Below are 277,359 nucleotides of genomic sequence, written 5' to 3'. Positions count from 1 at the left end.
GATCACAAATAGAAATGTAAGAGTCCTAGTCCCACAAGGTGTGAAGTACAGTGAATTTGTATTAAATCAATGCTTTATATTGTTTACCACACATGATATTGTTTTTAGATCTATCTTTAAGATCATGGTCTTTGCCTCCAGTTTTTCTTTCCTCTATCCTTCACACAATGTTTTTCCCATTTTAATTTATGTAGGTATCAACTGGCAGAAATCATCTTTAAGTCAGCTGAATCCCCTCAGTTGTTTCTTTCTTGCACTGTTCTTATATGTTCTTTTTTTCTGAGGACCTGCATAATAGTGAAAGAAATCCATTTCACAATGATATATTAAGTGTATCATAAATTAATTTATACATATTTTATGATCTCACTTCTGCTCAAATGTATTATGCTCTTGAAGCAATTTAAAAGAAAAGTGGTTAAAAGTCAACTAAGTTTAATGTACTGTTATTTAATATCAGTGATTCCATTACACATTAGATATAGTTTTCTCTGTTGGGAGACAGCGACGAGACTATACCAACTGCATGCTATTTAACTGGTGCCTTTCCACATAAAGCATCAGCAGTATAATTTACCTGAGTCTGATGGATAAGTGGTAAAGCTGACATTACAGTGTTGTAGTTCATGGTTTATATGGAACTGTCTGGATAAGAGACAAATACATCTTGTCAGGTTAATCTATCTGGTGATGGCACCACATAAGTTTCAGCAATCACATATTTGAACTCACAAGTTCCTAGAATGAACTTATTTTCAAGCTTAACTTCATTTTCAAACTGAACAGTCTGTCTTATGGGTTGAAGTGTGACAAATCTCACTCTGTGGAAAAAGAGGTAGTTCAAGTTCTGAGCAAATAACTACAATCCCAGGATACAGTACATTAAATTTAACTAATTTGGGCAATGACATGAACATGGGTAAAAATGCTTACACCATGCAAATAATCCACATTTTACATAAATACAGTGTTACAAAAACACTATAAAACCAGATTAAGAATTTTAAATAGTCACTTGAGCATAAAGGCAGATTGATTGGGCAATTATTGGCTATTCCATCATAGTCTGAAGGGGAGTTCCCTGTTTTTTCTCTTAAACCATCCCAAATGAGATGTCAATCTTACTCTAAACAGCAGACCCTCAGTGAGCTGATTCCTTCTCGTGGTGAATGATAATGACTTTAGTGGCAATGGTGTGGTTAAGACCTCTAACAGGCTCTATCCATCTGGATAAAGAGCCATCAGACAGTGGGAGGAGAGCTGAACTAATCCTGTAGTGAGTGGATGGGCCTCACGGTTATGCTAATGTAAACTGGCGCTTGAAGGTTCCAGGGAGAACACTGGAGACTATGAGGAACAAGTGTCACGCCACAGTCTCTGCTTCCCAAACAGACTGGATCAGGGGCTGGAACAGACAGATCCTTTTCTTGGCTATGTGGGATTGGCAGTGTTGACGTGCCAGTTCATTATTCCAAGGATCATGTAACACAATCTGCCATAACTAAGGCCAGACGGAGCGATTGTTTGAGGTGAATTAGGACTGAATGGCCCACTTGAGAATGTAACTCCACACTTCTACCGGCCATACTCCTTGCATGTTGATCGTTGTGTTTTCATGCATTTGATGTTCAAGTGTTAAGTGGATAACTGCAACTATAGCTTATTTTACAATATTTCACATCAATATTGCCATCTATGCCCTTAGTTGAGATACTGTCACTTTTGATTCAGTTTGATTCTTATCTAAAATACATTATGCAGACTTTAAAATTGGCAGTTAAATCCTTCTGGCCCCTCTTCAAAGAGAAAAAAAGACAGTGGTGAGAATGTCCCAGTTCCTGACATAAGGGAGGTATTCAGAGCCACCAACTCAAGAGTTCTCCACTTTTCCTCTGAACCCTCTCAATTCCGAGGGCATTCTAACTCATCCATTTTGTATTCTCTCTGTAAAATTTTCTCTTGATCTTTTTTAATTTCTTGACTTTGACCTTGATTAAAAAAACACTCAAAATTAATGTTATCTCTGAATGGCCTGGAAACAAGGTGTGTATTACCCTGCAGATTCCAAATGTTCTTCAGCTTTGAAGTCTTTGGTTGTATAGCATCTTCCTTTGCTTCTCACCCCTCAGCCTAGCTCTGGTTCACAAATAAACTGAATAACATTGGTTCAACATAGTCCTTGACTATGTGTGGGTTTTTACAGAAAGCCTAACGGTAGTTGTTTGTTTCAAGGAGAATGCCCCCTTCTGAAGTACCAATTGAGCCTCATGGTCTAAACTCTTCTATTCACTTCCATTCAGAAAGAGGGCCCAGATGACTCTGGCCATCTCAGTACTCATCAACTCGTATGTGCAAGTGCAATAGGGGAGGGGGGACTTCTTTAATTTGTGGAGAGGTATGGTATGTTTGGAAGTAGGGCTGTTGAGAGCTGTAGAATAAGAACAGCAGCGGAGGAGATCTGTCAATACCCATTGAAAGCTAGAGCCCCCCATCATAGTTCACTCAGCCCTCCTTAAACAATACTCTCCACATCTTACCACACCTCCTGCCTACAAAAGTATACCCCCAACCCTCAGATCTCTCCACACACAAGCTGCTTTCCTCTTCTGCCTCTCTCTGAGCATCACCTCCCCCCACTCCACACCAGAACATACATTGACCCCCATCTGCTGCCATGTCTCTCCATCCCTCTGCACCTATACCCCACACCAAAAACTCCTTCCATCACTTTCTCCGTTCCTCTGTCCATTCCTCCTTTTCTCTGTTTCATCCTCTCTGACCCCCACCTACACTCTGCAAGCCTGGGAACATAATCCTCTAAATGAGAGGATTTGGCTCAGCAAAATGAACCACAAGCCCAAAACAAGCAAATTAACCACATTTGCCGCCCACCTACCCTTTACAATACCAGCCTACATAGTTCACCCCTGCATCCACCCACCCAGCTGAAGTTAAGATTAGCTTCATGGAGGGCAGCACAGAGTGACTGGAACAGGCAGCATGCGACAAAAAACAAAAACTAAATCAAAACAATAAAGAAGGGTTTTAGAAAATGATTTGTCAAGGCATTCATGTTCCATCTGCCTTCAGTTCCTCTGAGTGGAATAAATTACCATACGATAATTTAAATACCATTGTATGACATTTTATTCCCATTCCCCAGATGAGATGAGATATATGATGCAGTGATGCAGTTTGCTCCACTGCCATGGATATTGGGTTGCTGCCTATGACAGGACTGATGTATTGGCATTGTGGTTATTATGGGCATAAAACACACATGCACACACACAAACACGCGGTGATGGAAGCCAGCTGTGTATCCGGCAGGTCTGGGTATGAAGGAAAACGTGATGGCCTTTCTTCACCTTGGGAGCATCTGGGATCAGCTCAAGTCCTTACCAACTTACCCCAGGGCCATCTGTACAAGAAAAACATATCAAGTCTTCCCACTGCTGAACACTAGTAGCACTATTTAGAACACTAGTTAGGACAGAGTAAAATCGGACTTGAGCGCATCTGTCATCGCTGTCATCAAACAAAGTGTGCAAAAACTATTTTCCACTCCAACTCTTCTATGTAAGCAGACTCATGAGAGTATGGCATAAATAGACAGAGGATGCCGTGCACTATTCATGACTGAATAAACCGCATGCTGTTGGTGATTTACTCTTTCTTAATAAAAAATGGATGAAAAAAACAGCAAAAACCTCAGAGCTATGAATAAATTACCAGGAACAGTGCATGGTCTTCAACACCAAAGCAACCACACCCTTATCGTGGTAGAGGATCCGCTATGGAAAAACAGAGAGTGTGCATTTTGCCAGTTCATATGATGATGCTGGGAAAACATACATTCTGTAAGCACATCAAAAGTTGAAGCGGACTCTAATTTCACGAAATATTGACGACAATGCAAACTCAGGTTAATTAACATTGCTTCTCTAGAGAACAATACCAGTTTGCCACAGGGCATTAACACTGAGATCAGAAGACACCCGCCCGTTTGGATGTGCTTCACTCTTTCACCAGTCACATAAATTTATCATTATCTATCAATATTTCAGCCTACAGGCTACCTGCTTTCTCCACAGGGAACAATAAAAACACACAGCCTCTGTCTGACTCACATGTAGCCACCCAGTGATCACACAGACCAGGACAGGGCCTGTGGTAGAATCTTTCTAGGTCATGTACTCCTTGAAATAATGCCACATACTATGGACCAGGCATTCGAAACATATTGGTGTATAATATACACTGTGTGTTTGTGTTAGAGAAGACACCGTGTGGAAAATGTCAGAAGATTGTTTGATATTTGTGAACTTTTGATGACTTTATAAAAAGCCTAAAAGCCACACAGTGTTAATGTAATGTGAGACATTTTGTTTGTGTTCCTTCTTGGAGGTTAGAGTGCAGGGTCAGCTGCAGTACACTGCCCCAGGAGCTGGTAGCGTTTCAGGGTTTTGCTCAATATTTCAGCAGCATGGACTCATTGCAGGATATCCTCTCCAAGCACTTAAAGCACTAAAGTTCCAACTTTTCTCAGATATAGTAATGGTATCTAGAGATAGGCAGAAACGCCTTTCCACTTGTGGTTCCAAATCACTTGGTGATGTTGTACAGGACCACTTGGCAGACTCATTTAAGTTCCCTGACAGTCTTTTCCATGCTTGGGCTTCTGGGGTTGTTCCCTTTACAGTGATCTGCTATCATGGTGAATCAGCTTCTGTTCTAAACTGTATTTGTCCCAACTTAGCTTTTATGGTTGGTAGATACAAACCAGACATGCATTGCCGCTTAAGTCATCCACCATTTTTGTCTTACCTATCTGTTAATGCATTAACTGGAGAAGACTATTAGTGCTATTGCTTCTTTAGACAGAAACCATCACACTTGTATTATCCTCTAGACTTTTCCAAATATCCTGTCATAAACTGAGTTTGGCAACTGTAAACTATTCCTCTTACAGAATGGCTTGCTGATGATTATCTATGCTGAACCTGACGGCACACAAAATACTTTTCTTTAAATGAAACATTTTACACGTGTGACTTTGTGGCTCTGGCTCAGAATATTCAGAAATTCAATGTTATCAAACCAAAGCAAGCCCTGTTTTATACTACAAATAGAAAGTCTACAACAAACATACACTGTGGCCAAGAAGCAATGCAACAACAGTGAGACTCACACAACTAAACCTGAAATACAGCCTGCTCTTTCTGGATACTCTATTTTCATAACTTATGTTGTTTAGGCTGTTTTACTCAATCATTAAATCCAACATCTGTCACATAAATTGAATGTTTTACAAGGTTTGAAAAACTGCAGCCGTTTTACAGATTTACTGTACAAAAGTAATAAATCTCTTGAGAATGAAACACCTAGGTTTGCAAAGTTTATATGTCAGAGCAGAATCTCACTGTCTCGGGAATGGGAAGATGGTATAATGATAGAAAGATCAGGAGAATGAGTTACAAAGTGTTGGTAGTTTCTGTTAACATTGTGTGTGTGTGTGTGTGTGTGTGTGTGTGTGTGTGTGGTGGAGACAGACAAGCTGAAACTCATCATCGCTGATGCTGTTTATTGACTCAGCTCAGAGTGACAGCAGTCCAGACATCACACAGCTCACTTCCTTCTCGCTATAACAAACTGAACTGACATGACCATACACTTCACTTTCTGTCTCACTGTCACACCCCTGGTGGTTAACACAGCAAGCCCTATGTAGCTCAAGGTGTGAAGAAGAAAAGGTTGGGAAAGAGAGAGAGAAAGAACCATAAAGCACAAAACCACAGCCCAACATGTAATGGTATACTTTGTGGAATTAGACATAACAATAACTTCTTCTAGGCAAACGTGTGACTGATTCAAAGCTCTTCCCTCCTCCCCTCATTGTGGGCAGTGCCAATGGCAAAGTAGTTAGCAAGACACACAGGAGCTACTGTTTCTCCAGTTTCAAGAAGTCCTAACCTGCTGATGCACTATTCTTAAGGCAGGGGCATTTTCCTCTGTTTATAGGGGTGGTGATGGCGCGTAGATAACATGCTTGTCAATGATGTGGGAGACCAGGGTTCAATTCCCACTGTAAGCCATCCACCAATGTGTCCCTGAGCAAGACCCTTAACCCCTAGTTGCTCCAGAGGCGTGCGACCTCTGACGTAAATAGCAATTGTAAGTCGCTTTAGATAAAAGTGTCAGCTAAATGAATAAATAAATGTAAATCCATCTCTGCCAACCTATACAGAGCCTAAAAATAATAATCAATACTGTTTAATGGTTTTGCTCCATGAGGAACAAAAATGTGACTGTCTGACTGTAATTTTAAACAACAGCCAACATGACAGCCAAACTCAGTTGCCACTCAGTGGCTATTGTCATGGTATGCTGGGGCTTATTGGGGGTTAAAGGTTAGACTTCATTAAAAACCAATACTGAAGACTTGGGATTATACCCCTGCTGAGTCTTTGATCAGAAAAGAAGGGGGTCAGTGAAGAGACTGTGTCACTCTGGGTTAAGCCTAACCTCTAAGCCTCTAACTCCGTTTGAAAACAATATCCCTCATCGGTTAAGTCAAAAAATGAACAAAACTCTTCTACTCCACATAGTTTGTCTCTTCCTTTCAAAATGATCCGTATGACCATTACAAATATGATTCATATAACCATTTCTGACTCCTCCATGGTTAAAGTGTGGTTACGTTTAGGAAACCTTAAACTGCTTGGTCATGGTAAACCAAATCATTTAACATTTACTGTTAATAGGAGACTGTGAACTATGGTCAAAGTGGGAGACTTAAACTTTGACATACATTTTTCTAAATGAATACCAGCTAGGCTTTGGCGAAGAGAACGTTGGTGGAAACTAAATCATTTTGTAAGCAAGCATTTATGCTTTAATGTTTACCTTGCTCACTGCTTCCCAAAGATTATACACATTGAATGTCCTTGTAATAGTCCTTTGTGCATTTTAATCAAATCACTTTGCTTGCCACAGCTGACCCCTGAATGTGCACATCAGCAGTGTCAGTTGAGCCCATAAACATTGTGTGTTCTGACATTTAGTGTTGGATTAACTGACCTTGTCAATAGCAGGGGAGTCTGGTTGAAAGAGGGGCTTGATTGATCGATCTGGGGCACCTCTTTTAATGGGGCTACTGGTGTTAAGCTGAGGTCAAACAAAAGGGATCTGTGAGCCTCTATCCGTCCACCCAGATTTATACCTTCAATCAGAACCTTGACTCTGACATAAACCCAATATTCCCTATTCAGCCTTGGACTGTTCTGTCCTAACTGAATACAGTCTACCTACTCTAAATCACTTAGGGCCACAAAAGAAGTAAGGGAGGGGCGTAAAGGTAAAAAACATGGATAGCAACAAAAAAGAAGAAGCAAAAGTGTGATATTTCATTGACAAGAAAGAACCATAGGACACAATCATTCATTCCTTGATGCTTTTTAAGAAAGAGAATACTCTGTGTCTACAACTGAACACCAAACAATGCTAATTCACTTTGTCACTGTGCAGAAGCATCTTAGAGAGGGGTCATTATTGGCGTGCTGCGTGGCTCAAAGGCTCCATCAGCGCTCTTAACATTACCTGAAGTGACAGGCATCTTTCTCAGGTCATTATGAGCTGCTGCTTTGACATGAAGGAGATCAGAGAAAGGGCTTGTGTTTCAGCCCACATTGCCCCATATACAACCAACAGACAACAACAACCTCCAGCTGATGTCTTCTGTTGCTCCTCTCTTTCTTCTTCACACGTCTCTGCCCCTGTCTGTTCTGTGTCTGTTTAAACTCATTCAGACCCTTTCCAGTGTTCTATAGCTTCTGCTAGAAGCTCACGTAGCTGAGGCCCCAGGGAGGTTGCTAAAACAGCACCAATTCTACGCTAATTAGTCAAGAGGAAATTGCACCTCATTGCTCACGGAGAAGAAATGTGACACAACCTGCCCAATCACCCCAGGTGTTGACCAAGCTGTAACCTCTGGGTCTGAAAAGTGAAGCCAATCCAGAAGTGCCTTAAATCATCATTCTTTCTAATGGCCAACAGGGGGCAGCTCCACTGGTTGAAAAAAAAGCCTGATTGCATTGGAGTCTATGACAAAATGACCCTACTTTTAACTTAATATATTACCATAGTAAACACTTTTCTTATGAGTTTGTGGTCTCTATATCTAGTTTCAAATATTCTTCAATGCAGCATGTATGTTCATTTTGTAAATATTGGTCCTATTTAGAGTGAAATAGATGATAATGAATGGTATGATTTAATGTGTGGCTACCTTGTGATTGTCGAGCCTCTTCCACGGAGGCCTGTCAATCAGGATAGAGGTGAATTGTATGCGCTGCACTGTGTACATTTATCTAGAAGTGAATTTGCTTTTCGGTGCTGTCTGTGTTTTCATCTAAGAACTTTGATGCTTTTTCAGATGTTTTCAGATCATTAAAGTTAATTGTAACATTTCAATTATAAAAATGTCTTGTTGTAGTAAAAGTAGTCGGCTGTAAGTTTTTTCTGGTAAGTACATTTTGTTTTAAGCCTGTTTTTTGCTAGCCAAAATTAGCATTCCGATTAATATCACAGTTAACGTGAATTACAGATGCGCCGTAGGATGCACTTTGCTAACCAAGCTAGCTAGCTCCACTCTCCCGTCCAAATATGGTCACTTCTGGTTCCAAAAAACAATATGGCAACAGCCAATATGCCAAACTCTAAGTTTCAAAACGGTAGTCAACCAAGTGATGATGTCAGGGAAGCTACATCGACTTAATTTATACAGTCTATGGTGTTGAACCTTAATTTGCTATATTACATTCAAATGTATTTTTTTAAAGAATAAAAAAAGTATATATAGTATAGTACATAGTATATACCTTTTAACTAGAATTATTCTTTTGCATTTTTTTCACATAAGAATAACAACTCCACCCTTCATTCCCATCCTCCTATATTTTCCCTCATCCGTGATTGTCTTTAAACACACCTAAAGACATTTTTTACTTCTGCTGCAGTCTGCCAGGTGCAGCTATATAATTTTAACAAGAATTTTAACATCCGGCTCATAAATAAACCTTTGTGCAAGTAGCATTTAAGATTAATGTTCTATTTGTAATATCCCTCACCACAATCACAGCTTTGCTAAAACCCTAAGATTTCATTGATGTAAACACTTAACATACAAAAATATATAACAGATCAAATTTCATATCACATAAAGCATTTATCAAAATGAGTGCCCTGCAGACAAAAACAAGTCATTATGAAAGGGTGGTGTGTTTAGTTTCGCTCATAAGTAGAAAACCTGCATTCCTGTAAGTTAATATAGGGCAGTCACTGTCTACAAAGAGTTTCTGCTCCAAATTAGGTAGGGAGAACTCCTACAAGCTGCAGAAAGAGAAGAGGGTATTATTGTATGACCCTCTTAGCTAAAGTATCAATAACTGCTGGGCTTGTCATGGTCTAGTGAGTAAGGCTGTTACCTGGAGAGAAGAGAGAAACTACACATATCCATCTATCAATCTCTGATTACAGCACTGATAGCAAGCACTCCATGCTAAAGTAATGTCAATATTGGGCAAGCAAACCTGGAGAAGAGCAAAGAGGGATGCAGAAATCATTAGAGAGAGAAGAAAGGAAGCTCACAGCTTCCTCTTTTGTGAAAATATGTGGGGAAAATGGTCCAGCTGTCCAATTAAGCAGAAGCTCCAACCCAGAAACTCATGCCCAGGAAGGAACCCTTGGCCATGCTTTCAGTACCCAGTGTATCACGCCACATTAGTCAAGCACCAGTCTTTGCCAAGGCATCAAACACAACTCAGCCACTGCTCTCCAAGTTTAAGTTTTATCCAGCCTTCCTTTCCGTAACCCCTTTATCTCATCCTCAATCAAGCCTCATGTTCTTCTGCTTGGGTGCCTCGTCATGGCGCTGATAGATATATAGTCTTAAGTGACTCATGGCTGAACAAAGATGAAGGCAACCACTGTTACAGTGAGCGGACACATTCTGGTAATGCTGTTGACTGAATGCAAACACAAACAAAGGGACTCATCAAACCGTCCCAACAGGCATAGTCATTTTTTATTTCTGTCTGTGTCCCCATGGCTTCTGTGTTCAGTGGCTCTACCCCGCTTCCCGGGATCACACAGGGTATGAGTGCCCAACCTGCCATCTCCAATCACACCACAGTGTTCTGCATCTTTCATGTGCCTGTCCAATTGGGAAACATCGTATAAATGCATCATTTTGTTTCATCATCATTATGGTGGAGCCATTGAATATGACCACTCTGAGTGTTGTAAACATGGGTTTAAATGATTGTTAATGAGGGCATGGGTTTCTAATCTAGTTCTACACAGCCTTCACTGTTTCAAGTTTCCACTACATAACGTAGCTATAAAGCCATCTGTAAGTGAACAATCACTCTGTTTAAAACATGGCAGACTCTCCAGTGTTAATGATATGCTTTCTTTTGTAGATACATTGCAAACTCGCCCAGTGCCAAACCTTGCACCGCTACTGAATATTTTTGCCTTGTTTGTTTAAAACAATCAAATTGAGTGGAAAAAGAACACAATGAACTTCACCACTCTGAATATGTAGCAACGCATAATTGAAAACACAATGTTAGCTACATTGTTAAATTGAGTAATTAACCAAACCCGCAGCAGTGTATTATCATGCTTGGCTCCCTTCCTCTCTGATATGTGGTCTGCCATGCTGCTGCATTATATATTGTGTTGCGTTGGAGTTAGCAGTAAATGAGAAGAAGCCGCTCAACTCCAACTCAATATTATGTTGAAAGCACAGCTCATGGGATACATAAGACCATATTAAACCACAGAACAATATTAATGTTATGAGCAAACGCAAACACTCAATTACATTTATGATTTGTAATATCTCTTCATGCCACAGCATTCACACGAGATTTCTATTCTTGCTCCTTTCGTCTTTGCTAACACTGACTTTTGTTTGCCTGGAAGCTGAGGTATGATGGAGCTTTGGAGACATAAATGACCTTTTGACTGCTGTCACTCACACCTGGAAAGACAAGCTTATCATAACTGCCCCACCCCTTCACCCGGCACTCCATTGGGAGGAAGGTCAGCAATATAAGGGGGAGGAGCAGGGATTAATGGCACACTTAGAAAAGCTTCTCAAAACAAAGTGAAACTTACCTCAGGGCATCAGGGTGATAACACTCTAAAACAGAGGGAAAAGAAATACCCCTCAGGCTCTGTTGTCTGCAATGTTTACTTTAGGCATCCCTACACTGTCACAGAGGTCAATAAATATTATCATTTGACCGTGTCATATTTACCAGGTATTTGCACTTAATTTGTGTTTAAGGTGCTGCTGAAAAAGATAAAACACAAGAATGTACACTTTTCATTGGCCAACACAGCGCATTACCAAATTACATTGTGTTGGGAGAAAAGTTGAGCCAGGTTTTTTTGCTGAACTGCAAAACTGTACCATGTGCATAGGACTCCAACATTTGCAAATGCAGTAATCTCAATGAAATGAATATGAAGGCTGTGTTTTTTCACACAGTGCTGTGTGGTCTGAACAGGGCTTATTAATTGTTGCAACCATTACCGCTGCTTGCAAGTTGTAGAAGTGTGACTGACACAGCAGTGCAGTTTACTAGATCATTCAGATACAGCTAACAAAAGGAATAATAATGGGATAATGCACCAAAGACAAGTACAGCAAGGAAGAATGAGTAAGAACATGCTCGTCAGCCTAGCTAGCTAATACTACAGTGCATTAGTGAATATAGCAGCTCAGGTTTAATCCCACCCAATAGTAGTAATTTTCAGTTATCAATACACACAGAGGAATGTTTATTAATAACTGTAATCTTTTTGGTGGTAGCGGTAATGGTACGTGTAATAAGTGTAGTTTATTTTTAGACATGGAGGCGAGGCTCAGTGATTTAGAAGCCCGGCTCCGCACCTTGGTAGATCAGTCCTGAGCTACTGTAGCTAGCCAGTCCCCGGTAGTCAGTGCAGAATGGCCTGAGTTAGCCTGTGGTAGCCGTCACCTGAGCAGCCAGGAAGGGGTGGCTGGGTGACTGAGGAATAGTCGTAAGCATTCAAAGCCCACGGGGTGACCATCAACATGTTCACCTTTCTAACAGATTTTCCCCACTCAGCGACACACCAACTCTGATCATTGGCAGCTCCATTTTGAGAAACGTGAAGTTAGTGAAGCCAGCGGCCATAGTTAAGTGCATCCCTGGGGCCAGAGCGGGTGACACTGAGTCTTATTTGAAACTGCTGGCTAAGGATAAACTTAAATACAGTAAGATTGTTATTCATGTCGGCAGTAATGACTCCCAGTTACGCCATTCGGAGGTCACTAAGATTAATGTTGAGTCGGTGTGTACATATGCAAAAACAATGTCGGACACCGTAGTTTTCTCTGGACCCCTACCAAATCTGACCAATGATGACATGTATAGCCGCATGTCGTCATTCCGCCGCTGGTTGTCAAGGTGGTGTCCAGCAAACAATGTGGGCTTTGTAGATCATTGGCAGACTTTCTGGCGAAGACCTGGTCTGATTCGGAGCGACTGCATCCATCCCACTTGGGAAGGAGCAGCTCTCATTTCTAGAAATCTGGCCAAGCTTATTAGTGGACCAAATCCATGACAACCCAGAGTTGAGACCAGGAGGCAGAGTCGCAGTCTAACACACTTCTCTGCCCTTCTATTTCAGCAGTTACCCACCCAAAACCCTACGCAGAGTCGCAGTCTAACACACTTCTCTGCTCCTCCATTTCAGGAGTTACTTAGTGAAAACCCTATACTGACAGTGACTGTCCCCAGACCATTGAAATGATTTAAGTCAAAGGTAAACAGAAGAGGAGCTGTGCATAAAAACCTCATAAAAATTAAAACCACAAGTGCAATAGTGCAAACTAATAGGAAAATTAAATGTGGACTCTTAAACATCAGATCTCTCTCATCTAAAGGTGTACTAGTAAATTAACTAATATCAGATTATGATATTGATTTATTTTGTCTTACTGAAACCTGGCTGGGTGATGGAGAATATGTTATGCCTAAATGAATCCACCCCTCCCAGTCATATTAATACTCACATTCCTAAAGGCACAGGCCGAGGAGGTGGAGTTGCAGCTATCTTCGACTCTAGCCTACTAATCAGCTCTAAACCTAAACTAAATTATAACTCATTTGAAAGCCTTGTTCTCAGTCATACACACCAAAGTTGGAAATCACTGCAACCAATTCTTTTTGTTATAGTGTACCGAGCACCTGGTCCGTACTCTGAATTCTTATCTGAATTTGCAGAGTTTTTGTCAACTTTAGTCCTTAAAACGGACAAAGTTATTATTGTTGGGGATTTTAATATTCATGTGGACGTTGAGAATGACAGCTTCAGTACTGCGTTTATCTCTCTTTTAGATTCCATTGGCTTCTCTCAGAGTGTTCATGAACCGACTCACTGTTTTAACCACACCCTCGGCCTTGTTTTGGTATACGGTATCGAAATTGAACACTTAATAGTGTTCCCACAGAATCCCTCTTTATCTGACCACTGTTTGATAACTTTTGACTTTGTATTGCTGAATTACACATCATTGGGCAAAAATTTCTATACAAGATGTCTGTCTGATAGTGCTGTAGCTAAATTTAAGGATGCGATTCCATCAGCTCTAACTCATTATCAGATCACAAAGTAATGGAGAACTCCTATGCTAATTTCAGTCCCTCCCAAATCGATCATCTTGTTGAGAGTGCTGCAGGCTCGCTGCGAATTTGGCAAGATAGTCATAAAACTTATAGGAAGGCCGTCCGTAATGCCAGAGCAGTGTACTACTCATCATTTATAGAGGAAAATAGGAACAACCCCAGGTTTCTTTTCAGCACTATAGCCAGGCTGACAGAGTCACAGCTCTATTGAGCCAAGTATTCCCATAGCTCTCAGTAGTTACGACTTCATGAGCTTGTTTAATGATAAAATTCTAACTGTTAGAAACAAAATTCACTATGACCTGCCCTCAACTGGCACCAACTTATCTCCAAACTCAGGAACCTTAGAAACAGCTGTAAAACCAGATATATGTTTAGACTGCTTTGCTTCCCTCAATCTTTACCAACTAACTTCAATAATTTCTTCATCTAAACCATCAACCGGCCCCATCCCGACTAGTCTGCTTAAAGAAGTTTTACCCTTAGTCAGCACTTCTATACTAGATATGATCAATCTATCTTTATCAACAAGCTATGTACCACAGTACTTTAAAGTAGCTGTAATTAAACCTCTTCTGAAAAAGCCCAAACTTGATCCAGATGTTTTAGCCAACTATAGACCTATATCTAACCTTCCATTTCTCTCTAAGGTCCTTGAGAAAGCAGTTGCTAAACAGCTGTGTGACTTTCTACAGAGCAATAGTTTATTTGAGGATTTTCAGTCAGGATTTAGAGCTCATCATAGCACAGAGACAGCACTGGTGAAAATTACGACAATAACGACCTCCTTATTGCATCAGACAAAGGACTTGTCTCTGTACTGGTTTTACAAGATCTTAGTGCTGCATTCAATACCATTGACCACCAGATCCTATTGCAGAGACTGGAACACTTCATTGGCATTAAAGGAACCACTCTAAGCTGGTTTAAGTCTTAATTATCAGACCGATTTCAGTTTGTGCATGGTAATGATGAGTCCTCCATGCACACCAAAGTTTGTCATGGAGTTCCACAAGGGTCTGTCCTCGGACCAATCCTGTTCACTTTATATATGCTTCCTTTAGGCAATATTATCAGGAAATATTCCATAAACTTTCATTGTTATGCAGATGATACTGAGTTATATCTATCGATCAAGCCAGATGAAACTAATCAGTTAGCTAAACTTCAAATGTGCCTTCAGGATGTTAAAACCTGGATGACCTGTAATTTTCTAATGTTAAACTCAGATAAAACTGAAGTTATTGTTCTGGAGCCCAAGCACCTCCTATCTAAAGATATAGTTTCCCTTGATGGCATCGCCCTGGCCTCCAGCACCAACGTGAGGAATCTTGGAGTTATCTTTGATCAGGACATGTTGTTTAAGTCTCACATTGAGCAATTTCAAGGGCCGCCTTTTTTCACCTACATAATATTGCGAAAATCAGGAACATCCTGTCTAAAAATGATGCAGAAAAACTAGTCCATGCATTTGTTACTTCTAGACTGGATTACTGCAATTCCCTATTATCAGGCTGCTCGAAAAAGTCCATTAAGACTCTTCAGCTGATCCAGAATGCTGCAGCACGTGTTCTGACAGGAACCAGGAAAAGAGATCACATTTCTCCTGTCTTAGCTTCTCTGCATTGGCTTCCTGTAAAATCCAGAATATAATTTAAAATCATTCTTCTTACCTACAAAGCTCTTAATGGTCAGGCACCATCCTATCTTGAAGAGCTCACAGTACCTTACTATCCCACTAGAGCACTGCGCTCCCAGAATGCAGGGTTACTTGTGGTTCCTAGAGTCTCCAAAAGTAGAATGGGAGCCAGAGCGTTCAGCTATCAAGCTCCTCTCCTGTGGAACCAGGTTCCAGTTTGGGTTCAGGAGGCAGACACCATCTCCCATTTAAGAGTAGGCTTAAGACTTTCCTCTTTGATAAAGCTTATAGTTAGGGCTGGCTCAGGTGAGTCCTGAACCATCCCTTAGTTATGCTTCTATAGGCCTAGACTGCCGGAGGATTTCCCATGATGCACTGAGCTCCTCTCTCCTCTACTTTCTCTCCCTCTGTATGCAACCTCATCCCATTATTGCATGTTACTAAATGGACTTCTCCCCTTTCCGGTAGTCTTGTGCTTTCTCGTCTCTCTCCTCTCTCCTCCTATCACTTCCTGCAGGTGTTTCTGGCTCTGGAGCTGTGGAGTCTGGATCTGTGGTTGCAAGTCACCTACTGCCCCCGTGTTCCTGCTCGACACCCTCTGCTACAACTATTGTTACTAGTCCTATTGTTATTATTGTTATTATAATGATTGACATTACGATTATTATCATTAACACTACTATAAATATCTGTACCATTTTTCATTTAGTCTAAAGCAACATCACCTTTACTGTCTGTACCTCTGTGTGTATACTGTGTACTTTTTTTCTGCAGGCCTGTAAGACACTGTTACAGAATAAAAGTAATGAGTACTGCGTTAAGCTAAAGAAGACTAACTTCTCTCACACTTCCTGCTAATGTCAAACTCCAGTTGGATGACACTTTAATGTTTAATTTCCAGGCGGCATTCTGCAGTAAAAGCAGATAAATGTGATAACAGAGAAGCAGTAGATAATGTGTTAATCTGTGTAACAGGCATGTCAATTCATCATGTCTTAATTAGTCTTACCTTCATTAGCTTTATCTTAATAACATTCCGCTAAAATTAATGACTCATTTAGCTAATTAGGATGTCTGTGTGTGTGTGTGTAATTCTGTGCCTTGGAGCAACTTCAGCAAATAATCACTTAAGTTAATTTAAAAAGGCTATGTCCTTCAATGACATATACTTTTAAACAGAACAGGAGTCTAACCACAGAGGGTTTCACTGACTCTGTTTTCCTGGAATTTATGTTGGGTGTGTGTGTGTATGTGATAGAGAGAGCTCGTGCAGGCATGTCTATGTATCAGTGAATGTGGGCACCATGGGATGCAATGGGGGTGTGATAGGAAAAATGGAGGAACTTGCCCAGATCCCCTGTTCCTCCACGCTGCCTGCACCTAGAGAAAAGGGTAAACCTGATACTTTGTCACAGTTTGCAAACAGATGCATCCAGTGGCGCAGATCACCTTACGGGTCAGTCAGTGTGAACTAGCAAAGCACCCATCTGCAACAAGAGGGCTTTGGGTAGGGAGAAAGGTGTGGCTGAGAAGAAAAGATGTGAGCACTGAAACAAGACATAGAGAGAGGATGAGGGAATTTTAAAGAGCATCCAGATTGAAACGGTGAACAAATAATCCTAAAATGAAGGAATTCGGTGAATAGATGGGGTAAGCGAAAGAGTAGCTCCGTGAACAGTAGCTCTGAGCAAACTCCAGTTTAGCAAATACAGTAAACAAATACCTTACTGCAAATTGCAAAAGTACATATTTGCACTTAATCAGACTTTTATTGTCAAGATGAAAGGCTGCTGTAAAAGAGAAGTATTATGTTGCTCACAATTTGAGCCAGATCCATTAGTTGGGGAGTGACTTTAAGGAAATCTGAGCCAGTGTGAAGGGGGGTCGTTTTTCCAAGATAACCTTGGAGACAGCAACTGGCAGCAGAGATTTAAACACAGTAAAGATACATTATCACACTGATGTGAGCTACAAGGAGGACTGTGTTTCAACAATAACAAATTACATATCTAAATATATACATGACAAATCTATCAAATCAGTTACAATATCTCACCTGTGTTGTATTACAACTGCAATACAACACAGGACAATTATGTATGATATCTGCACTTCCTGTCGAGCAGATTGACACCAACCAAATAAATCAATACTAACACTGTGTTGTTTTGCAAAGAATCCATGACCAAATAATAGAATCCATATGACTTTTTAAATATAAACATTGCTTACTCCCACCTATGTGTTAAAACAGACTTTTGTTTGATTTTCTTTTTATTCTCTACCATACTACAGTATCATCTTCACCTACTGTCAGGAATTTCACCACTTTCCTTATCACCGAATCCCCCAGCCAATGTCTCAGCTCTGAATAAGTCCCCACAATGGCACAGCAAAAGCATAATGTTATTGTTTTTCTAATTTTGTAATATAAAATATTGCCAACTGTGATATTTTCGGGAAGACATGTCTGCAATGGCAGTAATTTGTTTATATATAATAGCCCACTGTATTCGTGTTAATGCCCCATTTAAATTCCTGTTATCACATATTTATTTAGGGGGCATCTCTGTTAAAAATGAGCTGTTTGTAGGTTATAGCCTCATGCCACAAACCACAGTAATCAAATGCAGAAATAACTGCATTGCCCAATCATAATTTAAATACATTTGGGTAATTTTCCAATCTCTGGAAATTATTATTTTTTAAATACTGCTATGCCAAAGAAAACCTTCATATATTTGGAGTTTAAGATACAGTTTAGCATAATATAAGAAAACCCTAAAGCTTTATTTGGGAATTCCTCTGTCTACCTCTTTTAGAAACTAACCAGCAGACTGCTGACACAGGACTGATTCTGTCTGGATCCTTAACAAAGAGTCTCTGGTGAGAGAAATATTTAACTGCCAGCAAACATTCAAAAGGAATGCCTGTTTCATAATGAAACCATAACAACCACTCAGGATTTGCTCTTCATGCCAGTGACAGAGTGCGGTGGGAGCAAACTAGTAGCACATTTTGTTTGAGCTATCCTAAGGCTCAATTAGTCCTGCACACTGACCCTAATGCTGTGTGTGAAGAGGGTGTAATGACAGGAAATTGCATAAGTGACTCCATGCTTTCTGCCACCCTACGTGCTACATTTGCATTTGTTTTCAACAGAGGTTTTTCTGCGGTTTCACTTTAAGGTGCAGCACCAGTATACTGATGTTATTCTAAAAATGGAGTCGTTGAAAGTGTGCTCTTTATACATCTTACAGCCATTTGACAGTGTAATAAGAGGATTTCAAAGCACAACAGAACTTTCCTGACTGAACTAATTTCTCTCAGTTCCTTCCAAGCTTGCAAAAGCAAAAGCTGTTTTGTCTTGCCACAGTTGTGTTTTTGTACACTTCATATTCAAACATTCAGCTCCTTTCTCTTAGAAACCATTTTTACGGGATCTGGTTGAGCAGTAGCAGAAGAGTTATGCTAACCCCTCTTAACCTCACCTCCATGTGGTAACAGTCAGCTACACTTAGTAACAGGTATTCCATTGCATTGTGCCCTGAGAAACCAAAAACCATGTGCATGGTTCTGGCTTTGCAACAGCTGACCATGTGATGGCAAAAAGCTAGACTAAAGTCTGGAGACGATGCTTTTTCAGTTCAAGCTGGCCCAAATATAATGCCTCGACAGAGATTCATCACTTTGTGTATCCCAAAAAGCATGCTGCAACTTTGCAGGAGTCTGACATGTCAGGAGTCTGACATGTCCTGTTTTTGTTTAGTTTTTTTCTTTCATTATTACTAATAGTAATGTTGTTGTAATTATGTTAAGGCAGGGAGTGGTCTTGTTGAGTTGTCTGTTCTCCCTCTCTCTCTCCTGAGACAGGGCAGCTGTATACTATCTATCTCTCCCTAATGGTGTGTGCATCTGTGTATGTGAGTGTGTGTGTGTGTGTCTGTTTGTGTGTTACAGTATTTGGACCAGCATGAGCCACTGTCAGCACCTTTAACTAGTCCCCACAGTGCAGCATGGCAGTAAATAAACTTTCACGCCTTTCAGCCTCTCACTTAAGAGAACATATCCCTGCACATGGCATTTAATTAGACGTAAAAGATCAACAGAAACACACAAAGAGGTGAGGAATAACATCCCGTAGAGGACCGCACAATTTGATACATCATCACAATGAGCCGCAACGGCTGATTTTAATCATTTTTTGTCAAAACAATTGTGTCTCACTGATGCAGATATTTAGGAGTTTGGGTAACCTATCTCCTGGGGGCTGATGGTTAAGTAAAGATAAACAAGTCATGTTTTTCTTTTTTTTTTATGAATCATCAGGTTACAAAAGCAGGATATCTGATCAAAGATCCTCACTCACTAAAGGTAGGCAAAGTAGGTGGGGCGTGCACTTGCAAGTTTGTGTAAATGTGTGTGAAAGTGTGTGTGTGTGTGTGTGTGTGTGTGTGTGGTCTACATGCTTACCAATTTGCAGTAAGTATGCAGTAATTTGATCATCAGTCATTGCCTGTACCCTCTGCAGTTAATCATGTAATATCTGTTGAAATTTGTTCTAAAAGTTATACTACAAAATTGAAATATGGCTCCCCAGAAACCAGCCAAAACAAATGGTGAAATGCAAAACAAGTGTCACATGGAAGAGATTTCCTCGAGCTTCCCACCTAAATGAAACACAAGAGCTGCAAGTGTTTTCCTCTTCTGAAAATCCTCATCTAACTCCACACCAATATGCTAATCATGAAACTCTACAGACTCCATAAAAGCCTTGAGTTTATTACTGAACATTGAACATTTCATAATTCCACCATCTGGGCTATCATCATAAATCACACAAGTACACACACAGTGTTGCTCTCATGGTTACAAAACTGATGTGATGTACACACGCAGGTTGTGTTATGAGATCACATGGCATTACAACCCCTCCAGGTTCAGGTTCGGTCTCCATATCTGTTACTCAGCCCAACAACACCAACAAACTGTAAATGATACTCATTTTATTGCCATGACAAAAGATGCGATCACTGAACTCCTTACCGTGACAGCATGATATCAGCAATGAAGACAATAGACCTCTCCATGGATAACTAACAACAACTGTCCTCTGTCAAACCCATGATAGACATATCAAATCTCCTGTAATAACACTGGAAGAATGCTGCTGAAACAAACAAAAGGGTGTACACTTACAATTATTAATCCAGAGCGATGTTTGTATGGAGTGTGTGTGAGAGTGAGCGCCTTTGGGTGCGTGAGAGAGAGAGAGAGAGAGAGAGAGAGAGAGAGAGAGAGAGAGAGAGAGAGATTGTGGATGAGTGTGCATTGAGTCTAGCCTTGTAGTAGTGTTGGGCTTTGGAGTAACAGCAGTTGATTTTAAGTGGGCAATAATATCAGTCCTTGCTACATCACTCTACCATCTGCCAACTACTGATCATTAGCATATTTATTTCTCTCTCCCTCTCCCTCTGTCGTTCAAACATAAACACAGTTGTGCTTATGTGTGTGTGTATGTACACACACAGTTCCTTCCTTAGTTACGGGTCTGATGTAAAAAAAAACATGCGTGTGAAACTGTTGATGCGTCTCACGGAATCACCTGGGAGAAGAGCGGTGATGTCAGTCACTCTCAGAGGAGGGCAGGGGCTGGCAATGGGCATGCCCGCCTGCTGCCAGCCTCTGTGGGGAACCTGGGAGTGTAGCACATTTGACAAAGAGTGAGAGCGAGATAGCGGACAGACAGGTAGGCAGGTATACAGAGTGAATGAAGCATGTAAGTGGTGAATCACAGATGCAAATGTTTCCCAATGGAGAAAAGATGTGCCAGGGATGCAAACATCGTACCACAGAGATCCGGCCAACGAAGCAAGACTCATGTGTGACTCATTCACCGACTGAGTGTGTTTATGTGTGTGTGTTCCAGATGCCACAGACGCATAAAAAGGCTACAGTATGTACTGCCTATGCTTCCCAAATGACAAAGATTTACAACTCTCCAAAGTGCTATACACAGTAGAACAGCCTGCCTGGTAACCATTCAGTAGTCCAGCAGAGCAGCAAATCTTTCCTTTAGAGCAGTCCAACATATGACTTCATATGACCCGTTTTCTGGATGTCCTCATTCAGAAAACACACATACAAACATATCAATTAATATTAATTTGACACATGTCATCACGTTGAATTAATGCAGTTCATTGTCATGGCCATTCATAATCTATTACTGTAAAAAGATGTCCACTGAGCCTAGACCACAATCCACTTAGCTTGAGCTTCCTTAAAATCACACACACAAATGGAACCACATACAGTCTTGGCATTGCATGTGGTTTTCATCAACACACACTGTCACCACCATGCGGCAATGGAACAGCCACATAGACCTAGCCACAGCACCTAGACCAAGGCCACCTCTGAAGCAATATTTCCCTCCATGCTTTTGTAGATGGGCATGCATCTATATTCAGAATCATAAAAGCAAAACTCGTGGACCACACCATGAGCTGTGCTTTCTTCCCTCACGCATTCCTTTATCCATGCTTGTGTTTGATCTCATATAATCAAGAGGCTCCCTGTCCAGATTCCAGTAAATGCATAAAGCAAATTTGTAAATCTCACTGAAGATGTTCCTGCTGGATTTGATAACATTTAGGGCCCCAAACAGCAGTATACTAAAGCAAACAAAAGGTTCAGGTGTTTTGCTACAGGTAAAAAGCTCAGTTTAATACATCCATTCAAGGCTTATCAGATGCCAAATAACGCAGAGTGGTTTATAAGACAGGATTTTAGAGCTATGGAGAGCAGTTATTTTCTTGTTTGTCTCTACAGTTATGTGCTATGTAAATAGAATTGCTCTGGCCATGTTATAAAATACTGTATATCGTACTTGTGCGTATTTGATGACACTGAGTCAACTTTTTTGGCAGACGACCCTACTTTTTTGAAATGGCCCTCCGTGTCGAACCCCTGGTGTGCCAACAGGGTGGGCTCATTGAAATTAATGAGCAAGCCAGGTTTTTTGATGCCTTGCTAATGTTTTTCCAAACACAGTTTTACTCCTCACAGTACAGTGATGTTCAGCTCACACTACCAAGGTCATACTGAGCGCAGCCAAATGGCAGTGAGACACTTGACAGCATGTCAATATTGTCAACTCAGGACAGGGTTTAGCCAATCAATAGTAAAGACACAAGCTTTCACTGAGCAAAGACACAGAGTCAGATCTGTTTTCATCACTCAACAGCTCGTAATGGAACTGTGGTAATCTGATACAAGAGATGCTTTCTTAACCATAAATTCTTAACATGCATGTCAGCCTTTCACTTAGAAGATTTGAAGTTGAGAGTTCCCATTTCAAATATTGTGCAGTCAGCACTACTTAACTGGCAGCCAGCACAGTGGTTTAAGTCCCAAAAAATACATACAACCACATACACACACAATGCACATGTGTGTGGCTGCTGCTGATACTGTCCAGGAAACTGGGTATTAGGTCTAAATTAGGCAATTGCAGAGACCACAACAACTAATCCAGACTTGGCATACTGTTCTTGAGTAACATATAAAACAGTAAAAACTTTATTTTTGACAATATTATTTCACCACAGAAATGTTTTCACGGCATGATCAATAGCTCCATTATGTCCCCACAATAAGTGTTTGAAATGACTGATCAAATGGTGACCATTTGCAGAAGTTATTAATTTATTTCAGATTGAATAATGCTACATTTTAATTAAGTGTGTGTATGTGTGTAGAGGGGTTTAAAGCTGAATTGGGTGTCTGTCCTGGTCCCTGTCCCAGGCTGTTACTACTCACCAGGGTCGTAAAGTTATCCAGTGTCACCACAGGACTATTGGATGGCTGTCAGCACGCTAAATTAAAAACCACAAGCACGCAGCGTTTAATTTCTGTGTTTTTACCCCTAACAGAGTGGGGCTGCCTGCCGCCATAATGCTGGAAAGTGTGTCTGTATGCGCATGGATGCATGCATGTGCGTGTGAGTTCCTGGTTACCTTTACAAAGCCCATCTGTGGTGAGCGTTCTACTGTCTCTTCTGCCTGTCTGCCTGTCATCCTATGGGGAGAGAGACAGACAGACCGGCCTGATCTACTTTAGCATTATATAAAAACAACATGGATAAATAATTTGTCTGTTCTGAAAGTGCTTTTCTTTTTATTATAACAGAATACAGTACCTGATGAATAGTTGAACTGAGGCATGACCTGTTCCATCAGCAAAATCTCATTTAAATCAAATTAGTCCAAATGACGAGACAATTTAGCCTGACCAAAAAGTTGCGTGCCTAGTGAAATAAAAGGAACACAAGAACCAGCAAGAAGACTTAAGAGATAATTATGTGTCTATATAGATTAGCATACTGTTGGTGAACTTGATAAACAACAGTTATTCAAGGCTCCACTGTGATTAGTGGCTTAACAACAGAAGAGCAGTAGACCAAGTCATACTGTTTACAAGCTTGAAATTAAACTTAACAGCCTAAATTGGACACTGTTGAGCAATCAAAGTTATAAGTACAGTTTTTCATTATAAGCCAGTAAAGCCCAACTGAAGAACTCAAATGTTTGGATATTCAGCAGATATGACTGAATGATTGGAGAGTTCTCTTTAATGAAAGAAGTGATGATGTACTGCAGATGGGAACTTTTATGTACTCTGTGGTATCCACATTCATGGACCATAACAAACCTTTCACCAGTAATCAAGCATATTAGCGTTGAGCCATTTCAAATATGTGACATTTCTTTGACCTCCATTTTAAAGAGCACTGCACAATGGAGATGCCGCAGATGCCCTTTAACAACCTGCACCATGGTAATGCATACGTGTAGGGAAAAGCGGATGTGACCAGATAGCTATTAAAAAAGAGAGGGGAAAATTCTGATGACAACACTGCTAACCTTGTCCCAGATTTATACAGAGTGGAAGGGTGTGTATAATCTAAGGTCAACTTCCTTCAACAAAAGGAACCCAGCTCCAAAAGGCTTCCAACAGTTTGTCGTACAATCTGAAATCTTAAGTGTAAAAAGTAATATAAAGGACAATACCACTATTGTATGTATTTACATTATTATGAGTCCATGCTGTGCAGTGCATTAGTTTTAAAATATCCACAAAGTATGGTTTGAGGGATGGTTTGATATTTATTTTATGTCTGTCTAAAAACAGTAGTCAGCTGTTTGGCAGAATTACTCACAATTCATGAAAAAATGCAACCTCTGACGAGCAGCTGGAAGTTTGAACTGCTTCCTTTTTTTGTGGGTGGGGGGTGTCACAAATTAAATAGGTTTGGAACTTCTACCATACATCATCACAAATAACATCTGTGAAAGCATGTTGTTATTTCTGTTGAGCAGCTCACATTTGTGCCTTTCTTTCTTTTTTGCCGATGAGATAGTGAATTCATTATAACCCACATCATGTGACTTTCTCTCTAAAGCCAAATAAAATTTTATTCCAAGTGACATTATCGCAAAGGTTGTAATTACGGTCTTGTACAGATTTTTTATAGTAGCTTGTCTTTTGAATGGTAAAGGTAGGTATTTGATATTTAACAGAAAACGCAGAGTAAGGAGGTGGTTGGGGTAGATGGAGGGCCAAAAACCAGACTTTCAATCAGGAGACTGGGGTTCCTTTGCAGTGTGAAACAAAAAGTCAAAATTATATGTTTTTATGTTTTTTTGGGGGTTTTTTTTTAAGTATTTTTTTTAAATTAACTGACGCAGGTTATGTAAATTGTAATATTACTGTGTTACGTTAAAATAACTTAGTTAGTTTAACCCAAACTATGATCTTTTCTTTACCCTAACCAAGTTATTTTGTTGCCTAAACCTAACCAAGTACTTCTGGTGCTTAAACCTGACCAAATTAAAACGTTTCACAGCGTTAACAATGTGCCGTTTCAAAATGGCGATGTTTCGCAATGTTGACGTTTTACTTTGGAGGTCTAACTGGACGTTGCATATTTATTGTTACTAGCTTGACCACAGAGCCCTAAACGTTGAAAAACCATGCTTAAGGGGTACCCAGGCCGTTCAACAGCCAAGTGTTCATATGTGATGAGTCGGGGTGAAAAGTGAGAATGTGTTGGCTTACACATTCTCACTTCGTGTGGATATCGTCATTGAAACTTCAACGGCTATTTATCTTTTCATGGCATATCATTCGGTCTCTCACATGGCTGTATTTTGGGTATCGGTGTTAGATATACAGTTTACACCACTATATACTAAAATATATATTGAAATGTTTTGGGGTGGATTTATCCTTTAAGTTGACCTACAGTAGCAAGCTGGATGGGAATTCAATCAAACCTGATAAGGATTTCAGCTTTTTTTCCCAACAGCTTGAGCCAGTGAGACCTCTTGTGTGCAAAATGTAGACAATGACAGGCAGATCATTATCTGACACAGTAAATCCCTGACGAATTTTTGTATAAAGTATTTCCTCGAAGAATGTCTACACAGACATCAGTGCATATCAGATGGTCAACATGCTGACAGAAAGGCGAATGGGGTATGTAAACCCAGGTCATCCTGTTTAAATGGAAACCAGTTCCAAAAAGGCTGGCTTCAAACAATACTCCACTGCAGTCTGAGATCAGTCTGTATATAATAATTTTAATTTTTTTTCTGTATTTCTAACAGTATTTCTCAGCCATCTTCATCTACTTATAATGTATTTCACCTAATGATAAAAGTTTCAAAAATGTTCCCAGACATACTACAAAAAGATAACCTGCCTGGGCTTGTTGCAGCTGTTTGGTTTAAAGCATGTTTATTCTGGTGGATTTCCGACTCTGTGATTGTCAAATGTCAACAGTCAGTCTGTCACAAGAAAAATTAATTAAAAGGATTAATTTTCTTGTGACATTCACTTGTAATAACAATTGTTTTCTCCTTGAGACTTTTGTTGACTAGAAATATCTTAAGACCATTTAAGACCATTAAGATGTTTTTGCTTTACTCTGAACCTTTCCTTGAATGTGACCCAGCAAGGGTGAGGTTAGTAATTTTTGCATTTTTCTCAACAGCCTGAATCAGTGAGAAATTCAATTCAATTCAATTCAAATTAGCTTTAATGGCATGAATGTGTAACAACAACATTGCCAAAGCATCAGAAATGCTGATTGCACACTGTAGACTATGACATCTAGATTGTTATCTAACATGGTAAATCCCAGACAAATTCCTGTATAGATTCTATCCTCCCACAAAGTCTGCACAGGCATATCAAAGGTCTGGTCAAGCTTCAATATATCAAATAGCCAGCATGGAGAGAAGGTACGTCCTGTAGTTGACTAAAATGAGTGGAACCATCTGTAGGGCATTAGAGCTTTAGCATGCAGGGCTTGTCTTCGGCTGCATGAAAATACACACTGGTCTCTCTAATCTGACCTGCCCAGTCTTACTATTTATTATTTCTACTTTGTGACGGAAATGTTTGGTAACTGGACCTGCACTGGATTGACGACTGCATGGACTGTAGGTGACTGTGAAGATGAGGAGCTTTAGATGGGTGTGTCCAGGAGCACTGCTAGCAATTATGGACCCCTTGAAAACACACATTCAGACCGTAAACAGTGTTGCTTCAGGTACCGGTGACCGGTGAGACATGAAATATGATCCGGGAAATCCAGTTTGAGAGACTGATCCATGGGTTTGAAGGCGTATTGGCAAAATACTTCACAGCAATTTACAGTACAAGCCTAGAAAGATTGGTAGAGATTGGTACCAAGGAAATCACGTCGTACTGCATTTTTCAAATAGCAGGAAGTGTAATATTTAGTTAAGGTGATATGGGTGTCAATATACCATTTTAAATTAAATATTGTCCTGCTGCAGAGATGTCCTGGCCAACACATCATATACAGAGAAAACATTATTATTTGGTACAGATCCCTGCAAAAATCACACCAATTAATTGTTGCTAAATGTTTTTAAATAAAAATTAGAATAATGATGTAAAAATTATCATTCCCCCTAGTATCGCAAATCATATGGCAACTGTGATATCAGTCAAATAAATGCAATAAGGAGAGGAGAGGAGATCACATGAGAAGCAGAGAAGAGTAGGAAAACATTTTTGAAAGCTGAATAAGCAACATCATCAAGTTTGTCATCAAGAAAATAATCAGTAGATCTCCTCAATCTTTGTGATTTTAAGTAACTTTAGTGAAAGACTGTTTATTAGCTCTCATGGTGAATAAAATAAATAAGAATTATTTTATTAAATGATTTGTGTATGTAATTTTGTGTGATGATAGGTGATGTGTGACATATGTGATCCGAATGAGTAAATGTGATTGATTAGGTGAATGTCTGTGACACATAATGCGCAAAGCAGCTGGACCACAAAGTGTGAGAGAGAGTCTTTGATTTGTCACAGTGCTACTGAGGCCATATCCACACTACACCGATCAAATTTGACAGAACTTTTTTTTTAATTCCCTCCGTATTACCCTTCCATCAACATCCACATAAGCTGGCAATTTAACTGTAACGCTTTTCAGAAACACTCTCAAAAACAGTGGTATCTCACCATTCCCACCCTAGAGTTTTTCTCAACCTTCATCACAAGGGTTGTTGGGGTAGCAGCTGTTAGTGACACTGCAGACTGGTGTCTGCATGTGTGTGTTTGTCAGTTTCTACATCTCAGGGATATGGAAAGTGTGTGAGTGGAAAGTGGAAAGTATTCAGTCACTGATGAGTCATGTGATGAGTGACCAGCATAAAAAAGGAAGAACAGGAGAAGAACATCTCTCTCTCTCTCTCTCTCTCTCTCTCTCTCTCTCTCTCTCTCTCTCTCTCTCTCTCTCTCTCTCTCTCTCTCTCTCTCTCCATTTTTTAATATTACACCACCAGTCTCTTTTCTCTGCATTTTGTCACAGGTGGCTATAAGTTGGTTTGTGCGACAAAGTGTTGATTTACAAACACAGCATGAGCTCCACATGGTGACCAGGACCAACCAACAAAGAGCAATAAAAACAACACATTGTGAGTTAACTACGTAGAGAAAGCGAGAGGAAGAGAAGGGCAGGGGCATGAATTCAATAAAGACAAAAGTTAAATAGCTTTAATATTTTCATAGGACTTGGAGGGTGACTGGCACACATGCTCACCCATATTGCCTGTTCATACATGTAATGTGTAATAGTAATGACATTGGCCAAACTGTTGCAGTAAAGGTGTTGTATTGCAGTATGGGCATTTACCATCATTATGAATAAAGTACTGAAAGCGCAAGCACTGAAACTGGAGAATCCTGGCGTCACCTCTTCCTTCATTTTTCTTGACACAAAAAGCAAGTAGGGAGCTTTAGCAGTATTACTATCATGGCTGTATATCATTATTGCTGTTATTTACACCTGACCCTGTTAAATGTTTATTAATGGTAAAAGCAGTATGCACTTGCATAAAACAAACATACACACAAACACACACACACACACACACACACACACACACACACACACACACACACACACACACTCACAGACTCCTTGCAGGTCATCTGTCTGGCCTCAGCACCTGGTCAGTGAGAGGAAATGAGTAGTCAGACTTCTCAGGACAATGGCCACAGTGTCCATCCAGCTCTGACCTCTCACACACTCACAGCTGTTATGCAGAAAACACTCAGAGCCATGGGAGGCCTCAACCAACTGCACACTGCACTGGCCTCTGTGACACGGTCCATGCATCCTGTTGCTGTCAGCGTCCTCTTCCTCTCTCTCTCTCTCTCTTACAAGTTAGCACAATGAAAGACCTAGGAAAAACTAATCCCAAGGATCCATCTTTGTCTACTACAGCAGATTTTGCTTCATGAAAATAGAGAAATAGCCTGAAACCTGGTGCCACGATCTCCGCATGTCATAACAAGCGAGTGATTGCACACAGGTACGCATCCACAGAACCTTTAGTATGTGCGTGGAGTCCGCCTATAGCCCAGCAATGAGAATCAAAAATGGACTGTACAGGTGAAAGAACAAGAGAAGGAGAAAAAGTTAAGCTGAGACGGAGCTCTTTAAAAAGAAATAATCCCTGTATGAAAGTGCCGCTAAATGCAAGCAAGGGACATGGTCAAGCACCAATGATGAATTGGAAATGGATATTTCTTCTACCTGAAGTTGTTCGTTATTATTCCAGAAAAAAAGCTCAGGAACATGATAAACAGTGTGAGAATGGTGTTAAATCAGCAGAGAAGAAGATGATGGGGTATCTATTCACCTGTCTGTCTGTCTGTCTGTCAGTCTGTCTGTTCACCTGTCTGTCTGTAGCTGCTGGTATCTCCAAGTACTCCAGAGAGCTTCACTGGCAGAGTGTCAGGGGTATGCATACAGTCTCACCCAGGCATGGCCTAGCGGATTGTGAACAGCAGCTATGATAATGTGTAACGGTTCTCCGGAGGTTGTACTACCGCACGGTCCTGACTCGAAACAGCAACCTTAGGTACGGGAGGAGGACGCGCTATCGACGAGGCTAAAAGCCAAGGGCCCTAGCATTGGTCAACAGTGCATCTCTTAAGGTGTTGTAGAGTGAGGTTTATTCACTGCACAGCCATCTGGCTTCCGTTACAAATGCACAACACTACACTTAAATTAAGGATGGCATAATTATGGGTATTTTTTAGTTAACCCATTGACGCTTGAATTTTTTTACAATAAAAGTTTTTTTTAAATTATTTGTGTTTTAAGTGAAGATTGTTAATTTCAATTCAGGTATGATGCAAATTAGCGACAACAGGCATAAACGAGAAACCAGGGCTTGCAAAAGGTGGTGGAATTCATGTGCATTCTTGGCTTGCCGTCTGAAAGGAAGAGGTGTGATGCGAATTTGAGACAATCGGCGTCAAGTGGTTAAAAAAGTTTATACATTAATTAAATCACAGATTAAATGCAACACCCACTGAGCACATAATGGTACTCAAATCAAATGCACCCATGTTGTTGCATGGCAAACTGGTACATGCTGGGTTTGGCTAAATGCTAAGGGTGGATCTTCTAGCACGGATTTCAACATTGCTGAGGAACTTCAGTGAGGCCTTTCTGCTGTTTCTGACCATTTCTGTCACTGTGTGTGGATCCTCTTTCAGCGCAAAATGTTTAAAAAGTTGAACCAAGACCAGTTGGGGACTTCATAGTGCACAAGACTCAGAATGACATTCAGACAGGTAAGTACAACCACTGTGTTGCTAAGCAACATAGCAGTGTGTGCACCGCTTCGTGTTGTGTAAAAAACTGTGCAACTGTCTTTGCTTTAATGTGTGTCTTTGTGGCCACAGTTGCTTTGGAGTTTATATTGGTCATGCAGCTCTGTGTTTAATTCTGCTGTTAAAGTATTTCATCTCTTTTCTGTTTTTTTTCAGTGATGCAATAAATATGAAGGATGTATAATTATAATTTCAAGCTTTGACAACAAATCAATTGCACTTCCATTGAATATTTGGTTAGAAAAGACAATATTTTCCCAATTTAACGTGACTTCCTGTATAAAACATGTCTATGTCCGCTCTTCTATCCGAATACAGATAGACAGATAATTTTGCTGGTTGAACGGATACAGACAATGGTGTCTTTTTACAACTCTAATGGTTGGTTTGAAAAAATATAATAAAAAAAATAATAATAAATCCTAGTATGACTGCCCTCAGCAGGTCGTAATATCAAAACAACCCTTCCCAAGTTGATTCAGCATTTTAAAACCCTAATAAATGGCATCAGCACTTAATCATGCTATGCAGAAAAGCAAAAGACATGTGTGTGGAAATAATGTTGAAAATAAAGACCTGCACACTCTTTTCAACAGACGTTCACTCAGAGCTCTGTGGAATTGTATGAAAATGTATACTTGTAGCCTTGATTATGTTAGTGCACTTGACCAGCTGTTGAACCTGACATTTGAATTTTTGAACAAGACATTTGACAGAAGCAATTTTTGTGTGTAGTAATAAAACCAAATTATATGTTACTGGCATAAACAGTAAATAGATTCCCAGCCTGAATTATCATCCCAATCCTGTCCTGCATACAAGAGAAGCAAATTTTTAGCAAAAAAATTGTTTTTTGTTGTTGTTTTTTTACATTTGGAGTCAGTGTAGAGGAAATGTTATATGTGTGCATATATAAATACGCATTGAGGCAACAATTATGGCAGAGAGTGAACTTATATGTTACGCTAATAGCTATCACACTAGACTGCTTTGTGCTTTTTATTTTCTCTTAAACCGCAAACTGTACTGCTCCGCCAAACCACTAACTAAAAACAAGGGGTGTAAGAAATGTGAAAATGTAAAAAGGAAAGAAAAGCATAACCAAGGGGGTGGGTGTGAAAACAGGTCATGAAAGCTGTAGAATGTGTTTGCGTACAGCCCATTCACCTCCAGAGCAGGGCGGGGGTGAACAGGCTCTATATATAACTGCAGCAAGGCTTTGGTGTGGCTGCTCATCTCCCTGCCCTATAACTGACTCCAACTCTATTGAATACAGAGGTACTAAAGTATAACCACAGCTTCCTGTAAGCCTTCATTAAAGCTTTGCTCTCTTTTTAGACTCATTCAAAAATCATTTCATCCCTGTAATATCCTTTTTTGCCCCCATCAGAAAGTATGTTTGTATAAAACAATTGTAAAGATATTACATTGCCTATATGTTCTGCTCTGCTTGTTCCAGTACTTCATTAAATGTCCATCATATTAAGTGAAATATTAGTCCAGACACTATATTTTATAGTTGCACAAGTATGTGAAATGGAAAATTCTTGTCCTTTGTGTCATTTCACACATTTAGCAAAATCTTTGAAACATTACAGTTGTAATGTACAGTTCATCTTCATGCAACAAGTTTATCATGATGGACCAATGTAAAAATAGAAAAAAATAGATAGGGTTCTCTTCTGGCATGGCTGATTAGCATTCATAGTGGGCAGGTAGAAGCAGATTTTGAACCTTGTAGGGCGAACCACAAGCTCAGCTTGCCTGACTGGCAGCGAAGCTGAGACCCTTCTTCAATCTGCTGCCTAGTCTGTGATTAATGGGAGTAAATATGACCCTGAACTTGATGGTGGACCTTTGGACACTGGAGGCTACATACAGAAACCAGTAAAAACACACACAGACACACACTCACACAGAAATAAATAGCTCATGTGTGAGTTATGTTTCTGTGTTTGCGCTTGTTTAAATTACTTTAGACTATATTGTTGTGAAATTACTAGTCACATATTCAGTTTAGTTATAATAAACTGAATATGTATAGTCTGCTTATCATAAATGCACATTACTATATAGGGATGTTGTGTGGATAAATGTCAGGTTTTTAGCTCCAGTAGTCAGACATATCCTGTTGAACAGCACATTCATCAACAGGAGTCAGACTGGCTGCACAGCTCTGGGTCACCTTACACCATGTCTCACACCCCAATCCCTGTCCTTCTCTGCCTTTTTACCCTTGTCAACTTCTTTATTCCCCATCTTGTATCAATGCATCATCCCTCCCTCCTTTCACCCTGCTAACTCTCTCCCTATCCTTCTGTTTTTTCTCTCTCTCTGTACTCCTTCCCCCAGGCGCCATCACTCTTTCCCTTCCTCCCTCCCACAGGCTGGGCAGTAAAACAGGAGCGGGCTCATGGGAAGCCATTAACCACCAGGAAGGCGGCATTAGAGCTCTGCTGCAGAGCAAACGACTGCAGACTCTTTTATACAACCACTGAACCAAGTATGGTAGACCAGCATTGTGCAACAAATGAGACTTCTGGCCCTGCAGCAATAAGCTGTGAACAGTGATCAGCAATGTGTCAAGTACATTTTTATGTGTCTAACATACGGATGACAGTAGAGACTTATACCATTATGAATTTATTTGATGTGTCTCAGTTTTGGCTACCTTGTTGAACTAGAATACACACAATACAGAACACTATTTGGTTTATATTGTTGTTAATATTTTGTACTATAGTAGACAAATTAACTTTTAACTAATGCACTTGAATTTTCTTTTTTATAGAACGAGTAGCCTATGTCTTGTGATCTTAAGATCACTCAGACAAAAAAATATAAACATCATCATCACATGAAGTAAATCTGCAGTTGGTGGGGTAACTTCTTTTCCTGCGGGTTGGTGTTTGATAAAGGATCTGATCACTGGCAGACATACAAACACAGACCGTGATGTTATGTTACAGTTCATCCTACATTACTCAACAACACCCAGAGAACTGACTAAGCATGGCTTTTTTTGGTGCAGAAACTTACTATTAAGGGTTTTGAAGAATACCTTTGGATTACTGCATATTTGAGTCTGTTGCACAATTTTTACAACAATGGCCATAGCAGGTCATCAGATTTATTACTAGGCATTTTAAAAGGCAAAATCATCAGTGAAAGTTCAATTTCCTTCGGCAAATCAAATTTGGCAATTAAGCAAATAAGGTCCATCTGCGATTCTGTTGATGGCATACACATACATTACAGGATAATATAACTTTAAACGTGAGATGTTTTTGGAGAAAACTAACTTTTGCTTTGTTTTCACAACCCTAATGTTAATTTCAAAATTGAGTTAAAAATGTTCCAACGTCCTCAGGCAAGACACATAACATAGGTTCCACCCATTACTTTAGTGTGATTTAATTATCCAACTGAAATGATTTTAAACATTTTATTAGGACCTGTTGCACAGAGAGTGCAGTATTGGTTGTAGTTTGTGTGAAGTTGACTGGATGAGTGCAAAATAGCTCAGCCCTCGGTTAGGACAGCTGCAATGAGGACTAAACCAGACCTTCCTCTTCATGTCCCTTCTACTCCTACACACAGAGACACATTGACAGATTTTCAACCCTCTGCACGGCTTTAGCTGGGTGCCAATCTTGCGTGTGGTCTGTAAGGCAATGCCCTTGTTATGAAGTGCTATGTGCTCGAGACGCTTACCTCAGGATTTACATGAGAGGGAAGTCTCAACTGTACTCCTGATGCAGAGATGTAATGTTTGGTGATCCCACAGAAGCCCCCCCCGTCCCGGAGTCCAGCACGTACAAATGCACCAGTGTATAGAACTCTCTCTCCCACCGCTCAAAAAGTGTACTGGATTGCAATGACTTACTATCCATTTAAACATTAGATATAACAGATCTTTTGCTTTACACTTCTAGAAATAAATAATAAAATCAAATCACGCTCTGCATCATATTTACTACTTTTACTAATTTATACAAGTGCCACTGATAATAATAATAAAATATGCCTGTAGGCAAACATGAGTGTCAGCTTTCTGCATGAAAAATCAGATCATACTTGCAAGACTTTAAATAAATACATACATACATACATACATACAAACTGGTCTTTGGATTGAATCAAGGATGAGGCCATCAGCAGTAACATGTCAACTGTTGAAATGGCCCGGTCTGCATATCACTTAATTAATTTAGTTTTCAGTTGTGGTGAAACATGATCTTTAACTTAGAAGGCTGTTCTTCAGGTTGGTTTCAGAGTTTCAGTGCTTATTAAAGATCAAATAGAGATGTCTCAAGACACCTGTGTGTATGTGTGTGTGCGTAATGTAACAGAGACCCCTCGACTGCTCCCCAGAGACAGGGCTTGACACAGAAGCTAAGAATAGCCATGGCTGTATTACCACCAGTCAGGGGGAGAGGAGGCCAGAAAGGGGGGTGGGGGTGGGGTGGGGGGGGGCAAGTGACACTATCCAACATGGGAGATGACTAAGACACAGGAGCCCTAATCCTTCATTGGACATCTCTTTTACCTGGCACAGATATATACATATGACCTAACCAATGACCCCTTCAACCTCTCCAAGAGAAACATGCACACACGCAAGCTGGTGCACCTTACATGTCAGGCGTGCACGGGTTATGCCGTTTGGAACCTAACCTCTTATTTTTAGACTGTGTAAACAGTGGTCTGTGCTTGAGATGTCCATCATCACTGAGTGTGATGCCATGAATTGTAGGAGGTGGGTGGAGAAGATGAAGATGAGAAGGAGGGGAAAGGGAAGAGCAGGAGGAGGGAACAGGAGGAGGAGATGGATAATCATCAGGAAGTAGGATTGCCGGAGCATTTAGGCACATTCTTGACTTCACAGTCATGAAGACCTAAGGCTATTATCATTAAAGGACGCAGATGCAATCTGTATCACAGTTTGGTTAATGCTGTTATTTCAAAAGCATTTTTATTTCCCCGGCACTTTAACAGAGCCCTATTTATTGGGTTTTGTTGGGGCCTGGGTTTGATAAAAGATGTATGGACAGGGAGAATCAGAGGAGCTACAAAAACAAAATATCTGTGGATGTTCAACGGTGTGACCTGTGCAACACATATCACTCTTACACATGCACACACACACATAAACACATTCAGTCTTCTCACATGTCGGGTGAGAGGTTGTGACCCCGCACCAACAGCTCTGTTTCCTTTGCCATGGAATACGAGAGCTTCATCCAGGATCTCTGAAAGGTTCAGAAAAGGAAACACTGCACTGAGTGACCTGTCAAAATAGGCGTATGACAGCAGGCCAAGGACTAAATGTATTTGTGTGTGTTTGCATGGGTGTCTGTGTTGACACTAAGAAAATGGAGACATGAATAGCTATATTCAAGCCAGCAAAACAGCTACTCTAAAGGTGGTGCTACAGCGGTGTTGGTGATGATGTCTAATAATCACCAGTCATTTGAGAAAATTGGGTAATTGGGGTAATGGGTTTCACTGTGGCCCTCTGAGCTCATCATTACAAACAGATATGGACAGCTATATTTATGCCATCTACACTAGCTGTCAAATGGCATAATAGGATGAGCCAAAAGTAATTGGCTACTGGCTGTATTTTTATTTGGGATTTGAATACAAGACAGAGAGAGAGAGATCACATTGAGGCAGACAAAACCAGGATCTGAGGAAAAGAGCAAAGAGAATGAGCTAAACACAGTGAGCAGAATGAGAGGTATTAAAAAAAATAACGGTGAGCGACCGAGAGGCTCCGCCAGGTGGTTAATGGTGGTTCAGGGTTGGTCAGTGTGCAACACAGGGAAAGATGGAGCACATTACAATAGCAGTCCAACATTAAGGTCCCAATGCCATTATAGATTTAATGACATGCTGGGTGGTGTCCAACTACATTTAACATACTCATCTGCATAATAGTGCTGCTGCCTAACACTCACAGGATAGTAATACCTCTCTGTGATCAATCTCCCTCTTTTTATCTCTCTCTTGCACTCGTTCAAATACACACACAACAAAAGACAGAAAATGAGAGGCCATTAGCATACACTTTGCATGAACAAAGCCAGTGAAAAAGGGCACTGAGGAGATTTGTGTGCGTAAAAAATGATCAAGCCAAATTACCAAAGATTGTCTTTCCACCATTAAATAGTTTGTCTTTTATATTACATATTAATATCATGGACATTTTTCAATGGCATATTCCCTTTACACTAATGGTAACAACAATTCATAGCATTTGGATTTTCTTGCTGAAAAATGCTAAATTGTTGAAGAGAATTCACAAGTGTCGACAGTGATGTGATTACAGTACAAACAATAGTAAATTTTATTCTTTTAATGAGGCAAAGAGTACAGCTGAATGAAGTTCAAGTCCCTGTCTAGCACTCCCATGATGGATATCAAACACCACTGACAGGGAGCCTTGAATCCTGCAGGAAGGGCTGAGACTCATGAATCTTATCAAATGACACTTTCCACTGAGAATGATATGCCATTTATCAAGCTGATTGTGACTTTTATTTCATCTCTCTCGCTTTCTCTCTATATAGGTAACACACACACACACGTGCACACACATAGCGAGAAGGAATCTGAACCACCATAAAATTCATAGCAGGTTGGATGTGACCTCCATGGCTAGTGTGAAATATTCTCTGCTTATTCTTTCACATATTTCAACTTTAAGCATGGCTGAAGGAGCCATAAAATGGCAGTGAGTGCGGTCATCTGTCACTTGCAGAAGGCTACCGAACATCCTCTGGCCTGATGATAGCGGTGCCCTTCATGCTTGCCAAAACTGGTGCCTTAGTACCGCTCACTATGCAGGCACTTCTAATGCAACTGTCTATTTCATTCAATATAGTCATTAAAATGAGTTAGTGGTGGGATAAGGTTTAAGGTGGGCATCTGTTGATCATGATTTAGGTGTATAGACAGAAAACTACTGTGGATGGATTGAAAAAGCTACAGTGCATGAGACATATGGGAGTGAATATTTCTATTATGATTTGTCTGAGACACTGACCATGTGTGTCTATGTGTGTCTCTGTGTTGGAATACAGGAACGTGCCTGCCATGAAGCAACATGACAATCAACATGCATGTGGATTTGGGAAAGACATCAAAGACCAAGCCATATGGGTAAGGTTAAAAAAACCACAGGAAGGAACGAAAGAACGAAGGAACGAAGCAAAGAGGAAAGACATTAAGAAACTACATAAATATAAAAATATATATCTTACAGTCTCCCATAAATAATAATCATAATAGACTACCATGTGTCTGGTGATGATTAAGGAAAGTAATTAGCTAGCAATGAATGTAGAATGAGCTCATTAAGACAAATGCTAGAAGACAGGGGCTTATCACAGTCAAAGAGGCACAGGCAGCTTCTCCTTCTGAAAGCACTGAATCATCTTTCATACAAATCAGTTTAAAATACAGGCAAGCTATGTGAAGACCTGCTGTGATCACCAGGCCATGACAGCAGTTTTATGAATGATGAAGCTATGTATGGGATGTATGGGTCATTTTTCATTTTCAGCTGCACACAATAGCCCTTGCAAACTGGACTGTTTCTCTTCTGATGATTGGCATTCACTACTGGGGCATCAATGGCCCTGAATCTGGAAAGGAATTTCAGTCAATAGGACCATGGCCCTATCATTTATCTTTCTCAACTGAAACTGATTAATACTGAGATTGCCACTACTTACTTCCTTTGCACTGCTATGCTGTCGCCAGCTCCAAATCTTGTTAGCAACCATAATTAGAAATGTGACACGTCAAATGCCCATCTATATATATCCTAGCCTGGTGATGATATTGCACTTTACATGCAGTGGGGTTAGTAGCACTTAAGATCACTGCAAATCTGCCTGCTGAGTTTAATAGTCTGATTTCTGTTATTATTCAGCATGTTAGTGTAGTTCCCCCTTTTATTGCTTCTTCGTCCAGATTTTGTCTTATGTAATGTTGTTGTGAAATTGGCCAGGCACCTGGGGACTTAAATCAAATGCCCCTTGGTCTTAATAAAACAGTTCTGTTTGGAAGTTATCTGCAGTAAAACAGAGAGGAACATTGTGTGTGTTATTGCAAAAGAACAACAGATTGTTTGCAAAATAGCCAATGTGGACCTTGTAAAAGGAGAGTGACGAACAAGGGAAGCATGCAGAAATAATAAGTTAATTCTGCAAATGTTTTGAGTTAAAGGAAATAAACTCAGCTGCAAATTCCTTTTAATTCACCAGAGACATAAGAATAGAGGTGCCTGTAGTCTGTGCTTAAAAGTATCGAGTGGAAATCCACAGTGCTTCAGCAGTTAGAGTGACAAACATTTAATCTAATCTCTTGATCTCCTGATGCTGGCAACTCCTCACTATTCACATGTCTGATAAATACTTAATACATACCAAGTGCCTACACACACAGTAACACACATACAGTCTTAAAAGGAAACTCATGAGTCTCTAAGCCACCTTGTTTGTTAATGTGTTAAACAGGGCTATGATACCTTTCCTGGGTTACACAGCTAATGCCCCTGTTCTCTGAGCCAGCCACTAGCATTTTAGCTTTATCACACCTTCTTATATGATTTGTTAATTTTTTTTTCTGTTTTAATCTGTTTATCTCATTACCACTGTCATTACAGCAGTTCAAAATCGTAAAGGGTTCAACAAAACAAATTTTAACAGAAGCTGTTAAACAGGACAGTATTTGCACAAAGTTTGCATCAAGACCCTCCAGGCCAACCATGTGTTTTTCCCCCTTAAATAAAATGCAAATAAGAGTCAAAATAACTTTTTTTTAAGCACCAGAAATTAGCAGATGAAATTAGGTTTTGGCCATATGGCTTGATGGCACTGCAATGTGCTGAGTAGTTTGGAATGACCCTCAGTTAAATTTATCAAAGCATGTCAAACATTTGTAATAATGTTCCTTGCACACAACCTCATTCTGAAGCTACAAACCCCAAGGACGCAAGAAATGCACTTAAGCATCAATAAAAAACAGGCAAAAAAAAACCTGAACCAAGCTGCATTGACAGAGAAAAGTCCCCATAAACAGTATGATACACCGTGCACTACAGAGCGCTCTCACACACTGTCCCTCAGCTCAGTGTCTCTGAATGAGCAAGTGAATTAGTGACCCCAAGAGGCAACTGTCTGACTGTGGCAGAGGGGGAAAAATGCAGCTTTTAAACCTATTGTCATCGGTTATAATGCATAACAAATGGGCTTTCAAAAGAAGGAGGAATTTTTCTCACCTTGGAGTCAAGCAGAGGGAGGGCAGCGTTGCAGGGGTGTTTGGTTTCGGCTGCCAAATTCTCAGTGGTATGATGTGATGTGGTATGACTGAAGAAGGAGGAGATGCCATTGCATGCCATCAGGCTGTAGAGGGATACTAATCCCAATGAAATATCCACTTTTCTCTCTCACCTCTCTCTCTCCCGCACTTCTGCCTCCTTCCTCTCCTCACCCTAACATCTGATAGCCCTGACCACTGCTCAGTATCCTGCTCAGTCTCTGAGATCAATATGATGAAAACTTCTCACTCATTATATCTGTATACTCTTCTGTCCATGTATTTCGGTATCCTACTGCCTTCTTATTGGTCCCTGTATCTATGACAGACCTAGAGGCCTAAAAGATTATCATTATAAATCACTATAAATTTAGTTTGGGGGCCTGAGAACATTGTCAAAGTGAGAGCGAATTATAATAAATACATTAGTGATGATGTGATGGCACTCATTTCTGAACATGGATATATATACAGTATTGACATGGTATGAGAGTGAGCCTCTGCTTCTTTTCCTTACAGCTGATCTGCTATATAAATCCAGGAAATATTGTCCAAATGAGATTAGTGAAGTATGTGTGGCTGCAGAGCAAAGCAAGGATAAAGTAAAGATATGTGACCAATTGGAAAAACCGATTGAAAGGCTAAAGGTCAATGAGGTGTGGCATCAAATTGTAGTGAAAGCTGTATCCATTTCATGGATACGTACACTGAGTAACCCCCGGATCTGTGGATGCCAGCAGCAATATGAGACACACGCAGACACACATACAGACATGCAAACACACATACTGAAACATATACAGTTAGGAATGTAGTCTGTTCTGGTGTTGCGCACACACACACACACACACACACACACACACACACACACAGAGCTATATCAACACACTGTAATCCCTAATGCAATAAGGCTTACGCTGATGCAATTGTTCAACTTGATATGCCAATTCATTAAGAACATTAAATTAACTGTATATTTTGAAATTATTGCCTGCAGATCTATGAGTCACTATGTTACTCTACCTGCAGTCCTGCTCCATTTGGATGGTGTATTTAAAATCTAAAATGTAAAAAACAACAGTAAAATCTGCTCATCAGCACACATGGTTGTCATAAGTCTTCACATTAAGTCATTTGATATTTATAACACAATTTGTCTACATTGTTTGAAATGATTATACCCAGATTGTATAATTGTGGAGTAATGACTACTCTGTCAACTGTCTTCATGTAAATCACAGCAATCTGTAAGAGCTGCTATTATGATACTTTATTACTGTAATCAAAGTACAAGACTGTTGTGGGAGTAAATTGTATGATGAAAGGTGAAGAGATATAAACAATATAATGTAAATTTGATAGGTGTCAGATAAATGTAACGTTGACTACTGTCAGCCATATTTTTACTTTGCGTTATATTATAAATGATAACATTTTTGCCTTATTTGTTATTGTTTTATTGTTTGTTGTTATTATAGTTTGTATGTGTTGAGTTAGAGGAGACCTTCTTTAATGGGAAAATCTTAAATTTTATTTATTCAGATTTAACAGGATTTCCGTGGATTAGTAGCACCAATGAGTCTTTGAACAAGATAAACATGTCGCTTTCTGACAGAATGTAACAAATGAAATCTAATCCTTGAAAAAACAAAGTGCCCATTTTGACAAATGATTCCTCCATATCCAGGGAGGGATTTTTATACACTCCATGATCATCTAAATTTCAACATTGATCAAACACAATACTTTAGATTATTTTGAGGCTAGTAAAGGATATATATTTTCAGTCATATTTAATCTTCTATGTTTTCACACCTTAGTGTGAACCTTGTGGGTCGCAGTTAGGCCAACACAGAACTGAAATTTGCTACAACATAATGGAGGAATGCGTTAATGTATACCCAGTGAAATTGCCATGAATATGGTGCAGTATAAACACATGCTGTCTATATTTTAACAGAGCTGAATTCATTACACTGCCTGGAAGGCAAGCTAACCTGAAGCAGTTTGAAAGGCATGTAGAAAATAAGGTGGGCCGTTTGTATGCTGATCTACAAGATCAAGCTTGAAATTTTAGTGCTTTCTTCACACCCAGGCATGGAAAATAACTGAAAATCATCCCTGTCCCACAATGTTCTGGAAGATTTCCATGTTTGCTGAGCTCATTAACCTTCATGGCTGAAGGTACTCTCATGTGGGTTTGGGTTTCCACAAATACATGGCAGACACAGGACAGCCACATAGGTTGTTGCTAATCACCCTAATTTACTCTTTGACTTTCTCTTAACTCTCATTGGGCCTTTCCCCTTCCCCATGCAGGAAATCGAACTCATTTATGACACTCCCACACCTTTTTAACCTATACAGATGCATGGAAAACACCAAAGTTACTACGGAAACAAGAAAACCAGTAGTAGGGAGGGGTGGGGCGGCAGGCAAAGGTTATTGAGGACAGTTCAAAGTTCACCTGTGGAACATTGGTAGCCACCAGACCTTATATAAACCTGTGTGAATGTTAAAGGAAGCACAGTACTTGCTCTTCCTTGCATGGCAGTAGCCCTGAACAGCCATTGGTCAAATCCTTTTGTGTATCATAAGATCCCGGTACATTGTTAATGAAGCTCTTTTCAGCATAAACCAGGTGCTGAGAGACGATACTTTCTTTGAGCATTTAGATTTGTAGAGGCACTATTGGACCCTTCTATTTGTTCAGCATCTCAGTGAAAAGCTGACCATTAAAAGAGAAACAAAGAAGGTCACCATATTCCCAGATCCTATAATATCAGACTGGATTCTAGGAACATTTTAATTAATCTCTTCTTTGAAGAGAGTAAAGGAAACCTTATATTTATTTACTCTAATGGCACATACAGTACCACAAACACTAGATTTTCACACTATAATTGCAATGCTGTTATGATTAATTAACTCTACTGGAAACCTGATCACTGCATGTGGAGGTATGCTCCTCTGTAATCCTTTGAACATGTCTGTAGCTTGTGTGAAGGAAAACCTTCATGAATAAATAAGATGAGTAACAATATGTTAAACAGAAGGAATGGACAGGCTTCATTAAAACATTGGGGTGATATTATGAATAGTTTTCTTTCCAAATGAACATTACAACATGCTTTGGATCTAACAATATTTCCCTTTGCAGTTGTGTAGTCCATATATAAAATATCAGAAAGGCTCCCAAGATACACATTCCCCATGACCCATTTCTATGCCATGGGAAATGAGAAACTTTCCCATGTCCCAGTACGCAAAGACTAAATTGAATTCTAAAACCACAGGCCAAACTGTCACAGACTCGAGACACAAGGTTTAGTCATATAAGTTACATATATTTTATATCTGATTATTCTCGAGATTCTTCGAGTTAGTACAATCAGTATGGTTTTTTTCAAATTTGCAATTACTTTCTATAAAATTTGAAGAAGTATTCCCTAAACCCTGCTATTTTGACACCAGATATGTCTGACCACAGCAGCCTCTTTGGTGACCCCTGACCTCTCATGAGAAGAAAATGTTCCTGATGAAAACCTCTGTGAAAGCGGATATGCATGCACAACACCAAATGACACACGATATGCAATCAGCAGCGATGACCCCACAGCGATTCAGTCACATGCCACATCTACAAACCATTTGCCACACCAAGAAGAGAACCACATGCAGGGCAAGAAGCATTCAGAAGGAGACATCTCATTTAGGTGGATTTTCAAAGCAGTTCTCAACAAATAAAAACATCTATCAAAGGGTGCGTTTAGGATATTCACTGCATCCTGCCTGTTCTGCCACAAATCCAAAGTTAAGAGAGATCATTCACGTCTGTAAATCAGGCAGAGGAACATAGGTAGTCATTACTCAAAGGGAACAACTGTTTCTAGCTCATACACACATACCTCTTGCCTTCCTATACCTCCAGGCGACCATCAATACCGCCCAGTTCGACAGCTCCCATACAGCACTTGGCTGTCTCCACCCAGGCCCAGAAGTTCACTGTCAACGCCTGACAAACACACACATCTGCACAGCTGTAAATACCCTGTAATATAGAACCAGAAACACCTCTGCAGACTGACATCTCAATTCCGCTTTTATCTCCTTTTTCTCTCCCTCTAGTCTTCCTGTCATGATGTTTGATATCTTGATTCTGGCGCTGCCGCTGTGGAAGTTTGCTGTGGGACTGTGTTTATTGGAAAACACCTTTGCTTTTAAATTCTTGCACCTGGGAACGCTTGCATAAACTAACACAAATATGCGCTCACTGGTGTCAAGATAATGGCAGCAGACAGATTGTGTGTTACGCAATCACACCTAAACCAACCCAGAATATCGAGTATGTTCTGATTCGAATGAACAAATAGAAAACTCCACTGTGCAGTGCCAGCTAATGCATCTATAAAAATGGAGGCATAGAGGGTCTGATTAGACTAGGCTCTGCTTAGCAGACAGCACACAGCTCTCACTAACAAATGTAATAGTTTTTAGGGAGTGCAATGCTGGATTCCTGATGCAGAACGAAATTAAAATAGCTACTTTTAAATTAGGCCCAGACAATATCATTTAATTAGTCCAACCTGTGCTACTTACAAGACCCCAGCCCCATGCACTGCATCCGATATGGATGTGGCCACATGGGTCACTGGAAACTACTTAAAATGTAGACAGTGGAGTATGTTGTGTGCATGTGCCTTTTTCTGTGTGTGCGTATCCTGTAAGGCCACTACAGGGGTCCTAAGCAGACTTGCTCACTCATTACACCAATCACATCAAATTAAGAACTTCCTTCCCTAAAATCTGGTTTCTTTCCCTGAATTCTGTCTCCTTGTTCAGCCCCCCACTGCCTCTGTCTGCTTGTCTATCGGAGCAAGTCATCTTCACTAATTGGTTGTTCTCCAGCTAAATGTAAAGGTCAAATTACATCTGGGCACAGCAACTGCCTGGCGCAAAACTATGTCTACATTTGGAGAGCTCCATAATATCCGATTATATACCTTTTATGTAGGAAAGGATCATTATGTCAAAGCATTAATGTAAATATGAGATTGCTGGAAAAGTAACCTGCGGGATGAATGATTTGAAATAATCTTGTTATGTCACTGACTTGTTGTTGACACTGTTCAAAATAGAAAAAACATCAGCAACACTGAAAAGTATAGTCCTTTCTTTAAATTTTTGCCACCCTCAGCTCAGTATGCAGTCTGGTACAACTTTTGCATTGCTAATTTATGCTATTAACAGGGTGTGTCAACCAGTGTCGATTTCACGTAGGCCGTGTTTGGTATGTGAGATCTCTGCAGGACACACAGCATATCAATATTTTCTGCCAGTTTCAGACCTTCTGTACACTCATACATCATCTCTCAAACTTTTCATCACTTCACAAACATGCCATTTAGGAATATTGTTTTGTTTTCCCCCCTCCCCATTTTCTTCACTTTCCTCAAATGTCAGTGAACGAAAACATCCATGGCATTTTAGAACAATGAAATGAGGAGCAGGGGGGAGTTACTGAGTTATAGGACCAGAAGAATAAGCATTCACTATGCAGCACAGATTTTTTGCCTTAAGATAACTCTAAAATACTACTAAAATAAAAATCTCTAAAATGGATGTGCTTCTCCAATGAATTTGATTATAATGTACAAAAGTTGCTTTAAGCATTTGTTTTATATTTGAGTAATGCTTAAACCCTGTTTTGATATAATAATCCTTTCTTGGTGTCGCTTTGCAGTTTCCCTATTTGGGAAGATGTAGTTTGTTCTTTGCAGCTGACTGATAAATAAACTATAGACAAGGAGGAAGTGCTTGAAATATTTATTGTCTTTGTTACAGGAAACATGAAGAAATCACTGTGGAAAAACACAAAATGGGAGAAATGAATGCTGTTAATATGTACGAATGTATATAAAGGGCAAGTAAACATAATAAAAATGAGAGGCATTGGCATTCTGAAAATGTTAAGGCAATAAAATGCTGATCATTTCACAACAAAGACATAACTGTGTAATAGGGGAGGTATATAGGGCTATGAGACCAGTTAAAGAATTACAAGGCTATTAAGGAATATGATGTTTTTCTATATATTTATATTAGTATGGGGCAGATTTGTACTCTGTGATACCTGAAGTATTTCAGGAGCTCCCCAGAAATATAATTTAAGGGGTTACTAAGTCAGTTAAAACAGAGGACTACCATGACTCACATTAAGATCATTTTATTATTGTTGTCAGCATTATATCCAAGCACTGTGTATAATATCATCTACAGTATTATATAAGTCTAAAAATACTATTCAGGTCAGACACATTGGGTTGTATAATGCTTGCGTTATACGCTCATGCTACTAATGTCGATGCCTTCACAGCTTTATTCTAGGAAACCTGTAACTTGCTTTGTTTGAGCACAAGCTTTCACATTTTGCATGGTTTCTCCTGAAGGCACCCACTTTCTCTTTTTCACAAGCGCGCAAACACACACACACACACACATACACACGCACACACACAGACACACACACACAAACACTAAACAAGAGACCAGCTGGTCCTGAATCATTCTGACATCTGCATACAGTGTACAGGGACTTGTGTTGCTATATCAGGAGAGGCTCAGCTGAACTAACCCTTACTCATTCTCAACCTGTCTGCTGTCTCCTTGAGGCTGCCTGTAACTGCACTTTTACAGTTGGTTAATTGATTTTTTGTATATTGATTTTGATCACCTCACTGAGGTAAGCAAGCCATTCAGGGAACAGAGGATCCAAGACAAATGCATTTAAATAACTTCCAAAAAACAGCAATAAAGAAAACATCTATTGAACCTACAGTACATAAGAGTCAAACTTTTTGTACAAAAAATGTCATTTTGTCAGCCCAAACATAATACATGATTATCATTATAGTTATACAGATCAGTAATAAGATTAAATTGAGTGTGCTGTATCTGCTGTACATGTTACATAAATATTTACAGTCATTCAACATGAATGCATGTCAGCTCGAGCAAATTTTTTTTTTTTATATTTTCCAATTCAAATATATGTTTCAGTATCATCAAATGATAACCTCTATTAACCATCAGTCTGTACTGTTGGGGAAATAAAACCTGGCCAGTAGAACCTGTAGAAAAGGCCTGACATGTTGCAATCCTTCATCGGGTCAGCATATTTCCAGTAGCACTGTAGCTGAAATAGAAGTCAGTAGATGACTGTTTAAAAAAAAAACATTATTTAGTCTTCTTTTCTTTAAAACATGTTATCTGCAAACAGAACAGAATAAGACTCACAGTTCTATTCAGAGCATTTGAACCATTTTCATGGAATGTGCTGTAAAAGTCACTGAAGAAGAAGATTTTTCTCTCAAACAACTGAATTGTTCTTTCATTTTGTAGCTGGCAGATGAATTAAATTACATATGTATAACCCAATACTACTTAAAATAACTTTTTGAAAGAATACCTTTATTTTGAACTTGAACTATATACTTCAGTGTTACTCTTTCATGCCCCGTTAACTCTGAGTTAGATTTTGTCTGATTTTGCAGTTCTGTCTCACATTTATCCTACCCGTGATGGTTTTTTCACCACATCCCTCACTGCTTTGCTGTCCTCACCACCCTCCCTTTTTCCTGTTTCCCCCCCTCTTCCTCTCTCTCCTTGTGGTATCTCCTATTCCTGCTCTTCTTTATTTCCTGCATATGCTTCCACTTGCCGGCGCCTCGTCCTCGCACCCTTGATGGCCTCTTCTCCAGCCACAGAGAATCACAGTACTCCTCCAGAGAGACAAAGCGAGAGCTCATCACTCTATGGTAGTCCTTATAACGCTGGCGGGACTCTGCGCCGTGGTGTAGCTCCACCACGGGGGATTCACTGGGCTTGGGCTTCCCATCCAGTTGTCCATGTGTAACTAGTTGCAGCTTGAGCCGGAGCAGAGTGTGTGTGAAGTGTGTATGCTCTTGAGCCACGCAGACATACACACCAGCATCAGAGGCAAGGAGGGAGCGAATCAGGAGACCTCGATCGGTGTGTATAACGCGATCATCTAGCCTGACCTGGGAGACAAAAAGAAAGATATAAGAACTCCATCACAAAGGACAAGATCATGTGACAACAGCTGACTTCACTAAAATTCAAAGCTTTACTACAAAACAATAAGAAACTCTAAAAAACAATATTACATGCTGTGTCTCCACTCCCAAACAATCCATCAGAATGACTGCACATTACAAAACACCAACCTGATACCTGCCACCTTGTTTAAACACATGCATTTTCATGCCTGATTTGTATCCAAGGTGTGTTAAACATGGCAATGACCCCTGAAACAGGAAACACATTGAATGGGGTGTGGTGAGTCTCACCCACATCGTGGGGGGCCAGGGGTCATTATGTGGTGTGGAGAGATCTTTGGATGCATGATGAGTGTCAGCAGTAAGCAAAGGCAAAAGAAGGTATTTGGCAAGAATGTGTGTATGTGTGTGGGAGAGTGCATGTGCTTGTTGTTAAGGTGTATATAAGGGTAAGTAGCGTGCTAATGTTTATGGTCTACGCTTTTCATTTAGCATCGACCGTGATTCATCAGGTGACATGGCTGCTGTCAGGGCCTAAAACAACACAGCTGTGTTCGGAGAACAGGAGAAACAGAATGAGCGTGTGTTTGTGTGTCCAGCCCTTTGTGTGTTTGTGTGTGTCCATGCGTGTGTGGATGCTTCAAAAGCATACCTCCCACAGACCTGCTCTGACCCCCCAGAGGTGTAACTGATAAGAAAGTTAGAGTAGGAGGCACAGACGTAAACCTCAAGTAGAAAACCATGAGTGTTTGCCTGTGTGTGTGTGGTAACTATAGCTCAGTAGTGGACACTGATGATGTGTTGTCCAGCCAGAGGCAGACCCACAGGCCTTAGAGGCTCTTTGGACCGTGACCCTTACCCACATTCGACTTACTAGTCTGTCTCCTATCACATTCTCGTTTCCTGACACAACTGACTGACTTGACAAAACGCATGGGATGTATCTTAAAAACATAAAATCTCACCTATGCAAAGTCTCGGCAGAGATGTTAGGCAATTAAAAAAAAAATTCAATTGGTTTTCATGTGTTTATTTATGTGCCATTGAAGCCGTCCCACGATCCAAAACCAAGGCATCTGTGACCAAATGGCAATGCCAGACATTTAAACTAACCCAGATGGTCTGTCTTTATTTGTGTACCTGTGTGTGTGTGTGTGTCTGTGTCTGTGTCTGTGTATATCTGGGATATATATGTGAGCCAACAATTTCCCCTCAAAGAATAGCAATCCTGCTTTTTGAATTTTACACTTACATGCATATTTGTATGTCTGAACAAGTGTGCATGCATGTGGAGCAACCGAATGAAACACATCTTTTATTAGTTAAATCAATCACAAATGTGAGCAAAAATCAGGTTACAAACTTCCCATGTTTTCAGGAAGGCAGTGCTTTGTTCTAAGGAATGAGGCGGATGAAATTCAATGTAATCCATGTTTTTCGTATTACAAATTCGTATTACAAATTTTCTAATGGGCCAGCATTCCAGGCTCCAGGAGGTGAATGCACACACAGGCACTAACAGACACACAAAAACAGGCTGGGAGAAAGAAAGAGAAACCTCTTCCAGCTCACATTTTTAATAGCAGACCTTTACGAGGGGATAAGAGGGAGTGCATGTTTGAGTGTATGATGAGAATAAGTACTGGGGTGGGCTGCAGGTGCTGTGAGCAGCTGGTCGAGGATGCCTTTATCAAAACCCATCAGGGGGCAGAAAGTGTGGAGAGAAACAGAGAAGGGAAGAGACTTGGACGTGGGACAGAGTGGAGACAACACCAAAAGTATGAAGAAACAAAGTAGACGGAGTAAAGAGCATAAAGGCAGGAATTAAGTGAGGAGAGATAAAGGTTTGACTGATGAGGGAGGTTGAGGGACAGGAGAGGAAAAGGGATGACAGACAGGAGGAAACAGAGTGGGAAGAAAAGCACAGGGAGTGAGAGGTTGAAATGAACTAGACACTTCAGACATCACCTCCTCAAAACCGCATGTCCAGCTGTGAGAGCAGGTAGACCACCTCGTCCCGCATGAGGGAAACCCAACATCACCGAACCCGACTTTATACAAGATGGAACACAATAAACCAACAGACATCTTGGTCATGCTTGCAAATTTTGGGCTGTGTGATGAATTGAGCTTAAAACCAGAACTTTCTTTGTTAACAATTATAAACTTTTGAGAGTTTTAGTTGGGAATGGTTTTAATTTTCTAGCCAATCACATTCCTCAAGTGCAGGTTATAAGGGTGCAGTTTTTTGTACTTGACACAGCTGCCAGTAAATGCAACATAAGAAAGAGAAAAAACAATGAGTAGAACTGAAAAGCACAAAAGCAATGGTAATGGTGAAATAGCTTCAAAGTAACAATGATGCTACAAACATGTTAACTAATTAACTAACTAATCTCTTCCTTCACCTGAAAAAGTTCACAGTGTGTTTCTTTCATCTCCATCTTGGTGTGGTTCAATTGAACTTCTTTACTTTGTGTTGACTGTCAGCAGCATTGCTGGGGTTCAGCCAAGAAAACAATCAATCATGTGCTTAATCAGAAATATATGAGAAAGAAGCAAAGCAGAAGTAGCACTTATTTTATAGCTAAAGACATTTTGCCTGTGAACACAATGGAGAAAGGAAATGTATTCATGTATTACACTCATTATACTGGCCAGAATTAAGAAAATATTTCTCTTAAACTCCTATTTTGCCTATTCTGTTTGAAAGCCATGTTTGCAGTCTAACATGTTAATTAACTTTTTTATCTTTTACCCCTTAGTAGAAACAATATATCTATTAGCTATGTAAAATTGCATAAAAAGCCTAGCATTTGTGCTGAAGTTTCCTTTTGTCTTGGGTATTCTGTGTCTATAAACATCTGAGATATTTAGCAGCTACCCTGCCAAAGAATTACATTTCTTTATTCATGCAAAGGCTGTTATACTATAAAGCTGTTAGCCCATTTAAATATTATATTTCCCCTCAAAAATATTGTTTGAACCATACTGAACCATCTGGTTGCATTATCAGAACATTATTCAAACACTAAAGCATCATTTTTAAGTTATATATCATGATGACTATCAACATTTGTCAAACTTGCTTTTGCTGTAAAGCCCAGCCAGCACCCTTATCATTTAATAATAATTTATGTATGTATTATATTATATAATATAATGTATAAGAAAAGAAGATAAGAATTGTAAAACCAAAACATTGTATTGGGCTGCCAGTTAGTCCAGGTGGTGGAACTCTCCACCTTTTTATTGGCAGAGACAGTGAGATAAAATTTCACCTACAAATGTTTATGTACATACTCCAACAGCCAAACCTCTTCGACATTTTGCCATTATAAACACCACTGAACTTGCTGTTGATCCATCATATTCTGCACATTCTGCTGTATTTGTTTAGCTTCTGTGTCTATCACATAACAATCCAGAGGGAGGAAGAACTCCTGCATTCACTCCTTCATCACTTTGTCTAGAGTACAATAGGTCACATATCATTGCATGCCTAGACACACAAACACAGAAAACACCCCGTTGTGTTCATTACCCCAAAACACATGGCTATCCCCAGGGAGCACTCTGTTATGATTTCTGCTGTAGGGGATCATAAAGAAACGCGCATACACACACACACACACACACACACACATATAACGCAGGGCTTTCTGCTGTGAAGGCCTATAAAGGAACACATGGGTCTTTAGTGGCCTCTGCACCTGTCAGTGTGTTTACATTCACCCCTGAGAGAGAGGACAGGGGACCAGTCGTGGGAGTACATAAGTGCAGTGGGAAGTGTGGAGAGAGACAAGGAGTGAGTGGGTTGAGTGGTAAGCAGGCCTCTCGCAATGGGTGGAGGGAGGTTTGTATGTTTTGATAGGGGCGGGGAGGGCACCGAGGTGCTGAGTAAGGTCTCTGTTGTCTCATTCAGGAGATGAGTGTCATCATCAATGAGTTCCTTTCAACACCGCAAACACAAACACATTATCTCTGGCCCTGTAATGTCCTTCTTTGCCCATCATGCTGTCTCCCAGGTTCTGAGAAAGTGACTTTGGTCCTGTGCAATGACAAACAGCAAAACTGAACTTCTTTGCAACACATCACTTTTCTAATTCACCACTCTATTTTGATGTCCAGGACACAACTGCAAAAGATCTCTAGTCTCCCTTGAATAACCGTGACCCACAGGGAGAAGCAGTTGGTTACTCAAAGAGAATGTCCTTCCTCACTTTCCTTCAAAAACAGAGGAGCTGCAGAAAATTCTAGAAAGCACTCATAAACATCAAAAATGACCTTATCAAAAGTTTGACCCAGGATTGCTCCCTTATTGCCTATAATTCCACAACAGATGTGACTTTTAGATATTCTACTTTGTCTACTGTATAAGCTGCACACAGCATCCTGTAGGTCCAAACACTGTTTCCCCAAGACAAGCAGGACCTGCAGCAACGTGATTTGTGGCACAAACACTTACTGATGGGTTCAAGGCTCAGACTGCATAGCAGTTTTTGGATGCTTTGAAGTAATTATGTAAGCAGTGGCAAATAACTGTCTTTGGCGTTGTAACTTCCTTGCTTTGTGACCTGGCATGAAAAATGTAACCCCTAAAGTACAGTAAACTCAAGAAAAGCAAAAACAAGGTCTACCTTCAGACTTCAGAGAGAGTGGAAGAAGAAAGCGAAAGAGTGAACGAGATAATTTATGTTTGGGTGGGGTGTGTGTGCATGTATGTGTGTGTGCGTGTACACGGGTGTAGATGAGTGCACTCTGTCTGACCTCCTCCCTGCGTTCAGATCCAGGTCTCTGTATGTACCACCGGATCTGGGCCTGTTGAGATTTGGGGATACACTCAAGGAAAGTGGAGTTGCTCTGCACCCCAAAGAGAACCCTCTCCTCCACCAGTCCCCCAACAAGACCTAAGGAAAACACAACTGTTACTGATCCAACAGTCTCTTGTCTGGTTCTAAAAAAAAGTTTTGTCTAGTGAGTGGTTAAGTGGTTCATTTATCTGTTCACTTGTGTGTACATCCTTCTTACAAAGACAGATACAGGCTGAACTTCTAAAGAGAACATAGTCTACATACTGTCCTCTGTGTCCCAGCACTGACTGGCAGGGTCTCCATGCTTGACGTCCTGTCTTCTGGCCCGTCTGGAGAAAAACGCACAAAGTTTATCAAGATTAGCTCATGTCATGTGGTGTCTTTTTTTTATTATACACCATACAATGTGAATGGTAATCTTACAAGGTCATCTGTACAGTATGACAGTTTCACAACCTCAGCACCCAACACATTAAAGTGGTTATCAAGGTGACAAGTTAGTGAGAACACAATCCATATATCAAGTTCTTCAACAAATTCTTCAGAGAAATGTCACCAAGATATTTTTTATATATTTTGTAAAAAGGTGGAATTGATGACTTTATTTAGGAACTAGCTTTAACACAAACACAAAAATAGCCAATCTGAAAATAAACAGTGATCCTTTTTAACCTGACACAAAAAATAAAGCTTATGCAATATTGTTTTAAAATAATAAAATATGTGAAAAACATTAAACCACATTAATGTTAACCCATGCCTGGTATTTACAGAACAACCATATTTTCTCATACAAAACAACATTCAGTTTTCTTCATCATTCTCTCTTCTGTGTTTTTTCAACTTATCCAGCATGTTCTGAAAACATCTTTACACATAAAATCAGTGGAGAAAAGAAGACAATAGAAGGTACACCTCACACATCTGTATCAACTGTATATTTTCTCAAATGTCAAATTAGCATATACTGGAACATAGGAATGCTATGCTGAGCAGAAGTGAAGATGTTGCCTGACAATTTACTCCAGCAACAAGTTTTCATAAACACTCAAAATGTGATTGGAAGTGATCTATGATTACTAGTACCCCTAAATGTAAAAGTAAAAGTGAAAGTATCCAACTTCATTCCAACATAAATATTACAATAAAAAGGGTTATTCTCTTGCTTGGTGTTTGCCTACTTGGGCTCCTTCTGTTTGTATTGACTTCACCTTCCGTCAGTCCTGTGTGATCCTCACTGACACTGTGAGGATCAGCTTTCAAAGAGCCCTTGAGACCTCCACTGCTACATATCCACACCCCACTGGCCAATCATATGGCAGTGTGACCTCTAACTGTAGGGTATGGATCCTGTAGAGTCTTGATTTGTGCAAGTAAGCATGCAAACAAAAAACACAAGGACTACACTCTGGAGGTGTGGAATGACAGTAGCATTAATCAGCTGAGGAACAGCACCTCTAATCAATGCCAAACCAAAAGGGAAAACATATTTAGAAAAAGCTACGAATGCTGCCTGACAGTCCCAGAACAAAGAACCAGGCCTGGGGCACACACATATACACATACACACAGAAACACCATGGAAAGTAGGGCAACAAAGGGTCAGTTTAAAGCAACATTATGTAGTATTTTTAATTTAAAAACAGCTACAAAATCATTTTGATAGTACACTGACTTGTAATAGGGTGAATGGCGTCTCTATCATTGCCGCTCCGGGCCGGAGAAGCTTCCTATGGCACTACGTAACAATCAAATCCCAGGCAGGATTTCTATCACCAGAACGTCATAATGCTTTACAGCAACACATTAACAAAACTCTTAAGCAAGCAAACTATGAGAAGAAGCAAAAAGTATTGAATGTACAATGTAAGTTCTTTGGAAAAAGTTAGCTCGGTGTTCTCAGTATGGATACCATGGCAGAGGCTGCTAAGAGACCAAATAAGACGTTTACAAAAGAAGAGAAAGAAAAAAAGAGAGTGGAGAAGAGCAAATATCGAACTGGCTTTTACTTGTTGGCGTGAGCAAAAAAATCTGAAAGGATGCAGGACAGATGGCCTTCTTTCTGTTGGAATAGTAAGTAATAACTTATTTGCTGACTTGATGTGTCTTGTGTTGTGCTTGCTTGATGTTTGGCTGTGTTAGCAAAGTTGTTGAAATCAGTCAGAGGTTTCACAGAAAGAGGTTTTACCACTAGTTTTAAATCTCGAGTTGATGTTAGCAAACAATCCATTGTGATAAAATGAATTTTTCAAAGGGGCTCTGGCCAAGAAACGCAGCAGGTCAGGAAGTAGTTTTATTTATCTATGTGTTGGAGTGTGGTCCTATTGACAATGCCAGAGTTTAGCATCATCATCACTTTGAGATTACCTGCCGGTGTTTTCAGTTATTTTCACATAATTTTGATAACAAAGAAATGAAATAGTTTCACAAATTAACACAAGACACTCTATTGAGAGATGCAGATTTGAGCTTCCACCAACAGTGAATGTCAGATCTACAGGCTTTCAACCAAAAAAAATATTAAATAGTAAATTCTCACACTTTTGGATAATGCTTCACAATGACTAATTAATTTTCAAGAGTCTAGCACACCTCTTGGATGCAGGGATATATTGTGAGCATGTGTGTCCATCCCAGGCGCAGTAGGGGTCTCGTGCCAGGCAGCATTCAGCACAGGCCTGACCATACAGGTGACATCGACTGAGTGAAACCTGGGCAAGCCCTTCGCCTGAACCGACGTAGAGCTGTTGCTATAATGAAACACACACCAAACTCTACTTTAGGGAAGGTAAACATACAGATCAATTTCAAGTTCAAGTTTAAAATCCATGAAGGAAATAAATTAGGTTAGAGATTAAAATATATGTGCAGAGAAAGTACAGCAACAGAAGCTGTCCATTAAACAACCGCAAACACTGGCGAGCATGTAGATACAAACACACACACGGGTCAAACGCTGCTAGAGATTAATGGAAGCTGTGATTGGAGTTGAAGTGTCTACTGACACTCCCGACCCTAAGATAATGAGGCAGAAGGGGGAGAGAGAGCCTCAAGAAAACTGGTAAGGCTAAAGAGAGAGAGAGAAATTGAATGCATGAATGAACTGGGGATTAAAAAAACAGTGTCTTGTGCCACATCAGGCATATGCACACGACTGAATGCACGTGAGAAGACATGCAAAAATAGCGTGAGAAGAGTTGGAGCCAACCTGTTTAGAAGACATCTCCATACTGAGGATTGGAGTGGGGACCTGCAAAAAATAAAACAAACAAACTTTCACCGGTGTATAAATATAAAATAATAATCGTTTATCAAAAAGCAACACGAATGTAAGTGTGGGTCGTGTTTTTGTATTTTGTATTTTTGTGTGTAGCTGTGGTGTGCACAAAACCTGGAAAACTTGGAGTTCTTCAAGCACCACTTCCTCTGTTGACCAATTCTCTTGAGTAATGCTCACCACCTTCAGCACTGAGCCGGCATCTACAACAGAGCGTGAGACATGAGAGAGGAGTGGTGATTGGAAAAAAAATCAAGCAAACAACACAACGTGTACTTTTCATTCAGAAGTGAATAATGTAAACCAGCCAGGTTTGAGCACTGTATCGTTTTCATATGCAATAAAAATGAGTACTTCCGGTCCACACACTCACACCCTTCTCTAAGGTACTAATGCAACCTTAGATTTATTCATTTTTACAACTTCAAGACAATAACAGTGTCTGCAAAATCTGTTTGAGGCTGAACTCACAGTGATCTAGTGCCCTCCGCTGGAATTTTAAGAGACAACTGTGAGGGGAGGCGTGCGTCTAACCTGTTCCCAGGAACATGACCTCGTAATGTCCATCCTCTGCCATAACTCTGTCCACCACGATCTGAGTCAGGGTGTAGTCTACTCGGACTCGTGTGAACACGGGTCGGCCAGTCAGGGGGTAGACAGAGCGATGCATAAGAGGGTGGAATCGAATGAAACTGACCACCTCATCTGGGAAGTCTTTGGTGGTCTTGATCCTTGGATCATATGTCTTGCTGGGACACTGGGGGGGCAAAATAAAAGATGTTGATCTTGTGCAAAAGTTTCAAAATCACATGATGATTTCATTCCATGAGTGTGTTCAGTATTTTTCCTATATTTCTCGTCAGTAAACTGACCAATGGTTTCTGTCAATTTACTGGTGCAGACCTCCATCTGGTGGTCAAATTAAGAACAGCAGGCGTCAAAGCACATCTGGTACATCTGTGTCACTCCTGCTCCACCTTTCTGGTATACTATAGCTCAAACACAGTCCTCACTGAGCTGTACACCTGAAGCATACACCAAATACTCCATACAGCCATTTCCCTCCCTTGATTACATTATTTAAACAAACTGAAACAAGAATTGGGTTAACATGCTGAGTAACCTCATCACAGGCAAGGTTATGTCATACATCATGAGGTTGCATGTGCAGATGTGAGCGTGCATACCTTACAGCATTGTGAACATTTCAACCATAAATCCACAGAGGCACACTTTTAAATTGCCATGTTTATTATTTTGTAATTAGCAAGAAAGTTGAGAATTTTATTTATCTAATTTGTAAAAATTAGATAGGAAGAAAGTAATTTTTAGCTAGGAATATGTGTGGACTGTTTGCCTCTGTGCCCTTCAGTTCACCCACCGTTCCAGGACGGGGATATGGTATCCTTCCCTCATATTCTACCCATCGGTGGTCGGGCCCCTCCTTGTGGGCGTAAGGTCCGTTAAACACAGCCCTTATCTCTGCCATGCTGTACACACACACTGCTGAGCCACGGAAAACGGAGCTGACAGGAAAGTAGACACAAGAGACCTGGTTAAGGCTAGGGAAGAAAAGGAGATACCACAGGTGGTATTGATGATGGTGTGGTGAATACTGAACTTACCTGGAGGTGGTAAAGACTGCATACACTATGGGGTTTTTGTCATCTCTGGTAGAGAGCAGAAATATGTCCTCTATAAGAAAGTGGTGGTGGGGGGGGGGGGGGGCATAAAGGTTATTTGCTTTAATTACCTTTATCTGCACATAAAGGTTTTGTTGGACCTCCATCTTGATTTTCATTTATATTAAGCAGCAACTGCAGTCTTATATTGGCTACTGCTACTGCTGAGCCACTGCTGGCGGAACTGGAAATTAAAGAGATGGTATTATGGTAATTTTCAGGTTCAAAATCTTTATTAGGGGTTGTACCAGAAAAGGTTTACATGGTTTAATTTTCAAAAAACACCATATTTTCCTTATACTGCACATTGCTGCAGCTCCTCTTTTCACCCTGTGCTGTACGCTCTGCTCTTGAGCTACAGAGTGATACATCTTACTTGTACAAAATCTTTGTTAGGAGTTGCACATGCGCAGTTCCCAGGTAAGGACTACTAGCCAATCAGAAGCAGAGAAGGGCTGGTCGTAAGAAACAAGGTAGTGTGATCCAAATCAAAGCTGCTTCAGACTGCGACCGTAACCTAGCAGATGGTATAAGTTACTCGCAAGTCCACAACCACACAACATCATTGTTCCACATCTTACCAATAGGGCTAAACGTTGAACTGTTGCCGGTGTTCTAACGATCTCTGCTGCCTTGCCGAAAAATGCTAACATAGCGCAAATTGATAGACTGGACTCTACCCGGCCCTGCTCCATTTTCCATTGCAGATAGTACCCAGAGATAGTTTGTTCCGCCATCACTTATCGTAAAACTGTCAATATTCGAAATCTACACAGCCTCAAAACTTCTCAGAAGTGGATTTAATGATGAAATTCTATACGAAAACTGTAAAATATAAAACCTTCTGTTGCTGGCCTCTGTCTGGTGCACGCAATGATGATGCGGTGAATAGTTAATATTTTCTCTGACCAATCAGCAGTCTGTAGTGTTTTCACCTTACATTTTAGTATCCCTCAGCTTGATTGGAACCTCGACGGAGGTGAGGTGATAAAAAAAAAGTACCAGGAAGCAGGTACAGGTACAACATTTCTATAATGGAAACCCAAACAAAGGCGAGTCGAGCCAAAGGGCCTCCGCTCAGACTAACTTGGTTTGAGGGCGTGCCTGACCCCCACAAGCTGCTTGGCAAGCTTTATGACACGTTTTCATTGTGACGTCACAAGTAAAGGAAGTGAAGGGCTGGACTACAAACAAGCTGTTTTCAAGCTGTTCAGAGCAGTGCACTCTGTGGGAGATGGGAACTCCCTTTGGGCTGGACTTTGGGCTTTTTCACTTTGCAAACCTGTTACATGCACAAAAAAGATATATAACTCAATAAAGGAGAGGGGAAAAGCCAAAAAGCATAATACCACCTCTTTAAGTGCCTTTATAAAGTGCAGGTAAGGTAAGGTAGTTTCTGCAGGATTAAACCCAGTTCACTTTTTATTTTCACATTCTCTCACTTACGGAGTTCATCAAAGTGTGTGTCCACTCCGTCTGGTCCAGGGATAGAACACACGAGTCTGGCTTTGAGGAAGGTGGTCCATTTGTTGGTCAGACTCCTCAGCCCACCCACATCATTCTGAAACACAACCACATACACACTCTAACAAAACCATAGTCAACATTGTGTAGCTTTCCAATGTGGCCGTAAGACAGCCACAGTTAATAATACACACTTTGTACTTAACCACAGCCTGAATGTAATCTTTCTAATGGACTTACACACAGAGACAACACACCCCATCGCAGCCTGACTCCGATTTCCTGCACTAATTAGGAAAATAAACAGGTGAACCACGTGCCTCTAGTATGGATCTGCTTATTTAACCAGCACAAAGGAGACCTTCTTGTTAGCATAATGACAGTCGGGAGTAATTGAAAGGGGAGAGGAAAGACTAAGAGAGTAAAAGAGAGAGAGAGAAGAGGGAAAAACATCAAAGGAGACGAGAAACAAATGGAAGTGCAGCGTATGGGAAAATCAAGTAAACTAAAATCAAGTGAAGCTGCAGATAGATAATGCAAGTTTTATCTTAGCATATGAATTACTGTTTTAGGTAGCGACCTTTGATTGAGCTAAGGTAAGAGCAGAGTAAGTGCACCTCTTTGTAATTCATAGAACACTTAAGAAAACCTCCCCATTAAAGTTGGCCGGTGCAAGTGGTATAGAAAAGACCGTTACGGTACAGCACACACAAACACACACTTGTGTTTAAGAGACCAAAAAAAATTGGAAGCACGTAATGAGGATGATTCAAAATAATCTTCAAAGAGGATTGAAGTGAAGTGAATTCATTCCTTTTACATGCAGGGCAAAGCACATTTACAGATAATGAAAGGGAAGGAAAAATACAAAGACCAAAATAGTGACATAGCTGAAAGAAAAGGACAAGGAGAGGACTGTAATCCAGAGGAATCTCCTTCCAGTCTGCCTTACAGCTTACTCCCAAGTCATAAATACGTTGAAAGCTTTTCTCAAAGAATGTAGCAATAGACCTCTGAATGCTACTAACGAACTGGTGTGTAGGGTAGTCCCATTTGAAATGACTAATGGAACGATGTATAGTATACAAAAAGGTTCCCAATCATGAATCCAGTGTCAAGTGTTGTTTTGACATGCTGTCAAATAAAATTTAATGGACTCCTCAGTACTACAGCATCTAACTACTACACTGAAATAATGTATGTATTCCCAAATTGATTCAGTTTAGGTATGAATTTTAAGTTTGGGAATGTTCTTCCAACAATAGACCTTTGATGACTTCCAGCTCTTCCAGTAGAGGCTGAATGCTCTCACTTTTAGTTACGCTGGACAAAAGAATCTGCCAAATTAACATAATGTAATTGCACAGCATGTATAAACTTTATCATGCCATTTAAATCAAAGTCAAAATATGTCTCTGAAATTTGGTACAGCTACAAAATATTATTTCTTCTTTAACAGAGAACCCATGCAAATCTTTTGAGGGAAAAAATGATGACAATGAGATGGCGACAATGAGATCTTCAAACGACATCGATCTCAGTAACAATGTAGGCAGCAGCACCATGAATGCCCTGTCAGCAGAGCACAAAGGGGCTAAACCATGATTTATCGCCCCTGACAGACTCTTTCAGATGACCACAAAAGAAGAATGTATCAGGAAGGCCTCCTCCTGGGGGACATAAAACACTTCTGTACTGACACAAAGATCCCTATCCGATCAGATCACTGTAGGAGTAATGGCTCCCCCACACACTGTAAGAGGTCTTGCACACCTTATCTTTCTTTAGTCCCGCCAAGTCGCACCTTCTTTAACTCTAACTTCCAAGCACAATTCATCCATGACATCCATGTGTGGCATCCTAGTTTGGTCTTTCATTCTTCCATTCCTTTCTTTCTCCCCTACCTGTCCACCCCTCCGTCATATCCTCCCCTCCCCACCCATGCCTCTGTATACCTCCTACTTTCCACACTGCTCTTGTGTAATATCTCACCTTGCACACACGAGCCACACGGGACAGGATGGTCTTGTCGTTGCCTTCCCACGACATCTCACGGAAGAAAAAGTAAATCTTATCATCATCTGGATTGTAGGTGTCTGCAATGGGGTGAGCAGATATAAACCTGGCCTCTAAAGACACGAAGAGGAAAAGAGAGAGGGGAGGGGAGGGTAATTGTCAGGTAATTGCTTTGCCATGCGCTGCAGCTTTGAGGTGGCGATAACACTAGATTTAGTGTGTTTATTTACAATCTTCTGCTTTTTCTAAAGAAAGGTCTGATTTATTACCATTTCTATTTCCAAAGCTACTGCACATAAATCTTCAACTTGCTTTACAGTTTGATACATGGACTAATGCAGTGATAGCCTGAATATTTAGGTTAGTTTAAAAGCAGTTTTGTTTCCTTTTCTATGATTTTCAGCCTGTCAAACTGCATCTGTTATGCAGCAGTGTGGCAGAGATCATCCTTTAGCTGGAACACCAAGGCTCAAAGATCTACCCTAGCCAAGTGTCCCCAGTTTTTGAAACAGTATTCTGATCCTTTAAATTATAAGTGGAAATACCACAATGTAGATATTTCATTGTAAGTTAAAGTCCTGCATTTAAAATGTATTTAAAGTAGGATGAATTGATTATTTAGACTGCTTGGGGGCAGCAGTACAAGATGTAAATACTGACAAAAAAAATGAAAATCTAAGTGCAGTAAATACAATATTTGCCTCTGATATGTAGTCAAGTAGAAGTAAGTCTTTCTACTATCGAAGGGTTTCTGGACTGATCTTATGTGAATTAAGACATATGAAAAACATTTATTAGTGATTTTATGATGTTGCACGGTGTGAAAACTACACAAAAGGAGGAAAGGAGACTATCAATAGCATGTTGCCATCAGTGTCCTGATTTCAGGGGGAGCTAGTCCAAGGGCTTAAGTGTTGCATTGACATTACATCAACATTAGCTCAACCCCTCAAAAGCCGAGCCAACCATCAGAGGGTGACTCCCCAACTGGAACAGCTTAATGTACGACTGCTAACACACTCGACAGAAGGTCATTGTTAGTCCTGCGGCACTGGAAAGATGTTCCACAGGCTCACAGGAGCAGAAACACTGCAAGAAATAATGTGCTCTTTCTCTCTGCCTGCCTTGCGCTAACACATGCAGTATATACACACTGAGAGACAGAGAGAGAGAGAGAGAGAGAGACATAATTACTCCAAACATCTCTGACTGTGTGGTTGTGAAATGTGGAGACCATGTGTAAAGATTTAGATCCTGTTGACAACTGCTGATGCACGACATCCCATCATCTCCCTCCTCAGTGATGACTGTGCATGCCCGTGTGAGTCTATGCGTGCGTGGCAATGCGGTTGTGTGACTAAGACCATGAACTTCGTGGCACACTGTAAATTCCCCTGTAGGTGTGGTCCATATTCAGCTATTGCATTCATATAAAAGTTTCAGCTAAATGAATAAGTGGGCTGTTTTCTCTGCACTGGAATGCCAATAACCATCCTGAGGGCACAGAGAGGCTCTTTGTGTCAGTAGAGAGGCTGGAAGAAGCAATAACAACTTTTGAGTGCACTCAGCATGTTAATATGGATATGTGCAAGCATGTGTGTACCATTGATCCAGTAGTCTTCAGAGATGTCTGTGCGTATGTAGTGCTGGTCATGTGGAGGGCCAAGGGAGCGTGTGAATGTTGTGTCTTTGCCCAGGAAGTCTGAGGATGTGCCCACATACAGGTACTGATCTGGACCAATTACAGAGAGAGGTCAATCAATCATGACATAATATATTCAGTACATGAAAAGTCAAATAGCAATATCTTTGTTTACATTTTTTTACAGTCCTATTCAATATGCACACCACAAAGAAAACAGATTGAACAGTTTACATTATTATTTAGCTTCTACCATTTCTTTGACTAACCTAATTGAACCCATTTACAAAAACACAGACTTAGAAAGGGACTTGTTTACAATTCTTTGCCAAGTTACTTTGTTGCTGCCTGAGAAATGTCTGTGTGACCAAAACAACTTGCAGGAAAGTGCAGGGAAAACAAATACATGAATTTACTCAAACAACTGAGTGGAGACTTGAGGAGAAACATAATTTGTTCCTAGATAAATGGTGCTGTGCAGCAATAAAATACTGGTGCACGAGAGATAAGGCAGGCGCAGGACTGCCAGAGTACTGTGTGATGGCTCATCTTACCTGAGAGGACTGAGGTGAATGGCTGCAAGGGATCAAAAGGACATTTCAACCTGCCAGACTCCACTGTACTAGACAGCAGTTGGAATACACCATCCTGAGAGATGAAAAAGAAGATAATATTATCCATCCATCCATCCATCGTCAACCGCTTATCCTGCGTACAGGGTCGCGGGGAGATAATATTTTACTTATGTAAATATATATGCTAGTGTCAAAATGATTCCTGCTGAGACTCATATCTACTTTACCTGTCTGCGACCAGTGATTTCAATGAAAGCACAGTTGGGGTGGAAGGCTCCTGTCCCACAGGCATAGACATGTGTTCGATTGTAGTGGTGGAGGACCCTGACAAAGTTAGCACACTCCAACTAGGACAAGAAGGGACAGAAAGAGCAAGGATTAACTATTAAAGACTGTCTGATTGAATACGTATACTGTATATTACACAAACACACACAATGTGTACAGATGTATTTTTTTGTCAAGAAGGGACTTCTGTTTATAAGCACTTACATTTGCATTTTTGCCGGCAAGTTTGCACATTTCGACTCGGTCCCGGTGAGCAGGCCAGTGAATCTAATGACAGATAAAAAAGGAGAAACATTTCATCTCATAATGTGGCATGTGTGCTCTTAACTTCAGATCATAAAACAGTCCTCATACAGGTAAGTTCTTAAGATTAGAACATTTTATCTACAAAGAATTCAGACACTTTCATTAAATCACTGCCAGACTATTGTAATGTGCTTTATAACCCGCTTAAGCCAATAAAATAACAATATAATGTGTTCAAGCTGCAATAGGTTAAAATCCAGCAGCCAGCCAGACTTCTCTCAATATCTGAAAGGAGAGTGCATAATACTCCTGTGTTCTCCTGTGCATCTGTATATGGGCTACTTGTGCATTTTAGAGTAGAATATCAAATTTTATAGATGACTTCAAAGGGTACTACCGAGTAAGCTCCTGACGCCCTAACCTGATAGGAACCTAAGTGTAGCCTATGCTCCTCTAGAAGGTCCTTATAAATTCACTTTTTCATTTTGTATTTTACTTGCCTTTGGTCTGTGCATTTTCCAGTGTTAAGTTTATTGAAATGTGCAATAAGTGATATTATTTAATTTTAGGAAAAATTTTCACTACTAGCTGCAGCATTTTGGGGCTTAATAAACAAGTGACCTCATCTATAGAATAACTATAGCTCCAGGTGCTGGTACGGGAGAGCACTGGACATATATCCAGCATCCCTTCAATGTAGCCGCATAAGTTCACACATGTATTATAACAGGCTTATGTGCTTAGCGCGTTACCTCGCTTAAATCCTACCAAGGAGAGCTATCGCCAGACTTACTCATGGGTCGATAGAGCCTCAACATGCATGCAAACACACTGGCGGCACAAATATGAAAACATCTTGTGATTTCAAATCATTGCATGCAGCTGAGGAATTCGTACAGAAAAAACAGTGTTACAATGTGATGTGTTGACTGCGCACAGTGTGTGGCCTGTATGAGGGCTTAAACTGATTTTGAAACACAGAATCTGAAATGATCAGGGGCCTGATATTTAAAGAGTGTGGTAAAAAGTTTACAACATAATAGATCTCTCCTGAAAATCGAGATAGAAAACAACTGGAATGCTGTAGTGCCCAAGGGGCCCTTTCCAGGTAATCCTCTTTGTTAACTGATAAACACAAAGTTTGTGTCTCTAGACCATATTCACTGTCAAGGGCCAGTCCCAAAATGCAGGGAGAATTAGACTTTTGGTGCATATCTCCCTGGCATCAGTATCAATGACCAGAGAGGCAACAGAAAGGCAACACTTTGAGAGCAAGACTATGAGTTAAAACAACCAGATAAAAATCAAATAAACACACTGTCGTCCCACTTGCGTATCAACCTCAGCTGCATAAACACACACTTACGTCTGCAAACACTAACATATGGCATCCATCCAAGTCCATTTGTGTATATGTGTAAGCGTGCGTGTGCATAATCCGTGAATGTGTATATACTCGTGTGTGACAACGTGATGACCCTGACCTCACCAGACAGACAGTTTCAGACTGCAGTGAAAGGTAAGCTATTCTCTAAAACAATACATGGCTGAATGCATTTCAGCTTAGTGACACAGTAATGGAAAAGATATACCTTACATCACCTAACTTGATGGCAAGTCTGTCTCTATGATAATGAGCTGTTCGCAGCAAATAGCAGAGGTTGTTAGGATGTCTCAAGTGACTCCAAGCTGTGAGTTTGCATGTCTGGGGATTTCAACGGTTACTGTGTATGGAGCACTATCTTTCAGGGGGTGTGGGGACTCTTATAACTGCTGTAAACACTTTAAAGTCTACCTAAACAACCTCTCAAGTATAGTAAATAGCTTGAATGGCTACAAGCTGCTATTTATTTATTGTACTAAATTCATTCTTGGCCTTGTTTTTCCATTCTATATATAATTTGCACATTGTATTATGGCTTTTCATGGCAGTGTACCTTTCGGGGGGCTCTGGCCAGATTGTCAGGGTCAAGCAGGTAGATGTGATCCTTGGCTCCCAGCAGAAGACGACCTCTCTCCTCATCCAACAGCAGCGATTGAGAGTGGAGGCCATCGGAGGGGCCCAAAAACAGAGATACACTGCCAGCTTTCAGCAGTTCTGGCCCAGAGAGAGTGACACACAGACACGGAGACAAACAAAGAGATTAATACATCCCTGCAGTACAGTGTATGCACATATGTAGCTTACATTAAAAAATTCAACATCTAGCATTGCATTACAGTACATTGTTAAAACTATTTCAGCAGGATTATGCTGTCAAGCTCATCTTATACTCTGCGGTTCATTCATACCGAAATCCCGAAGACAAGCACTGGGTTTCCTCTTCTAGAGAAAAACGTGTCTTTGCTTGACTTGAAACTCCCTAATCCTCTGTGGTTCAACACCTTGGCTACACTTGCTGATAGAGAAGAGATACAGTAGCAAATTATTCGGCCGCACTCCCAATAGATGGTGGTATAGTTTAAAGTTTATAGGTCCATTTCGGGTAGCTGAATACTGACTACATTTTCAATTCAGTACTGTGTCCTTGATCTCCTTGATCTAAGGAAATCTCTTCTATCACCAGGCTCTTTTCAGTGCGTCAGTATAGCAACATGCCTTGAATAAACACTGGCTCAATGCGGGGGAGTCCTGTGGGAGTCACTCTGAAAGGATTGACATAGTGATTACCCTCTTGGTGTGAAGGATTGGAGAGGTTACCAACCTTCAATATTTGAATTTCTAGGACCCCTCCACACCACACAATCCTGCTTAATACCTCCTCCTATACACAAACTCACATAGCACCCCCACATGCTCATATCTCTCAGCCATACACACATACACATCATGCCCTGCAGCAGACTAAACCTTACAGAGAGATTAGGCCTGCTAGCCCTTGGCTAACGCTAATCTGCTCTGTAAACACACCGCACTATGAGCCCATTGAAACTGCCTGCTTAGCTGTTGGGGCTTAGCATAGTGTTCAACACCTTTCTCCAAAGAAGAGCGCCCTCAACCCCCTAAACAACTCTTGATTAGACCCTCTGCTGGAGCTCTGAGGCTCTCTCATCCACACATTTATTTAAGTAAGACATCAGCACGCAGGCTTGCTGCTGACAGATTTAGGCTCTGCTGATCGACTAGTTTTAAGCTCTATAATACTATAATGTCTGCTATTGTACAAGTGCACAGTACGTAACACAGGATGAGTGAGGTAACGGTAATGCTGCAGCATCGCCTTTTGTCTGAAGATCAAACTTGAAATGTGACCATGAAGTGGAAAAGACGCATTACTGTAATGATGCTGCATATGCATATGTGACATGTTACATAATTTAAGCATCATTTTGAACATTCATTAAAAGTACTTACTGAGCATTGTACTCTGCATGTAAGATAGCTGAGATAAGGCCGCTGTTCATGTTGCATGATCACAGCCTTGGCATGCCATTAATATGCAGCATAGGATGTTCTCTCCATGGTTTCACAACAAACAGAGTGACTTCACAGCCAGTATTAAATGTTAAGTCAGTAATAGTGATAAGAAACAAATAAAGATGAGCTCAAGAACAGTCAGATTTAATGCACTCAAATATGTTCACTAAATGGAAGTTAGGTACTGAGCAAGAAGAAGGAAAATGTCCTGTAATATGTTATTCTACTGCATTTGACTAATTAACAGTAGCTTTTTAATAATACAGGCTACAAGACTAAGGAAAACATTTAAATCACGACTACACACATAGCAGAGGGCCACGCTGTCTATGTGATGTTGATGAAACCTGAAGTCCAGATGTGTTTTTCTGAGGAAAGTCAGTGAGTTTGGAGTAGAAGCAGTTGTTCTGGAGTTGTTCACTCAATCAGGGATGATTTCACTTTGATCATTTCACCCTTCACACATTGAAACCATGCTTCCACTGGAGGATGATGTGATGTGATTTTTGAATAGTGATTACTGCTGGGTGGCGTTGCTTTTGAAGAGTGTACACTGATGAGATGATGACACGATGTGTGCATGCCGTGTGCACTGGGTTGGGGAGGGATTTTGTTTTTGATAGATTCCTCTTTGCAAAGCCAAGAGACACACCCCAATAGAGTATCAAAAAATCATCTCAGAAATATGGCTCCATTAAAACTCAATCATATATGAAAAGAACTGGTTTGGAACAAACATAAAATGAGACAGACCGCTGAGCTAAATACTAGCTTAACTGCTGAGTAAACACTGTCCCTAGCAATCATTATTCCTTTAGCTACTTACATATATTTATGTTGGACATTCATGACATACATGTGTATCTATTTCCAGCTATCCAGGGGTTTTGGAAGCCTTTGACCAGAAGAGAGCTTTTGGAGGCTGAAGTCAGAGTGAGTTTACTTTTAGGTCACAGTGGGGATTCAACTTTATAGAGCAAGACTGAAGTTCATTTGTGTGGTTTCTTGTAGCTGATTCATAGCATGAGGGATGGATACTTTGAAGTTAAGTTTGCACTGGAGTTTAGAATGGGTTTTAAGGGGAGCAATAATTTAACGTGCCCCTGGTGGCACAAAGCAAACAGACTTAGTTGACACAAAACTAAACACATGGGCCCAGTGCACATTGCCAGGACCGGCTAATAAAACACACAACAGATTGAACGACAATTTCCTATGGACCAAGATCAACATCAAATGCATGTTCTGCGCGTGAATTAGACTTAACAGGACCGGACTGGACTGCAACAATGTTGTATTTGATTAAAACTGCAGGTTTATGTAATAAGGATACCTACATGACAGGATTAAGGGCTTGTGTTCGCGCTTCACAAAAAGTGACCAGGGTTCATTCATGTACGCATCAAACATGACAAACAGAGAATTATGATGTGGATTAATGGATCAGTAAGTGAGTTCTAAATCTCTCACTCTACTTTACAGTGATGTTTGAAAGACCATTTACTTTAACAGTGCATCTGAGTCTCCTAATCTCTCTTTTCATATTTTCCTCTTGGCTGTGTGCACAAAGCCACAAGAGGAATAGAGACAAGTGGAGACAAAATGTTACAGAGAGAGAGAGAGAGAGAGAGAGAGAGAGAGAGAGACAGAGCTAGACATGGCCTTTGAAGATGCACACTGAATGGCTGAAATGCTACCAGGAAAAAAAAATGGTGAACATAACAAAACATTTGAGGGAATCATAGGTGAGTTAACGGAGTCATATATCTCATGTCACTTTAACTATAACTCGAGCTAGTGGAAGTGCAACAAAGTGTATTTTGCTATCAAGCCCTGGACACATACTCTAAAATTTGGACATGTCAAAGCAAATGTAAATATGTAACAACAATAAAATGAGCAAACAAATCAATACTATTTCGATCTTACCTCTGTGGCTGAGTTTGACCCTGGGGACACTTTGCTTGATGCTTGCTCCAAAAGGGAGGGTGGCCAACAACATCAATCCCACTAATGGGACCCCTGAATGGGATAGTACCTTAATCCTCTTCCCTTTGCCGCCATAATTACTGCCAGACGAGCAGTGCAGAGTCCCAGTGCCATTCAGACGCTGATTAACAGAGAACTCTGTCTTCATGGTATGTGAATTGGTCTCGTTCTGTTTTTACTCCGTCCTTTTCTGTAACCCTGGAGGGAGACCGGAGAAAAGAGTCAAGCTAGGGAGGAGCAATCATACGTAAGTGTGTCTGTGTGTTCATGAGTGTGTGTGCAATCTCATTTAACTTCATGCAGGATATGTACCAGGTTTCTGTTGTGACTATTCAGCTGTTTCACCATGGATTCCTACAGGCATGTCACCTCTCTTTACCCATCCTACATCAGCTGTTGCCAGTCACTGGCTTTCCTTTTGTGTGGCCTTTAAATCTGTTTGCCCAAAACAAAGGTCAGGCTAACAAAACATTCACATTGTGCCATCTTTCACCCTGCCATGCCTCTTTCAGTTTCTCTCTGTCCTCCATCTTCTTTTGATGTGGATAACTCATTTAATCCTTTAGCTAAGTCATACTTGCCAAGAGTTTTAGCATTGGCTGATGGTCTTGTCAGGTCCTCCTTTATGTCCAGTAAAAAATGGGCCATGTCCTGTCTAGGACTTCACAGTGCATTAAAGAGGCCTGTAGCACAGACATTAATCCACCATCAATGAAAAGTGAGCCATATGAGTGAACAGTCATGGGAACACTCGCTGTCTTTTCTGTCACTAATAAGCAAGGACAACGTGAGCGATACGCACTAATTTGACAAAATTAAATTTGTGGCATTGTGGCAAAAACTCAACATTTTTCAGTTATGGTCAGTAGGGAACTTTAACATTTAAACATTGGAAACATGCAAATGTGACAAAGTTTCAAACCCAGTCATTTTGACCAGGCAAAGATCCCGCTGGGATTGAAAAGTTGTCCATTTAAATAAATGTAATGTTTGGAGCTAGTGGTAGGCATTGAGGAATAAAACAGGAACTAAGCTTTAATAAAGATTTCTTAACACAAAGAGCCTGAACAACTACTTATATAGCAAACAATGATACTTTAAAACCAGAAAAGCTACATGCTAGATATTGATGAATGTTCATTCTGATTACTTTCTTAATGAATTGTTACTGATTTACCCTGAATTGGGTGCTAATCAGTACAATTAAATGCATTTTAATAGTGTGTCTGTGCCACCTTAAGAAAAGTGGTACATGATACCAAGTTGTTAGTTTGAATGCATTACCTCATGATAATTTTACCCTAAATTACAATTGTTGTTTACGTAGTGCATCATCCTACCCAAGTACCAATGGGGTATTAACAGAGTTATTAAACCTGCATTCCTGCACATTCCATCTAGCTACTAATTAACCAGACAATCGATGAAGAAATGAATGAATGCATTAAAAGAATGTTTCCCCCTTTAGACCTTATGGCTACATCTCTCTCATTACTTTCCCTCCATCCCCATGTCAGATAACACATATCAACCTGTCTTGCAGCAACATAAACAATGTCAACCTAGATTAATCGATCCAATGTGAAACACACATCACATATCTCAAATACTGAAACGAAGCATGTTGCTTCCAGTTGGAGCAACTGGACAAACAAACAAGAGAAGACACAATCACCTTTTGGGTGTCTATGCAGTGCCTAGGAAATGATATACAGTGACATTCTGAACGCATACATTCATTCACTCCTAATAGATTTGCATTGCACATTAAAATGTAAAATGGCATGTTGGCAGACAGATCCAAGCTGTAAAAGTACTCTGGTGTTCTGAGTTCATTACTGAGAATAGGGGCATGGTGGCACCCATCCAAGCTCCCTGTAGTTTTAAACTGTAGAGAATTAGACTCTGATAAACAGATTGCTGTTTATCTAAGATGACAAATTGAGGCACCTTCACACCTTCAGGGTTAGAAGTACAGATATGGAGCTGTGTGTGATGGATGGGCAATCAGCAAATAGAGAAAGTGAGCAGGTTTAAATCTGCGCAGTCTTTGCAGTTCTTGTGGGTGACAGTGATTGTGCTGGGTGCTGGGGCTCATCCTCCCTACAGTGTCTTCAGGGGAGCAGTGACACGATTGCACCCATGTGAGTAGTGTTCAACTAATGTATCTCTCTTCACCGCTTGAGTGCCAACATCTATCAGTAGTACAGGCCTGTGCAGCACCCCTCTAGAAGAATACCCCCAAACAATGGAGATAGCTCAAGTGTTAGAAGAGGAGCATTAACAACTCTCCATCTGTTGAGAAAAGGGTGATAACAGTAGACCATCACGCAGGAAAAGACATAATATGTGCTTCCAGTTGGTCAATACTTTGGAAAGAGTGAATAATGTAGATGAAAAGAGAGATGAAGGAAAACAGGGAGGGAATGGGAGGCAAGAAAGAGAAGAAACAGGCAGCTTGTGCCATGTGGGTTAAGCTAACACCCTTATTTCCTGGCGGCCAGAGTCCCTGTTGTCTTTGGCAGCATGGCCGGCACACGGTGCAGGGGGTGATGGGAAACAATCCTGATGGCAATGATGACAGATTTAAAGCTAGCAACCAATATGGTGCTGCTGGCTTCTGATCTCAGCCCAACATATAGCATTTTAGAAATGCCACCACCTCAAATATATTGGCTTTTTCCAGTTTGGACTCAACATCAAACTAATACAGCGTTTATGTGCCATAAACAAGGGACAACAGATGAAAATTAGCCTGTTGAGCTAACTCTGGCTCATTTACAGTTATTTTACTGTTGATTAATGAGCACTGTCCATGTCAAATACAAAACAAATAAATGAAATGAAAATGAAATGAAAATAAAACAGCCATTCACCAGCAGCCAAAAATCTAGAAATAAAGATGCTATATAAGAAATTTAAAGCAGCTGAACTGCAGAAGTTGTCAGCAGACATGGGGAAGGAGCAGATGGTGGAGAACTGCTTTGGCCATGGGCATTCTCACACAGAGACCACCCCTAATGAGGCATTTAGCAACACCCAGGTGCCCTGTAGAGTACACTATTATCAAACCCCTCCATCTCCACAGGACAGAGTGCATTAGCACAGCTATTTGTCTTTATTCCCTGACCACAGGCATTGACCTGGCAGAACAACATAGGTAATTGTTTCTAGCTCTCAAGACATTAGTTGTTTTTCTTGGCAACAGTCAATCATCTTTTCTTCTTTTTTTTAACCTCGCATTTAAGCAAGCATGCAACTCCCCTGTGAGTCTGTGTGAGTTCATGTCTCATCGGAAAAATACAGGACAGCCACCAGGCCACACTGTTTGTGTTTTCGCTAAACACAATCTATAAAGCATATACAAGGAGCATTACATTTTAAAGTTGTTCTGCAAAATATAACTCCAGTTATAGATGACAGTAAAGAAGAAAACACAACACTGTTCAAACACAGACAAGCACCGCTCTTTCTCTTATTTCACTTTCCTTAACAAGCTGAAAGACTTCTAGAAACAAAGTAAAATAGCACTGTCAGCTCTGTGTCCAAAGGCTACTATAAAAACAAGAAATATTAATCTGAAGGGTCCAACATCTGTATTTTTTAACTCCCGTCTACTTGCCTTAATAATGTTCGCCTACACACTTAGTCCAGACCTCACTGTGTTAAACTATATGCTAAAAATTAACTGTTGCCAGAGAACAAGTAAATTTAAAACATAAAACACTGTTTAGATCTGTCCACGTTCATTGTATCATGAATTTTTCTGTAATTTGTTTATTCAGGTCATAAAGTAAACATCAAGGCAGCAAGCTGTGATTCATTTTAGATTTGAAACATTATCCCACTTATCTGAGTGAAACACAGTATGTATCAGCTCAGCATGTGTGCTTCTCTTGGGAAATTACATATCACTCCAAAAAATGAATGCAAAATAAATTGCCAAAATATCCCCTTATGCACAAAATTTAATCATCCAAACACAGTGATACAGACAGAGGTGGGCTTTGAAGTTGAAAGTGCTTCAGTAAATTAGTCTTAAATAATGAATGAATGCATAGTACAAAACATGTTAGGTAAGGATATCTAATACCTCTCCATGGACAACAGGGATCATTTGATCCCTTGCCATTAGGAAAGTCTGTATTTCCTGCAGCCGTTTACCTTCTAATAAATCCTATAAATCAGAAATCCACAGGCTGTCTGATAACAGAAACTCTCACAGAACTAAACAACAGTGGAGTAATGACAGTTAACTCCACTGCCCAAGCTACAGAGTTTATGTGAGGATTTCTCAAAGCGAATCACTTACGTCCAGTTTTGCCCCACACAAACGTATTCACAACACCGCATTAAAAATCACGGACATCTCATGACAATCACGCTTTGCTTGAAACCTCGATGCACGAAATCAATGAATGGTTATTCCCAGACGAGAGGACATTCCAGTGGAATTCCTTCCGTTTTGGAAGTGAAGAGTACGTCTGTGGGAAAAACCAAAGGAGATGGATAAAATTCCCAGAGGAATGAACCCTGTCTGTCCACGTTTTGTCCCTCCCTAAGCTGTTAAATTTGCTTTATGTTTAATGTTGCCGTTTAATCATCCATTCTTTGTCAGTGGAAGACAAGAGCCCACAGCTCCACTGCTCAGCTGCATACAAGTGAGACAGTGACTGCCACTGTCTCACTTGTATGTGGTTGAGTAGTGGAGCCAAGTGGAACCAACGGGGCCGAGAAGTGATACTGGATCTGTGGTTGAACTTTTATAACTGGAGACAATGGAAACTGAAAAACAACAAATGGAAACAAAGTCAAGCGGCTATTCAAAACTGGGAAGCAACCATGTAACTGAGACAAGGCCATATAGATAAACATGCCGATAGGTTTGTTGTAACCCTACACATGCTGAACGGGGCAAACCCCGGGCGCGCAACTCTGCATGTATGAACATATGTGTGTGTGTAAGCTAATACCATACTGAGGTAGGCAGATGGGAGCCACAGGGCATGGAAACAGTGACTGACAGATGTAAGTGCTCTCACTTGTCTCCTGATGGCCTAAGGATACCAGGGTCCACCCATGTATGCTATGCAACAACTCCTCTCAAGAGCATTAAAGTCTTCTACAAATGTGGGAAGCAGCTCTTTTGTTCAGTCCTGAGAATGCTTTTGTTATGCGGTTCCCTCCACACCAGCTTCCAGTGCAGTCCAGTACGGACAGAGGAAACATGGAGCTACAGGGCAGGCAAATCCAGCCGGGTTGTCTGCCTGCATGTCTTTGGCACCTAGCCGTTGTAGACTCTCTAAACATACTAACATAACATCACCACTGCAGTAAAGGTGCCATTGCTGCTTTGTCTGTCCGCACCAAAGGATTCTGAAAACATGACCATATAAGGCTAGGCTAATGTGCAACATGACTTCAACTGTGTTTTAATAACACTTTCCACCCAAAACCTGTTGAGTTTTGAGAAAGCACTCTTTCAGTTTTTAGTTTTCATCACCATCCAGGAGAAAGCCTCGGCATGAACTGCATGAGGTTGTCACAGAGCGCAGGAATGGTGCTATAGGCTCAAAACACAGCTGAATATTAAGGCAGTGATTTTTAGGGTAATGCTGGATGAGTCCAGACACGCCATACAGAACTGGAGTGATTTAGAGCACTACGCAGCATGGGTTTGTGTTGATACAGTGAACAAAGGCACCCACATAACCGACCAGGACCCTTCAACCAGTCACACATTGTAACTTCTTATCAAATCCACTTTCCCAGTCATACCAGAGCACTCACAGAAATGAGATTAGGATACAGTTTCATCGGCAAAGTGTGTTGTCACGTCTCAAAAGTGCCTTAAAAATCCTCAAAGCCAGCTCACAAGTGTACACCTCTAGGCTGTGGTTTCAGCAGTCCTCAGCCTGCCCCATCTCCAGTCGAGTGAACCTGTGACTGCCTGTGTGCACAGCAGTCTGCATTAAGCATGCCTGGCAGACACCACCTCAGTGATTGGACAGCGTTGAGAGAAAATCAGACAAAATGTTCTGAGTTGTCTTTCTGTGGCCCGAAGCAGAAATCATTTATTTACCTCAGTCATGCTGATGGAAAGCCCTGAAACACTGCCAGAGAAATCAATGTCCACACAACTCCAATCTCTCCCCCTCTCTCCGCCTCTCTTCGACAGTTCCTTTGCCTCTCTCACAACACCCCCTCAACCCAAAGCTCCTTGTAGGGAAGCACAGTAAGAGTGATCCTTGAGACAGTTAGTTATAAAGAGAGATATTTATTCCCTTTATGCTGCAAAGTAAACCACAGAAATACACACATAGCAGTCAGCTCCATAAGAAAGGAAGTACGTTCACTGCTGCATGCTATGTACTGTAAATCCGCAATGTGAATATTTTGGATCAGGAAAATTAACCAAGCTCGGGTTGCTTGATGTTGCCCAGATGCTATCAGCTATGATTAAAGTGTGTCGATACGTCAGGCTGTTATATTGCTCAATGTGTGCATCTAGTCTCATTCAATTTGAGGGTATATGGAGCTCCCACACTTGCCCCCCTCCTCAAAAAAACAGCCTAAACACTAATCAAACACAGTTGGCACCCTAAAATTCTGCCACTCAAACAATTTCTAATACCTCTCTAGCTCTATATATCTCTCAGTGGTGTGAAATTAAATATTAATGCATCGTGACACATTGATTTGAAGTTGCAAAACCAGCTGCATTGAAAAACGGGTTTAAATACATTAAAATCACATTAATGTGCTTTTATTCTTCAAAACATTTTCAATCCATTACTGTTTTCAGTTAAGATAGACATCTCTTCTGTCTGATAAATAGCATGTTAAACAGAGATTCGCCAATTTTAGGATTTAAAGGATTACTGTACATGCTCCTTAAAGGTTGATAAAATTCTTTACAGGATCATAAACTCCTTTCAAAATCCACTGTATTATGTGAAAAGTTAGTTGTCAGCATGCTTTAAACAAGAAGAATTTTAGAATCAGAATTTCTTAAACTTGGGGGCACATATTAAATACTAGTTTTGAAGGGTTGAATTTTGACAACTTTTTGCTCTGCAGAACATAAAGTTGGAGAAGTTGTCAAAAACATCAAATAGCCTACGTTTCAAAATACTAAAAGGAAGGAAGAAAAAAGTCTTCAAAGACATAAAGTCACATGTCTAAATCTACAAAATGTACTGTGTCAAACATTGAGCAATATAACAGCATGAAGTATCGACACACTTTATTGATAGCTTATAGCATCTGGGCAACATCAAGTAACCGAGCTTGGTTAATTAGCTACTTTAATGCAACAGATGGAAAGGCAATAGCAGTGTATCCACAATAACATAAACTAAAAAACAGCACCGCGCTGTACCTGATAAAGAGCTCCAACGTTTGTAAGAACTGCATTAGATTTACATTATCGTTGTTTTTGCGTGTTTCATCTTACCTGCGCACTCAACTCTGTCTCCTCTCAGACGCAACACATGCCCGCACTGTGGACCGCAGCGTCACTCTCCTTAATTGCCTGGCGCACAGAGAAAAGTAATAGACTTCGTCCGGACCAAAAGAAAAGAAATGGAATACTTCCCCTAAATATGTCCACTCCCCTTAATTGTAGTTAAACACACACTGGCGCTCTTGAACTCTTGGTGCACTCTCTCTCCCTCTGTCTGTGTGTGTGTGTTTGCGCGCGTGCGCGCGTGTGTGTTGGTGGTTACTCTGTGGCAGTCCGGCCCTGGAAAGACAGACTGCAAACTCTCAATTATGCTGCTGCTGCTGAGGGGAGGGGCCTCATCATCCTCAACGCTACATGCCAGACTGACTAGTTCACTACACGTCCTCAAATTTCACCCACACCCTGTGTTTGTCGCTATTGTACTTACTTTGTAACATTGTGTATTTCATTAACATTTGCTGTACAATAGAAACAAAATATCAAATTACATGGATATTCTGTAAAAGAGATACATATGGGCTATTAAGGTGAAATGGAGTATAGAAAAACATTAATTAAAAATTTTACAATAATCAGTCAAGACTGTGGTTGTAAATGTTGAAACATTATAGATTCTGGTCCAGAGGATCTGCAGCCCTTTCCCAAAAGGTAAACATTGGAGGGGTCTTCTTGATTAGTACAAAGCAGGTGTCATGCTGGATGAGAATTCCACAACCTGGCAACCCCAAAGTTGTTCTAATGAATGCCTTATATCAGATCTATAAAGCATTAATAAACAATTGATTAAACATTAAAAAGTAATTCATTACAGCCCTTTATGAAGGCTGTCTTTTTAGAAAGAGAAATGTGATAGATATAATATAATAAGATGATTGATTTGGGTACCAACGTAGAATAAGAATATTATGAGGTGGAGAGACAAAGAACTTTGTATGTCTTAATTTCTAGTAAATGGGAGTGACTTATGTGTCTTGAAAATGTGTGTCACGCCACTATAATTACTAAGTTTGGGATTTGTGAGTGTGCATGTCCAGTCAAGGCCTATGCTAATCATCTTTCTGAACCTGGTGTTTGCTCCTCCGGGGGTTCACTCCCGGTGAGAACAGAACAGCTGTATTTGGGTTCAGACAGCAGATATCCTGCCGGGCGGGATGCCTTGGCCTCACGTCTTTTAGACAGGAGCGTGCAGTCCCAATCCCCTGGTTTGATTTTGAAGTAAACATGGATTTCTTTGGCACTCTCATAAATGAACACACAGACATGAGTCAGTTTTTTTCCTTCAACAGAAGTAGTGGAAGGGCATGAGCCAAGTACAGAAGTTGCATTCATTTGGGATGAGAGCTGTAATGTTGGGCCTAGAAAAGATAGTTGCAGCATGTCCCACTCATAAAGTGAGATTGGATCCACTTGTTATTGCACTTTGGTGGTAATTGACCTATTGCTGGTTCAGCTCAGGGTGTGTATGTTCACCAGATGTGACTGGGTCCAACCTACCTAAGAGGATTAGGTTGAAGGTTAGCAGGTTAAAACAGTGTCCTCCCTCCCCATTGGGAGGTTCGGTGTCAGGGTGTGCACTTCCTCAGGACAACTCCCTCACACACGCACAAATAAAGAAAACCATTAGTGATGAGAAGAATTGGTGACATAAATTGTGTAAAACAGCACATTCTGTCCGGTGTCCATCCCAACCCTGCCCATTCTCCTGAGAGTTGTGCGAAACATATGTCTGTGTGCTCACACAGAATTTGAAAATGTTCTAAAACTCTGTGGTCTCAAAAAAGAGAGGGATGCCGACACCTATGTGGGTCATAGGTTGTTTTAGTGGACAGTTCAAGAGGGATTTTGGCTAAGTTCCCAGAACAGCTGCCAAGTTATTTAGAAATCAGTGGCTAAGACCAATGACAGCCCAGCAAGGGGTCCATTCATCCAATTAGGGGCAAGAGCAGTTACTCAACATGAGAATGAAGGACAAATTGCCAATCATTATTGTTCAGTCTCCTTGTAGAGACGCTTGTCCCAAGTACATGTGAAAGGGTCATACAGCAAAGTGGAAAATGTGGTTAAACTCTTAATTGTGATTTTTTAGTGTTTGGGGTATAAAGTGTTCAATTGTGTTGGTATGCACAAGACACAAGCGCACACACAAACTCCCTATTCGTTGACATATGGTGTGTGAGTGAAGTGAGAGGATTGGGCAATGCAAGACACGATAAAGCAAACCAAAGAATAACCCCCTAATCCCCCATCATTTCTTCAGTGTTGTTATCCAGTTGATCCTCCATTAAGGAGGATCAACTGTTCACTCTGGATGAGGTGGGAAATGTGAGATCAGCAGTTAGTGATTTTTGAAGAATATCCGATGTTGGTGGTATTGCTAAAATGTAAACAGAGGTCATGGACATTGGAGGAGGACGAAAATGTTATCTGAAGTCATAGAGGAGAAGAAATGTTTCTGCAAGAATGTGAAATCTTCTCTCTTTCAAAGGGATTAACTCTTACCAAATTGGAAACACTTTCACAAGTATATTATGTGTTTGGGATATGTAAGTGGCCAATATATCACTTCACCGTGTTTGGTCCATATCTCCTGTCTCATCTTCTTAAAGTTTTGCTTAAGCACTTGGCAGTTGGTAAAACATTGAAGGCTAAATTATAGTCTCCAGTAGGCTGAAATGCTCTGTGAAATGAGGTGAGAGTGCAGAAATTCTCTTAAACGTGAGCATTTATGTTCCATTAGTAGGTTCGCAGTCCTCAGTTGTTTACAGAAAGCAACAGCTCTTCTTACATGCTTGTGGTATTCATGAGGGAGAGGGCCTTGTACACAGAGTATAGAATGCAGTGCAATCTGTGAATAATTTCTAACAGTAATCGTGAAGATCTCCAGTGAAACGGCAGTCAGCCAGGCTTGGTCACCCAGGGAGCTCCTACTCTACATGAGGCAAAACACACACACACACACACACACACACACACACACACACACACACACATGCAGGCTTCCAAGTTTTAGTGCCAATAGACTTGAACTGATTAACTAATCTTGATTACATGAGATGCCACCAGGCTTGTAGTGCTCTAAAACAAGTGGAGCAGAGCTAATTGTCAGTGATTGTTACTTATCGATGATTAGGGATAGGGATCATTAATTAGATCTCAACTAGACATGTCAACAAGCATGGAAGGACTTTTCTAACCCTAACTCCAATTCACATATACAGTACAGAAGCTAAGTAAATGTTGAGCAATAAAAAAATAGCATATATGGATAAAGATGTGATTTGGTTGTTTGTCTTTTACTGGCTACTTACATATGAGATCTGATCAAATGGAGCATTGGTTGTGATCATATGTGTATCTATATATCCATATTCTCTGACTCTTTGTCTAAGGACACTTTCATCATACACATACACATACGGTCACACACGGTCTCACCCACCTTACGCTTCCCCTTCAGCGATTCCCAGTCAGGTAACCATAAAACTCTTTAATGCACCATGAAAGTGATAAATGACAGCACAACACAATAAAACTATATGGCCAACATTCAAACAGTTGTCAGCATACTTCCAGGTTATGGCTGTGTTGGGGTGACATCAACAGTGCTGCATAAATCACACAAAGACTTTTTTCACGCTATGGGTGTCACTTTGTAACTTATAGGTGCAACTTCCTCTCTGCAGTATGTGACTGGTAAGATGGAGAGAGTTCAATATGACTATAGAGGCTTTCCTCTGTGAACCACACATGTTCTCTGCTTGTTTTAAAATCCATTGAATTCACTGTAAAGCGATGCAGAAGTAAAAACAAAACTGGAGTGTACATTAAAGATATAATGCTTTTAATTGCATTTTTATAATTGAAACTATCAAACAATGAGCAGATAGACCTTTTACCACCTGAACTACAACATACATTTTAATGTCCATTAATTTTACCTAAGTTAAATATTTAAGAACCCTTTTAATCACTACTAGAAAGGAAAATGTGCTGCAATGCCGATTCAAGCAACATTTTGTAAGATTAGTTTTTTGTGTGATTTGGCGCCCCTACCGTTTCAGAGTGTAATTCACCGCTGTCATAAATAAGGGCAGCTGTGCATGTGCATTTGTTATGATTACGTTACTTAAAAAACTAGCAAGTCGACAACTTTGCTAACACAGCCAAACATTAAGCAAGTGCGACAACACATGACATAGCCATATTACTTACTAGTCCAATTGTGTACTGTGTATACCAGCTTGTCATCTGTCTTGCAGTCTTTCATTTCAAAAAGCTCTCTCTTTTTCTCTTCTTAGCTCCTCGGTCAACGTCCTCTTCGGTCCCTTCACCATGAGTTACGTTATGTCTACAGAGGCTGCTGAGCACACTCGTTACCGATGTCCGAGTTCGCTATGTAGTAAGTTTGCCAACATCAGCTCAAGATTTATAGCTAGCCACTAAACCTCTGTCTGTGAAGGCCAGCTCTGTCTGATATTTATCTTGTCCGGTCTCTTGCTCTGTCACTCTCTCCTCGCTTCCTCCTCAGATGCCTTCTTTGGTTCCTTTGTAGCCTCTCCCATGATATCCATCCTGTGAATACCGAGCAAAATTCTTCCAAAGAATTTACATTGCACATTATACATTTTTTGCTTCTTCTTATTGCTTGCTTGCTGAAGAGTCGTGTTGGTGCCGTAAAGCATTTCGCAGTTCTTGGGATATATGTCCTTTCTGGGATTCCAAAGTTACAAGTCAGTGTAGCATCAAAATGATTTTGAAACTGTTATTTTGAGATAGAATTACTACATAATGTTGCTTTAACAGCTCACCTCATCCTTGCTTATTTTCTTCCTGTAACTTCCCATAAAACCTATGTCATGTCTCAATAGTTTTGTTATATTTAAACAAACACTGGATCCTCTGAGGCATAAAAAATAATTTTCTGTGTCGCCACTCATTTATTGTTCTCACTTCCTCTAATAAACACACAGTGACCCAAACAAAATAATTGCAAAGAGTGCGTTTCCCTGGCTAGATGCGAGGCAAGCAATCACAGCTTCAAACATCACACTCCCACAGACACAGTCTAAACTGTAAACCTACAGCCCAATTAAATGCATTTTCCAAATATACACACATTTCAGCACACTTGTTCACCAAGCAATACTTCCAAAGGTAAACACTACACATGTAGGCCGATTAGACTGCAGCAATAGCAAAAACATACAACCAGAGAGGTAGAAAGTGAGCACACGCTGAGATAATGTCTCCATTTTGTTTATTTATGTTCTGAGTTTGTTAGTAATTGTCAAGTGTCTGAGCGTGGAATTATTTATTTATTTTCAGCTGGATCATGCAGCTTTGTGGCTTGCAGAACAACACGCTCTACAGCAGGCGTGAGGTGACCTGAAAGTGGAAACAGGTGGGATGTACAGCAGCTGGGAGAAGAGAAGGGAAACAGAGAAAGTGCGACACATCAAGAGGTATGTTGTATGAAATGGTCTGCTTCGAAAGAAAAAGAAGAATAATAAAAAATAAAGGATCAAACACAAAAGCACATAAATGCAGGAAAACCATTCCTTGTTACCCACAAGAGTAAAATGAAAAGTGTTGAATGCAGTCATGAATAAATCTTGGGCTCTAAGTTATTTTATAGATGAAGCAGTTGGAAAACACACAAAGAAAGAAAAACACATGCGATGGCTACAGTATTTTCTTTATTTCTCTCGTTGCATCTCTTCTTCCTGATTATTTGCAGTCTCAGGTCCGGGCTGGATACCGGCTAGTGAACAGGGTATTCCGCTGTGAACAGTTAAAGGAGCATGGTGAAACTGTTCTGTATCTGAAATTATTCTGTGCAGGAAATAACCAACGGGAAACCACAAATGTCTCCCTCAGTGAAGAGCTGCCAATATCAGTATCACTTTCTCTCGAGCATTTATCTTTTCTGTGCAGGAGAGAGGAGGAAAGTACCGATCATGAAGGAGGGAGTGTCTGTCCTAGGAAATGGATGGCTGTTATCTTGCCATGACTTGTAAAAATGTATGTTATTCTAAGGAAATCATGTGCAGAAATGTGTGTAACAGAAATCCACACTCACAGTTGTTAACTAGAGCTTCACATTGTACAAAATTGACAATGGGTATTTGGGGGGACTTTTTAACCCTAATACCGCCTCTACTGTCACACCTACTTGTCAAAAAATGTTTCTTTCTTTCAGGTCAAATATAGACAAACTCAGTAAAAATGTCAATTTTTTGGCATGGTATCCAGACTAAATAGTTGAGGCAACGTCTGCCTGAGATCTTGATAGGCCTTCACATTCCTCTCTAGTGAAATAAACATCTGCGGATCTCATCAGATAAGCCAATAGCACTTCTTAGGAAGAGAAGAAGATAGCAGGAGAGACCGATAGAAGGATATAGTGTAAATTAAACCTTCAGGGAAGGAGGCTGACATGCAGCCTCAGATGGTCTGCGAGTCTTTGAACAAAACACATTTAATAACATCCTCCCCTGTGTGGTTTGTGAGCGTATGTGTGTGTCTGTGCGATACGGCACAGCTGTGCTATGTGTCATTTTATCAGGGAGACCTCTCCTCCTGCGATTAGCTGTTATCACTGTGTAAAATAAATCCAAAATTATATAATTGGTTCAAACACAGGAGGTTTTCAGTTGCTCATCCCATTTTCTTCCACTGTTAAGTGTTTAACAAAGATGACAGCCAATACATTTAATAAACTGTATCCATATATTATGACTTTGGAATCTTTTCAGCCTGTCTGTGAGGTAGAAATGAGAAAAACAAAAGGTTTTTGTGATATATCAGAACCAGATATAAAGAGACAACACAAAACTGAACCCACATAAAGCTCTCAGTCAACAGGCGTGACACCTTTAAGTTATTCACTTATGTAGGGGTTTCAACTTGTGTTGTCATCAGAGAGGGTCAGATGTTGGCAGCAAGGAAAGGAAATGGAGACAGGAGGCATGTGCACTCAGCTTCCTGTCAGAAGGCTTAATTGTTTTGCTCCAGTGGGGATGGTGGAGTTTTTTTCTCAGCTCATCTCTCTCTCTCTCTCTCTCTCTCTCTCTCTCTCTCTCTCTCTCTTAGTCACCTTCATTCTCTCCATCTCCACAAGCTTTTTATTAAGGCTACGTTGTTGACATGTGATTCATATCTATATTTTTGGGCCATCAAATAGTCTGAGTTGGATAGATAGAGAAAGCCCAAGGGGGTAGAGAGAGAGGATTGCTGATAGAAACACAGCAATGCCTGTGGCCCAACTTGGCAGACTTTACAGCAATTCTCACAGCTTATCAAACATCACAGTTCAATCAGTCAGGGTTGGTAAGGGGGGGGGGGGGGCTCGTCCCCTGAGGTGGTCCCACATTCACAAACATTGGGACAGGTCGCCTTTAAAGATGGAGTCGGAATTTGACATGCCAGAGTAAACAATGTTAGCTCTGATTCCAGTACAGAAAGGCTGGCTGTATACTTGTGTGTGGTAACCCAAGAGAAAATAATTATTTATGGAATACAAGAAAACCACATTTTACTGTTAATGTTAATGAAAAATGGCAGTATTTTTAGCTTAGCTCTTTTGGAAAAGGGTGTGTGTACTCAATCAATACCTGTTTTTGATATTTACAGTATTAGTGTAGCTATACATTTAGTCTTTTTTTTGTGTATGTGGGTGGGATGCAAGGCTGCAGTGGGAGTATGTGTTTCAGTGTGTCAGCTCTCTGCATTCCCTAAATGAATCATTTTAAATCACTGCCGCATCCTGTGCTGGCTTCAGCTTGTAATTGTGGTCACTCAAGCATAAAGAGCAAGAGAGAGGGGCAGACAGAGGAGAAAAAGCACAAAATAGAAACTGAGATGGAATCAACGATAACCTCACTGCTCTTACTGAAGTACTGTAAACTTTAATGTTTTGAGGCCATCAGCACGCCAATATCCCTTCTCTGTCTTGTGAAGAATTCCCCACTTTTTCCTCTCTTCTGTCCCTGTTGCTGAATCCTGTCAACAAATATATATTTTTTAACATTATAAAAGCCCAAAGCTCCTCTGTTCCACCCTGCCATCCCTTCACCGGAAGTTAGAAGAGACATGCCAACATACCGCAGCCAAAGTTGGACTATATGATCAAATTACTGATAGAGAATCAACTCTTTGCCGCACCATTGACTCCCCCATTCAGCCAGTTATTATTAGGCTTGAATTTCTGCACCTATTCGTTATAACAACGGAATACATTTACATGACTTCCATTAAGTCTCAGAGGAATGTATTGACTCAATCAGTGTGTTTTTAATCTACGGCTTCACTCAGCGTTGATGTCTAGTGCTGCCTGGGCTGCTAGAAACCATAAATCACTCTATTACAGTATTTTAAACAATTGAGAACAATTAAGACCAGTTAACCACCCAATTACCAACACATTCTGATTACTGAGGAACCTCAGCATCATTACAGAGAAGTTTGATGCTAATAAGGTCACAATCCATGCGGAGGTGATTCAGTAACTTACTTACTTCCACTATAAACCTAAGATTTAACTGACCAATTTGGACTAATTGGAAACAATTTTCAGCAGTTAGGGGTTTCAATAAAAGTAAGTCTACTTATAGAGTGCCTCGGTAGGGGCCCATGATGGAGGCAAATAACAAGAGTTGGGTGGAAGGACACAAATTCCCAGGGTCTCGGCAAGGTGGGAGACGTGAGTAATTACAGGTGTGCGTGTATGTGTGTATCTGTGAGTATTTGTGTAAGGACATTTGTAATGAGGCCCTCAGAGAGAGTCTTGTGTGGCACCTGACTGGCTGAACGGGCCAGACCGAGCCATAAAAACACCTTCACCTCCATTACGCCATAATGAGTGCTGTGTCAGGCTGCTGGATACTGCACTCTGGCTGCTACCACACAGCTTAAGCCATCACTGAAGAGGAAACGAGGAGTGATCGGTACAATGACTCACTGTGAAGTGGAAGTGGCACTGGGACAAGCCAGGGATATAGGCTAGAAGTAGTGGCAGGGTTTCCATCCACAGTGCTTATTAACCAGCAGGGTGTTGATGTTGAAACAGGAGGCAACTTGTAGCCTTTGCGTCTGTGTGTATGTGTGGCTGCGAATGGGGCCGATAAAAGTAGCAGCACAAAGTTTTATGTATGGAATTTCATGTTTCACAGCACCATTCTCCCACTGCGGCATGTTAGTGCACCTCCCTCTTCAACACTGTCACAGGCTGGTAACACCTAATTGTGTCATGCAACAATAATCTCTAATGGCTGATTACATGAATACAGATGGAGTACTGTGTGGAAGCACACAGAAAATATGTGGTGTGAATAAACCTGAAAAGCTAAAGCTACAGCTTCAGCGGTGCCAACATGCAACATGAGCTGCGGAATCAGACTGAATTTCAGCCACCTTAATGTTTATTTACATGGCATTCTAATAATATGATTGATGTATGAATAGGCTTCTTTGCTGTTAGTGAAGACTTGATGGTAGCACTTGGGAATCTGGGGTACCAAGCTGCTTGACTTTGACACCTATAACAAAAGAAGTGGAAAATAATTAGAGGGCAGGAAAGGAGAGAACAGGACAAGGCAGCGATAAAGTTTGGAAAATGAAACCCTTTATCTGCTTTTCACTATCAATGACTGGAGTTTGAGCTTGCAGTAAAATTTTAACCTTTCAAATCACGGGGTCATTCCTTAGAATCGCTACAAGGAGCCGGTTATAAATCTAAAGGGTTTTATTTTTTTCCACATGGGATAGCTCATTAGATTGAAGCGGTGCAACTGAAACCAATACCATATGGTTGTTAACGGAAGAAACTCAATTAGTAAGCTAACGGGGTCATATGAGGGCACTGGGTTTCAAGAGAGTGATGGACGAACATGAAGGTGGAAGCTACATATGGTGGTTTCTCAGGATACATTCAGAATTGAGAAACAAAATGCAAATAAGTAAGGCAATCTTGAATATATTTATACCTTTAGGATCAACACATTTAGCTCAAAGAAAGAGCTTGACATTTTAGGAAACAGACTTTGCTTTCTTCAGTTGAGAGGATCAATACCACCCTCATGTTTTTATGGTGAATATAAGCTACAGCATGGAGATGGTTAGCTTAGCTTAGCGTAAAGACTGGAAACAGGGGACAGCTTACATACCAGAATTTATAAATCTCATTAATTAATATGTATGACTACAAGTTGTCACTTTTACACTTTGAATGTACTAAAAAAACGAGATATGATAACTGATGTGATAACTCGTTAGCTTTAGAAGCACTGGTAGGTGGATTTATCTTACCTGTTGCTAGCTGTTCCACTGCTTCCAGCCTTTATGCTAAGCTACATATTTAGCATACACATATTAGAGTGGTATTACGTTTTCTAACTCTCAACAAGAAAATGAACAAGGGCATTTCCATCAAACTGTTCCATTATATTGCTCCAAGATTCTGAAACTGTTTTAAAGTTTCTGGAGGCACAATTTGTTTACAAAACTAATAAACCAAAGAGGCCGAAATCTTTCCTAACCCTTTGCCCCCTCGAGGAATAGGATGCCTCTTCAAGCCCATTTGTCTGGCCTCAAACCAAACCTTAACCTTAAACCCCAACAAATAACCGGTGGCTTTCCTCCAGTCCCCTCACTCTATAAGCAAGACCACCTGGGAAACTGTCTCTAGTCTCTGGTCTAGCCTCTACCTGTTTGAAGATCCCAGCATGAATCATGACCTCATTCTGTTGAGTTAATCACATCACAAAAAGCAAGGATCCTCACAGGAAACAAGACTTAAAAACCAGGAAGTTCAGACAGAGGGATAGCCCGAGGCTGGTAATCAATCATGATGTGTCTGGAGTGAGGTCACTTGCACATGTATGTGTGTGAGTGTGTGTTTAAAGCATTCATTGTTTCAAACATGTTGTGCTATGTATGAACTGCCACTACATAAAATATGACCTTGCCCAACCTTTGTGAAATTGGGCAAGAGGATAAGACATCTATGTTGCCACAGTAACCACCAGCTCAGTTTTGGCTTCACTGAAATTTGGACACATCCTGACAGGAAACCTCATTATGAAAACATAACAGGAAAAATACTTCTGTGAGAAGAATGTTTTTTGAGCGAACCTTCTTGCTGAGATTTTGATTGAGATGACATTCATTGCCGTTGTTTGTGAATTCAGTACAACCCCTTGTTTCCAAGGTTACAACATGGCACCTTCCAATTAGTGACAATGTTCTGACTGACAGGTAGAGACAGTAAGGGCGCTGATGTTCACCCAGCTTCACAACCTTTTTCTCCCTCTGACAGTGCAACAGAGGAAACTGAGATAAAATGGTTTATATTTTATTTCTATACTACTTAACTACTCGGGTTTCTCCTTCCTCACATGATGTGGCCACTTGATCCATGTCTGATTGAGGTTAAAATTGTTATGAAGACACATTTTCTTCTAATGAGAGTATGTGTTCACGTTTATCATTCACAGTAAAACTAGAACAGACTTCTTCAATCCCACAATCCCTTAGGGCAGAACAGAAGAACATAGGCTGTCTGCAAAGTGGAAAACAACACATCCTGGGGCCTGAGGTCTGTGGCATGTGTCGTGAGTTAGAATTGAAATTGATTCATTCCCTCTGCTGACGGTCTGCAAGATCAGATTTTGGCTATGCAGCAGTAATAAATCACATTAATATGGAATGTATTTCATTTGATTAGTTCCCTGCCTTCATTTGCGCGCACACGCACAACATGTAGATGCATGCTCTCATACACATCTTACATGCAGGGAAAGATGCCTGCTTTTATCAGGGAATAGCTAGCTCTGGAAATTATTATAGTGTTCATGTTAAGTCATATGCAGCTTGATACACCGCACCTGTTCCACTGACACATTGGCTGAATAAAAGAACAGGGCAGGTCTGTAAGTGCACACTCCTCTGCTGTTTCTAACTTTGCTCTCAAGTATCCTAACCCTCTGTCTGCCTTTTCTGTCCCTCTCTTTAAGCTGTTTTTGCCGGAGCCCTTCTAACGGATATAGCTGGTAGCCATGGTTAATGTACCGTATCATCGTATGTGACACGTTATCCTTTCATCATACCTCTTTACCTCACTGCAAATGTGAGTACATTCTGTGTTTTAGTGTGATAGAATCCAAGCCATGGAGCAGATTGTTTTCATAGTGTCTCCATACCGTCAGTTCTTGTACAGGTCTAAGGAAGTGTAGAACATGACTGCAGCACAATGCATCCTGTTTGCCCTGGTCAATTTGTCAAAGCTTAAAGGACACCAAAACAGCTGGTTTCTCATTGCCCTAGCTACAGTACAGTCCTTGAGCCACCTGGCTATCTATATGGTCAGTGTCTGAATATTCCATCTGTTAAAAGTAAAACATTGGTCATGATAACACAATTATCAGGACTTTTATGAGCTATCACTGGATGTTGTACAGTACAGTAGAACAGAATAATGTAGTGATGGTTAAGTACTAGGGATGCTGTTAAGCAAGACCGCTTGAATGATTCGGAGGCCCCAAGCTGGACATGCCAATGATTATACATCTCTGCTGTGTTAGAGCTGGTTTTTTGCTGTTGACAAAATATCTAAGCTGCACCCCTGCTGGCTTTAGCTGCAGCGATTGTGCAGACTCTATCAATGAATTTCAATGTTGTAAACCTATTTTCATGGACTCACTCTCCTCTTCATGGCCAGTGAATTTTATTATTACCTTTAAAAGGAAATGGTCTGTTGACTGCCTATCCCAAAGCGCTGACAAAGTCCCTCTGAGCCTGGGGAGTGACTGAAAGGAATGAAAGGACAGATGGAGCCAGAAAGAACTGAGACCTTTGATGTGTGGTTAGTGATAGAGCTTCGGGTTGGTGTGTTTGATGTCTGTGAGCTGGGCTGATCCTGGCAGGTCAAACAATCAAACCTAGAGTACACACCTGGAACACTGTAAAAATAGATATTTTATCAAAGGGTACTGCAAATCTATCCACAATAAACATTTTAGTCAGTTTTCTGAAAACTTTGTCTGTATATGTGTTTAAGTCATACTGATTTGATTATTAGCACTGATTGCCGTTTTGGTAGAGGTAGACGAGATAATACTGCATGTTGAATTACTGATCCTACATTTACTGGGACATTAGAAACTTCTTTATAAATGCAGATCAAGCACTTTAGTACCCTCTCTCACCATGTGATGAAACAAAAGCAGAGGACACCTAAGTCTTTATAAACACTTACAAAAGAGTCAAAGAAAACAGAAGCAGCAGCACTAAAGTCAACTATCTCACACTTTGTTGTATTTCCCACTGGAAATCAAGAATAGGGTTCACTTCTATTGTACAGTATCTTTGCTGCAGAACTATCCACAGTAGAGTCTTAGTAGCAGTGTATCTAGAAGTAAATCATGTGTAAATACCGTTTTTGTATTAACATGTTAATTATAATGAGTGAATTTACCCATTATTCTTGATAACCCAGGACTCAAAACGGTGCCTACACCACCATTGAAGTCATGCTGCTTTGTTCTTTTTGCATCCAGATGTTTACTTCTTTATAGAGGTTTTCTGTTTTTGATACAAAGAGTTTTTGAAACTCATTGATGTTGCTTTTTACGAGCAGGCAAAGTGTGCTCACTAAGGGTACAACACTGTAAAATACCTTCTTTTGTGGATGTCATAAAAGTGTCTTAGGAAAACTTTTCTGACAGTAAAACAGTGGGAATCTCTATATAGCACACACACACACACACACACACACACCTATATACGTGCACACAGAGACATCCCCTGATGATGCCCCAATTAAGCTCTACCACATGGAAGCCATTGAGTGTGAAATTGAAAACAGGAACACCACTATACTGTCTGTGCTCTAACTACATAATGGTAGGTGGGCATAAGATCAGATCGTCTCTGTGCAGGCAATCTGTCTCAAATCAAGATCTCTGACACTTGTCAATAGTTGGATCATTGTTTTCTCCGCCTGCGAGTTGATGTGACGTAAAGAAATCATCATCATCTAGTGTAAGATATACAGTAGAACAGTTCTGTAATGTTCACTGCTACAGATTGCTCATTTTGGCAATACAATATGTGATACTTGAATGAAGAGGCAATTACCCTTATAATGCTCCAAATGGTGCAGCTTAAGTTCAAGTGGTTGATATAAATAAGCACAAAAAAGCTGTAGCTGAGAGGTAGAGTTGCAGTATTAATTAACCACAAATATCACAGTTTCAACTGAAAAACGGCGCCTGAAATTAATTAGACAAATAATTAGAGTCAAGAAAAAGACTGAAGAGGTTTTTCTAATGACCTCTTTGACTGAATCAGAGAAGGATTACAGCCCTGGGCACAGAGGGCAGAGAGAAAAAGGAACAAACAGAGAGTAAAAGGAGTATGTCTCATGGATTTCAATAGAACCCCAAGTTGGGGTCATATCTCATAATGTTGCAGAAGTTCAGCACCCTGTGGACAACACACACACAAACACAAACATTCTCCTTTCTCACCAGTTTAATTTAATATAGAAACAAAGCTCACGCACTCAAGCTTATTGTCTGTGATCAAATAATAGTATTGTACTAAAAATATTGTGCTGTACCAAATTTACATAACAACCATATACACTAGAGTGGATAATACATAATGGATGAACCCTTTCATCCTTTATGTTTCCTTTTCCTACTGTTCTGCTGTTAATCTAAGGCTCTTGGCTTTGGATATGTTATTCCTCTCTGCAGCCTCAAGGCTCCGAAAACAGAGCATCGACAAATTCCCATCCTCTCTCCCGTGCACAGGTTACGGGGGGGGGGGGGTTGCAGCTCCAGGGGTCTGACTATCTCCTGGGCTCTGGTCTTCAAAGAATACCTAGGAGAACCATAACCTTTAGCCTCTTTCCCCTCGTTCGTCATGGAGCCACAATGCAATGCCGACCTACTGCACTGCTCACGCTGTATACGTTCACATGTCCACAACTTGGACGCAGTATTTTCCGGATATTATCTTTTATACCTGTCCTGAGTTCACACTGTCATCACAAAGTCACTTAGGCACCAAAACTGTTACCTCTGCTGTATACTACCTTTTAGGATAAAACCGATGGGAGGGACTGAGAGAGTCAGCGTTGTCTCCTGCGATTCATAAGACCTCTGAGGCAGAGGCCTTGATATATACTGATCTGTCTTCTGTTTCTGTCTTCCTCTGTTCCATCTGTTTGTCTGTTCCCTGTAGGGCTTGTGATGCGCCTCCTAATGTGTATTTAACGTCTCGTCTGCCTTGTCACCACATAGTTAGGATGATGTCTGCCATGCCGTTCTGCAGGACGCGCAGCAGTTTTGATGACAGTGGAACCACTGCTGTACGCTCCGCTGGGGCCTGAAGGCTCTGTGTCTGTCTGCCTTTTTATCCCTCCATCCATCCTGTCCCCCCATCCCTCCATCCCTCCTCTCCTGTGGTTTATGTCTCCTTGTCCCACCCTTTGTCACAGCTTGTCCTGTCATTACTCACACTGGCTATCCGATGACAGGAGAGCACAGAAGACAGGAAAATGTTTATGATTGTGTCTGTTTGTGTGTGTGTGTGTGTGTGTGTGTGTGTGTGTGTGTGTGTGTGTTTGTACTCAGCATCTTATTACATCGTAATCAGTAGTGTAGCAGCCAACAGCAGGGAGCAAATCGCATTAAGATAATTGGGAAACACTTCATGTTGGACAGCTGGGGTTGTGCTGGATTGATTAAATAAATTTGATGTCGCAGAGGAAAATCAGCTTTCCCCAGAGCTAGAGATAGTGTGTGTGCGTGTGTGTGTGTGTGTGTGTGGGTGTGGGTGTGTTTGTGCGTGCATGTGCATACATGCAGCGATAAAAGACACAAGAGAGAACGATGTAGAGAAACAAGACAAAGGTTTATTGACTTGCCAGTGGAAATCAAAGCTGAGGTGTTGGAGAGAAAGTCTTGCACACTCTTTGGGAGCTAAATTGTTAAACTGAGAAATAAGCAGCGCTATTGTTTATCATAATGCACAGGTTGCCTTCCACATACACACAAATGCCTCGTAGTTCTCTTGAGTGACCACTAGATGTCACTATTATCTATGTGTTAAATCACACTGCCCTTGCTTACACGTTTGGCTCACACAGTTGATTGAAGTTGCTAAATTTGCTACGCAGCATTACACTGTTGTTAAACTTTTGTGTTGTTTTTAATGGTTACAGAACAGCTGATGCTTTTGGCATGTCTGCGAACCCCCCCCCCCATAACAAACATGAGGAATTTGTTGAAGGCATAAATGTGATAAATGTGCAACCTGTGCCTGTGTTGTTAACATTTCTTTTAAGGTCACCTCAACTATACCGGCATATGAGCATATTGGCCTGAACTAAGAGTATGCAAATGAGCAGCAAGTAATCAAAGTTCAAGCTGAATTGTTTAAGAGTTCATTGAACTGGAATAAAAAGATGTGGAGGAAATTACTTCAGTTTGTCATCGCCGTGGCAAATTAGGCAAGGACTGAATAAATGGATTAGCAGAGATGTGTGTGCTTGGCAGGTGTATGTGTTGGAGGGAGAGCAAGTGTGTATTTGTGTCATGTGGTTGTGTATGTGCATGCGTGTGCGCACACTTCCTTTTATCCATACACATAAATGCATGTTTTTGCGTCTGCATGGGGATGAGATACCAGGATACACAATGTTGCTTCCATCTTGTTAATGGCGTATGTCCTACTCCTCCCTGTGTTGTCATGGTGATGTGTCCCTTCCCAACCTTTTTTTAGATAGGTATGCAGGGTTTGTTCCTCCTTAGCAATCTGACACACATACAGCAGAGCTACCATGAACATGTACCATATTACAGACTCATTGACAAAGTAGACAGCTTGCAGTATTGTGCACTTCTCTAAAAGCCCTTATCCTCAATTCATGGGGACAAGCTAAACTTATACCCAGGCTTATGCCAGACCTAATGTTAAACCTGAGCAAACATTGAAGGGATTTGAATTTTAAAATAACAATTCCCTTTGAGTTATTTTGGGTAATGTAGGCTTTCCTCACACACATTTCTTTTAATTTGAACTGTCCTCTTTTATAAATCCACCTTGCTCCACCCTCTAAGGTGTAACATAACAGTGCGGAACTCTTATTGCCAGGCATTAGTAATTGATTAGGATGAGAAACGAGGACTTGGCCGCTGCCAAAAACTTTAAACACCCAACTGATCTTATTTAGATTTAGTCAAGGAGAGGAGATGGGAGAAAAGAGAGGTGTGGATAGATAGGCTTGACAATCTTATCTGCAGCCCCGTGGTCACATCCGCTTTTCACACCTTCTGTTCTATCTGCTGCCCACACAAACACGTAAACACACACAGGCACATAAAGGAACATGAGCACACACACACACACATACACACTTGGAGACATGGTGGGTAATAGAAACGTCGCTGGATGATTAATTATCACATGTATTGGAGATGATTTAGTTCAGTTAATACATTTACCGGAGCAATGGGTTGTCATAAAGATCCTCCTGTATAATGTGGCTTACATGATTGTGACACTGATTTGTTCATTATTGGTGTAGATAAAAAACATCATCATGTCATTGTTAGTATGTGCAAAATTTAACACACCTGCAGCAACACTATTATCGCCATCCGTAGCCTGTTTCCTATATTCCAATAAACAGTTGCCTGCACCTTAACAAAGCCTTTGTTCCACATAAATACACTCAGCCACATTCAGCAAAAACCAAATTATTATCAAGGCAGACAAAACAAACCATTTTCCTGTATGAGTGGTTTCCTATTACATTTGAACAGGAAGCAAATTAGGGTGAGGAGACTGTTCCTGATGAGAAGTGTGTGTCTGGATACCAGGTGCAGTGGAGAGCTCGTTTTGCATATCAGAGAAGTGCTTTTATGAGTAGAGCCATGCATACTGTGTATTAGTGGATGTAATGACCGAATGAGGGGCGACTAAATGAGGGGTTACCGTTCACACACACCCACGCACACATACACACAGTTACTTGGGCAGATAGACACTGGCATATGCACACACAACCAGCAACAAACTCAAACACAGCGCAGGGTCATCAGTAATGGAGCAGACTATGGAAGCAGGAGCGACAGTGATGGATCCGCATCTCCATAAAACCTGTTCTCTCCTCGTAGCCCCCATACATATTCAGCCGGGCCGACTGAAGCCGTGCCACGTCGTTAGCAAATGAAAAGTAGTTTAGCATGAGAATGAGCCCAGGGGTCACAGGAAGGAGATGCACAGAGACAGAACAAATTCCACTCGGCCTGTAATTGGCCCAAGAGGAGAAAGGTGGCAAACGAGAGATGAGGCAAAGAGGATTTATTTCATTTATTTCATAAGCATCACATTTACAGTGCTGCATGTATCTAGATCCATTTTTGCAAGGAACATCTGTTTGCATAATAGAGGTATTGTTATTAGACTGGGCCATCTGATATTGAAATCACAGTAGTCGGGTTTCATTCAGGTAGGGTGACATTTGCATCAGCAAGGCGTTATGGGCTCTGATTTGACACAATGCCACACATCGGCAGCATCTTACTGTTCAGACACTGATATTTTTTGTGAGGAGTGCAAACTAACTTTACTTTGAAAAATAGAGAAACATTCTGACAATGGTAACTTTGACAGCAGCTGGCATCCTGTTGTTGGCAGAGATTCATTAAGGCTGGTTTGACATCTTCCACATCCGTCCCACAGAACAGTGCATCCACAACATCTCCACACTACAATAAGACACTTGTTGACTGTGACCTGCATCCTGTCAACATACTTTTGGTGTAATCTAGCCTTCTGCATTTTATAGACTCTATGGATCACACCGGGGTAAGGACAGGGAGATTCTTAAAGTTTGTTGGAGGTTAGGTTAGCTAAAATCCCTTAGATAAGGTGTGTTAGCAGAAGTGACAAATTACGCCTTGCTCCCCTTATCTGCTGAAAATGTGTCATTTCTGTTAAAGGAATTGTTTCGGGAAATACCCTTGAGAGTCAGATGAGAAGACTGATACCACTCTAACGTCAAATATGAATCTAGATACAGTTAGCTCAGGTTAGCATAAAAGCTGGAAACAGGGGGAAAGCTAGCCTGGCTCTGGCCAAAGCTAAAATAAATCTGCCTACCAGCACCTCTCAGGCTTACAAATTAACACGTTGTACCCATTTGTTGAATCCATACAAAAGTCACCCTAAAGTCACCACCTTAGTCCTGTCAGCTGTTTGGACTAACATGTGCATAGCCATGGTATTCATTTCTCTATACCAAAACACACCAATGCCTGATCTTTTTTTTAATAATAAAGAATGATATAAACAAGCCCAGATGTTCCATCTACTGTTGGCCCAGACAGCACAGGGCAGAAAAGGACTAGGACCGATCAGTAATCAAGATCATCACCAGTCTGAACCAATTTACACCACCTTAGAGAACCTGGCATGCTTCACTGCCCACCCCCTCTCTCTCTCTCTCTCTCTCTCTCTCTCTCTCTCTCTCTCTGTCACACTAGCTTTCTTTGTCTTTCCCTGTCCTTCTCTCTCCTTTAGTCTTTTTTATATGTAATCTCTCTGGCCCAAGTTGTCCATAGAGCAGAAAGTCATTAACTGTTGGAGTGGCCACAGCACAGTGACGGTTCAGCCTGAGAGAACACAGTCTCCCCGAGCAGGCCTGACCACGGATGCACACGGATTAGCTCATTACAGGTTGGGCACTTACTCCCTTTTGCAAAGGCAGAGGGAGTCCAAAGAGAGGGAGTCCAAAGGGCAGCCAGGTGACGTTCTCAGTGGGACCTTTTTATTTGCAAATCAGTTTGATTCTTTTCTTTTCTTTTCATTCATTGCTTGTACCTCTTTGTTGAGGCATCAATGGAGTGATTAATTTTATTACACAGAAGTAAGCCTCAAAGTGTTCATCCCTATGTGCCCATCACTTATACCTAATGCAACTACACACACAAACACACACTTTTTAATATTTCTCACACTTGCCACAAATACAAAAACATGTCCAAAACCATGAGGTTTCAGTAATTTATATATATGTATATATATATATATAAAAAGTCGATGGCTGAAATTTCATGTGATATGTGTGGGTGCGTGTGTGTCTGCCTATGTGTGTGTGTATACCTCATTAGGCCCACAGCGGAGGATAGTAGCCTGGCCAATTACACAGAATTCTCCTTTTCTTCCCTGTTTCTCCATCCTCTCTTGCTCTCTCTCTCTCTCTCTCTTTGCCTCCATCCTTCCCCAACCTCCCCAAACAAACACGGCCATTTGCATATTGCTTAATGGATTGCAAATCATCCGACCCCCCAGAATGAGCTTAATTGAGGTAATGCATCATATTGTCGGCCGATTTAAGAAGGATAATAATTTTTTATGTCATTTTCAAACATTTTGCATTTTCTTAGCTGTTTTTTTACACTGAGCAAACAGTCTATGAAGGGGTGGAGTGCCCTCACTGAAATGTAACAATGCCATTTCCAGCTATGAAACACAAAACACAAAATTAAAAATGTCAAAGAGTAAAATGTGAATTGAGTTTTGATTTTGTTTTGTTTTGCTATTTCACAGGAACCTATTTGCATCAGCCTATATTTTGTTTTTTGGACATTTTGTATTTCCCATGCAGACTTGTGTAATTATGTTTTCCCCAGTCCCCAGTGCTTTGGTATGTGGAAACCATACTCTGCCACCTGTGGACACAGATATGGAAAGACATGTGTTATAGACAGCTATGTAGCACAAAGTGTGGGACCAGTGGCCCTCTGTGTCTCAAATACAGGTTAAGGCATGTATAGCTATAAAGTAGTTGGCAAAAACAAGTGGTGTTAATCTGCTCTAGAGGGGGTGTTGATACTGGGAAACACAGCAACTGGGAGAAGCACCATGTCACACTACAACCTCTGGTGTTTGTGTGTGTGTGTGTGTTTGGTGGTTGGTGTGTGAAGAGATGGCCAATGGAGACCTTGGGAGAGCAGGTTCCCATGACCCATATAGTGCAATAGGAGGTCTCTTCAACTTGTAAAGACACCACTCTGCCAATGAGCGCACACACATAATCAGACATTCTCTCACTCCTTCGCATGCACACAATGTGACCACACACAGACCAGTTTCAGTCAACCCAATCTGATCTCAGGCTAATTTGGCAAACACCATCCTCTCTATCTCTGCTCCCTTTTCATGCTGCTCCTGAAGATTTCAGCTGTCCCTGAGAGAATTCCCAGGCCTCTGCACTGCTCAAATGTATCCACACACACACACACAGAAAAAATACACCAGCATTTATCAAGCATCGTACAAGAAAAGGAAGAAACCCACCAGGTTGTAGTTTGACTCAAATGCAAACAAGTGTCTTGACATAAGCATGCACCAAGTCTTCAACACTCAATGAAGTAAAGTTCAAAGAAACTTTTTAAGACACGGTCTGGACAGCAGAATCTTTGACAGAGGAGCTCTGTCTAGTCTGAAATCTTCTGAGGTTATCATCTGAAATGATGTGAATATTTATGAGCTGAGAGGAATGAGACGCAGTCATATCTAAAATATGAATTTCCTAATCAGAGCTAATAAATATTTGACTTGTGGAGTCTATCGTGCAGATTAATAGATATTCAGGGCTAAATTCTTAATGTGAATCAGGCCATACAGTATGGTTCCCCATTATGACCCAAGTCATCTTTGTCACTTACTGATGAAGTCGTTGCCTGACCATATCATTTCATTTTTCCCATTTCTGTCAAAAAAAGACAATCCTGGACATCTCTTGTATTGTGCTCCACCAAGATCAATAATTAATTTGTGACGTACCCATTTAAGCTGTTGAGGATTTTGTGATGACCTGTTAAGATTAGTGGGCTATATTAATTATCTGTATTCCAACCCAGTGTTGTCTGGTATTCATGTGACGTCTCCTTGTTGTCTGACCATGTCACCTTTTCCTCCTCTCTTTCTATAGTTCCCTGTGATGAATGATGTGACAGACCCTTACCTGCATTTGATTGCTCACCTTGTTGCTTCACCATGGTCAGAATTTTAATAGTCCCCTTAACACCCATTGGTCAGCAGAGGAATGGAGAGAAGAGATAACATGAGATAATCAAGATTTTATCGCTCTGGCATTTGAAATTGTTAGTCATTCAAGCAGCTTTAATCGATATATTTATATCACTGATAGATAATACTGACAACCTGATACAAGCTGATACAAAATGCAGCCATATGCTATCATGACAATGTGTAATTTAAAAGGTGTTGCCAATAGTGAAAAAAAAGATCACCTGACTCTGCATTTCCTTTCAGCTCTAAAGAGAGAGTATTTTAGCTCACGGTTTTGGCTTTGAGGCCTGTAATTTGACTATTTTGATTCAATCTTAAATCAGTGTGATTTTCAGCTGCAGCTGTTTTCACAGAAAAAGATCTAAACCCTCTGTATGTTACCTGCCCAGCACAAAATTGCAGACAGAAGTTGGTGCAAACCAAAACAGAGCTAAAATGAGAGTGAATTTTGTACTCACATTCCCCAGGTGGCTGGAAACAAGCCAATATGCAAAATGACAGGGAGCAATAACATACTAAATTCTTCTTCTTCTTGAGGGTTTTTTGAATGGTCTGATCTTTCAAATACTATATTTTTTACATAAACCCATCTTGAGGCTGTTCTCTGGCCAAAACAGGCGCTCTCCAGCTACTTCATATTTGAAGCCATATTTTAACAGCCTTTAATGAGCAGAGAGGAAGGGAGAATAGAAGAGGAGAAACTAGGAAAATGCAGTCAGGAGAATGAAGGAAGTAAAAGAAAGGTACCCAATCTCTTCGGGTCTAACAATAGAAACCCAGAGTCAGAGTCAGAGCCAGAGCAAAGTCGATTTGAATTCCCTCGCAGGCTGGCTATAAACAGTACCACATGCTGAGAGTGATAAACCAGTGGATTTATTCATCCACCTCATCCTCACCACTGTAGCCATCCACATGTTAGCATCCACCCAACTGAAGGAAACATAGCAGAGAGGGGCTGATAAAGTAACTCTATTACTTCTCACTATTACTTCTTTTACGGTATGTATCTGTGTGTGTGTGTGTGTGTGTGTGTGTGTGTGTGTGTGTGTGTGTGTGTGTGTGTGTGTGCGTGTAGATTTGTGTGTGTGTGTCACCAGCAACACTAATCACTTTACAAAAGGAAACAGAGGTAACACAGACTAAAAATAGTCACACGTATATACATGGTAGTCACAACAGAGGCCACACCTCCTGGCAGTCATTTCAAAGTGTCTATGGGTGTGCGTGTGTGTGTGTAAACCAGGATAAAGCCACACAGCAACACTGGATGAGGATGAGACAGTACGGATTGAAAGAAGCATCTTCCCTTTGTTGCCCATTTAGTATTCAACACATTGACTAAACAATGGATGCAAAATGATAAATAATGGTAATGTAAAATGAAAAAGAAAAGTTTAATCATGTACTCAAAATGCTACCATCTGGCCATCTCACTGGATGTGCCATAATTTTACTTAAAGGAATAGTTATACATTTTTGGAAATATTTTGCTTATTGCTTATTACTTTTTTGCCTAGAGTAAAATCAGATGAGAAGAATATGCGGTAAAATTAGATAAAGAAAGTGCTTGTGCAACACCTTTAGCTCTGACACAGTAGAGTGAAGTCAGCCCTCAATCATGGATCAAGGTTTTGCTAAAAGAGCCCCACTGTGCATAAAAGTGCATGCCGCCGTGGGGAAAGTAAATCAGTTGAATATGAGAGTATCTCCCCCTCACCCAAACCTTTTTCATGAATTTAAACTATTGAAAGTGCATGACTCATGTTTCAGAAAGTGAAGCATAAAATACTATTGACATGTATCTAGAGCTGGAAACTCTTCTCTGTAACTCTAATATTTTACCTTCCTGTATCAGAACATATCTGTATCTTGATAGATGAGAATTGGGCAACATTCACATAGAATATGTATGGTAATGTGCAGATCAAAAACACTTAGTTTGGTTGCACATTATCAGCTGTTTGGGTGTGTGTGAAGATGGTGACCTTTTTGTACACTGCAGCATCGCACTGCTACACTATTACATCTATTATATTATCTACACTGTTTAAGGCTTCATGTGGATAAAGATATATCCTATACAGATGTATTTCTGCATTCACTCAGACTCAAAAATATTGTCAAGGAAAGCAGCCTCTATGAAAGAAATATTATATACTGTTCTTATCATTCATACGCCACACTGTAACTGCGCATTGCTCTATAAGCAGGTTTTAGTTTGGCATACTGACAGCCTTGTTTATCTGAGACTGGGGTTAAAGCACTAGAGTAAAGCACTCTGCAAGTTGCTGTTACTTTTACCTTGACACAGCTTGAGCGTTCGGCAGAAGCTCAGGCAGTGACAATCAAAAAAGTTAAACTCTTCAGTTAAATTCTTGCTCAATTTAAAGTGTGAGACACTGTAGGAGGGTTATTTAAGTTCAGCACTGTCTCTCAGCTCTCTCTCTCTCTCTCTCCACCTCTCTCTCTGTTTCACTTCCCCCTCTCTCTCTGTTTCATCTGGCAACAAAGCCATCCAACAGTATGCAACACTTGGCTTGTGCTTCTGCACTTCAAACACACATCACCTATTCCCTGAACATGTGCACAGGCACAAATGCAAAGATACATACAGATGTGAGACACACACACACACACACACACACACACACACACACACACACACACACACAAACAAGCCCCCAGAAATAAACTGACTCCTGTCTGAAAGCTACACCTGTTTGGAAGTATGTCTTCCAATGAGGCAGGAGACACATTGGTTATCTAATTCCTACCCATACTGTGTGGGTGGGAAGGCTTTAAGAACAATGCTCAATGTCATGTGTTTGACAGGATGAAATTGTGAGGGGTGGTCAATCGGTCAGGTCATGGTCCCCTGGAAATGTTTTTTTTTTGACAGCAGATCTTCAGGTAGAAAGATACACTAGAACTACACTGCACAATTACAGGAAATACAAATAGATAAGCTCACACACAAACACACACACATTTCAGTGAAGCCCTGATGTACCTGCAGTGTATTCACAGAGAGGGCCCTGAGAGCTCTACAATATCGCCAGCAAAAAAAGATTTTTTGAAAAGCCAAAATCAAGGCCAAACACTGGCTTTTCATTTATCACGTTATCTACTGAATGAAAAAGCACCGAGGTGTTTGTAGGACACGTATTTTTTTTATGGATTAAACATTCCTTCTCTTCCATACATGAAAGGTGTTCTCTAAAGAGCAGCAAAACGTATGTTTTCTGGTACCATCCAATTAAATTGTGTGTGAAAGTGAAAATAATTTTATAGAATAAAATAGTTCCCTTTAAATTAAGTTTCACACTCATTTGCATTTTTCAAGTGAGACATTCAATGTCTTTGTTGTTTACGGAACAAAATCCTTTGCTTAATATAACTGTGAAATAGCTATGAGTATGCCCTTTGTTAGCTGATTTTACCCCACAAAACATAACAAAAAACATCAAAATCTGTACAAGAGCTTTAGATTTATGCCTGCTGGCTGAATAAGGTCAATTTACCATTTTCAATCTAAAAAATAACACAGCAAAGGCAGATGTCTATGTATGTGTATGTAATGACATGACTCATGACTGTATTTTGTTAGAATTTTGAAGGCTGTTGCTTTACTTAGCAGAACTGAGCAATGTTGGGGTTAGGGCTTTTTTTTATCTGTCTCCGGAATGTAACATAGACACACATGTGGGCGCACATGTACGCTCACATCCACACACACACACACACACACACACACACACACATACATCTGAAGCACAGCTAGACATGCTATCTAGATTCCACTTTCTGAAGATCAAACTCCTCACGTCTCAAAGTCGAGACAGTTCTGCTACCCTGCCCTGTACCCAGCGAGGAGGAGGAAGAAGGTGGGAGTGAAGAATAAGAGCTGGGGCAGAGGCAGGAAGAGGTGAAGGAGAGGTGGGGAAGAGAGGGTGGGAAAGACAAGGCAGTGCTTTTTTTGTGAGCTTACAAAATATATATATTCAGGGCCAAAAAGAGTCAAGAGCTCAAAAATTCTGCCTGAAAGTACAGCCAGAGCTGCACATAGCAAAATGTATATAAGTGTGTGGGTTTGTTATATGCAATAAAAACACCTGGAGGACTTTAGAGAAAGATGGAAGGAGCTTTCTGTATTGATACCCTTAGTTTCTGATTCTTGATATTTTAAGACTTATCAGTGCTTCACACTTTGCCTCTGCACTGACAAATATTGATGCTTTCTGTGTATTCTCTCCAGCCTGCACTTGAACATCAGTTTGCCTGTTACCCCTTAAGCTATAAAGAAACACATGCGCAAACACACACACACACCCTCACATGAAGGGTGGTCTGACAGCACAATGAGAAACTCAGTGTGTAATACCATGATAGTGAACATTCTCGTGAGGGATTTACTACTGAATATTACAAAAAAAGATAACCGCCTCTTGGCACCTACCGTTTTGCAATACATGTCCAGATACACATAGCTGCACGCTCATGCACACAGTCACAAACACAGGTATTTTAATGTTGCAAAAAACACAACACCTTCTCCTGTATTGTTTAAACAACACTTAGCTTAGAGGTGGGGGTGGTGATGGAACAGTGGATAAGACACATGCCTTTGGTGTGAGAGACCTGGGTTCAATTCCCCATTGTGACACACCTACCAATGTGTCCTTGAGCAAGACACTTAACCCCCAGTTGCTCCTCTGACATACTTAGCAATTGTAAGTTGCATTGGCTATGTAAGTCAGCTAAATGAATACATGTAATGTAAGAGTGTGCGTTAGCAGGTCTGTGAGGCTGTACTTGGGCACAGGGGTGCTTTGAGCTAAATGCTAATGTTAGCGTGCTCACAGTGACAATGCTAACATGCGGATGTTTTGCAGTGATAATATTTGCTAATTAGCAAGAAAGAGGGACAGTCAGGGGATCATCAAAGTCAATGGGCTTCGTCCACTAGAGACCATGAATGTCTGTATGTTTGTAAGTTTTAATGGCAATCCATCGAATAGTTGTTCAGATATTTCAGTCTGGACCAAAGTTACCAACCAAGTTAGAGACACTTAGGAAGAGGGAGTGTACACAAGGCAAGAACAGATGGACTGACAGAGCAAGAGAAAAAACAGTCAAAGACAGATCAACAGACAGGCAAACTTGCACAGGCTCAGATTCCTTTGTGTATTTGTTTCCTCTTTGCCCAACTAAGCAGCATCCTTGTTGCTTGCTTTTTTCATATAAGAAGATTAGCTGTGAGAGGTGACGCAACACTGCCAGATTACATTGCACATAGTTGTTGTGTGCTCTATTCATCATATCCTTAGCAGCCTTATTAGATTGGCACTCATCCCTCGAACATTTTACAATTGCACTCTATTCATAGATCAGCTCCTGTCCTTTGAATACATACATGCCAAACCCATAGACGAGAGAAACCCTCTTTTTTACACTCACAAGACGCACAAAAACATCAGAAGACGAGCATCCTCAGACACAAACAATTAAGAGATGTCAGATTGACCCACAGAAGACAAGGTGACTGCTGTGTTCTGTTATAAACTCATTCTGGTTTACAATCCCTGCTCCGTGGATTGCCTGTCACCCACTCACTCATGCTCTCCAGCATTTGTGGTACAATTCTTGTCTGATATCATCCATACTTTATGGTACATCATTTGAATTCATACGCCGTTCCACTTGTTTATGTAAATGCTGATATGAGTATCTGTCACTCCACCCAATATCATTATGATTAATGTATGCTGCCCCACATACTCAGCTAACAGATCCCTAAGTCTTCGTGGCAAATGCTGCCAGCGGTTTGATAAAAATGCAACAAAAAAAAAAACAAGCATGATTTTTGTTTTTGTATTAACAGCATACATGAGGATTTGAGGTGTTTTTCGCGGAAGTCTAAAAGAGAGATTTAGTATTCCGATGAGTCATGAGATGATTACTGCTCCATGCACACACACACACACACACACACACACACACACCAAACACACTTAAAAGGATGTTCCACTTTAGCATGTGTGTATCTTCTTTGGGATAGCATATAGCAGCACATGGTGTTTTTAAAATGCTTTGTCATTAACACGAGTTGTGTTGAAAAGCGACAAAAATACGCACCCCAAAGAAGACACACAGATGGGTTTGAAATAATGTGCACTCTGAAACACACACACATGCACCATCACATACTGTGCTGCATAGTCACTATTGAGGTTTAATTCATGTCTTGCCCTTTGTCCACAGTTACCATCAGAGAGAACTATGTTATTCCTCTTTGCCTTATGTTGGATACACTCTCCTTCAGTATGTCCTATAGTGAACGCAGCAAGTTATCTCACATCCACACACACTATATATATATATATATATATATATATATATATATATGCCTGAAGCATGCAATTACCTGTGTGTATGTGAATGACTGGTGGCAGTGTCATCATGGTGGTTGGAGGATATTAGCCCCAGCAGGAGCGGCTGCCATCTCAGTGCTGCCATAGGGCTGTCTAACAGTGCAGAAAATAAAGGCTGGGGAACTCATTAAGACTCGTTTACAATGGGTTGCTACTGAGTGCTCTAATTTAGATAAGAAACTGACTTCAGATCTGCTCCTACAAACTGTGCCCCAGCATGCAAAACAGATTTAGGCCCCAGCCCAGCTTGAACCACAAATCGTCCACTTACTACTTTGACTGCAGAAGTTAGAAGAAGATGACAAACAAAGAAGAAGCACATGCTCATTATTTTTATTTGCTTTAAGGAATTGGTATTGATTTTTATTATTTGCAGATACACATATTAGTATTAATAAAAAGGCAGATAAAGGATTTTAAAAGTGCTGTTTCTTTGAAAATTTCTGGTGGGTAGTTTTCTCCCATTTTTTTCTTCAGTATATTTCTTTAAATATCTTGTGAGCTGTGATAATAATCCATGTATCCTTGCAGAAAGAATCATAACACATGTTGGGTATATTGAGACATCAAAAACAAGTTAAACTCAGTTCTTTCAAAACAAATGTGTTTTTGATAGAAATTTGAGTCTTACAAGTAAATAACAGTGCTTTTTGTCCAAACTTAACTATCTCAATATCAGTGCCTGGCAGCCAATAAATCATGATATCGTCTATTCATGTTGGCTCACCTGGTGCACCACAGTAGCTGCCTTGTTTAACTTGATCAGTGAGGAGGCCACCTTAAGGCTGCGAATTTAAATTGTACCCCCAAGGCTCTATGACACAGTTCACACATATCCCCTCACCCCACGTGCAGATATACACATGCACGCACAGACACACACACATATACACAAACACACACCGGAAATGAAAAAAAATCTCAATTGGTCATGAAAAAAATGTGGGTACCCAGGCGCACACACACTTTCATGAATAAAATACATTCTGAGCTATATGTAGTTTGTCATTTGTGAGATTATGTGAGCTGGAAATGATTTATTACCCGCGTAACTTTGGTTCACTTGTGGTAGCAATCTGCTTGTGTTTGTTTGTGTGCATACATACAGGATGCATGCACGTGTGCCACTTAAATAGTTTTGTTTGCATTTGTGCGTTTGCATGTGTTGTTTGTCCATGTGCATGTAATATCATATACGTGCCTCTTAATAAGATGCATGAATGAATCCATTGGATTGTCTTTCAGGACACACTTGGCTTGGCACTCAAATCATAGACCACTATTTGCTAGATGGCTCAATGCTGAGGACATCAAGGTAGCATTAAACTGTTTTAAAGAAGCCATTTACAGCATCTAACCATTACCATGCACCCTTCATCAAAATCTTAGCCCCATAATACCTCAGTGTTGCGTCGAACAAATCATAGGAAATAAAAGACTTTATAACACAGGAGTGGAGTTGTTGTATTCTGTCTGAAAACACCTTGGGATGTGTTGTAGAGACCCAATCCTTTGCATAACCTCAGAAGGACTTTATCGACTCTGAGCTAATCTAAGGCTGAGGCAAAAAAAGGGGACCAGTTGGATCTTGCCTAGTGGCTGAGCTCCTCTCCTCACACAGATAGACAGAGAGAGACACTGGAGGCAAAAAAAAACACAGCACAGTTGCCCTGTGAGGTGATGTCAGTCCACATAGGATATGTCCTTTGAGGCATTCGGAAAGAGAGAAGAGGGCAGCAGCTCTTGGAATCAACATTTAGTGCGTTTTGGGAGTGCCTCTGAGGATCTGTCAAGCGACGACTTCACTTTTCACCACACCACCACTGCCTCTCCACAGTGTCTCCGAATAGAATAGCACACATAATTAGACACACATAATTACACATACACACACATGCGCATATGGTCTCATCTGTAGTCTGGCTATGTTTTTACTGATTAGAAGAGGGGAGGTGAAACAAAAAGAGGTGGACTGAGAGAAGAGCTGAAGTCCAGAGAGAAAAATAAACTGTTAAAGCACTTAAGTTAGGTTTTTTCCACTGTGTTTGAAATGGTACCAGGGGAAAGTTTCATGCCAGAGCAATTGTCTTCCGCTTTTTTGTTTGATCCAGCTTGCTATTTTAATATGTGAAGGAAGTGAGTGTGTGTGTGTGTGTGTGTGTATGTGTGTGTCTACCAAAAACAGTGTGCACATATGCATTGTTGGGCATACATTGAAACTCTAGATTGAGTTCTTGTGTATGTGTTGGTGTCTGATTTTAGTGTGGATGTGAGTATTATCCATTACACTGCAGGGCAATTTGAGTCCCTGAAGGGCACTCTGTGTTGTGAAAGAGCAGAAAAAGCTCTGCCATTGCCAAGCTTTCACCTGGACAGCTCTTCAAAGCACCCCTCTCAGAGCAGCCATCCTTGAGCGACTGGCATGGGCAGAAATAGCAGCATGACGGCCGGGGATACATAGCCAACACCAACCAAGGCATCCACTTGAAAAAAGTTGAGGGGGGGCTAATCTAATGGCAGAGCTAGAGATGAGTTTCAATGTCACTGTCAGCTCAGGACTACAGATCTCTTGAGGTTTAGGCATGTTCCCAGACATTTATAATCAATTCGTCACAGCTAAACTTACTCTTTATTCCAAGTTTTCTGTTCAACTGTCTTGTTGCCATGTTGCAAAAGGAGACAACAAAATAGGGAGAGGAAATGGAGAGGAAGAATAGGAGAAGGAACAGGCAGAGGGGGTCTACATCAGTTGAGAGGTTTGTAATTAGCAACTGTGATAATTAACCAAATGGGAGATTAATGGACAGGGATATATTTTTTCTCTTCTATTTAAAGCATACATGCAATGCACAAACAAAATATCATGCTAGATAATACTGATTAAGAGATAAGCTAAAAATACATGTGGAAGAGCAGGAAACAGCATGCTGCATTTTTGAGAAACCCAAAGCATAAAACAGGATGAGCCATGAAGTTTCATATCACAATGCTGTACTGGTTTGGTTGACTCTTGATATCCACGGATGGATCACCTCATTAATGAAACATCATCTTTTATCAAATCGGAAAATTAAATATTAAACCATGCGATAATGAACTGGTCTGCCTCTTTAACTGCTCTGAGTGTCAGGAGCAAAGACAGACAGGGCACACTTGTATGAGCACAGACATACAAACACACACACAATTAGTTGATTTAAAAGGGTGAACCTGCCCCCTATTTATCATCAAGCACCTCAGTGACTGGCCCGTGCCAACTCCTGGTGAGTTTCATCAGCGTTGACAGTGGACATATCTCACTCTATTCTCTGTCTGATGAGCTCATGCTCTCTCTCAGCCTGACTCCAGTAAGGAGACATCCTGCTCTTATTTTCGCTGCTAGATGACTGTCATTATCCTAATTTCTACTCTATGAGTGTCAGTATAACTACTGTGTGTGTGTGTGTGTGTGTGTGTGTGTGTGTGTGTGTGTGTGTGTGTGTGTGTGTGTGTGTGTGTGTGTGTGTGTGTGTGTGTGTGTGTGTGTGTGTGTGTGCGCGCTAATATATGCACTGTATCCTATGCAGTAGTGTTGTAGTCAAGACCAAGTCAAGACCAAGACTGAGGAAGGGCGAGACAGAGTAAAGACCAAGACCAGTTCTCCACGTTACATGACACACAATAAAATGTGGATCACATATATCATAGGTACTTCTCAAATTGATCTGAAAGATCCATATTCCCATTAAAACACTCACAAACACAAACACTAAGAGCTGAAATCAACATAAGCGTCTTTATTCAACACTTCTTTTCCATGCTGACCATAGCGACAGACAGGGGTGACAGACGGTAATAATACATTTTTAATTAGGATTATTGGTTGCATTTGAAGCAATATGTTTTACATCCAATAAAGTTAGGATGTTAATAAATAAATCAGACAATGCAAAAGCAATTTATTGATATTCCCAAAGTTATGATCTTGACTGGTCTTGATATAAAATCCTGAGCCCTCAATGTCGATCGAGACAAGACCGAGTACAAATTCGGTCGAGACCGAGATGAGACCAAGACCATCAAAAAGTGGTCTTAAGACAGGTCTCGAGACCAAGACCGGTCTCGAGTACTACAACACTACTATGCAGTGTTGACGAAGTTACTGACGTGTTACAAAGTAATGTGTTACGTTAATCAGATTACTTTTGTCTGTAACGCAGCAATGTAACTCATTACTGTTGATAGCTTCAGTAATCACATTACAGTTATTAATAACAAAATCACTGCGTTAATTGCGTACTGATTCTTCAACTATCCGCATAACAAGAGGAGAGAAAAATAAATCAAACGTCCCTTTTCGTGCATGTTTGTGTAACACTTTTCCAACCTCACTTTTGACTTTAGTGTCAGTTCATGAGGATGCAGAAATGGCAGAGCTGAAGTCTTTCGAGGTGTGGAGGTATTGTATTAGTTTCACGAAAGTACAGCGATACCCTCCAGTGCGCTTGCAGTCTTGTGCTGACTCCGATGAGGAACAGGTTGACAAATGATTTGAGACTCCTGCTCATCAGGTATAACCACTTCTTTGATGAGCATTTCCATTAAGAGAGAAAAATCTACTTTAAAGTCATAGTTCTGCTACAGTAAGTTTGTTGTGTGGGTTTAGCTGCACAGTTCAAATTACATTACATATGCTAAGTTTTTCTTATGAAGTCTCACCATCATCTGATATTTTGATGAGGGCCAGTGTCTTTATTTTTTTTATATTATTTTCAATAAATTAATATTTGCACTGGTTGGAAGGACAACCTATATATACCTAAGTTTTGTTGTATTGTAATGAAATTTATTATTTAAAAAATAAATGTTTCCAATGAAATGTCCAATTAAAGTTCTAAGCATTATAGTACTGTACTGTAGCCTTGTTCTTCTCTTGACAAATGTTGGGCTGATGTTCACAACTTTGTTGACAGCTTTGTAATGTTAAAGAGCATAAAAGAGAGATCATGTGCATGTTCTCATTATAATAAAGATTTGTGTTGATCTGGGCATATATGAGGTGTAACATCAACTGTCATTTGGCAGTTGTTGTGTATTGCAGGTGATGTTACACAGTAACATCAGCAATGTAACTAGTAGTGTAACTAGTTACTAATTACTAATTACTTTTTTAAAAAGTAACTAGTAATGTGTAATATATTACCTTTTTTGAGTAACTACCCCAATACTAATCGTATGTGAGTGTTTCAGATCCAATTTAACATTGAAAATAATGTATTTTTTTAGTTGCTGACCACTATATAACATTAAGCAGTAACAATTTGTTGAAATTACTTTTTCAGCACTCAGCACGAGCGCTGCGGGGACATTACTACCAGACCATCCTCTAAGGATGATGGGGCAGTAACCTATAGGTTGTCTGTACGTATAAAGTTATTTATGTAAGTTATGTATTAATGTCACGTGACTTTCTTATTAAAGTGGCGATGTGTCGTTTTCCGCGGCCACTAGCGGTGCGGTTTGTAGATTGCAACCAGTTGTGTGCTTGTCCACGTGCTTGAACTCATTAGTGAGTAGTATCCGACAAGTGTTGGGCAGTAACGCGTTTTTTTTTACTGAACGCACCATCGTTGATGTGAATGTGCGACTGTGCTGCAGGTCCATGGCACTGGACCTTATGTTGTTCAAATCAGCTGTTAGCCAAAAAGCTAAAGGAAGAATGGAGAACGAGGGAGATAGGCATTCTTTCCACAGCTGTAAGTAGCTACTGCCATTATTGTGTCACAGTAAAAGCAAAAGCTTTCAACCGCAAACAATTCTACATTTAATTTATTGAAGTATCTGCTGAAAACAGCACAGCAATATGAAACTTACATAAAGAAACTCAGGAAGCTACTGCCAGTGATGCTTGGACTCGTCGGGAGAAAGTGGCGTAGTGTTTTGTAAAAGTAATATTACTTTTTAAAAGAGTAATAAGTAACTAGTAACATATTACAATTTCCGAGTAACTTGCCCAACACTGAATCCGACACACATAGACAGACTCAAAGAGACAGCTTCACACAACATGCTGGAAACTCAGGTAAACTCCCACTGCCATGTTACAGTAATATTTCTATCAGCTTGAGGTTGAACTGATTACGTTACACTGACTGCATTTAGCTGACGTGATACATCGGCTTTAGCTCGCCTGTCTGCTTTTCAGTAAATAACGTTATTTGTGTATCTTTCACTATGGGCTCAGCAATGTCAGCACAGCATAATAACAAAAATAGTTAGTGAGCTAGACTGAATTTTATAAAAGAGATTGTGGTCACACTTTATAACAGTTAGACAACAGTAAGTAATATTACTGTAGTCTTCCAATGTGTTGTTGTCCTGCGCCATTACATTGTATATTATATGCGTCACATAAGTTACACTGACTGAGACGGTGAAGAAGCTTTGTGCCGGAGTATCAATAAGATGACAATAAATCTAAATTTAATGTTAAGAAGCAAACGGCGGTGGATCTGTGCTAAAGCTGTCTTCCCCTGCCTTGCATCACTGTAGGCTAGCATAAACAAATCACTCCACATTTAATTTGTACCATAATTTCTTGCAGGCTAAAATCAACACTTTGACGTAATACCGGTGGTACACAAGACAGTGATATGGGTCGCGTTAGCTGGTGAAGGAATGTGGAAAGTCGTACAACTAACAAAGTGGAGGCCTCTCCGTGACTCAAGCCTTTCTGATGTTGACTGTGTTTTCCCCCAACATTGATTTGATTCCCGTTTGGCTTGACGGGCACAACTTTGATGTTTTTTATCCTAACTGTGATTTTGTGTTGGAGTCTGTGTTGTGCTGGGAGCCGGTCGTTTTGTGGTGTTAGTGGACTATTTTGTTAGCTGTTAGCTGTAATAGGCAAGATGCTCGAGAGCGTGCATGCAAAGCACCCGACCTGATTCCTTCACATAAGAAGCAGAATAGTGGCTGTTCCAAGCAACACAGAAAACAAGCGTCTGCTTAATTTTTATGTGAGGTTACAGTCTGTTGACAAAATGGGAGTAAAAAAGTGATTTATTGATAAGTGATTTCATTTAAAAATTACAAATAGCCCCTTTAAGGTAACTTAAGTCAATTGACATAACGTAACTTACTTTTAACCCAAACCTTGATGTTTTCCAAAACCTAACCAAGTAGTTTATGTGCCTAAACCCAACCAAACTGCGACAGTTTCACTAAGTCAACCACGTGTTTTTTATTGGTTCCATGACGATGAAGGTCCAGTACGCCTGTCGCTCACTCATCATATATGTCCTTTTGGGAGTCATTAGCAAAACAACCTATTCTTTCATTTAGTGATGAGGCCGTGTTGTAACTAGAGTAGCAATTCAGCACTCTTTATCATGTTGTATATTAAGTCATTGTCAGTAAAGTTAAAACTTTTTATTTTTATTTTTATTATTCTCACACTTTTGTCCCAAATTCCCTCATCTGATTATATTTTGCTTTTATTTCAGAAAGTATACAAAACATGTGACCAAAATAGTCATACATTCTGTCTTTGTGTCACTTATAGAAAGAATAATAGGGAAAATCAACTATTTCCCTTTTTGCTGGGGACCTCCCAAGGACAACACTTTGAGAACCACTGCTTTAAACCAGCCTGGTCTCTTTTGAAACGCCCAATCAGCTTAATGACAGATAATCTTAATGAAACTCTGTCTGACTACTTTCAATGAGAAAATCCAATAGGGACGCTTGAATGCTTTTTAGGGCCAAAACAATCAACTATTGAATGTCATTACAATTGGCCAATTTGATACCAATGCAGATTGGTCCTTGTTCTTAAACATACAGAAACAGCTATAGAAACACTTTACACACTCCAAAATCATCAGCTGTATTCTTTCTAGAAACAAAATTCATATAATCAACCAAAAAACAATTTTAATTTAGAAAGCCATAGTCTTAATGCGCTATCACACTCTCAAGGTCCACTGTTTGTGGGGCAAGATGAGAACTACCTCAAATGTCTTGTTGGTGTGATGGACTATAAGACAAATGCATATACAGTATAGGGCCTATATTTGGTCAAATGAGTCAGAAAACATTGCACATTGGCATTTTTAACAAGGATTATGAAGTTCCCCTAATTAAAGTAGTTATTTTAACCAAACACTAACCAAATCATTTTTGTGCCTGGACCTTTCTAAACCATTAAAGATAATGTTGGCATTTTTAAACCTGAGCCCTGTTTTCCTATTTTTTGGTGTCGAAATGGTTACTAGGTACAAAACATTTTGGAATCTGTGCAGTAGATGGCTTCAGCTTCAAACCAGCAGCAATGGCTGCAACGTATTCCTTTGGGGCTATCTCCCCAACTTTGACTCACATTATGTAATTGGCCCAGGTTTAAAAATTCCAAAATTATCCTTTAACCATAGCAGTGTCAAAGGCACTGACAAATGTCCTGGCTATAGGGGCAGTGAATCAGAAATTCTGTACTGTGGAGATTTTTGCCGCAATCTTGCAACCAATTCACAAAGAAATTCTGCAAATACTGCAATATCCAGGCTGCAATAACCACAGAAACACTCCATGAGTTCCTGTTGAGACTGACAAACTTCAGAGTGTTTGCTCTAAGAAATTGGGCTAGAGTTCTGACTGGCACTGGCTCTAAAACTAAGATTGATAGAAACCTTTAGGAGCACAACATTACTCTTCAACATCTAGTTCCAAATGAGGTTACAATATTTCTTTGGCTTCAGAGGCCAAAACAGCATTCAAATAATTATGTACTGTAATGTATGTTTGCACTTGACCAGTGAGTTAATTAAATTGTGAGTGAGTGAGTGAGTGAGTGATTCTGTCTGTGTGTGTGGGTGTGCGTGTGTGTGTGTGTATGTGTCATGTGTCGGGGCCTTTGCTTACCATTGCACTGATTCGGCCTTCCTCTCATCCATGCACTCTTATTGTCAGAATGCTGCTGCAGATCGCCTCATATCATTAATCAATTATTCACCAGTAGCCTGTTAATGTTTAATGAGTAAGGCTGCTGCGGTCAATTACTAATGAATTGTGGTCGTGGTGGGAAAGCTCAGAGGAGAGGCCAAATCAGATACTGTACACAGTCTGTTTGGGAGTGTGCATGTAAATATACATGCAAACACACCTGGAGTGTTTCTGGATTTGCATGCATTAAGTATAACTTGAATACACAATCAAATTTTTATTTTTTTCACTGACGTTCACCAAGTAACACATTTTTTCGGCTTCCAGTGATTCAAATAGTTACAAATAGCACAGTTCTCTGTTGCTTATACAGTGAATGTAAAACTTGTGCAAGGCAAGCTCAGAAAGCACTTTTTGTAAATGCATATTAGCTCCTGATTTTGCAATAGTCAAAAGAGAAAGCATTAGATTGTACAGACTATTAGTGCTACAATTTCTTTGTACTCCAACAAAGCAGTTTTTATCTGGATTTCTGTATGTTGTTTTAAATTAAAAGTTCACCTGTTTTTAATGTTCAAAATAAACTACGATAAATATTTTAGATAGATGTTTTGCAGTTGAACAAAAATAATGAGCCAACAGAGCAAGATAACAGTGAAAACATGTTACAACAAAAGCTAAACTTTTAGGTGTGTGAGGTGAGTCACTGCTCAGTGAACAACACATTCTTTCTCTTTTTTTCCATTTTAATGCATCTGTGTGTTTGTGCATGTGATTGTGTATGTTGGACTGGCGAGCAGACGAACATGAGACAGGTCAGTGCACGTCCTGTGAAGTGTGTGTGGCCTGCCGTCTGTTGGCCATGCTTCTGTAACCAGGATCATTAGAGACCAACCCCCCGTTAGGAGCCATAAACAGCCCAAAACAACATTACCAACCATATGATATTCACACACAAACACACACATTTTTACTTGTGTGACCGTTATACTGCCATTTAAAACACATTCACAGAAAATCTGATATGAGTCATACTTAATTTCAAAACAGCCATTTTTTTGATCCTTTGTGGATCATCACACCATGATAATGTCTCTGTTATTCTCATAGACTTTACACTCTATGGCTATTCCACCAGATCTAATGGACCAAAGAGAGGGATGTCAAGGAGGCATATGAATTAAATTTTTTTGTCGATTATACACCACACAGTGGGGTAAAGTCACATTAAACCATGACAGTTAGCAGTTGTAGTTTGTTAATGACATGGTTTCAATTGTACTAATTCAAACATGTATGTTATGTTATGTAGTATGTTATGAGGGTATTATAGGAGCTTTGTTTTAACTCTATACATGTATACACTCTATCCTCTCTACATGGTTCCTAAAATATATATATCAGTCAGTATATTTTTCAAAAACATCATGTAGGTCTATACCCATTGTAGTGGTGAAATTCGGAGCTTGGTTAAGCCAGTTCCCTGAAACCTCAACTCTCCCATCTGGAGTGTGCCCATGGAAATGTCTGGGAAAACCCTTCAACCTTTAAAGGGACTATATGTAGTTTTTCATTGAAATCTAATAAGCACTTTTTGCTTCCTTTTTATCAGTGGGCTGTATCCTCACTTAGAAATTAATCCCACGCATGTGAAGGTATCTGGTCGGGATATCGCTACGTGCGCACTCCCGAGCCTCCTTCCGACTACAGTGCAACACCGCAGCTAACAAAATGCAGTCCATTAACACCACAAAACGCCCGGCTCCCAGCACAACACAGACATAATATACTTCAACATAAACTTCACGGAAGGATAAAAACAACAACAGTTTTATGTGCTGAAGCCCCTCAGGCCAAACAGTGTCAGATATTGTTGGGTGAAAACACATTGAATATTAGAAATGCAGACTGTTCGCTTGCTGGCTAATGCCAACCAGTTGCTAACGTTCTCCTGTGCAAAATACAATAGTTGTATGGCTTCTACATAACTTCACCAGCTAAGGTGATCCATATTACTATCATGTGTATCACCAGTATTATGTCGAAGTGTTGAGTTCAGCCTGCAAGAAATGATGTAAGGGTAAAGCCTAAGTATAATGTCGATGGTGAGACAAGATGGCGCCAGGATGTTTGCCGGCTCGCCACAGTCTGTCCTTGTCTTTTTTATTTGTAATGTTTGTTTGTTTTATCACACGCTCTGTTTGCTCCCCTCTGGTATATGATCGCATGACGCTATTTAATATCCGATCAGCTGGGTCCGATTGTTTATTTTGCAATCCCAGAGATGATTAGCATCTGCACTCGCATTTTGTGCCAGTCGCATTGAGGAAAATGTGGAGGAAACGGCGAAGGAGGCGAGGGAAGTGTGTTGGAGTCCTTGTGAGATCGAAGAAGATCGGGAAGTTTCTAGTCATCGGACCGGCTTCTTCGATGGCGGAGGCCGTGGTCGTGAACTCAAGATGTTCAGACATTGTGCCTGTCTTTCCGTCTTCGGCATTGATGCCTCAGTCTTCGCGGATGGTTTACGTAAGGCGACAGTCTGCAGATCGAGGAATTAATCATCGGAATCTTCGATCTTTACGTAACGGGAGTCCGGTAACATTTTATGATTCCTCTCTGCAATCCTCTTCCGATACCACTCCCACTCTAGTAACAATGGCGTTGATTAACGCGAGATCTCTGGCAAATAAGACCTTTATTTAATAACGATCTTTTTCTTTCTCATGAAATAGATTTTTTATTTGTTACTGAGACTTGGCTTAATGCTGGTGAAATGACTTCTCTCTCTGAACTTTCTCCTCTTGGTTGCAGTTTTTCAGTACCCCAAGGTCTGTTGGCCGTGGCGGGGGTCTTGCAGTTGTTTTTAAAGACAAGTTGTAGACTTTTACCTTCTGCGTCCTTTTGCACTTTTGAATCTCAGTTAATTTAATTTGATTTATAGACCCCCATATTTTCATGGGGATTTTATATAGGAGTTTTCTGAATTTTTATCTGGTATTGTCCCTTCTTTTGACAATATTTTAATTTGGGGGGATTTTAATATACATGTGTGCTGCCCTTCAAAGCCCCTGGTCATTTGATTTTTTACAATGCGTTTCGGGTCCAACTCATGAACATGGTCATACGCTTGACCTTGTATTATCACTGGGATTCTCTGTTGATAGCGTGAAGATTGTTGATAGTGTTTTTTCTGATCATAAGACTGTTATTTTAAATTCTAACATCCCTTGTGATGCGCTGTGTAATATTGTTTCTGCCTTTCATCACGCATACTCAATCCATGTACAGCTAGTAGATTTTCAGCTGCTTTTAATACCTTTTCATTGACCAAGTCGCACACACCCTGTATGGGTTTAGAAGAGTTGGTCGATCAGTTTAACTCTTCTTGTTTAGAGATTTTAGATGTTGTGGCTCCTGTAAAAATGAGGTGGAAAAAAGTCAAATCGCAGCCCTGGTTGAACAGTACTACCCGTGCTCTTAGACAGGAGTGTAGGAGGGCTGAACGCAAATGGGTTAAAGATAAATTACAAGTCTCTTATGAGATTTTGAAGAACCGTTTGAATAAGTATCACAGAGCTGTTAAATTGGCTAGATCAAATTATTTCTCTGTCATCATTTCCAGAAACTATAATAATTCTGGAGTACATTTCTCTACTGTAAATGCTGTTCTTCATCCTACTGCTACTCTTTCATTCACTCTTTCTGCTGACATGTGTGAAGAGTTCTTAAAACTTTTTTATTGGTAAGGTTGATGGAATTAGATCTCAGTTTTCATCTGTTGGCATTGATTTTATTCCTTCTGTTGACCCTACGAACAAATGAACTAGTTTTATGCCTGTTTCTTTGCAGCAGCTTAATGATGAGCCCACCAGATCTCCTGGTGATGTGCTCCCTTCTTCTCTGTTTAAGAAGGTACTTGATTCAATTGGCCCAAGTATTCTGTCTATTATGAATATTAGCTTGTGTTGTTTTGCTTTTGTTAGATCTTACAGCGGCATTTGATACAGTTGATCATAACATTCTCATTGATCATCATAGGGATCAGGTTGGTATTCAGGGCTTAGCCCTGAAATGGTTCTCTTCCTATTTGAAGGATAGGACTTTTTCAGTCAATTTAGGGGATTATTTTTCTTCCGTTACCCCTCTTGTGTGTGGGGTTCCACAGGGTTCTATACTGGGACCAATTTTATTTTCCCTTTATATGCTCCCTCTAGGTTCAATTTTTGAGAAATTTGGGATTCAGTCTCATTTGTATGCGGATGATTCTCAAAATTACTTACCATTGAAACATGGGCATAAGTTAAGTGTTGGCTTGCGAATAACTTTCTCCAATTAAATGAGGATAAGACCGAGATGATTTTATTTGGAAATAAGGGGTGTGTGGATGATGACTGGAAAAATGGAACAAACTGTCTAGCGTGAGGAACCTTGGTGTCATTTTTGACTCTGAGCTTAAATTTGGCCGGCAAATCAATGCTGTCGTTAAGAATAGTTTCTTCCATCTTAGATCAATATGTAAATTGAAATCTATCCTCTATTTTGACGATATGGAGAATTAATTATATTACATTGGTTACCCATACAATACAGAATTCAATACAAAGCGTTGTGGTATGTTTTTAAGTCTCTGCATGGCCTAGCACCAGAGTATGTTACTGATTTAATCAGCCGCTGATTGTAAATGATCAATTGCTTCTCATGGTTCCGCGATCCCGTTTAAAATGTAACGGTGATCGGGCTTTCTCTGCTGTGCTGCTCCTAGGCTCTGGAATGACCTTCCTCTGTCTGTAAAAACTTGTCCTTCATTGAGTATTTTGCAGAGTGCGCCTAAAACGTATTTGTTTTCTTTAGCATTTGATAATGCTCTGTAACTTGTGTATATGTTTGCTGTGTTTTTTGTCTCTGTTTTTATTTTCTCTTTTATACCTTCTGTACAGCACTCTGGTTCCACTTGTGGTGTTAAAAGTGCTCTATAAATAAAGTTGAGTTGAGTTGAGTTGAGTAAAGCAAAGTTTGTTTATACTAGCCTACAGTAATGTAGGGCATGGACAGCCGGCTAAAGGTAGCATGGATCTACTGCTGTTTGATTCATAATGTTCAATTTAGATTGATTCTCGTTTTACTGATACTCAGTTAGACAGCTTCTCCACCTCGCTGTAACTTACCTGACCCACATAATATACAATAATGCAACGCTGCAGGACAACAACACAGTGGAAGACCCATTCACTACAGTACCATAACTTACTGCGGTCTAACTGTTATAAAGTGTAGCAACAATCTCATTGTAATTTTAAGTCTAGCTCACTAACCATTTTGTTATCATCCAATACATTTAGCTGCGCTCACATTGCTGACCCTCCAGTGAAAGATACACAATTAACATTAGTCTACTGAGAAGCAGACAGGTGAGCTAACACCAATGTATCTAAATGCAGTCAATGTAACATAATCAAGTAACAAACATGGATTAATTCAACCTCAAGCTGAATTATCACTGTCATGTGTAACACCATATTATTGTTACCATCGTTTTCAGCATGTTTTTGTGTGAGTCTGTTTATAGCCACTGTCACATTTGTACTGCCCTCCATTGAGTAAAGGTTGACTGTTCAGCAGATTAGTGTACTGCAGTGCCTCCTGCTGGTTAGTCAGAAGCAGTAGTGGTGGAACAGGGGATTTCTACAAGGCCAAGGAAGTCAGGTGAACAGTGGAGTGCTGTTGCCTTCTGCTGCTGTAATTTTTATTTGTGAACTGTTGCCTTGGATACTATTTGTCCATAAGTATTTTATTACCATTTTCTGCCTTTACGACAATAAATATAGTTACTATGCTTTTGTTTTGTGAAAAACTGAACACTAGGCAGTATTAGAACATTGATAGCTAGCATAGCTGGGAGTGGTTAACAGAATGACTGTGCAGTTTTTGTTTCTTCCAGTTGTGTCTTACATGTATATTACTATGTTATTATGTATTACTTGTGTATTCGTTATATTCTGTTTACCATTCTAAGTTCTGTTTACCATTTGTGATTTTGTTACAGTTTTACAGTATGTGATACTTAAATAAATAAGAAAGAAAAGTTATGCCTTGAGTTTACTGGAGGACTTCACACTGTTAGATAACTGTATAGCATTGGAAAACATGCAACTCATTTCAAGGACTATGAAGTAAAAGGACCAGAGAATGGCAGGCAAGGTTAAAGAACATAAATACAGCAACAATGAGTCTATGGTCAGGCAAACGGTATCAGCTACCTTCTCAACAACAGGATGAGACAGTGAAAAAGCAGCAAGAGCCTAAGCAAAGTGCTGATGCCCAGTCACTTCAGTACATTCCCAGGCATCAAAACGGTCAAGTCGAGCTTCTTCTAGTTCCTCAGCTATTAAAACTCGGGCTAGAGGTTGCCCGTGCTCAACTAGCTTATGCAGACAAAGAAGCCAGCATCATAAAGCAGAAAGCCGACCTTGAAGCAAATCTTCATATCTTACAAAGTCAGAAAGCTGCTGCTGCTCCAACAGCTGAAGATGCTGCCTATGAAGAGGTTCATAAATCTAGTAAGAGTGAACTTAGCCAAGAATTGTTACCTTGCGGTACCTTGCTTTTCAGCCCAGTGCAATGCTGCATATGTTCAGCATCACTCAAAAGCATACTCTGGGGAATTCCCATTCAAGGTTGATCCACTAGGCTGCCACAAGGCGGCACATGAGCAGTGTGAAATGACCATGAAGGAAGTAACTCCTCATCATGATGAGAAAAACCGAGATGTTGATAAAGGGAAGGCTAATATCAAGAAAGAACAACAAAAGGAGGAATTTGACAATAAAAAGTGTTCCTCTGGACCAGCAGGACAGTCATTTCATCCTCCAAGGGAGCTTTCTTTTGGGCCTCAAGGTGTTCAAGACATAACAAAATATCTAATTTGACGTGAAATGTTGAGTGCAGGTCTCTTAAAATTTGAGAATTACTGGTCATGGAAAGCATCATTCCAAAGTGCTACCAAAGGCCTCAACCTTTCAGCCAGAGAAGAAGTAGATTTAATGACAAAATGGCTTGGTGTGGAGTCCGCAGTTCAGGCAAAGAGAATTCGCTCCATGCATGTGTTCAACCCCACAGCAGCACTGAAATTAGTCTGGAAAAGACTGGAAGAATGTTATGGGGCACCAGAATGTAGTTGAACATGCACTGCTGAAAAAGGTGGAGGATTTCCCTAAACTCACCAACAAAGATAATGCCAAGTTAGTTAGAGAGTTGGGTGACATTCTTCAGGAGATAGAGTGTGCAAAAGAGTGTGAATATCTTCCAGGCTTGTCATATTTGGTAACGCGTGGAGTGAATCCGATTGTGGAGAAGCTAACTCACAGCTTGCAGGAGAAATGGATTGCATGGGATCCAAATATAAAGAGGATTATGGAGTTGCATTTCCCCCTTTCAGTTTTTTTTAAAGCTTTGTAAGACAACAAGCAAGAGTAAGAAATGACCCCTGCAGCCAAAGCCCTAAAACAGAGAAATACACAGGAAGTAGAAACGTAGTAGTATAGTATATGTAAACAAAACAGATGTTCCACAATAGTCTTTAACTATTCAGTGTAACACGGCTGTCAAGGAACTGGAAAGTCCTGAAAAGCAATGCCCCATACATAAAAAAACCCATTCTCTCAGAAACTGTAAGGGCTTCAGAGCTAAACATATTGAAGAGAGGAAGTTATTCCTGAAGGAGAAGGGCATTTGTTTCAGGTGTTGTGGGCCCATGCAACATGTGGCAAAAGGCCACTGAGTGCGAAAAACACATGCACTACATCCTGGTTTTCCTTCCAGTACAGCAGAGAGCCGAGAAGTCGAAAAAGATGATGGCGGGGAAGTGAGTGAAACTGCTTTCACACCAGTAACATCCAAATGCGCAGAGATTTGTGGTGATGAAGATAGTCAACATCCATGCTCCAAAAGGAGTCCTGTGTTAGTAATTCAATTTAACCTCATCAGACCCATACACACTGAAAACCTGCTCACGGGTAACCAAAACTGCTGGCAGAAGAGCTACAAACTTCATGACTGAATCTGTGGATGGTAAAATACAACTCCCCTTACCACATTTAATTGAATGTGACATGATTCCTGAGCTTCTGTGGATCCAGACGCTTCGATCCTCATACTCTTAGGTAGGTAGAGATAAACTGCGCATACACAAATTGAGGGAGCAAATCAATGGACCCCACAGTGCTCCTTATGAGCAACACCTGGACCTGGGATGGGTCATCGTGGGTTAAATCTGCCTAAGGAAAACTCATAAGCCATACAGTGTTAATGTCTTAAAAACACATGTACTCAGTAACAGTCGAACATCCTTTCCTTCGTCCATGCGCAAACAAAATCCTGGTAAAGGAGACACTCAACCACATGCCAGCATTTTGTGCCCAGGAGGAGTGCCTTGATGGGAGTGGAGACAGGCTAGGAACTGCAATTTATTTAAAGTTTTCACATTTTACCAAAGGTAGACACAAGTCGTACACAAAGGCAATTACAAAGAAGCATTGTACAAAATACCCCCCCTCACACATACCCACACAAAGTAAAAATGAAACAAACAACAACAACAACAACAAAAAAGACAACATCAAAGTATAAGTAGGGAACCACAATGTGTAAATAAACAATATACAATATCCAAAATAAAAAGGGAAAAACCCAAACAAAAACAAACAAAAAAAACAACTCAACTCAAAAACGACAACTGTGGGCTACACCTAACAAATATTAGTACAACAATTATGATGCGTAAACACTGTACACAAAGATGAAGGGCGGTGTGTGTACTATGAGGATGTGTCAAGGCCCAGAGCAGAGACATGCTGCAGGAACGGTTGCCATATCTTATCAAACTTGTCGCCAGAATCGCTCAGAGAGCATTGGATTTTCTCCAGTTTCATAAATGAAAGCGCATCTTTTATCCATCTGAGATGAGTGGGGGGATGATGGCTCTTCCACATCATCAAAATAATACGCCTAGCCAGCAACATCAAGAACGCCACAAAGTTAGCAAAATAGGCTGGAAGAGAAAGACCCTGTGACAAAACTCCAAAGAGGGCAGTCACAGGAGATGGCTGAACATTGACAGATGTGGAACTGCAGTTTTTGACAAGACCAGGGAAGATGACAAACCAGCTCTTTCAATGGATGATCGCATCTTTCTGGACATCCTGAATAGAGAAGTTTATGAAGACGAAGGCAACAGCTGGGTGGCACCATTACCATTCCAGTCCCCCAGACAGTCCCTTCAAAGTAACCGAGAGAAAGCTATAAAGCGTCTTTGTAGCATTGAACAGAAAACCTGACATGAAGAGGCAGTACAATGACTTTAAGCAGAAAATGCTTGAAAATGATCATGCCGAGCCTGCTGTTCCACTGGAGAAACAAAGAACACTGGTACATCATGTAAGTACTTATCATCATAGTGTATACCATCCCCAAAAACCTGATCAGTTGAGAGTGGTGTTTGACTCAAGTGCTGAATACAAAGGAGTGTCCTTGAACAAGGTGCTGCTTAGTGGCCCTGATTTAAACACCCTTTAGGGGTTTGCCTACATTTCAGGAAAGAAGCCATAGCGTTCACAGCTGATGTGCAGCAAATGTTTTATTGTTTTTTGGTACAAGAGGATCACAGGGACTACCTCAGATTCCATTGGTATGAAGACAATGATCTCAACAAATATGTCGTGGACTACAGAATGAAAGTTCATATGTTTGGAAATAGTCCCTCACCAGCAGCGGCTATTTATTGCATGACACATGCTGCAGCTGACGGTGAGAAAGAACATGACGCTGATGCAAAGCAGTTTGTTGTAAGACATTTTTATGTTGATGATGGCCTTGCATCTTCACCCACCCATGAGGAAGCTATTGAAATCTTGGCAAGAGTACAAAAGATGCTGGTGGAGATCTCCAACATCTTTAGATAGCAAGATTGTATGTCTTCTCACAGTCTATCGCCCAAAGAAGAGAGCTGTGCATATTTTTAGATGCATCCACATTCGCAGTTGGAGCTGTAGCCTACTTAAGAGCTATCAACAGTGAAGGACAGAGCTACAGTGCATTCATCACGGGCAAATCAAAACTCGCTCCACGGCCTGCACAGACTGTCCCAAGACTAGGGTTACGTGCAGCTGTTCTTTCTGTGGAACTGTATAAACTAGTGAGAGATGATCGACATTGATGTGGATGCTATCAAATTCTATACTGACAGTAAGATACTCCTTGGTTACATACACAACACTTCCAGGAGGTTTTACACATATGTTGCCAACCGAGTGACTCGCATCTGCAACTCTACATCCGGTGCAGTGGCATTATGGGCCTTTCAGACAGACTGCAACGACCGCACTGCTGCGCTGTGAAATGGCTTGCGCACCGTAATGGTGCTTGCTTTAGTTGTAATTGTTCTCACTGTGCAGCGTCAAATCTTCAAAGAAGAATACAGATGTCTTGAAATGACGCAGGCCTTGCCAAAGCACAGTCCACTCAAAAAGTTCAACCCTATCATTGATGAAGATGGATTACTCAGGGTTGGTGGTCGTCTGGCACCTGCATGTGTGACAAAAGAAGAGAAGCAACCACTTATAATCCCCCGTACACATCACATTGCCACTCTTTTGGTGAGATACTACCAAGAGATGGTGGCACACCAGGGACGTCTTATCACAGAGGGAGCAATCAGAGCTGCATGATTGTGGATCATTGGAGGCAAAGTCTCATCAGTTATATACAAATGTGTCATCAGTGGTAGGCTCAGAGGAACATTACGGATTCAGAGAATGGCAGACTTAACAGCTGACAGACTCTCTCCAATGCCACCCTACACCAACGTGGGTCTTGACGTTGTTGGTCCATGGATGGTAATGACACGTCGCACAAGAGGAGGCAGTGCTGACAGTAAAAGGTGGGTGGTGCTTTTCACATGTATGGCAACAAGAGCTGTGCACAGTGAGTTGGTTGAATCCATGTCCACGTCCAGCTTTATAAATGCAATGAGAAGATTTTTCTCTGTATGTAGACCTGCAAAACTTACTAATTTTATTGGTGCATGTAAAGAGTTGAAAATCAACCACAATGACGATGTGATGTGATACATAAATAATAAGAAGAAAGAAAGGTTACGCCTTGAGTTTATCAGAGGACTTCACACTGTTAGCTAACTGTCTAGCATTGAAAAATATGCAGGACAGTAAAACACTGCTTTTTTCCGTGATGATTATGCCAATATGCCGGTAATGCTGTGGAGACGAAAAACGGTTTGATTTGATCCGCCTCAGAGCTGGGAACATTGGTAGTAACACAGCAGCTAGAGGAACATGTCTGTGTGAAAAGCCCCAGCCGGCATGCCAGTGTTTCCGAGCACACACCTAATTGCAGTCTTAAAACCGCACCGCTAGTGGCCGCTAAAAACTACATATTACCCATTTAAATCAAACCCCAATTAAGAAAAATAACTTTCGTTTGAGGTCTGTGAAGATTCTCACTCATCCAGGTTATAGTTATCCAAAGAAGGTTCAAGTCAAGGGCAACTGGACTTGGTTGAAGATGGTTTGAAAGAGGTGTCAAGGAATCCATCTACACCCAGGTTAGCTTGGGCTTATTGCAACTGCAGTGAAACCAAATGTTTTTTGTTTTGTTTGTTTTTTTTCTAAATGTGGGCTTGAATCTGGTCTATGACAGGAAACACACGCCTCTCTCAATAACCATTTTACCCCTTTAATTGGTTATAAGGCAAGACAATTTATTACTTCATCATTTGTCAAATAGAAATTGCCTTAACCTGAAATATAGCCATAATGTTTCCTTTTGCCCACCTGGCCACATCACAAATGACCACACTGACCAAAGCAAATGGAAGCTTGTGAGCTTGTGATTGTAACTAACCCCATTGTCTATCCAACACTGGACACACGTCTAAGCACACTAACTCCTCTGTGTGAAGCTCCTTCCACAATGAGGCCAAAACAGGACAGAAGACCATGGGAAATGAAGCATGGCTAATTCTATTAGCACGGGGACACAAACAATCTGTGGGGAATCAAAGAAGAAGGAAACATAATCCCAGTGGACCCACTTCCTGCTGCATTCCTGCACTTGATATCCAAACCACACACACACACCCAACCTCAAGGCCTGGAGATGGTTTCATCTAGTGAGGTTCAAGTAGTCCATATTTTCCATATATCACATTAGTATCAATCTCTCTGCCCCAGTCACTCTTTTCTTTCTTTAATTCTTTTCTTTTTTTCTTATTCAGCTTTTCGGCTGTTCTGTGCCTCAGTCTATGGGGAAAGGCCGGGCACAAAGCTCTCTCGCTGAGGGACCCTTATGGGACAAAGCTGGCTTTCTGGGCTTTCTGCATATATGCATGCCATGCAACACAATGAGGCCTTTATTAGAGTAGCCAGCACTTTTGAGCTGGAGCGGCAGGGATGAGGCAGGGAAAGCTGTGACTGATACTGGGCGCTAGTGTGTGTGTGTGTGCACTTCCCACCTCATGCCCATGCATGCATGTGTGTCACAGAGGTGTAAAGTGGAGGCTCTCACGCTTACTTCTTCAGTCAACTAATCAATCTCTGCCCATCCAAAGTTTATTCTCAGAGACAGATTTCTTATGCCATATGGTGTCACGCAGTAGATACATGGAAAATGTGTGAGCTTTTCAGAATCTTCAGCCTCCTGTCGTCATACATCTGCATCTAAAGCAGGCAAAACAACATGCTGTGGCCTGTAGCTGCAATCAAAAAACTGCTTTGAGCAAACCCTCAAACAGTGTATCTCTGTGCACTTGACTAACTTTACAATACAGAAATCAGGCCTCTAGACTGAGCGCCTCTGCGTGTGTGCGTGCATGTGTGCAAGTGTATGTAGTGTGCACTTGTGTGCGTGTGTGTTTGTGTTGAGAGAGAGAGGACTGTGATTTAATCATGCGTGAAGAGGATTTTCTGTTCAATAGGAGCTGCACACTTGCATACTTGCATTCTAATGACTACATGTGCATAATCATACAACCAAGTAACGATGCACAGATGTGGATGTACACGCACTAACACACACACACACACACATCTCTGAGTGCCACTGTTTCTGATGGGAAAAAGGGGGAAACGGGGGGGAGAGAGAGAGACACCTAACTTGTAGATAATATAGTGTAAGTGTGTGGTTGCCACGTATCATGCATCACATCAGTGTGATAGATGATAAAGGCTTCAGATGGACAGTTCTAGTCACAGCTGTAAGGGTGTTTGGATATGGTATATTGCTACCATTCAACCATGCAGCTAGTGTCGGGTTTTTCAAATATGCCTGAACAAGATGAAGCATGGACAGCACTGCTCTCACAGTTTTTCTTAACTACTGACATCATGAAGTGTAATACTGTGTTAAAGCATCAGAGCTTGCATAAAATAAAAAAAGGATGTGAAATTCGGTCTATCTCATTATATATGTTTTGAGTCAGGTTGCAAAGACAGATGGATGCAGATGGATTCTGTACATCACTCTGCACCTCACACACACACACACACACATGTAAAACATTCATCTGGAATCGTCTCTCTCTCTTTTTTCTCACTCTCTCTCCTCTCTTTCTTCACTCAGTAAAGCTGGAGTTGTTGTTCTGAGTGGTAAACATGTGCTAAGGGGTGGGGGGGTGAATGGCTAAGTTTTCTTTTTATCCAATAAAAATGTCTCCTTGCCAGATCGATTGTTGTTGCTAGGAGACTGAAGCATCCTTTGGCAGCAAGGGGCTACAGCTCTCCACGTCTGTTGTTTCCCTCCCCATCTCTTTCTCTCTCTTTCTCTCTCTCTCACACGCACGCACGCGCGCTCACACGCACACATCCATGGAGCTGGCGCGCAGAGCAGTGGCGCCCATCCTCTCTCTCTCAGTGCGACTCCTCCGAGGGATCAGGAGTAGACTAAGTCAAACTTCCAGCAGCTTAAGATTTGTGCGCAATCTTTAAGAGGTCCAAGTCGTCAAGGTAGGTCAAATATAACATTTTCCTTTCTGGTGGGCAAGTGTGTTGCAGTCTTAGATTTTCGGGTTTGTCGACAGAGTGCAGTGAAAAATTGTCAGTCCGGGACCGTTCGAGCGCACGTCAGCCAATCCTACGGTGGGGAACAATTTGCTTTGAACTTTGCGCAGGATTTAAACACCCAGTTGTACTGCGTAAATGTGGTACCCTGTGTATTTCTTTTAATCAGATGCTCGTACTGATCGCGGGCTGTGATAAAGAAAAAAGCCCTTGTAGCTAGTCTCTGCAGCAGATGCATGATAAAGATACAGAAGGTGAAACAAAGAGTATCTGCAGTTGCGTATTTTATGCTGCCTGGAGAAGTTATTTAGGTTCAAACAGACCGCACTAAGGCATGTCCCGCGGCTTTAAGCTTTCTGGGGAAAAGATGGGTGCGTAGTGCGTCTCTGTAAACAGGCGTACAGGTGGATCTGATAGCCGCATCTGGTCACTGCTTATCGGTGACACGACTTTCCCTTCGCAGCCACTTCACGGCTTGCGCCAGAGGAGAGACGCGTGGACCCGTACTAACGGTACAGCATGACCATCACCTCCATGTCCATATCAGATGTATACGGACACAGACTTTGGACCAGCAGTTTCATCATTTCCACTGGCAGTCAAGCTTTGCGGTGTGATAGAACTTAGACTTGGATGAACATATTCCTGCATAAAAGCCACATGTTGTTCCTCCCCAAAATAATTTTACCTTGCACTCCAACTCCAAATAATATATTTGAATTCTGAAGACCACCGAAAAATGCAGGCAGGTGTGTCTTTGTAACGCTCAACAGTAAGCTTATACATTTTGTACATAGTGTTCAATTATGTTCTTTTTTAAAGAAATACATTTAGTCATGCTTATATCTCAGTATCTCCTTAGTGATCACAACTGGCAAGGATTTTATGCACACCTCAGAAGGTGTGAAGACACCATATTTCCTGCCAAACACCACCCATAATAAAGTCTACATTGATGTGCCCAGCAGCCACTGAATAACTTTGGCTAGGGGTTAATGCACATTGTTTCTTTGTTCCTACATCAAAAGGTAAAATTGTACTGAAATGTCATGCAGCAGACAAGGATAACATCACATTCCCGTTTTTGGAGTCACATATTTGCATAGAAAACTGAAATTATATTTTACAAGATTTTACAAAATCATGGTGCTATTTTCCTCTGTAGTAATTACTTACCATGTAACTGTATTGTAATTGCAATATCAACATCAGAGGATAGGGTTACAGTAAGAGTAATGAGAATTTTGAATGAATTCATCTTTATGTGCTCTATTAGAGAGGAGTGAAAGAACAAACATTTACTCAGAGGAGGGGTGTTCAGTGCCTGTGCTGTAGACATCTGAGGCTTGGTCCCATAGTAGACATACAAATAATAGCAATAATAATAATAATGCATTTGTTGTGCAGACGTAGGTAACAAAAGAATTGAATGAAGAATTCACGTAATTTTTCTTTTCTTTAGGGGTGGGGTCAACATGTGTGTGCATACATGTACATGTGCGCCTGTGTGTGTAAAATGACAATTACTTCACAGAATAATTTCAGATATTTATGTTTACTATATTTTACAATGTTGAAATCTCTGTATATGCTAGTTGGTTTTTATTACTTTTTGCTCTACTGATGCACTGCACTGTGTTTGTGAGTATACATGCAGATTTCATGTTTTTGTGCACACGTGTGTAACTTGTTGCATAATTCAGTGTAATTTCATACATTTGTTCATTCACACTCACTGATGTACAATATTTACATCAGTGAGTGTCTGTGTGTGTGTTTGGAGGGTCAAATGCTGTGTGGGAGGGAGCCGTAAGTGTGGGTGGGCATTTAAATCTTAATGACATATATGTGGCATGTGTGTTACAAGAATGTGCATCTCTGCGCAAGCCAGGGGACAATTGTCTGTCAGTGAATGTATTTGGCCTTGAGTTTCAGCATTTTTGTGCCAATAAATGTGCTTAAATGAGCTGTGTGTGTGTGTGTGTGTGTGTGTGTGTGTGTGTGTGTGTGTGTGTGTGTGTGTGTGTGTGCCCAAATGGTCTTCCACACAGCACCACTCACTGGTCTACATGCAGAAAAGAACCTCATCGTTAACAGTGTTAGCACAGTGCATAGGAAAAGGAAGCTCTTGCAACAGCGATGTCTTCTAGTTTTATTGAATATGTGAATTGGTTGAGGAGTTAGTATGTGTGGATGTAAGTGTGTAATTTGGAAGCGGATGTAAGTGTAGGATTTGGAAGCGTAAGCAGTGCTGATTGTAGATCATCATGGGGTAATGGTTTTCCTGATAGTCTCCGATTATTGATTTTTATCTGTTTAGCGATGTGTTGATAAATCAGACAACTTTAAAAGAAAAGCTTTGTCCAAACAGAACCTGGCAATCTGTTTCATCATAACACAGTAAGAAAAGTTCAGTGATGTCTTGTTGGCTACACACAGCCCAAATTTAAATCCTGAGTTAAAGTTAAGCAAGGAGAACAAACAGTCAGTTCTAGCCACAAAAAACGTGAAGGCCACATGTTTCTGTGCAAGGGAGCTCTCTGTACACAGACATTAACATACTAATCTTTTGAGAATGAAATAGGAAAACTAACTGTAATTGGTTCGCTGTTTTATCATTTACGGAGCACAGTGGCAACCATGGTCAGCTCGAATTCATGTCAGTTGCAGTCAATGCTAATGGTGACTTGTTTTCACATTTGAAAAAACATGTCCAATTATTTGTAGACATTTTTGACAGCACACTTTGTACCTTGCAAATGCTTTGTAAGGCACTTAAACATATGTAAACACACTCACATTGTCCATCATGACTGAGTTGGAGGTGTGTTTAGCTATTTATTGGTGAAAATATCAGTGTATGGAACATACATTAATTACTGAGCAAACTTTAGACAGCAAAACAAATTTTGTTATGCTGCGAGAGTGCTTTCTGAAGTTCTCTGGACATTTTGTCACTATTGGAATTCATTTTAACGCAAATTGCAGCTGACCACATGTTCCATGAAGGACAAAACATTTTACAGAAACCTTTTAAGCTAACAGGGGTTGATTGATATTTCAAAAAACTCCGGGTGGAGCCCAGAAAATCTTCCATCTTTTTTTTACATTTCTTGGATGTGGCCACTGGTAGTGCTTCAATTTACACATCTTTCTCTGAGGTGTGTTACAACTAGAGGATAGAGTAATTTATCCAAACCTCTCAGAGCATATGGTACTTCATGTGCAGAAGCTCTGGCAAGAAGGTGGCATGGTCACTTCATCCAGATAAAAGTATGTAATGGATCAATGTAAGGACCAACATAATGCCCCATACCAATTATACTACTATTGATGGGATTATCGTGTGGGAAAATATGTATATTGTTAACATTCGGAAAGCATATTTTTAGCATATGAGGTGTGTTAGAAATGTGTTACACCATTTAACTGTATAATTTCAATATATTTATGTGATTTAATATACAATGATATATTTTATTTTTGCAGTCCTTAAGATGTTGTCAGTGTCGTCTGAAGTACAGTAATTAAAAGTAGATTTAAATATTTTCCTGACTTAAGCTGTACTTTGGTATACTTATTGAAAGCATGCTACTTTAGAGTAAACCTGTATAAGTGCTTGAGTCTATGTGCTACTTTTAATAGTTAATTTTTACTCAGTGTACTCTAATTAATTATTACTACTGTAACTTAATTCTGAAGATTTGTACTTCACCTATGAACCTGTGGTAAGTCCTGCTGTTGTTGAGGATTTTTCAGCTACCCTTTAGTATGGTTGTTACTTGGTTAGGGTTGAAATATTAATTTCATTCACTATATTTCATGTAGTACTATATAGTAGCATATTGAAAAGTACTGAAACTTTTGCTTACCTTAAAACCACTATGTGCAGAAACTGCATCTTTCAAATTTTAAGCAACTGGTGCAGTCTTTGGGTTGCCATCAGCCAGTCATCACGGTAGTGCCGCGCTGTGAAATGAGTTTCAGATTCTATACATAGTGCCTTCTGTAGTTTTTAATGCTGTCTATACAAAGGTATGTGTGTAAATATGCTGGTAAGTACATGAAGATTCATGAGCCCACAATGCATATGTAATCAATTAATAATAATTTATCTATCACTATTACTTAATAATAAAGTATTCATGAGATAATGTATCTGTTCAGCATTTAAAATGTTTTGCAAGAACATTTAGCAAATGTTTACAGATGCTTAGTAAAACAAGGCAAAAATACAAAAACAATGTTGTGCATACTACCATTACCATTGGTGATTCTGTTCCCTATTTCACATTTATAATCAATTTTATAAGTTAGCAGTGTGTTCTAAGAGTGTTTCTATGAATACTGTTGAAGCTCTACAGGTGTTTCTGAGAACAGCATGTAAGAGCTTCTTAATGTTGCTGTCCATGGTGCTGAATTCATTTAAAAGTAACATGAATGATTTAACCCTTTGGTAGCAGGTTTTACATACATTATGCAATTAACATCACATTAAACACTGTGCTTAGAATGGTCACACTGACTACATTATAAAAACTGGATGATGAATTGACCTTTTTCAGTCTATTGTTTCTTGTTCTTTTTCATGTGTTTACCAGTGCTGAAGACCAGGAGGTGGAAACATGGGATATAATGTCAGTAGAGTCAAGAGGAGTCTAATACACTAAAAAAAACTGGTAGGTAATAGATCATAATTACACCTCACTGTCACATTAACGTCATCAGGAACATTTTTGTCCTTCACGCAATGTAAAAAAAGATTCATCCATAATGATACAATCATCTTTATCTGTGCGACTCACACCATCCATATGAAATGGTAAGGGTTTCACTTTGTTGTGACCTCTTTCCAAAATGAATTAGAACGTTCAACTTCCTGACAAGCAATTATGTGTTATACACCAGTACTGTTCATGCACTGATAAGGCTTTTATGCTCAAACGTGCCAAGTTTTTTACCTTTCACAGCAGCATCAAGGATTCAGCCAAATGTTCATACCAACCCGGTTTAAAGGAGCACTCCACCAGTTTAGAAAGATGTTGGAATTTGAAAGAGTCTAAGAAATTGAGGGGCATCATGGACTTAACATTTTTGGATTTACTGAGGACTTAATATGATTTAGATGGCATAATTGGATGTAAGACAGTACATGGGAAATTATATAGTGGCATGTAACAGCTCTGCAACAGTGGCCTAAAATGCCTGCTTGTTGTAGAGGAATTGAAGAAAAAGTTAAAGAAGAGTTAAGACAAAAATGTGTTGTTGCTGTTATAAACGTGATAATAAAAAAGCTTGACTCCCATGGTGCTCTGTACATTGTCAAACAGAGGAGCAATGAAAGACTTATTATTACCTACAAGTAATGCTGCAAAATAGTCTGGCTACAGTATATTTACTAGGGCACTGTTATATAAAATAAACTATTGATATTGTGATATATAGCTGAAATTGCCAGGAGGATCTCTACATTTTCAGTTAAAGCAACAGGTATATGTGGTCTGTTGTAGCTGTCCTGCAAAAGATCTCCATGTTAATTAACTAGGGAAGCATGTGCTGAAACTCTGATCAATCCATGATGCCACTGCAAGTGTTGAAAAGTGTTTTTGTTAATCACATCTCTGAAAAATAAGATTCACTACAAGGGACTATCCAACGAAGGTTAAAATGAAGGGCAACTGGACTTGGTTGAAGCTACTGGAAGACGTTTCGTCCCTCATCCAAAGGACTTCTTCAGTTCTGACTGACTGGCAGGGAAACTCAGCTATTTAACCTCAGTGGGGTCGTTGGCCTGGGTCATCGATACCGCTGGTTCGTTAGTGTTCCTTGTTGCTGTGACGACAGTCGTTACAGTCGTTAAGACTACCTGTGGCCAAGACCATCGTTGGTATCTTCACCTGAGGTCAATAGGTTACGTTTGTTGAGTTTCCTGGGAAGTGATGAAAGGACAGCATTGTAAGTGGGGGATAAGTGGTGGCGTAGACCCCCTCCCCTGTTCAATGACGGCTTCTTGACCCTGGTGTAGATGGTTTCCTTGACACCTCTTTCAAACCATCCATCTTCTCTGTCTAAAATGTGCACCTGGTGGTCCTCAAACGAGTGTCCTCTGTCCTTCAGATGTAAGTAGACTGCAGAGGGACTACAAGGGACTATGTCTTTCATTCTGATCATGAAGGCTCCCTGAAGTTCTTGGCTTTCAAGTTTTTTTTATTTTTTGTATTACTACTGTTGCTCCGCTCCACATGTTTCTTACACTGTTATGCTCTACTGAGGAAACAGGGAAGGGTCTGGATATCACTGCTGCTTCCCACAGCTCACCTCTCATCAGCAACAAGAGTCACAACACAAAATGAGGTGCACACACATACACACACATTGTTAGCGCTGTCTGTTCACTGACATCCATCCTTCCCTACATGAGCAGACATTCACACACAAAATACATACACTCAGGGGATGAGGCAGTGAAAGGGCAGTGGGATGTACAGCTGTGATGGTGTGTCTCAGAGAGAGATCTGACTCTTTAATAATTGATGAGCATGAGGAGGGAAGCAGTGGCAGTGTGTGCGTGTGTGGGTAAGGGTAAGTCTCCAGGAAATGAATGTAAGTCTATGAAGTGTCCCCAAAAGTGACATAAGTAAAAATGTGTGTGTATGTGTGTGTGTGAGATGGATAGTAAAATGCGTCTCACTGATACACAGTGGCCACTGTCAATACAAAGTGAGATCCTGAAAGTTACAGAGTACAGGTAACTCAGCAGCAACACGCCCAGAAACATTTAATGTCTGTTAAAATGACAAAGTTGCCATTCTATATCTGGTGACAGCTGTTTTAACTGACTTTGGTGAAACAGTTGAGAAATCTAATAATCTAAATTTTGAGATGAGCGATCAAAAAATTTAAAATAACAATACAAACCTGTGCATATATGAGTTATATTGTTACATATCCTATTTGGCGGTGGTGTTGGTTTTATACTTGTGTGAGAGTTTTAGTGATATTACACCAAACAAATTAAGGGTTAGGATGCTCACTTACTATCTTACTTATTTTTTTTTAATTATTGTTTCAGGCCCAAGGCTATGCAGATGCATAAAGCTCTTCACTACAACTTGTATGTATAAACATATGTGTTAAAAACAGTCCAGACATTAGCGCTGCGTTTCAGTTGAAACTCTTTGCTTTTGTTTTGTTTGTTTCTTTTGTCATTAATATGTTAATTATTTTATTTTTTTTGAGATACACTAACACAAGACAACAGAAAATGAATGACAACTTAGATGCAATTTTCAAAAGAAATTATACACACACATCCTATTGGAAAATGCCAGACAACACGGTTTTGTCACTTTGACAGATGAAACGCTAGGCCATGTATTTCAATACAATAGGTTGAGCTTGTTGCGCTGCGCTGCAGAAGGAGCAATCACTATCTTAATTATGATGGCAAATCCAGGGCTAATGCGGGAGAGCAAATCGAAAAGTTAGTACATTACTTGCATTCTGATAATTAGTGAGGAATGACTGCAGTAATTGTTTTATTTACACATCACCACCTAACCTGAATCAACCAAAACCAACCAACATTATTTCTACCCAAGAGTCTTGTGTCTCTGCCCAAACCAATTATATTTAGTCTTCTAAGTTTCTAAAGTATTGTGTGGCCAATCCTCGTCATTACTCTCTACCTGTCAATTGTAAAGCTCTGTACAACTCATGTATCGACCGCAGTGACGACAAGCTGGCGGGGTGTGAAAGTGAATTAAGTAGGATGCAGCACCACCCATCCCATGTAGAGGTTGACTGATGCTTCGTGATGACTCCCAGGGTCATTACATGTCAGTTAAGTTGATAGATGCCATCCACAGAGAGGTAATTCTCCTTCTGACAGACCCAACCCCCTCTACAGTGATGAAATGCGGATCTGATAAATGCTTTTACACATTTCCATGACCCTGTTTTTTAGGCTGCCATTTTTAATCATGCCATGTCAGATGAGCTGAGGGCCAGACTGTGAAGAGAGACAACTGACTGAAAGTCATTTGGAAGATTTAACAGATACATAAAATTATTTATTGATATTTCATAACACTGGATGTTAACCATCTCTCAATTATTTTTCAATTTTAGTCAATAATTCAATTCTATTCAATTCAGTTTTATTTATATAGCACCAAATCACAACAACAGTTATCTCACAGCGCTTTTCATAAAAGAGCAGGTCTAGACCATACTCTATGATGCAATACAATAAAATGCCAGAGGAATATTAAAGCAATATCCATCACAATTTCCCAGAGGCTGAGGTGATACTTGGGGTGGTGATGGCGCAATGGATAAGATGCCTGCCTTTGGTGGGAGAGACCTGGATTCAATCCCCCACTGTGACCCATCCACCATTGTGTCTCTGAGCAAGATACTTAACCCCTAGTTGCTCCAGAGGCGTGCGACCTCTGACATATATAGCAATTGTAAGTCGCTTTGGATAACAGCGTCAGCCAGATGAGTAAATTATATTTCAAATAGCTTGTTTTGTGCGACCAATAGTCCAAATTCCAAATGCATTCAATTTACAATGATAAAAACAGAAAATCCACATATTTAAGTTGTTTGGCATTTATCCTTGATGGATGATGAAATTGAAATGTAATCAAAATTATTTATTAATTGTCTGTGAATTATTGCAGTTAATTAACAGTCCTCATGTTTCAAATAATTTTTGGAGGTCTCACTGTAGGGAAATGTTCTGTGCAGAATAGTCCACAATTCTCCCGCTGTAGATTTTATGCGGTGCTTAAAGGTTAAAAGCTCTTTTAGTAGAGAATCCCGATGGAGTACCCTCTGCACACGAGAGCACTGTTTAGTTTGTCTGCCCCTGAAGCGCACCACTTCCTGTATGGGTTAAATCCAATTTTCATTATAAATGTACTTCTTCATCTATTACAGTATGTGAATTGCACCCTACAAAAAATGGAAATACGTTTTTTTTTTGTTAAGCAAAGATCAGTGGTATATATTTCAGCTGTCTGTAAGGTCCAGGAAATCCATTTCTATGCTTCTAACATGATAAGGCCTTTAACCCTTGAACCTAATGCAGGTCACGAAATGAACTGATTAGTCTGGTTTCTACATGACTTTGTGAGCGGAACATTGATAGTCATCTGAGATCTGAGTACCTGATTGTTGATTTTCTATTGGTAATTAGTAATACAAGTAGTTTAACCAAAGTAAACCATTGTCACCCTACACAGAAGTACATACATTCCAGATCCTTTTTTCAGTGACTGGACAGAACCTACACTTAGGTTTTTTTTCACCACATGTGCTTGCTTTAAAATGATCAAGCAAAGTACATAATGTCTCGCTGGCTGTTTGGCTGTTTTGTGATATGTTACTGTCCTATTTATGGATCATCAGTCATTCCTGCCTAAAATGCACTTTGTAAATAATTAATGGTCACAGCCCATTGCACCCGTTAGACTGTCAGAAGTCCAGGACACCATGTCTACACACACGCACGTAATTGTTATGTGGGTGTCAAAATAAAAGTAGTACACTTCACACCTTTTGAAAAGGTCTACACACACGCTGTCTCCCACAATTCATGTGCCTTCAATTCACATTCCCTCAGTACTAATGAGCAGCACTGGCCATAATCTCTCAAAAAGAGAGGGAGAGATAGAAGGAGACAGAAATGGAAAAAGAGCGAAACACACAAAGTAACTGGATGAATTAACTGATAAATCTTTCATAGTGTGCACATCTAATGAGGGGTCTGTTCTATAACAAAGCTTCTGATACCACATCTCCCAAAAAAAATGTAAGAACTCACACACATGCACATACTGTCTCCCCATACTGTGAGATTCATGTCATTGGTTCAGCTGTGGGTTTTGTGAGGTTCACTATAGACAGATAAACAAGCACATACATACACACACACAAGAACACACACACATAGAGGAAAGAAAACACAGAGAGGGGGCTGGGTTGTGGGGCTATCTCTCCTCTCAGTGTACTGCGGTCCATCGACCCTGCATGGCTGCTCTCAGCTGGATACGTGTCATCCACAGCAGCCCTGCCTGTTAAGGGGAGAGCAAGGGCGGTGGAGGGTGTGAGGGAGCTGGAAATAAATGGGGAGAGTGGATCTCCAGCGAGGAGGCTGGGAGATTGGAGAGGAGGAGAGGAGGAAAGGATGCAGGGGTGATGCCATGCAGGAAACGGGACGAAATACGCAAAAGAGGAGTGTGGTGGTGTGTATGCAGCCTACTCACTGACTTGAGATTTGAACAGGGTCAGAGGTGAAATGGGGTTGTCTGTCAGATGTTACTCTAAATCATAGCTCCCAGGGAGATGGGTCAGTAGGCAGCCTCTTCCTTTTTCTGATCCTCTATCCTCTTCTCCTACTGACAGCCAGGCTGTTGTTTACTCACCTCATGTACCCCATCTCTCTTTAATTAGGTGTCTGCAGTGATGTTGCCATGTACCAGCTGCCATCTGCTCTTATCCTTCTTTATTCAGGTAAGACATGTAATGCCTATAGGTTATATGTATATGTAATAAGTAAAAATTTATCTTAATATGTTGTTCGTTACTGAATTTACTGGTAGAATCTGAAAGTACATAAGGAGATCAATACCACTCCCATATCTATCCATTAAGTGTAAGGCTACAGCCAGCAGCTGGTTATCTTAGCTTAGCTTAAATACTGGAACAGGAGGAAACCAATAGCCGCTTTTCGACAGCGTTTAAAAATGTTGCCCAAACTCTGAACAATCCTTTTAAAGGAACATAGTGTGGTTACATGATTTACAAATCACATGTTGGGCTTATTGCCATAGCTGACAATATGGGGCAGATAATAAAAAAAATATTTCTGGGTACATTTTACTACCCAGTTAAAAACGTTTTTTATTTATGAATGAAGAATACTTAAGATCAAACAAACACTGGCCACACCGTAAGAGACAGAAACATGCAGTATTGTCACATAAGGTCACCACAGGCACCATGCACTAAATATAACCAGCTGTTAACCACAGGAAGCTCTCACATTTGAGGTTTAAGAGTTGAAATTCAACTATTCCAATTTCACTTTATCCTTTTACAGTCTAATGTTTGTCTTCTAGGTTTGATTTCCTGACTGCATAGGTTCTGAATGTAATGTTGTCCCTAAATCTCAAATCTTGAATGTCTTCTTTCCTATTTTTATGCTTAAGACTGAATTTCCAGCCAATGGCGTTACTTTGTCAAAATAATGTGTTTATTTTGGTTTATTGTATATCTTAAGCAAGTTTAAGGCCCTGATCCATATTCCATGAACTAACATGATGTGCAGCCAGTGGCCTCCTGAAGGGATTGAAAAATGCATTCATTATCTGATGTAAGCCGTGGAATCCTTTGGAAAATTGTAAAGCAGTATTTTATTTTATATAAGTAGTTTATTTGCTTCCTATTAAAAGGGCTCAAACAGGCAAAAATTCTATGACCTTTCAAATATATGTGATCTATTCATAAGTCAAGTTCACTGTCCCGTACTTTATCCTGTTTGGCAATATTTTCTGAAATAAAGAAAAAGGGACAAAAAGTAGTGAAATAGTTCTTGTTTCATAGTGTGTGTTTTGCTCACCCAGTTGCTCTTGAGACAGAAAGCTGGGGGTTATTATGAAGCAAACATTCAATTTCAGTGGTGTAAAAGTGCTGGTAGATATTACTGTATTTGGCACAATTCTGGGAAAGTGACTTCAAGAGCTGCCACTTACATTAAAGCATACTGTCAAAGTAAGGCACTGAGTGAAACTGTTGTTCAAGTCTCAGCTTCATAAATATACCATTTTATGTGGCACAACACACACTTTTATGTGTATGTACGCAAATGCACACACACTCAAAAAAATTAAAACGCAGCCACATCTGCAGCTTTGTTGCAGTGTTGTCCTCAAAACTGAGCTCATTACATTACAAGTTTCCCTTTGTGTTACTTTCAAAGTGGCCTCTAATAATGATGTAAGTTTGTTTAAAGAGTTTATTTCCAGGAATTCTAGCTATTTCAGTGGAATACTGGAAATCATACAAAGAGGGTGTACTTTTTCCCCCAATGCACAAGCATAAACACACACACACACTAGGGATATAAATATTTCATGCACACTATCATTGTCCTTCAAAAAAAAAAAAACAGGCATGGCTCAAGATATATGTAAAGTAATCTTTGAAAGCCCATATGAGGGTATATCGTACAAATTTTACTTGTGGTTCAGATGGGATATTTTGGAGCACTCCAATGCGTACTGTAATAATCATAATCATTTATCATATCCTGATTCTGTGTGTCTCCTACGTGATTCCTGAACATAATAATTCAGATATCTGTTGGTTGAGAGAGATGGTAGCTAAGACATAGAAATAGTCTGCTTTTAGGTCAACCCCTCAGAGAGGCAGAGGTGCGTGTGTGTGTGTGTGTGTGTGTGTGTGTGTGTGTGTGTGTGTGTGTGTGTGTGTGTGTGTGTGCATATGTTTGAGTGTGCGCATGTGGGTGGGTGTTTGTCTGGGTGTGTGTGTTTGTTTGTACGTGTGTCATATTACAGAGCAAAGTCGTAAAGGTATGGCAGCCGCCTGCAGAAAAATCTGAGCTGACTGCATCTAAGAGAAGCTTTCATCCTCCTACCTGCCCACCAAAGAGGGGAGACAAGCGTTCTCTCTCTCTCTGTGTCTCTCTCTCTCTCTCTCTCTCTCTCTCTCTCTCTCTCACACACACACACACACACACACACACACACACACTAACCAGGGTTAGTTTTACCGGAGATGTCAGTAATCAACAGAAATTTCACTACAACCTTGTTCCTTGGTCTAGATTGATTTTCAAAGTTAAAATATCAACCTCCAGCTTCTGTTTTATCTCTCCCGAGGACTAGAGACTGAAAGGGAGACATGAGAGACAGACTTTAAAAGAAGAAAGCTATATCCTAGTCAGGGCTTTTACTGACGTTGCATTAGTTAAATAGTTTTTTGTTTTTTTTTAAACAGAGAGTGAGGGAGACTAAAGAAAGAACAGGTTATTTATTATACCTTACAGCTGAATTCTGGAATCCTTGGACATATAGTAAGCATTTGCATAAAGTTGTGGAACTTGCAAGAAAAGAAAGGTCAAAATCAATGCAGCAGGGGCTATGATATGCTGACTTTGATAACCCATTTCCACCTGGTATTACTGTGACATGCAATACATCTGGATATCCTATCTGAATAAGGAAAAATGCATGTTAATGCAAGGTGTATAATGTATGCAGAACATATTGCAATCAGAATGCTATAAGATCAGCCAGGCCACATCTGGAGGTGGTATGGCTCACATTGTCACAGGATACAAGTGTAAATGCAATCTGTATTTAGCCACATTCTTAGGAAAACACACAAAGGCACAGCAGTGCTTTGAGCTTAACTACTGACCTACTGTCAGCATGCTTACATTCTCACCAAGACCATGTATATATACAAATATCCACTACTTTTATCCACTATGGAGCTTAATAATCTGTAGTAAATTTCATGGAAATCCAACCAATAGCTGTTGCAATATTTCCGTCTGAACAAAAGAGGTGGACCATCCCAATGAACAACAGACATTACACATTAAAAACTCCTGGGTTAAAAAGGGACCAACTAATTTCTGGATTATTTCAACCCAGAAAATTGGGTTATTTTTTTTGACCCAACTTCTGGGTTAAATACCTGACCCAAATGTTGGGTTAAAAAAACCCACAATTGTAGTTAATATAACCCAACTTCTGGGTCAAAAGAACAACCCCAATATCTAGGTTGAAAAAACCCAGAAATTAGTTGGTCCCTTTTTAACCCAGGAGTTGGGTCAAAAATAACCTAACTTGGGTTACTATGCCAGTATGCCTTATTTAAGAAAATAAAACTTTTTTTTACATTATATCTGTCATGGTGTGGTGCAGGCAGAAGAAGAAGAGGAGGAACCCAAAGTTCCAATTCAAACGTTTTACTAATAAAGCAACTCCAAAAGGTACAGACAGGCAGGATGTACACACACTAAACAAGACTACAAAGTAGAACAGCCAAAGACTGATTGAACTGAAGGAACTAAATACTAACACAGATGAACACTGATTAACTAAACACAGGTGATGCAGATGAACTAAATGACAGAAACCATGGAAACAGATGAGACTAGGGGTGACTGTGACAATATTACACACTTCAAGCACTTTTACATTTTTATTGCATTAAATTAAATTAAACTCTATTCTATAAAATTTAAAAATAAACAATTCTCTAACATCCGACAACATTCAATAACTGGACTGAACTTAAGGCTTAAAGTCTTCAAAAATTGGTTGCGTCATGTCATGTGTGACTTTACACGGACTTTAAGCTAGTTAGATGTACAACCACAGAATTACTACAGCTAACGCTAGTCTCAACGTAGCAACTAGCAACTAGCAACGGGGACATGGACAGAGAAAAGTTTACGTTACATCAACACTGAAAATACTTGCTTACCTTGAATACTCGACAAAGTTGCACCGAAGAAGCACAGGCCAAAATGGATCGAGCGAGAAGCGACAGTTGTCAAACTACTGTGGTGAGAAAATCCCAGAACGGCTGCGGGTGGTTATTATTCATTCATGCCAATAAAGTTAATTTGAATTTGAATTTGAATTTGAGAGAGAGAAAGCCAACCCTATAACCCAGAACATGGGTTACTCTCTGACATAACCCAGAAACCCAAACAACCCAGGAATTGGGTCAAAATATTATCCCTATAACCCAGAAAATGGTTACTCTGAAAAAATAACCCATAATTTTAACCCAACACAACTAACCTAAAATGGGTTGAAGAAATAACCCAGGAGAACTCACACAACAACTTAAAAGTTCACGTAACTCCACCTATTCCCACACTACCAGCAAATACCTACAAATGACCTCTTCCTCTGCAGGTGAAAAATAAGAGGAACCCATACAGCAGCATCCCCTCCCTTCACCAGGGACACAGCATGCTTTTTTTTTTTAAGTTCACTAGCCCCACCTTCCTCATTTGCATGTTGAGATATGCATACAGATTGCATGTTAGTACCATGTGGAAATGGGATCACTAGTACTGGTAAAGATCCAAATACGATGGATCAGTAGGCAATTTGAGGGGGAATGCCGCCACCTTGGTTAGCAAAATTACCAAAATGAATCCCCCTTGTTTACCTGCCATCCCTCCTCTCCATCCCATAGTAGCAGAGAGTGCAGGGGCAGAGGAATTGTTTAGTTGAATATGTTAGTCTAGTCCGCCTGACTCATTGATGCTTTATCTGAATAGTTTGTGCTAGTTAGAACCTATGGCCTCTGAAATATCTGTGCTGTGTATTGATAAAGTAGCAGAAGGATTTGTAATTGCACCTTTTTCTCTCTGCCCTGTCCTTCTTTCAGTTTATACTATAACTTAAAATTTAAATACTCAATTCTATACTATATTGTAGTCTATATAGTACTTTCACCTTCATGATCAAGTGACAAGTAGCAACGTGTAGTCTGGGGTGCTCCCATTCGGCCATTGCCACTAATAAAAATGAACAAATCATGACTTCCATGGATCATACACATACCCTAAATAGCACCTTTTGTTACAACCTTCCTCCCAGGTAAATTCCCACATGTTTCACAATCCACACCCTCTTGTTTGAGTGCTTTCTTCTAAAAAAAATTGTCCCAAGCTTAGACCACCATGATGACATCTTTAGGGGACAAAGCTCCCCCCAGAGCCACAGAAGACATGATACAACTGTGATTCTGTCCACGACTAGTAGGTTGACTGACAAATCTGTGGAATGCCCCTTTAAAACTAAAAATACTTTATATTTGCCTACGGTCTCTGAGTGAAGAGGACGTGGAGAATGTTGCTGAACAAGACAGGCAAAACACACAGTGATAGCTTTAATTGAGTCATAAACTACGATAAGTAGCATCAGCTGTTGTTGGCCTCATTGTTGTCAGTTAGCTTCTTTCATGGTAAAATGCATTCAGTTCTCACACTGTAATTATGCAAGGGAGAGGGGGAGCAATAAATCTGATAATACACGCACACAACACACACACACATATACTTATAAACTCATGGACGAGTGGAGAATTGTTGGAACAGAGATCAGATTAGAGAAGCTTTTCTGATCTGTGGCATGAGAAGGCTGGGCTCATGTATCAACCAGCCATCTAAGCTGGCTTATCCTGATACAACCAGGAGCAAACACACACACACACATACGCACACTTACAAGAAGAAAGTTTACTGGGTGATATAAGAGGGGGGGGGGTTATTGAAGAACAGTGGGGTACAATCTCCAAACAATTCCATATCCCTTTTAGTCATGGCCTGGCTCTGGCTGCGAAGCGGAAAGAACTTTGAGCCCTTGTTAACAGTGTCCCCAAACTCCACTAAAGGTCTACTTTGCTATCTTTATACTTTATAGTAACACTTAGAAAAGTATTTCATCGTGTAGCTCCTGACAGCTTTGTGATTTGTCCTGTGATACGTGTATTGACTTGAGTTATATCTCCTCTCCTCTCATCTCCTCTCCCTCTCCAAGCAGGACTGATGTCCAGATGGTGTGCCCCTCCATGTGTGGTCCAGTTCAGCTCTCCCTGACCGTTTCATGGGCCACAAACAGACCCAAGCATCCACGGCCACTGCTTGACTCAACCCCACCGCGCACTGCACACCTCACCCTTAGCCCCTCACCCCTAACCTTCACCCTCCTCCCTCTGTCTCACTCTCTGTTAAGCCTCTCCTCACATTCTGACAATCCTAGCCCTCCCTGAGCCCAACATGGTGACCTGCGTTCCCGCTCTACTCTTGGTCCTGATGTGTCGGGGTGTCTTGCTCTCTGGCGGAGACCCACCTCCATCCCGCCGGGAGATCCGCATCGAGGGAGATCTGGTGCTTGGCGGCCTGTTCCCGGTGCACGAGAAAGGTGCTGGGATGGAGGAGTGTGGGCGTGTGAACGAGGACAGAGGGATCCAGAGGCTAGAGGCCATGCTGTTTGCCATAGACAAAATCAATATGGACAACACTTTGTTGCCTGGAGTCTCCCTCGGGGTCCACATCCTGGACACCTGCTCCAGAGATACCTATGCACTGGAGCAGGTGGGTGAGCCTGGTCATTGCACATAAACTCTAGATTTTTCTAAATGGTTCTAGTATTTAAATACAGTTAAATACAGTTAATAAGGTTCTGTTCTTTAAACAGTATTTCTAGCTGTTTTTGCATTTCTTTCACTTCTGGTAATAATATAACTATAACTATTATTATTGGATTTTTGTCTATGTATATGACTAGTGAAAGTAATGAAATATTCAACAAAAGTAAGACTAGGAGTACATCACTGAAATAATAGCTCAGTTAGAGCGGGTCTCCTATTTTAGTGTTGTAGAGTGTTCTGTTTTATAAGCATTAACCTGTGAATGCTGATACAACTTTTTAGATACAGCCCAGTTGAGATACAGTTTGTTTAATTAGCTGTTTGTTCTCTTGTGCTGCCGGGCGACTTGAACTTTAGCTACATTTTTAAAAAGTTGCAAGTTGTGGTATCAGAAGTTTAAAAAAATGCAATGTTTCCATTTTAAATCTAGTGAAACTATAAGGTCTCATTAAAAGGTAATGTTCAGGTAAAGTAAATATACCTTGAAATTCTATTTCATCCACTATGGGCAAGAGATTTTGCCTTAAATGATAACAGCAAATCCTTGATGAGAAATAGCGGCAGAAGCTATTTGCGATGAGGGAAATGAGCCGGATATAAAAAAACAGCACACTCCCTCAGGGATTGTTATCTTCAAAAAAATATATTGTATCTTATTGCTGAGCTATTCAGGGATGATGCATCTAGTGATTTTATACAATGAGCTCTTTGACTGATTATATAAACCCTGGATTCCTGACATTTGGTTTCTCTAAATGGGTTGTAGGTTCATTGGCTGTCCACAGAGCAGCAATATGTTATAATGTGCCTTGGTCTCAGAGGAGTTAATGTGCAATTTAGACCCTGTACTGGAAGCATTTAAAAGCCCCTAGTGTAAAGCAATGGGTCTTTAAATTCCCTTCAAAAAGATAGAAATTTTACATTATAAAAAATCTGTAAGGCTTTAAGTTGCAAATTTCTTTTAAAGAATTCCATTCAGTGTTTCAAAGGCTGATTGAAAATAAAGAGATAATATGGACCGTATGGTACCCAGTATGTTGCACAGCATTTGATGTAAAATATCTATGTGGGTGTGTTTCCTAGGCTCTGGAGTTTGTGAGAGCCTCCCTCACCAAGGTGGATGACACAGAGTTCATCTGTCCAGACGGATCTTACGCTCTGCAGGACGATAGCCCGCTCGCAATTGCTGGAGTCATAGGTGGATCCTTCAGCAGTGTCTCCATACAGGTAACACAGCGCGTGTAGGCCTAGGAGTTTTCATACAAATGCATTTTATCATCTTCATCTAACTTTAATGTCCTCGGTGGTATCTTCTCTCCTCTTTTGCTCATCCTTGCACAGGTACCATGACCAAGTGTGCAAAAGCTGACTCCCAGTGACATGGCAGTGCATGTGTGTCCTGTGTCACCACATGTGTGTGTGCGTGCGTGCGTGTTTGTGTGTGTGCGTGCATGTTTTTGTGTGTACTTGTTCTTAGAATGAAGTCTTCCATTTGTGCGTGCTTGTTTGTCTCCCCAGCTCTTGTAGCTCTTGTCACAGAGCTGGATAATTTGCATAGTTTAGCATAAAACCTCCTTCTCCTTTACTCCTCTGTGACTGCACAAAAGCATCGTCCAATCAGTCCTTAAATCCCTAATCTCTGTCTCTCTGTCTTCTCTTCCTCACGCTCTCTTTTTCTCTCTCTGCCATTTTATGTATTTCTCTTTTTTTTCTGTGCCTTAAATCTTTGCTCTTCCTTCTCATCACTGCCTACTTCTCTTTTTTCTCTTCTTCTTTATATGCATTCAGAGGCACCCCTCGCAGCTATTTGGGGAGAGCTCAGTGTATGCTGACCTCAGCCCCCTTCTTTCCTCCTCCTCCTTCCTGGGGCAGCCATTGTTAACACATCTGCTATGTCTCTTGTCCTTCATCACATATAATTACCCTTTGTTTTCTTGCATCTCATTCTTGTTGCCCTTTGTTGCCACTGCTGTTGTATTTACCTGTCTTTTCTGAGGGCAGCACTGTTTACGAGACCCGGACTGTGCTCTGCTTTCTGATCTGTTGCCAGTGAAGCTAATCCAGCTACTCATTCATGCCTCTCTACTTGGCCAGTCTGGCTGTTGCTTCTAAATAAAGTAATAGGGAAGTATTTAATGTTTAACCATGCACAACTAAACTCCAATGTTTTGAAGGCATTTACATAGCAGGCATCAGTCCTCCCCACCGTCCGCACATGCGTGTGTATGTGTCTCTGTGTGTCTGTGTGCGTGTGTGTGACTTGCATTCCAAGCAGAAATCACACAGCAGCCCTCCACTGCACCAATTTTTTCCTCCTCCCTTTCATTTTTTTTCTACTCGTCTCTCATATTCAACCCTTTCCTACAGTACATCTCCCTTCCCTCTCTCTCACAGGAAGGGCGCAGCTTCCACTACAGAGTAAACTCTCCGTGTCCCTACAGACAGGCCTCTTAGCTAGCTATAGTCATTGTTCAGTGGCAGGTAATGGAGCAATGCGGTTACATTTTGCAGTGTGACCTTCCCTGACATTTAAGTCAACTGCCATCTTAAAACCATAAAACCTGCCCGACGTACTACAAGCAGCCTCCGTGTGTGCGCGTCATTGCAGGTGTTTGTGTAGATATGTCCTTGCGCATCAGTATATGTATATGAGTGTGTTTGCTAATCTTCTACATTATTAGTCTAATGAGATTCTGACATGTTGTCACAACAGCTCATCAAGTGAGCTTTGAATGAAATATAGAAAAACCCTGAGTGATGTGCTCTAAAAGGATTAAACTGAGGCGAGAACAGAATGGCTGTGTAGTTTGTTTGCTGTGTGCACATGATTGATTGTATACGTTTACATGTCTTTGTGCGCATGAGAATGTGTAGCAATTATATTTCCACTGCGTTGGCAAATGTGACTAAAATTGTAATGAAGAGAACATGACCAAACCCCAATCAACAGTAAAAGGGAATATTATATGGACATCAGTAGACCTCAGATGATGTCCATCACTAATGCATGAGTCAGTGATTTATTGAACCTCTGTGTGTGTGTGTGTGTGTGTGTGTGTGTGTGTGTGTGTGTGTGTGTGTGTGTGTGTGTGTGTGTGTGTGTGTGTGTGTGTGTGTGTGTTTCTCCATGTGCATATATACCTACACTTGCTGCATTGTCTTTTAAATTCAAATAATCACGTTATGCATTAAGATATTCCTATCAACCTTCTAAATATGTTATAATTAATTATATATAATTTTTCTTTTGATTAAAAATGCATTTAGGATCATTCCAATAATTTTTGTAGGTCTTATTTACCAGTTTAACTGAAGTTCTCGACACACCGTCAGTCAAAGTGAACATTTTAATAAACCCTCTAACACAACAACACTTTTCCTGCAGTTCAACATGTCTTTAAATAGCTGTGGTTGAGCAATTTCATTGCAGTTAAAACATCTCACAGCACTTTTCATAAAAGAGCAGGTCTAGACCATACTCTGTGGTGTTATTTACAGAAGCCCAACAATTCCCACCAAGAGCAAGCCACAGAGGCAAGGAAAAACTTCCTTTTAAGAGGCAGAAACCTCAAGAAGAACCATGGCTCAGGGTGGGCAGTCATCTGCCTCGACCGGTGGGGGGTGAAGGACAGAGAGAGAGAGAGAGAGAGAGGAACAGAGAGGAAGAGGGCAGGAGAGGAACAGAGAGAAAAAGAGAGGGATGGAAGAAGAGAGAGGGAAGGGAGGCAGCCTACACAATATACACACAGAGGTACAGACAGTAAAGGTGATGTTGCTATAGACTAAATGACTAAATGAAAAATGGTATAGATATGTATAGTAGTGTTAATGATAATAATCGTAATGTTAATGATTATAATAACAATAATAACAATAGGACTAGTAACAATAATTGTTGTAGCAGAGGGGGTCGAGCAGGAACACGGGGGGCAGCAGGTGACCCGCAGCCACAGATCCAGACTCCACAGCTCCAGAGCCAGAAACACCTGCAGGAAGTAATAGGAGGAGAGAGGAGAGGGACGAGAAAGCACAAGACTACCGGAAAGGAGAGAAGAAGTGTTAGTAACATGCAATAATGGGATGAGGTTGCATACAGAGGGAGAGAAAGTAGAGGAGAGAGGAGCTCAGTACATCATAGGAAATCCCCCGGCAGTCTAGGCCTATAGCAGCATAACTAAGGGATGGTTCAGGACTCACCTGAGCCAGCCCTAACTATAAGCTTTATCAAAGAGGAAAGTCTTAAACCTACTCTTAAATGGGGAGATGGTGTCGGCCTCCTGAACCCAAACTAGAACCTGGTTCCACAGGAGAGGAGCTTGATAGCTGAACGCTCTGGCTCCTAGTCTACTTTTGGAGACTCTAGGAACCACAAGTAATCCTGCATTCTGGGAACGCAGTGCTCTGGTGGGATAGTAAGATACTATGAGCTCTTTAAGATAAGATGGTGCCTGACCATTAAGAGCTTTGTAGGTAAGTAGAATGATTTTAAATTATATTCTGGATTTTACTGGAAGCCAATGCAGACAAGCTAAGACAGGAGAAATGTGATCTCTTTTCCTGGTTCCTGTCAGAACACATGCTGCAGCATTCTGGATCAGCTGAAGAGTCTTAATGGACTTTTTCGAGCAGCCTGATAATAAAGAATTGCAGTAATCCAGCCTAGAAGTAACAAATGCATGGACTAGTTTTTCTGCATAATTTTTAGACAGAATATTCCAGATTTTTGCAATATTACGTATGTGAAAAAAGGCGGTCCTTGAAATTTGCTTAATGTGAGACTTAAATGACATGTCCTGATCAAAGATAACTCCAAGATTCCTCACAGTGGTGCTGGAGGCCAGGGCAATGCCATCAAGGGAAACTATATCTTTAGATAATGCGTCATGGAGGTGCTTAAGCCCCAGAACAACATTAAACATTAACATTAGAAAATTACAGGTCATCCAGGTTTTAACATCCTGAAGGCACATTTGAAGTTTAGCTAACTGATGAGTTTCATCTGGCTTGATTGATAGATATAGTATCATCTGCATAACAATGAATGTTTATGGAATATTTCCTGATAATATTGCCTAAGGGAAGCGTATATAAAGTGAAGAGGATTGGTCCGAGGACAGATCCTTGAGGAACTCCATGACTAACTTTGGTGTGCATGGAGGACTCATCGTTAACATGTACAAACTGAAATCGATCTGATAAATAGGACTTAAACCAGTTTAGAGCGGTTCCTTTAATGCCAATGAAATGTTCCAGTCTCTGTAATAGGATCTGATGGTCAATGGTATCAAATGCAGCACTAAGATCTAATAAAACCAGTACAGAGACAAGTCCTTTGTCTGATGCAATAAGGAGGTCGTTAGTAATTTTCACCAGTACTGTCTCTGTGCTATGATGAGCTCTAAATCCTGACTGAAAATCCTCAAATAAACTATTGCTCTGTAGAAAGTCACACAGCTGTTTAGCAACTGCTTTCTCCATGACTTAGAGAGAAATGGAAGGTTAGATATAGGTCTAGAGTTGGCTAAAACATCTGGATCAAGTTTGGGCTTTTTCAGAAGAGGTTTAATTACAGCTACTTTAAAGTACTGTGGTACATAGCTTGTTGATAAAGATAGACTGATCATATCTAGTATAGAAGTGCTAACTAAGGGTAAAACTTCTTTAAGCAGCCTAGTCGGGATGGGGTCTAAGAGGCAGGTTGATGGTTTAGATGAAGAAATTATTGAAGTTAGTTGGTAAAGGTTGAGGGAAGCAAAACAACATATATCTGGTTCTACAGCTGTTTCTAAGGTTCCTGAGTTTAGAGATAAGTCGGTGCCAGTTAAGGGCAGGTCTTGGTGAATTTTGTTTCTAATAGTTAGAATTTTATCATTAAAGAAGCTCATGAAGTCGTAACTACTGAGAGCTATGGGAATACCTGGCTCAATAGAGCTGTGACTCTCTGTCAGCCTGGCTACAGTGCTGAAAAGAAACCTGGGGTTGTTCCTATTTTCCTCTATAAATGACGAGTAGTACGCTGCTCTGGCATTACGGAGGGCCTTCCTGTAAGTTTTAAGACTATCTTGCCAAATTAAATGAGAATTTTCCAGTTTGGTGGAACGCCAATTCCTCTCAAGTTTCCGCGATTTTTGCTTTAATTTGCGAGTTTCAGTATTATACCATGGAGCTAACCGTCTAATTTTTATTATTTTCTTTTTTAGAGGGGCTACAGAGTCGAGTTCATTCGCAGCGAGCCTGCTGCACTATCAACAAGATAATCGATTTGGGAGGGACTGAAATTAGCATAGGAGTTCTCCGTTAATTTGTGACTTGATAATGAATTTAGAGCTAAAGGAATCGCATCTTTAAATTTAGCTACAGCACTATCAGACAGACATCTGGTATAAAAAATTTTGCCCAGTGGCGTGTAGTTCAGCAATACAAACTCAAAAGTTATCAAACAGTGGTCAGATAAAGAGGGATTCTGTGGGAACACTATTAAATGTTCAATTTCAATACCGTAAACCAAAACAAGGTCGAGGATGTGGTTAAAACAGTGAGTCGGTTCATGAACACTCTGAGAGAAGCCAATGGAATCTAACAGAGAGATAAACGCAGTACTGAAGCTGTCATTCTCAACGTCCACATGAATATTAAAATCCCCTACAATAATAACTTTGTCCGTTTTAAGGACTAAAGTTGAGAATAACTCTGCAAATTCAGATAAGAATTCAGAGTACGGACCAGGTGTTCAGTACACTATAACAAAAAGAATTGGTTGCAGTGATTTCCAACTTGGGTGTGAAAGACTAAGAACAAGGCTTTCAAATGAGTTATAATTTAGTTTAGGTTTAGAGCCGATTAGTAGGCTAGAGTTGTAGATAGCTACAACTCCACCTCCTCGGCCTGTGCCTCGAGGAATGTGAGTATTAATATGACTGGGAGGGGTGGATTCATTTAGGCTAACATATTCTCCATCACCCAGCCAGGTTTCAGTAAGACAAAATAAATCAATATCATAATCTGATATTAGATAATTTACTAGTACACCTTTAGAAGAGAGAGATCTGATGTTTAAGAGTCCACATTTAATTTTCCTATTAGTTTGCACTATTGCACTTGTGGTTTTAATTTTTATGAGGTTTTTATGCACAGCTCCTCTACTGTTTACCTTTGATTTAAATAATTTTTTATGGTCGGGGGGCAGACACCGTCACTATAGGATTTTCACTAAGTAACTCCTGAAATGGAGGAGCAGAGAAGTGTGTTAGACTGCGACTCTGCGTAGGGTTTAGGGTGGGTAACTGCTGAAATAGAAGGGCAGAGAAGTGTGTTAGACTCCGACTCTGCCCCTGGTCTCAACTCTGGGTTGTCATGGATATGTTTTGGCATTACTCACCTATACACATCATTTTCTCTGCCGGCTGACAGGCCTTAGGTAGGCATCTTTACTTGCCACCAAGAATTATCTTTTGAAAAGAAAAGTGTGTTTTTCCAGCGAGTGATGCACATGGTTAGTTTCAGGTTTGATCCAGTCCACATTAGAGACAGGAGCTCGCTACAAACTGAAACAACATTTAATTTACTTTCAATGTCTGGAATACCCAGTATTGATCAGCAGTCGCATGGGTCAGATATGAATTCTGAGCATCTGTTATGAAAAAAATTATGTTTGCGCCTTTCAAATAATCCAAGGTGTGGATACATCCTTTGTAGCAGGTCTTCTGGTATGCAGATACCAGAGAGCGGGTTAATTCAGGTCATTTCAGCGTGGCTCTTAGTGAAATCCACATTCACTGGGGGGTTTGTCATCCACACAAAATTTTTTTATATTTTTGAGGTACTTCACCACTTCTGCGTACCCTCCTGCTCTGTGTGTGTGCTTCTTTCAAGTGCCTTATTAAATTAATTGCACAGCAATTGGCTCTGTTGCTGCCAACATTTGCATCATAAACACTGCAAGTAGCTGCTTGACTGCAGTCTTGAGTTCAGCGTAGTTCCACACCTCAGGCCTAACTGATACCATGTGCTTTCAAACTGCGTACCTCACTGCTGTAACAGCTCAACTCTTACTTAGAGAAAATATTTTTGATATCACTTTACATAAATGCATCAGAGGTTAATGAGACAAAATACAATTCATAGATTCAGAGACATCAAATTTGATTCACATCGCATATCGAATTACACTGTTCATAAAAGTCTACAACAAATGCAATCAAAATTAGTAAATTAAAATCAAACTCGAGCTACATGAAATCAAAGTGACTCATATAGAATACAATATGGGAATTATCCTTTAAGTTTTTACACTGATAATGTTGTTAGGCGCTCTAACTAAAATGTATGTCTGTTATATGTCCATATGCTAGAAAAGCAGGATTCAATGTTAAGTTCCAACTACTCATTAAAGAGTTGTGTGACTTAAGCAACAGTAGGTTAAAATTATTTAATCTGATTTGTGTCTTTCCTCAGGTTGCCAATCTTCTCAGGCTCTTCCAGATTCCTCAGATAAGCTATGCTTCAACGAGTGCCAAGCTCAGTGATAAGACCCGCTATGATTACTTTGCCCGCACCGTGCCCCCTGACTTTTACCAGGCCAAAGCCATGGCCGAGATCCTCCGGTTCTTCAACTGGACGTACGTGTCCACTGTGGCATCGGAGGGTGATTACGGTGAAACTGGTATAGAGGCCTTTGAGCAAGAGGCACGCATGAGGAACATCTGTATCGCCACTTCAGAGAAGGTAAGGCATGGAATAAAAAAACAGAATATTAGAGATTATTTGTGAATATAAGCAACCATTGTTCAAAGCCAGATACCAAAAGCCCCAAACTTCAGCAGTGTCACACTGATGTATTGTCAGGGTGTTGTGGTGATTGAGCAGGTGGGACCCAAACGCAGGATGCAGAGCAGAGGAGGTACAGTTCAAAAAAGGTTTAATTCCAAGAGATATCCAAATAAACACAACTAATGAGGCAGGCGGGACAACACACAGCAACATGGGACAGAGCGTCTACACACTACAATGACCGGACAAAGACTGAGGGACATGAGGCTGACGAGACACAGACAGGCAGAGAGATAACTGGGGGAACAGACGGAACACTTAACAGGCAGACATGGGGCAAAAGTCTTAGGCCAAATTCAGGCGGGACAAAACAGTTTAGGAGAGCAGAACAGGGGGGCAACAAAGTTCAGGAGGCCGTCCCGGAGGACGACCCAACAGGCCGGGCAGAACAGGGGGGCCAGACTGAGGAGCCTCAGGTGGGCGGCCTGAGAACAGGGCAGGGGGACCAGATCGTTCAGGGGGACGGCCTAGTAGGCAGAGTTTAGGGGGTCGGCAGGACGGCCGACAGTGAGGTAGCAAACCCCCTGGGGGCCGAGCAGGGGGCTGACGGCAAGACCTCTCCGGAGGTCAGCACCCAAAGCTTGGGTGCTCTGGAGGAGCAGCTGGGCTGAGGTCCATGGACCGGACACGAGGAGCTGGAGTCGGTCTGACCACCGACTGGACAGCTGGGCTGGAGGCCACGGACTGAGCAGCTGGGCTGAGGTCCATGGACCGGACACGAGGAGCTGGAGTCGGTCTGACCACCGACTGGACAGCAGGGCTGGGGACCATGGACTGGACGCAAGGAGCTGGAGTCGGTCTGACCACCGACTGGACAGCTGGGCTGGAGGCCACGGACTGAGCAGCTGGGCTGAGGTCCATGGACCGGACACGAGGAGCTGGAGTCGGTCTGACCACCGACTGGACAGCAGGGCTGGGGACCATGGACCGGACGCGAGGAGCTGGAGTCGGTCTGACCACCGACTGGACAGCTGGGCTGGGGAGCATGGACCGGACGCGAGGAGCTGTAGTCGGTCTGACCACCGACTGGACAGCTGGGCTGGGGACCATGGACCGGACACGAGGAGCTGGAATCGGCTGGGCCACCAACGGAGCTGGTGTTGAATGCTAGCAGAACACGGTGTGGAGTGAACAGGCATGGACGCCGGGTGATGGCTAGCAGGCCTCATGCTAGGCCCAGCATGAGGAACACTGGAGGAGTTCATGGCTGTCAGCAGAGCTCTTTTGAGGAGGTCCAACTCCAAGACCAACCTTGCCTTACACCTGGAGCCTCCAAAAACCAGGGCTTTGACAGCAGTCTCTCGTGACAGTCCTCAGTCAGACTTAACTCAAAGAATAAGTTGTCCATGGCTGTTCTCACCCTTTCCCACCCTATCTCCATCTTTGCGTCTGCTGGGTCCATGTATGGTCCGGTCATTCTGTCAGGGTGTTGTGGTGGTTGAGCAGGTGGGACCCAAACGCAGGACGCAGAGCAGAGGAGGTACAGTTCAAAAAAGGTTTAATTCCAACAGAAATCCAAATAAACACGACTAATAAGGCAGGCAGGACAACACACAGCAACATGGGACAGAGCGTCTACACACTACAAAGACTGAGGGGAAACAAGCAAGGATATACACACACAGGGTTAACGAGCTGGGAGGAGACACACAGGTGAGGGACATGAGGCTGACTACACACAGGCAGGCAGAGAGATAACTGGGGGAACAGACGGAACACTTAACATGCAGACATGGGGCAAAATAACAACCAACAGAAGAACACAGACCAGGAGTAAACACTTAAGACATGAATTAATGTACAGGACGAAGAACTAAGACACAAGATTACACAGGGAAACACAGAACCAAAACAGACTTAAACAGGAAACATGAACACAAAAACCACACTCCTAACATGTATGGCCTGAAGTTGCACAAGAATGAGTGGGGCACTAAATTTGTGAGCTTATAAAAGTTTGTCTCCATGTCTTATCTTGTCTTACACACAAATGGGGTTTATATTACACTGGTGTTATCAGTTGTGAACCAGAAAATGAAAACTTATCTCCAAGAACTCATTCTGGGTACTTTACAGTCGCATTTTTCATCTCATTTGCTATGGAGGTGCATGATAGTGTGAGAGAGAAGCGTAGAAGACCCTTTTGCTAGTTTCTTCCTATGAATGATGGTGATAAATAATTACATATGGCATTTGCAAACTTATTCGGGGGTAGAAAGAGCTTTTACAGTACATCTGTCATTACATCATGTCCTTTTTCTGTCCAGGTGGGGCGTTCTAACGCTAAGAAGTCCTATGAAACTGTGATCCGTCAGCTGCTCCAGAAGCCGAATGCTCGTGTGGCTGTCCTTTTTCTGCGTAGCGACGATGCCAGAGAGCTGCTGGCAGCTGCTGCCAGGCTTAACACGTCCTTCATCTGGGTGGCCAGCGATGGCTGGGGTGCACAGGAAAGCATTGTCAAGGGAAATGAGGTCACAGCTGAAGGAGCCATCACACTTGAGCTTGCAGCCAATCCCTTGCCAGAATTCAACAGATACTTCCTCAGCCTCAACCCAGTCAAAAACCATCGTAATCCCTGGTACAGGGAATTCTGGGAACAGCGGTTCCAGTGCTCATTGGGTGGTGGAGGAGCAGGAGGAGGAGGTGTTGGACTGGGAGAGACAACTCTCCCACCGTGTGACAAAGACTTGTCAATGGACAAGAATAACTTTGAACCAGAGTCCAAGATCATGTTTGTGGTGAACGCGGTGTACGCCATGGCCTACGCCCTCCATAATATGCAACGGAGCCTGTGCTTCAACACCACCAAGCTGTGTGACAGCATGAAGGCACTGGATGGGCGCAGACTCTACAGGGATTACATCCTTAATGTCAGCTTCACAGGTAAGAAAGCTGGAGCATGGCAAAGAGAGTCAGGAGTCTTAGATAAGGTGTTCAAGGTGGATGAAGAGTGAAAAGAAGTGAATGAGGAAGTTGGGGAGGAAAAGGGAAAAGATAGCAAGGAATGTGAGTGCTGTGCCTAGTTAACAGTCCTCTCATGAACAACGCAGGGACGTTGTCCTTCTCCCCATCCAAAGCAGCCAAACCACAGAACATAAAAAGTACTGAGACAAATCCGCTTAATTGCTATGTATTGTCAGAGCCAGCCTGCCATTGACACCTATTACCCATGCGTAATTGATACGACACTACAAAGTTGCTTTGAGGAATGACAGCTGCAGTTAATCCGTCAGCCATATTCTTCTCTCTTGCACTAATGAGATTGTGTGTGTTATAATAGCTCCTATAGCAGGCTGCCTGTCTGCCAGTCAGTCTCTGTAGAGTTAGGAGAGAAGAGTAGAGGATTGGCTTGACTGACAGATGGCGTACAAAGGAAGTGTTATAAATAAACTGCTGTGTCTCGGGGACTGACACAGGTTTAGAGGTGCTTATTCCTCCACCAACCGTGACCAAGAGTAGACATCAAAACAGCCAAACAAACACCACTAACACGGCGGCTTTGCCACGGGACACTGCGGAGAGAGCAGGAGGGAAGGATGGAGGACGAAAGAATGGCATCACATATGGAGGGAGGGGGAAGGACGCTTACAGATAAGACTGACAGGCAGACTAAAATGAGAAAAGCGAGTTTGCTGTAAGGTAAAAGGAAGTAAGACAGAAAAAGAGATAGGGAGGGAAGGGGATAAGGAACAAGAGAGCAATGAGGCAATGCCGGAGTGGGACGGTGTGCGTCAGCAGAAGAAGAGGATTCTCTTTGAAATTCCTCATCTTCATTTCTGCTACAAATCAAAGGACTTGAAGCATTTCTGCTTGAGAGGAGGAAGGTGGAAAGAAGGAAAGAGAGGGGAAGACTGAGTAAGATAGAGAGGGAACAAGGCTGCAGTGGCAGCCTCCGGTTGGCACAGATGATAACCACTCCCTTATAGAATGCGTACAGAGAGGGACGGAACAGATATGCAGATTCATACATAGAAAGTTTAACAAATGCTGTGGAGTAAGTTGGAGAAGAGCTGTGAATCCCGCTGTGACTTGCCTAAATCTCTATGTCTGATCATCTTTCACCCTTAAACCCCTCTTTCACTACTGATGTGTGTCCATGAAGATGCATGTCTTTACTCTGAAGCTGGGAAAGAGTAACAGCATGTGCAAGGATCTTGAGTTCTTTACAGCTTGACAGAATGGCAAACAGCTGTATTAGTAAAAATGCATTCAAGGAATCTGTGTTAGAACATTGAGTGTGTTGAAGGTTGGCCGTACAGTTAAACTGGAAACTGTGGCAGTGTTTGTTTTGAGCTGTTGGTTTGCCCCAAATGACGCACTCACACTGCTGTACATATACATTTTAACATCTACAGTATGGAAGGAAGGAGCTGAGGTGAGTTGAGGTTGGATGTGGGGTATAAATACTGCAGCATCACCATCCGCAGTGCTCTCAGTCTGAACTGTAGCAGACGGAAAACCAACTCTGTTCAGTGCTTTGTATCTCTCTCCCATCTCTTTCTCTATAATGAACCTGCACACATGCATGTTCACTATACACCTATTTTCATTGTATCAGAGTTTGATCTCACATTTATCTTCATGCTTCCCAACACACTGAATTACTGTCCGCCGTCCTTATCTTTACATTCATAACACAGCAGACCGTATTTAACTGTGATAAGGCTGTTTTTGTTGTGTGTTACTGACAGCGTATGTGGTGCACTGAGGCAGTATGTTGTGTGGCTAAGAGTGTGTTTTCATATGCCTCATATGGTCTCTTCATCTAGTCTCATCTCGCCAGTTGCTATGGTAATGAAGCCGACACTATTGCCAATTGTTGAACTGATCTGGTAGATCATGGGAACTGCTCCCTACCAACTAGTAATAGGCACAGGGGCACATTTGTGCATTTTTATGAGGCCTTGCCGCATTCTTCGAACACGCAAGAGACATACACACAAACACGTGCAAAACAGTCAGCTTTTTTACAAAGAGGCAGCTTGAAATGCTTGTTTCTTTACAGCATGAAATTGCAGACACCCCCAACCCACACACTTCTCAAAGCTATCATTCAACTTCCACCCACCCATCTCCACGATCTGCAGTAAATGTATCAGTATATACACACATGCACGCAGTCTTCTGTTCAAATAGTGGTGATAGATGTGCTATTCCCCCTTCACTGTGCTTTTGCGTGTGTGTGTGTGTGTGTGTGTGATATGTCTGTGTTAGCAGAGGCGGTGTGCCTTCAGGGCCATATTGAGCAGAGAGCTTACTGCAACGTTTAGATGCTAGAGAACAACCTTCACTCCTTCTCTCCCTTATTTTCTCTTCACTCTTTCCCTCTGTCTCTCTGTCTCTGTCACCCTCTGTCTTTCTATCTCTCTTTCTCTCACTCTTCGTCACCCTATCTCTCTATATCTCTCTCTGTCTCCGTTCTCTTTCTCACCCAGAAAGTGTCCTACTCTCTCTACATTCAAAAACAGCACATCCCACTCAGACTTCACAAGGTTGCTCTCCTGCCTCCACCGCCTCTCTGCGCCGGTCTGTTCCTCCACTTTGCTCATCCCATCATCCATACTTCACCTTTTCTCTATTGATTCCTCCATCCAAAGGCTTTCCCTCGTCCACCCATATCTCCATTGCCGTCACATCTGTTTCTTGGGTTTCTCTTATGCTATCTCCTCTCTTATTCCTAGTATTCTTCTCCCTCTTCTCCCTTGTCACTTCTCTCCTTTCTTTGCCCTTATCTTGTCTCTTGGCTCATCCTCCCTCCTAGCACCTCCTGCCTTTGGCCTGCCGTTTCTTTCTTTTGTCTCCTCTATCTCACCACCTTTCTTTCAGTCAAGCCTCAGCTCTCTGCTGCCGCACCTTTCATCCTATACATTTCTCTCTCATGTCCGACTTCCTTCTCTCAACCCTATCTGTCCGCTGTTCCCCTGTGGCCTGTTGGTCCGTGGCCCAGGCAGCGCCTTCGTCCGCGGGGACTGAATCTGCAGGGAGAACAAATATAGCCAATGTGATATTTCTGTGTGTGCGTTTGTGACATGTGAGTGCATCCCTGAGACCATTTCTGTATATGCTGAGGGATGTTTGTATGTGTGCGTGTGTGTGTGTGAGTGTGTGTGTCTGTGTGTCTGTGGGGCACAGATGTGTAAGGTCAACAACCCTCTGAAGGAAGAAAAAGAGAGACAAGAGAAGTTGGTCACAGCATTAGCATGCAGCTTTGCATCTTTATATTTTACCTGGAACAGATGTGCATTTGTGCATAGACCTATATACAGTGTTTTATTTGTCAAGCTTAAATCAGGATTAACTCAGGGATTCAGGTGAATTGATGCTTGAAAATGCTTTTTTTGTCAATTCCCTAGCTAACAACTAATCAACAGCCAGCTTTTGAATTTTCAGTCACACATTTACCCAAAGAAAAGATTCGCCCTCTCTCTCTCTCTCTCTCCACTTTTAGATTGCTTATTCCTACTTATTCCTCCCAAGCCCCTTTGCCTCCTCTCTCTCTCTCCGCCTTTAATACCCACAATCCCCCTTGGGCTTCGCTTTAGCCCGACATGGCCGAGAACATAATTAATTTCACAGCTTCTGAATGAAAAGCCTGTTTTCACCATGCTTCTAATTAAGCTAGAATAATAAGGTGTTTCTCAAGTTAACGGGAATGCTAAAGTATCTCACAAAAATTAGGGATCTGGTTAGGCAGTGTTATGACAGGAGTTTGTCTCACCTAACTTTATTTCTTTTTTTTGTACTGCTATTTGTTTTATATTCTGTGGCCCCAGCTGTTTGATTAACTGCATTCACACAAATTTAGGTTGACAATGCAATTAAATATATTCACAGCTGGGCTGCGCAAAGGGAACTTTGTTTTGTTGAGCCCAAACATGTCAATTTATCAATTGCCTAACTCCATAATACACTATATACAGTGCACCTCAGCTACACAACATGAATGATTCAGGGAGATGAATGTTGCTGAGAAGGTATGGTCCACCTTTTGATGATGACGACATCTCACACGCAAGGAAAGTCACTCAGAGCTGTGAGTAGTGATCAGGGCTGCGCCTGCTGTGGGTCTCAGCTGGACTGGACTGGGCCAGCGGGAATTATTGTATGGATGAGGTCACACAGAATCATCAATCATCACTGTTTTAGAGCTTAAGCTGTGTCATAGTATGTGCTAGGACGCTGCAGGAGAGCCCACAAGCTGCTGTTAGGAAGCAGTCACCACCTTCAATTAATCAAATGATCAAATTGGTTCAGTTCATGGTGCATCAAAGTTACATCACACAGAAACATGCTGTAGAAATGTAGCTTAGGGACAAACTTCCTTTTAGCTGCTCTACCCCACCAGACTCTCTTGACAAAAATAGTAGTTTTCATCTACTCCGAACTATTGTATGAACTGACATGAAATTTGGTACAGACATTTATGTTACCCTCAGGATGAACTGTAATGACTTTAGTGATCACTTAACTTTTAACTTTATCTAGCACAATCATTTTAAATTTGCCCAATACTTTGGTTTGTGACCAAATACTTGCAAAACTATTGACATTCCATCAGCCTCAGCTGTACTTTGTGCTTAATGCTAATTACCAAGTGGTACCATGCTAACAAGCTAAAGTAAGATGGTGAACACGGTAAACAATATACCTGCTAAATGTCAGCATGTTAGAATGTAATCCTAAACATGTTAGCATGGTGATGTTAGCATTTAGCTCAAGTACATTCTCACATTGCGGCATGGCTGTAGGACCTTAGGGGGCTTTCGCATCTGCCTCATTTAGTTCTGTTGAATTGCACTGGAGTTTGTTTGTTTTTTGAATGCACCAGTCGCACTCGGGTGCGCACCAAAAGCAGACCAAACAAACGACTATCAAACAAACTCTGGTGTGGTTCACTTGTGATTTGAAAGCAGTTGAACCAACCACAGGATTTATTGATAGCAGATGTGTGATCTAAGCATTGTTTCAAAAGCTAAAACACTAACAAACACGTCTGCTGATAGTGAAATGTGTTCAGGAAGCGATCTTTTACTTGATCTGTAAAAGCTTTATTTCTGGAATCATTTGGTAACCACGTATACATGTCAGCACAGTTAGTTCCCTTAGTCTTGACCAAATGAACCGGACTGCAGGTGTGAAAGCACCCTTAGTCTTGTATAATCTAAAATCTCTGAGCCCACCAGACTTTTTAAATTCAGCCCAGGACAGTGCTGAGGGAAGAGAGGGGAGAGAGTGAGACCTGGGCTGCCTGTCTCAGCCCTCTGCAGTCGCCAGAGGAGTCTTGGTGGCCTTCACCATTCAAACTTGCACCCTCATACACTTTTCTGATAAGCCGCTCTGTCACGTCAGCAAGGTCGCTGGTGTTGGTTATAGGGAGGAATCACCAGTCCTCTAAGTCAATTGCTCTTTGACTGTGATCTGTTAGAGGGAAGTCAAGGACAATACACCATCCTCAAAGGGGTTGTAGGCTAATGCCGTTATCTCTTTAGTCTGTATTACACGTAATTACCACATACAGCTAATAAGGCTTCAGCACACATAAGGTCCTAATAAGGTGCAGTTATGATAATTAGCTAGTGGCAAAGTGTTTCTGTGAGTGTGTATGGGTGTCTAAAAGGGGGAAGCATGGCTTGTCTTATTGCTCAGTGTTATTAGCAAACTTTATTATCTGCCAACTTGCTGTATAATGGATTCATATCTTTTCTTCGTCTGAAGATATTATCAGCACCTTCTTATTGAAATCATTTTCATTTAGCTGTCACCTAAACATTTAGCCTGAAAATCCAAAGAAGACTTGACACTTGGAATTTCCTGTGAAAGAGAGGGAGAGAGAGGAGAAGGATAGAGGGTTGTGCTGTCTCTGTGATTTATGGATTTCATAAACCCTAACCCCCTCTGCTGCCATATGACACGCCATTCTTCTCTGAAGACACTGAGCTTTCACAACAATAGCACAACTTTAGCCCTTGTCAGGGTTGCACGCACATGCACACACATACTTTCACAAGCCACTAACAGCAGGGTGAGAGCTTTGGTTCTGTCGGCACAGCCTCCAACAGCACTCAGAGCAATACCTTAACCATCAAACAGTAAAGTAAAACCTAATGGAGCCTACACAGGCGTGTGTGCGCGCACGTCCTTGCACACATATACAGACACATTCCAGCCCAGCAGCTTATCTGTATTTTGATTCATTCCACTGATTCCCAGCTGTACATTTGGAGAAAGAATTTGGCCAGCGATTTCTTCAGCTACGCAACGACACGGAGATATGAGGAAGGCAGCATAGTATCATCAATGCTGCTGTGCGCCGAAGACAGAGAGCCTTGTTATACGTTGAAGTGAGATGCTTTAAAAACCAGTGTGCACTGCACTATCCCCAGCTGCATCGTCATTTGACAGGGAACACTCAGCCCTGTACAGTGTGTCAGCAGCACAGAGTTGATTGCTCCGCTGTAAGGACAGAAGTGGCACGGTAGGATTGACATACACTTTGTGTGTGTCAAAACAACCAAGTGTCAGCAATGTCAGGTCCAACACTGCCTGTAACGCATCAGTGAGTTACTCCCATTCTGTGGCTACTTTTTTACATGTTTTTTTTTTTTAAGTTTTAAGCATCCTGCCAATTTTACAATCTCTTCTGTTCCCTCCTCAGGGTAGATGGTAATCCTTTCATAACAACTTGCATACAAACCAATTTGGCAGTTTCAGCAGTGTACCTCCCTCACATAAAAGACCCAGAGGCTAATTCTATCAATGTGTGGGAAGCTATAGCACTGCCCAGAGATTCAGTCCCCTGCCTTCATGCCTATATGACTTTATGGGCAGTTTGTTAATGATGTATTTGGTAATAAACATTGTCAGATCAGAATTTAGAGCAGCGTTTTTGTCCCTATGTGACCTTAGGGAAGGATGAGGCCATTGATGCACACAGACATCACCAAGCATACCAGGCATTTATAGCCTCCTAGCAAATACGTTTGTGACTGGCTGGTCTTCAGTAATGAAAACACTACTGTATTGCCCTTCATTTCTGTTCTGGACTCCTAAGGCTTAACTGACCACAGCTTATTGTCTCTGTCCTCACTGCTGCTTTTAAAAGACATCAATGAGACATCAATGGGTTGATTGTTTGTGATTGTTTAGCTTTAATCTCCTTTTTCCACCCGTCTTATCACTTTCTTTTCCACGCTTTGTCTCCACTCACCCCCTCCAGCCCCTTTCTCTCCACCCGGCAGCGAGACAGCAGTGAAGTTCGATTCCCAGGGGGACGGCGTGGGACGATACAACATCTTCAGCTACCAGCGCTCTGCCGATCGCTACGGTTACGTGCCGGTGGGTGAATGGGCAGAGATTCTAAGTCTGAGCAGCGATCTGATCCACTGGCCAAGAGAGGTGGTGCCCACCTCACAGTGCAGCGATCCCTGTGAACGCAATGAGATGAAGAAAATGCAGGCAGGTAGGAGACTGAATTTCAACAATGTTCTGTCAGAGCAACATAACACACCAAGCAGCAGTGCCTTTTGAAAAATCTCAGACTGTCACTCTCTGCTGTTCATATTCCTGTTTCCCAGGTGAGTACTGCTGCTGGATCTGTACAGCCTGTGAGCCTCATGAATATCTGGCTGATGAGTTCACCTGCTCGCCCTGTGCTCCTGGCCAGTGGCCCACTGATGACCTGACATCCTGTTACGACCTTCCTGAGGACTATATTATGTGGGAAGATGCCTGGGCCATTGGTCCAATTACTATCGCCTGTGTAGGGTGAGTGATAAAGGGCTGTCAAGATGATGTCAGATTATGACTGGTCCTGAGAGATGTAAGCACATGTGTGTCTGTGTTTGTATGGACCGGAAGGGAAATGACTGTTCTCTAAACCCCTCCCCTGCAGCGATTGTCCAATCATAAAATGTTTATGAGCTAGTTTAAAAAAAATTCTGTTTAGTATTTATCCACAACACACAACACCCCCTTAGTAACACAGTTACTTAGTAAATGTGTTACTAAGGGGGTGGGGTTTAGCAAACGGTCAACTCAAGTTCAATGATACAGACATTTTTATGATATGTATTATGATATAGACATATTCTAATATTAGAGGATTTTCAAATTACTGTGATATGTCCATCCATCCACACACACACACACACACACACACACACACACACACACACACTTAAGCAATAGCTCACGACAGGCCATGGTATACCCTTATTATATCACAGTTAAGGGGCGTTTTTTCTCTCTCTCTTTCTCTCTCTCTCATTATTTATTTATTTATTTATCTCCGCCAGTAAAATGCGATGTGTATCAGATCGCATTATAATACCAGGTGTAAATGTGGTGCGAGACTCCCACAAAGCTCAGATTAATTCAATTCAGCTTTATTGGCTGATTAGATTATATATTATAGAGGTTATAACTCAAACCCTGTTTTGCGGAGTGATACGGATCTGTGCAAAGGAATTCGATGTCATATCTGTTATATACGCTCATTAAATCACTGCTATGAACCAATCAGATTGCTTGATTTGAGCTACCCGTTTTATAAACACATATGTAGCTCTGACCTACTTGTGTAATAGCATAATAAGCACCTAGAAACTGTGACTTCATGAAAAAGCTTGCCTGTCTGGCTGCATAACTTCCCCCCTGTCTACAGGTTCATGTGCACCGGTCTTGTGTTTTGGGTGTTTATCAGACACAACCACACACCGCTGGTCAAAGCGTCAGGCAGAGAGCTATGTTACATCCTCCTCTCTGGAGTCTTCATGTCCTATGCCATGACTTTCCTCTTCTTGGCCAAACCCTCTCCCGCTATCTGTGCCCTGCGGCGCCTCGGCCTGGGCACATCATTCGCTGTCTGCTACTCTGCCCTCCTTACCAAAACTAACAGAATCGCCAGGATTTTCAATGGCGTGAAAGACGGAGCGGGTGCTGTGAGGCCACGCTTCATTAGCCCGTCCTCTCAGGTGAGTGATTGCAGCATCATGTCCATCCATCTGCATCAGTCAGATGGCTGGATGGACAGACAGACAATGGAACTTGATGACCTTACCTACCTTTCCTCAATTAATTTTCAGGTGTTCATCTGTCTGAGTTTAATCTCCGTCCAGTTAGTGATGGTGTCAGTGTGGCTGCTGCTGGAAGTTCCTGGGACACGGCGCTTCACACTCCCAGAGCGACGACAGACTGTCATTCTTAAGTGTAACGTACGCGACTCCAGCATGCTGCTGTCACTGGGATATGATGTGCTCCTGGTCATCCTGTGTACCGTGTAAGTGTGTCAGAGATGGTTTGATTTGGTTCCATCTAAAGTGCTTTATGTTCCCCATCCACAGCGTAAGGTAGTAACGATGGGCCCCAGTGCAGGCTGTTATGTTGTGTGACGAAGCACATGCACACACACACAGTGTTCATGTCTAGAAGGGAACCCTATATTGGAAAATTTCTGTGCCTTCCTCATTGTGTACAGTTTAACAACAGATAATATCAGATGCAATAAATGCCAACCCTACTTAATTTAAAGTTCCTAAAATTAGTTTCTTCCATATTAACCATAGTAACATTTTAAATTGAACAGTTCTGTTTTGTGTATCTCCCTCCAACACACACATGCTGCTGCATGCGCCTGGCCACTGCAGCCTTAAGCAGCCCACCAGTCATGTGTTGGATCTTACAGATGGAATGTGTTACCTAGATTATTGTATTGGCAAAGTACAGACAGTGACTGTCAAAATCCTGAAGCGTCATTACAAACAACCGAGTGCTGCAGGGGAGGTGTCCACTGTGCTGAAATGACCGCATATTTTTTGGGGCATTTTTGGTAGGCCTACAATAACCTCACAAATCAGTACAATGGCCTACTTATCAACACCAACATGTCCTGAAAACAGGCCAGCAACAGCGCGCACACAGTTTATTACTCACAAGCACACACACATACAATCAAACAGGTGCTCGACGCCGACCTTACCCCGAGATGATAACAGCCTTTAAACGGGGAATGGCAGTACATAAGATACACCAAATCCATTGAAAAAGCACTTTTACTAACCTATTTGAAGGCATCCAATGAGCCACGAGTTGAGCAAAATCTTTGACAATGTCCTCAGTAAGAAATCCAAAACAATCTTATTTAGGAGCTTTGCGACCCTCTCCTCCTGTTCTTTTCTCTCCTGGCTCTTTTTGCAACAACTTTTATGTTTGAATGGCATGACTGCTAGATTGCATGTGTGCTCTGTCAGATTTTGCGTTACACCTATTCGAGTCACATGATCAAACAGAAACCTAAGATTGGCCAACAATATACACATATTACCCAGCAACCATCATTGCATGTGTAGGCTATGTGACACAAATACCAAAGAAAATAAGAAAATATTAATTTTGTGGAATTTGTAGTATATATATATATATATATATATATATATATATATATATATTTATTTTATTATTATTTTTTATATTCCACACATTTGCTTGCTGCAGAATCTTTAATAAAACTACTGACTGACAGCATGGCAAAGGTGGATGTTCACATTTGAGGGTATATTTACCACATGAGCTCTGTAATGATGTAGTGACATTTGGCCTCTTTCAATTTAAGAAGTTTTGTTTTCATAGCAACAATCATTTGGGTAGGGTAGGTATCACATTTTTCCAGACGGTGTCTACCTAATTAGATGATTCTTTCCATCTAGGTATGCCTTCAAGACCAGGAAGTGCCCCGAGAACTTCAACGAGGCCAAGTTCATTGGATTCACCATGTACACCACCTGTATAATTTGGCTGGCCTTTCTTCCCATTTTCTATGTCACATCCAGTGACTACAGGGTATCTTGTACACACACTCACACACACACACACAAACATAACAAATTATATATAACAAATAATCTCACCATAACTGCTACATGCTTAACCCCAACCCAACTAAATAAAACCAAAATTTTAATCAAAAAGTTCAACATTTACAACATTTCAAAATTTAGGCATTTCAACTTTATTTCCAAGAGTTAGATGAGAGGATTGATACCACTCTTATGTCCATACACTAAAAATGAAGCTACCCGCCAGAAACCATAGAACTTAAGGTTAGTGTGAAGAATGGAAACAGGGAAACAGGTCGAAAGATAACAAAATCCGCCTCCCAGCACCTCTAATTAACAACACAATCACAAACAATTTAACACTAATAAATATCAGTATCAATATCAATTTTATTTATATAGCACACTTAAAACAAAAAGGTTGACCAAGGAGCTTCACAGGTTAAAATACAACAACAAGACACTACTTACACAGCAAAAGTACAGCAATAACACATTATAATATACAATATACGATATATAGTGATATTAAAATTGCCAGGAATAATAACAGACTTAACTCGAAGGAAAAGAAAAGAGATGTGTTTTTAACAGTGACGTTCGAGAGTTGGGGAGCGGTTCTGATTTGGACTGGCAGGTTTTTCCACAGGTTAGGGGCAGCTACACTAAAGGCTCTGGATCGCCTCTGGTTTAAGTCTGCTTCTGGGTACATCCAGTAGGAGGAGATTGGCGGATCTCAGCACTCTAGCTTCAGTATGAACATGAAGAAGCTCTGTTTAGTACAATGGAGCCAATAAATTAAGGCATTTAAAAGTAAGATTTTAAAATCAATCCTGTAATGAACAGGAAGCCAGTGGAGGGAGCGCAACACAGGTGTGATGTGGTCCCTCTTCTACTTTCCTGTCAGGAGGCGGGCAGCAGCATTTTAGGACTAACTGCAGGCACTGAATAGATGACTTGTCGAAGCCCACATATAAGGGGTTGCAATAGTCAAGCCGGGAAGATGTAAAGGCATTGATCACCCTCTTTATATTTTTAGGAGGGAGATAGGCCTTTACCTTGGCTATAGTTATCAACTGGAAAAAGCAGGATCTAACAGTGGCGGATATCTGTTTATCAAATTTAAATGCACTATCCAATGCAACACCAAGACTCCTCACAGTTGAGTGGTTGTTTGAAGTTAAAAGGCCGAGAGAATCTACATCAAGCAGTTCAGGGTGTCCATACACTATGATCTCTGTCTTGTCTCCGTTTAGGTTGAGGAAATTTAGGTTCATCCATGTTTTGATGTCCTTCATACAGTCAAGCAGGGGCTGCAGTGAGCCCTTTGTTTTTACATTCAGGGGAAAATAAATTTGATATCGTCTGCAAAACAGTGGAAAGAGAGCTCATACCTCTCAAAAATGGAGGCCAGGGGCAGCATATACAAAGAAAATAAGATGGGGCCTAAGACAGAACCTTGAGGGACACCACAAGTAAATGGTGCTGTCTCAGAGGAATAATCACAGAGGTGGACAGAGAAGCTCCTATCTGTTAGATAGTATTGAAACCACCTAAGTGCAGTACCTTTGATTCCCACACAATTTTCCAACCGTGACAAGAGGATTGAGTGGTCAACAGTGTCAAAGGCAGCAGTGAGGTTTAAGTGCACTAGGACAGCAGAAATTCCTGAGTCAACAGTTAAAATCAAGTCATTAAAAACTCTTAAAAGTGCCTTTTCATAAACATTATTATTAATTAAAAATGTTTGCAGCTGGGTAAAAACTACTTTCTCCAGGACTTTAGATAAGAAAGACAGTTTAGAGATGGGCCTGAAGTTGGAGAGAACAGAGGGGTCGAGATTGTCCTTTTTTAACAGGGACTGTACAACAGCATGTTTGAAGGCGGACCGAACATAACCAGAGACAAGACAGGTATTTATCAATGACAATACATGGTCGAACGGTATCAAATGACGAGAGGGAATGCTGTCTGAGGGACAATTTGTGTTGAATCTTCTTTGTTTAAGGCATATAAAAGCTTGAAAAAAGTGTACAAATGACAATAAGCTTCTTTACGAGGGATTATGTTCCCAAAATGACAAATTATTCCTTTAACTCCAAAATTTTATGATTTACATTCTGGGGACCTGTTGTTTTAAATCCTCAAACAGGAGGAGAGTCTCTTAAATGTGGCTATGTGAGCATTTTTTGTGCCCCACGTCATTAATACAAGCACACAGGTCACAACAGTGACTGCACAGGTGTAGTAGCAACTTGTCCCAGCTCTGCAGTATTGGGATTGCAAACAGACATGCTCCGTCAAACTGCTGACACATGTCCAGATTTAACAGCAAAGCGGAGTGTTCACCTGATCCATACAAATCTCAAGCATACACAGACACACACCTTAAGCACACACACACTGCACTGTATCAAAGGGCATAAGAGAAGAGTGCTGATGAGGGCTGCTCATTTGATCCCTGTAGAAAACAGCTCACTTTCTCACTGCTCTCCCTGTCTCTCTGTCTCTCTCTCCCTCTCCCTCTCTCTCTGGAAATAAGCATTTCTTTGGCCTTGTAATCTGACTTTAAGATTAGTCAGGCAGAGGCATAATATCACCAACATACACAACCACCCACTTACACACACGGAGGGAAATACAGCATACACCTCTCCAGACCTACCTAAGACAGTATTTAACATTGATTTCGTACAATAAATCACAGAGAATAAAGTTAAAGCTAGGGCCTCTGTAGTCTCTGTTGATTAAGTCTTTTATTGATCCATCCTGTATTTGTTATCCTCACTGTAATTGTTTTCCCCTGGACTGCTGCAAGGTAAAAAAATCTGCCAATGAAGAGTTATCCTCTCACTTTAAGGCCTCATTGGGTCTGCTTATGTAAAGAGACTGATTCATTACTTTAGCCGTTTTTATGCTCTAAATTTATCTGCAGTTTGTCGAATTGGCTTTTATTTATTATTGTTTTATTTTCTGTTCAGCACTTTGTAATACTCATTCAAAAAGTCCCTTTGAAAAACGCTCATTATTAGAGATTATTATCACCAAATTAGCTCTTAAGAGCAATTACTCTGAACTACATTAGCATAAGATTTATCCATCAAAGTCTGGCTACTAATTACTGTCTCCCCCTTTTTTTTCTCTGCAGGTCCAGACCACTACCATGTGTATCTCAGTCAGTCTGAGTGGCTTTGTGGTTCTGGGCTGTATGTTTGCTCCCAAGGTCCATATCATCATGTTCCAGCCCCAGAAGAATGTGACCAGCCATAGGCTTAACCTCAATCGCTTCAGTGTCAGTGGGGCTGCCACCACATACGCATCTCACGGTGGGTTACATACAGTTAACTCATTTTTAAAGAGACAGGGTTTAGAGCAGCACTCTCTCTGTCTTGTTTTTTTAGTATGCCTCTGACAACATTCAATATTCAATATAGCACAAGGACAGCCCTATGTTCAAGGTGTGTAGCTGTAGTGTTGAACAGTGCGATGAGATGCCAAGAAAGAAGCTAAGAAGTTATTAGTTTATTAACCATATGTAGGACACATTGTAACCCAGAATAAATATAAAACCACAGTGCATAATTGGCCTCACAAAAAACATCATTAATGGGTTAGGTGCAATTCTTTCCAAATGACTTGTAAAGTCATGGCAGTGATATTACATTTATTACTGATTAGGTTTGCATTTAAACCACCACTCATATTTTACTTTAGCTTAAGCTTTGGGTGGACTTTTACCATAAAATAGCTAAATGCCAGGGTAGTTTTGTCATTCACTATTGTTGGATTGTTGCACTGAATCTACATTGTGCTTGTAACATAAAGTTGGTGGCCATTTCTAATGTGTACTTATGGTCCCTTGACAGTCTTAAGATGCTGCTCTATTTTAAATTTAAATAGCTCATTTCATTACTAACTCCAGGCTGTTGGGGTTCAAATATCAATAAAGGGGAGTCCAATTTGTTTGTTACCTGCACTGGTGTGCACCATGGCTCATGCAGTGTTTTCTCTAGCCTATAGTGTCGATACCTCTGTCAAGTCAAGCTTTCTAAACTGTAGCTTCAAATGTAATGGCACAGTGTGATAAAGATATTTCTTACTGCTAGTTTTAAGAAAATGTTTTCCATTTCTTTTGTGGCAGCAACTGGCTTTAATGAGCAATTATCTCATGTCTAAGAATGCTTGATTTCCCTCTTTCTATGCAATTATCTTCTCCCTTCTTCTTTCTCATTTTATCACTTTTTCTAGCTTCTGTCAGTGCCCACCACGTCCCCACCGTGTGCAATGGGAGAGAAATTGTCGACTCCACTACTTCTTCTCTGTGACCACATCCAGTCCACTCCCTAAATCTGCCCCCGCGACTGTTAGCCAATCCATGAACGTTATCCTCCTGAATTATCATTCTCCACCTCATACACAGACACACACACACACACACATACATACATACAAATGTATACACAAATAAACGCACAAACATCCTTCCTTGTGGACTAGAATTGTATTGTTTCACAAATGTAGAAAGTGTGTAACTATAATTAAATTATTTTCTAGGGATGTACATACATGGAATTGACATTGTTGTAAGTAGAGAAACAAAAGAACAAAAAAAAGTTTTTAGGAGGAATTTTTGGAGCCTTTGTTTTTGATAGCTTTGTTATGATGCGGTGTAAATAGACATGCACTTAATCATGGTAGGAGGGTGTGTGTTCCTCAGTCTGGATGCACATTTGTGGCTCTGCCTGTCTCACCTGCAATATCCCACAGACTTTTTATTCTCATGCTTTTTTGTAGGTCTCATTGTAATAACCAATTATGTATGCATTTCTATTGTGTATCTGTACATTTGTATATTATACTACTGATGGTTCAAACAGCACAATGTTGACAGTCTTGTAACCCTAGTATGAATGTGGCTAAAAGCATAAACTGGATAGTATAAAATGGCTGGAACAGACTTGTACAAAAATCCATCAAACCCATCGACTTACAGTTACACTGTGCCAGAACACAATTTTAAGTTAGAGAATTCGTCTGTTCACATCTTGATAGATTTGCATCCTAGATCCGTATAAAGAACCCATTGTGGTTGGGTTTTTTTGCAAGAAAATATGTTTTGCTTTTGATACAAATGTTAATTTTTCTATTTCTAATCATGGGATCCCTTTATCTAAATGGCCATAGTTTCAGACATGTGTTCAACAAACCAGCAGTATGTTTACTCCCACTCTCAAACTGCTGTTTCTTTAGAGGATTGCTGTAATCAATTGCTAATAATAACTAACAGCAGGGCTAAAAAGATGTAGTACATCAAATGCATTTCTTCTGCCTCAAAACTGTCAATACAGACAGTGCTGCGATACCCGGTAATTATGAATTTGTACTCAAATGCAAATAGAGGGAAACTGTCTGCTTTGCTGAGCACATGCTGAATTCTTTTCCAACTACAGGGGGAGTGGTAGCTTATGTTTTGTGCCCCATAGATACAGTATGTGGTGATGTTTTGAATATGGCTATGTGCCTTAATGTATGTTTGATAGTGCTCTGGGTAGAGGTTGTAAAATCAGTTTTACATTACCAGCTGCAAATTCTTGTTTGGCAACTGTAAAAGTGACCCCAGTATAGAGTACATGTTTCAGGGCAACACTATGCCAGTTAGTTTTATTCCCTGCCTAGCCTTCTGCCATTGATTGTTTACCTGAAGTGTTGAAACAGTGAATCTGAGGAATCCTTAGGTTAAATCGACTCTCTCTCTACCCCTCCTTCTTTCTCCAGTCTGTGATTAAAAAAAACACAAAATGGATTTTTCTGATAGACACCCATCACACTGATTTTGACTTTACATTTTTTTACAGCTTAGGGGCTCTAATAAAAGAAGGAGGGGGACGAGACGCACACATACCATTAAGATGAAGTTGTTGACTCGTCGACTTATTGAAGTGTGCAGTTTACATGTCTGTGTTAAATGTGTTGATGTTGAGAGGCACAGTGGAGCAGCTGGCTTCGGCAGTCCCGGAGAGGCTCACGGGAGGAGGCAGAGCACACAATGTCAGCTGCTGGCAGATCCCATCTAACAAAAAAGGATGTTAGAGTAGATCTCGTATACATGACATACATGACATTGATCAAAACGTCCATATACATCAAACTCTTTGGAGATTTAACAGGCTTTCTGCTGGGTGACAGTTATGAGGTGGTGGGAATAAATGACAAAAACATATGAATAAAGTTTTTATAAGAAAATCTAAATTGCATTGTAGTAGGCCTAAAGTATGAATAAACTTATAAATGGTTACATACTATAATATGCTGTCTAAAATAAACTGTGACTGTTACTTGATATTTCTAACAAAATCTGTGATCAGAATCACTTTTTTGCTTCCCCTGACAAGCATTTGAAATCTGGTTTCTTCGTGTTAAAATTCATAGAGTAGGCTAGGTACGGCAGAACTGTTTGAACATTCATCTATTGACCGGTCCACACCTTTTCACAGCCGGTCTCCAAGAGCACCCTGTGATTATCATACTGAATGATAGATTGAAAGAATTTTAGAGGATGCACCAAGACGAGTCGACCTACATCGGGGTGTGTGTTAGGTACAGAGAGCAGGAGGAGAGAGCGATGTGGCAGAGCAGAGGGGAGCTGCTGCTGGATTATGTAAAGCACTCCCACAGCCCAGAAGTCACAGCGCTTCTATCGAAGCTCAAAGCATCTCAGAGATACACAGTCTTTGTTAGCAGAAGGCTTAGCCATTCACTCAGTGGTCCTGCTCCCACAAGATACACCCCGCATGGCAGGTTGCTATGGACAACCGCCGCCACATCCGCTGCCGGAATGTCTATTTGTCTGCACGGAGAGGAGGGTGGGAGGAGGCGTGAGGGAGGACGAATATAGAGGAACAAAAAGAGGAAAAACGAGTTGCTGGTGCTGGTTCAAATTGGCAGTGACTGGTGAGATTTGGCTCGGCAAGGCCCAGTACTCTAGTCCTAGCTTTTAATGGCCTCACAAATAGAGCACTTAACCCTGATTCTCCCTTCATTTAGTCCAGGGGCTGGTCTCGGACAACAGTCTCACACTCTTCCCCTGACCCCCTCTCTCTCAATCCACCTCAGCTCTTCAGTCCCCCCCCAGCCACCAGTGTGCGCCTCATCTCCACCCTGTGTGTGTGAAACTTGCTGCTGAGTCAGTCCTAGCCAAGACCACCTAAGCCAGACCAACAGATTGGTAGCCCACACTTAAACTGAAGCACTCAGATTTGACTGTCCACTGAAGCACATGCCAATGAGGCAGCCTTGAGGCGGTTGGAAAAGGGATAAGGGGAAGGTAGATAAAGGAGTTGAAAAATGAAAATGGGACTTGGATGTAAAGAAAATGCATCACTTTGAAATACATCATCTTTCTCACTACACTCAGTGCATCATCTCATGTACCAACTAACTCTCACTGTGGCTTTCTTAATTGGCTTTACTCATGAATATCCCTTTCAAACAGCAAGCCATCCACTACGGATATTGTTCCTCTATTCAGCCCCTGCCAACTGCAATGTGCTCTGCAAAGGTCTCTGTGCTGTAGAACCCGCTATACAACAGAATGTGTCCTTGGCCTCTAGGCTTTGAATCAAGACATGATCGCTGAGGTCAAGCTGAACTCACTGGACACTGGCCAATCACAAAGCAATAGTTCCATGTTTATGATGCGTGCAATAAAGAGGCTGTGATGATCATAATAAATAACAAGCAAAACAAACAGCTGTTGTCTGGTCGTCCTTCTGTATCTCGTCTGTCCTGCTCAGGAAAAAGTAGTTCAGTGTGTCTGTGCGCAGAGTCTATAGGTTAAATCTCAGCTGAAATCGAAATGTCAAAAGCAAGTGTAGATAGATTCGTCGTGTCAGCAACATTAACAGCCCTTCACCACGACTTTCATACACACACACTGACTCTATTCATGGCGTGTTGTTGGCAAATGTTGAAAGATGTCTCTAACACTGCAGCCTAATATGTTCCCAAAGTGATGGCACTCCAATTAAACCATCTACTGGAGTGCTCCCTGCCTTAGGACAATGTACTCCAGTGTGTAGGCTCACCCTCCTTAAAAAAATAAAGACTGAAAGAAAAAAAATAATTAAAAGAAAGAAACCATGGGGGAAGCATCTGTTAACAGCTTTCTGTTTTAAATTGTCCTCGGCAATGCACAGTGGTCGTTGGAGTGGGGTTTTGTGGAACAGTAAGGGACATTGTTAATACACTTCATGAAAATTCTGCGGATATTAAAGGAAGTAAATGTTTGCCCATCATTCTTGCTCCTGTCTCTTATTTCTAGCTACATCACACTGCCTACAGTTCCTACTTTTGCTGAAGTGGATGTTCACCCTTTTCTTGTAACCAGGCAATGATCACACTCTGGTGGTAGGCTCGGTTCATTACACAAATAACCTTCATACATTATACTGAACTTTACATCCAGTTTCCATCCCCATTAAACTGTTAGGGTGCATGCACGTTTAATTGAGTAAAGTTCCAATACAACGACTTAAAAATACCCCACTTGTAAAAGTCCTGAATTTAAAAGTTTTGTAAGACAAATGTCTTGAAGTATCAAAGGTGAAAGTTCTTTGACTGATTTAGGCTATTTTTTTGGTTGTTAGTGTGTGTGTGCATGTATGTATCTGCTAAACTCACATACTACTGGTACATTTATGACTGAATGCTTAAGAACCTCTCATGGTTGATGTGATTCATAATTTTAATTACTGTGTCTATGATAAATCAGCCATTTTACAACTGTGTTATGAGATAAAGGTATTTCTGGCAATCAGTCTGGTTAAAAAGAAGGCTTACCTAGTCTGTTGCAGGCCACACTTTGGCCTTTGTTGCAGCTCAAAAACATCCAGGTTGCCGGGAGGGACAATTGAGTGAGATGCAACTCATCCTTGTTTGGTACGGAAAGAGAGGGTTTTTATTTTTGTGTGGTGCTTCACAACCAAATGTTCAAAATAAATACAAATATTTGAATTACTTATCGTCCCATTTAGTGTTTCCTTATTAAGTTTATACAGTCAGGCGAACCCAGGATGTTTTAGTTACAATACCATAAAACTATTCCATGGATCTGGGCATTGTTAATACTGATGAGCAATGTGTATGAAGCATTTTACTGTTATGCAGTTAGGGTGACAAATTAGAAATATATTTACATACAAGTTTACATTAGTTGTTTTGGACTTTCTCTAGTCTTTTTTTGTGAATATTGTAGACTTTTATCTGCTTGGATCTCAGAGTTATTTAAATGAAACCACCCGAGAAGTTTACATAGGAAATCTCTTATATTTTGTTGAACTACTAACTCTATTACTACTACCTACCTACCTCATAGACATGTGAAACATTACAACAAACCCCAACTACACACTACTTTATTGAGACGGGTCCCAAGCAAAGAATGTTAACGCATTGTATTATAACTTATAACTATATGTCAGATACATGTATGAAGTAAAAAGTACCTCAAGTACAGTAGCTGAGTAAATTACTTAATTTCAACCACTTTTGGCCAGCAGCAGTTTAGTTAACACTTGTATTCCTCGTTTCTGCTTGTACAGAAGCAAACAAAAATGGATTAAGATTGTAGAATACAATGAGATTAAAGAATTTAAGATGTTTTATCTCAACATGGCTTTGTTTTCCACTGCCCTCTACAGGAAAACCCACTTAAGGCCATTAAAGAGCTGAGCAATGTGAGTCACATGGGCTTAAATAATTGTTTTTTCTTATAAAAAATATACTTATATAGTTATAATCATCAGATAATCATCATTATCAGAAAAACTCCACAAAAAGAAAGTCCCAATACATTTGATCCCGATATGTCATATTGGCTGAAGCCGTTTTAAATATATACAGACACTCTAGTAATTTGTTACACTTAAATTGATGCTCAGACTTGAAGTGATAACTGGATGTTTAATCATTCAGTGTCCCATCAAATGAATAACATTGTGCAGTTCAAGATGTTTTTTCTTAATTTCCTGTTTAAACATGAAATTGATCACACACTGACAATTCATAACTTTTTTTTCACTCAAGCAGTGTAAATGACAACATTCATCTACTGTATATAAATAACCCAAACTATAACATTGGCTATCTCAGTCAATGTAATCATTTCCATGTTTGCAGTATTTTTAGAAGTATTTATCATGTTACATCATCAACTCATTTATCATGAGCTTTGAATCCAAGTAAAACCCTAAAAAGAAGGTAGCTAGTTCTGAACCAGAACTGGTGGTTTGACTTATGTTATTTTGAAAGCAATACATCATGTTAAGATAATGCTAAACTGTCCTCAGCTTGAAGGATATCATATCAGGAGCGAACTCATTTTAGGCCACTGACATATCACAGCTGTTGTATAAAGGCAGGCCAATGCGCCGTACTTTGATAAAATGGTTTAGTAAGCAAAGTGACAGAAGCTTTTAAAGCACTGAATAATTTTGGGCCACACAAGGCATAAATGTTTGGATAGATGAGAAAACGCATAGTTACTCCCACAGTCTAAATATTTAACTCTGTATCAGGAGTTAAATAATTTTTCATCAACAAAATAACAAATTGTGAGCTTTAAATTACAAGTGTTATTCCGCCCTCAGGAAAGCTCAGAGAAATTATCTTTTCGATAAAAACTCTACATGGCTGAAATGCAAGTATATGTAATGACACTTTCTGCAATGTTTGGAATGTATTAAATGTATTTTGTCATTTTGCTACTGAAACCATTGTGACTGATGTGATTTTTCCTTGAGGGGAGCTCCATTTTAAAATGTTACAATGTAAGATGCTCTTATGATGAGGATAAGTATCACTGTAAGAGAACATTTGTCAATGCAAGAAGAAATCTTGTAATTATAAGAAGTTATCATACTAAAGGAAAACGTAAATGTATTTATACATGTAATATGTGGTGCAATATTGACACTGTGTGGTATCATTTGACTTTATGGCTCAATCTAAGAGGTAAAAGAGGAGCAAGAATGCACTTTCACTGCATTTTCAGGAATGATTGGTGGACTTCTGGCTCTAAGCAAAAGTCCCAAAACGTGTTTCATTCAAAATTATTCCAACAATTAAATTGTCTTGCTTGAATCCATTATCCATTTTTCATCCACAATGCCAGTTAGACAGCTCCGTCTCCAAGCCCTTCAGTAGATTAATCAAAAGAATCGGTTGACAAGGGAATCAAACTGGCTCCACTTATACATAAATACATCATAATTTATTTGACACACATGGAAAGTCAACACCACAACCTCATCCGAAATATATGACATCTTCATTTTCAATCGGTCAGCAGAACACTTCTCCTCATTACAATCAACTACGCAACAGAACAAACAGAAGATAGAGGCTTTATATGGCCAGAATAAAGCAGTCTGTGTAGATGTCTATGGGAGATGGACGCACACACTCACCATAGTGATCCTAAAAGTAAATTACACCATGGCTGTCTAAAGAAATATTGACACTACACAGACTGAAAATAATATAAACAGAACAGTCAAATAGGTCCTTGTCTTACCCTGAGCTCTATGAACAGTTTGAATCAGAATATAACCAGGAGGATTCTATCACACACTCTTGCTTCACAGTACTAGGCTCTGTCATACCAAGCTTTAAGGCCACCATGTTCATGTGACTTATCTGAACCTGGCTCTAGGTGCATGATGTGTGCGTGTGTATGTGTGTAGGTACACACAGTTGGTATTCCAGGTACCACAGCTCATAATTGGGGTGGTTGGTTAAAGGGGTTGTGCAGTGGAAAGTCTCTTGAGGGTCTGATCTCTCCCCTCACTCCCACTCCACCTCTAGCTCCACACCAACGCTTTCGAATGAGATGAGTTTAGCTGCACATGTTCATACTTCTCTCCGTTTCCCTAAAATAAACAACAAACATAATCATTTTGCAATTGTGAACTTACTTACTGTAAAAGTAAAATGATGCTGTGACTCTCACCTTGGATGCTATGGCTTTGAGTTTGCCAAGTAGAGAAGGTTTTGTGTACACAATTTCATCCTCCATGTCTCCCTCGTTCTCTCCCTCCATCACAGCACAGCTGTCAGCTCCTGGCATTTCACACTCCTTATTGGCAGACATCACCAACCGGGAGTACTTGTACTCCAGCCTAGCAAACAAACAAGCCATAGAATCAATACTGTAGGAAGAAAAACCTGGAGACAAATATTGTCCTATATACTGACTGTGACGTTACAAGAAAGGAATGGCAGAAGAGATGTGATCAAACAATGGGAGTTTGGAAGATACAGTAGGAAAGGAAGAAAGAGGCTGGGAAAGTAAGGAAAGAGAGAAAATATGGGAAGACCAAAAGGAAGGAAGAATGGAAGGATAATGAGAAGGAAAATTGGCATTAGGAGAAGAAAAAATAATCAGGAGGGAAAGAAGAAAAAACAGGAGGAATAGAGGGGATAGGGAAAGAAGTAAAGAGATGAGGAGGGATGAAGTTACGAAGGAATACAGGAAGGAAGTAGAGTAGGAAAACAAAAAAGAAAGCAAAGAAGGAGGGAAGCAAGGACAAAGAGAGAAAAATAAAATACATTTGTAAGGATGAAGGTGGCATGAGGAAAGAAGAGAGAAAGTGATGGGGGGAGGGGGGCACAGGAAGACAAAAGGAAGGACCAGTGAGGGGGGAAGAAAGGTAGTAGGGGTGATAGTAAAGAGATAAGGAGGGGGTGAAGTTAAAAGGGAATACAGGGAGGAAGTAGAGGAGTAGGAAGAAGGAAAGAAGAATGCAGGAACAGAGGAGTGAGTCACACCTTTTGTTCTTCTTCCAGAAGTAGTAGATGAGGGAGACAAGCAGCACTGCAGTGAACGCTCCCAGCCCTGCGCCGAGCCGTACCCAGAACTCCATACCCTCACATGGCAACGTTTTCTTTTCAGGCAAGGTCACACCTCCCATACACAGCTTCGGCTCAGTCCACACATACAGTAGGTCCTGAGGATAACACACACACACACACACTTCTAAATACAAACTTTCCACACATCAGTATGTCTAAGTATTTGGACAGTGGAGTGTTTTTTTATTGTTTTGGCTTTACTCCAGCACACTGCATTTCAAGCGAAACATAGACTGTTAAAAAGGGCCACCTTCCAGCTTTAAGAGTGTTTGCATCCATATTGGGTGAACGGTGTTAGAATTGTAACCCTTTTTAGTAGGCTATTATTTCTACACAGTCCATGGGATGTGTTGCTTAATACTCAAAAAGTAGAGCTGATCTGTGCTTTACTCAAGAACCACAACAAAATCTATCCCGCTACTTATGGAATAACTATGTCCACACAAACCTGCTGTCCTCCCTTGCAAGCTCCCTCTATCTGATGGTAGTCTCTCTCTGTGCATGTGGGACAAGCTCCTGAGCTCTCCCACAAGAAATGGAAGGTGCAGCCGTCACACGTTCCTGCAGGGCACTCACTGTAATAGCCAAGAACAAGTTGTCATTTCTACACCGCATCACGGCATAGATGAAAGGTCACTTGTGAAATTAGACAGGCAACCAGAGAAACAGTGACAGAGATGCAGTACCTGGGAACTGAGAGCTCTCCTTTAGTGCTCTTCTCTGGGTTACAGCGAAGTGTCACCACCGCGCTCCGACCTGACTCACAAGAAGAGGTCACCTCCAACGACCTTAGCAATGAAAAAACAGAAAGCAAGATGAAACCTTAGGGGTCTCATTGTTGTGAACATAGAAAAAGAAATATCTGAAATAATAGGAGGTACCTGTAGTAGAAGTTGACATCAGGGACTTTCTTGGAGGTTTGAGGGTATAGCTCTGGTCTGGCTCTTATTCGATCAAGTGTATTATCTACCGTCAACCCTGTTATTAAGTTACAAAAGAAAGATTGGTTTAATGTGCGCATGTACAATTAATGTATGTTTGATTCTCTCTCTTCTGTAACATGACCAGACCTTTTATTATCATTATATCTTTCCCTTTTGTCTTTTCAAGCAACGATCTACGTATAAAACATACCAAATGCATCTCTCCCACACTACCACCGTCTGCATCTTACGTTCACTAACCAAGGAATGTGTCAGCCAGGTTAATGGACTGCGAGGAGAGCGCTGTGTGGAAGCCTCGTCCGCTGGCAGGGATTATTGTTGACTGACAGATGAAGGCCTTGACAGCATTGGCTCCTTCGCCCTTCTCTCTCTGGGAGTCGGTGATGGATAGGTCTGTTACATTGTCTGTGCATACTGCCAGCTGACCCTTAAATAAAGAAAAAGAGCAAATTGAAAAGGCACACATTCATTAGCATTCATACAAGCTAACTTTTAAAAAGGGCAGTATTTTCTGTATGTTTGTGTGCGTTTTCATCTCTTCACACCTGTCCTCCGCACAGGCTGATATTGAACTGATGGAAGTACTTTGTTCCTTTGGAGGTGAAGCTCGGACCGTTCATCAGCAATCCCACAGACCCAAGGAGGCTGAAGTCAAAAGTCAGAGTTGCATTGCCCTCTGTGTGGGTGAAGTGACAGTCACTGTAACACAAACTGTGGTCCTGTAAAAACAAAATAAATACAATAAAACAAAACACAAATACAGATATATAGTTGTGTGTCTTAAATAATAAAGCAATTAAAAGTTTCACAAAAACAAATAATAAAAATGGCTTGATTGCTTTCCCCAACACCAACAAACCTTGTTGCTCTTGCTGGCTGGTCCACAGGATTTGCAGGCATCTGGGCCCGGTGTGGCGCGAGAGAGGAGGTATGTGTTATGTGGACATTCTGTGCACTGGCTTGTGCGTGTGTCTATGTAATGTCCAGGTGGACATGGCACACATGCAGAGCTGGAGGGTTGGGTGCTGAGGGCGCAGGCCCGGCACCCAGAGGACACCCCATCAACAGCGTTAGTCACTGAAATGGAGTAGATCCGCACCACATCATTGACATGCCTACGTACCTGAAAAAGCACCGCAGAGGGACAAACAACTTCAAGAAAAAACAAACCTACACATGAGTAGATCACAACATACAGTAATTCATAAAAAAAATGCAGCTCTGGTCTCACTTGAAAAGCCCTGCAAAACTGGTGATTTAGAAATAGCAATATAAGGATTCAAGCTTCACTTCTCTTCACCTTTTTTCCTAAATGGTCATGCATTGTGCAAAGTACTAAGTGAGCGCAGGGATAAAAGTAGTCTGTTTGATTTGTGGTTTGGTTTAAACACCACCACCACCTCAGAAATGATCTTTAATAACTAACAGAAGGGAGTGTTAGGTTTACCAAGTGTGGAGTGGATTTACAAGGCTGTTGTTTGAACTTGCTGAATGAGGAGCTTTGAAAAACTGTGATTTCATCTAAGTCTAGACCAGCGTGAACATATTGTCTTTATTTATGATCCATAATGCTATGCAAATTTAGGCTGGGTGATATTTAAAAAATATTTCAGGGGAGAAATGAAAGTGTAAATTAAAGTTGTTAACTCATAATAAACTAATAATTAAAGTAATTAACTCATCTGATGGAAAAGGGATTATAATTACATCTGAAGGTTGGTTAGTCCTCTGGAAAGCCCATGTATAGGATACCGAGGCATTCTTTGTCATGACGTGTGTGTAGGACTGTCTTGTTTTCGTTCTCTCCCATGACTCCACCACTGTAGTGCTCTTCCTGTTTACATCCTAAAAAACACAAATTCACTTCTTCCACCTCGCCTATATAATAATGTTATCACATAACTTATGTGTACGTAGCAACAAACATTTGTCAGGAGCAATTCTCACCATCATGAAGTAGAACTCGCAGTCAGCTGTGCACAAAGTTTCGAATTCAAATGTGATGCGACCAAATTCTGTTGCAGAATGACTTGTCATAGACGTAGGGAGCCTGATGGCAGATGCAGACAGAGAAGAGTGGAAATAGTTACAAAAAAAACAACAAGGACAGACAGCTCAGTGACAAGAGTGATGGAGATTGAAAAACACAACAGCACTGTACTTACTTGAAGCCAGGAACGTGGAGGTTGAGGATGAGGTAATCATTATCTGAGCTTCCTGCTCCACTCTGGATATAATCACCTGCCACCTCCCAGCCTACAGGACAGGAGAAATCCACATTGCTCTACTACTTTAAGAAATATATACATCTAGATAACAGTGACAGGTTCAAATCTCATCAGTCCACATTAAAGAATAGTTCTACATTTTTTGAAACACTGTTTAACAATTATAAAAATTAGGTCTGTACAGTAAATACGAAACTACAGCCAATAGCCTGTTAGCTTAGCTTAGCACAAACACTGGAAATAGAGGGAAATAGCTACATAGTCCGAACAAAAAACGAAATGTGAAGATGACATGTTGTGGTTTTACAGATTTTACAGGTTTTACTATGTGCCAGACCATTGATGGGCCGGGCGCAGGAACTTCCTGGAGTGTCTCTGTGAGGCTGCCAGGTAACCAGTGGAGACTCCACAAAGTTATCGCATCCAGCCCAGAAATAACCCAAGATATAATGTGTTAATTAGTGAGCTTTAGAGGTGCTGGTAGGTGGATTTTGTTTACTATAGACAGAGCCAGGCTAGCTGTTCCCTTCTTTTCAGTCTTTATGCTAAACTAAGCTAACCTTCTATTGGCTTCAGCTTTTCCATTTAGACAATAAGAGCGGTATCGAATCTCCTCATCTTACTTTTGGCAAGAAAGTAAATACCATAATGCTGACATGCTCCTTTAAGAGTTGCCAAGATGAAAATAGAGACAGCACTACTGGGCTAAACACCCACCATTCATACTGTCACATTTGGAGTTGCCCACATTGAAACAGGAAGTCTTCATGTTTGTAGGAAGAACATTCCACCATTTATACTCGTAACCCAAGGTGGGCTCAGTGCCTGCCAGACACTGCTGACATGCTGAGGGGGGTGAACACAATGAAAAAGACAATTAGGAAATCACACAGAGCAAAAACAAAAGTAAGTGAAGAAAAATGGCAGGGAGGAATGAATATAAATCTACAGAGTTCTCAGTACGTTTCATCCCATCAGAATAGGTCCCAGGTGGACATGGTGAACAGGTGGCCGTGTCATTGTTATAGAAACCGGGGTTACAGGGGGGGCAGGGCTCCCGTTCTCCACTTGGAGGCAACGACTCAGCTCCAGTCACACCCTCCAGACAGATCTTAGGTTCCATCCACTTATATCTGACCTGCGTCTGAAATTACACAAAGATGGAGGATAAAGGACTAGAACAGAAACTGATTAGAGAATGGGACTTCTCGGGGTGTGGACTCTTTGCTCTCACCTTGCCTTCATGGTCACATGCTGTGTGGATCTGAAAATAGTCCTTTTTGGAACACGGAGGCCTGTCCTTACACACAGCAGATCCCTCAGCTTAGGAAAAAAGTGGCGATAAGGCAAAATACAACTACATTAGCAAAAGAAAGTGATAGAATAGAGCAACTGCAGAATACATTAATAATTTACCCAGAATCCCAAAAATGCTGTAGTACTTTAATTATAACTTCTCAAAAGACCCTGCAAAGCATTACGCGTAAAAGACATCAAGTTAAATCATTGAAACAGAACAATCCAAATGAAAAGGTGAACCATTCAGCTGAAATACAGTACAGTAAAGCAAACAGTCACATATGTGATACACCAATGTAATAAGCAGATAATAGCTTGGTATTAACAATGGGTATATCTGGGTAATAGTAGACTGAAATGTATATAACAGGGTAATTAGGGGCCAAAAATAAAAGGTAACAGGGAAACACATTTTAAGATATCAATGAGGTTATTCAGTAATATTACAGTAATATTTTGGTAACAATATGGTAAGCTGCTAAGAATACCATTGCTATATTTGGATTTTAAAAAGTGGGATAATTCCCTTTCACAATATTATACACTACTATCAGCATAACACCATAATCACATGAAAATACTTTAAAGTAAAAATTGGTAATAACGTATTATATGCTGAAATTCATCCTTGTGTTCAAAACATCCCCTTTTGTTTCTTGGTAAGACTCTAAAAGTTATATGTTTAATGTGGTGACTTGTTACCTGGAAAAACTTTTCTGTGTAAAAAACATGAATCAGGGCTGTAAACTACCTGCTTCTATTTCATTTCAAGGCTGACAACTAACCACATTTTATACTGTTTTGTACATATTTTACATCTTAAACTTAAAGGAATGCCTTTTATGAACATATCACTATTGTTTACCATACATAACATGAATAGATGATTTAGATCAAGACATCAAAAATCACTGCAACCCCAGCCACACCTGAAAATAACTATATGAAAATATGTGCCTATTGATGTCTGGTTTAATTTAATATTACCGTGAAATTAAATTACCAATTTTTGAATGTTCATGTGATTTTGAAGGTATCAAATGCTGATAGTAGCTTATAATATTACAAAAACATCAACCTTTATTATCTCATTATCATCAAATTATTACCCCATTAATGTTACCATTTTTTATCCAAATATTCAGGACTACGGGGGAGCTTAGCTCCCCTTAATAAGACATCAGCTCCCCTAAAAGCATGATTTTTGATATTTTGGGGGGGGTCTCTAAAATATCGACAGCATTCTTTATTGTTATTAATTTCTATATTTCTTTATCATCATGAATCCATGCATAAAAGCATCAGACTTAATCCAGCCAGAGGGAACGATCACCGACCGTCCGCAGCCGGCCAGTCGCTCTGCGATCTCCTGTCCCTGGTCCGCCCCACTCCCTCTATGAACGGTTCGTGATTGTTCCCTCTGAGGATGAATATTATGCATGATCCATGCACTACTGCAGCTGGGGGCTCTCCGCAGCATCACGCAACTTTCTAAATTCTTTCCTCTCACAGAGAAAAGAAAGGTCAGGTCGCAAACACAGCCGCAGCTGTTGTGTGAAGTGAATTGTAGCAAAACTGCTACATATGATAATAATTATTATTATTTTTGTTATTATAATAACAAGACAAACATCTCTGATACAGTCTGCCCCAGGCTGGCCTGGGTCATACTGTGAAAGTTATGTGATAACCCAACCCTCTGCACTCGACTAAAAAGCTTGTTTCTACTTCTCAAGTTTGACTAATGTGGCTGAAAACATGACATGCTCTATCGTTTGGCTATGTGATGTGCTTCTGTGAGCAGTACTGATAACAATTAAGCTACACTGAATACTGCACTGCAGTTTTATTGTGTTGTTTAACATACTGTAGATTTGAAATGCTGAATATGTGCACATCATTTTCTGCGCGTCGGAGTGTGTTTCTACTTCAGGCTTACATTTTTTTTGTGAATTCTGAGGGTCACTGGATTGAATATGAATAGACGCTATTTTCTGAGTTTTTTGTTTGTTTGTTAAAAATCGGGAATGGGATGAGACAGGAGTGAAAATCCACTCCTGTGTCACCCTCTAGTTCCTACCTGCATACTGAGTGGTGGTGTTACAGGCGGTGCAGGAGCTGGCACCGTGGCCAGAGAATGTGTCACGAGGACAGGGATCACATGTGGAGGAGCCTGGGACACGGCTGAACGTCCCCGGCTTACATGGGAAACACTCTGATGTGTAGGCGACTCCTGGTAGAAGGAAATGACAGATTGAAAATGGAAAATAAATATTTAAACAGTGTGTTTGTTTGTCACTGATCACAGCCAGGGAGGGGATTTGTGACTGACCTTCTATTTGAACATTTTTCAGCAAAACAGGCTTCACCCCTTTGGTCCCCATCAGCACCCCACCTGTCCTCCAGTACAAGATGTTGGTGCCAGCCTTCAGGTTCACCTAGAATACACATGATTTCATGTATTATCAGTCAAGCTGTGGCATGAACATGACCAGTGCAGTAGTTAAGAGAAGAAAAGTCTGGGTTTGCTTTATGTAGTTTTAATTAATGCAATATGCCATCTTAAAATTGCTTTAAGAGATCAGATCAAATGCCACAGCTGAGCCTTAACTGCATTTGGTCCTTTCATTAAAATGATAATAAAGATTAAAAGGTGCATCACTGCTGTAATCAAACTTCAACAGAGAAGCATGTGATTAAACCTAATTTGTAAAGCTATAAAACTATGCAGACTGAATTATTAAACTTCATTTGATTAATCTTGGACCCCTCTAGTTCAGTCTAGAAAAATAGCCACAAGTTAAATAACAACAACTATTATTTGTGCTTAAGAAGACCCACATACTGTATTAACGCTCCTCCCAACATTGTAACTAATTTTTTGCTGGCAGTGCAGGAACTGAAATATACACATTGTGTCTGGAAAATACTGGCGACAACAATAAGTTATGCCAGCCACTCTCAACTAACAGGCTCCCTGCATGTATCCACCCTTTCTTGCTGCTCAGCCTGACTTAGACATATTTATTTTGGGAGACCAAGGCCAACTGCCAAAGATCTGTCTTCCGTGGCTATTGTTCGTCGGACAGCATGAAAAACACTTACCGTGTGGGTTGCCCATTCACCATGATTGGTAAGCTTGAGCCACTTCGAATCAGCAGACTGGTCCATCTCCTGACACTGGTCATTCTGGATCTAAAACACACACACACACACACACACACACACACACACACACACACACATTATCAGTGTCCATCAGCTGAAACTCTCACCTCTATTGGTAGCGTTATATAACTACAATATATTTGTTATATACACTAAAATATTGAAGCACTGATTAAGAGACTCATCATTTGACTTGCCAAGCAGCAAAAGCACAGGTGGAACTCGTAATGTTAATTGTGGCTGGGTTCCATACAAGTGTCCCAGTAGTAAGCCATCCAGCAAGCATACACAATAACCTGGAAAGGCCCTGGAACTGGTACACCTAAATAGAATGCAGCCCTGAATAATTTTATTACTTTTCCTGTTGGGATGCGTCAGTATATCTGCTGTCAAAAGGGTCTGTTAACAGATTATTAAATTTCTTGGAGCACTTTGATTTTAAAGTGACAACCAACAGTTGTCATGTGACACAAATGTCAGTTCACAGCAGACAATACAAGTGACACTGGAAATTTGTTTCACAGAGAAACTGTGTGTTTGAGTTCTCTTAATAGATATACAGCATCAGCTGTAAGATTATATATTATGTCGTCTGATTCATGCACATAATGAATGAATGATCATGATCTGAGGATATTTCCAAAGAGATCAAGCATTTTCCCATTAGCATTTACATTAGCATTGTGCCTATTACATTTTTATGCCATTTATGATGACTGAATTGCTTGAATTTAACAAAAGAAATACTGAAGTAGGCTACTCTACATGGTGTCTAAAAACATTTTACTGGCAGTGTATACACAAGCACACTATGTACACACACCGAGCATCCACTTAAACAGATTGATCGATTGACCAACAGAAGTAAAAAGATAAAAGCTACTGAATGTTTGAAACTCACAAAGAACTCAAACAGCAGGTTGTTGTCTGGATACTGGTACTCAAAGCTGACAGAGCCCTGTTTCTTCAGATGGACGGCATAGATGAGAGAAACTGTGCATTCATCCCTGTTGGACTCCATGTAGTTTCCTTGAGGCACCCAGGAAGAACTGCAAGGCAAAATATATAAAATTTATTTCACACTTACAATCAGGGTTTTAGTATTTCTTGCGTCATCCTACTCACACACCTGTTACAGGTGAGCCTGTCGTCTCCGCGGGGACCGTTTTCCAGGGATGTTGCCAGGCTACTGAATCCAGCAGGCATGGCATCCCATTGGTCGAAGCGGATCCCACTGCCGAGGGAGTAGCTGCCCGCTGCACATCGGGTGCACTCCTGAGCCGACATCTCCAGAAACTCCCCAGCCTTGCATGAGAAGGCTGGAAGACACAGAGAAAGGAAGTACAGAGGGATGGGAAGAAGAAGATTATTACATTGAAAAAGTAATTTCCCAACCTCCTTCGCATTCTGCTGCAAAACATAAACACAACATAAACGTCGCACAGACTGAAGAAGATAGGAAAATGTTCATTGAAATCACTGCTGCCTTCAGTATAATGCAGCCCCAGTGATCAGGGAACTTAATCCTTACATCCTGTTACACACTTTGTCTGTCTCTGCACTTTTTCTCCCCAACACCATCGCGTCTTCTACCCCTGCCAATGTTCAGACATTGTCAGCTTTTCCTCATACATGATCTGGTCAAATGCCATTGTGGTACCTCTTTATGCTTTAAAGATACCAATTTGTCTCTGGGGGTAAGCTGTGTGTGATAATGTGCTCAACAGGAAGTGCTTGTTAGGTGTGATTGGATTCAAGGATAGTTTGCTGGGGCACTCATTTTCATGGTTACAGAACTAATTGGTAACCGTTAACATGATTAACTGGGCCTCTTGTAGGGATGGCATCGATACATTCTATGTAAGATAGTTTGTCCAATTGCTACGAGGAAACAAGTGTCTGGTATTCTCCTACTGAATTCTGTAGGAGTCTGAACAGGAAGAAGGAAACAGAAAATGTCACAGTAACAAAACGTTTTCAGAGTCTTTCTTTTAATGAGAACTGTTTCCATTGTATGTAAAATATCTATGTTAGAGAACACTGTCTGGACATTAACATGCCCCACATTCTGTGAGTGACACGCAGATTTCCTGAATAATAATCTCAATTCAGCCACTAGTCACATGGTGTTGCAAAAGCGGAGGGCAAACCTGTTCTGGGGAGGTCGAACAAAGAACAAACTTGTATTACCACCTTGTAGAAAACTGGTGTACTTTTACACAATTAAAGTCTGTATTCCTGCCTCTATTGTGATAAGGCTCACAGCCCAATGTCTGTAAGTACCACCATCCCAACAAAAAAGAAAAAAAAAAACACACAAAAAAAAGATATTTGAACATTCCCGATGACTTACCTTATACTTGGCTGATCTGTTTCCGTGGCAAAACATTAGCACTGACAAATAATGTAATAATTACCCACATGGGCATCTGAATAACGGTGTCATTCAAAAGCACCAACTCTGCAATGTCTTATATTCACAGTTTATAGCTAAGAAACTCTATTTGGACAGATTTGTGACAGCTGCTGGTGTATAGTTGCAATTACAGCAAGCGACAAAATGGCACATTAATGATGTGGCATGTGAAGTAAGCCAGCAGCAGGGCAATTATGTGACATTGTTTTTCTCTGAGATTATTGGGCCGTGGCTCTGCTCTGTGGTTGGTTGGAGGATATTCAAACAAGGTCCTACTACTGATAAGAAGGTAAGATACACACATCAGTGCTCACTCTCTCACACACACATACTTACTGCACTCTGTGCCGCGTGCTGGCTCTGGTAATCCAGTGCAGGCCCCAGGGTTCGTCGGGATGGCTACTCTCCACCGAGATCCTGTGCTGTCACACTCTGTGTACTCATAGTAGTAGTCCGTCTGTCAATTGAACACACACACATGCAGAGTATCTGCATAAGAAATTACTGACCACAACAGTTTTGGAAACAATGAGGCCAGAGGTAGGTCTGAAACTTCACACCACAAGAGGCCTCCACCCAAATCACAGCCCTGAGTCACTCTTATTCTGGGTGAGAATGTTTTGTAAATCAGCGCAGGCTAAATGGATGGCTGCTGCGTTAGCAACCAACACTGAAATCAACTTCCATATGCAGCTGCTCAGGCTTACAAAACATGACCGCCTGTTAATGGCGTGATCTCAAGCCACAGCCACTCTCCTGCCCTGGATACACAACATACCATCTCCACGGCGATGGGAACAGGGGTGATGGCAGCAATGGGCTGCTGGTAAAACAAACGGAGGGTTTTACCAGCAGTATTTTCACATTTTCAGGATGAAGACTCACAAGTTATAGTTTTACTCTGTGGTCTGGAGTTGGAGTGAAAACCATTAGCTTGATGTTTGCGCCTCCACAGAGCAACTCATCGTCTTTCGTCTATAGAGGAGGGTAGCCTAATTTCTCACAGTTTACATAATGTTCCTCCTCGAGCCACAGCAGAGTTTGACACCACGGTGCATGCAGGCTGTTGTGTGAGCAATGAATTTCACTGGTGTGGTGCGACAGGGCCACACTGATTATAAAGGACTAGAGGAAAGATGTTTTAACAGCTGCAGTGATTGGAGAAAGAAGAATCGACTAGAATGGGACTGCATTCTGAACCCTGTTGTACTAAACCCTCATTATCTCTTAAGACTCCTACAAGAGCTGTGGTCAATCACTGATATGGCAGACTTTCAGTACTTATCTCACAGCACAATTCAGCAGGAGAGCCTCTACTTCTGAATGCATTTCATGAGATTTAAAAACCATGATATCAGCTCTGACGTATGTAATCTCTTTGCCAGTGTGAAAATACAGACTGAGCCAATAACTTCAATGGGAATGTTGCTCCTCGATCCTGGGACTGGATGGCGTGTGACTGTGCTGCCACTCTGGACTGAGGAGGTGTTGAGCTGAGCCAGACCAGAGGGAAGGAAAGGCCAGTACATGCAGGAAACTGATAACAGCCTGAACAGCACTGAGTGGCGAAGTGCAACATACACCAGACCTCTCCTTAGAGAATCATGCTCCTCCATGTTGTTCAAACGTGTTCTTTTTACAAAGTAAGCAATTGTTTTAGTATATTTACTTCCCCACCAGCTGCAAATTATGAGGTGGGTGATTTTATACATCATGGCCTAACATAAATCGGCCCCGGAAATGTGTCATCTATGTTTAATCGTATTTGATATGGTCACTGGATTACCAACTCACTGTCACAGCGTGTCAGTAGGAGAATACCAGACACTTGTCAAAAACTCTAACAATAAAAGCGGCTTGCAGTGAATAGGATGACCACTTATTGATCGACCGTGGCATCTCTCACCTCACTACACTGCCGCTGTCCTTTGGCCCCGTCAATCAGCGTGCAGAGGATGAGAGCGCAATTGGCGACGAACCAAGCCGAGGACCGCATCTTGGATCCTCAACAGGAGGAGAAAGATAAATCTCGATCCAGGAGAGATAAATGTATCATAAACGTGAGCCAGATTAATGCGTGTTCAGATCCAAATCGACACCTGCCTCTGTCGGCTCTCGTCGGCAGATTGAAAACCCCCACCACCTGCGATTATGCTCAGACAGTGCGCTCCAGGGTTGCCTATCACAATAAAGCTGGCCAGAATAAAAGTGTACTTTCGGTTATGATTTTCAAAATAAAACTCGCGACGCATGTATGTGGGGATGATCCGTCGCTAAATTATTTTTTCGTGCCTATTTGTTTTCAAATCGTTAGGCTATAATTTTGTGAATGTGCAAACCAGTGTTCATCCTGTGCAATAATGCCCCCACGTCCCTTCATATGGACCATCTTGTCACTTTAATTTGAAGGCACAATTAATACGTCTGGTATTTTCTGGTTAGATCTGATGACTTGACGCAGCTGTGCGTGCCTTTACCCACTGGCTCTGACGCTCCTATGACGTTGCGCAGGGAAATATAATATTCCCTGTCTTTCTGCTATCGAGACAAAATAATGAAAGCATGTATGGGCTTCACGTAGCCTATTTGGTTGCGTGAAATATGATAATGTGAAGCGCTAAGGGCAAGCTAACAGTCTCTATTGAGGTAATTGTTGAAGATTTTGTTTAGGCTAATGTCACTGTGAGAACAGACATTTTGAAAGGCCCAAGCTGTTGGCTATTTTGTGCTTAGCTTGAAAACAGCTTTCCAGTTGCTGTATTGTTCCTACAGCCTATTATTGTAGTCCACATTACTGACCGCCAGAGGGAAGCCAAGCTCTGCAGCGGTTCATCATTACTGCAAGATTTATCACATATTCTGCTTCGTTTGGGGCTCTTTATCGGCATATATTGAGAACATTTGTCTTGTACTTTAGATTTTCGTGCCCAAATGGAATGATTTTCATAAACAAAAACTGCTTACTGGCAACTATGAAGTTTTGCAAAGTCCACGACCTGCCGTGGCCTGTGATTCAGAAGGGCAAACTGTAAGAAAGGTCAGTTTTATGATGAGGGTGTGACTATGTGGTTAAAATGTGCACGATATGAGCTTTACCAATAAGACTGAATGCATTAGGTAGAGTACCCTATCATAAAGAGGTGGAGTGGTATTAAGTCCACACAACAAACCTGTTATTGTATAATACTGTGCTGCTCTGAATTTCCAGAATATAAGCTCCTATTTATTTCTATTAAGACCTTTTCTAGTAAGATCGCAATTATTTCAACCAAGTTTGCTGCACCAGTGAATCATTTACATCCACTGATAGTGAATACAATATGGGTCCAAGCACTATATTAATATTCAGGGGTCTCCCCAGAATTCCTGTTTATGATCATTTCAAAAAGGTAAAAGGTGGATTACAACATCTACCACCCTGTTTAGTGCTATGATGGCTCCTCAGAAGTGTAATGATGGTTTGGTGCCATTGTTCTTGAAGGAAATCCCATCATATCCTGTTCAGGTCTGTAAAAATGTTTTAATGTCTTTACGAGACTCACAGTTTCTCTAGAATACGACCATTAGCTGCTGGGTCATTATTTTATGGCTGCTGTCACATCGGGAAAATGTTATCCAGCTTTCTCTTTCCAACAAGGTTCTACTCTCATACTCTAAGTTACCTTTAAATTTCCTCCCCTCCCCCATATACTTTATGGCCAAGACATACTGCAGCATCATATATTGGCCATCCTGGACAAGTTTAATGGTAGACTAGTTACCACCCCTGATGAAGGGGTGTTTGCAAAGGAGATTAATGTTTTTCATAGGTTATTTTGCGCCTACTGCCACATAGACTATCAGCTATGTTTTATTGGTATACATAATTGTGTTTTCAGTCATTTTAGCCTAGAGAAGTTGTGTAGGTTAAATAATCAATCCAAATCCTGGGAACCCAATCAAAAACTGCACCCGTAACCTAACCCCAATAAGATTGGCTTATTGTCATAATAAGATTGGATATTTGTCATAATGCTACATTTGATGTTGTCTTATGAAAAATACATATTCACCAGTAGACCGGGCTGGATAAACTATTGATGCAAGTCTGCCTTATGTGAATGTATGAATATTTAAGTAGCTGTCACCCAAGGGCAGCTGGGTTTCTCCTGTCATTCTGTGAGGAGGGATGCAGGCCTCTCTCTCCCGCTCTCTCTCTCTCTTCTCTTTCTCATCTGAAGCCTCAGATCACTTACAGTGTTTGCCTGTAACCTGAACTCTCATATTCAACCATCTATAACACTCCAATAACCTTTACACTCTAGGCCACTGCTCTGTGATCAGATGGGTTCATTAATTAATAGTGGTGGTGTAGGGCAAGAGTGTTAGTAACTGACCTCCAATCAGATGGTAACCAGAGTCCCTGTGGCCCAACCCCAGTCTCCAAACTCACAACAGACCAGGGACTACCTGGTCAAGTAATGAGACACCCAACACTGGCACACTCAACTCACACACAAACATACACACACATACACACACACACACAAACCCTGAGACTCTCATACACATATAGGTTGTCAGGGAGGTAGACATGGTACTATGAAGGGCTGAGGAAAGAGTGGCCCTTGCCTGGAAAGAGTGGTTAAAGCTACATTGGTTCGGAACCTAGTTTCTGTGAGAGATAGAGAGAATGATGTGATGACAGATCGACCTACTGACCGAGAGATGACCGACAGAGTCTGGATTCTTAAGGTTAAGTCCAATAAACTGATGAAACAGCGGCTCCCGGACAAATGGATAACGAATGCTGATATGACATACTAAGAAGACATGCTGAAATAGAGGACGGCAATTGAGGATATTGGCTCCACTTCTTTCCTGGATAAAGAAATATTTTCTTTTTCATATTTCACTTAACATGGGTGGAAATAGTTGGCTCATTCTTTTGTACTTGTCTTTATCCCACTTAAAGGAAATTATGTATAGTCCTTACTGGTTATTGTTCAATCTCTACTCTAGTGTTTGATGATGTACAAGAAGCTACCCCAGATCAACTTCCCCACACTCTGGGAAACCCCAGATCCACCTAATGTCAGTTCAATTAGGATTTATTTTACTGTCTCTTTCGGTCATTCCTGAATTCCCCAGCATGCACGGACTACCTTGTTCCTCTCTGGGCCACTGTTTTGGTAATCCATCTGATGTTAGCACTGATCCAGCACCAGCTCAGGAGCCAAACAACTCCAGACGAAGCATAAATGGACTTTCGTCAACAGACCCAGTTATATCCCAGCCGGAAGCCCAGCCAGACATCCCACAGGAGCAGCAGCACAGACAGTCTCAGAGGACTGTCAGCTATATATCCACCCACTCCAGCAGAACCAGAAAAGTAAATGGTACCAATTCAAACTCTATCTGCCACCAGCAGGACACAGATGACGGCCCATGCCTTGAGTCCCCTCCACCCTGCCATAGCCTCTCCCAGAGCTCAGAAGATGATGAACTGGACTGTAGTCCGGAGCTGGAGCTGAAATATCCTCAAATCCCCAGGCCCTCCATTATAATTAGACAGCCTAAGGTAAGAAGGCTGGAGTCAGTAGGTTTTGTTTTCAACAGTGGTGAACAGTAACTGAGTACATAAGTACTGTATTTAAAGTACGTACAAATTTGAGGTGTTTCTACTTTACTTAATTATTTCTGGTTTATGATACTTTATACTGCTATCTTCTAAATATTTTAATATTATATAATATAAATTTTTTCACTCCACCACTCGTACTTATAAATATTATATAAAACATATCATTAACTTATATCATATAATGTATTATAGCAGTTTAAACTACCCAGCAGTGAATGAAGTAATTCAAATTAGCTCTACCTTGACCAAACACAACAGTGAAGTTACATGAGAATCAAGATTTATTATTATGCAAATATATAATAATATAAAACTGGGGTCATTCTGCATAATGAATACTTTTACTTTTTATACTTTATGTTGTTTCCAATTCTTCTGTATGAAGTTACATTCATGAATGCAGGACTTAGTGCAGGAATTTTTAGATTGAGATTTGCCACCTTTACTTATGTTAGTAAATATGTCAATGTGACAGCAATAATTTTGACAAGAAGCAAATATTGCGGCATAAGATCATTTTAAAATCATCAGATCTGTTTTACATAGGTGTATTGTACACTTCTAACAATGTTGCTTTAACAGTTGTGGATTTAATGTAATGTATTGTATCACCACAAGGGGGTACTTCAACCCAAGTGAAGTTAAAGTAAGTAGCTGTTGATCTCTGTCAGGGTTTTATTAATTAATTTCTCATCAGAATGCCTTTTTATGAATGAGATCTAAAGCTGTGAAATTCTGTGGTCAGAATGCTCAGTGACTGGAGATAAGATGTCAGTGAAATATGTCCTGAGTTCATGCTTCTTTGTAGTATTCTTGCTATTTAGTCTTGACTAAAACTGGCAAAACACAGTGTCCTTATTCCAAAAGGCGGATGACACATTATGTAAGTAGTGGCTCCTCTGGCTACGATCAATAATGCTGATCAGCGGTGGAAACTGTAGAAGAATGGGAGGGAGGAGGGGTGGGTTTTAATAGGATTCCTGGAATATGCGCTGTTGATTACTTCATCCATCAGGGAGATCTCTCATCAGCAGATGTTTAGACATCTGTTGGGTTGATCGTTTTAGGAGAGGATGGTCAGTGATACGGTCTAAGTTGAGAAATGTGCCATGCAAGTATTAAACACATGGTTGACTTATTGTGGTAGTCGGTGACAAGTTTGGTATGAGAAGCTTGGTAAATTTGAAAAAAAAAACATTGATCCAACTGTAACCATTACGCAACGATTTATGCAAAAAGGCCCTTTAACTACCTTGTAGCAGCCACCCAATAAAACTGCAGCAAAGCAGCACATTGGCCAACAGTACAACACATGTTTGTAGCGGACAGCTTCCAGGGTTGCAAGGCTGTGAATGTATACACCCATGCCCTCCACCAACATAGCCATTATTGTTCTGTGTCAGAATGAGTTACAAGAAGCATAACATTTCTTACTTTCTATGGAAACAGGAAAGAACTTTCACAATGTTTGCATTAGCAGAGCAAATATTAATCACGTGTAACACACAGGGTTGCTTCCTCATTGAACTGTGATCTTGACAGCAGAACCAAAAAAAAGGCTGATTGAGCCACTGGAGGACAGGCATGATCAGAGCATGTGCATTAACCCTTGTAGCCCTCCACCTCCTTATCATCTGACCTCTCACAAATCACAGCCAGAAGCATTAGTCATTCCTGCCCTCGAGGTACAAATAAATGTCCCCTCTGTTAAAATACTGTGCAGTATGTCCAGTAAGAGTGTTTGCTGTGATCTTGAGGCTTTATCTTTGTGTGTGCATGTGGCATGTGTGTGTGTGTCCGTATCAGCGTGTGATAATACGGTTGTTGCATTTATCTCTGACCCCAGGCCAGACACTTCCTTTGTCAAGTGCAGAAACTGCTGTCATATCTGACCATTTAAAACAGCACACGCACACACACACACACACACACACACACACACACACACACACACACACACACACACACACACACACACACACATAAAAGAATGTTCAGTTATAAACAATCAGTACAAATTCTTCAGTATCACTTTCTCACACACATACATGCAGAGTCACACACAGAAGTGAGAGATTACTGAACACTGTTATTAAGCAAATGGAGGGGTTGATTTGAACAAGTACGACAGAGAGCAAAGAACATGAACATTCCCTTACAGAACAATCACTGTCTACTCTAACATTGACTCAAACATATTCTGTAACGTATGGGTTCAGCCATCTGAGCTGTACTTCTGAAGGGTAAGAAGCCCTGAATTCCAGTCCTTTCATTGTTAGTGTCCTTGACCATCTATGGCAATATGAAGACACTATTTGCATGTTAAATTACCTCCTCTTGACATGATTCATTGCAATTATGCGTGGCATCCTGTGTGATGTCATTTTGTTTCCATACTGGGTTGTGAAAAGTAGGTTTCAATAATTCACAGATGTGCAACAAACTGAGCTGAGGGGGTATAACCCACTTGCACCTGTGGTTGTAGGCATAACCCCATTTGCTATAGACCTGTGAATTAATCTAAATCACAATGTTATTAATAAACAAATGGGATTTTATTGTGTTTTTGGTCTTTAATTAGCCATGATCCTTGGCTTCACCTTTTCATTGCCCCATAATTACACCTTGCTTTTTTCTGCCTTCTGCAGGCATGAACCTATTGGTGTGTGACTGGTCATGCCCATTAGACAAATGTGTTTGTTATTCAGTGTAAGTGACCTTACAGTGACTGACAGTATCCTTTTGTGTTCCCTTCCCACACACTCCCCCCAGGAATCAGAATTCCAGGAAACTGCGTCAGACAGGTCGGACGGCAGGGAGACAGAGGATGGAGGGTTATCAGGTATGAAAAACAGGATCTTGCTCCTCTTTTCTCTCCACTCCCTTCTCCACCTTCAGCTCTTCCACGCTGGAGTTGTTGGGCACAGATTTGAAAATGGAAAAACGTCTGGCTGGAGCTGTCCTCTGCTGATGGAAAAACAACTTTGATGTTTATGTGGCGAGGAACATATTTGTGAAAAGAATTACTCTGCGTGTGAGGGAATGATTGAGTTCACACAGTCGTGCCCCCAATGTGTCAACGAGTCATTATGAGAGAATTTTTGTTCCATAATGTCTCTGTTTATGAGTGATTATGGAGACTTCTCGTTGTCTGTCTGTAGTAAATAGTGATCCAGAGGAAAGAAAGGTGTGTGTGTGTGTGTGTGTGTGTGTGTGTGTGCACTGTGGATTCCTCACCTTGCCAGGATGTCTGGGAGTGCAGGCGGTTACCTTGGCGATGAGTCTTGGGGCAAAGCCCTGGGAGTGGTGGAGGGCAACAAATTGGTAAAAGGATGGAGAGAGTGGCTGATTAATAATGTGATTGAGTGTGAACATTGTGTGTCTACACATGTGGCCAAATTTAAATGTGAATTTGAGTGTGGACCTGCAAGAGAGGGTGTGTAACAAAGCCTTGGCACGCACAAACCAAGGCTACCCCATCTGCAGTCAATCTCTCTGTCTTTTGTTTTCTAACCCCATCTGACAAGAGTACAAAGAATGGATTTTGGGGGTGGGGGTTGGGAGATAAAAACATCTCACCAAATAATGCAGTCCAGAGCAAAAACACCATAACCTACTGTCTCAAAAAGTTAGGAATTTAGTGTATTTGATAAAATAATATTGTAAGGTGTTACTCTTATTTTGTCTACCCCTTGTATTATATGTTGTGCTTTTCATGAGGCGTATATATCACATTTATTTAAGGTAATGAAGGGAGGCACTCCTCTCCCTGTGCAGAGGTTGGAAAAAAATGGCAAAATAGGTTAACCAAACCGCTACTGCCATTAATGCTTTACTAACCCAGCACAGTGTTTAAGATGCTTTTAAAGGATTAACATCTTTAACCATGCCTCTGTGCCACAAGCACATGCACACATACACTGAAAGAAAAAACATCTGCTATAGTACATGTGGTTCTTTGAGAGTTATATTATTACATCAACACAAAGAGTACTGTAAGCCTAACTTTGGTCTCTTTATTCCAATGACAGAAATTGGATAAAATGGGAGAGATTATAATGCACCAGGGTAATGTAAGTACAGAACCTCCTCTCTCTCTCTCTCTCTCTCTCTCTCTCTCTCTCTCTCTCTCTCTCTGACACACATGCACACAATTGTCACACTGGCCTTGATTTCCTGTGGTCACAGTACACGTGTGTGTGTGTGTGTGTGTGTGTGTGTGTGTGTGCGTGTGTGCGTGTGTGTGCGTGTGTGCGTGTGTGTGTTCGTGTGTGTGGTGTTGTTGTTGTTGTAAGGGCCTTCCTGCTCTGTGTGTTGGGAATCCCGCTTATTCAGCTTTTTCACACAAACACACACACAGGCAGACAGACAGTGGGAGGGATTGATACATGGTTCTCTATTATGTTGCTTGTGTCTCCTGTAAAGGTTTACCCAGGTCAGCTCACCTCCCACGTCCTACCTTAATTCTTTGTGTCTGTTTGTTTCCACACTGTTTATGATTAACTAGGATTATTGCAATTGAAGGATCCACACAGCCTGTTAGCTTAGGTTGGTGCTGTGAGGCAGTATGAGTTTGTTTGTACTGTATGTTTGCACATGCCCAAGTATGAAAACAGCTTTTTATGCTTGTATTACTTAATTTGTGTATCCATGAAAAACGTCAGTGTTCCTAATAGTCTGAACATATGTACGGTGTATCAATTCTTAAGTTTCCAGCAATTATTTATGTCCCAGACACACATAGACGTACTGTGTCTGTGGTCTATGTCCTAAAATAGACATGTAAGTAGTGGGCACTTTAGTCCAACTCTGTGGATACTTCACCCTCACTGTACTATAACAGAGCCATCTGCTCTCATTCCTGTTGGCAGTCATTAAGCTAAGTGGAAAGGCTCTGTACAATAAAGCTCAATAAATCTGGGTGGTTTGACCAGTAATAACAGCCTCAGCGACAACATGCAAGGAGTACAGTTAAACTACTGTATCGTGATCTTTTTGCATGTGCACATGCATGACATTCAGACACATGCAAACACGAACACACACACAGGCATGCAAATGCAGGAAATGGCATGCAGTCTGTGATTGCTCATCTGCTACACTTGAGTGAATCTTTTCTCGTTTGAACAGAATGAATTTCTGGTCAAAGGCACCCTATATGGCTGGTATGTGCGGTAACAGACAAATAAGAGGAAAAGAAAAAGTGATGGATGCGTCAGAATAAAGCTAGTGACACCAACGTTTCTAATGCCATATCAGATTATGGGCCACACAGAGGCAGACCTGAAAAAGAGAGATTTATTTGTCACAGGAATTATAGCTGCTCCAGACTGAATTTTATGTCTCTCTGCTGTGTATTCGTGACAGGGGAAATGTCTTGGTTGGTGTTAAAGAGAGAGCAATAGGGAACACCGAAAAGAAAAATGTGAATGACAAAGCATGACAATGCATCAGCAGATAAAAAACAGAGACAGGGAGAGTTTGAGTGGGTAATGAAGCTGGGGAACGAGAGATCGTTTCACAAGTGCACTGAGAGGCTGACGCAGCACTGACCTCACAAACCTCATCCAGCCAGGCACCATAGTGCATGTGTCTGGATGTGTGTGTGTGTGTGTGTGTGTGTGTGTGTGTGTGTGTGTGTGTTTGTACTGGCGTGCATGCTTGTGTGCCTGCGTGTGTGTCTATGCATCTGTGCAGAAAGGGACACGGTGGTGTGAGTCATCCAGCAGTGATTGAATTAGCTGAACTTTGGCTGAACACTCACAGGGAGAAGACGGAAAGGCAGGACAAGAATGCATTACATTACCCCAACAACCCATCGCAGAGACGGACAGGCTGACAGTGGGAGTGTCACCAAAATTTTATTAAAAAATCAGCCAGCTTTATTAAAGCTACACAAACAGCCTGTACACACCCTCTTTGTAATGCGCACACATGCGTGTGTGGCTTACAGTGACCTAATTGGCAATTTCTTCCATAAATGTGGAATATTACTTCAGTAGAGTAGATAAATAGAGTTTTATCTTGTGGTTTCTCCACCAGTGCACTGAGGTTATATGCCAGAAACTGCTGGGTCAGACATGAGGGTAGAAAACATTGTGGAAAGAACGCATTAAGTCTGTTTGGGAAAGGGTAGAAAATTGTGGCTTGGTGTTAAAAAGCGAAGGGCTGACGATTTCAACAAGTACCTCAAATGCGACCAAGGGCTCTTGAACATACACTGCTTCAGCATATGGAGGGTGTACTGCTGGTGTAAACCCTCAGTCGTTCAGAAGTAGGTCACACACGTGGGGGTGGTGTTTATGTGCACTACAATTACATACAATTATTTACCATCTACTCCTTTCCTGGACTGTTGTGTTAAGTATGGCTTTACACTCTTCACAACAGCAGTGAATAAATTACTTTCTTCTTGTGCATTTTCAAAAGCTTTTATGTCTCGTCTTGTGTGTGTCTGCTTCACCACTGAGCAACACTTTTGTACAAAATATGACCACAAAAAACGTCCTTATCTTATATCGAGGTATTGCGCAGAAGGGAATATTCATGAAACCTTTGCCAAAAGAGATTCAGTATTATCAGTTTTAAGACCTGCACTCAGTTACAGGAAGACCTCTCTGTCGCCATGGTTTTCAGATAACTGCCATATCCTGTTTAAAGTGGAAGGCCTTTGGAGGCCTGACATAGAAAAAACAAGGGGCCTCACATGCATACACACGTGTGCACACACACACAAGAGCTGTGGGAAACCCTGGGACGATGACAGAAACATCTGTCCCAGAAATTAGACTTACCAGCAGTGTGAGATAGAGGGGAGGGGGCAGTAAAGCTGTCGACGTCCAGGCAGTGACATTGAATGAGGAAACCCCCGATTTACACACAAGAAGAGGCAACAACGTGACCTTCACGGCTCAAACCTGTCCAAACCACCCAATCAGCATTTATTTCAGTCAGGGGTCAAGTCAATTCTGTCAAGTGTCCATACAGGTCAGTCAAGGGACATACTGAAGTTTTGTGCTTCACACGGTGTACATGCACTACTAAAAATGGAAGTAATCAGGTAAAGAGTACTGTGGTTTAAAGTGGAATTCTATGTCTTTTCTAGAGCAGTAAGTGGGGTTTTCAAACCACTATTGGACGTTGTGGTTTACAGGAATAAGTGTGAAACTTTTCTGAAACCACCTGCAACGGAAACCACTGACAGATGCAATATCTCTTCTCTGCTCTGCTCATCACTAGAGAAGTTGTTTCACCCACACACCACTGTTGCCATAGCAGTGAGGACATACTTTCTTACTATAGTGGTAAAGGTTTTTAAATCTAACAGGACATGAGTTTAAATAGTAGTGAAATTTTGTTTGTTTTGTCACTGTCACTCAAAGAAGTGAATTCTATACCCCCTTGGACATGTAGGAGAGCAATGTGAATCCGGGTGTGTATGGGAGTGTGTTGTGTTGTCTGTTTATGTTTGTTTATGCGATGAAACTGTAACACATCAGACAACTGTCAGACTACAGGTAGTAGTGGATAGAGCCAGGCTAGGTGTTTCCAGTCTTTATGCTGAACCGAGCTAACTGGCTGCTGGCTTGAGCTACATATTTAGCATAAAGTCATGAGAGTGGTATCAGTCTTCTCATCTCCTTTAAACACATGTGGAATAGCATGGGGAGGGTGGCTTGTAGAGCTTTAGCGATAGTTGTTGCTCTGACTTTTGTTTTTCAAACAGCTTTTACTTTCTTACACACAACCACATGCTTGCACAATGCACATACACTACATACACATCTGTTTCCTGCATGGTGGGCGCTCTGAGCGTAGTGGCCTCTGGAGGGGGTGTCCTCTCTGTCAGAGGCGACCCCTCTCGTGACTCATCCTATTGTTTAGCTCAACACTTAGTTCTGAGAAGGTCCTTGGGAATGTTTTACTTCTCTGATGCCCCACCTCCCACATGTTTGGATTTCAAACCCAACCCTTGGACCGTTTTTCTGTTCTTCTTGTCATTTCCAGTAAGCCTGCTCTCATGGTTGTATAGCAACTTACAGTAGATCTTTCTTCAGCAGAGATCAAACCCAATGAGACATAGTCAAGAAAAATATGTGCCGTCTGAAATAAGCAGGGCACCGTAAACTGACAGATCACCATGACACTAGGGGTTTCGGTGAGCGGATTTAACAGAAGGGTGGTGGATAAGCAGATCCACTGACCCTACATCAGTAAGCAGATTACTCTTTATTACCAAGAATGCACAGGATATTCCGTCTGCAACAATAACAGACAGCAGACTGATCTGTTGTGATCAAAGTGGAGAATGATGAAAGATCTGCCAGAGGGAATAATGAAAACTCCAACATTCAGTTTCTTAAGGAAAAAGAGACATCATTTTTGAAGGACAGGTAGGGTGGCTGCAGCTGGAAAAGAGGGTCATGAGAGGAAGGAGAGTGAACCTAAACAGTAAAGTTGTAGGCCGTAAGATCATCACAATATGCTGAAAGATGCTAAAACACTCTATGAAGCTGAGGAGAACAGCAGCTGGTTGATAACTATCTGTGGGTGAGAGAGAGAGACTCAATTCACATTAGGCTACACTTATTCAGTTTATCCATTATTATTATTTTTTATTAAAATCCCCTTTTTATGATCATCTGCAGCCTGTTTTCCTGGTCTACTGTGAAGATCCTGTTATTTGGCTGTGAGCATCCTGGTGGCAGCCTGCAGCCTAGTGGACTCTTCCCCCCTCCCGCCGTATATAAGGTAGAATGGCTGCGTGTCGGGACGAATGAAACACCTGTTTCATTCGTCCCGACAGTGATCACGTTTAAACTTCACTAGCTTCTAAACTGTAAAACTTTGACATTTAAAACTTCAGGATGTGTTAAAGTACTAACTAATCTTTCATGTGATCATGACCATGGCACATGGAACAATAAACACAACTCGTCATTCAAAACAAAAGATCGCTGAGTGAATTTACTTTCCGTGATTGAAAACAGCTTCTTTCGTATAGCCTAACTAAGTGTGACGTATCCACCTGATTTTCCCTGTTCTGTTAAGTACTGTGTTCTGTATGTGCTGAGATAGTTTGGCATATCATATTGTATGGGCTCCGAGAAAATCGCTGTGTTTCATTCGTCCCGCGTTTCAATCGTCCCGGCTCTCCCCCAAAAGTCACAATACAGAAAAAAAATACATATTATATCTATAACGTTACTTATCACAGGCTTTAACACTTTTCAGTAAGTGCTATGGACGACATTTTCAAATCTAGTGTTAATTCGTGTACGCGTATTTTTGGGTGCGCGCGCGCGTGCGCTACATCCATGCCCCGCCCTGAGCTCGAGGGGTCCCTCGCTCATCCATCAGTGAGCAGACGAAGACAGAGGAGGAGCCCTAGTCTGACGTCACTCCGCCCCTCCCACCCATCTTAAAATTTACATTTTTCTATGGGTCCTGGCTGAGTTTATGTGTGTATGTGTGTGTGTGTGTGTTTGTGTGTGCTTGCTTGCTAGAGCTGTTAAACAGTTCAAAAACGAGGAGTCGCGCGGACACACCTCAAGCCCAAGAAGTGATACGAGGACGCACCGATGTGGCCTGAACCACTTTGTCATTGTACATATTAAACAACTTGAGTTGGAGAAGTCGCGTCGGGGTCGACTTTGAGGTAGGTGTGTATGTGTGTGTACGTGTGGAGCTCGTGCGTTTTTCGTGAGGTTGTTTCACGAGTGTACTAACAATAGCAGCACGTTTTAACTGTCCCCTCGGCAAAAGCAGCAGGTTTGGGTTTAAAACCTGGAAAGTAACGAGGAAAAGAAAAGACCGAGGAGAGAGAGAATGAGATTGCAAAACCCAAACTCTTGTTTCATTGTCTCCTTTTGTTGCAGCGCATGACTGTAGCCGACGGGACAGTGAAGAACAAACACGTTTGAGGTTGTACAGCATGTACAGACTACAGCTACATTTACTTTGGAGCTGATAGTATTCATGGCAGTTGCTACTTTGTACTCTGGGAGAAGAATGATGGATTTTTTTTTTAAATCAGCATTTATTATTCCTGGTGTCTGTAGTACTCAGAGAAGATGCTGTGGGGACATGTAATGCTCACATATGATATTACATTGGGTAATATCTGGACAGAATTCCTCTAAAATACAGAATCTGGCTGTTTTTTAATCCAAGTCAAGATTATCACAAATATCACAATTGTCTAAGAGGGCTTCAAGACTTGCTGTTTTTTTGCTCTGTTCTTCTCATTTGTTACCATAGCCTACAAATGATAATGTAATCTTTTGCTCTTGAAATTGGACAACAGCTTTAGAAGAGACCATATTTTATGGATGAACTATATCTGAATTCATCAAGTGTGAATAAGACTGTGTGTAATTGTACAGCAATGACTACAGCCTTCTGTGTCCAAGCACATGGCTTCAGTCAGAGCTGACACACTGGCCTGTGCTGTCATCAGCCACATAGACCATCTGTCACCCGAAGAGGTGTGTGTGTGCGCGCGCGCACGCCTTATTTTTTTGGGTGTGACAACAGGTCTGCAAGTCTCAAACCTATAGCATTTTCACAGTGTCTTATACTTTGTTAAAAGCCCTCGGAGAGTTGCTGTCAAACTTTAACCAGACGTTAAGCAAACAGGATCCAACCCAGCTCTAGCTAGAGGGTTGACTGTGTGATTGCTGGGTGGAGGCGGAATAGCGGCCTGTAAGTGAGCAGCTGAGGTAGTTTATCTCTGGATCATCAGATGTGTTCTAGTGAGAGGAGAAGTGACAAAAACAGGTGGTATGTTATACTGTCTAGGTGCAGAGCTTTCAAGTGTGTGTGTATGGGGGGGGTGTTTCTCGCACATGTGTTAGTCATTCGGAGTGGAGTTTGCAAAACGATTTACATCTGTTTTCTGATCTTTGAACCCCCTCCTTCCCTCTTCTCTCTCCTGTTTCTCTTACTCGGTCTCTCTTGCTGTCTTCTGTTTCCCGTAAGGGCTGATGCTGTCACTGTGTGTGTGTGGTGGGTGTTAAAACTGGAATGCTTTCTGCTCCATTATTACTGCACTCAAAGGAATTTAAATATGTGAATGAAACAGTTTCCATTCTATAATAGCATGTGTCCATTAGTGGTTCTGGTGTATTTTTACATGTATCATTATAGAATCTGAGTCCACGTCAAGGACTCAAGCTGACCTCAAGAAAATCAAGGTATTTGGGTCAGAAATGGGTATGTGTCCAGGAGGGGTAACTGGCAACCACATGTGTGTTGACAGTATTATCTCCCACAGTCCTGCTGGTTTGTCTGTGTGCACAAAATCTTCATTACTCAGCACAGCACACTGATCCTTAAGACCACAGCGCACGAGACACCGTGTTACAGATCACCGTGTGTGTGTGCGCGTTTCATGATCAGGCTCTGTTTGAGCACTGTTTTTGTTTTCACAAGCATTTTGTCCACGGGTGATGAAAGACTACCTTGTAGCAAATGTTTTTAAATCTTCCTCCCCCCTGTAACGAGCCATGTAAACAAATAGTGAGTTTCAAATGGCCTCTGTACTGAGAGTGGAGTCCTCATGATTTTAGAAAACACATCTCCACTCTGTCCAGTTCTAGCCTGCAGGGAGACTTGGATTTGTGCATTTGTACAGTTTTAAATGTTACAAATTTGTCAGTGCAATACTTTTCTACGTTTTGATACTGACACCAAAACAATACTTTACTCTAAGGAGTGTAAAGTTTTCTTCTGAACCATTATTTTTGCATTTAGCAAATCATCACCTCATCAAACTGAGCAGTGATCATTGTTGCCTTAAACAGCCATACAGATTATATTAGGACTCCAATCAGGAAATATCTAATCAAAGACTATGAAAACGAGATCCAGGGTTTTCCTCACTGTTTTTATAGTGAAGGTGGGCTACCCCGCCTGAAACAAAGGCTGTCTTTACTAACATCATAATTAATATTTTTTTTAATTAAATATAACTTTCAGAGAAAAATAGTTTTAGATGCTATTTTACACAGCAAGTGTGGATATTTAATGAGTGTGGCTATTGTTTAGGCTGTCAGCTGCTATCTAAACTGCTCATGAGACAAGATGTGTAGAATCTGGGTGGCCCTAATTAACACCTTTAATTTCCTGGGGTAAACAACAAAGTCTTGAGTTTTATGTCATTTTAGTAACTTTCCTCAAACTCAACATTATAAGGAACAAAGTACAGTTGCACAAATACACAAATGCCATATCTTTATTGAGCTTTTGATTAGACAGCCACCCACTACTTAAAGATAGAAACAAAATATATTAAGATCTGAGTGGTTTGCCACCTCAGCTAACACTTTCCTGAGAGGAAACCCACAAAGCCCTTACTATTGGCACTTGACAGTACCTGAAACACATTTCAATCAGTACTAAAGTCCTGCATAAGCATCGCTTGTGCAAGTGATGCAATCACAGATTCCCACAACAGGACAAAGGATCTGTTTACACTGTGCTTTAGTTTTGTTGCCATGGTTTTAGATTATGATGTCACGATTCAGGTATTAGTTTCCTGATAGAGAGCTGGTGTGTGTGTGTGTATGTGTGTGTGTGTGTGTGTGTGGTGGGGGGTCAATTCATATGAAAGTCTGACGTGCAGAGGCTTGACTTACTTTGTTTGAGCAGGCTCAGTTGATTCACTGATCAAAGAGATAAGATATATCTCACAGACACACGCATACATACAAGGCACACCTACAGAGACTCGGCTTCTCAAAGAATCCCATTGATTTTTCTGCTGCTATGCTGGAGCTTCAATCACAATAAAGCACCATTACTGTGCTGACCACTTTGCGTAGTCTTGGAGAAAGGATGACACACGCACACAGACTCTAAATGCCTTCCTCCATGCAGCTTGTTAGGTTGAAGTATAGAGAGATTGGGAGTCTGAGCTTTGTGAATTGGATTAAGCTCTTTGTAAATCAGTATTAAGATATATGATCCTGTGTTATTGCAAACACAAACAAGAACATACACTCGCGGAAGAACAGAGACAATTCTTTCTGTTACAGCCTGAAACTAACGGGGCCGCCAGTATGTATACCCATACATGCTTTGGAAAGTTTCATCAGACAATGAAACGACATGATTGCCTACTGTCCCAACTAAAATGATACATGTACAATTCTGTGTCATGTCAAGCATAAAGCATAGAGTCAAAGAGAACAAAGACTCCTCATTTGGCCTATTTTGGACACGTGTGTGTGATATCAGCTTGCACCCCTGGCTGGCTGGCTAACTGTAGATTGTCTGGTTGCCCACAGTAACAGTTGTTATTGGGGTTTCTCTACCAGCATGTAAACAAAGGAGATCCTCCCAAATCCTCCCTGGTGTGGCCTCCAGCCAATGAGAATTGAGCTCCCAGCTGGGCTCAGCCAGTAGATGGTGAGGAGGGGTGTGACTGTGCTCCGTAAGGGGGGAAAAAACAGCAGTAAAGCACAAAGCTTTGAATCTGGAAGTGGAACAGTTAGCAGAGCCATAACAAAGACTCTTCCTTTATGACTGAACACCACTTCACACTGCTGAGCCAGACAGAACGGCTGTGGTTTTTTAACTATATGGTCGGCTTGTACACTACTAAAGAGACATATTGGAACTGCATTTATAAGGGTGAGGTGTGTGAGGACTGTGCAGTGTATGAGCACATGTTTACATCTCTGTGAGGAGGAGCCACATGAAACATGCATGTGCTCTGTCTGTAATTTATCCTCTTCGGGTGTGTCTATGTAGCAAAACAGTCTGGATTCTGTGCATGTGTTGTTCATCTGTCTTAGACCACCTGTTTACATCAGGTCTATACATATATACGTTCAGGACCATGTGTCAGTGTCAGCTGTTAGAGCGTATAGACCAGCCTTTTGTATTTGACTGACAGATGCTGTGTTCAGAATTTGGTGTAAGCACTTTCATTTTAACCTTTTTAAAGAAAAGTTCACCTAGTGTGCATCCAGGTGTTTCTATCACTCAAAGATGTCAGTATATGAATGTACTCTGTCTCTGGCTTCCGTGCTTCTGTTCCCCTAAATGTATATGCTGTTGTGTGCCAGAAGCAATAATCACTTTGCAGGTTCATCACATTCCTACTGTGTGACTCAAAGTGATGTCTGTGCCTTTTCAGTCCATCCCATTCATTCTGTAATCTGCCTCAGCCCGGGGCTCAAAACGTGTGACAACAGGACTGTGCACAAGCAAACCGCATTAAATAACTTCAGTCAGTGCTGGAACACAAACTGTCAATACAGGCATGTTTAAATTCAAAAGGGTAATCCATTTGTGCTTATCATCTTAACAATAAAACGTGTCAGTTAGTCTTGTCATTTTAAAGACTGCTGGTTCATCTGAACGCATTCAGGCACATTAACGGACATATCTGGATACGTGTTCATATTGCAATCAACTCCTAAAATCCAGATATGGAAGCGGTCAAACCCGCATTATAGTCAGACAAGACCAAACGCAACCTTTGTGGTTTTCCAAGGGATGCAAGACACAAAGAGGGATGGAAAGTAGCACAGACACAGATTTGAAGAACTACAGCCACAAAAGATGATCATTTTCAAGCTAGGATCACAACGCTGTGATTCCAATGAGAGCCTATAATCTAATTTTCATTGTACATAATATAACTATCGCAAGTATGATGAATGTTCCATTTTTTTTCTTCACTTCATAGAACATAGTAATGAGAAGTAGTTGTGAAGGTTCCTCTCTTTCAGGTTCCTGTCCAAAATTACAATAACCGGTGTGCAACAAAGCAATAGTTTAAACATCCACTTCCTCAACCTCCAGTGTTATTTTAATGTCCTGATTCCTGAAGAGCTGAAGAGAGGCCCTTAAATGCATACAGTCATCATGAGAAGATGAGAACAAGCGATACAGTTACAACATATTTGTCATCTTTCTTTTTTTTAAAAATGGATAAGTAACATAAACAAACCGTATTGATTAAAGTTTGCCTTAATTTGTTTTTAAAGAATTGTGATGAAGACATGTACTGAAGAGGTAATGTTACACTTAAAAAATGCACTTTTCAGTGCTCTCTTGTGGACAAACTGTGAAATGGAGACACTAAATTATCTCCAAGATGGTAATGTAGATATATATGCTGTGTATATACACCAACGACAATTTATCTGCACTGCAAGCTAATAACAACAACCAATATATCTGCCCGGACAGTTTCAATCAAGGTCTACTAAAAAAGGGTTTTTGATATTGACCCCAACTTTAATTGAAGACAAAAAATAGGTTTTTACAGTAAGAATTGAGCACCCAGAGAGATGGCAACTAAGTCAGAGGGAGAGAGTCATAATAATTCTGATGTTTTTGTATGAAGTATTATTCCCATCTGCCAGGCATAGTAATGAGTTTGGGTGTTTACTTTTCATCATGACAGTCAGCGCTGCCTAGTATTCCCTTAATGACATCAGAGTTTTAAACATCCACAGACCCCCCACCCCCCCACCCCCCATGTCTCCCTAGTGACATCATCTTATTGTGGGAGCGGGGTGGGTGCTTTCGGAGGTCAGTACATGATGAGGCCCCAGAATTCCCCAGCTCCTATTCTCCTCTCCAAACCCCCTCTCCAAGGCAGGAAATACAAAACAGATCTCAAACCCCAAACTCCCAAGCATACTTTTAATGGGGCCTTTTTCCTCTTACTCTGTCTTTCTCTGTTTCTCCCTCAGATCAACTCATAATTCAGTCGTCTTCAGCCAAATGCTATGAATGTTAGGTGTATTTATCGTACATCATCATTCGCCACTCAAGCTATCATCTTCTGAAGTCTGGTAGCTGTAAATTTAATCAGTCTAAACTCAAACTATTGATAGCAGTAGCAAGAGTGGAACTTTGCGTTACAGACAGAAACCTGTTTGTGCTCCTGACTAGTTCATGGTGTTCATGTTGTGTGTTATCTAGTAATGATGACTGTGAATTGTTTTTATCTTATTTTACCAATAAGGTGGTGTTAATCAGAGCCTCTATTACCCCCACTGCCTCTTACTCAGAGGTTCCTCACCAGCAACAAGAGCGTTTTAACCAGTTTTATCCCATCGACTTGTCTGAGCTTTTAAAAACAGTATCACAAATGAGAGTGTCCTCCAGCCCACTTGATGTAATACCTACAAAATTTTTACTGAAAGTAGTAGATTCTGTTGGGCCCAATTTGATCTCTGTTTTCAACAGCTCCCTATCTACTGGTTGTGTCCCTGATTATTTTAAAACGGCTTGCGTGAACCCACTTTTAAAGAAACCTGGTTTAGATCCCTCCCTCCCACATAATTTTAGACCAATTTCAAAACTGCCTTTTATTGCAAAGATTCTAGAAAGAATTGTGTCCAAACAGCTGCTCACTGTACTGGAAAATAACAAATTATTTGAAAAGTTTCAGTCTGGTTTTAGGAAGTACCACAGCACTGAGACTGCCTTGCTTAAAGTCACCAATGACCTTTTAATGTCTGCTGATGAAGGCATGTGCTCAGTCCTTGTACTCCTGGACCTTAGCGCTGCTTTTGACACCATTGATCACAACATCATGTTAGACAGACTGAGGCACTGGGTGGGGATCTCTGGTACTGCCCTAGAATGGTTTTCATCCTACCTGTCAAATAGTTGTTTACACAAAACTTCCTATGTCTCCTCATTCTGTCCAGTTAAATATGGTGTGCCTCAGAGGTCGGTCTTAGAACCCATTTTGTTTTCCTTGTATCTGCTTCCCCTTGGACATATTATCCATAAACATGGCATTTCTTTTCATATTTATGCTGATGACACACAAATATACTTGCCCGTCAGATCCACAGACCCTGGAATGCTGAGTTCACTCAACAACTGCCTTTGTGAAGTTAAAAAATGGATGTCAAATAATTTCCTCCAGCTGAACTCAGACAAAACAGAAATCCTGGTCATCGGGTCTCAGCAGATGGCAAATCAAATATGGTTCCTTAGTAAATCACATTAAGCCTGTGGCAAAGAACCTTGGTGTTTGGTTTGATAGTAATTTAAATTTCGAGCAGCACACCACAAAGCTTGTTCAATCATGTTTTTATCAACTTAGATCGAATTTTTGCTATATTTCTATGTTAACTTTTAAGGACACCGAGACCATTTTACACGCCTTCATCTCATCATGCCTAGATTATTGCAACAGCCTTTTCACCTGTTTATCCCAAAAATCTATTGATCGACTCCAGACTGTCCAGAACTCAGCTGCCAGGCTTTTAACCAGAACAAAGAAATATGACCACATTACTCCTATTTTAGCTTCATTACACTGGCTCCCAGTATGTTTTAGATTTGACTTTAACATTCTATTGATCACTTTTAAAGCTCTTCATGGCCTCTCGCCTTGTTATATTTCTGAACTTTTAGTCCCATACACACCAGCACGTACCTTGAGATCCTCAGGCAGAGGTCTGTTGTCTGTTCCAGAGTCTCGACTGAAAACTAAAGGGGACAGAGCGTTTGCAGTCAGGGCCCCGAGGCTCTGGAACAGCCTGCCCGAGGAAATCAGGTCGGCTGAGTCAGTATACTCTTAAGTCCCTTCTTAAAACATACTTTTATAGGAGAGCCTTTCCCGATCTTATTTGACTTTATTTTATCCCTTTTATTTTATTGTATTTACTAATTTTATATTAATTTTTCATGCTCTTATATATTTTATTTTTTATTTTTTGTATTATTCTTTACACTTGTTAAAGCACTTTGTAACTTGTTTTTGAAAAGTGCTCTACAAATAAGGATTATATTATTATTATTATTATTATCTTATTGGCTGCCTCTTTCTTTTGCATGCCAGTTTTGCTTGAGGGGAGCTTGAGTGCCATTTCTACTTGCACGATTACACATACGGTATGAAAATATACTGTGGGTATGTGGGCTGTTTTTAAAGTTGAGACTGACTTTGAATGTTGGTAGGTACGAGTAACAGGAAATTGAGTGTTTCTCTTGTTTGACTCTGTACTCTGGAAATATGTGCACATGTACGTCACTGCGCTGCCCAGCATGATTTATGTGTCGTCATGGGGGAGGCTTGCGAATGAGCACGTACGTACAAGCCTGTCCGGGAAATGAGCTCATCGTCACTAGTATGCTGCTCCTTCACTTTCTCTGTCACTTTCTCTCCTTCACACACAGCCCTGCTCTCCCTCCCCCATCCCTCCACAGATGCTATTTAAAAGCTCATCTATCTGTGTGTTTTAATTGGGCCTCCCCTATTTATGGCTGAATGGCCGCTTCATTAACAGAAAGTCGCACACTCTGATATGTCCGGCTTGTAACACACAGCAAGAGAGAAAGTGTGTGTGTGTGAGAGAGAAAGAATGGGGTGTGGGGGTTGCTTTAGGGGTATTGATGACGCAATTTCCCCTGAGAGGTGGACCTCCCATCTGTGAGTGGAATAGACAGGATCTGGCCTAAAAGATAAATGGAGATTGAACAAGAGAAACTATAGGGGACAAGAGGGAAATATCTGCACAAGAGAGCGGGTGGTACATTTTTCTTCAGTATTTCATGAAATTAAATGGTGTCTTTTATGTATGCATCTATAATTAGAATATGGGCAATTCATACCTTTTTTTTTCTTGAGCTTCTTTTGATTTGTTAATTTGCTGATATCAAGGGTATTTACAAAGGTCAAAATCAAGGGTTGCTCTCTTAGGTTACATGAGTATAGTTTAGTACTTATGGATTTGCTCTTTAAGCTTCTTATTAACCAAAAAAAACACTAATAAGTAAAAAAGAAAATAAATAAAATGAATTGACTTTGGCTCTGCTCTTTCAACAGTAAAGTCTCTTTTTCATGTTAGATGTGTCCATGATCAGCATAAATCAAACCAGATGCTAAAATGCTGACCAATTCCTTTTTTAGTAAACCTGACCCCTGCCTACCTTTATGCAGGATAGCCTACTGTAGAGAACAATTCCTGGCTAGCTGGTTGCTGGAGTGGGCGCTGTCTGCCATGTGTTCATAACCAATGACTGTTGACGGGCCAACCCCGCCCTGTGCAGAGCTCTGGATGGTCTGCTCTGTCTGTGCCTGTATCCTGGAGGAGGACAGGGGGGTCAGATGGTGAAGCAGGCCACCAGCTGCACTCCTTGCCTTCATTTTGTCTTTTGAGGCTGCAGCAGGATGAAGGCCACTGTTTCATCATGAGAGTCAAACCATGTCATTTTTATGTTTGTTTGTTTTACTTAGTCTGTCCATCTTGGCACTGATCCCAACAAAGGTTCTTCTTTCTCCTCTTCCATTTCAGTTACAATCCACTTTCTGTAGTTGTTTGTCTTTCCTGTAGTTCACAGTATTGTTTGTCTGCTTCCTAGCAGTGAGGCGAAAGAGAAGCACTGATAATGGCCAATTTAGGTTCTCTTCCCCATTCCTCATCATTAGCCTCTCTGCCCATCTGTGCTGTCCTTTATTTGGTTAGACGAGAAAGAATGCTTTTCATGCACCGATTTTTTTATAAATGGAAATATACACATTTACTTGTGTACAAGCTAAGTGTGGAGAGTGAACAATACAATACAATAACTGATTTTTGTTTTGTCGCTGAAAACGAGCTGTGAACCCACCTTTTAAGTTGATCAGACACAAAGCAACAGTAGGGTTCATTTGGAGTTATGTTTCTGGCCACCTGGGGAATGTCAGTTGAATATTGATTCTCTTTTAGCTCAGTTGTTGGTCTCCAAAATGTCTGAGAAAAATATCTGGCTCTTTAGCTGCTAAATGCTCCACTATATTTAGCAGCTCGTTGCTAAATTTGTCAGTGTGCTGTTTGGTGCTGGGCAAGTAGGATCTAATGAGTTTGTCTGAGATTTTTTGCTGAAAATGTCTGTCTGCTACAAAAACACAGCTTTGTGCAGTGACTGGGAACCTAAACAGTAACGTTGTAGGCTGGAAAACAGTGAGTTGCAAGAAGCTATAAAGCTCCATCAAGCTGAGGTGAACTGCAAAGTTGCGTGATAATTCTTTGTGGGTTCATCACTATGACGGGCAGCTTTCACAGTACTCAGTCATTTGATCCATTGTTGTTATAAAAATATTGACCATAGCTGCTTTTAAGGTTGTTGTTGATGCCTTTTTTTGGGTGTTGTCTCTTCAGCCCATTTGAAGCCTTCGGGTGTCAGTATAAGTCGGCAGCAGCTCTTTCCTGCTCCTGAGTGCCGTGTCACTAAATCAAGTGTGGTTGATGGCAGGCAACTTCAGAGAAGATGACAGTTGAGGGGGGAATTGAGAAATGAGTCTGTATGATGAATGCAAGTCTTGCATCGTGCGTGTTGGCTCATAGTAGCAGAGCTGGCCACGATGATGCAATCACTTGGCATGGTGCAGGCACTCAGTCCTTCTGAGATAAGTCATTCTATCAGCTCTAATGCAACCTGCCACTGTGGGGTACAATTTCACACAGTCAGTCACCAGTGCAAGCATGCTTATCAAACACATTCATCTAATTTTTGTTTGTTTTTAAACTTAAAAACACTGCCAAACGCACGTTTTATTTTGTCTGTGAGCATGAGTATGTGAGTATGACTGATTGATAGATTACTGAAAACCCTATGCGTATGGTTTCAGCCTCTACATTGATTTAACTTTTTAGTCTTTCTTTTGGTATTTTCCCCTAATTTCTAGGATATTCCCCCTGGGCTGATTCAAAAATGTGACATTTCACAGTGATATGAGATCACAGTCATGAGGTCATGAGGGTGACAGGGAGAGAGTGAAGTAAACAGAGGAAAGCTGTCTTTGGCCAACTCCCTTTTCTCCTCTCTTAGACTCTCCTCTGACCCAGTATTTTTCCTTATTTTTCCATTGTTTTCACCAACTTTCTTGTCATTTAATCCCCTAAATGCTGTACCCTGTCTCTTCGACATCTTAGAGATTCAGGTTCTTTGGAGTGTGTGTGTGTGTGTGTGTGTGTGTGTGTGTGTGTGTGTGTGTTTGTTTGTCTGTTCTGTAAGTGTGTGTTACAAAACCAATAAACAAACTGTTTTATGGGATTCCTGGAACAGCAGGAAGTGTTAACCAGACACTGACATGCTCTGAGGGTTGCTTCCATAGTACATGTTGTTAAACAGATGTGTTGCAGATATTAACACACAAAATCCTCTGTTTGTGTTCAAGTGGCTGGTCTGAAACCCACATTTAGTAAGACAGCTGATTAAGGACAGATCTTGAGGCACAACTATGCATTAAATGCAGGTCTTTATCTGATATTAGAACTTGGTAATCTAATGTACTGTTTTTTTTAGGTTTTGGACTTTAACTGAGAGTGAAACATGTTATATACATAGCGTTTAAGTGAAACCAAAAGGGACATTTAAGCAGGGCTCCAATTTGAGGTTGCAGGTTGCTTTTGAACTCCCTATGTCACTTCCCCTCTCCCCTGAGGCAAAGAGGAAGTAGGAGCAGATGTGTTAAGCTAACGGACACTTTGACAACACTGCCAGTCTGTAAGTTCCTCTACCCCCTGCTGCCAGCATTAACAGAACCCGCCTTTGATGTACACAGCATTTGTGTGCTCACACGCAGCCCCTGATTGCAGCCAAAAGCCGTTTTTGCCCACCTCTGCCATCTCACATGCACAAACACTGTCACCGTTTTCTGGCTGTGACACAAAGGTACTGTGGCTAGCATGTTCCTAACAACATTATAGACAAAGAAGTGTGTACATAAAAATTCTTGTTAATCAAACCAGTGAAATCTGTAGTTAATATTTTCTTTTCCAACTTGACCCTAAACGTGTGTTCCTTAAGATGATGATTGTGTATTTGTTGATGTGTTGTATACATAAATTTTAAGATTTGTCTTTGCAGCATGAGTTTAAAAACAATTTTTAAAAGGTTACTTATCTGAGGTTAGAAGGGAATACCCACCACCATGACTATAGATCACAACAACCAACTGGAAAACTCAGTATTTTCATTTGTCAACATATTCCATTATATCCATCAAACATATTTATTATTCCTTTCTCTTTGTTCTGCCATGTGCAGTCACAAAACCATGTTTATCTTAGGCTTCTTTGTTATGTAACTGACTTGGTTTAGGTTCAGGGGATGCAAGAATATCGACCTCTAGTGGTGTCTTCAACTCATTACGCCAGCCTTCTGCGCGTATGTTTTGATTTTGAGGACACACTCCCCACCCATCCTTGTGTCTAGCACATGCAGTACAATGCATTTTTGGTACAACTGATGAATGTGATCGGCCCGCACATGTTCAAAGACATCGCACAATGTTTTCAGTCTTTAAAAGACTCACTCACAGGCATTTGAGAATGTGGTTGTTTATAAATCTGAGTCATTCCTCACACTGTGGGAGAAGAAATGCGCGTGACCTGAAGTAAAGTAAAATAGTTACATAAACAAGTATTGTACAAACTGTTCTTCAATTGGAGATGTACATTGGAGGGAGGGAGAGAGGGAGAGAGAGAGAGAGGGAGGGAGGGATGGAGGGAGGGAGGCTATAAAACAGACTTTGAACTCCAACCAGCTCAGTCGCAGACAGCTGGGCAAGAACAAAGCAACTCTCCTGTGCAAGGCTCTGCAACATACTGATAAACAGGACAGCAAGTTTTAATAGCTTTTCCTGGAAAATACATTCCTTAATCAAAATAGCAGAGATGACGACAATGTTCAGATATCCCGTCTTTCCTCATCTGCAGGGTGAGTTAAGCCAAGACTGAATAATTTTCCATTTTTAAACAGTTGATAAAAGTGAAGTACTTAGCTGTTGTAGTCTTAGCCTACATGTGGTAAAGATGTTTTAAAGGGGAATAAGTGCTGGTAAGATAATACATTTTATCTGTCGATGTGTTCATTTAAAAATGTATTATTTTAAATGGAGCATGTGAGCCATCAGTCTGATGTGAGGAAAGTTTCATTGATCAGAGCAGACTGGGGAACAGTGGCACTTAGCTGCCATTAAAAGTTACTTACTGTAGTGTTATTGCTCCCTGTGATTAAGATGAGGCATTGGTCAAACTTGCTGTATCCCAGTTATTTTTCAGCTTTATGATGGCCTGACAGGTTCCCTTTGGTCAGGGAATGGTCGATTTCCATAAATGAGTAAAAAATACAGTATATTCAATACTTATGAAGTAATAACATCTTTGTTTTTTTACAAATTTTGTAAAATGGCCACATTTGCAGGTCATGAATAGGAATTACTTAGATTTTTGAAGTCCTAGAAAACAGTGGATTAAACCTATGAGTTACTAATGTACTAGCAACCTCTGAAATATGTGCCTTAAAGATATTGAAACTACTGATTCACCTCTTCATTCTTTTGCATATGGCTTCTGACGGTGGTATGAAATGTTCCTCTTCACTCAGTGTAGAACAGCAGTTATATAATTCCAACACTGAGTCCCTCCATCGCTATAGACCATTCAAAGCAGTGTAATTTCAGAGAAAAAATGTTTGCCTTTGCAACACAGATTTGAAGATTTCTCTCATCGCTGCACTGCTGCACCCACACACGCGTCGTAGTGATGGTTAATTGAAGGGCCTTTTCATTTGTTTCTGTCTTTAGATCCGTGTGACCCTGGTCTGTCGCTGTCAAAGGGGAGGAGTGTCATGGCGGAGCCCGACTATCTGGAGGGAGACTGTGATGAGCTCATCAAACCCAAAAAGCTGATGAACCCGGTTAAGACCTCCCGTAACCACCAGGACCTGCACCGTGAGCTGCTCATGAACCAGAAGAGGTCAGGGGACAGACACCTGCAATATCTTTCTCCCTTTGTCTCATCTTGATGTCTTTCTTATGTGTTTCCTAGTAAACACACATGGTAATTCCCAGCTATACTTTTAAGGAAGAAATTATTTTACAAACCTATGATTGGGACAATAATAAAGCAGGTAGTGATATTTCTTCACGTGCAGTTTATCAGCAGGAATCATTTATTCGTTTATGGGGTGGTAAAACTGTGTTGCTATTCAACAAATTTCCGGATCATCATCATCTCCTCGTTTGTTTATGGCAACATTATCAAGTTTGTCACTATACGGAAGAGGTTAGAAAGGGAAAAAATCCAGACTAATTTAGTTAAACATTTTAGTAATGGAGGATGAGTTAATACAGTAACCCTGATACATTCATGTAATTGGTTTGATGATATCCATGCAGGCCGTACTGACGCTGCAGTGTGTCGCCAGTGTTGACTTCGCCGGTCCCTCCAACCTCCAGCAGCAGTGTTATGTAAAGGATATACAAATTTAATAGGAGCTATTATATAAAACCTGAGGGGCATTAGTGTGTCAAAAATTGGTTATGTAAAGGTCATACCTAAATACTGCACAGGATAAACCTGGTGTGGCTGCTAATACTAGATCCATACAAGGAATTCCATGTAGTCTATATGAGCATCGTTGCATCAGGGTTAATGCACATGCATAATGGGGCCTATGATCACTCTTTTGGCACTAAATGTTTGTATTTTCTCTCACCAAACAGTGGACACTTTGTGCGTGTGCTATAAATAGCAATGTAAACACACATGCTGTTGACAGCTGTTACATCACCGCAGTGATGCTCTGTCTTAAACAGGTCAAAGAGTGAGATGCTTTTGTAGTGATGGAGGCAGGGCATTAATAAATGATGGGAAAGAGGCCAGGATGGAGAGGATACGGAGGTTGTGGAAGAATTTAATAAAATAAATCATTTTTGCATTCCAAATGCTGCAGTTTTATTTTTTGCAGTATTGTTTCTAGTCGTCTAGATGGAGAATGTCCTGGTGGGGGGGGGGGCTTGTTTTGATTGGTCTCTCTATTGTGTAGTGAAAGTGTAGAAAGCTTGCCTGCGTAGTGGATTAGTCATGCTGATGAGAGTGGGGTGGGGGCTGTGGGGGTGTGCCTCGATGGGTGGCTGCATAAAGAGAAAAAAAACGTGTTATGTAATCAAGATTACAAAACAGTCTCTAGCTGTGGGCCTTTCTCTGCCTTGCTACCTTCGCTGTGTTGACCTTTACCACACACACACACACACACACACACACACACACACACACACAGGAATTTCAGAAATGACTGAAAAGACTTGTGAAGCATTTGAGCATATGGAGGTATTGATGTGTGGGATTTTGAACACACATTCTTCCTAGTCTGCTAGAGAATGTGCACTCATGCGAGGGGTTGTGGGTAGGAGGGTCAGTGATGATTGTTGCCCAGTCAAAGGAGAGTAGAGTATGCATCTTTATAGCACATCTTATTGTATTCAGTGACCTAGACCCCCCTCCCTTTCTGCACGAGGTGCTCGAAAACAACTGACCTGTTACCCTCTGCTGTGCATCAGCCTGCTGCTAAGTGCTTTCATAAGACCCTCACTGTCATAAAGTAGCGCCTTGTTGTAAATTAACTCCCACTCCTTGGGACATTGTTGGCTCGGTAATGTAATGTTTAGGATTCAGAAGGCACTTAATTAAGGCATTGTTGTTGCTAAACTGCAGGCCACATAGGCACACTGTTTTTTCTTTGAAGAACCAACGCATCCTGTGCAGTCAGGCTTTTATGACGCAAGGAAAATCAGTCATCATGAGGAAAGGAAAGTAATCTGAATAATATGGTTTTAACATTAAATTCCTGAAGGGCATGGAGATTGGATTTTTGTCCTCTGCCCTGTTACTGCTTTTTTTTCTTGTGTGCCTCCCTAGTCCTTTTTGCTGTTTATTGGCTTTTACCTTTCGTAGCTCACTTCAACCAGTCTCTGTTCCCCTCTGTCTTAAGTACCCCTACTCCCAAACCACATCCTCAGCCCCCACCCTTCTCTCTTGTAATTTGGAGGAGTTTGGATGCGTTACATAACATTTGGTATTTTTGCTCTTTTTTTGTGGGACACACTCACACTTTAGTAAGATAATGCTGTCTTCATTTTGAATCTTGCTGCACAAACCCAGGCAGTTGTGTAACAGTCCCTCTGGTTTCCCAGTGACTTATCAGTCACCCCAAGACAGCTTCCATGTGAGGAGTATGGGTGAGATATGGGTTGTTATATTGGGATTGGTTTTGGTACTTACAAAAGAAAGAAAAGGAAAGAAGGCCTGTGGTTTCCAACCCTCTTTTCCAAAATCAGCTCCAATGCTGGCAACTGTCGTATACGAAGATTGGTAAATATGGAACAATCTGGGATTGGCTCAAAATCCAAACCTCCCTGAAACAAGACTTGACATGTTTAATCCAGAACCTAATACAGATATGCGTGTCAAACTAAAATGAGGTCACAGTCATCATCTGTTCTGCGTGAATATGAAACTAATCTCCCCCTGAGTGGGGCTCTGCAGTGTCATTGGCGTGCTGTTGGAAGTTGTTCATTAAGCTTTATTTTATTAACATGCTGTCTCACTGATTGCTTCTGCACAGGGGTCTGGCTCCTCAGAACAAACCGGAGCTCCAGAAGGTTCTGGAGAAGAGAAAGAGGGAGCAAGTTCTCAAGGCTCAGAAAGAGGAGCAGGAGGCCCACAAGAAGAGGAGCGACCTAGAGATAGAGCTCATGAAACGACAACAGAAACTAGAGCAGGTAAATGACTGTTGTTACTGTGTCTGACCACAAGAGAAAATAAAGATTAGTTTGTTTCAAGCTGAAACACAATGCAGTTCATAGAAGCTGTGATGAACAGAGTATCACCTCTGTAATTTGTTGAAACTGAATGAGTGTCTGTGTTCTTGCAGCTGGAGCTGGAGCAACAGAAAATCGATGAGGAGCAGGAGAACACCCCTGAGTTTGTGAAGATGAAGAGTAACCTGCGCAGAACCAAGCAGGAGACCGACGCAGAGGAACGAACCACCTAAAAACCAGCAGGGGTGTCTGGGTCTGGCTGACTGTGCGCGTGTTTGTGGGCACTGAGACGTCAGGAGTGTGTGTGCAAAAGAGAGAGCGTGTTGTCTGCGGCGCACGGTGGTGACCTGACCGTGGTCCGAGATGAACTTCCTGGCTTTCCCAACCTAGCTGTTCCTTCCCGCAGTGAGGAGAGAGACTTTACAGACTAAAGACCCCCCTCTGTCTGCCTGCCACGGACCGCCAGTACTCACCTCTGCTCCTCACACCCATCCAGCAGTCCAGCAGCACACACCAACCCCCCTGCAGGAGGGACCTAACAAGGACATTTTACATGTTACATGCCTTTCAACGAGGGCGAACAAGCTTCCAGTGAGCTCTGATGGAGAACCAACCACACACACACACACACACACACACACACACACACACACACACACACACACAGGAGTCGTCATCTTCTCTATTTTCACTCCTCTCTCCACAGCAAGCTGTCAATTCTCTTTACTGTTATCAATGTTGTTATTGTTGTTGGGTTGTTGTTTGTTTTGTTTTGTTCTCATCTTCAGAATCAAATAAGGAAAAGTGGACACTGGATGGACTCTTGAAGCTGTGTAATGTAAAAGCCAAACAAATGTGCTTTTGTTATTTATGTTTGTAGCTTTTAGCCCAGGTATAGGGGAGGACACTTTTAGTCGTTCTGTATTTAGTTTGTTTTACAGCATAGTTTATGAAGCCAGAGCAGGACAAAGGGAGTGTACAGTTGTGTGAAACACTCCAATTTACTTTATTACAATTTCTTTTAAATTCTAAACATGCCATTTCCTCAGCTAATGCAATTTTGAGCAATAGTGGAACTCCCCGGCATGAGAGTGGCCTGTTGTTTTGTATGAATAAAAGTGTTACTTAATAAATAATTTAAGTTTTTGTTAGGCTGGTCAATAAGAATAAGCCTTGATCCCTGTCTGGTCAGTCTTTGTGTGCTTTCATGAACAAAGGACTTGAAAAAAATGTAGGTCACCTGTCAAAACATAAATGATTGGTTATTCTTGGGATATCTGCATGGCTCCTGAAACAACTGATAAGTGTCCTGGAACTGTATCACTTCAGTATTTTTGTATTTCTTTATTTAAAATGGAGCCATAGATGTGCAGATGAGTTAAATTATAAATGGGTAAATCTTAATTAAATTGGCCATCTGGAAAACATTTGAACTTGCATATGTATCCATTTCCATACACAAATTCCAAAATGGTTACTTACGTTAGAAACTGTGATAATCTTGGATATTAAAGGGCACATTTAGTGGGTAATGTAAATATCACCCACAATAATATTATGGGTCTAAAAGTCTGGTCTGTGGATCTCCAAGAGATGATAGCTATTATTCTCATGGGAAGAAGATTTATTACAACAAAACCCTGTTTTCTCCAGAATCTTCTTTTAAATAAACATAATTTTAACATATTCCATTTATTTTTATTTATTTTTGTGTGCTGCTGAAGGCTGTGAATTTGTTATCCAACTATCCAATCGCAGTCTTTATTTTCCGAATGGAACGTGATGCAAAAATAATGGCAAAGCAGTACGCCTATCAAACAAAGCTTATCATGGTGATAAGCTCAGTTTGTTTAGTCTGCCGCTGATGTTGATTTTGCTCACAGACTGCCATGGTCAGATGTCTAGAGCAGGATTTGGAACAGAAGCAGGTCACGGTTAGCTGCAGCTGGTTTTCAGTGATGGATTTACAGATCTGGAAAGTGGCAAATCAGAGATTATACTACATGTTGCACAACTGAGAATCCAGCAAAGTAATCACACATAATATACAGTATAATAATAAATGAATAGTATTTCATTGCAATTGTTGGCAGTAGGAGGTTAAAATGGGTAGCACACAAACAGTTTGCACTATTATACCAGCAATGAGATGATGTTCATGTTGAATAGGGAAATTGTGGCACAAATAATATGGATCCTGGGTCACTCTAGGGTTGAGGCCAATGAAAAAGCAGCTTAAAGTCTATTTAATAAAAAAATAAAACTGATAGGTAAAGCATACTACAGTAGTCTATGATTAAAAATGAACTCAGGATGGCTAGTTGTAATAAGCAAAAAATAATAATTTACACATATTACCACACATATTTTTGGTAATTACAGTTTTGACAAGTCGAAATAAACACCAAGTTACACATATTGAATATTAGCAAAAAATATTAATTCCAGTTGGACTTCAACTGTTTTGGTAATCATCATTTGCTGTGAATGTGGCTTCTAACTGTAGCATCCCAATATATCAGATATATACTATCAGTAGCTATAAAAAGGAGACCTGTCAGACCCAAAAATGCCCTCTGTACTGGCTGAAAATATGACTGAGCACATACAGTAAATATTTGTTATATCGGATTTTCTCTTCATCAGTGGGGGGCAGTAAAGCGCTACTGATGCCTCGGATATCCGCGAAGGAGATTTCCATGCTCTCATCAGAAAGCGACAAAGATGGCGGCCTGTGGGCTATTCCGCTCCCTGTCTTCCAACTTTTTCACAGTTTTGCCTTTACTTACCCGGTCGCCACCACTTTCTTCGTTGCGGCTGGCCTCTAAACCTTATTTTGGAAGAACGCTAGCCTCCTCTAGCCGATTAACAGCAGGTATTCCCCCTGTTAATGTAATTTATTGTAGCATGTTAGCTCAAATTTTCGGTAGCTAGAGGCTAACATTAGCTAGAGAAAAGGAACGAGAGCTGACGACGCTGCTGCATGACTGTCTGTGTGTTTTTTCTCCTCGTTGTCATAACGTTACTGCCCGTGGATTACATAATACTTCAAACTCTTCTAGTGGGAGGCCCTTCGTGTTCTGAGTCTGTTGTGTTATCTTGCAGCACTTAAATTCACAGACAAACATGAATGGATTCGAGTTGAAGACGACGGAATCGGGACTGTCGGTATCAGCAACTTTGCGCAAGTAAGTTTCCTGGCCATGGGCTCACACAGATGTACATGCCCATGCACTACAGTAAATATCTTTTGCGCCTGCCTTTTGACCTTGCTTTGCAGGAGGCTCTGGGAGATGTAGTTTACTGTGGACTGCCAGAGGTGGGAACACAGCTGGCTCAGCAAGGTATGGTGTAAAGTACTATATGAAAGTAATAAAGCCTAATCCCATACATCTCATTCCCTGGTGGTGTGGAGAAAATTGAAACTGTTGACTGTCTATAGCTGGTGATACTAATATTATATATTATATTATATAGCAATTTTGAGACTTGCTATTTATATATTACAATGATGTGGTCCAATGTTATGAATTTATGGACAAGTGAGCAACATAAATGAGCCTCTGCTTGTTTTTTCAACATACTATTGATTGATTATCTGATTTTGTCAATACCACCACAGTTGTTACTTTATAGATGACTGTAAGATAGCTACGCTGATCTTAGTACAATCCAAGGCCATCAAGAATGACATAAATAATAAGGTGTGTTTTTACCCTGTTTAAGTCAAAAATTTAAATTTTTGTGCAGTTTTGAAATGGTAACATATGTATCTGTGTTTTCTAAAGCACGGATATCAACATGTTTTTCTAGATGAATGATTCTACATTTTAAAGCAAGAGCTACATAATTTTCTCTCATTTGCTTGTTTCTCAGACACAGTTGTGTTGAGAAACAAGCAAGTGCTCAGCTACTTTCCATCCATAATTTTCAAAAAATGCATGTGGTTGTAAAATTAATTTAGCTTAGCACCTGTGGTTGTGACAACATATGGCCTTGGCCTCGTGCCACTGTACACCTACTTTAAGGTCAACATAACTTAGCAATAAATCCCCTGTGCCTTCTGTGCAGTTAACATATTTCTGAAATGCACCTGTTTCTAACATCTACTGTCACAGATGAGTTTGGAGCTCTGGAAAGTGTAAAGGCAGCCAGTGAGCTCTTTTCCCCATTGACTGGAAAGTTGTAGAGGTCAATGCACTTCTGGCAGACAACCCTGGTCTTGTCAACAAATCTTGCTACAAAGATGGTAAGCACACATAAAGATAAATATTCGTTCAATCCATGTAGATCATTCGTGCAGTTATTTGAGTAATGAGTTGGGAAGTCAAAGAAGCAGAAATACATTAGGCAACCCTCTGAAGTCTAAGGTCGTTTGTACAATTTGTATGTTGGCACTAGTCTTTGTTTACCTTCAAAAACAGTTTCTGTAGTGATCTTTTGACAGGTGTATATCTTGCATGGGGAGCATTCAAATTTTGACTGGTTTGCCTGTGCTTGTACCAAAAACCTTAACATGGTATTGATTTGAAAATCATTACATATATATATACTGATAAATTGGCTCTCATATATTTTGGTGTATTCAGGTTTAACAACCATTCTTCTTCCCAGTAATGGACTGTGAGCTTGAAGGAAACTGCAGCTAGCTTCATTTTTATATTTTGGACACTAGGGGGCAGTAATGCAACATAACATAAGGCCACTGTAGGATAATGCACATAACATAAGGCCACTGTAGGATAAAGAGATAAACCTGGTTTTGTAGTATTAAAAGTAATGCATTGTACCTTGTACAGTCTTTTTTTGTTTGTGAAAATTAACCTTTAAAACATATTTTTTATATTTCAAGTTTGAGCTATCTTTATCACACCTGATCCATACCAATGATTTTTGCATGTTTAGCATATTTCTCTATTAAGGTGTACTTTAGATTACTGCTAACCATTTTCTATGGCAAACTAGTATTTCTTCTTGGGAAGTATTTCCTACTTCCAAAACAGTGACCAAGTTTCCTTTCAATTACAACTATGAAAATCCACTTAAGAGACTTGACACTTGGTTGAAATGGTAATCCATCACACAGAACACATTCTGCATTTTGCTATTGAATGACACTATAAATGCATGGTAATGCACCACAAGTTCATTTCGACTCATAACAGAATTACTGTGAATTGCTAATGTGCCTTTGACAACGGTAAAGGCAAAAATATTGTTCACTATGATGCATTACTTAACTGAAGCAGGTGAAAACCAAATGTGGCAGTGATGTTAAAATATGTGATGCAAAAACACTGATGTGGTCCTTAACTCATACCTTAACCTGATTTGAACCTATTCAATATAGGCTGGCTGATGAAGATGACCATTGCCAACCCTGCAGAGCTTGAGACTCTAATGGACGAAGCATCCTATGAGAGATACATCCGCTCCATTGAGGACTAATCTAACACCTCATAATAAGTTCTATACTCCCTCTCTCCTTCGCAAACACCACTGGCAGGGAGATCCACAAGTTGTGCCTGTCAAAGTTACAATGCTTAGATTCCACCAGGGGAACTCAGGAGTTCCAGATTGCTGACCTGCCAGTGTTGTAGAGCTGTGAACATTAGGGATCCTTTATCTACTGTTAAAGACTGACTTTAGGGGACCTGTCTATCTGCACTGACTAAACATCCAATGTTGAGTTGTTGCAGCCTCAAATCCCGACAGAAGAGACAGAGACTCACAGTTAGAAGTTCAGTGAAAACTTGAATTTCTATTGTAGGACAATGTTAGACTTAAAAATGCACTTTGATCTTTATGGTATTAATAATAATGTTGGTCTACGCTGCATGTATGACAGCTACACTGTAGACATGGGACCTGTAAATTAGAAAATAAACATTTCCTGAGACATTGTTTTTTTTCTTGGTGATTTTTATTTAGACTTGATATTATAAATGTGGGCAGTATTGTGAAAATTACAGCTTGTCACATTAGGTTCTGAACAGGCTATAATACTTGGCGCTATGTCAGAGCATCACATATAAATAATATAAATGCTATTTGCATATTTAATCATTTTAATCACTTAAAATAAATAAGAAGAAAACCTCTTCAGCCTACCACAACATTTCCAGCCTAAAGTTAAAATCCATTATACAAATATTAAGTATACAAAAAGGTAACACCACACTCAAAACTCAAGATTGGAACATGATCCAACCTCCTACTAGATGAGGAATAAATCTCAGTTTTTATGATGTTGTTTAGAAGTTTGTAAACAGTGAAATAGGTCTCTAATTTGAAAATAATTCTGAGAAACAATGCAATTTTCCGCACTCACAACTCAAACTCTACAATGTATGTTTATGTGAAACATACCCCAGATTTGTATGTTCAAAAATATTAATTGGGGCTTTAAGAAAGGAAGCTGCACTGAAACCAAGAATATTAACTAACCCGGACCAGTGTTTGTCACCTGGGCTGGTATGATACCATTGTTCAATACCCGAGATTATACTCAATGAATAAAATGTTCATTTTGCCTCCCTCTTGCAAACTTTGTCTCAGTTTTCTCATCACAAACAAATGTTCCTCACTCTACCCACATCTTTGGGTTCAGTGTATATTTAAAGATGACACTTTTGGGCCTGTTCTTTCCTCATTTGAAAGACTATTGTTCTCTAACAATTTGGTCGTGCATAACTGTCAGAAGACTGTACTTTCAGTCTTGATCTCTGGGTCACCTGAGAGAGGTGACTGCCACAGCAGGTACTATAGAAAACCTGTCCTTGGCTGTTGAGGTTCGTCTGGCCCTGCCCCGAGATGCAGGAGGCCTAGTGAGTCCCTCCATTCTGCGATAATCCCTCTCTAGCCTCTCCTTTCTCTGGGTTCCCTCATGCATCACGCTGGCAGTAAAGTCTCTTTCATTAAGGAAGGCAATGGTCTCGTCCCTCTTGCGGCTCACGTATCCTTTTAGAACAGCATTGTAGGGATTTGAGGCGGCATCTGCGTCTGGATCTTGAAGCTGGTGTTTGAATTCCATGCGAGTGATAACAGGCAACAGGAACTGCTTCCCTTCGGTCACCACGTCCCCATCCCTGTGCGATAAGCCCAGAGCCTCGGAGACCAGGCGTGGGGGCAGAGGCACCAAGTCACAGCCTGAGCGCTTGTCCACATACTGTCCAAACACTTTCCGCACCAGAGCTACGTCTTGCAGAGACTGACTCCTCCGCTCGTCCAGGTCTGTAACTATTCGCTCAGGATATGTCTGGCCAAACACCACACCTAAACAGTGAGGATAGCAAGGCAAGGAGATTTTTGTGTTACAATGTAGAGCTTTACTGAAGGTAATGTTTTTTTGGCTACACAACTCATTTGAAATGAAAAATATTAAGAAGCCAGCAGATGACCCCCATGGCCTTATGATAACTTCCTCACCAGCACGTCGAAGCATAGATGCGGGACATTTCCAGGGTTTGTGAATAAGCTCGTCTGGCAGAGCTGCAAGTTCAGGACACCACTTCCTAACATAATTGCCGTAGGGGTCGCAGGTCATTGCTGCATTGACAGGGTGCATGACAAAGTTCCAGTGATCCAGACCACACATGCCCCCGTTCTGCCACATCATTGCATCTATGGCAACATCTGCATCCACGAGAGTGTCCTAAGCACATGGAAATGTTGGAAACAGTAAGTAGTACTAATTATACTGTGTGTTGCTCTATATTATATCTGTGCGAGTACATTTAGTGCCTGCATGCATGCACGTCTCACCTGGAACCAGCGATAGCCTTCTTGCCAGGGCATGTGGAGATATGCTATGAGAAAAGACGCCACCACGTGTCTCATGTAGTTGTTCATCCAGCCTGTCAGCCACAGCTGCCTCATGGCTGCGTCCACCAGAGGATAACCTGTTCGACCTCGCTGCCAGGCCTTCAGGTGGCCACGATCACTGTTCCACCGCAGAGCCTGCAAATACCAGCAGGTGAGTAATGCTACTGCTAATAAACTTAGTTCTTCGTGGTGTGACATAGGCTTTTACTTGCTGATGAAGAAAGTCTTTTCATGTTTATTTATTTGCATATATTTGTAACACTTAAAGTATATTTTAATGTGTTATCAAGATGTCTGTAGCCAATTTCTACCTTGTATGGAGGTCTGAGGGATTCCCAGGGGAGGTCAGGAAACAATGTTAGCTGCCAGTAAGCCAAATCCCTCCATGCAAGTTTGCGCTGGAACTTTGGGGGTCGACAGCATGCCCCTTTGGCATCCCACAATAGCCAGCGTGGGCTGAGCTGACCAAAGTGAAGGTAGGGAGACAGACAGCTGGTATTTGGGGCATCTGCCCTGCCTGATTCTTTTTCATATCGATACACACCTAGGACACATGGGAGAGAATATACTGTTACATAAAGCCACACTTAACATTCCTGCAAACAGAGTGTATGATATGTTTACAATGTGCACTCAAGGTGCCTCACCATCATGAAGAAAGGTCTCTTGCCGGGCATGTGCTCCCCCTTCACTGAAATCCCAGGACTTACGAATGTTAGCTGCCCAGTCAATCTGAATGCCAAAATGAACACAAGAAAATATTGAGGACTATGATCTAATCTTTATTTATTCTGGCATGCAAACTGGTCAGGGGTAAAAAAGATCAGAAGGATACGCAAGCAGATAAACATACAGTGTAAGAGGGGTCTGTTTAAATTAACATGTTTGTATAGATAACTTGCAATTGTCTACTGCAACAAGAGAAACATAACGACGCGCAAGGTCGTCACTTTGTGTTGAAAAGCGGTGGGGACATAAGGGCTCAGATTAGGAGTGTGACGATACACTTAGCTCACTAGAGGAGATGATACACGATATTGGTGTCGTGAGAACAAGATGTGATGATACACCACTGTTGAAATCATCAATGCTGGAATGAGTTAATTTTGAGCATTAAACACTTAATTTCCTGCATTCTGGTGAAATTTTCTTCAATTTCTTCCTTTCTTGCATCAATTTCTGGTGGATTTTTTTTATTTTTGCAAAAGGTAAACACACTATTCAGGTGGCAGGTGACAAATGAAAATCTTAAAATATAAGAGAACGGAAAACTTGGCCAAAAAGAAACTTCATAAATAAAGTTGTTAAAGTTACTGACTGGTGCTGCACATTTTGGGGTCATTATATAATCAGTAGCTTTTCTTTGTTTAGCTTAAGTTAAAAAAGGTCAAATTAACCTTTCTCAAAGCATTTTAATTTTTTATTTATCATTTCTTGTTGCAAGCTATTGAGAACATTTATAACAAATGCTTTCAAAACCCCAGGGTAAACAACACTGATGCCGGTGTGACACCAAAATGTGTGACCTATCAGATTCTGTGACCCAAATGGGACGTTAAGCGCCAGAGGCTTTGTTGACGATGTGACACGGTTGCAGTTTGGTTAGGTTAGGTACAAAAAGTACTTGGTTAGGTTAAGTTATTAAAAGTACTTGGTTAGGTTAAGTTATTAAAAGTACTTGGTTAGGTTTAGGTACTAAAAGTACTTGGTTATGGTTAGAAAAACATTGTCGTTTGGGTTTAGTCACAGAATCTAATAGGTCACAGATTTTGGTGTTAGACTGGTTTTTACCCCGTTGACTTGAGCCTGCATTACATGTACCTACTGAGCTGCCTCTGGTCTCCATAAATGAACAATTAGCTTAGCTAACATTATTGGTTAATAACAGTGGGCCAAGTTTAAACTTTGCAAAATTTCTTATCTGACAGGACAGTTAATAATGTAAGGTAGCTTACTTTCCCACGGACAGCTTGTTCGGCAATTCAGTTCAGCTGTCAGACTAGCAAACTTGAAAAAAGGAGTTTTCATGCATCAATTTATTTTGAGTTGTAGCTCGGCCCAACAGGACTGTTCCACTTTGGCTACTGACCGTTGTGCCATCCTTCCTGTGGGGCATGCTTGCCAGGCCTAGCGCGTCCAAAGAGACATCCTGAGGCCAGTGGGCAGGTGTGGGGAGAGACGCAGGAGGGTCCAAGGGAACCCCTAACGCAGACCCTGGGTTCTGTTTACAGCAGCTCATGAAGTGAGACACTGAACCTATTCCTAAATCAAGACATGAAAACACAAAAGTTCACCATAATTGGAACTTACTGACATATTTCAAGTTTTGATTTTTACCACAAATATTTAAGCAAACTCAGTACACCAAATTCATTGTGTTGTGACTAACCTCTGAGTCCCACACCCTCTGTGCTAACAGAGTAAGGGTCTCTGAGACAGTACGAGTGGAACATTCTGAATTTAACACCATCTTTCTGAAGGGCTGACACCACCGCATCATCCCTCTCCTTCAGCCAGGGCTCATAGACGGCATTAGCCAAGACTGTTCTCGCCCCTGTCTCCTTTATTAGATCCTTCAGGGTTCGCAGAGAAGATCCAACCTTATTCCCCTCTCCATTTGCCTTGAGGATGACAAGATGGCTGCCAATGCGCTCCAGAGATGAACAGAAACAAGACAACGCTTGATGAAGCCAGTATTTACCTGTTAAAAAGTAAAGATGTGACAGGACAACAGTCAGTAGTTTTGCAAATGAATAAACTTTAGTTCTGTATGAAAATGTACACAAAAAGCACAGCCACCACTAAGATGCATTGTGATTTGACAAAGATTACCATTAACAATGATTACTAAATCAACTTACAAGCTCCCCCCATAGCCACCGTAATCCCAGGTCCCTCCTCCTCTTCAGGGCTCCAGATGAAGACTGGGATGACAGGTGCACCCACCTCCAGTGAGCCCATAAGAGCAGGGTTGTCACAAAGTCGCAAGTCCCTCCTAAACCACAGCAGTACTGGTGGGGGTGCTAACGGAGAACAGGGCAAACCTACAATCTGCTGGTTAGCGCCTTTGCGCCGCTGTCGCCTGTTCTTAGAGCGTTTCAGTTTCTCTGATTGATTCAGATCTCCCCCATCCATCATGTGGCCACCTTCTTCAATTGTGTTTTGCTTGGAAAATGAGCCAGACAGTCTGGAGACACACACCGTCTGACTTGTCCCTGGTGTCTCTTTATTAAATTTATCAACACATGTGCTTTTCTGAAGTTCAGTCTCTTGGGGTGTCTGAGGAGGCCGAGATACCACAGCAAGTTGAGAAGAGCTTCTCTGATTCAGTCTATCTCCAGGTTCTTGGCGGGGAGTTGACAGGTGGTAATCTTTCATTTCCAGTAGAGAGAGAGCCAATGTGTGTTCCAGTTCTTTGTCTTCCGTCTAAAATTTAATTAGGATAACCCATTATTATTGCTGTTAAAATAAGTGCCTATAGTCTTTGGGGTAGAGGTGACAAATTTCATGTACAATATTTGCAACTACTTCAAGTTGTTGCAGTTAAAACTGTCAAGAAGTATGCACTGTACCTTATATGACCAACCAGGGTTGATGTTTTTCAAAAACTACGCAAGAATGTGCTATGGTCACTGTGTATTTAATTATGGACTGGTATTTTTTAAACAGTCTGTGAGATTGTTGCTGTTGGAGAAATGATAAGCTAGCTAGTGTTAATGCCTCTTCTATTTAGTTCTTTAAATTATAACTCTTTTATGTTTAGCCTATTGAGGCAATTTGTACAGTAAATAATTTCACAGGTATCTTATCTATTTCAAAAAGTGTCAATTTCTTAATGTTGAAGGCCCTACACACCCTTCACACAGGTGTTTTCACTTCTATAAGCTAATCAGGACTGTGGGTGTGTGCAGACAATACTTGATGGACATCTCTCTGTTAGGTTTGTTCCACCTGTAAGATTAAAAACAACTTACACCATTGCCATTCTTATGAGCCCTCTGTTGGTGCTAAAATGAGTATACCCATTAATTCTTAGCAGTGCCATGCTGAGCAAAGGTCTAATCAACAAGAATAAGTGAAATACCTGGGTGTGCAGGTAATTAGTTCTGTGATTGGTGACTGACAAAATAGTTTCCTAAATGGCTTGAATCTAACATATTAGATTCATTTGGACTAATGAAACTGAGTGTCCCAGTATCCCAGAAGCCCCAACCACATGGCTTATCCATTTTCATAAACATTGCAGTTGAGTATTTATCTTACACGTGTATAGTTTACATTGATTAGTAAATCTGTAAATATAAAGGTTAATATTAACGTCACTTTCAATAGTTGTTTTTTTCCTAATATTACTGTTAAAAGACTGCTTGGTAGTAAGGTAAGCTTTCATTATGTGATTATTAATAGCTAATATAAGTTATGGTATATAGGTGGGACGTGGCTGCATTTGTACTCATTGTTACGTGAAATGCGTAATTTATACTAACTTATTTGAATACATTTTAATGTATTTCTTACAGCACATTATTAACTTTCAGCTCACTGCATGGGGTATTTGGTCCGAGGAAGACAAAACGACACCCTGAACAGGCCACCGCGGGGCAGCTGCTTACTAAATTCAGCCAAGATTCAAACTCATGTAAAAACAAAACCTTCTGTTTCCACTGACTCATTTCACTTCACAGTAATTGCAGACCACCTCAGGGTGTCCCTCTGTCAATATCAGAGCAATCTGATGTAGTATTTTGAAATTACAGCCCTTGAAAATGTCTGATATTTTCACTGAATTTCTTTTTACATCGACTATCAATTCAGTTAAATATGCTAATGACCTCACCAGTCACTCCTTTACTGTATTTGGCTCTTAGGAGATGTTATACATACAGTCTACACCAATTGCATTATGTTCAGCAGAAGCTCACTTTTATATTGAAATGTGCTGCGACACGATGTTACCGCAATGCCTAGAAAAAACACGCATCGCAAAACAGCGCGAGAGCTGGCTTGACTGTCGTTTTCGAAGTGGAGGCTGGCTTGACTGTCGTTTTCGAAGTGGAGGCTGGCTTGACTGCAGTAATGAAGGTGGGACTAAAATTTAACAGGTAACAAGTTAGCCAGAAAGAGAAATCCAAAGGGATGCCCATGTTGCTCTATTCCTGCTTTTGTCAATGTAACAAAGTTATATTTCTTTGCTAACACGTGTCAGCCATGACAACTTCACTCAAGTTTAGCTAATTTTAATATGGAGTCTTTTGCCTCTCTTAGTGGTCAAGAAATGCAGTTTTGGTTAACTCACACACACAGAGTATGTATACACATTGTTGTTCTGATTTGTTTTCATGTGATTTTTAAACACTCTTACTTGCTTCTGATTGAAATGTATTATTATCTACCAGTATTTATGTTTCTTTCTTTCTTTTTTTTAGATATGTTCTTTCATTTTGAACCACTTTGTAACCCATGTGGTAAAAAGTGCTACGACGTTATAAGTATACCCATATTCAACACTCACTGACCTTCGAGAAATATTCCTTGTAGATGGAGGTGAGGATAGAGTGCAGGGAGCTGCTGGCCGTGGACAGGGGCTGGATGAGAGACATGAACTGTGTGCGGGTCTCCTGGTGTCCCAAAGCCGACACACATATCGCGAAAAACCCTTCTGGATCCTCTCGACCCACCAGCACTTCCCTTAACATCTTTCTGACCAAGGCTTTACTGTCTTCGGCACCAGCCGCTGCTGAAGGAGGCATCTTAAAGTGAAAGGTGACGAGATACTATCTGTATCAAATGCTGTAAAACTCCTGTGAACATATATATATCTAATACATAGTTTTAACTCAATCGTTTAGATCAAAATGATCTCCACGTCCGGAACCTGCCCTCAGTGCTGGTTACCAAACAACAGCTGGTTTTGAGTTACACAAGCCATGGGTCAGTGTTTTGTAACCTGGTTTGTAATGGTTTAATATAGCCAGTAGGGGGCGTACAAGTCTAATAAATAAGAGCCATGTAGTGAGGCTAGTGAAACCCATAGGTGCCTGGCTGTTAACGGGATGTGAGGAACAGTAGGGAATCCCTGTTTACATTTCATTAATTACGGATTAGAGAGATTTCGATGCAATAAATGCTATGTCTGTTTTTTTCATCTGTTTCTGTCTCTTTGTGTATCATCTTCCCATATAAATATCCCTCCTCTACTAAAGCGGGTCAATTGTCAATCCAATACAGATCCTTGGTTTGATTAGAATTCATGTAAACATGCTGAGGGGCCACCCCCCTTAAGATTACCATTATTTATTTTTTATATATCCTTCATCTTTGCAGGAATGCAGTCCTTTTAGAAATGCACCCCGTGAGACTGAAAAACAAAGCCAGGAGACGTTGTACCCAGCAGTGACTTTTTAATCATGGTCTGTATGCACGCTGTAGAGGCGTTGCTAAGTAATTGATTTTTTTTAAATAAGACCATTCATAGGCATTTGAATGTAGGCAGTAGGGAACAATAATTTGTGACACTTGCAGACCAACCTCTAAAATGCTTTGTATAGTTGATACTTATAATACTGTATTGCTGGAATTACTCAAAGTCTTGTTTTGTTCGCTAAAAATATTCATCTAAAATATGACACGGGCTTCATGTACAAGGACATACAGTTTCAATTATTTAGGCTTTTATCTGAGAAGTAGCCAGAGTGTATGAAGGGGAGATGTGTTGAGAGTTGTGGTATGTGGCCAGAGCAAGACAGAAAGAGAGGGAGAGAGAGAAAGAGATTGAGAGAGAGAGAGAATCAATAGTGTTTAGACAGAGAAGTGGAGTCTAAGTGTGTGATCAATAGAGAGCAGAGAGGAGAGATTAGCTGCTTTTCTCTCTCAAACTAACACTGACAAATTGGTGAATTGGTGTATCGGCCCTTGGGCTAAACGGATTGACCTGCTGTTTCCATGTTCTACCGTGTACTGTCAATAAAGATCTGTGTTCATTGTGGCTCTCAATGAAGAGAGTGAACGAAGCACCAGAAAAGAGAAAAAGTTGGGAAGGGAGATGTAGAAGTCAAAACGGGGGAAAGCAAAGTGCAGCTCAGGTGCCCAAGTAGTCCCAATCCCCACAAAATGTCCACACCTTTCTCTCTCATTAACACATACGTGCACTCATATGTGCATCCTTGTAGACACTGTTATAAAACCATAATAACATCTCCAGGAAAATTAATGGAAAGACAGATTAAAAACTAAGTGAGGAGAAACGGGCCACTGGTGTAGCTATTTGCAACTCATAAATCATTCTGACACACCCACGCGCATGTAGACACATGCATAGACACACACACACGTACTGTAATTAACCACAGGCTATTTACTCTCTCCTGCTGTAAATTAGACATGCAGACACAGTTATTACATTAGGGGGATCTGCCATGCAGAATACTAACAGGAGGAGGAGGGGACACTGGCGCACACAACAAACGGCTCATACAAACATAAACACACACGCATACACATACGCAAGAAAGCGGGTATGGAAGAATCATAGACTGACGGGAGTGAAAATGAAGCTGCAGCACAGAGAATAGGGCCCCCAGCTCTTTGTTCCCTGCTGCATTTCATTATCTGAAACGCCAGCCAACACACACACACACGACACACACACACAACGCACCTCCCCCTTCCCTAAAGCTGTCTGCTTCCACTCCATGCACACAGCACAAAAAAGAGAGGAAAATAGAGATACTGCGTCAGTGCCATTCACTGGCATCTGGACTCGGTCATGACAAGTATGCCTGTATGGTCATCCTGAGCAGATCAGCCTGTCCAGAAGCTGCTCTGAGTTGAACAGTTCTCTTCAGCCTGCGCTGGCAGAAAGTACTTTCCCATAAATTCTATTTTAAGCAGAACAATGGGAGATAAGGACTTGATTAAAGCAAGTATTGATACTCTGTCTTGGGTAGCTTGTCTCCATTTAGTTCATTTGAAGTTTTTTTTCTTTCTGGCAGTCCACCTCCTTCTGTTTGTGTGTGTGTGTGTGTCCTCTGGTTCCCCCTACCTTCCTCACCCCTCTCTGTCCCTCTGTTTTCCCACGGTGATCGATAGCTCATTACAATCATTGACTGCGGCTCATCAGCACCTGTTAAGGTCTGGAGAGACAGAGAGAAGGTGCATGTGCGTCTTAAGGTGTGTGTTGTGTGATGCATGCCTATTGATAAATAGAAAAGATTGGTCTGAAATGAGTCAGAGGTGAAGTTTGACATTTCAATGGTTGTTTTGTGATTCACATTCATTGCTGCAGGCGTCTAGTTTTTGTCGACGCTTTATGGTCTGTGGTCTTGGGGAACATCTTATTATGCAACTCACGTGGGTACCATGGTTTGTTGCTATGGTGATTGCCAAGGGAGCTAGAGTATTATAGGTGTTTATCCTAGACAGGAGACAAGGCTACTCACCGTCTATCAGGACACGCTTCAATTTACCACACAGTTTGGACCACACATTAAGATCAACACAGTCACATAGGAACAAAGAGAAAACACAACATACAACACAGTCAAGTGTGGATGTGATTTAATGGGTAGATTATTCAGTATTCATATTCCTGGAAGACAGACCTTGTTCAAACACTCAGTTATTGGTTTAATGCGTCACTGCAGCGTTTGTTTTTGGAGAGGACAGACTGTGAGCAGAAAGAAGCAAACAGAGAACAAGAGAGAGACTATTAGAAACTACAAACCATGGTTAAAGGCAAGGTGAAATGTGTAAGAAAAAAAAAGCACACAATAAAAAAAGACAATGGTGAGACCTCTGAAAGTCACCCATGGATTCATTCACAGGATGTGGTCTAAGAAAAGACGAAAATTGCCAATAAGAGTGTGAAGTTTTAAAGGAAAGGGTATATAAATAGAGTGAATACAATGGAGAACTGAGTCTCTCAGCCCATGCATAAATTACACCCATCATTTACATATTCATTATGTTTTGTGTACTAATGAGAGTATTTGCTTAATACTTCCACCACCACTAGCAGCTTTTGTTTGACACAAGATTTTAAAGAGCAGGGAAAAAGACAAAAACAAGGGAGAAAGGGTCATCTTAGTTAAGTGGTTGAGGTCAGTGGCACACAATTGATTTTACTGATACTTGAATCAATCGTATCACAGTTTGGTGCGTGTGTGAACAAGTACAACCTGCACAAGGCTGGTAGAGATGTGAAACGAAGTGCGCATGATGGGGGTTGGTAAAAGTTAATTAAAACAACATAAGCTTTCTCCAAAGTCAGGGCTCTCTTTTCGTCTTCCTCCTCTTGTCTCAGTGGAATAAGTAACTGCTGTGGTAATTACCAACACAGCAGTCACTCTGAGCATTCCTTTAGGTGCCAAAGAAGTCTCCCAAATGACAACAACGACCGCCGATTTGCGGCGTGCATTTAGGAAATTAAAAGTTGTATATGTGTCAATTAAGTAATGTTGTGTTTATATACAAACACACTATGTCCTACACACAGACAGGGTAGCCTAAATGATTCCGAAAGTGAATGAATGAAATTAAGGGAAGAGAGAGGGATGGAAATATAGAGACAGGGGGAAGGGCAACAGAGGGATGAGCTACAAATGAGAGCGATGGCGGTGGCAGGTTGGCACAGTGCCATCCAGTCAGGACTTGAGCGGGGGCGGGCATGGGCATGGGCGAAGGGGCGAGGAGAATAAGAATGGAAGAGGAAGAGAAACAGACCTCCATACCACTACCATGGTGCCACCTTGGCACAGGCACCGCGTGGCGAAACGAACAGCAGAACGGGCAGAGAAAAGGAAGAAATAGAAAATATCAGAGGACAACAGAGCATAGAAGTGAGCAAGATGCCAGCAGACAGAAGATGACTCAGATGTAGATGGATGAAGGGAAGCACAGAAGGATGTTAAAGAGAGAAATGGATGATACTATGAAACTGTAAGGTGTAACTCTGTGAAAGACCATTGATAATACGAAGGAAAATCTAGTTGGATAATTGTGAATTTTATCCATTTTCCGACTTTTCTTTCTCTCTATGCCAGCCACTGTGTGCCAGCCAGCGGGCACCATGCCAACCTGCAGTCATGGCATACGCGAAGCGATCAAATCGGTCGGTGGACTGTCTTAGTCAAAGACAAGGAGACTCACCTCTGAGGATTTGCTGCTAATCACCGTTTGTTTGAATGGACAAAACCAAGAAGACGTGCCCAGGCAACGGTTGCCAGCGATTCTGTGATGGCATCTTTTCGGAGGCGGCAAGGGCAAGGGGAGAAAGATGGCACAGCGCCAAGCTAACATAACACACACATTTGCGAACAGAAATGTCCACACGTTGAAGAGAATACTTCGGATGCCTTAAATGTTTTGGCAATGGCATCCCCTCAAGGGAGAGACCAGAAACAGAGATGGCACCATGCCAAACGCAAACTGGTAGGCATTGACTGGCGCCACCAGAAGCTGTACAAAAGTGTAGTCATGGACACAGAATAGTAGCAGAAGGTTGGAACCAGAGCCACAAATCCAACTGTGGTGGGAGTATGGGATAAAAACCATTTCCTCAATGCCAACTCTACTCAATGCCAACTGCTGCACTGGAAGGAAGCTGCTTCCCATTACGAAGAACCAAGGGGATCGTACCATTCCATTATGGAGAGAAAGAGTATGTGCAAGAAGAGGAATAATGAGCAAAATGAATAAAGGACATAGAAGAAGAAAAAATGGGGAATTTTGTGCTTAATGAAGAACAGTGGGAGTGGGTGGACAAGGATGATGAAGAGCCTCTTTTCTGCACATGCACACCTGGGATGTTCTTAAAGGGATATCCCCTCAGACTGCTGTGTGTGTCAAAGGGAGGGATGTGTTGGCATCATTTCCAGGGTGTCAAGCTGTGTTTCTCTATTGCCAGTCAGGGAGGGTTCTGCAGTCGTCAGGGGCGGGCAACTGTCTGGGCATCTCATCTGCAGCTAATTAACAGCCACACACTAATTCTAACAGCCGATCATAATTAGCGATTTAATCGCTCGTCAACGCTTTTCTCCCCCCTTAAATTGTGCCTCCTATTTGGACACGTGCGGATAAGCTAAGGAACGCTGGATCCCCCTCCCCTTCTCGTCCTTATTTCCTTCATCCTTGGCTCCAGACTCCAGTGGGATCTTAATTAAGCCTGGGCTTCATTATGCAAATGGAGTACAATAAACGACAGCAGAGGTGGAGCTGGATCCAGACTGAAAAGGAACGGTGGGAGGGGAGCACTGGAAGTGGAAAATGAAGAGATGTGGAAGGTTACCAAACTCATCTATAGGATGTTATTGCACTACAATAATTGTACATTGTTGTAACATGTATGTCTTCGGTGTACAACTACCACGTGTGCTGTGAGAACCAACATTTTGTGCTGTGATGCTCCATCTCTGTTGCCATTGGAAAAACTCTAAAATAACACTGGATACGCAAAATGTCGTAAAGCAAATTCATAAGGGAATAGTGACAATGAATCCCTTAATAACACCAGTTGGCCGTTGTCTTGGATACGAAGAAAGATGGTAGCGATAGGGAGAGAGAAAGGAGGCAGACAGAAACACTGACAGTGGCAGCAGCATGGCAGCTAATGTCATCTCAGTTTAATCATCGCATGGGATCATGGGGTTCATGAAAATTCATTTGCATATCATTAAATGGAGAGAGGTTATTTGGTACGGGCAGCCAAAATGGGATTGGATGAAGCAAGGAGAAAAAAAAGGCAAATGGAGGGGCTCGTTATTAAACAGCAATGTTTTATAGTCCACCAGCCGATTCATTTAATTTGGGCGTAATTAAAATGTGTCAGACTCAATCAATCATTCCAACAGGGATACTATCAATGTTTCAGTCTGAAAAAAGACTAATCAGTGGATATGCGGTTGGACATTTTACAATAACAGTCTAAGTGCTTTAGTCTACTGTGAGCTTGACCCATCCACTCTTTTTTCTAATTTATCTGAAGGAGTGTATCAAAACATCCATTGTGACTCCTTGTGTCGAGACGTGTCTATCTCTGACAGGTGGTGATGCCACCCTGTGTTAGTCAGTAAGAGGATAGCTCTCACTGTCTTTTTGACCTTAGTAGTAAGCTGTCAGTGGTGTGTATGTATGCGCTTGCATACGTGTATTTCTGATTTGCATAAGTGATGTAATTAGACCACCCTTTCACATGTAGATCAGTTTGACAACATGGCAATCACTCCAGCACACACATACAGCCATACACACACGACAACACACGCTTACTGCCGTGACCAAACCCCATATCATGGGGAGTCTGTTGTCTGTGGGCAGAGAGTGTAAAGATTAACATAATCCAGCTAATAAGTGTGAGTAATATTCACACAGTGACGCGTGGCACAGACACTGTCCTGCTGATGCGTATTTGTATCTCATTATAGATGTAAAGTACTGAAGGGGGACCGACAGGGGGGTGCCAGTGTGGATGGGGGATGGTGAGGGGTCACCAAAAAGTGTGGGCCTGAATGTAGGGACCCCTAAGAATGACAATATTCAGCCGTATTTTTATGAAGCCATACTATCCATCCTTTCTACAAGGTCTAAAGAGTGTCGATGTAATACAAAGACAGATTACACAGGATACCTTATAACCTGGATGCTGGAGATCGGTAAAGTCTTTCCACAAAATAACAAATACAATTCCTCAGATTTTTCTGTTTGTTTACAGTACAAAGAAGGCACAGAGTGTCAGTTTTTGCAGCAGAATGTAGGAATTGTAAATACAGTGTATTTGCGCTTGCAGGCTAGCTTTGCCACATGATTGATTAGGATGGTGTGACGACCATTAAAAAGTCATTTAAAAGATGGATAGGGACCACATTTCCAAATAAAAACCACTTTATACCTGATGAAGTGCTGAACAAACTCTCCTTCAAAGACATTTACTGATTGCTCTCGGCGTGAGTGAGTGTAATGTGGGAAGCCCCCATGTACGTGTGTGTAGCTATGCATCAGCTACAGACAATACTAAACCAGTCTTCAGGACACAGTTGGGCAGTGGTTAGTGATGTTCACATTTTTAAAACTAAAATTAGATCAAAATTTTGAAATTAAAAGAAGCAGCCTGATATTCATATGGTCGGAGGTGTAAACTGTCTGCGTCTACACAGTGCCACAAATAGGCATACACACGCACACATCACACTAATGTATCCAATAACAGAGCATCGCTTCAACTGAAGCTTTATCGAAAGAAGCAGAGCTGTGTCTAAATGTGCGAATGTATTTCGGCTCTGTCTCTTTAACTCAGGGCTCCACCACAGCAGCATGCTTTGGGATTCATGCATAAACATGAGCTGGCCTTTCAGCTCTCTCCTCACATAACCAATCTAAATCTAAATGAGCCCCCACTACACATACACCAGCAGGCAATGACAGTACCCCCCCCCCCAGCCCAACCCCCTACTCTACCCTACTACCCCCAGCGACACATATACACCAGCAGGCAATAATTTCACGGCATCTCTCAAAGTCCCCCCCTCCACCTCCACACACTAGTACCCCTTTTTGCCGCAAACCCACCAGCTGCACAGTACTCATTTCATTAAGAGGGGGAGGACAGGGAGAAGGAGAAATGGTGGGGGATCACTTTATCGGGATGACTTTCTAAGATGGCTATCATCAGCTACGAAGCTATCTCGAGCCCTCTTCTGTGTTTACTTTCCTATTGTTCTCCCCGTGTATCTGTTTATCTGTTCTCTGCAACCCCAATCAGAACTGTTTCACGGAAATGTTTCCTCTGTTGTCGCATTTATGTGTAATGGGGAAACAAATGGCTTTCTGCTGGAGAACAAGGAGCAGATACCAGCTTGTGCTTGAGAATTCTGAATTCTTGTATTGTAGTTTTTCCTCTCTGACAAGTTGTCTCATCAATCACTGGAAAGTTTTACACAAAGAAGAGCAAAATAATAAAATCTGCTCTACCAACCTATGCTGTGGTCTTTGAAATGTTGCATATGAAAATCTGCGTGTCCTAAATGTGCTGTAGTGTGCAATTTTCTTCCCCTCTCTCCCAGAGTCGTAAAACACATTATCATCAGCAGCAGCAGAAGCAGCAGTGTAATTCATCCGAGGTCGTTAATATTCATCATATCATTTAGTCACAAAGGAAACTCATCTGGCTGAATGTCACAGATGTAATTAATGAAGTGACCCCAGAGGTCATGGCTCTATTCACCAAACGCCTTCCACACTCTGTTGTGTTACACACACACACACACACACACACACACACATCAAAAGCGTTCCAGCCAGACACACACCAACGCCATACAACCTGGAATATGAAACACGTATAAAAGGCAGACACCCTTGCATACCACAACATTCACAAAATGGCTTCTCTCGGTTAGACCAAAGGGATGAGACCAGAGCATGCACCAAAGCAGACTTTATTTAGCTCAGTGGAGTATGGGAAGGGAAAGGAAGAGAAACACACAGCAATTGGGAAGAACTGGGGGAGGGAGAGTATAGAGACACACTAAACCACTGGAGCAGGACATAAGGACAGGTGCACATCACAGGTATCTTTTTGGTCATCACTATGGCAACAACATATCCAGAAAAAAATGAAAACAATAGTTTTACCTACAGTAAGGACAACAGAGTCCCTTCACCATAGAGGACCCCAATATGTACATCTTACAGTCACTAAGATCAGGAGAATACGAGAGAAATTAAATGTAAAATAATCAATATACAAAAAGACTGCCTTTGTGGTATTTGGAATGCACATTTCTGTACAGAAGAAAGCTCATTGGTATTGTCGTAAACATTGGTTAGTTTAAGAACAAAACATGACAGAGTTAGTCAGTCCACATCCTTTGGAAAGTTGGCTGTGATGTCAGTCTGAGTTCAGCAAAGCTGTTTTAGCCGGACAAATTAACTAGAGACATTGTACCACAGAAAGACCGACACCCTACCAGTGGAAGGTTTGGGGCTGAACTCCTTCAAATAGCTATGCAGTATCTCCATAAGTATTGAGAAGTTAATGCCCCAAGCAGATTTTTCTGAAACTGGAAGCTTGAAAAAATATTTCTGGTATTACGAAAGCCATTTTTATCTTCTGAGTAGGGGTAATTAATAGGATACTGAAAAACAAACCTGATGGAATTGAGCCCCACATATCCATTTGTTTTCAACAGAATAACAGAGGAGCAGTTTATCAACAGCATCACAGTTATCATTACAGTTTGTAGTCATTAAAGCCTAGTGGTAAAGCGATCAGAGCATGCATCTTTCTACAGTATCGTTAGAAACTACAGTACATTAGCAGCAAACTGGACATCCTTAAGGGCTGAAGTTCAACACTATGGTAGAAAAGAAAGAAAAATAAACTGCAACATTTCTCAAGAGAAGTAAAACTCTTTAACCACTATATTACAGACTGCCATGGCTCTAGTTTGGGGTTTTGGTTACAGTCTCCAGTGTGCTTATGAGAGGCAGAAAACAGTAGCTTAGATATAGGGACTCCTTCCTTCTTTAAAAACAGCAATACATCGTCAAGTAAACAGTAGCGCTTATTTTTGTAGGTCATATGGTTAAAGTATTATCACGTCTTTGGATTTTTGTCTTAAAGCATTAATTATTGTTTAGCTATTATTGTTATATTATCATTATTACAGTTAGAATAAGGACTGGTTGCAAATGAAGACAGGAAGAAAGGTAGAGAGAAAAATAGGAAAGTAGGTAGGGAGGGAGAAAGAGGGAAAATAAATTAAGTGTACAAAAATAACATCAATAACATCCGAAGTTTTTCTCAGCTTTGCGCAGTAGCTCCCTGTCTGTAAGTGGAAAAGGGAGCCATGTCTCAATCATCCAATGAAGTCTTGAGTCAACCATACAAAAGCTAAATACTGTACATTTACCCCTCACACTATTAAACACTTTAGTTTCAATAAGGTTTTTGTAACAATCTATTACTCAGAGGTGAAAAGCTCAGATCTTTGAAATACAGAGATGTTGTTGTATATATATTTAATACTTAGTCCAAGGTTAAACCATGCCTCTTCTGTTTTAAAAACAGAACAGTATTAAGATCACATCTGAAATGGAGCCATGTTGAGCTGTTGACCTGAGCATAGAAAGCTTTACATTAATCACATAACATTGGTCAGCCATTGGTATATTCAAATAGAACGGAAAGGCAGTAAGTCACCTTGCCTGAACATATCAAAGCTGTCATAATCTTTTCACAATCATGACACTATTATATCGAAGCAAGACAGTTTATCTCAATCCGTAAGATTTATATTAAGAAACTATTACTAAACACACACAATGTAAATTTGAGTTTGGTTAAAGTTTTCATATACAGTTTAATGGTTGAGTGCTATAAAAAAATAGTTTGCCCCTTTCAGGACAAACTGGCCTTTACGTTCTGTGCTATTTGGGCTGTTATCCACTAAAGGAACATAGAAGGTGTACATGTACAACAGAAGACTCATCATTGGCTTGTGGAGGGTGAAGCTGCATTCTAGCACAGTATCAGTCTATTGGTACTCTGCTTACCTATGCCAGCTGCAGATCTTACCCATTCACCATACAGACGTCAGCTCTGCAGTTTGTTATTGAAAACAAACATGTTGAAACTAAATCCACAGACATGTAAAATTTTGGTTACGAGCTTTGGAATCTGAGTCAGTCTTTACAAAAGCTCTATGCGAATACCTCCTTCTATTTCAAGGATATTTTTCAGTTGTTTTTTTCATCATCTTCTTCCACAGTTAACTGCTTTGTTTTTCTTCAAGTTTATCTTTTTGAGCTCTCTATTTACACTAAAATCTCTTTGACAATTTATTTTCCAGCCTCTTATAGACTGGCACTACATGCTACACAGCTAGTCATCTAGCACTGTCTGGTGGAGGCCCCACTGTTAGTCTGTCATGCAGACTGAGAGGTAGACTGCAGGTCTAGCTGGGCAGTGAGGTCACATACTTGGAGAATGCTCTTTGGCCTCTGTGGCATCTGGTTGGTTGTATCAAGGTGGTGTTTGGTTGTAGTAAGGTGTCTGACGGAATAGGGAGAGGAGCTCTTTTCAACAAGAAAGGACAGACCAGGAAAGAGTTTAAAAACAATATGAAAAGTGGAAAGCTGTGGTAGAGATGACTTGTTTTGGGATCTCTCCTACTTTCAGTTGAGAGAGTTTCTCTTTGGGCCACTGTGGCTCAGCATCTTTGGGGTGTTCAGGTTGAAGGTTTGGCAGCAAAGTGGACAGGGTATAGGTCTAGAGGTCGACAGCAGGTACATGAAGGGTTATGGGGAGAATATAGTAGTATGAAGGAAAGGTGGCCATAGGCCGCCTCTCTAAGCTCTGTCTCTCTCCCCTGCCCCTGCGGACAGCTCGGCCTGCTCCCTCTCTGCAGAGTCGGAGCTGAGGCTCCTGGCCCTCTTCTCCTTGGCTCTGGCATTCTGGAACCACACCTGCAAAAAAGATTAGTATGAACAGATATTAGCTGCAACTGTAAAAATATGTATTAAATCATTTTTTTAAATACATGTATATAAAACTGCATTTAATTATTTAGGAATCTGAAACATTTACCTGAACCACACGGTGAGGCAGTCCCAACTCCTGGCCTAGTGCCTCACACTCATGTCGTTTGGGGGTGCGGTGGCTCCTGTAAAAGTCTCTTAGCTGAAGTACTTGAAAGTGGCTCATCTGCGTCCTTTGGCGCTGCTGCTGATGGTGGTGCTGCTGCAAAGTTTGGGTCTCACCCCAATCTGAGCTTGGACCCCCAGATCCCTCAGGACTAGGAGACCCCTGGTCAGCCATACTGGAACCCTCTTCACATGGATACTCCTCATCATCTTCCTCATAGTCATCATCCTCTTCTGTGTTGTTCAGATCAGTGGTTGAAGAAAAATATGTCACAGGTGGCATCACAGCCAACTCTTTGTTGGTGATATGGCCATGGTTTAGGATAGGGTTGGTGGAGAGAGATGGGCCTGGTCTGTCCATGACAGATGATGTAGCCATTCCAATCTGCCCATTGGATCCATTACCCATTGATAAGCTGTAGCCTGCTCTTTCAGCCTCCGCCCAGTGGCGTGACCTCATATGGGCATCCAATGCACTCTTTACCTTGAAGAGAGCCCTGCAGAATGGGCAGCGCAGGTGGTTGAAACCCAAGCTGAAACTGGATCCTGGCCCCATTGACCGGAACTGTCCTTTTCTCTCTCTGGCTCGTGTATTCTGAAACCAGACCTGTGAAAGAAATGCCAGTTTTAAAATTCAAAATTGTTTTCTATGCCTTTCCTTCTGTCCCCTCTTTCAAAAACATTCACACATATTCAAACACAGAAAACATCCAATCATCCATAAAGTACCTGAACCACACGTCTTGAGAGGCCTACATCACGTGCAATGCTTTCCAGGACTCCTCTGGTGGGGTTCGAGTCCAAGCTGTAACGCTGGTACAACACTTCAAGCTGTTCTGGGGTGATGGTGGTTCTCTGACGCTTATCCCTTCGGTGCTCCTCCTCAGCCTCTCTACCGCCCCTTTGGACTTCAAAATTGGTCTCTGGTATAAGCTTTGAACTCTGCTTCATGGGTGTCAAGGAACTTTGAGAGAGACTGGTGAGGGTGTTACTGGAGTACTCAGACAGAGCATTCTTAATTTGTATACTGTTTAGGTGTGAAATCATGGGATGTGTGGGATTAGAGTGCATCTGGGACATAGCGCTGGAAAGCATTTGGCTGGCCATTAGGGTGTGGTTGGGGTGAAGCATCATGTAAGGCATGGTTCGGTCTGTAAAGCCAGAGTGGAGAAATTGGACCTGGGACTGAGCTGCCAGGAGGTGCCTGGTCTGATGCTCCTGCCATAGTTGGAATGATGGCAAGGACATTGGACAGAGACTGCACTGGAACTGAGCTCGGGTTTGAGGTTGGAGCTGGCTTTTTGGTTGGGTTTCAGTGGATAGGCCAGAGGTGGGATCAGGAAGCAGAGTGTGGCTTGTTTCAGACTCTGGAGCAGCAGGAATGCTGGGTGATGTATCAGCAGGCTTTTCAACAGCTTGATCAGAAGGAGAGATGTGAGTAAGCCCCTGGCTGGAATGACCCATGGACAGGACGGTAGGTACTGTTTTTTGAAAAGAGGAGGAAGAGCAAGGCTGGGGTCTGTCTGGAGTACTTTCTGACAGCAGATTGGGCTCAGGTTGTGGATAAGACCCTGTTTTCATGGCCTGAACAATTTCCTTATGCTGGATGTCTGCATCTGAAATTCCATTTTTAGTTTGAATATGAGCTGGGCTCTTGTTAGCCTGAGGAGAGATTGTTCCATCTTCTTGTTTCCTAGTAACAGGTGTTAGCTCACCTTTGGCTGTTGGATGCTCACTTTCTATAAAGGAAGAATCAAGAGCAGGTGAGTCTGGGTGGTTGTAATACTCATAAGTCAGATCCATGGAATTTTCATTTTGAGATTCATCTTGTCCTTCATCCCCACAGCTGTTATCCTCATTATCATCATTCTTGTAACAGCCATTTCTCTGTCTGGGAGTGTTATCAAGCTGGTTCTTCCCCTCCAATCTATCGTCTGTCCCCCGGTCTTGATTTTTGCGGGCTCTCTGTCTAGCATTTTGGAACCATACAACAATGACTCTGTTAGGGAGGGATAACAGAGCAGACAACCTGTCATATTCTTCCTCTCTGGGGTAGGGAGTCGCCTCAAACACCCTCTGCAGGTTCTCCAGCTGTTGCTCCGTGAAGCGAGTTCGAGAAGAGCGTCGGCACTTATGGGGCTCTCCTCTCTGGTGGTCTGTTATCTGGGGCTGTGGAGAAATGTTGGCAACAAGGACCGGGGAAAGTGAACATGGGGAAAGTGTCAAAGGCTGGTGCTGTCCTACTTCCTCTCTGGACTCTTCCAGGGATATGGTTGGGGGGTTATTAAAATTGTAAGGGGAATCCTTGTCTCGCTGGCGCTCTTTAAATAGGGTGTTACGGAACCAGTGTTTGATGACTTTATGAGGTAGACCAGACAGAGCAGACATCTTGTTGATCTCTTCATCACTCGGGAGGCTGTTAATATCAAAGTGTTTCCTCAGAACAGTCAGTTGATCCTCAGAGATTCGGGTTCGGGTTCTTCTACCCTGTTCAAGTATGGCTGGGCTGACTTGTGGTTGCTGTCCTGTTTGGACGGGGCTGGGTTGGGATGGTTGGCCCAGCAGTGCAGGATTAACCTGTGGAGGCTGACCTTGTAAAGCTGGGCTGTGCTGGGGTTGCTGGGCTAGCAAAGCTGGACTAAGCTGTGGCTGTTGCCCTAGCAGTGCCGAGCTGAGTTGAGATTGGTAGAGATTTGCCAATTCAGGGTTCACAGCTGAGTCTAACCAGGATTGGGGATGGAGAGCAACAGACTGCATCATAACCGGAGAGAGAAGAGGCAGATCCATGGGAAAAGGGATGGGGGGTAGGGTAAGTTTAGGTAAAGGCAATGGAGGTATAGAAAGCTGGGGCAAAGGAAGAGGAAGCATAGGTATTTTAGGTAAGGGAAGAGGTATGGACGTAGCTGGGGATGGGGTTTGACAAGTAGCTGTAGCAGATGTGCTTGGGAGGGGTGCGTCTTGTTGTAGACATTCTTGAAGTTGAGAAGGAAATGGAGGAGAAGAAGGTGCAGGGGCAGTTGGTGTTAGGTCTGTATCTGGAGTGCATGTTTTGGTTATGGGATCTAAAGCTGAGGGTACAGGAGAGGGTGCAAGGGTTTTAAATTGAGGCTTAAGTGACTCCAGTGCTGGTTCTGATTCAGAGAATGGGACTGGGGCTGGGGCTGCAGCATGAGTGCAAGCAGTTGAATTCTCCCCAGATTTAGGCTGTGTGAGGGGGTACATCTGGTCATACTGCAGCCTGTATTCTCTGGAAAACCTCTCCAGCGCTTCAGTGGGAAACAGCATCCTGTGAATGTACTCCCGGTGGCTTTTTAAAATCAAGGTATCTGAAAAAACCTTGCCACAGTCTCTACACTTTTCTCCTAATCCACAGCATTTTTTCTCTTTTTTTGATTCCTCATCTTTGTTCTGCTTTTTCTCTTGTGGCAAGTTTTCTCTCTCACCATTCTCTTCTTCTTTGTTATCCTTTTTACAGACTTCCATCTTTCCATCCTGTAGTCCACTAAACTCATCTCTTTCCTCCTTTGAGCACACCTCCATCTTGTTGATATCAGAGCACTCTTGTTTACCTGGTATCATACAAGTTGATATCTGCTGCTGGTGTCTGTGTCTACTTTGTATATATTGCAGTGCTAACTCAAAGCCATAACTCTGCAGCAGGGCTCTAAGAGGCTCCCCATTAACAGCAGCATAGGGCACTCTGGGAGGAGGACACTGCAATCCAAGAAGATTAAATAAGGAGGAATCTGTTTCCTCCTTCTGACTCTCATTTTTAACAGTAAGAACAGGCATTTCTTCTTTTTCTTCCTCGAGACTAGAATTGTTGTGTTCTCTTTCTGTCTGGTTGACTGGGGATCCACTGCAGCCTGCTTCAATCTTGGCTTCACACTGCACATGATCCTTTGGTTGGCTAACAGCTGAGCTTGAACTTTGCCTCTGGGTTTGCTTCTGATCTAATCGGGGTTGGGAGCCTCTTTTAGCTTCTGCCTTAATGTGTTCTTTTGGGCTGGAGTTAGCAGATACTAACTGACTAAGTTCTGGGCTCTTAACAGCTAACTCTGGGTTAAGCTTCATGTCTCCTGACAAGTAAAAGGGAAGAAGAATTTGCTGCTGCAGAGAGAGCAGGTTGTCTGGTGCCAGTGGAAAGTGTTGTTTAAGGAGATTCTCTGGCCCCAAGGGAAGGTGTTGTATCATTTGGGACTGCAGCAGAGCTGTGTGTTGTTGCAGCTGAGCTTGGGCCTGTGCCTGAGCCTGGGCTAACTGCTGCTGTTGTATTAGCATTAACTGGTTTCTTGATGCTAGCAGCTCTGCCACTCTCTTTTTAGCCTGTTGGCCGTCAGTTGAATTAGAAAGGGTTGGCTGGGCCTCGGCTGGTAAGCTCAGCCCTAGTAGCGAAGAGGTTGAAGACTTTACTATGTCTGGCCTCTTGGTGAAAAGCAAACTCTTGGATGTTTCTTCTCTGGTGGTAGCAGCCTGAGTAGCAGTAGTGGGGACTGACACTGGAGCAGCTACACTAGATGCTGGGGTCGGTGGAACTGAGTTTTGGGCAGCACGAGCTCTGGTCTGATGAAGGACAGAGCGAAGATGAATGTCGAGTGTGGAGCTCTGGCTATAGCCCACTCCACACAATCTGCATCGGTAGGGTCTAGGATCTGGGCCACGGGGAGACTCGGATACAGCAACACCTGTGCCAGAGTCTTGCAAGGCTCGTCTGGCCCGGTGGAGATGGGACACAGAGTTATAGTGAACCAGAAGAATGGTTTTCTGGGTAAAAGATTCAGAGCATATGGTGCATTTATAAGGCCTGGTTGGATCCAGATAGCGGTCCATTGTGGGGTTGGCGCTCTTTTTGACAAGAGAGCTGGAACTAGGTTCTGATATGATCTCCTCATGTGGCCCTTTCTCTTGCTCAGCTAAATCCTCCTCACCTCCATTAACATCACCAACCTTGTCCTTCTCTTTAAAAGTAACTTTTTCTTTTTGTTCCTCCTTCCCCTCCATGCCAAGTGCATCTTCTTCTATCTCTTCATCCTCATCCTCTCCTGCTTCTTGACCTGCTAGAGGTGATAAACTAAAATCTTGTTCAACTAAACTCTTATTATGCTCCATGTCTTGCCCAGTGTGAGGCAGTAAGAGTGTATTCTGCCCCTGTGCATTCTCCAGCTGGTAGTGTGTGTTCTGCATGTGTCTCTGCAGGGCCTCCTGACTGCGGCATTGTCTAGAACAGAGGGGACACTCTGTCGCCGCCCTCATGGCATGGTACTGCCAGTGCAGCTGGAGCTTCTCCTGAGTGGGGAACGCCAGGCTGCACCTGCTGCAACGGAACCGGTAACCATGGCGATCAGAAAGGGGTGGGGGGTCACTGGATGGGGAGGGGGGTGGGGAGGAGGGTGGTATCTGAGTTGGGGACTGAGGAGCCAGTCTGCCATTGGAAGGGTGAGTGGTGTTGTCTTCTAGGGGTGGGGTAAGTAGAGCTGTGACATCTTTGGGTGCGGCTACATCTCCCTCAGTGTTCTCCACTGAAATGCCTGCAAAATGCATAAAAATGGCGACTGTGAATTTAAAAAGCCAACAAGACTATGTGTTTTGAACAAATGGCCATGACATGATTTTGTATTCATGATTCTTTAATTAATATCTAAAAATTGTATTGCATTTATACCAACCTTTGTTATTCTTGGTGTTTTTGTTTTTATAAGTATCATCTGTGCACAACTCTGTCTGTTCCGTCTGCAGCTGAGGCTGCGGTTGTTCCAAGGATGGTGCGACCTGGAAGGAAGAAAATGTGAGGGTCTGTCAGTTTTCTTTTGTTTTTTGGGGGGTGGTTACTGCCAGTTCCACTAAGTGTTGTTTTACCAATTCAGACTAAAGGAAATATAGGATATTACCATATTTTCTTAATCTGACATTATGAATAAAACATCTTTAATTGTACAGCATTGCAATAGCAAGCAAATATCGAGATGTATAAACCAAGAGTGCCTGCACACCGTGTCCTAATATCATAAAACATTAAAGTGTGAATCTGTAAGTGTATCGTTACATCCTGCACCTGCCTGCACAGCAGTATAGACAGCAAAGCACATCAATTTGGTAATAAGTGTATATGGTTGAGAAATGTGGGTCTGCCCTTCAGCTCTTACGACACCCTCCAACATGCCCCGAGGGTTTAATAAAACTTTACTGAGCTGAATAATGAATTTATTCAAAATCATTCTTCATATAGAGAACCTCCATCTCCACAGCTTCAAGCACTGAGAGCAAATACTATATCTATGTGAACAGCTAGCTACCCTAAGGAAAGGACGGACAGCTAAAGATGAGATTTACATGACAAGAGTTTTCTCTGCTTAACAGCTTCATAAGAGAGAAAGAAGAACCACACACACACACACACATACACACACACACACACACACGCGAGAGAAAACTGAAGGTCAGGCTTAATCTAGAGAGCGTAATTGGAAAGCAAGGTACATAATGGCCATCATCACCTCAGTCTGAATTAATGAACCTCAATTACTATCAGAGAGAGTGAGGGAGGGGTAGGAGGGGAAGAAGGGAGGTCGATGATGGGGGGGGGTATGAAAAAGAGGGAGCATGGAGAGGGAGGGAGGAAGTATAGGGCAATGAACAAAAAAAACTGCATCGCAGAGTGAGAGTAAGTAAGGGAGGGGTAACGCATAAGAAATTGAGAGAGAGCTTGGGAGAGACTGAAAGGGAGGGGCAAGGACAGCGATTGCTGAATAGGAATGATAGAAGTAGCTGGAGGGGGGAGAAAGGGACAGCAGAGGGGAGAAAGGGTGAAAAGCAGTCAGTCAAGTGGAGGCGAAGAGCGCAAGAGACAAAGGCCACTTAGCATACGGGCCAGGGAGATGGAGGATGGTGATGTGGATAGATGACCAGTCTTTGTTAGTTGGAGAGACACAGTAAAAAGCATGGGGGCCCCTTTTTAGCTTGACTGCACTTCTGGTAATAGAGGGCTACTTAAACATGCATTATAGAAAGACTGGCTTTTCCCTCACTCACTCAGTCAAACCCTCGCTCTTCTACTTCCAAAGACGCGCATACACATACACACAGAATGCACGGCTGCATCAAAGATGATAGCGGGGAGCTACTTAAACATGCATTAAAAAAAAAGCACTGCCTTTCTCTCTGGTGCCTTCTTAATGGAATTGTCTCCCTACAATTCACTCTCCCCCATCCCCCATTGCTTTGCCTTCTCATTTTCTTTTGCTTCCTGACGAACGCAAATACAACAAATACGCTCTTGCATGCACTTACTGTGCTGATGAGCTTGTCTACACAGTCCTGCGCCACACTGTGCACATGTGTGAGATGCTGTTGAAGGTGTGTGTGTGAGAGTTTAACCTGGCACAAAGGGCACTGGACAGTCTAAAAGAGTGGAGAGAAATGAAGAGAACATCGAGAAGTAAGAAAAATGGTTAATAAAGTGGATTAGAAGGCTGCAAAAGATAGCATAGCAGGCAAAGTTGTGCACCACTTGGTTACAAAAGAAACTGCCATGTCAATCTAGAACTGAATGTATTGTGTCTGTTGTTACATTTTATATTAACTCTGAGATACTGAAATTATTAAAACGTGTGTCAGCTACTCACCTGCTGGTTCTCATTTTGCTGGTGTATTCTGGGGCGTTTGGTTAAGATGGAATTTTCAATTTCCTCGCATCCAGAGGATGGACGCTTGACTGGGGGCAATGACTCTTTCCTTTCCTCCCCCCTAGCTTCTTCTTCAAGTAAAAAATGAACATGTAAAAAGATTGCTCTTTACTAGGTATGTAATATATTATTATACTATATTATGCATTTACTATAACATATTGTAGAATGTGTTAAATTATTTTGCATGTTAGACAGCCATGCCAGACCTGTCTCCTCAGGAATCTGCTTCACTCCCAAGTTGCATGTGTCTTTGGTTGTGTCCAAAGGACCAGTGGTGGTCTCACTGGAAGTTTCCATATCATCACTGAGCTCTCCTGGGAGGGGAGAAGACAAATAATTATGTTAAACAAACATTGTGATTCATACAATATGTTCTCACAGACTATCAGGCTAGTTGTAATTTACATTATTTTCTAGATAGCATCCTTCAAAACGACCAATGTCTTTTGGACCACACTTTTTTCTTGCTTGCCTCCATAAACTATTGGTCAAATATTGATTCTCCATTAGATTCTCCTCAGAGGTGGAGTAGAGGTAATATGGATTTACTAGTCAGTTCACCTCGTTAAGTCTTAATACACACATAGACAAAAATCACTTGATACACTTCATTCACAACTCAAGTGTTGAACTACTCATTTTATGTGTCATACCAGCAGTTCACACACTCCAGACAATGTAAAGTCATTGTTTTATCTTGAACAGACTGCAGACTGGCAACTAGCCTCCACCTCCCCCATTCTTGTCCAGGAGATTTGTATTGGTCCATTGATTAGCAGGTGCTAGTTAGCTGTTGTCAGGGGTTATTGGGATATAACAAGGATGTGTATTGACAAATCAATTTACTTGATCAATATCTCAGCAACAGCCATTACTCATTTTCTCACTCTTTTCATCTTAATCCCATCTGCTCTCTGATGTAGGGAACCACATGCGACATGAAATCAAATACACCCACACAGTTCATTTTCTCACCTGTGTCACCATCAGGACTTTTCCTGATGGTAAAAATGGCTGCCAGCTCCTCTCCACCCATTGGCTGCAGCTGAAGTAGGCCTTCCCTCTGCTGATGGTTTGGGGTTTGACTGTGTTTCAGAACTTGGAGTTTAGAAGAGGAGGAGTGGTTGCATAGGAGACAATGGAACAGCCACGAACCTCCATCAACCTCACCATCATACTGCTGCAGGAACTAAAAATGTAGGTAGAAAGGAGAGAAAGCAAGATTTTTTTTACGGTTGAACAAAAATTTATAAATCTAGTATTATTATCATTTATTGGGGGTCAAGGGGTCATTCTTGAGAGTGTACTGACTCCGTAAACCCGGACGCTGGCCTCGTGGTGTGAACTGAGGGAATGTCCTCGTAGCTTCTCCAAGCTGCCGGTCACGTAGTCACACAGGTTGCACCTCAGCTGGACGGGGTTGCCCTTAGCAATAAGGGCGGCCCCCTCCTGACCCCTATCTCCACCTTCCTGGAGGTGAGCAGCAAGCTGGTACCGGGTGCGGTGTCTGTCAGTCTGGCAGTGCAAGGAGAAGTTAGCCCTCAGCGGGGGTGGTGTAGCCACACAGCCTGCAGTGGCAGCCACCAGCGACCAGGGAGCACCACTCAGATTGGGGCAGAGAGCGGGGGGCATTCAGGTGCTGCTCCATAGACTCTAAGCTGTCGGAAGAAAAGCAGGAGCAGACAAGGCATTGAAACACGCCCTGGGAGAGGGGTCCAGTAGGGGAGAGACATGGGGCTGGAGGAGGGGAGGGGGAGGGGGACGGAGAAGGAGTCAGTGTAGACCCAATGGTGACTGTCTGTTCTGCGACTTGTTGACTGGTCAGTCGCATGTTTAAGGAGAGCTCCGCACCTGAAACACAGAGAGAAACCCTTTAAGAATTCACACATTTTTCAAGCTTTTATGTTGGATTACAGCGAGAGATGTGATGCATTACTCACCTGTGTGTTTTGAAGGTGTTTAAGATGCGGGGCAAGGCTCCTGCAATGAGACAGATAGTAACCTCTCTGAATCCGTAGCATGTTATGTGTGTGTTTCTCGCTGGTGGTGTGTATGCGCAGGTTGCGGGCAATGCTGGTCTCATAGTCACACACGTCACACCGCCACCGCTTACCATGAGAGTGAGAGTGTGCAGGTGGTGTGAGCTTGGTGGGCTGGGTAATAGGCGTGGGAATAGAGAGTGGGAGCTTGTATGCAGGCTCATCCACTGCGTGACCGTTGGAGGGGCTGCTATTGTTGGTTGTGTGAGAGGCATGCATGTGACCATTCGAGTGTCCCCCATTCTGTACATTATTAAGGTGTTTATCTGACTGCATGTGTATGCTCAGGTTGCCTTTCGATGAGGTAGCATAGTCACACACCTCACAGCGGTAGGGCTTGTAGCCACAGGCGTAGGTTTCGCCACGGGCCAAGCGAGGATGGGGTTTCCCCGAACTGCAATATCCACAAACACCTCGTGTTACACCGCCACACACACACTTTCCCCCAGAGGCACCACACACACACTGGCCTTCCGTTTCCGGATGTTTTTCTTTCATGTGGACTTGCAGTGTATGCTGAGACTTATAGTGCCAGTTACACTTCGGGCATTTCAGCGTCTTGCAGGAATTGCGTGAGTGCATTATGGTCATGTGACTAGTAAGTGAATTAGGAGAGAGGTCTTGGTTGAGGTTTTTAAGGACAGCTTCTTTCTGTTCTTCTTCTTTGTCTCTCTCATCATCCACTTCCGTGTCTAGCTGGCTGTCATTTGGTTCTGGAGCTTTGGCACCATCTCCATTGGAAATGGAAGAGTAAGGAACCCCTGCCGGCCCATCATCCTCAGCAGGTGTACTGGCAGGCTCCGTACCTGCCAGTGGAAAAGCCAGAATAGACTGCTGGGATTTAAAGCTCTGAGGAAACCCAGAAATCCAGCCCTGATCTCCCTTAATGTCTTTTACCTCTGTCTCGCTCAGCAGGGCAGAAGAGGAGGATGGAAAAGTGAAGTGCTTTGGAGAGGTGGAAAGAAAAGGGGAGGGCTTTGGAGAGGCGGCTATCTTGCTGTCGAGTGTGCCACTGGCCTTTGCAGTGCTGGAAGAAGAGCTGTGCTGGCTCTGTTGAGGTAATAAAGAACATTTGGATTTGGTTTGGCTTTGGTTTGAGATGGCCTCCTCCTCTTCCTTCTCCTCTCCGCCTCTGCTGCTAAGGGCTGCTGAGAGGCCCCCTGAAACTGACGCCTCTCCCACACCTACATGCACCTCCCCTTCTTCCTTCCTCTGCCCTGACAAATATCCCTCCCCGAAGTCTTCCTTCATCCCTTGCTGTTGACACACTCCATTCTCCTGCGAACGTCGGCCTCCTTTCTGCTCACCTCCCTGGGTCTCTTCTCTAGCCTGGGACCCCTCTGCGCCCTCCTCCTCCTGCTGAGGCAGGGTCAGGGGCTCTTTGGCAGGGGCCATGGCAGAGGTATGAGAGGATGACCCCTGCTCAGAAATGACTGCCGGAGTCAGGAGAGGAAGAGATAAAGCCTGGGGACTGAGGTCAGCATCTCTTTCCTCTCCTCCCCCTCCATCCCCTCCTCCTCCCTCACCGCTGTCCATACCAGAGGCTACAGCTGCCACGCATTACTACCCCACCTGTGTTTCAGATACAGAGAAAGAGAAGAAGAGCAGGAAAGACAGAGACAGGAGACAAGTGAAGGGGGGAAAAGGAGAAAATGAAATACATGAGTCATGTAAATAATATTGCATAACAGTGGAGGCCATTGATTACAGTCCCTGGATAGCATCTGTTCAATACAGCCTTCACAGTGCACAATACAGAGGCTGGTTACTCAGGGGTTAGTGTTAGCCCTTAATGGGAAAATCAATACCATGAGCGCTAAACTAGGTAGAGGAATGCGGGTAAAGGCTACGCAGGAGGTCTGTAATATTCCTCAGGGGATAGGATTAAATAAAGAACTGAACGCTTCTGAGCTAAAGGGCTTCCACTAAATTGCCACACTTTAGATACAAGCGGATAAAAGAACAGTTTTTAAAGCCATTGCATCAGTCTCTATATCTTTTGCTGTGCATTAGTAGAGATCGTACGTGAGGAAACAAGATCTCTGTTAAGCACGAGCCATTTTATAACACATAGTGCAAACACCTATACAATCTTAAAGTCCAAAATACAACAAATACTTGTGTGACGCTTATACAATTTTTGGTGAGATTCCAGAGGCGTGTTTATTAAAATCTCTGGCAGTTTTTGAAGCAATTATTGGTGGTGTTGCAGTGCAGTGTGTTATATTTTGACCTCTCCTCATTGGATGTGTATAATATTGTGTGCGCCCACTGCACGCTACAAACACCCATACGCACAAACACTAAAGCAACGATCTACATTACAATAATGAATCCTTTTTCGTAATAAGCTGATGTATTGAACTCTATGTATTAAAAAAAGAATCAGTATGTTTTAAGACTGCATTTCTTTGGTTTTTGAAATAATTTGTTTTGATGAAACTGGCAAAGGGCTATAACATACATAAATGATCATAAACATTCAAGTTAATCCTTAATCTTATCAAAAAATTGTGAAATGAGGTTTCACAAAGAGTCTGAATCAGCAGCAAAATCATGCATCCCTACAGAGACTTCCTAACACTATAAATTGGGCCTCTCCTCCTTCAGATTCTGACTGACAGATGGATGCCAGATGAGACAGATACATCTCTCTTACTCTGTGTGTCTGTGTGTCCCACAATCTCATTACTGACCTTTTTTAATCAAGGAGAGACCTTAATGTACCCTTTCACCTTCTCCTTCAACCAGCCAACCCCCTCCTCCTCTTTAAACAGCCTCTCTCTCCTGTAGCCACCCCCTCTCTCCTCTCTGCACCTTAAAGATATATGGCTCATATCGGCACTCTGATAGTGCTTTAATGTACTGTGTTTATGTCACAGGCCACAGACCCTTGCCCACTGCAGCTGTCCACTGTCCTGCTGGATAGTGCTGAGGGGCTGAGCCTGCCTGCCAGCAGCTGAGAACAGTCTCTAATCTGATAAAGATTTTCATTTACACTGCAATCAATAACCTGGGTCTATCGGCAATGTAACTATTTATACAAACATTCCTGGCTCTCTATCGATCAGAACTGCGGGAAACCATCATTTAACAACCTGTGTGTACATCTGTGCATGTGTGTTAATGTGTGTACATCCTGTTGTGTACAGTAAACTGATTCTGATCATGTCAACTTATTGCCCACACAAAACAACTGAAATGTGACATGCATGTTAGAAATTGTTTGAAAATATTAATACACAAGATGTCTTTGTTATTAGCTCTGCATAATACTACTACACAACATAAAATGATGTCCAAATACCCAATACAAAGTGTGTTCCCTGAATTTTAGGTATCTCTGCTGTGTGTGCGTGTGCATGTGCGTGTGTGTGTGTGTGTGTTAAGAATAGAGAGAAAGGAGAGGCAGGGGTGTGGAGGGGAGAGCGAAAGAGACCGAGAGAAGAGTTGTGTGGCTATACTTTAGGAAATTGCATTTTGTTTGTTTGTGTCATTGTAGGACCAGGAACAAGTACAGTTTCGTACTGTTTTGAACGCAACTGCTTTGCGTGAGGACCCAGTGGACCACATACAGCCTACCAGTCTCAAGGTAATGACACGAAGCTGTTTTTTTTTTTTTTTACATTATTCTGGGACCATACAAGCTGGGCTGTTTGAGAATACCGGACGAGCAGCGACTTGAAGTTCACTCCCCGTCTCTTTCTGTGTTGTCAAGCCGCTGACCAACATTCAGCCTCCAGACTACTTCAGCCTTTGTTTACAGTGGACTGCACCGTACCACAATCCGATCCGGCTAAACCAAGAGCGATTGCGTTCAGTAACCAGTAACAGGTGACTCAATGCATAAGCAGATCAACAAAAGCTTGATTTGTGCGAATGTGCAGGCTGCACTGACCAACCACCCACTCCTCCCCACCGCCGGGGTTGCTTCCTCCCATGTCCCTTTAATATCGTAAACAAATGGCAGACTTACATTTCTGTAGCGGCTCTGGTACAAAGCTCCGTACGCTGAATGTGTAGTAGTCCAGAAAACAATCGTTTAGGGAGCCCACTCATTCCTTATGAATGATCCTCTGCGTTTTTACGGAGCCAGGAGGAAAAAATGGGGAGAGGGAGAGAGAGAGCAGCGGGGTCCAAGTTGTTACCAAACAACAGTGTAATTAAAGCTACATATACGCTGTAGTAAACAGAAGATGGGGGACGGAGGGGTTTGTGCGAGCTCCAGAGGTAGAATGAGTTCTGATCACTGTGGGGGGAAAACACTTGGCTCTTTATTCCTGCTAATTAGTTTCCTTCAAAAAATGGCTGAGATTACGCCCAGTGCGCATGTGCGTAATTGCGCAGACATCGCTAATTAGCCCGTTTGGATCAATAGGATTCCGCGAGAGAGAGAAAGAGAGGGAGGGGGAGAGGCTACAGGGGACGCATAGAGAAGACAAGGAGGAGAAGAAATATTAAAAAGTACGATAAATAAAGCGTAAACGCTGAAATTTAATAAGAAATACAGTATTATGTCTGAAAAAATCCAATAAAACATTTTAGATGGATAGTAAACCAAATCCCAGCTGATCTAAAATATGTAAAGAGAAAAGAATATCGCAGAAAAATCTCTGGTTACACCAAAAAGATAATAATAAAATACCACGAATTACAATAATGTCAAAATACAGTCAATATTGACAAAAAAGCAGACACATTTAATCCCAATAGGCTTTTTGGAGGAATATGATGATGCCACAAAATGCGACACTATCACCGTTATTCACTATTGAGGACTACAAAAACATTACAAGGCCCTGGAGGTTTATTTTTAGGAGAATCATATTGACATTTTGTTTGAGATATAGCACGGGTTAGGCGCAGATGTAGGCGTTGTGTCCTATACTTAAGTTATATTATTTTGATGAAATATTTATGTTTCTGTGGGGTAGCCCACTTGTTTTGGAAAAGTTGTAGGATAAAATCGCAAGGTTTTTGACAAACAAATATTCACGTCTAACAAAGAGACCTAAAAATGACTGCTTAAAACAAAAAGACATAAAGGCTATGAAATGAGACATTGCACCCTTGATTTCTTTTGGACTGAGGCTGCAGTTCTGGGTTTCGGGCATTGGCTTTGGGGTAAATGTCTCAGTTTTGGAAAACAAAAATATATTTAGGCCTAAATTGATGTGTCCATCACCAAGTTTGTCATCACAGAAGACCTTTAGTCTTTTTTTTCCGGCTCCTGCCGCCCCATCCTCGCCACTCGGGTCTATTGTTATGATAATACTATTGTGAATTTCACCCTAGATGTACAATCTGTCGATATGTACAATCTGTCCATATTTTAGATGGTGAAAACTGCCTTTATTTGTAAGATAAAATAGTATCGTTTTACATATTTGTTTGTGAATGTCAAAGTTGACCTTGTCCTTATTTAAGAACTTTAGGCTATAAATACAAATTTAGAAAGGGTGGCCTTTGAAAGGCTAATGTCACAGAGAAAAGTCCCTATAGAAAGAAATTATAGTATTACCACAGGAGGTAAAAAAAAAAAAAAAAAAAAAAGGCTACAGCATTAACTACAGCAAGGTTACTATCAGTTCACTGTTGCGTGAAAGAACCGCACCACAAGGCCATATCGTAATAGTACATGAATATTAATGGTATATCGTTATGTTGGTTGTGAATGCACTGACATTTTGATTTTGGTTTGTCTTGGTTTGGTTTGATCATTTTCTTGCATTTGTGCAACTATAACTATGTAAAGAATCGATGCATAGATACATTAATTAAGTGCCAAATAATTTGTGTCTACCTTTGTGGAACATCTAATAATTATTTTATGTTTTTAAAACGTTTAAAGTGATTGTCTGTCTGGCACATGCCACCAAGCAAAGATTGCAGGTTTTCACAGACAACATAAATCAGTGACTGTTGTCTTTATGCCTGCATGGATATTTTCTGTTGGTGCTATGGCTGCAGTTAGAACGGTGACATTTTATGAGAAAAAGACAATGACACTGAATGGTGATATAATTTTAACGTTAGTCAATATTGCAGGTTGTGTGTCACTGCATTGTGTGTGTGTGTGTGTGTGTGTGTGTGTGTGTGTGTGTGACAGAAGATAAGAATGTATCTGCTAGGTTTGTCCCTGTGTTTATAGAAAAATTTAAGCTAAAGCAATATGGGGATCTGCTGTTTGAAAATGTTTTATTTATCCTTACATCTGCATAGTTTTTTTTAAATGTAGTGTATTTATGTAATACCAAATATGTGCCTCTTTTATATACGTAAAAGAATAAGCTGTAAACAGACGTGATGTGTGGAAAAAACATTAAAAAAAGATTTGGCTCTGATAATTTTACCTTGATTTTAAACCAATTATGCAGCCTATTTTAAATTCATCATAAACAAATGATCTTTTACGATATATTTCTGTGAGGTTACAATAAAATGCTTTCAAATCATACTTCATATTATTTGTGTCGCTGGTTATTGATGTAAATTTCCATTTGCATTGCATTCTATTTTTACTGTCTCCATTTAAAACCATGAAAAGACTGACACAACCCTCCCAAATGCAGTCCTCATATCAAGTCACATTTTTACAGAATAGAATAAAATAGAATAAATCTCCTTTTAAATGTATGCCTAGAGAAAGTTCAGCACAGATATGACACTCTCCCTGACTGCGAGTTCATTTCCGTAGTGATAAATATAGAATTCTAATATTTGACCAATATTAAAGTGAGTATATTTACATTTTGCTCACACACACGCACACACTCACTGTCTTGCATACACACTCAAACATGCACAGACCGCACTGTAAAACGCACTACGCTTTCTACCCCATGGGTTTATGCCAGGGGTTGTTGTTTTCACTCTAATATATAGTTAGCCCTTGCACCAATTTACCCTGTCAGTGCTAATGGGGCAATTAACCACTGTGATACCCCCCAGGCAGAAGGAGAGCCAAAAGCTCCCCAACTCCAAACTTGTCTTTATGACATTTATATGATAAAATGTGGGGGAAGCTGGGGACCCATCTGACACCTTGGAGGGTCCTTAATGTCACTCCCTCCCTTGCCCTTGCCCCTTTCTGCCCCAGGGTATGGCAGTATGAGGGAAGTGTAATACATCATGTACAGGAGAGGCTCGGGCCTCGTCCTGGAGGGAGAAAACTTTGTCCTCTGCATCCAAAGTGTCAAAGGGGCATCTCTGATTTGCACACTGTGTCCACTTCAATTGATTGTGAATGTAAACATGGCATTTACAGTAAACCATACACACGCTCACAAACACACTCCAACTTGACCTCTCCTTTCATTTAAGCCTTTTTGGTGGAGTCTCTATATCTTTGTCTCTGCTTACATTCCCCATGTCCTTCTTACATCCCCAAGGAGGCAATAACCTCCCCAGCAAGTGCTTCCCCTTGAGCCGTTGTCATAGTAACTTGTGGGTTGGTCGACATGACAACCCCACCATAGTCCAGAGATAGATGATAGGCCAGAAATGGGGGGTGTGGGGGAGGTACATGGGGGATTTGCACCCCCTTTAATTTGGTTTGCCTGATTCTGATTCAAAATGTTATTTTTTTCCCTCTAAGGGCGAGGCTCATTCAGCACCAACCTGCTTTACATTTATACAGGTATTTACAGCCTGCAAGTACTGTTGGCCTCTGAGCAACTCCACTAAACTGTTGTGCTGCCTGGCTCTGTGGCACCTGGATGGACATGGAGGGAGAAACAATATTTCTCAACCTTATCCTATAGTCCCATTAATGCAAATATATATATATATATATATATATATATATATATATATATATTATATATATATATATGTGTGTGTATATATAGTAAAAATATGAGTTAATTAATATTTTCATTTCCCATCTCCTGACAATAGACCTGTCATTTTTTTCCAAAGCCAATTAATATAAATCGTGAGCGCAGGAAACCTGTATGTTTTTACTGCTATTTACTGTTACCATCAAATTTATTAGGAGACAATGTAACAATTTGAAGGCCCAGTACTATAAAGATATTCAATATATAAGATATTATTTCATTGACTTTGTCATACCACGAGTTAAACAGTTTCAGTTTTACTGCAATTCTGTCTCTTAAACTTGCTGTCTCTGGAAGAAGATTCATGGCTCCTTCTCAAGCTAAATGCTAAAGTGTCAATTTGTCAGAACATTTACTGACGTACATGCGTAAAAGGCACTAGTGATAATAGTTGATAGTAGATTTGCAATACATTTCTACCATAAAATATTTAATACTATTTATTATATCTGCTATTTATTAAAAACTGTTTTTTATAACGGGCCAGTAGGATGGTCCTCCAAGGGGAGGACTCGGTGAGAAGAATCATCCTCATTACAGACATCCTGAGTGAGATGATGAATCCCAATCAGCTCCAGAGACCCTGATCTCTGACCCCTGTGTAGAGGGTAGCGAACAAAAAGAGTAATTTCCTAGATGGATCAATAAGTACCACTATTAATCAGGACTAAAAATATGTTATATTTAAAATGTATCAAATGTTTGGGTATATATATATATATATATATATATATATATACTATCTTAACAGAACAATATACATTAAGTCCAGTAAGTCCAGTAAGTAAGTAGGCCTATTGTGAGGCAAATATATATATGTTTTTTTTATTTTATTTGGAGAGCACGGAAAGATAAATGGGTTTAAATCATTTCAGCACTCATCCAAGAGGCTTTGTGGTTATCTTGGTGAAGGATCCCCTGGCTTTGAACTTTGTTCTGCAGAAACTGAAATATTTGTTTGATTTAAAATAGATCTATGCCAACGTCCCTTAATAAAAATCATACAACCTCTGTGATGAATTGCAAATCACAGATAGAATAAAATAAATATTTACACTTTTTAATTATTTTACATTTTACTTACTACATTAAGGATAGAAATTATTTTGTAATGACTTTGAATTGGATTTTTGCCTTTGATGTGTGTCTGTCAGGAATAGGTTTGCTCAGGCACTGGCCCACCTCCATGCCATGTTACTGAGTCCTCCAAATTCATTTCTGTATGATCATAGCTGCAGTCCCGGCAAAGCAAAACTAAAAAAACTCATCTTCTCCCTCAGGCCCTCACAGATGATTTTGTTTTGTGCTTAATATTTGTTTGTGCATTTTGATTAAAATTCAGTCATGTTTCATATCTGGCCCTCTGCTTCTTTTTTGTTTTGGATATGTTTGATGTGTGTGGTTGTTTTCGTTTGTGTTTCCCTGCCTTTGACAGATGAATTTCTCCTTGGGGATCAATAAAGTGTATTGTCTCATTTCATCTCATCTCGTCTCATCACCTCAGCGATGGCCTCCTACAGGAGAACATTAATAACTTTAATGTAGATGAGTGTGCCTACAGGTAGCCAATATTTAGATCCAATCATACTCGACCATAAGTAGAATGAAGAGAGAGATGGATAGATAGACAATTGTTATTCACCCTATATCCAGTTCAAATTAAACGGCTTAGACACAAAGCATGCCTGAGCAACAGCGCCCCTCGATGGTCGGGACTCGTAACTGAAAACCTGCCAAGCAGCAAAAAGAAGGCTTCTCGGGCACCGTACAATCGCGGAAGTTGTAAAAATATTTTGTAGAAAAGAATGGGATATTTAATTAGATAACACTACAGGAACTGTATTTTACGTTAATTCCTATCAGTCCTCTTCCTGGCCTTTCAACATGGACGACGAATGGGAAGAGGAGGTACGAAATACCATCAGCGTAACGTTAGCGTTTAATTACAGCACAGTTATATCAACATTAGCTTCATGTGGCTAACATGTCAGTTTACTCAGCCTAGAGAGACTGAAGTTATATGACTGCAACATTCATTATTGTGTTAATTCTAACCTTTAAAGTTGTACTTTCGGGGGTTAACTTCCCACCAAATATTGGTTTGGGCTCTAGCTTGTATTAATATTGGCTCCTTAACGTGAATTTGTGTGGGGATCCCTGGGATAATTAATTTTCTGACCAAAATATTGTGTTGTGTAAATGGTCGCATCATATTTATATGCTTTTGACTGCTGCGGTCGTCTTTTCTATAACTGTAACGTTATATACATTTTACTCGTTTTGTTTTTTAACGTGTTAGGAGCAGCTTGTTGTGGTGGAGCTCTCTGGTATAATCAACAATGACTTTCTTTCCAAATGTCGGGGCACATGCAAGATACTGGTAAGTGTCGGATATTCATGCTTTGTGGTAAAGAAAGAGAAGAAGCCTGGCCAGTGGCCACCATGCAGGAATGCACCATTCACAAAATCAGTTTTGTCCATGTGTTCCAGGATATTGACAGCGAGAAGCCCATGATGCAGGTTGGACAATATGTGTTTGCAGGGGAATATGAAGGTAAGAATAATATAAACAGCACTCTCCCCCTTTGCCTCTTCTTAAAGCAAGTACTTAAGTTGGAAACGTGTCACTTTACACCACCTGCAAGAGTCATTTTGACCTGAAACAGACTGACTTTTGTGGTTCCAGTAATGAGAAATGGCCCAAACTGCACCTTTTTTAAAAGTATGTAATCATAGCACAAACAGCATTATTAATATCTTGTTTTTCAATAGAAGTTATGGAAAAAGAGGCATATTTTAATAAGCACAGTTAGTGATAGTGTTGCTGACTATTTGTACCAGCACTAAAGAGCCTCCATGAACACCCTTATGATAGATGTTATCATATAAAAAAAAAAAAAGAAACCGTAAACAGACATTTTACATGCTATCCTTCCCTCTTCAAAGACGCTTTGGGGACTTGTGTGCTGTTCAAGGAGGGACCACAGAAAGGTACGGTTCTCCATATATTATCAATGTTTATTGTTGTGTTTCATTTTTATACTTTCTTTCATGCTTTCTTTCACTTATTGTCCATTTTGACATATGTCTGCAGGAAAATCAGACAGTGGTCCAGAGCTCAAGTACATGTGCCACACAGTGAAGAAACTAATGATGCAACGAATCTTCCTGACTGAGAAGAAAGAGGGTGAAACCAGCACAGGTTAGCAAGAACAGCTAAACTCACCATGGTGTAAAATCTGTAGTTAACTTTTTCTTCTCTAATACAGTTAATATAACTTGTTTCATACATAACACACATTTATTTTATACCGTGTTGCTTTTTAAGAGTAGCTTCAACCAACTCCTTTTTTATATTATGCAGCTTGACAAAGAATCAACTTTGCACAACATTGTTAAAAACCTGAAAATGCTTTTTTGTGTTGTCCCAGCAGGAGGTGAAGATAGTGGGGAACAGTCCAGTCAAGAGGGAAATGCCAACCAACAGGGAGAGACAGAAGAAGATATGGACAACACAGATTTGGAAGATGGAGGCACTGCAATATTATGACCTCCCTATAAAAGTCTAGAGAGACACCAGCATTTGTGAGGATGTGAGGGACAGACCATTCAAAGACAGTAGAATTTATACAGTTCAGCCATAATAAGAAGTGTCAGTATTACCATAAGTCTTGCACAACGTGTCACAATCCTTTGCCAGAAACATATGCCTCTTCTTCAATGAGCATCAAAAATCTGTGAATTTAGTATTTGACACCCAACATAAATGTGGCTAAATGACACCTAAAAGAAAAGCAAGCTTTTACAAATTGCCAAGTAAATCCATTCCTCTCAGGTCCACATAGGACGGTTCCTGGGAAGGGAAGATACAGAAATGTGGTGGAAGCCCTCAGCTTAGCAGCAGGTCCTGTCATTGTGTTTCTCTGATCTCATCGATTTTCCACATTTCATGATGACTATTTAACCAGCAGAGGGACAGAAATCTGCTTGAGTTGCATGTTATAGTAGAGATGTGCTTGTTGGAGAATGAGCCATTTATACATTTAAAGAAGGGAAAAGAGTATATAACTTAAAATATGAAGACTCTATTTTTCTGATTTGTGATAAAGTGGTTTTATCAGCACTACTAAAGCAATTGATTTAAATTGTGTTAAAGCCAAAAGAAATTAAGGTTTTTTATTTGTTCATAAATTAATTGGGCTCACTGAAAAGTTACCATGAGTGTTGGTCTTATTGTGCTTTTTGTTATTTTGTTTTTGTGGAATTACTAATTAATGTGTTTATTTTGCATTTGGTTACATAGGACAGTGTTTTTTATGTAATGTTTTTTAAGAACTGTAAATTAATTAAATAAATTGCATTTCTACTGCAGTTTTTGTCATTTGAATAATGTACTGGTTTGGGGCTTCCTTTGTGTAGCTTACCTGTCCCAGACACTGTGGAGTCAGTTTTATGAATGAACGAGGTTTTGTTGACTTTGAGGACGTGGCGGTTCTCGACCAATCCAATCACTGATGTCCTCTTGGAGTGGACCAATGAGCAAGCGACATCGCACTCGCCTTCTCAGATTGTGATTGGCCGGTTGGCATTTTAGCACAGGAAGTGCATGGGTGTGTTTCCGAGGGGAGGATCTTATTGCAACGAAGAACTTCCCTGAAGACACCGGTGAGTTCTGTTGATAAATTGTGCTTTAAATTATTAAAAAAAAACCAACTCAAGTGTGGTTTCTCAAATAGTTGTTGATGCAGCATGGGCGATTATATGGTTGCTTATTTATCTTTATTGGGCGAGTCAAATTGCAGGCTAGTAGGTAAAACTAACGTTACGCTAGGTTAGCCAGCCTAATGTTACTCCCTAATTCACCTTGGGTTTGGATGGTAACTAATTAGAAATAACGGCCACAAATGGTTGCTGCTGACTCGTAATACAAAGACGATGGCAAGATTTAATGTGTTGAGACATGCAAAAGTGAGCCCACAGACTCTGGTGTGTCGCACTAAAGCAGTCACTAGCGGTGAACGTTAGTAAGTTGATAATAAAATAGTCCACAATCAACTTTTTTCGGCATTGTATTTCCTGCTATTATAATAGCAATAATGTTACGTTCTGTGAATATAAATGCTGGTGGCTGGAAGGTTATTTTATTTATTTATTTATTTATTTATTTATGGTATATTTTCTATTTAAGAAGATCTTCAGAACATGTAAATTGGATTTGTCATTGTTTCTGCCCTGAGTTGTTTAAAAGAATTAGTGCAGTCTAATTAAACAGCTATACAATAAATCATATAAAATCACAAGTTTGAAAGTTAAGTTTTAAACTGTTTTAGACTGTTGCTGACTTTATATTTATACACCCCATTTTTTCCACTAAGAGAAGACCAAATAGTAGACACACATCTCAGTAAAATGCAATACAATTCCACAGTACCAGTCTCCAAAATGATCAAAAGTTTGACTCAACACCTCTGCTTTACATAACCTTACATTAGGCTTATAACTTTTATGACTGTAAAATCTAATTGCAGGGATGTTGTATTAGATTTTAGCTAGGTGTACCTAATAAATACACTGAATGTAGTTTATAATTTAAATCTAGTATAATAGATTAAAAATTCGGAGGTGTCTGTTAAATAATTTATATAATTGTTGAGGTGGTGGTACTACAACATATGTGATTTCAACTTCTTCAAGGTACCAGAAGTGCAACAAACAAGGGATTGCGTCAACTGGAACAGATTAGCCTAGTAATTCACCTCTCATGGTCTGAGTATGTGCTTGCACTGTGAGTCATACACTTGCCACTAAACTGGCATGGGCACAGATGAGTAGCCCTAAGTTAAAAGTTGTGAATAGAACTGAAACAAAAGTACACTGTAAACTTAGATATGTATGCAGTACAAATGTTTTTTCCCAGAATGCACTGTTTGAGCAACAATCTTAGCTTTTTGGTATCTTCTTTTTTCCCTTCATCCAGACAGTGTTCGTACATACCCAGGATGGAGCTGCGGCCACTTGTAATGTGCTTTGCCCTCTGTGTGGTTTACGCCACCAGCAAACCCACAGAGAAGAAAGACCGTGTTCACCACGATGAACCCCTCAGCAACCGAGAGCACGATGATGCAGAGGGCTTTGACTATGACCATGAAGCCTTCCTGGGACAAGAGGAGGCCAAGACCTTTGACCAGCTCACCCCAGAGGAGAGCAAGGAGAGGCTCGGGTGAGAATACATGTCAGGGAGATTGTGTGAATCTGTTCTTGAATTAGTGATATATGAAGTCAATAGCAACTCTTTCGTGTTAGTGTGGTAATGGTGACCTAGTTTGACCTCAGGCAGAGCATCTGAGGTAACACATCAATATAATATGAGGGAACAAACTGAATGTTTGCCATATTTCTCTACAGCATGTTGGTTGAACGTATAGATGAAATAAGGATGGCTACGTGACTGTTGAGGAGATGAAGAAGTGGATCAAGCACGCTCAGAAAAGATGGATCTACGATGACGTGGATCGACAGTGGAAGAGTCATGACCTCAATGGGGATGAGGTGGTGTCCTGGGATGAGTACAAGAACGCCACATATGGATACATTCTTGGTAACACTACAGACATGTGATGTATCCCTGAAACATTACCTCCATGGACAATGGATACAAATTTACATGCACACACCATACAAAGTTGTGACCTCTGACTTGCAGATGACCCCGACCCTGATGATGGTTTCAGCTACAGGCAGATGATGGCTCGTGATGAGAGGAGATTCAAAATGGCAGACCAAGACGGTGACATGAAAGCCAACAAGGAAGAGTTCACAGCCTTCCTTCACCCCGAGGAGTACGACCACATGAAAGACATTGTGGTGCTAGTAAGTGACAAACCCACACACTCACACAGGTGTTAAATATGGCAATAACACTTTACATCCCTTCTCACGTCCTTGTGCTCTCTTTTCTTGCTATAGGAAACTATGGAAGACATTGACAAGAATGGAGATGGTTTAATTGATTTAGACGAGTACATCGGTGAGTTCTCAGCCCATGTTATTTAAACATCATCAGTTTGTACCACAAAATATTTGGTTAATATAGGTCACAAACCAAGAACGATAGAAAAAACAAAGTTGAAAAGTGCAAGAAACAGTGGGTAATGGTAAATGTTTGAGGAACTGTTATGAAATGAGCCTGATTGGCAGTGTGTTAGGCCGCCACAAGTACTTGTACAAAGAAGTATTGCAAAATAATCATCTCCCTCACTCAGCCTGTTCCTGTCTTTCTTTGCTTTAGGTGACATGTACAACCAGGAGGGAGACTCCACAGAACCCGAGTGGGTGAAGACAGAGAGGGAACAGTTTACTGAATTCAGAGACAAAAACAAAGACGGGAAGATGGACAAGGAGGAGACCAGAGACTGGATCCTGCCCAGTGACTACGACCATGCTGAAGCCGAGGCCAAGCATCTGGTCTATGAGTCAGATGCCGACAAAGTACGTACTGTAAAACGTTGATGATTTGAGATTTCAACAGAAATTCATTGTTGTTATGTATTTCACTTCCTGTCTCATTCACTGAATATGGAGGGGAAGTAGAACTGAGTGTGTGAAAGTGTGCATATACGGTACTTGCACAAGTCTGAGAGTTATTGTACTGCACTGTACTGAGGAAAATTTGTGATGTGTGGCAGATTTGCAACAGCAATATAAGGCTCAATGAAACAAAGGAGCACAGATAATTATATAAGTCTAGATTTTGAAAAATGTTTATTAAATTCGTGTCTGACTTAATTACACCTCTAACAAATATATATAATAAACGCAAGAGATACAAGGCTCTCAGCCTTGTTGGTGTTGGAACCCTTTGGGATGTTTTCATTATGTAATTAAGATGAGAAAAGATATCTTAGTTTTAGTGTCCCAGCAACAGAAGTGCAAATTGTACAAGACATACCATATACCTTTGGGAACACATACTAACAACACAAAGTACCTGCTTATACAGTAACAGTAAAAACAACATCATGTTTTGTTTTTCTCCCTCCATCAGGATGGCCGTCTGACCAAGGCAGAAATCGTGGACAAGTACGACCTGTTCGTGGGCAGCCAGGCGACCGACTTTGGAGAGGCTCTGACTCGACACGACGAGTTCTAACATCCACCTGCTTCCAAAGACTCTGTGTTCATCTTGTGTACTACCTTACTGCTCCGACAGTGGATGGAGTTTTTCAAACAAGATGAGCTCGCCTAATCCAACGCCACGGACAATAATTTATTTGATTTCTTGAATGTGTCCCATTGCGCACACACTGCCATTCTAAGTAATATGTACGTGCTGGGCCAGTGTGTCCTCATGCTCAGTTGTGTGTAACATTGGGATATGTCGCCAGCCTTTGCTCTGCTTCCACACACTACACTCGCCTTTTTCAGGCCAGGCGATGGACAAACAGTGTTAGTTTAAAACTTTTTTTTTTTTTATCTTCTTTGAAAGGTTGAATTTATGAAATAGCCATGTTTTGTTACAAAACCCTGATAGAACAAGTTTAGGCATGCAGTATACTGAATAGTTTAGCGTACAATTTCTTTTTGCAATGCACTGGACTGTGAAGAGTAAAGCTGATTTCTACCCATTAGAATTTGTTCTACTCCTGTCAGATCTGGCCCAAAGTGAAACTGCTAGTTTCTGATTAACTCATAGTTTCATGTCTTTATTGATCATCATGTGTTAATGCTGGAGTATAGGATGTTTGGAACGAGGAGTAAATATTAAATTCCAGTGACAATAAGGATTATTTGGACTAGTGCAATACAGTATCACTGTGTCTGCTATACTGATCCCAAAAGCATCCATTTGAACACAATCTGTGTGTCCTATATACATAAGGGCAGGTTGTGCTACGTGTTGGTTGAAGGAATCAAGATGAATTTTAGGGACTGATGGATGCTTTGTCCTCAAAGCTGCCTCCTGTCTTCATTCTCATCACCTCAATAGTGTGTATGTGCGTGTGAAACTGTGCGTGTGTGTACATATATAACATGTTTTCTTGATGGCTGACTTCCCCTTTTTTATTTTATGTTTTGTTTGATTCAGCTTAACTAACTTGTCTGTGTACCCAGCTCAAATCTTTGTCCCTGTTGTTTTTTTTTGTTTGTTTGTTTTTTTTAAAGCAGTTGGGAAGAAAACAAATGCTTTTTCCCTCCTACAAACAGTAACTTGTGTTTATATTATCACTACCACCATTTATAACCACTGTTGATCATCATTTTATGGTATACTATAATGTAAATTATATTGTTTTTTTACAGGCTCACTGCAGTAACCACCTTTTCACTATTGACTTTACTGTAAATAAGTAGTTGGTCTGCAAACTGAGCGTCTTAACAATCGGGTCCAGTTTTTGTGATTGAGAAAAATGCCTCAATAAAAACATTAAATTGGAGCTTTTAGTCTGCTGTGTTTTTTGACTCTTAAGTACTACTTGTCTGGTGGCCTTCACACAACAGCTGCTGTTAAAGTGACAAGATGTTCTTCTCAGAAGTAGTTTATCGGAAAGGCACAACATAATTTTTTTTTTCTGTTGTCACCTTTAAAAAACAAAAATAACTCTTCTTTCTAATAACTACTTCTTAAAAGGATATAATGCAGTGCTAAGAGGAAGTTGAAATCTGCTTGTGTTGCATTAGAATAGCTTTATCTATCACTGTTTTTCCCAGTTTTTTTCCTTTTTAGGAAATGCCCTGTTTCCTTCAGGCTGTTGACCCCACTGACTGTTGTTTCAAACTTTCTTCCTCTCACATTCTCTTTCAGGAGAAACCTTTCCCCCTAGTCTCCCCACAATAAATCAAACTGGCAATCTGAATCTAAAGACATTCAAAACATCACAATTGAATAAATATTTAATTTCCCAGGTATGTCACGGCTATCTTATACACATGAAGAAATAACTGAAGCTTGCCCATTTAAATCTGAACATATATGTCAGACATATGTAATGTCATTTTGTAAGTTACCCAAATTAGGTTCGGTGAACATGAGTGCTTTTTATAGCAGCTCTTCCCTTTCAACCAGCCTTTTAGGATGGATGGACTTCAGTGAAGCAGGCCAAGGATAGGCATAGGACCTAACTCATCCTTATTCACCACCAAAACTGATCTGTAAATAGAAACATTTGATCATCTGAACATAAGCCTCTCCATCTCTATTTCAGTGGCTTAATATTAATTCATCAAGAATCTTAGCCTCAAGGGTTTTACAGACACATTACTCTGTGTTTATTTTGTATGTACAGTATGTGTGCAAAGGTGTTAGAGGAAGCACGTGAATATCTGATGTGTTAATCCTAACAGACCTACTGTAATAAGATCACAGCTAATTGAACAAGCACATTTACTTGTTGTCATGTGCACCAAACACTGTATAGTTGTCAAATCACTGAATGCAGCTTTCTCTTCTTTGTTACCTCTTTGTGCTCTATCACCAGCTTTCAGGATGAACTGTATTCATGCTGGTGAACTTCTCATCTAGACAAATTAATGACATTCCCATCATGACATGCCTCAGTTGTACTTTGTGTTTACAGTTAATTAACTAATGTTATGTTACCATGCTGACACGCTAAACTAACATGGAGAACATGGTAAAGATTGTGCCTGGCAAACATCAGCATGTTGCATTGTGAGCATGTTAGCATTTAGCTGAAAGCATCACCGTGCCTAGCTCCAGTTTGAGCCACCCATGTAGTGGCATTACATCTGAGTCAAAGAGCTAAGCATCCGGTTGTCTTGTTTAACAAGAATCATTGTTGTTCTGAAGGTATTTCCAGAATCCACAAAGATTTTTCTGACCATCTGGATCTGTCTGCTGCTTGAAAAAAATATTTTTATCCCGT

At 41.1% G+C, this 277,359-nt stretch overlaps 9 protein-coding genes and 1 long non-coding RNA gene across 15 annotated transcripts; 6 read left to right on the top strand and 4 right to left on the bottom strand.

Moving 5' to 3' along the window:
• Nucleotides 1-45,739: 45,739 nt before the first annotated feature.
• Nucleotides 45,740-77,147, bottom strand: sema3d (sema domain, immunoglobulin domain (Ig), short basic domain, secreted, (semaphorin) 3D). The gene is made up of 18 exons (XM_038706574.1): nt 76,876-77,147; nt 69,360-69,617; nt 65,950-66,110; nt 63,971-64,033; nt 63,706-63,825; nt 63,458-63,551; nt 62,865-62,993; nt 61,238-61,374; nt 59,228-59,342; nt 57,725-57,794; nt 57,481-57,625; nt 56,634-56,856; nt 56,214-56,302; nt 56,031-56,072; nt 55,415-55,572; nt 53,087-53,151; nt 52,779-52,918; nt 45,740-47,990 (listed from the first exon to the last, which is right to left on the bottom strand). Exons 2-18 carry the CDS (start codon nt 69,565-69,567, stop codon nt 47,532-47,534), a joined length of 2,418 nt encoding a protein of 805 aa, XP_038562502.1. The 5' UTR covers nt 69,568-69,617; nt 76,876-77,147; the 3' UTR covers nt 45,740-47,531.
• A 51,076-nt stretch (nt 77,148-128,223) lies between these two features.
• grm3 (glutamate receptor, metabotropic 3) lies at nt 128,224-176,035 on the top strand. 2 transcript variants are annotated; one of them, XM_038706993.1, is made up of 14 exons: nt 128,224-128,356; nt 133,012-133,089; nt 138,872-138,931; nt 145,018-145,571; nt 146,711-146,854; nt 154,082-154,351; nt 156,724-157,339; nt 164,673-164,915; nt 165,031-165,220; nt 166,119-166,428; nt 166,540-166,733; nt 168,160-168,292; nt 171,437-171,614; nt 172,537-176,035. In XM_038706993.1, exons 4-14 carry the CDS (start codon nt 145,254-145,256, stop codon nt 172,611-172,613), a joined length of 2,673 nt encoding a protein of 890 aa, XP_038562921.1. In that variant the 5' UTR covers nt 128,224-128,356; nt 133,012-133,089; nt 138,872-138,931; nt 145,018-145,253; the 3' UTR covers nt 172,614-176,035. The 2 variants fall into 2 exon arrangements, with proteins under 2 accessions (XP_038562921.1, XP_038562922.1); XM_038706994.1 differs by having other exon boundaries at nt 145,015-145,571.
• A 3,495-nt stretch (nt 176,036-179,530) lies between these two features.
• Nucleotides 179,531-193,389, bottom strand: elapor2a (endosome-lysosome associated apoptosis and autophagy regulator family member 2a). The gene is made up of 22 exons (XM_038706649.1): nt 193,159-193,389; nt 191,589-191,709; nt 189,966-190,155; nt 189,738-189,885; nt 188,774-188,863; nt 188,001-188,106; nt 187,749-187,901; nt 185,604-185,692; nt 185,333-185,513; nt 185,087-185,215; nt 184,307-184,397; nt 184,089-184,191; nt 183,849-183,986; nt 183,001-183,264; nt 182,687-182,860; nt 182,382-182,568; nt 182,079-182,175; nt 181,884-181,985; nt 181,646-181,772; nt 181,114-181,292; nt 180,296-180,464; nt 179,531-180,215 (listed from the first exon to the last, which is right to left on the bottom strand). Exons 1-22 carry the CDS (start codon nt 193,246-193,248, stop codon nt 180,147-180,149), a joined length of 2,997 nt encoding a protein of 998 aa, XP_038562577.1. The 5' UTR covers nt 193,249-193,389; the 3' UTR covers nt 179,531-180,146.
• A 12,945-nt stretch (nt 193,390-206,334) lies between these two features.
• On the top strand, nt 206,335-224,627 carry fam107b (family with sequence similarity 107 member B). 2 transcript variants are annotated; one of them, XM_038705086.1, is made up of 4 exons: nt 206,335-206,533; nt 220,433-220,604; nt 223,255-223,411; nt 223,564-224,627. In XM_038705086.1, exons 2-4 carry the CDS (start codon nt 220,477-220,479, stop codon nt 223,681-223,683), a joined length of 405 nt encoding a protein of 134 aa, XP_038561014.1. In that variant the 5' UTR covers nt 206,335-206,533; nt 220,433-220,476; the 3' UTR covers nt 223,684-224,627. The 2 variants fall into 2 exon arrangements, with proteins under 2 accessions (XP_038561014.1, XP_038561013.1); XM_038705085.1 differs by lacking the exon at nt 206,335-206,533 and adding an exon at nt 219,391-219,564.
• Nucleotides 224,628-226,138: 1,511 nt separating this feature from the next.
• LOC119893128 (glycine cleavage system H protein, mitochondrial-like) lies at nt 226,139-229,354 on the top strand. Its single transcript, XM_038705084.1, is given in 6 exon segments — nt 226,139-226,325; nt 226,556-226,638; nt 226,731-226,794; nt 227,569-227,628; nt 227,631-227,699; nt 228,801-229,354. Coding segments are annotated over 6 exon segments (525 nt in total). The 5' UTR covers nt 226,139-226,174; the 3' UTR covers nt 228,899-229,354.
• On the bottom strand, nt 229,355-237,057 carry si:ch1073-390k14.1 (deoxyribodipyrimidine photo-lyase). The gene is made up of 9 exons (XM_038705082.1): nt 236,791-237,057; nt 234,136-234,700; nt 233,664-233,975; nt 233,364-233,536; nt 231,922-232,006; nt 231,586-231,818; nt 231,215-231,409; nt 230,879-231,104; nt 229,355-230,725 (listed from the first exon to the last, which is right to left on the bottom strand). Exons 1-9 carry the CDS (start codon nt 237,022-237,024, stop codon nt 230,181-230,183), a joined length of 2,568 nt encoding a protein of 855 aa, XP_038561010.1. The 5' UTR covers nt 237,025-237,057; the 3' UTR covers nt 229,355-230,180.
• Nucleotides 235,659-237,417, top strand: LOC119893130. 3 transcript variants are annotated; one of them, XR_005442759.1, is made up of 2 exons: nt 235,659-236,356; nt 236,813-237,417. It is a non-coding gene; the product is annotated as an uncharacterized LOC119893130 (long non-coding RNA). The 3 variants fall into 3 exon arrangements; XR_005442758.1 differs by having other exon boundaries at nt 235,659-236,376; XR_005442760.1 differs by lacking the exon at nt 235,659-236,356 and adding an exon at nt 236,385-236,579.
• Nucleotides 237,418-245,687: 8,270 nt separating this feature from the next.
• Nucleotides 245,688-263,915, bottom strand: LOC119894077 (zinc finger homeobox protein 3-like). Its single transcript, XM_038706575.1, is given in 12 exon segments — nt 245,688-248,734; nt 248,856-249,518; nt 249,641-254,439; nt 254,578-254,680; nt 256,199-256,309; nt 256,534-256,664; nt 256,803-256,910; nt 257,572-257,785; nt 257,908-258,144; nt 258,146-258,452; nt 258,544-260,207; nt 262,612-263,915. Coding segments are annotated over 11 exon segments (8,418 nt in total). The 5' UTR covers nt 260,172-260,207; nt 262,612-263,915; the 3' UTR covers nt 245,688-248,617.
• Nucleotides 263,916-268,218: 4,303 nt separating this feature from the next.
• Nucleotides 268,219-270,778, top strand: gtf3c6 (general transcription factor IIIC, polypeptide 6, alpha). 2 transcript variants are annotated; one of them, XM_038705550.1, is made up of 6 exons: nt 268,219-268,384; nt 268,776-268,856; nt 268,967-269,030; nt 269,423-269,467; nt 269,571-269,678; nt 269,908-270,778. In XM_038705550.1, exons 1-6 carry the CDS (start codon nt 268,361-268,363, stop codon nt 270,024-270,026), a joined length of 441 nt encoding a protein of 146 aa, XP_038561478.1. In that variant the 5' UTR covers nt 268,219-268,360; the 3' UTR covers nt 270,027-270,778. The 2 variants fall into 2 exon arrangements, with proteins under 2 accessions (XP_038561478.1, XP_038561479.1); XM_038705551.1 differs by having other exon boundaries at nt 268,222-268,384; nt 269,911-270,778.
• A 234-nt stretch (nt 270,779-271,012) lies between these two features.
• Nucleotides 271,013-275,910, top strand: calub (calumenin b). Its single transcript, XM_038705549.1, is given in 8 exon segments — nt 271,013-271,141; nt 272,454-272,696; nt 272,882-272,901; nt 272,904-273,074; nt 273,180-273,346; nt 273,443-273,503; nt 273,765-273,964; nt 274,521-275,910. Coding segments are annotated over 7 exon segments (945 nt in total). The 5' UTR covers nt 271,013-271,141; nt 272,454-272,475; the 3' UTR covers nt 274,626-275,910.
• The last annotated feature ends 1,449 nt before the right edge of the window (nt 275,911-277,359 follow it).

Source organism: Micropterus salmoides, unplaced genomic scaffold (assembly GCF_014851395.1).
Source record: "Micropterus salmoides isolate LMB-PRFRI ecotype aquatic unplaced genomic scaffold, ASM1485139v1 Ms_hic_scaffold_8, whole genome shotgun sequence".
Taxonomy (NCBI): Eukaryota; Metazoa; Chordata; class Actinopteri; order Centrarchiformes; family Centrarchidae; genus Micropterus; species Micropterus salmoides.
The sequence above is the reverse complement of the archived record's forward strand: the minus strand, read 5'-3'. Positions and strand labels throughout refer to the sequence as shown.

Coding starts and splice junctions, on each gene's coding strand:
- grm3 (XM_038706993.1), top strand. CDS start 145,254: ATGGTGACCTGCGTTCCCGCTCTACTCTTGGTCCTGATGTGTCGGGGT. Junction 145,572..146,710: donor ATACCTATGCACTGGAGCAG/GTGGGTGAGCCT, acceptor TGTGTTTCCTAG/GCTCTGGAGTTTGTGAGAGC. Junction 157,340..164,672: donor CCTTAATGTCAGCTTCACAG/GTAAGAAAGCTG, acceptor CACCCCCTCCAG/CCCCTTTCTCTCCACCCGGC.
- elapor2a (XM_038706649.1), bottom strand. CDS start 193,248: ATGCGGTCCTCGGCTTGGTTCGTCGCCAATTGCGCTCTCATCCTCTGC. Junction 191,710..193,158: donor GACAGCGGCAGTGTAGTGAG/GTGAGAGATGCC, acceptor TTCAATTGACAG/ACGGACTACTACTATGAGTA. Junction 187,902..188,000: donor GAAAAATGTTCAAATAGAAG/GTCAGTCACAAA, acceptor TCCTTCTACCAG/GAGTCGCCTACACATCAGAG.
- sema3d (XM_038706574.1), bottom strand. CDS start 69,567: ATGAAGACAGAGTTCTCTGTTAATCAGCGTCTGAATGGCACTGGGACT. Junction 61,375..62,864: donor TGAAGACTACTGGATCAATG/GTACACACATGC, acceptor TCGTGTCTTTAG/AGGCCAGGTTTATATCTGCT. Junction 47,991..52,778: donor GATCTGAACGCAGGGAGGAG/GTCAGACAGAGT, acceptor TTTGTCTCCCAG/GTCAGGCTAGATGATCGCGT.
- gtf3c6 (XM_038705550.1), top strand. CDS start 268,361: ATGGACGACGAATGGGAAGAGGAG. Junction 268,385..268,775: donor ACGACGAATGGGAAGAGGAG/GTACGAAATACC, acceptor TTAACGTGTTAG/GAGCAGCTTGTTGTGGTGGA. Junction 269,679..269,907: donor AGAGGGTGAAACCAGCACAG/GTTAGCAAGAAC, acceptor GTGTTGTCCCAG/CAGGAGGTGAAGATAGTGGG.
- si:ch1073-390k14.1 (XM_038705082.1), bottom strand. CDS start 237,024: ATGCCTCCTTCAGCAGCGGCTGGTGCCGAAGACAGTAAAGCCTTGGTC. Junction 234,701..236,790: donor ACAAGGAATATTTCTCGAAG/GTCAGTGAGTGT, acceptor ATTAAATTTTAG/ACGGAAGACAAAGAACTGGA. Junction 232,007..233,363: donor ACAGGAAGGATGGCACAACG/GTCAGTAGCCAA, acceptor TTTGGCATTCAG/ATTGACTGGGCAGCTAACAT.
- fam107b (XM_038705085.1), top strand. CDS start 219,522: ATGACGACAATGTTCAGATATCCCGTCTTTCCTCATCTGCAGG. Junction 219,565..220,432: donor CGTCTTTCCTCATCTGCAGG/GTGAGTTAAGCC, acceptor TTCTGTCTTTAG/ATCCGTGTGACCCTGGTCTG. Junction 223,412..223,563: donor GACAACAGAAACTAGAGCAG/GTAAATGACTGT, acceptor GTGTTCTTGCAG/CTGGAGCTGGAGCAACAGAA.